The 288,358-nt window shown below is 42.1% G+C and overlaps 5 protein-coding genes, 1 long non-coding RNA gene, 1 other non-coding gene and 1 pseudogene across 16 annotated transcripts in view; 6 read left to right on the top strand and 2 right to left on the bottom strand.

The window, feature by feature from the left end:
* The first annotated feature begins 28,130 nt into the window (after nucleotides 1–28,130).
* On the top strand, nucleotides 28,131–40,187 carry EIF4G2 (eukaryotic translation initiation factor 4 gamma 2). Its single transcript, XM_038568123.1, has 24 exons — nucleotides 28,131–28,281; nucleotides 28,339–28,994; nucleotides 29,461–29,680; nucleotides 30,454–30,580; nucleotides 30,878–30,943; nucleotides 31,581–31,721; nucleotides 32,282–32,384; nucleotides 33,088–33,219; nucleotides 33,305–33,371; nucleotides 33,457–33,608; nucleotides 33,956–34,066; nucleotides 34,258–34,341; nucleotides 34,419–34,517; nucleotides 34,808–34,949; nucleotides 35,061–35,221; nucleotides 35,577–35,690; nucleotides 36,191–36,316; nucleotides 36,462–36,566; nucleotides 36,654–36,869; nucleotides 36,954–37,212; nucleotides 37,556–37,760; nucleotides 37,889–38,100; nucleotides 38,189–38,310; nucleotides 39,361–40,187. Exons 1-24 carry the CDS (start codon nucleotides 28,131–28,133, stop codon nucleotides 39,424–39,426), a joined length of 3,837 nt encoding a protein of 1,278 aa, XP_038424051.1. The 3' UTR covers nucleotides 39,427–40,187.
* Nucleotides 35,743–35,885, top strand: LOC119865060. Its single transcript, XR_005375927.1, has one exon. It is a non-coding gene; the product is annotated as a small nucleolar RNA SNORD97 (small nucleolar RNA).
* A 3,107-nt stretch (nucleotides 40,188–43,294) lies between the features above and the next one.
* On the top strand, nucleotides 43,295–43,841 carry LOC102152169 (annotated as a pseudogene).
* A 14,620-nt stretch (nucleotides 43,842–58,461) lies between these two features.
* CTR9 (CTR9 homolog, Paf1/RNA polymerase II complex component) lies at nucleotides 58,462–92,240 on the bottom strand. The gene is made up of 25 exons (XM_038569042.1): nucleotides 92,030–92,240; nucleotides 90,723–90,821; nucleotides 88,497–88,736; nucleotides 86,664–86,781; nucleotides 86,027–86,116; nucleotides 83,176–83,324; nucleotides 81,758–81,865; nucleotides 71,708–71,815; nucleotides 71,335–71,571; nucleotides 71,009–71,098; nucleotides 70,766–70,894; nucleotides 70,478–70,661; nucleotides 69,038–69,126; nucleotides 68,354–68,539; nucleotides 68,163–68,250; nucleotides 67,848–67,996; nucleotides 66,032–66,148; nucleotides 65,695–65,840; nucleotides 64,695–64,766; nucleotides 64,084–64,219; nucleotides 63,784–63,930; nucleotides 63,208–63,365; nucleotides 62,434–62,530; nucleotides 62,095–62,207; nucleotides 58,462–59,537 (listed from the first exon to the last, which is right to left on the bottom strand). The coding sequence occupies exons 1-25, from the start codon at nucleotides 92,072–92,074 to the stop codon at nucleotides 59,111–59,113; spliced, it is 3,522 nt and encodes a 1,173-aa protein (XP_038424970.1). The 5' UTR covers nucleotides 92,075–92,240; the 3' UTR covers nucleotides 58,462–59,110.
* On the top strand, nucleotides 91,396–113,153 carry LOC111091556. Of its 6 annotated transcripts, none has more exons than XR_005375744.1 (6): nucleotides 91,396–91,774; nucleotides 102,206–102,306; nucleotides 106,766–106,839; nucleotides 107,789–107,885; nucleotides 111,027–111,078; nucleotides 112,786–113,153. It is a non-coding gene; the product is annotated as an uncharacterized LOC111091556 (long non-coding RNA). The 6 variants fall into 6 exon arrangements; XR_005375743.1 differs by having other exon boundaries at nucleotides 111,925–113,153; XR_005375746.1 differs by lacking the exon at nucleotides 91,396–91,774 and adding an exon at nucleotides 92,329–92,746 and having other exon boundaries at nucleotides 111,925–113,153.
* Nucleotides 113,154–127,707: 14,554 nt separating this feature from the next.
* Nucleotides 127,708–128,525, bottom strand: LOC100855475 (RNA-binding protein 7-like). The gene is given in 1 exon segment (XM_038568188.1): nucleotides 127,708–128,525. A coding segment is annotated over 1 exon segment (780 nt). The 5' UTR covers nucleotides 128,511–128,525; the 3' UTR covers nucleotides 127,708–127,730.
* Nucleotides 128,526–145,219: 16,694 nt separating this feature from the next.
* Nucleotides 145,220–270,325, top strand: IRAG1 (inositol 1,4,5-triphosphate receptor associated 1). 5 transcript variants are annotated; one of them, XM_038569032.1, is made up of 21 exons: nucleotides 145,220–145,725; nucleotides 190,972–191,129; nucleotides 208,493–208,593; nucleotides 209,704–209,774; nucleotides 212,203–212,376; nucleotides 212,922–212,999; nucleotides 213,789–213,841; nucleotides 214,051–214,095; nucleotides 215,253–215,870; nucleotides 217,702–217,780; nucleotides 230,327–230,450; nucleotides 236,271–236,301; nucleotides 238,705–238,845; nucleotides 239,313–239,444; nucleotides 241,700–241,841; nucleotides 247,964–248,013; nucleotides 248,546–248,653; nucleotides 251,536–251,600; nucleotides 260,134–260,253; nucleotides 261,556–261,690; nucleotides 266,887–270,325. In XM_038569032.1, exons 1-21 carry the CDS (start codon nucleotides 145,587–145,589, stop codon nucleotides 267,128–267,130), a joined length of 2,808 nt encoding a protein of 935 aa, XP_038424960.1. In that variant the 5' UTR covers nucleotides 145,220–145,586; the 3' UTR covers nucleotides 267,131–270,325. The 5 variants fall into 5 exon arrangements, with proteins under 5 accessions (XP_038424960.1, XP_038424961.1, XP_038424959.1 ...); XM_038569033.1 differs by having other exon boundaries at nucleotides 214,048–214,095; nucleotides 247,967–248,013; XM_038569031.1 differs by having other exon boundaries at nucleotides 214,048–214,095.
* A 9,722-nt stretch (nucleotides 270,326–280,047) lies between these two features.
* Nucleotides 280,048–288,358, top strand: part of LYVE1 (lymphatic vessel endothelial hyaluronan receptor 1) — an 11,288-nt gene continuing 2,977 nt past the window's right edge. Inside the window, exons 1-4 of the mRNA XM_038569036.1 lie at nucleotides 280,048–280,351; nucleotides 284,391–284,562; nucleotides 284,672–284,811; nucleotides 288,224–288,358. The exon at nucleotides 288,224–288,358 is cut by the window's right edge and continues 177 nt beyond it. Coding sequence (XP_038424964.1) covers nucleotides 280,267–280,351; nucleotides 284,391–284,562; nucleotides 284,672–284,811; nucleotides 288,224–288,358 — 532 coding nt within the window. The 5' untranslated portion in view covers nucleotides 280,048–280,266. The remainder of the gene's footprint in view (nucleotides 280,352–284,390; nucleotides 284,563–284,671; nucleotides 284,812–288,223) is intronic.

Below are 288,358 nucleotides of genomic sequence, written 5' to 3'. Positions count from 1 at the left end.
ATAAAAGAAGAAACAAGTCTTAAAGAAATGGGTAGCATTCTTTCAATGGAAGAGATTTGGGGGCTAAAAAAATACTCTATGACCTCTTCAAATGACAGCTTCTCTCTCTGCCTGTGCACGAAACATAGCTCGCCTAATGTATCTAACCCAAAAGGAGATTTCCACTTTGATTCTAGATATTTAAAGTAATTGAAATTGCAGTGCCTGGCTGGCTCAGTTGGTAGAGCATGTGACTCTTGATCTCACGGTCATGAGTTTGAGACCCACATTGGGCAGAGTTTACTCTAAAAATAATAGTAATAAAAAGTAATTAATTGAAATTGCCTTGATTGCTTAATGAGGATTGTTTCCTAGTATTACACATAAATACACTGATTGTAATTTCTTGTATCTAAGACTTCTTTAGGCTCATAGAACTTAGTTTCTAATCATAACAAAAAGTGCTCAGTGGATTGAATTCCCTACCTTAAAAGATAAAAAAGTATTAAGGTGACATACAACTTATATTGTAACATTATAAAAATTGGCTTTAATTTCTTAGCTTGCCTTAAACATATAAAGCAATGACTATTTGCCTCGCAAAGACTTCAGAAGTGGCATTTTGTAAGTCACCTTCCATGTTGCCTTAAAAATGCAGTTTTACTCCCCAAAGTAAAATTTACCTACAACTCTTGGAAGAATCCATCAGCAGTATAAATCTAGGTACCTCTGGAACATACTCATGTTTAGTACTTGCTTTCATCTTTTAAAGTTGGTATAACTGCACTTAATTAGTACAATGGAAAGAGTTCTGAAGCAGGTGTCAAGAGACATGTTCTGCAACTAATTGCCTTTCATCTTCTATAGGCTTTAGTTTCTTGACTTAAAATGAGCTCTAAAGTTCTTGTCAAGTAAGATCCAAATTTAAACCTAACTAAAGATCAGGGTGATGATAAAGATGTACTCAGTTATTTGAAATATGAGAGGTTTTATCCTAGAAGCCAAGCTTTATTTATTTATTTTGTGGGAAGCCTGACCTAGGACTCAATCCCAGCACCCTGGTATCATGACCTGAGCTGAAGGTAGATGCTCAACCACTGAGCCACCCAGGTACCCTGAAGCCAAACTTTACAATGAGTCTTTTGCCATAATACTTTTACCAACCAAATGATAAAATTTTTAAATTGTCCCATCATGGATATTTATTGGGTAAGGAATTAAGTGCTTTTTTGGAAGGGAGATGTACTTTGAATTGAGAAAACATTGGAAAAATTAAAATAAGCTTGGTTAGAACTATTGAAATCCAGTATAGATTTTTTTAACCTTTTTTTTTAAAGATTTTATTTATTTATTAATGAGAGATACATACACAGAGAGGCAGAGAAGCAGGCTCCATGCAGGGAGTCTGACGTGGGACTCGATCCCGGTTCTCCAGTATCATGCCCTGGGCTGAAGGGGGCGCTAAACCGCTGAGCCACCCAGGCTGCCTGAAATCCAGTATAGATTAAATAAAGTGTCAGGCTGCAGTAGAAATTGTTGACTCTATCCCCAGCATATATTTTCCTGTTGTAAACTATCAATTTTCTTTCAGGTACCCATTTTTCCCTTACATAATCTATGTACTTAAGCAACAGCTGACTCCACTCTCGTTTGGGGAATGAACCTACTTTGCCTAAGATAGCTTTCAAACATTTTTGACCCCAATTCATGATAAGAAACAAACTTTACACTATAATCCAGATGTGTGTATGTGTGTGAGCACCAAAGTTTCATAAAACAGTACTCTATATGTGCAATGCAATCTCAAATCTTTAATTTTTTAAATAATGATTAGGACCCAAAGATTAATTTCATGACGCATTCTTGAGTTATGATCTACCATTGGAAATACATTGGTGAGTGTAATGCCATTGCACTTATAAATATTCAGAAACCTGGATCTAAATTTATTAAGGCATAGTATTACTCTGACCACCGGAATTCGTTCACAATATCCTGTGACCTAGTATAGGCTGGTGAAAAGCAAAGGCAGATTATTATAGCAGCTCTGAGAAAAGATGCTTCCTGACTCCTTAAGAAATTGGCATCCTGGGATCCTGGGTGGTTCAGAGGCTGAGCATCTGCGTTCGGCTCAGGGCATGATCCTGGAGTCCCGGGATCAAGTCCCACATTGGGCTCCCTGTGAGGATCCTGCTTCTTCCTCTGCCTATGTCTCAGCCTCTGTGTGTGTGTGTGTGTGTGTGTGTGTGTGTGTCTCATGAATAAATAAGTAAAATCTTTAAAAGAAAAAGAAATAAAGATCCTACCTAGGTAGGTACTTGGAGGGGATCCCTGGGTGGCTCGGTGGCTTGGCGCCTGCCTTTGGCCCAAGGCGCAATCCTGGAGTCCCGAGATTGAGTCCTGCATCAGGCTCCCAGCATGGAGCCTGCTTCTCCCTCTGCCTGTGTCTCTGCCTCTCTCTCTCTGTGTGTGTCTATCATAAATAAATAAATAAATCTTAAAAAAAAAAAAAAAAAAAGATCCTAGGTACTTGGGAGACCTGGAATTGCTGCATCTCTCTAGCCTGGGATAAAGCAAAATACAAGTTTTGACAGAGCCAAAAACTTAGAAATTAAATCAGAGCTCTGACTGAACCACACTTGGTCACTATCCTGCCTGTAATTTTTTTGTTACATAGGCCAGTAAATGCCCTTTATTGTTTAAGATAGTTTACGTTAGATTTTCTATTACCATTGACAGAATTGTCATAACATAGTAGTCTAAAGGGAAAGCAATATAAAACTAGAATTTATTGGTATACTTAACCTCAATGATGAGGTGAGTGCCATCTCATTATAAGGTAGCCTGCTTATTTAGTCATCTGCCTTAGTTTCATCATTCAGAATTCTCCCACTGGTACTATTTCATAGACCAGAAACAAAATCAATGTATATGTTAACACTAGGTATCATCAAATACCACTTATTTCTCTTAGTAGGCCAACTTGATAAATGTATTTTACTTATTAGCTAAGGCTGGGCTAGTTGCAAATCGGATATATAATTCAAATTAGAAATTAACCTTGAGATCAAACTTGTTTATTTTTCTTTTAATGTGTTGAAGAGCCTGGTAAATATGATGTGATTTTTTTTCTTTAATAAGTCCTATTCTTTGTTGGGGCAATAACCAGCCAGAAGTAGTATGTGTAGTCCTCTTTCTTAAAAGTTACTTTCTGGCAGCACCTGAGTGGCTCAATTGGTTAAATGTCTGCCCTGGGCTCATGTCATGATCCCAGGGTTCTGGGATTGAGCCCCACATCAGGCTTTCTGCTCAGTGGGGAGCCTGCTTCTCCCTCTCACACTCCCTCTGCCTGCTGCTTTGCCGGCTTGTGTGCTCTTCTCTCTCTCTTTCTCTGATTCTCTGGCAAATAATAAAATCTTTTAAAAACAAAATTTACTTTCTGTTGAAGTTGTAAACAAATTTCCCTAAAAGATTGTTTCAACTTCTTGGAAGAATTAGTTGTTGACCAGATGAAATCTGTCATATAGCAGCTAGCATAGCTTTCTTGACAAATCCCTTTGAGCAAAATAAATGTTTCCCCAAACAAGCTAAAATTTCAGATTTAAGGTGGTAATGTAGGTGCCTACCTTTGACCTTTTCTTCTTAAAATTCATAGACATGCTGCAGTATCAAAACTTTGACTAAATCCATAGTAACACAAAAGGGAGTAGAGATGTCATTTACTCTCAAAGAATTTACATTCTAGTTGGAAAGACAAACTTAAGTGCTGTGAAGAAAATAAAACAGGTTAATATCAGAGTAATGAAGTAGAGCATTAACTGAGTTAATCTGAGGTCTTCTCAGATTAGTGACATTAGAGCTGAAGCCTGAGAGATAAGAAGCCTTTCAAATGAAGGATTGGGAAAAGAATATTCCAGATGGAGAGAAAGCAATTGCAAACATCTTGATAGAGAAAGGCTTTGGTATGTTTGAAGACTAGAAAGATTAGTATATATGGAATAAAGAGCACCATGAGCATGATAGAAGTCAAAGATGTAGGAATGAATCCGATTTCCTAGGGTATTAGAGGCCAATATAAGGACTATCAGTTTTATTTCAAGTACTTGTAGTTCTCAAAGAAGAGGAGTTGGGGATACCATCTCCGAGGGGTATTTGTAATTATGTTGGATGGCACTGAGGGAAGAGCTATTATAACGATTAGTACAGATATAATATCCACTATATAGGACCCTATCTTTTGAAGAGCTCAAAGTTTAGATGATACTGGGCTCTTAATATACTTCTGAGGAGACCTAGAACTTAAGAGACCCTTTTAGAAAATGTACATATTAGTTGAAAGATTCTCCATCTCCATTCTTAAGAGCAGGAAACCTATGTTGGACTTCTTTTCATCCCATATAGCTCCATGCTAGATTTTGTGGGACAAATTTGGCGACTAAATTTGGGAGCATGCAAAATTTAATGGTGATTTTTTTTGTCATAAGTAAATATAGTGCATTAAACAAAGATCCATGATACATAAAAAAGCCCAGATTAGTCTCCAATATGTTTTTATTGAGTGAAGAGATGATGTTGGATCTCCAAGCCTCATCTAGTAACTTTTCATGCTACCACCATGTCCTTTTTGCTGTCACCTTTCACCTGTCCCTCAAGGAAGAGAATTCCAGAATTTCTGGTAGAGGAGCAGAAGGGACTCACCCTTAGGAATTTCACTGTTGACATTATTTTTAAACTAAGGTTTGAACCTTCTCCACCAGATGATTTCAAGAATTCTTAAAAGAAGTAACCCCTACCTCCCTGCCCAAAATATGTAGTGGAAACTCTAGTCGAATGATAAGAGCACTGAGTTGGTTTGGGATGACAGAATAAGCTTGTTCCACGGTTTTTCACCATGCTACAAAAGCAATATTTTATCTTTTTTAAGTTTTATTTATGTAATCTCTTTACTCAGTGCAGGGCTCAAACTCACAACCCCAAGATCAAGAGTCACATGCTCTTCTGAGATATCCAAGCTCTCCAGAAAACAATATTTTAAAAATCACTCTTGGGGGGCCACCTGGATGACTCAATCAGTTAATCGACTCGATGTTGGCTCAGGTCATGATCTCAGGGTGGTGAGATGGAGCTCCACATTGGGCTGTGCATTGGTGGAGCCTGCTTAAGATTGTCTCTTGCCCTCTCCCTCTGCCCATCCCAGAATCCTGCAAACACACACCCCCGGCGCTTGTGCACATGCTCTCCCTCCCTCTCAAAATAAAAATCACTCTTGGAGTGCCAGGCTGGCTTGGTGGTGGTGCATGCGACTCTTGATTTTGGAGTTGTGGGTTTGAGCCCACATTGGATGTAGAGGTTAGTTAAAAAGAAAATACTTGGGGATCCCTGGGTGGCTCAGTGGTTTAGCACCTGCCTTCGGCCCAGGGCGTGATCCTGGAGTTCCAGGATCGAGTTCCACATCAGGCTCCTGGCATGGAGCCTGCTTCTCCCTCTGCCTGTGTCTCTGCCTCTCTCCCTTTCTCTCACTCTCTGACTCTCATGAATAAATAAATAAAATCTTTTAAAAAAGAAAAGAAAATACTTGTTAAAAAAAAAAAATCACATGATGTCAGTTGCCAGAGCACTTAGTAGATATTAGGCAATTCTGCAGCAGGTTATAACCATGATACATCTATGGAAGAATTAATTACTAAAGTACTTTGGGTTTAGAGAAGGGCCTTTAAAATGCAAAAATATTTTTTATTCTTAATGAAATTTATTTTATAAATGAAAAGGTTGAGTCATCTCTTATAAGAAGTAGGAAATAGGGGCACCTGGGTAGCTCAGTTAAGCATCTGACTTCAGCTCGGGTCATGATCTCAGGGACCTGGAATTGAGCCCTGCATCAGGATCGCTAGGCATGGAGCCTGCTTCTCTCTTTCCCTCTGCCCCTCCTTGCCCTCATGTTTCTCTCTCCCCCCCCCCCCCCGCCCCCAATTAAAAAAAGTAGGAAGTCATGATATATTGTCAAAGCCTCAAGTACTTCTGGAAGCTCCCAGATTCACTCAGCAACATTCATTCACTATTTTTCCCCTACCAAGCACCTGTTTAAGGAGGCTGCAGTGAAGATAACTCTAGAACATATCTACGTTAACAGTAATTCACTTTTCTTTTTTTTATTTATTTATTTTTTATTTTTTTAGCAATTCATTTTCAAGTACACATTCCAGCTTTTAAATATAAATAAGATCTATCCAAGCACCATAAATTGACCAGACAATTGTCATCAGAAGCTAAGCCAACATCCCTTTTCAGGAAGGCTTTAGAAACAAATTTTTCTCTGATAAACTGTGCACTTGTTCTAGAAAACAAGGTACTCTCAAGGCTTCAGTGTCAGATATAATAGAGAGTTCTACTGTGTTGTGAGCTTGAAGTTCTGAGTCTTACTAATTTCACAATCAATTGACTACGTTAGGAGGTTCTCAGTGTTCCTGCAAGCATCTAATAAGTCCAGCACTCCTTAAATAGTCCAACACCAATAAACTGTATCTATTTTGCTTAATTTTGTACTCAAGAAAAAAAGACTTATCAACTAAACTCTGCCAAGATGAGAGATGAATAGAGCTTATGAAAGACCTGAAATTCAAAGTTTATTTTCATAGACCTTGTTATGAAAATCACTGAAGAGTTGTTTGGTATGTGCATGGAGCGTTTATCTAATGTTAAACAGTCAAAATACTGAAACAACCCTGATTCTGCTTTATCATGCTAGTGAAATTTACCCAGATTAGGACAAAGTTGATGGCAAATATTACATTTCCAAGACATAAAATGTTAAAAGTCAATCCAGAATAAACAGGAAAGCTTTAACTAACAAAGTTAATTATTATTTCCATTTTATAGTATAAAAAGGAATGTAAGCTCCTTGAGGGCAGAAGTGTATTGATTTTCTTAACTGCCTCTGTATTCTCAGGCCCTAGAATAATGCCTGACACCTAATAATTGTTCATTGAGTAAGTGTTGAATGTCAACGTGGTAATGAAAAGACTAGATTTGAATCTCAGCTGATACTTTCTCCTTGTGGAAACTTGGACAAGTCACTTAAATTCTCTCTCTGTTTCCTCATCTGTAAAAGGAATAATACTCTCTTTTTCCAGGATATGGTTTTTTCAACAACACTAAGCAGTTCTCCAATTCTCACCAGACACTGACCAGGTGTCCTACAGTTATTTTTTAAAAGATTGTGTGTGTGTGTGTGTGTGTATTTAAATATAAATCAAGATTGTATGTATATATTTAAATATAAATAAAACTTTTAAAAAACCTATATATATAGGTTTTTTAAAAGTTTTATTTATTAGAGCACGAGTGCAGGGGAGGCACAGATAGAGAAGCAGGCTACCCGCTGAGCGGGAAGCCTGATATGAGGCTCTATCCCAGGACCCTGGGATCATGACCTGAGCCACCCAGGTGCCCCTAATGATTATATCTTTAAGTAATCTCTACACTTTAATGAAGGGCTCAAACCTATGACCCCGAGATCAAGAGTCACATGTTCCACGGACTGAGCCAGCTAGGCACCCCAGATGTCCTATAATTTAGTTGAATTCTGACACTACCTGGAGATAGTGTCAGATCCCACAGTTAAGAGCTCAGTCCTGCAACATTGCCCCTCAGAAACCAATAGCAGTCCAGGTTGTCATCCTAGCAGCTGGCTAAAGATAAGACATTCCCACAAACCTCTCCTCCAGTTCAAGTAATTGGCTAGAGCTGCTCACAGGACTCAGAGAAACATTTACTTGGCTTTACCAGTTTATTATAAAAGGATATAAGTAAAGAATAGGCAAATGTAAGAGATGCACGGGGCAATGTGTATTGGATGGAGTGAGGAGCTTCCATATTCTTGGGCTGGCCATTCTCCCCACATCTCCACATGTTTACCAACCTAGAAGTTCATCGATTCTTGTTGTTCATGAATTTTTACGGAGATTAATCTGTAGCCTTCCCCCACTTTTTCCTTCCCAGATGTCAGTGCATGGGTCTGGAAGTCCCAGCCCTCTGACCTCTAGGTCTTTCTGGTGACTAGCCCCATCCTGAGGCTATCTAGAAGCCCTACCTAAGTCACTTCTTTAGCATAAACTCAGAACGGACTCCTAATGAAGGACAAAAATATGCTCCTATCAGGAAATTCCAAGAGTTTTAGGAACTCTGTGGCAGAAACCCAGAATTAAAACCATGTATCAAATCAAATAAGATATGTCTGTAAAATCCCTGTAAAATGCTATAGCATAATTGAAAATCATTATTTTAGTGTCAGCAGTGTTATAACAAGATATTACCTGGTAGAGATCCTTAGTAGATTTGAGTTAATAGTTATCTTTTATAAAATGTATATATTAGATGTCATGCTTTATTTACATTATTTCATTTGATTATGATAACTGTGAGGTAGGCTATCAACCTCATTTTCAGAGATGAAGTGAAAGCTTTGCATTATAACAAACTACCTTATTACCTCACAGTTTCTGTAAGTCAGGAATTTAGATACAGCTTAGCTTCTCTGCTTCAGTCTTCACAGGCTGCAGTGAAGTTACTGGCCAGGGCTACAGTCATGTCAAGGCTCCACTGAGGAAGGATCCACTTCCAAACTCACTCATGTTGGCAGGATTCAGTTTCTCACAGGCTGTTGGACTAATTGGGAAGCTCCCCCTCAGCTCTTGAACACATGGACCTTTCTAGGGCTGCTTACAACATGCCACCTGGCTTCATCAAATTGAGCAAGGAGAGAGTGCCAGGCAGTAAGACAGAAGTCACAAACTTTTACAACCTAATTTTGGAATTGTTATCTCATCACTTTCTTGTCTCTTCTCCATTAAAAGTAAGTCACTAAGTGAAAAAGGATGCAGGCTCTCTCACCAGACACCAAATCTGTCAGCACCTTGATCTTGAACTTCCCAGCCTTTAGAAGAACTATAAAAAATGAATTTTTAATGATTTTTAAAAACAGAACAAAAACAAGTTACTTGATCCAGCCCATATTCAAGAGGAGAGAGTGTTATAATAGAAACAGACACATAAAACAATAAAGTGGTGGTTGCCCAAGAAAAGGGGTTTTAGGAGGATGCGGGAAAAGAGGTGAAGGGGTCTAAGAGGTACAAACTTCCCATTATAAATAAGTCACAGGGACGAAAAGTAGAGCATGGGGAATATGCCCCTCTCCCCCCCCCCCCAAAAAAAAGAGGAGAGAGTATTACACAAAGACATGAATATCAGGAGGCAGAGAGCACTGTGAGCCATTTTAGAAGACTGCCCTCCCACAGGCTCAGGGTGTTCCGTTTGCTTATCCAGTTTGATAAAGCTAATAAGTAGCAAACCTGAGGAAACCAAATCACATCTGCCAGACAAAGCCCATAGTGTTCCCTCTATTACTCACCCATTGAATACGTAGTAATAATGTAGGGTTAGCATAAACTTGTCTAAAAGTGAGTCATTCTAAAGTGTTAAAATTACCTGTTATCTAAAATAGAATAAGCCATTTCCATCCTAACTGGTTTTCCTAGGATTGTTCATCCTAATCATTTTCTTCAGAGATAGGACAAGTTAAATTCTTTTCATTCTCCATCCATGGCACCATAAATTTCAAATTTTAGTAATATAATATTAGTCATCTAAAAAGCACATGAAAAAATAAAAAAAAATAAAAAAATAAAAAGCACATGAAGTGTTAAGTTACCTCTCAACAAGACCATATAAGGAATAGAATCTGGTGGCACACTAGTGTCACTGAAAGACCTTTGGAGATTTGCTGATTTATTCAGTTTAGTGTGAAAGGACACCGACATTTTTAAGTAACAAAGGTGTACACAAGAAGCCATGTAAGTTCAGAGAAGAAATATGATTAAAGAATCATGAATTGAAGAAGAAAAACTACTTTTGAGTCTTAATGCATGAATCTGAATTTGCCAGGTAACCAAGGCATAGAATTGTAAAAACAAACAAAAAAACCCAATCAAGATTATTGAAGAGATTTGGAGCCCAGAATTGCCAGCAGATTTGGAATTTTGAGGACTCCTTGAAAGGCAGAGGGCATATGAAATCAGAGGAAGAGTCAGGCTTCAGAGATAATGGTTAACAGGGAGTTGGGGTGTAGGGGAAAGGCACAGTCCTAGAGCAACCACAAAGGAATGGAATTTGAAACCTCTTGTTGAGTTGGTTTCTCCCTTCATTCATTCTTCAAAGTTAAGGGTACTGTGGAATGGTATTTGCCCCTAAGCTAGCTGAGTAACTCTAGAAACTTATGGCAGAGGAGCCAGGCAGTACCCTATATCCAGGAAAGGAAGCCTCATACCCAGAATATTAGTTACTGCTCTCCCTCACAATCATCAGAGAAAAGTGTGGTAAACAGAAAGAGCATTATGCACAGGAATACCAAGATGAAGAACCACCAAATACTCAGGGAAGATGAATACAAAATCAAGAACCACCATATACCTGAGGAAAACAAATACTATGAAAGGTTGACCCCAATCAACAAAGGAACTAACATGGTTATTAGAGAAAGCAGAGGAGGATTTTGGAAATGATAATTATTTACTGCATAATGGGGTGTAGTGTGCGGCGTTGTTCTAAGCACCATGGTACATGTACTTCAAAAATTTAATCCTTATGCAGAATATCCCCAGAGGAATATTAGAGACTGAGAGAATATTGTGTCTAAATTTCATGAAAAAGGAACAAGTTAAAGATTGTTAAAATAAAAAAATTAAAGCATAGTCTAAGCTACAAATGAACTTTGATGTAGAGCAAATTAGCAAAACTGGAAGAATAAGCTGAAAAATTACTCCAAAAGAACAAAGACTGGAGGAGAGGTGGCTTAAGATGTAAGAAAAATCCAGATTCCAATATTTCTCTCATAGTTCCAAAGAGGATATGAAAGAGAATTTTAAGGCAGCATTAACTGAAGAAATTATAGAAGAAAAATTCCTGGTATGACTAGTGTAATTTAGAAGAAATACTCGATGCCATTTGTATTTTTAAAAAAGATAAAACATTAAGTAAGTTCATCTTATTTTTTATTGCCAGGTTGTATCTAAAATTTCATCACTATTATATGTATTTCTATATTATAATACAGATTTTATATATTTTTATGATAATTGTGCTTTCTTAGCTTTTTATTTTGAAATAAATTTAGACTTACAGAAAAGTTGCAAACATAGTACCAACACCCTTCACCTAATTTCTTATAATGTTAACATCTTACATCACCATATTATAATTACACAAGCTAATAAGTTAACATCAGTACAATATCATTAATTAAACTACAAATATGCTTTATATCAAGTAGGACAAAAGATAATGCGTATGATTAACATATATAGATATATAAAAAACAGAACAAAGGAGATGTGTAAATACTATATCCTCATTTCTACAACTGCTCTTGAGGCTTTTTGTACAACATCCATCATTGTGTATTTCATATTCATTTTGCCAGCCTCTACTGCTGGTTGAAGTTTTCACATGATGTGGTAATGCTTATTCTTCAGGAATGAGTCCTTGGTGCTTCTGCTTGAATTCAACTGCTATAGTTTACTATTTTCTACTGTACATGGCAATGCTAGGTAGGAGGTGACCCAAAGCATCTCCCAGGTCTAAGACCTTCTCATCCTTGTTCCTGTTATGTAGCAGCAATTACACTTCCCCTTGATATCAAGGATTAATTTTCCCAGCCTACACTATAACCTCTTCCCCCCACCCATTGTTCTAATGTCAAGAAGAGCCCAAAATAGTCAACTAGTAGTATAAACTTCCAGTTAAGTGGAACCATTGTTGAGTTTTCTGGGAAGCATATTCCTCCCTCAGATACTAAGACCATTAAATGGTCCAAACCTCAAAATTATGGGAATAGAAAGCAAAACATTTTATGAGTAAATCAATAGGTATAATAGTGGGAGGTGTCCATTTTACTCTTGGCTTCCCCAGATTTTGTGCTGTAGATAAGGGAGAAATAGCACTCTATTAGTTGCTAGTTCACAACACGTAATACTATAGAACAGGAGTTGGCAAACTTTCTCCTGTTAAGGGCCAGATAGTAAATATTCTAGGGTTTAAGGATCACATATGGTATCTGTTACATATTCTTTTTTGTTTGTTTGTTTATAACTTCAAGAGCGTAAAAGCCAGGGCATCTGGGTGGCTCAGTCAGTTAGGTGTCAGCCTTTGGCTTAGATCATGATCCCAGGGTCCTGGGATGGATCCCCATGTTGAGCTCCATGCTCAGCAGAGAGTCTGCTTCTCCCTCACCCTCTGCCCCTCCTTCCCACTCTGCTCTCTCTGTCTCTGTCTCTCAAATAAATAAAATGTTTTTTTAAAAAATGTAAGAGCCATTCTTAAAGACTGTACAAAGAAACAGGATGTGGGCCAGGTTTAGCCCTCAGACTCTAATTTGTTAATCCCTGCTATAGGCCAACACCCTAACTTTGCACATTGTTCCCTCCCTGCTGACACTGGAACGGAGTCTTCAGAAGACCACTAAAGAGTTCTAAAGGCAAGCTATACAGTAAGACCAGTGAGTCTTGTGTGCATAGGATCCTGAGTCACCAGGAATTAACCATTGTTCATGTCTTCCCTCTTTCCCCTCTACCAGCGCACAGTTTTATACTAGGAAATAACTGTATGTCCCTTTGGGGAAAGACTGAGAGAAAGATTCACACATCATACTTCTGATGTTATCACAAGGTCTTTTTTCATAGTTATGTAGCATTACTCTGTATTCAAGGGCCTCTGGGTTTGTGAACTTTCCAGAATTAGAAAGTGGGTGAAAACTATCACATTATTTTTAGTGGTATCTCTAGTCAAGCTTCTGTTTTCCCAACCTAAGGATTGTTCAGTTACACAAATATTTACAAGCTTAGTGAGTTACCCTTCTATTTTAATACTGGAAACTATAAAGAGTTAACCACCACCGAAGATTTCTGTAGATCAGAACCTTTCAGTTACTACTCTTTTTTTTTTCTTAAAGATTTTATTTATTTATTAGAGAGAGTGAGAGAAAGAAAGGCAGAGACACAGGCAGAGGGAGAAGCAGGCTCCAGGTAGGGAGCCCAAAGTGGGACTCGATCCTGGGTCTCCAGGATCACGCCCTGGGCTGAAGGCGGTGCTAAACCGCTGAGCTACTGGGGCTGCCTCAGTTACTACTCTGATACTACTATGTATTGGTAATTGTGCCCACTGTGTCTATAGCTGTTGTGTTCTGCTACCTGACCTCAGCATCCCTTACCATTGTTAAAATTAGAAAACCCATTTGAATGGCAACACATGCAACCTTTATCCCCAGAGAACAGGAAGGGATGCTAGTGCTGTACTCACCAATCTATTTGTTCATGCTATAGGGTGAAGAGAGGGTGTGCTCTAGGTCTTTGGGGGGTCATAATTAAGGGTAGATGATCCAATACAAATAACAACCCCTTCAATGTTTCTTCCTCCTAAACCTTTTTTTCATGGGTTTGATACTTCTGTCTTTTATGGCCTGGCCTTGGAAGCTATCCACCATCATTTCTGTGATATCCTATGGGTTATAAAGGTCAGTTTCTAATTTTTGGTATGTTAGACTTAGGGCTCTAAGAGATAAAGGATGCTTTTAGGGCAATCATAGAAAAACCCTGGTTTTTTAAACATGTTCTGAGTTAAAAATGGGAAATCTTGAGCCTATAATTTTCTTTAGTTTTTCTAGCACAATTAGAAGCAATCCCTGCACTTGTATTCCTTGTGCATTTCATAATACTCTAACTTAGCAACCAGTTGATCCACCAAAGTCTTACTTTTGATAGGTACCTCATTCCAGATGACACCAGATGGTAATTTTGGGCTTTTTTTTTAGAAATGACGTGAGGAGGGGCAGATGGTGAGAGAGAGAAGTTTAAGCAGGCTCCATGCCCAGTGCAAGCCCAATGCAGGGCTCCATCTCAGGACCCAGAGATCATGACTTGAGCCGAAATCAGGAATTGGACACTTTACTGGCTGAGCCACTAAGGTATCCTCAGATGATGATTTTTTAAAGCAAAAATGGAATATATTTTTTAATGTAACTGAAAAGTCTACAGATAGACTTTTCCAAGGATTCAGATGTCAATAAGAATCTATCCCTTGCCATCACTTGACACTGCCTTCCTCTGTTGCCTGTATTCTCAAGGAGACTCTTTCCATGTGATGGCAGAAATTATCTTTGGCTTACATTTTGCTAGTTTAGTAGTCCATAGGTGATAATTTAAGTAACTGTTTCTCTTCTGTGTATCTTGGACCACCAGTCTCCACTAATAGTAAGCAGATCCTTGCTGCTTTCAGAAACATCCAAAATCAGATAAGGCATCCGCATTCCCATTTCCCAGAAAGTCATTCCTTAACAACTTTTCTTATTACTGCATCAGTGTTCAGTTGCATAACACAGAAATCATCTAGTTTAGGCAAAAAGAGATTTAAAATGAGGAATTGTGTGCTTACAAAATCATTGAAAGAAGTAGAGGAGCAACTTCGAAGTCCAACTCCTTGGAATAACCTTCAGCCCTCACAACCATTCTATTTCTTCCATGATTAAAAATGTTTCCACTACTATTACTGTAGGAAGCTGCTGCCATTGTTGTTCACCACGGAACTGCATTACTTTTGCTGCTGCTACTGCTGCTTCTGCTACTGCTGTTACAGGAAACTGCTAGCTCCAGAATCACATACATCACCTCTGCCAAACCCACACAAGCAAATTAGATTCCATGTATCCTTCCTTTTCCTCACATGGCTTAGTTCTGAATTCATTTCTCACAAAATCCATTGAACTAAATCACATCTAGAATTCTAACTGAAAAGGAGTCTGGGAAATGTCACATACTAGCTTTCCAGCTTTTTAAGATTAGAAAGAGGTTGAGCATTAACCCACAGCTCCCATAGCATTTTGTTCACATCAAGTATTATTACTATTCTGTCGAATTTAAGGTGTATCTGCTATATGAGATTGAGAATTAAGAATAGAGATAAAATTTTATTCATATTTTAGATACCCAGCATTCATCAGTGACTCCCTTAAACATAATCCCTTAATTAAATATAATACTATTTTACAAACATTCATTAAATATTTGCTAAGAACCTTTGTATGTATGAGTTAAGACTCATCCTTACATAATTCCTCTTTCAGCCAGAGCCTACTCATTTCCCCTACCCCTACTCCTTACTGAAACTGAAATTTCCTTCACATCATTTCCTTTCTTATCACTTCTTAGAAGACATCATTGGTGATTGGGAAGATCAAAATTTTGGGAGTCAGACAAATTTGGGTTTTAATTTTGGTTTATCTTCATACTAGCTATATAACTTTGAGCAAGTTATTAACTCCTCTAAACCTTAGCTATACTATGAGGATAGTAATACCTCAGTAAGTTGTCATAAGGACTGAGATAATGTTTTTAAAGTACTTGGCACAGGGCAGCCCGGGTGACTCAGTGGTTTAGTGCCACCTTTGGCCCAGGGGGTGATCCTGGAGACCCAGGATCGAGTCCCACGTTGGGCTGCCTGCATGGAGCCTGCTTCTCCCTCTGCCTGTGTCTCTTTCTCTCTCTTTCTCTCTCTCTCTCTCTCTCTGTGTGTGTCTCATGAATAAATAAAATTAAAAATAAAGTACTTGGCACATAGTAACATTAATAAATATATATTAAAATGTATCTTTAATATATTATTTAATCTATGTTAAAATGTTTTCCCTTATCTCATACTTATAACTTTGGAATCGAAAGAGTTATCTAGTCCAGCTCCCTAATACCCATGAATAAGCCCAAAACTAAAGGAAGGGGTTACACATCTGTGTCTACCTGCCCCAGCTCTTCATAGCTTGACCTGTTCATCTCCTATATGTTGACACAAGTATATCGTAGATCCTTGATAGATACTTGAGTAGATTTTATCTTCCCTTTGAGTGAGACTTATTATGGAATTATCCTCCCAATTCAGTTGGCTCAGAAATAGCTGTCCAGTCCTGATCATTGGATATTTAGTCTCAAGGACAATTGAACCCATAATGTCTTATACTGAAAGGGAAGTTTTTGCCTGGCATTCTAGAGTCCAAAATGCAAAATGCTCCTCCTAGATACCAGATTATGTAATCTTGGTGTCATCTATTTATCTTATCATAACTGTAGATCAACCCATCTTTGGCTACTTAATCTTCCCTGTATTGCTGAACTTGGATATGCCATGAACAAGGCTCAACATGAGCCTGATACAGGGTCTAATGTACTGATTCTCAACTGGAGGGTGATTTGCCTTCCAGGGGACACTTGATAATGCTCAGAGCCATTTTTGGTGTCACAACTGGGGGGGAATGTTGATGCTGGACGTGATGGGTAGAGGCCAAGATTGCTGCTAAAAATCCTACAATACACAGGACAGCCTCCTCTAACAAAGAATTATCTGACTCAGGGTTGATAAATCCTGGTCTAATTTTAAGTCCCAGGCTTGTACACTAAGCGCGTCTTGGAGTGTCTTAACAATAAGTTCTAAAATAGGACATCTCCATGACATCATCCCATATCATTCCTGCCCATAGCAATTTCTTCCTCTGCTTTCTATAAGGCTTTTTTTGTTTGTAGTCTCCTGACAGACTACTTGTATTTCTTTCATTTTTATACATTGTCTCTCCAGGCTATGAGCTTTTCTGGACAATAGCCCTGTCTCCCACATTCTGTATGTAGCCCTGTTGTATATAAAAGTTTTAATTAATCCATAAAAATAAATAAAGACCCGGGATTCAGACCAAATCTTTCAGAGTGCTCCTACTCTCTGGACAAAGGCCCAAAAAGGAAAAAAAAAAAAAAAAAAATAGGATCCTTACCTAGTTGAAATATTCAACACACTTGATGTCAAAAGAATAAAATCTCCTTAACTTCATGGATCTCCATCTATTCCTACTTATTCTTGAGAGTTTTTGGATTTTATTTTAGCTCTGATTTATTTCTACTGAGAATTTCTCTTCTGCTTATGTCTAATTGCTCTTTCCACTAATGTCCCTAGCAACTTGTATTTCCTCTTTCATAACACATCACATTTGAATTTCTTTTCAGGGTCTTTCTTCCCCAAAAGACTTTTAGCTACATGAAGGCAGAGGCCATCTCTGCCTTCTTCATTATCATATCTCTAGTACCCTTAGCCCAATGCCTGGCATGTGGTAGGTGATTTCCTTGTTAGTGCATGTGAGGGATTTTTTTTCTTCAAAATGAGTTTTATTAAAACATAATGGATTCCAAAAGGTAGTTCAGCAGAGAAACTACCAAAAGGAAAATTCCAATTTAGAAAGTAAAACCTTGTTCTATCACAGGTTAATTGATGACCAGGTTCATGATATCTGTTCCATAGCCTATTTGAGGTGTTCCATCACCCCCTTTGTCCCCTTCCTTCCTTGAGGTCTCAGACTTGAAGCCCTGGGGAAAATTGCATAGGCCATTTTTGGATAAACAGTTGCCCTTACTCTTCACCTGGTCAAACTGCCTGTGAGTGGTTTATCTGTGCCTCTACTTATAGATTCTGTAGATTTATATGTAGCAATTCAACCAAGGGTGATTGCAGGCCTCTTCAGTCAGTGAAGGAAAAAAAAAAAATCACATACTGCTTACTCTTGTCTATCCAGGACCATTGCTAACTAGATGTCTCTCTTAGATTGTTATGTGCATAAAATTAAAACTCCAAGTCAAGCTAAATTTCATATATTCCTTCTCCTTGTTTTTATCATAAGATTGATATGAGAGAGATCGATCTTTTTAAAAACCACGTTCAAGGGATCCCTGGGTGGTGCAGCGGTTTAGCGCCTGCCTTTGGCCCAGGGCACGATCCTGGAGACCCGGGATTGAGTCCCACGTTGGGCTCCCGGTGCATGGAGCCTGCTTCTCCCTCTGCCTGTGTCTCTGCCTCTCTCTCTCTCTGTGACTATCATAAATAAATAAAAATTTAAAAAAATGTTCATTATTACTTGTTAGTATTTATATTGTTCCTCTGATCAAAAGGAACAAGGCTTTTTAGGAGCAGAATTTGAGGGGTGGAGGTAAGAGGAAGCTTTGAAACTCACTCAGTTTAAGCGTACTACCACTACAATGGATTTATCAACTTCTGAGTCTTAAGCTTCTGGCTCCATCTCCCCTTTCCCCCATGCCAGTTTTTATTATTGGCTTTTAATCCCTCTTTCTCTTTCCTTCTCCACCTGCCCCCCACTCTCTCCCCTTTTCTAATTTCTGTACAACATAAAGGTGGCCAGACAAGTGGTCTGAAAGACCTTCCAAAGATCTGAAATGTGTTTCACTATCCACTAACCAAGCTGTGGATATGAGTGAGTTTGTCTCACTCGGTAAACTGATGTCCTTTCTGATTCCCAGGGCTTACTCTGTCAACTCCTCCTATCTATGATAATTCCCCAGCCTAGGGACACACTTCTTCTTGGGTCAGGCAGGTATCCAACTTTGCTTTAATTTAGCATGGAGTTACCCTGGGGCTCTCCTGATTGACCTTGAGGCAGTATAAGTAGTGGTGTAGCTTTTGGGATCTAGAACCCATGCTATATAATCTCAAATTCTGATTCTGCCACATACTCATTTCTCTGTGCTTCAACTTCCTTGTCTGTGAAAGAATAGTATCTACTACCTCCTAGGATTGGTGTACACATGTAAAATAATTCAAACATACTTTGTAACATAGGAAGCACAGTTTTGTTAATTATTATTATGAGTTGACCCATGATGTTGCTGGGGAGAGATCTGTTTTATTTCTACCACACTTAACAATTCAGCATATATTTATTGAATGACCACAATGTGCCAAGACACTGCTAAGCAGAACATAGTGATGAAGCAGAAACGAATGCAGCATTTGTCAATGAGCTGCATTTGGTCTACAGATGATAATGATGGCAAAGAGGTAGCTGTTTATTTAGATAGGCCCTCAAGCTTTTCTCCATTGACAAACGCAAGAAGGAATGTTTACCCTTTCACGTCTAATATTATCTTATATTCTGTTTCCTTTGAGAGCTTAGAAGTACATTTTGTAATCATAGATCATGCTCTCCCTTGTTTCTATCTTAAATTTACCAAGAATTATCAAAATTATATCTTTTCTTATTTTCCTATAATTAAACAATACTTTCTCTTTCCCAAATCATCAGTTCTCTAAGTTCCCAAAAATCATTACTTTGGACCTTGAACTGACTCTGGTCCTTTTATACACATCTGGCTTTGATATGGTGATGTGTAAGTATGTATATGTTTTCCCTTTAGCTCTAGTGAGATGTGGAAAGATGAGCTGAATCAGAGAGGTGTGAGTGAATAAATGTACCATTGAATAAATGTACTTATTTAAGTCTCTTTCTCACCAATTATTTCTCAGATCCAGCTGGATTTTATCTCTGCCTTGCAATCACAGTGAATGAATGCAGAAAGTAGACAAACTTTAAATATGTTCTGTCCAGAAGAGAATAAGAATCTTTTCTAAAACAAAATATGAAGTTCTAATTTAAATGATGGTTGGGGGGGGAAGGGATCTAAAAAAGGATACAGTGAATTAACTAAAAATGAGGACAGTCCTTTTTTTCTGGTTTATTATTCTACACCTAAAACAGATTTTTGTTGATTTGTGTACTCCAAGGGGTACTCTCTTTTAAGGGAGGAGGTTCTGAGTTCAGCTGCAAGAGTGTAAAAATGAAGATGTGCAGTGCTGTGGGACAGAGTAAAGCCTCTGAGACAGCATTGTGAAACTGAATCAGCATTGATCACTATAATACTTTGCTTTCTGTCTAGAGTTCCTTGGTTCACAAATGGTCTCTCTCTCCACCCTTTATCTAATCAGCTACAATAAAATATAAGTATCAACCAGAGAACAGTTTATTTATAGCCAAGGAAAGCTAAGTGGTGCAGTAGCAACCAAAATTCATTTTGTTATGTATAGGTCTGCCACACTATCTTCACATTTCTTTCCCGTTTATAATTGGCTCTCTATTCCTTTTCTTTTCTTTCTTTTTTTTTTTTAAGATTTTATTTATTCATAAGAGACAGAGAATGGCAGAGACATGGGCAGAGGGAGAAGCAGGCTAACCACAGGGAGCCCAATGTGGGACTCAATCCGGAGACTCCAGGACCATGCCCTGAGCCAAAGGCAGACACTAAACCTCTGAGCCACCCAGGCGTCCCTCTCTATTCTTCTTCTATAGAGAAAAATTATTATTCAATCATTGAGAATATGTTATTTTTAGTAAGCCATTAATATTATCTTTAGGAGCACAAAAACTCTCCTACCAAAATTATTGCTAGAATGGCTACTATTCTTTGAGCAATTTTTACATGAACCAGAGCAATCCCATTTAATGAATTTATAATTTGATAGGTAAAAATGAACACTTTTCTATATTTCAATTTCACTGCCAAAATTTAAGATTCAAAAAAAGCACACACGCATGCACAAAGCATACAGTTGGGTAAGGTATAAAAATTCTTTCACCTAGCATCATAAAACTTTCCCGTTTCTCATTTTCTCAGATCTTTTCCACGTTCAATAATATTTTTAGTCTAAAATTAGAAGCCATGATGAATACTAGAGTACTACAGGTCCAGATGTACTGGAATTCTCAACAGTATTCATAAATCTTTGAAAATTTCACTCCATCATTGAAATGGTCCTTCAGGGTTATACCATAGTCTATGGCAAAATTACTAGGAATATAAAATATTTAAATGTACAGCAAGTACAGCTCTGATTTACTGCCTAAATCTGGAAGAGGATCAGGGATCCTGAATTCCCAGCCCAGGAAACATATGAGGCAAACAACTTTGGAAGAAGAAAGAATACTTGGCCAGGGAACTGGATATCCTGGTTTCTAGAACCTTTCTTGGGCAACTTCAGGGGTAAGACACTAAGTAGAGATCTTGGAGTGCTGCCTTGGTTGCATCATCTATAGAATTGTAATACTACTACCTATCCCTTACCATTCCCCCTCAAAGATTCTGTGATCTGACATGAGAAAGTTCTTTGGATTACTCAGAAAAATAGAGCTGCACAGCTATGAAGTATTATTATTAACATTATCATGATTATCATCATCCTTACACTCAGTATTTATCATGATTGGTGCTTTTTTCATCAGAGAAGCTCAAAGATTTATAGAGAAACATGTATTCATATAGCTTATCTCTAGGAAATTCTATAATTCTCAGTACTTTTAAGTAACTTACTAAACTTTTCAAACAAGTTAGTAAATGGATTCCATTCCACTACATATAAATATATAGACCAGTTCTCATCCTGGTATGAGAGCAACAACAGAATAACCCATCCTCTGGCATTTAAACCTAACCACTCCCTAGTAATTGTATGTTTAAATGTCTTGCATATCTGTAGTTATACTTTAAAAATTACCTAAGACCAGGTATTTTTGAATGACCAGCTTTTTAAGGTGACCATCAACCTTCCCATCAGGGTTCTCCAGACAAACAGAACCGGCAAGATTTGTATTTATGTATATAGACAGACTTATTTTAAGGAATTTTCTCTTGTGATTGTTGAAGCTTGGTGAGTCCAAAATCTAATGGGGCAGGCTGGAGACCCAGGGAGGAGTTGCAGTTGAGTCCAAAGACAGTCTTTTGGCAGAATTCCTTGTCTGGGAGAGTTTATTCCTTTTTCTATTAAGGCTTTCAACTGATTGGATGAAACCCACCCACATCATGGAGGGTAATCTGCTTTTCTCAAAGTCTACCATTGAAATGTTAATTTCATTCAAAAACATCTTCACAGAAATATTCAGAATGTTTGACCAAGTATCTGGGCACAATGGCTTTGGCAAGTTGAAACATAAAATTAACTATACTAGTTAAATAGAGTTCTAAGAATTTAGTTCTGCAGTAGAATGCTTTGCAAGTTAGTTAGAATGCTTTTGGGGGGTGAAAATGACCCCCCAAAAGATATGTCCATGTCCTAATACCTAAAACCTGTGAATATTACCTTATGTGGCAAAAGATGAAATTAAGGATCTTGAGAGAAAGAGTTTATTCTCAATTATCTGGGTACAATCATATGTATCATAAGAGAAAGTCAGAGAAAGTTTTGTGACACACAGAGGAAAAGGCAATATGAAGACAGAGCAGAGAGAGGTGCAGCTGTAAGCCAAGGAATGCCAACAACCACCAGAAGCTGGAAAAGGCAATTGATGGATTCTCTAGAGCCTTTGTAGGGAGTACAGCTCTGCCAACAACTTGATTTTGGACTTCAGACCTCCAGAAGTGTGAGAAAGTTAATTTATGTTATTTTCAACCATCCAGTTTGGGACAGTTTGTTATAGTAGCCACTATAGGAAATTAATGCAAGGATTTTACACATCACATGCAAAACTGACCAAAAAAAGGAACATCCCCATTATAGTTAGTAATGTTGCTGTAGAAAAGAGCTTGATGCACTTGGGAAAGTATGAGATCCTGCCAGTCTAACTGAATTACATTTAAAAAGTCACCTTTCAATTTCCGTATCTTTAAAATGGGGGAAATGATACTTCCTTACTTACCCACGTTTTGTACTGAGACTCCAATGAGAGAATGTATATGCTTATATTCAATAAATATTCACTGACGTTTACTATATGCCAGAAACTGTTCTAAAAGTATTGTATCTAAGGGATATAACAGTGAAAATGACAGACAGTCCTGCTGTCATTCAGCCTACATGCTAATGCCATAAGCAGACCATATATAAGAAAGAATGCAAAATCATTTCATACAGTAATAAGGACTATGAAAAAAATAAGTGGAATAATAATGATAGAGTGGCTAGAAAAGGAAATATTACATAGGATGATCAGGAGGGAAGGCTTTTCTAAAGATTATAAGTTGATAAAGCTGAGTCCTAAATTATGAAAAAGAGCCAGCCATGGGGAAAAAAGGCGAATAAGAGAAAGAGTTTATTCAGGGGCAAGACCCTAAGACCCTTTTGGACTTAAAAGGCACTTGAAAAAGAAGTAGCTGTAGCTTTTGCATGTTTGAGGAATATACAGCTTTGCAGGAACTTGAAATGTATGAAGAACAGAAGAAAAGACCAGTGTGACCAAAGTATAGAGGATGAGGAGGAACATGGTAGGAGATGAAGCCAGAGTGATATTCAAGGGCTGGATCAAGTAAAGCTATATAAGCCAAAATGACAAGTTTGGATTTGACTGTGGATATAATGTATATCCATGATCAAAGGGTTTTAAACATGGAAGGAGGGTTACCTGATTTTCATTTTTAAAAGATGACTAGCTTCTAGGTAGAGAATGTTTTAGAGAGCAAGAGATGAAGTTGAGAGACCAGTTAGGAGGCTGTTGCAGTAATCCAAGCTAGAGATAATGGTTAGGTTAAAGTGACAGTAATGTAGGTCAAGAGAAATGGACCAATTTAAGATATATTTTGGAGATAGTGCTAGTAGACCTTTGATGCATTGGATATGGAAGAAGAGAAACAGGAATTAAGAATAATTCATAGGGTTTTGGCCTTAGCAACTGGCAGATGGTGAACAATGGAGGAAAAACTATTCTGAACATGATAAATTTGAAATGCTTATTAGATACTCAAGGGGGACTTTCAGTAGGCAATTCAATATATATCTATAGCTTGCATGGCAGGGAGGGATGAATCGGAGATGGAATTATGAATGTGGAAATCATCATCATATAAATCATGTTTAAGGTCATAGGATAGTGAGAAAGTATTCAGAGGGAAGAGAAGAAGGTCCAGAATAAATCCTTGGGTACTTTAATATTTAGAGGTCAAGCAGTGGAGGAGAAGCCAGAAAAGACAGCAGAACTGGTAAAGGAGACAATGAGGTAGGAGGAAATCCTGGAAAATTTAAAGTCACTGAAGCTAAGAAAAAAATGAATAAATGTCAACAGGATACTATGCATAAATATTTTCTCAGCTCTTGCTGTGTACAAAGAACTCTACTGGAAATGCAAAAGAAATGTTCTGGATTTCAAGGACCTTTTGATTCTGAAATGGAGATAAAAAAGAAGCCCCATAAAAATAATACAGTACATGGCCTTCTAATTGACCTCTATCTTCAGGTCTGCCTTTCAATCTATTCTACTCCAGGCACAAGGTTGATTTCCCTAAAACAGCACTCCAGTCAATTAAAACTGATTAGCTTTAAACTAAAAGTCATCAGAGTTCTGATCAGCTCAAGAACATTCTTTGCCCATCTCCACTTGGAATGGATATGACAGTCCCAAATCATCATTTTGGCACTCAAGGAAGGATGGTCACAACCTCATGAAACCTTTTAGCACTTTTTCTTGGTGGCTCAGGTTAGCAATGATTCTATCTTTCCCTGCCCTTCTTTGTAATTGGTGTATCTTTTGTCTAGATTGTGAGCTCCTTAAAGATAGAGATTAAGCTCAAGCTCCACATCTAGTCATTAGTATGTTAATTCATTAGCTTTATTTTTTTTCCTGCCAAATAGACAAAGACCTCCGAATTTTAATCATATTATATAGAACACTGGTGTTAATAATGAAGCAGAATTTGAGTACCATAGAACTAGATTATGGATGACTAGGAATGGAGGAGGGATGTGCCTAGGAATGGGGAAGTAGTCTAAGACAAGTTTTCAAAGAGTGTTTTATGCCAAACTAAGGAGTTTTGAGGTTATTCTGCTATGAGAAACCTTACTGAGGTTTTTGAGCAATTATATACTCATACCTATGCTTCAGAATGGTTTGGTAGAGGGGATAAATGAAGATGGTCTCAAAATTGGAAGCAATGGAGAATCATTGGAGTGAATTTTTGAGGCAGCAATAGCAGCTTAACTGGCTCTATGAGAGAAGATTGGGTGTCTGGGAGTGGTGAAAAATAAGGCCAGCAGAGGTAGGGTAGTGCCAGAATATGAAGGGTGTGAAAGCGAGGTAAAGCATTATGAACTGGGATCCCTGGGTTCTAATGCCTATTTTCCTACTTGGAGAAAGTCCTTCATCTTTTCTAGAACCCAGTTTCCTTTTTGTAGGTTTTCTTTAGCTGTAAAAGTTATTTCCTATAAAATTCTAACCTGCTACAGTAGTTTTCATACCTTAACTGTACATTGGGTTCACATGGAGAGCTTTAAAAGTGGTTGGTGCCTGGATCCCACTGATTCAGATTTATTTGGTTCTGGATGTACCCTGGACATTGTTTTAAGAGGTCCTCAGGGTAGTGCATGGCAGGCTCATCAGTAGAGCGCATAACTTTTGATCTTGGGATCATGGGTTTGTACCCTATGTTGGGCATAGAGATTACTTATAAAATCTTTTTTAAAATAAAAAATAAAAGGTTCTTAGGTGATTCTACTGTGTAGCCAAGGTTGAGATCAAATGACATAGAAAATAGTGAAGCGCTATTCTTTTTTTTTAAGATTTTGAGAGACAGAGACAAATAGCAAGAGAGAGCATGAGCAGGGAGGAGAGGAGAAATACAGGCTCCCCACTGAGCAGGGAGCCCAACGTGAGGCTCAGTTCCAGGACCCTGAGATCATGACCTGAGCTGAAGGCAGATGTTTAACCAATGGAGCCCCAAAGCACTAATATTCTTGAGTGTGGTTAATATGTATTGAAAAAAAGTGTTTTAAGGAGAACTAATATGACTATACAGAGGAAAGGGAAAGAATATAGGAGACCAACTGGAATTTTTCAATAATTTAGGAGAAAAATATACTAAGGCCTAGATTAGCATGAATGCAATGACATTGTAGGGAAGAAAATGAATGTAGGGAAGTAACACTAGGGCTTACTAATTAGTTGAATATTAAACCTGATCAAAAGGAAAGAGAAAATGTAGAGTCAAGTTTCTAGTAGAGAATAATAGTAGAATCCTTAGCAAGACTAAAGTAGTTGAAAAACAGTCAGTTAATCCATATTACTGATAATATGGTAACAGACATTAAGTAATTACTATGTGTGGGACTATGCTATGTGCTTTACATACATTATCTCCATCTGTACAAGTCTATACATACTGTTATTTCCATTTTACAGATTCAGAAACTAAGAAGAGAAAGCAGTTAAATAAATAATGTGCTCAATATTACACAGTAAGAGGTAGAGAAGGTAGTTGAACTAACTGGTCTGACTCCTTTTCCTTATAATAGGAAGATGATCAGTTACATACTGAATTGTTTGAGCTTGAACAAATAACTCGCAAAAGCAAAAATGGCTGTAGAGGCCAGACAGAAACACAAATGAGTGTAGATCAAGTCAGATTTAACTGGTAAAATTAAAACATTGAAATGAGACAGTCACTACTCAACTATACTTCAATGTTACCCTGTTGGAATTTCAGGCCCGATGTTGCCATATTTTAAGGTTTTTTATGAAAAGATGGAAATTGGGGGCGCCTGGGTGGCTCCTTTGGTTAAGCATCTAACTTGTGCTCAGGTCATGATCCCAGGGTCCTGGGATGGAGCCTGGCATCAGGATTCCTGCTCTGTGGGGAGTCTACTTGTCTCTTGCCCTCTGCCCCTCCCCCACTCCTGTTCTGTCTCTCAAATAAAATATTTTTTAAAAAGATGGAAATCTATATTTCTGTCTAAAATCTCCTAGAATTTAAATGCCAACTAATTCAAATGTTTAAAATTACTGTGTGGCCCAAACAAAATATGCCTGCAAGTTTGCATCTCTGATCAATAGGTTGTTAGAAATTCAGAAGTGAAGTTAGAGATGTGAGCTGGAGATGTATAACTAGGGAATCCTCAAGCACATAGTAGGTAGCAGATGCTCCAGGAGTTGTATGTGTGAGAATAATAACCAGCATTTGACATGATTAGTTAAAAGAATGCAAAAGTATAGGAGTTAACAAGTCAGTCAGGACTCTAAGAGTATTGCAGTCTTAGAGCAAACTGATATAAAATGGAAATGTTAAAACTAGCAGATTGAAGTGGGTGTATTTAAAATTCAATTTTCTATAAACTAAAAGCTAAATTCCAGATAATGACTTGAATTTTCATACATCCATGATGTGATGGAAACATTTCAAAACTGTGAATCTATGTCTCCTACTGATTGAAAGATAATTGAAAGACTATGTTTTACCCATATTTTCACTTTTTTTTTTTACATCGGGTTACTTTCTTCTAGCCCAGTTTTTCACACACTGCACAGTCCATAGCAGAGGGGTTCACAATTAGCAAAGTAAGTAAACCCTTTTTTATTTTTAATTATTGAGTTTCAGTTTCCTCAAAAGATCATCTCATTTTTAGGGCTTGGTAAATAGTCTCTTTGAAATCTAGACTACCATTTTAGAATATTATTCCATCAGATTAATGTATTATCAGTCGTGAAGAATGTAAGCCAGTTATGTAAAAATAAAGTATCAAATATATGAAAGCATCTTTGCAAACTGTAAAGCCCTGTAATAATATAGTAAGAAATGTTGTTCTGGTATTATTTTGAAACAATAAGAGTCCTAAAATTACATAATGCAACCTCTTATATTTAAAACACAATTTTCGCCCTTCTCCAAAATGTCTTTTATTTTCCACATGTAACTAACTCCAAGAATGAGATATTTTCCACTTAAGTTCAAGTGAAATTGACTTAATAGCAACAACTGTAGTAATATAATGAGGGGTAATGATCAGCCTCATATATGGCAAAGATCTAAAGATCCTGGAATTGTGTTAGAACTCTTCAGAGCCACACCACATCCCTCTGTTACCAGCTTTAAACGGCCTAGGACAAACTGCAAGTTTCCTGAAGACTATTACTGACTAGGTGCTTTCAACACCAAGAGCTGTTTTGACATGTCGAACATTAAGTGCAGGTCTTTGAAAACCCTGCCCTTTATTGGACACTTTAAAAGACATGCATGTTAAAACAGTTTCTTGCTTTTGATACACATTGTATCAAACCGCATGTTCCAAATGAAGATGGGGAAATTTCTGCTAAGTCTATGGAAACATGACTCCATTTTTGTAGAGCCAGGACTCCATTTTCATGTAGCTAAAATGTCGCAAACGATGGAACACTTCATTTTACGGTAGCCCTCCTTTAAAATATTACCTGAGAAGTATAAATAGTTCATCCTGCTGGCTTTGAAACGCCTAATCCTATTTGTTATAGTGGACCTTACGTAAAATGGAAATACACAGTGGACAGTCTTCAACGTGCTTAAATGCAAGTAAAACCCCAAAACCAGGAGCTAGCGATTAAAGTCCTCCAGACGTCCGCGCTCCGCAATCGCTCCTTCCAAAGAAGTCTGGGAGGGTCGGAGTATCCCCTGCGACCGCTGGCTGGACATTCCTTCGGGAAACGCTGCTTCTCGCGTGAGGCACAAAGACAATAAACCCCTTCCTTTGGTCCCTTTCTCATTCACTCTGCAGGGGGTGGGATAGATAGGGAGCTGGGAGCAGCCTTCTCTACGCATCTGGGGCACCGTCTGGTTTCCCGAACCCTGTCCTCCCGGCCCCCGCACCTACGGCTGCCGACGCCGAGCACCTGGAGACCGACAGCGATGCCGGGCGCCGGGCCCCGGGGGCGCCAGGCCTCAACCCTCCAGGCCCGGCCCGGGAAGCCCGGCCCGCGAGGGGCAACCACGGCTCGGTGGGGGCGCCCTGACACGCCCCGGCTAGGAGTCCGGTGGGGTAGGGGGACGGCGAGCCCCCATCCCCCGTTCCCGCGGAGAAGCGAGGTGGAGGGGAGCGGGGCCGTACAACGGCCTCGAGCACGGGGCACGCTCAGGGAACAAAGAGACCGGAGGCGGAGGAGGCCGCCACACCGACACCGACGCAGACGCAGACGGGCTCTGGGCTTTACGCAAGCGGCCCGCACCCCGACCGCGCTGCGCTCCCCTTACGCCGCGGGCCCGGCCTCCGAGCCTTCGCGAATACGGCTTTGCGCACTGCGGCGGGGCTGCGCCGGGGCTGCGCCGCAACCGAGCTTGGCCGTGGGGCTCCTCCCCGCCGCTCGGCGCGGATTGGCGGCGGGCAGCAGTCCGGCTGCTGATTGGGCGGCGCAGGAGCCATTCGGGGCGGCCCTGGTGGGTTCGGCTGCCCCGGAGTGATAAGTTGGGCTTCAGACACGCCTCAGCGCCAGCAGCGAGCCGGAGCTCTATGGAGGTGGCGGCGAGTACCGGGTGGTGGCTGCAGCAGCGACTCCTCTGAGCTGAGTGTTTCAAGCCGTCCCCGACTCCTTCCTCCCCCTTCCCTCCCCCTTTTTTGTTTTCCGTTCCCCTCTCCCCTCCCTTCCCTGTCCCCGACGACCGGATCCTGAGGAGGCAGCTGCGGCGGCAGCTGCTGAGCTCTCGGTGAAGGTGAGTGGAGCCGCCGCCGCCGCGTAGAGCGCTCTAAAATGGCCGCCGTCCCCTGGCCGCTTCTTCTCGAGCGGTACAAAATGGCGGCCGCAGGCGGAGTCGGGCGGGGCGACCCTTGTTAGCGTTTTTTCGGCTCTTGGGGCACCTAGAAATTGTTCACCTTTGTTCTCCTCTCCCGCCGCTGAGGGAGTAGCCGGCAGCCGGCAGCCGCGGCGGCCCCGGCCGTCGCCGTGGCTGTCGGGGCCGGGGTCGGGGTCCGGGGCCGGGCGGGCCGCGGCGCCCGTGTGCTCGGAAGGGGAGAGCGTGGCGGGGCCGCGCGCCGCGGCGGGGAGCGACGTGCGGGCGGGCGGGGGGGGGGGGGGCGGCCGTTGGCGCGGGACCAGCCGAGGCGCAGGAGCCCCGGCGGGGAGGCGGTGTGTGGGGGCCTCGGCGCCGGCGGGAAGGGAGCGGAGGGGCGGCTGTCAGGCCCTCGGGGATTTATGGGGAGGGAGGGGGTCCGCTCGGAGGCGGCGGGGGGAAGGAGGCCGCCTTCCTGCCTGGAGAACAAAGAGCCGGGCGCTGGGCCGGCGGGGGCGGCCTCCGCTCCTCCCCGCCGCGCCTTGCCCCCAGCGGCTTCGCGGGGAGGCTGTCGGAAGCCCTTCCCCAACTCCGGCCTGGGGGGAGGGATCGGCTGCTCTTTTGTTCCCAGGAAGGGGGGAAACGGGGCGGAGGTTGCTGCTGCCATGTTGTCGCCGGGTCTCCGCCCGCCGGGGCCAGCCCGGACCCAGCCCGGACCCCGCGGCCGTCTTGAGTTGCCCTCACCCAGCCCGCCGGGCCCGTCGTCGAGCCTTGAAAGCTCAGGGCGGCTGCCCCTCGACGAGCCCGTGCTGATGGAGCTCGGTTTTGCTCCTCCGCGCTCGGTTCACAAAGTAGAAAGTGGCTCTTTGAAAGATTTGCTGTTCGCAGCTAAGAGGTTCTGTTTCTGTGAAGGCTCTTTGCACCTTTGAACGTAAGGGAATTTCCGGGTGGCTCAACAAATTTTTACTGTCCATTGGTGTTTGGGTACGTGCTATTTTAGTCTTAGGAGATCTGCAATGCAGTGAAAGTTCAATCAACTGCAGTGCCAAGATCCGAAGTAAATTATAATTGAAGGTTTATAGATTCGGCTGTTAGCAGTGTCTAATTTTGGTACTCTTTCTCATTCTAGGTTTTTCATTTCTCCCATCCTCTTCCCTCCCCACCCCATCCATTAATATTATTCTTTTGAAGATTCTTCGTTGTCAAGCCGCCAAAGTGGAGAGTGCGATCGCAGAAGGGGGTGCTTCTCGTTTCAGGTACGTGTAGATTCATTTTTGGCAAACGTTATAAGGGGGGGGGGGGGGTCAGTCACAAAAGCAAAAGAATTGCCATACCAGATAATTCTGACTTAATGAGCTGCAAGTTAAATGTATAATATCCCGTGTACAGTTTTTTATAAAGTGCTTAAATTTTCATTATCTTCTGTTTGCCATCTGGAGGATAAACATTTATTTCCATGGTGTAATTTCTGAAATACAGAATAATTAGACCGTAAGCTCTCTTAAGTGAGGGAGTTGGCATATGGTTTTAAAAGAAGTTGTTCTTTTCAATAGTGCTTCTTCGGGCGGAGGAGGAAGTAGGGGTGCACCTCAGCACTATCCCAAGACTGCTGGCAACAGGTACAGTGTGTAGTAACAGTAAGCTTTATAAAGCAGATTTAGATTAATAGTTTATCTCCTGCATAATAGTACAGCAGTAGATATCAGGAATCCTAATCATAGTGGGTATGGTTTCTGGTACATATCCTTAATTTAGAATATCAACTCTTGATCATTCTTTTGCTAAATCATCTGAGTTAGGGCTCTCAAACTGCTGTTTTATCATCTCACCTCTTCGGATTATTTTCATTCATGTTATTTCTGAAATCCGTAATTATTATCGGCATTATCCATACTGATTAGTAGTAAGGCAGTATGTATGCAACATGGTCCTAGAACCTTAGAAGACCTTCTTAAGGTGTGGGTCTTGGAGCAGCAGCATTGGAATCACCTGGGAGTTCATTAAAAATGCAAATTATCTGGCCCTCCCCCAGATCTACTAAAACAGGGGATGGGCCCAGCAGTCTTTTTTAACAAGCCCTTCAGGTGATTCTGATGCACAGTTTGAGGAGCACTGATTGGGAGTTAATTAGTCGTAAGAGGTTGAAAAATTGTAAACTATTTTCTATTTAGAAATAACATCTGATTGCTGTGATATCTGTTATGTGACGGTGCTAGGTCTTAAATTGTCTTAAATATAAATCTCAATTTTTACTAGCGAGTTCCTGGGGAAAACCCCAGGGCAAAACGCTCAGAAATGGATTCCTGCACGAAGCACTAGACGAGATGACAACTCCGCAGCAAACAACTCCGCAAATGAAAAAGAACGACATGATGCAATCTTCAGGAAAGTAAGAGGGTAAGTTTATAGACAGGTTTTGTCCTTTTACTAAAAGGAGGGGAAGAAATGAGTTGGCTGTGATTTTTCTTGTGTATATGCTATATTATTCAGAAGGCAGTGTTCACGTCTAAAGCGTAAATACTAATGTCCGTGTTGGCAATTCTCTCTTAAAATGAAATGCAGCATATGCGTATCTTGAGGCTTAGGAGTTGCTTGCAGTCATTGGGTTATAATTCCCAAGCCTTTTGTCCTGACATTGCCCATGCCTGGCGTATAACCCACCAAAGCATAGAACATAATGATCTTAGTTCCTGGATTTTAGCCTTCATAATGAGAAGGTTCTTGTTCTCTGGGTTTTGAAGTAGTAGAAAGATGCGTCAGACAGCTGGGGACCCCTAAGCAGGTAGAGATATGATCTAAATAATAGAGGTTTATTTTAACATACCTTTGGCTAGGTGGGTAAGAAGATCTTGGATATTCAATGACAGAAGTAAAAAATAACATAATTTATAAGTTGTTTTCCAACTCATTAATTCTTTTGTATTGCCGGACACTTAGTATGATTCCTTTCTCCCCAGCATACTAAATAAGCTTACTCCTGAAAAGTTTGACAAGCTATGCCTTGAGCTCCTCAATGTGGGTGTAGAGTCTAAACTCATCCTTAAAGGGGTCATACTGCTGGTAAGTTAAATAGTTACTTGCATCATTGTTTAAAACTCTGAGGTGTGAGCTAAATCCGTGTATTTTTGAATTGTGATGGTGATTTTTTAAAAGAACGACTTTTAATAGCATCAGATTTAAGAGGTAGATGTTTATTTTTTATTGAAGTATAGTTTGACATACAACGTTACTTTAGTTTCAGGTGTACAGCATAGTGATTTGATAATTTGATACATTACACAGTGCTTAACTTAAGTGTGGTTCTCCTCTTTCATAAAATGTGTATTTTAAATTGCTAATGCTGTATGTAGAGTTAGGTAAGCAAGCACTGGCTATTTGGGGTGGTGTTTTCGTTTTTCTTTCTGTGGAAAGCCTATTTTGTTTATGTCTTGGAAATGAATCAGGATAGTTGATAGTAAGATTCCAGCGTCTCTTTATAGTTTTGATAGCCAAGATATTTTCAACTCATGCGGATGGTGATGAGTTTGAGATCTGTATTGTTGGACTTTTTAGGGAACCATGTTACAGCTAATATTTAAGTGCTTGTGTTTTTCCAGGCTGTGCTGCAAGTCATTTTACATGCATAAGACAGATGAGGTTGAGATAGGTCAGAAAGTTACCACAAGATGCACGAACCTTAAGACTTGGCAAGGAAGTATTAGGTTAAAGGAAGGGTTCTTTAAAAAGTTGTCCTATTTGGTTTTAAAAATGCCATTTTCTGTAGATTGTGGACAAAGCCCTAGAAGAGCCAAAGTATAGCTCACTGTATGCTCAGCTATGTCTGCGATTGGCAGAAGATGCACCAAACTTTGATGGCCCAGCAGCAGAGGGTCAACCAGGACAGAAGCAAAGCACAGTAAGTGGTGGTGTTTGCTTGCTTATTTTTTAATTGATTGGAAAGATTTCATTAACAAAATCTGTCAAATGTCTGTTTCCTGTAGACATTCAGACGCCTCCTAATTTCCAAATTACAAGATGAATTTGAAAACCGAACCAGAAATGTTGACGGTGAGAGTTTGTTTGATACTTGCATAGTACTGTGTGTTTCCAATTTCATTTTGACAGTTAACGTTTTTCTGTTGTCTATTTTCAGTCTATGATAAGCGTGAAAATCCCCTCCTCCCCGAGGAGGAGGAACAGAGAGCCATTGCTAAGATCAAGATGTTGGGGAACATCAAATTCATTGGAGAACTTGGAAAGCTTGATCTTATTCATGAATCTATCCTTCATAAGTGCATCAAAACAGTAAGTATGGCAATTTAGGCTTCGGTTTCTTGGGTACACCATCATCTGGGAGAAAGTCCATTATAATTGCCTTGTGCCATGGGGGAATGTTGGCTAGTTAAATATTTCAAGTGGCTAGCAAAACCTTAAATGTAATAAGTAGGGACTTAAAGTCTCCAATGTATTTTGTAAGGTACAGGTAGAATTACCTGTTAAAATTGCTTAATTTGGAAGGGTTTCTTCTATACAGACCAAGTAATACTGTACTAGACTGCATGTAAGTGTGTGTTCCCTCGGTGCAAATGTAAGGAAAAGTGTTAAACCGAGTAAGATTTTGCTAACGTGTGGCATTTATTTCTTTGGTATAGCTTTTGGAAAAGAAGAAGAGAGTCCAACTTAAAGATATGGGAGAGGATTTGGAGTGCCTCTGTCAGATAATGAGGACAGTGGGACCTAGATTAGACCATGAACGAGCCAAGGTATGTGTTAACTCATAAATGGTATAAGCTTATCTTAATTTTAACTTAGATGACTTGCTTTTATGATGTATGGGATTGTCATGCTAGTCACTATTCTTGATTATAAACAGAGAAATCTTAGAAGATTTAAATAATGATATAAATTTGCCATAGCACTTATTTCTAATTAATTTATTTCTTTATTTTATTAGTCCTTAATGGATCAGTACTTTGCCCGAATGTGCTCCTTGATGTTAAGTAAGGAATTGCCAGCAAGGATTCGTTTCCTGCTGCAGGTAAAACTGGTTTAAATATGTTAAGCTGATTTCTCTTTGGGATTATTAAAACTTACTTAACTATCTTTAAATTGTAGGATACCGTAGAGTTGCGAGAACACCATTGGGTTCCTCGCAAGGCTTTTCTTGACAATGGACCAAAGACGATCAATCAAATCCGTCAAGATGCAGTAAAAGTAAGATGTTGAATTTTTTTTTTTTTAACTGAGTTTAAGCAGTAAGAAAGTTGTCACAAGATATAAGATCTTATTGCAAGGATCTTACTATCACTTATTTAAGATTCCTTACTGGTATAGCTTAATATTTTTTAAAAGTTTCTTATATAATGTTATGGGAAGAAGTTATATATAGAAATTACATAATTAGCATTCCTGTAGCCTAGAAATTGTTTTTCTCAGTATAAAAATTGTAGTTTTATGTAAAATAGTGTCTAGAATCTGGAATTTATTCACTTTTATTTTTAAAGGATCTAGGAGTGTTTATTCCTGCTCCTATGGCTCAAGGGATGAGAAGTGACTTCTTTCTGGAGGGACCGTTCATGCCACCCAGGATGAAAATGGATAGGGACCCACTTGGAGGACTTGCTGATATGTTTGGACAAATGCCAGGTGATTTTGAACAAAACTGTGGTTTAAACAAAAACAAAACAAAACTCTGTGACATTTTAACAGCAGCAGAGTTGTGTTGTAAAATGTTTTTTTCACGTTATGTTTTTTAAGGTAGCGGAATTGGTACTGGTCCAGGAGTTATCCAGGATAGGTTTTCACCCACCATGGGGCGTCATCGTTCGAATCAACTCTTCAATGGCCATGGGGGACACATCATGCCTCCCACACAATCGCAGTTTGGGGAGATGGGAGGCAAGTTCATGAAAAGCCAGGTATGGAAACATTGAGAATGCTTAGGCAACAAATTTTAAATCCAGTAATCTGTTATTTACCTTTTGCTTTTTAAAAAAATGCAACTATTTTAAGGTTGTGTGTTTTTTCTAAACCAAATTTACATCTGTGACCGTTATTTAAAACTGGGTGTGAGATGCTTATCCTTAAGATTAGTAGAATCGCAGTACTTTATTTGACAGTTAGGCTAGATTTTTATTCTTCCTTGTTTCATCTTTTACTTCCTCTGAACAGTTTAAACTTTCTTTATGGCTTGGTTCATCCCTTTGGTACTTGATTACCATAATTTGTTGGACCCCTTTTTATCTAGCCTTTCTTTCTCCCTTTCTAAAATAGGGGCTAAGCCAGCTCTACCATAACCAGAGTCAGGGACTCTTATCCCAGCTGCAAGGACAGTCGAAGGATATGCCACCTCGGTTTTCTAAGAAAGGACAGCTTAATGCAGATGAGGTACATTTGCCTATGTTACTTATATACCAAAGTGTGTCAATTCAGAAATCTATTGCCCGATGATTATAAATAAGACGCGTTATTAAGAGGACTTAATGCTGGAGTTCTTTATCTTCTTCTTTCTTTTCTGTACTTCTTTTTCTTTCTTTGGATGTCCAGCGTCCTATGAGCGAAGATTATGAGATATGAGGGCAAATCTTTTAATTAAAGTCTTCAGTTAGAACAAAGAAAAAGGTTGTCAAGATTTTGATTGTGATTTTCTTGTAAATAAATTCTCTGATTTAATATTTTAGTGATGTTTCTCCTAGGAGAATTCTAGTACAAATGTAAGATTTTGTGATACTTTTGTGTGGACCAAATCATTACATTTCCTTGCCTGAAGTTCCGTTAACATGGAGCAACCTTTTTCAGCCATCAGTTCTTGATTTTGTGCCTTAGATTGTAGGATGTTGGATCTAATAGTTTGCCAACTGCATGTTAACTTTTGTTTTCAATTATAGATTAGCCTGAGGCCTGCTCAGTCATTTCTAATGAATAAAAATCAAGTGCCAAAGCTTCAGCCCCAGATAACTATGATTCCTCCTAGTGCACAACCACCGCGCACTCAAACACCACCTCTGGGACAGGTATGACTGGTATAACCATTTCTATTGTTAGAATATTTTCTGAAGAGTGTGTGTGTGTTTAACTCCATGAGTCTTATTTTAAACTAAAAGATGCATACCAATTTTTTCTGGGTTTTTTTTTTTTTTTTTTTTTTTTTTTTTTTAGACACCTCAGCTTGGTCTCAAAACTAATCCACCACTTATCCAGGAAAAGCCTGCCAAGACTAGTAAAAAGCCACCACCATCAAAGGAAGAACTGCTTAAACTAACCGTAAGTTTCAGATAATTAGAGTCTAATTCATAAAGTGTATCTGAGATAGGAAAACCACTAAAGATACTTGGATTGTGTTCTTTTCAGGAAACTGTTGTGACTGAATATCTGAATAGTGGGAATGCAAATGAAGCCGTCAGTGGCGTACGAGAAATGAGGGCTCCTAAACACTTTCTTCCTGAAATGTTAAGCAAAGTAATTATCCTGTCACTAGATAGAAGTGATGAAGATAAAGAAAAAGCAAGTTCTTTGATCAGTTTGCTCAAACAAGAAGGGATAGCCACAAGTGACAACTTCATGCAGGTACAACACTTGACTGATTCTGTGAGAACTCTGTTTTTGCATTCATATTTGAGAACTGATAAACTATTATGTGTTTCTTTTAAGGCTTTCCTGAATGTATTGGACCAGTGCCCCAAACTGGAGGTTGACATCCCCTTGGTGAAATCATATTTAGCACAGTTTGCAGCTCGTGCCATCATTTCAGAGCTGGTGAGCATTTCAGAACTAGCTCAACCACTGGAAAGTGGCACCCATTTTCCTCTCTTCTTACTTTGTCTTCAGCAATTAGCTAAATTACAAGATCGAGAATGGTTAACAGAACTTTTTCAACAAAGCAAGGTCAATATGCAGAAAATGCTTCCAGGTAAGAGCATGCTGGGAATTTTTTGTTTTTATTTTGAATAATAAGTCTAGATAGTCTTTAGTACCTTGAAAAGATTTGTATAAATCATCACACTGATTATCCTGTCCTGATAGTGATAATAAGCATTACTACAGGCTAGATTTCACCTTTTATAAAAAGAAATAATGATTTAATGACTTTCATTTGATGTGAATACTAAGCATTTCCTTTGCTGGGTGTGTTTTTTTTTTTTTTTTTACATTAATTTCTTACCTTTGGGATATAATTTGTGAAGCTGTTCTCTAGATAGGAAACTGGCTAAAATGAACTACCTGATGGAAGTGGGTTTTTTTCCTCTCTCTAGAAATTGATCAGAATAAGGACCGCATGTTGGAGATTTTGGAAGGAAAGGGACTGAGTTTCTTATTCCCACTCCTCAAATTGGAGAAGGAACTGTTGAAGCAAATAAAGTTGGATCCATCCCCTCAAACCATATATAAATGGATTAAAGATAACATCTCCCCCAAACTTCATGTAGATAAAGGATTTGTGAACATCTTAATGACTAGGTAAGATAAAGTTCAGAGTTAAGTTACACTTTGTTTACTAGAAAGAAGTCAAAGGCAAGGGACTTAGAATTGTCTTTCTTGAGCTAGAAAATTTCGCTTTTACGTTCTAATGAGATCTTTCTTTACAGCTTCTTACAGTATATTTCTAGTGAAGTAAACCCACCCAGTGATGAGACAGATTCTTCCTCTGCTCCTTCCAAAGAACAGTTAGAGCAGGAAAAACAACTGCTTCTTTCTTTCAAGCCAGTAATGCAGAAATTCCTTCATGATCACGTTGATCTGCAAGTGAGTGCCCTGTATGCTCTGCAGGTGCACTGCTATAACAGCAACTTCCCCAAAGGTGAGTGACAGAGGACGGGGATGGTGGTGCATGTGGGCCACGTCTTCCAGCAGCCCACTAGATCATGGGATTGCATATTGTTTTTTAGGCATGTTACTCCGCTTTTTTGTTCACTTTTATGACATGGAAATTATTGAAGAAGAAGCTTTCTTGGCTTGGAAAGAAGATATAACCCAAGAGTTTCCTGGGAAAGGCAAGGCTTTGTTCCAGGTAAATCTTCATTAGAGGCAGTTAGTCTGCTTTTTTTCAGTTTACTTAGTATTTAATGAAGAGCCTTTAAAGCTGGAATAGAGGAGACAAAGTACCTGGTTTTTTCCTCTCCTTCTGCACTGCACTGCTAGAAGCTGTGGTAAAGTAGGCAGTTAGCAGAGCAAGGTGAAGTCATGAAGTGATGAAAGGCTTCAATCTAGGGATACCTAAGAGGTTATTGGTGGCTAGCATTTTTTTTTAGAAATAAAGCTACTTATAAAGGTTGAATGCACAAGATTGGATTTAAGCTTTTAAATGTAAAGAAGAGATTGCTGCTGATTTTTTTTTTTTTTAATACTTTAAATCTTAGTAGACTTCTAGCCCTAGGGGAAGATTGGGAAGATCCTTAATACTTTTCGGGGATTTTAAAAGCACTGTAAGTTAGTCATCAACAGAGTGGTTTGTGTTTCTTTTTGTTTTATTTATTTATTTTTTAACAGTGGTTTAAATGCAGGTTTCAGAGACTTAGATTTAGTGGGTCTGTTGTTTTCTAACAGACCAGGCTTTGAGAAACCCCGCTCTCTACAGTATATTGCTAAGGCTCACAAACTAGCTTTGTGAGGGACGTCTGTGAAGCATTTCTCATTAGCTCTGTCCTTGGGGAATCTGATCTAGCAATGCTGGGGTGGAGCTAGAAATCTACTTACAGGAATCCCTCCCCCCCCCCCCCCCAACTACTGCTAACCTCTCTTAGGTTTGCAGGGCAGCCCCGGTTGCATACTAAGATAAACCTGAGATATAACTGGAAGTAGTTAGTTACCCGAGAATGACACCCAAGCTAACTGGCTATAAACCCCTTACCAGATACAATTAATAGACACCATTTTAAAATAACTTCTGGCCAATAGTCAAGTAATATTTGCAGTATTTTTGAAGGCTTTTGCGATCACAAAAGGTATATACTATCTAAAACTTCTCCCATTTGGTGGGTTTGCTAGCTCAGTCCTAAATCAATTGGTTTTTCTACCTTCCATAAATATGGCTTAATTTTGTGGAATTACAAATTCACAGGTGAATCAGTGGCTAACCTGGCTAGAAACTGCTGAAGAAGAAGAGTCGGAGGAAGAAGCTGACTAAAGAACCAGCCAAAGCCTTAAATTGTGCAAAACATACTGTTGCTATGACGTAACTGCATTTGACCTAACCACTGCGAAAATTCATTCCGCTGTAATGTTTTCACAATATTTAAAGCAGAAGCACGTCAGTTAGGATTTCCTTCTGCATAAGGTTTTTTTGTAGTGTAATGTCTTAATCATAGTCTACCATCAAATATTTTAGGAGTATCTTTAATGTTTAGATAGTATATTAGCAGCATGCAATAATTACATCCTAAGTTCTCAAGCAGAGGCAGTCTATTGCAAGGACCTTCTTTGCTGCCAGTTATCATAGGCTGTTTTAAGTTAGAAAACTGAATAGCAACACTGAATACTGTAGAAATGCACTTTGCTCAGTAATACTTGAGTTGTTGCAATATTTGATTATCCATTTGGTTGTTACAGAAAAATTCTTAACTGTAATTGATGGTTGTTGCCGTAATAGTATATTGCCTGTATTTCTACCTCTAGTAATGGGCTTTATGTGCTAGATTTTAATATCCTTGAGCCTGGGCAAGTGCACAAGTCTTTTTAAAAGAAACATGGTTTACTTGCACAAAACTGATCAGTTTTGAGAGATCGTTAATGCCCTTGAAGTGGTTTTGTGGGTGTGAAACAAATGGTGAGAATTTGAATTGGTCCCTCTTATTATAGTATTGAAATTAAGTCTACTTAATTTATCAAGTCATGTTCATGCCCTGATTTTATATACTTGTATCTATCAATAAACATTGTGATACTTGATAGAGTTGTGTGTGACTTTATGAATTACTACCTTAGATTTGAAGAATTAGGAACTTTCGGGATGAGACTGAATATTTGAAAGTCTCATGAATTCAGAAAGCCCATACTGATGCATAGTAACAAACTTTGGTGACTGTCCTATGAAATACATGGTGACCTGCAACGCTAACCTCCAGCCAGGTAACAAATATTTCTAAGACTGGATGGTGTATTTTCTAGCGTACTATACTGTGGACCAATATTTGGATTTACTCAGTGTGTTCTTATGAATGACTTGCTGTTGTTAGCAGTATGCAGATACTTTGATAACCACATCTAAACAGCCCCAAATTTCTGCTTTCCTTTATACAGCAAAACTGACATTTGCCTAGGCAGATCTCTAGGTCAAAACCCTAACCTTGGTCTGTGCTGCCCTACATCTGATCTAGTCTGACCTCCTGTCCTTACCCAATGCCTGTTTCTCTGATCAACAGCAAAGTTGTAAGAAATTCATTCTGCTCCTGCCATACTGGCCTGCTTCCTAGGACATGCCAAGCATTCCTCACTTCACCGCCATAGTTAGATGACTGGCTCCCTAAGTCTTGGCTCAAATGTCAGGTTAATTAGAGTGCCATTCTGGTTTTTTTTAAGATTTTATTTTATTTTTTTTAAGATTTTTTTTTTTATTTGACACAGCAAGTAGGCAGAGTGGCAGGCAGAGGAAGAGGGAGAAGCAGAGTCCCACTGAGCAGGGAGCCTGACGTGGGACTCGAGCCCAGGATCCTGGGATCATGACCTGAGCCAAAGGCAGACACTCAACCCACTGAGCCACTCAAGCGTCCCTGTCTGTTCAATTTAAAAATGTAACTGAACACATAACTTGATATATCCCAACCTATTTTAGGTATTGCTGTCCACCATTGTGACTTCCTGCATGTTTTTTATCTGACTCCTTCCAGAATATGAGATTGAAAGTTTTTTGTTCATTGCTGTTTCCCCAGCAGCTAGAACAGTGGCGCTACACAGCATATTTTATCGAGTTAAATCACAAGCATAATAAACTTGCCCTATGTGGTAAGATCTGGATGTAGAGATGGTGGAAGGAACTCAGACTTGAGTTCTAAGCTGGTGTTTATCCTGACTGGTGAGCAGTGTCTTCTCAGGCAGGATACTTTGTTTCATTCCTCTGAGTTGATTTTATTTATTTTTTTTAAATAGGACCAAGGGATGGATGCCTGGGTAGCTCAGCGGTTGAGCATCTGCCTTTGGCTCAGGGTGTGATCCTGGTCCTGGGAGCCTGCTTCTCCTTCTGTCTTTGCCTCTCTGTGTCGTTCATAAATTTTTTAAAGGGGGGGTGCAAAGGGCATGAGAACTAAAGGTAATGTGAATGCCAAGCAAGATAGTCCCACAGAAGTAGGCCTTTGATCTGTGTGAATTCCTACTTTACCTTCTCAGTAGCTTTTCTAATGTCTCAGAAGAGCTGCTTCCATCCTGAGCTTCCATTCAGGCACGTCCAATGGGCTGACCTATCAAAAGCAGTCAATAGTTGGTTCTTTGCCTTCAGGCTTTTCCATCTTTGAAGGCCCTCTTTTCTAGCCTGACTCAGGCATAGTACTGTTCTCAACACTCCACTCTTAGAGCTCCAATTCCCATCGACAGTCTGAAGACCATCTATCGAGTCTACATCTTCCCGGATCATCAGTTGACATCCAACCGGCTCTTGGACGTTTTATCTGAATGTGCCGCAAGCACTTTAACCCCCAAATCAACGTCCTGGCCTGAATGCTTCCCCCATCTGAGCCCTCCTTCCCAACCGATCCAATGTTCCGTTCATCTTCCATAATCACCATCGAGGCCCTTGACTTCAACCTCTTCCCCCATCTCCACTGCACGGCCCTGGTCCAGGCCCCACGGTGTCATGACTGAACTACTGCAATGGACTTCCAAACGGTCGCCCTCCCATTCATCTTGCTCTCCTTCCAGTCCATTCTCTACATCAGAGTGGTTATAAAACTCTGGCCTTTTAGGGACTTTTGCCTTTTAGGGACTCCTAAGTTTACCTCAAGAAACTCCTTCTGCCTTTTAGGGACTCCCAAGTTTACCTCAAGAAATTTTAAATTCCTTAATGCAGTAGCTACCTGCTGTTTACTCCTTTATATATGTATTTTTTTCTTTCTTGCGTCTTGACCTCTACATGTTGTTTCCTCTTCCTGGAACATTGCTCTCCTTGCTGTTCCCACCTCTTCATCTAGCTTATTCTTACTTTGCCCTTCAAGAATTAGCATGGGTGTCCCACATATGGAAAGCTTACCTTCCTCTGCCAAGATTGAGGAGTTGGTACCATTCAAGAGTTCTTAGTTGCAGAGAGAAATGTACCCTGGACAAAGTAAGTAGAACTTACTGGAACTCCACTTAAGGGATGCAAAGAAAGCCCAGAGAACCAGGCTAGAAACGAAGGGGGTAAGGGGAAAGCCGGGTAGCCTGCATCCCAGAACTCACCTGGCCAGAGCAGTGTTGTAAGCCCCATCAAACCCCAGAGCCTCCTGTGCCAGTATCTTCCTCTCCCAGTGACACCAGGTCTGGGTTCAGAGCCCCAGGCAGGAGCCCACAACTCACGGGCTTAGGTCTCGAGTTCACCCTTCGCTGCCTTTTTTCATGTTAGCAGAGTGTGGATCTGGCCCTTTGGGCCACTGCTGTGTCAGGCAGTCCTTGACTCCCACAAAGACTCCCAAGGTGGGAGGGAAGGAAGAACTCGGGAAGGGAGCGTGGGTAGACAGCCGCCACTGTCTGCTAGGAGGCCTCTACCCCACCGCCCCATCTAGCACTTACCCCCTCTGCATTTTGACCACCCACTTACTGCCTGCCCTCCCACTGTGCCAAGAAGAGCTCCCGGGTGCGGGTGTCTTTTGTCCATTCCTCGATTCTCAGGGCTTATTAGCACAATGCTGGACACATACCAAGTACCAATAAATAGATATGGGATGCGACGATGAATCCAGGTTTTGGAGAACCTGAATTTTCTATAATCGGGACATGAGGAAGAAGGTGCAATTCTTAAGCCCAAAAAGGGTTGTGGGAGAAAAGTTCTTTCTGTCCGTCAGCAGCCATCGGCTCAAAGGGAAGCCAAGATGGGCTCTTACAAGTACATCCGGGAGCTCTGGAGGAAGAAGCGCTCCACAGCTCACCCCCCGACCCCGCCTGACGAAGCCCACGACTGGGGTTCAAGGCCAAGCAAGTTTATGCCCTATATCAGATTTGTGTGTGTCGTGGTGGCCACAAACCTCCAGTTCCTAAGGGCGCTACGACAGCAAGCTGGTCCATCATGGTTGTTAACCAGCTGGTTTGCCAGAAGCCTTCAGTCTGATGCAGAGGCATGAGCTGGACGCCACTGTGCGGCTCTGAGCGTCTTGACTTCCCATCGGGCCGGTGAAGATTCCATATACAAGTTCTTTGAGATTATCTTCATTGATCCATTCCATAAAACTATCATCAGAAACCCTGACACCCGGTGGATCACCAAGCAGTCCACAAGCACAGGGAGATTCAAGGGCTGACATCCACAGGCCGCAAGAGCCGTGGCCTTGGAAAGGGTCCCAAGTTCCACCATCTATTGGTGGTTCTTGCCAAGCGGCATGGAGAAGACACAACACTCTCCAGCTCCACCATTACTGCTGATGTAAGTAATATTTGCACAATTCTTACCTAATAAACAATGTAGGACAATTTTTAAAAAGTACAACTCTCAAAGAATACAAACTACAAACTTGGGGTCAGTGTCCAGATAGATTCCTGGGTAAGAGTCCGATCTTGAACTCAACCTCATTGACCTCTTGGCAACTCTGGGAAGTGGCTGTAGTTCACACCTACAGTATGATACCTCTTGTCCCTCTCTGCACTAGGTCTTGCTTCCAATCCAGTTCCAAAGCACTCAGCTCCCCACATTAATTTATTCATTCGAAACTTCAAAGGTGAGCACCTCATCACTGCCAGCCCTGAGCGCTCGGGGCACAGCAGGACGAAGACACCAGCTCTCCCCGCGAGAGCCCTCTGTGCAGCGGGGACACCGGGGTGGGCCGTGCAGCCATGGGCAGGCGATGGGCCGCCTGAGCGCAGAGAGGGAAGCGCGCTGGAGAAGCCGGGACTTCAGGGAAGAGTCACTCTCCTGAAGAGCATTGGAAGGGGGGCTCTCTGGGCAGAGGCGTTGAACCCCTGGAGGCAGAGTCCACACCGCTTCTGAGCGAGGGACGTCTGCCCTCTTCTCCTGGAGGTGGCAGCGTAGAGCAGCTTCGGACACCAGCTCTGCCGCGGGGCCTGGAGGACAGGGACTTCCCAAGCTCCCTGGCCCCGCTGGATGGGGAGACCGCCTTCCAAGGGGTGTCCTCCAAGGAAACCCTGGGCTCTGGTCGGGGAGACGTCTGAGCAGAGAGCAGAGGGGAGCAGACACAGGCCCTGAAGCCACACACGATGCAGCAGTGGGACTGACAAGACCTGAATCCCTGGGGGCCGCTCAGGTCTGCGTGGGACTCACTCAGAGCCTGGGCACCCCAGCTTCCCGAGGAATGAGTTCCAGGAACTTAGGCCGCTGCTCCGCCTCTCTGGGCTTCACCTGCCTTATCCTTTGTTTGGCCACCTCCTCGGGTCGTTGCAAGGACAGGTACGAGACTGCTCTACAGGTCCGTCCATCCCAGCAATACTTAGGGAGTACCAACCACATGCTGGGCACTCTGCGGCGCTAGGGATGTGACGTGAACGAGGCAAAGGCTCTTAAGGGGCACACGTTCTGGCTGGTAGGAGAGAGAGAAGAAACAAGTGTATAGGGTCCATTAGGTAGTGCTATGCGGGGCACCTGGGTGGCTCAGTCGGTTCAGTGTCTGCCTTCAGCTCAGGTCATGATCCCGGGGTCCTGGGGTCGAGGCCCGCATCAGGCTCTTCTCAGTGGGGAGCTTGCTTCTCCCTCTCCCTCTGCATCTCATCCCCCACCCCTGCTCGTGCTTGTGCTCTATCTCAAATAAATAAAATCTTTTTAAAAAATGGTATACGTAGAGAAATAAAACAGTAATAGGGAGTGATGTGAATGCTCGCTGAAATAGAGTATTCAGGAAGATCTTATATGGAAGTGACCCTGCAGCAAAGATCTAAATAGTGAGGGACTGAATTATGCAGATATCTGGAGGAAGAACTTTCCAGGCATGGGAGAAGCCAAGCCAAAGGCCCAGAGATGGGAACACACAGGGCGTGCGAGGAACAATGAGGGAGCCAGTGCAGCTGAGCAGAGTAGGGGCCTGAGCCAGAGAGTGGCAAAGGAGCATGTGAACTAGCCAGACGCAGTGAGGACTGTGGCTTTTTTATTTTTAAAGGTTTTATTTCTTTATTCATGAGAGACACAGAAAGAGGCAGAGACACAGGCAGAGGGAGAAGCAGGCTCCATGTGGGAAGCCCGATGTGGGACTCGATCCTGGGATCACGTCCTGAGCCAAAGGCAGACGCTCAACTGCTGACCCACCCAGGCAGGTGGCTCTTATTCTAAATGGAGTGGACTGCCTTTGGAGGATCGCTATTATTATTTATTGATAATATTACTCATTCATTAGTATTACCCATGCTTTGCTATGGCATATTATTGTGATTATTCGAGCTACCATTGCTTTAGCATTTAGTATATGCAGTCGAGATTAGGTCTGTTAATCATCTCATTTAATCTTCCCAACCTCTTTGAGGCAGGTACTTTATTATCTCCATTTCATTGATGAGGAAACTGAGTCTCAAAAAAGTGAAGCAGCTTGCTTAAAGTCTTTCATTTCTTCAAGTAGTGATGAGCACCTTCTGTGTCCTCTTTTGATGTGCTGGGACACAGTGTTGTCGTGGGGTCATCACTCAAACCCTGTACTGCATTTCAGGAGCCAGCACTCATCACTGATCACTGCTGAGCCCGATGCGGGGGAAAAGAAGGAAAGGAAAGAAAGGAAGAGATTTGCCCAGAGGCAGTGAGCTCCTCCTTCCTGGGAGTGGGCAACCAGACCTGGGCGAGCACCTGAAGAGCAGGTGCCTTCAAAGGTTGTGCCACAGCACCTGAGGTGAGGAACAGACAGCCTCCAGATCCCCCTGTTATGGGTTGAGTTGTGCCCCAGCCAAAAGATAGGTTGGAGTCCTCACTCCAGGTACTGTGAACGTAACCTTACTTGGAAATCAGGTCTTTGACCAGATGTAATCAAGTTGAGGTCTTTAGGGTGGATCCTAGTCCAATATGATGGTGTCCTTGTATGAAAAGAGACACATATAGACACAGAGGGAGACTGTCGCATGATGACAGAGGTGGAGATTGGACTGATGTCTCTACAAGTCAAGAGATGCCAAGGACCGCCAGCAACAGTGGAAGCTAAGAGAACAGTATGGAACGCGTTCTCCCCTACAGTCCTCAGGTGTCCAACCAACATCTTGATTTCAGACTTCTGGCCTCCAGAATGATGAGAGAGTACACTTCGGTCGTTTTAAGGCAATTTCAGGCCTAGGAAATGAATACACCTGCACTGCTATACCAGCACCCCCATCACTGCAGCCACAATGCCTACCAGGCACCCCCTACTGGTCCCCTACCCTAAACCTACTTCACTGCTCAGCTGGTTGCAAAAGGGAAGGGAAGCACTTGGATGAACAAATGAATGAATAGTGGAGCTTTATTTAGTTCTGAGAAAAATCAACTCTGAAGAAAATTACCACACTGGTAATCCATTTGAGCATTGAAAACTTAGAACATCAAGAAGAGTGAAAAGATACAGTTAGTCATATCAAAGATTTTCTCAATTTGGGGCAAGGTGACCGTGCTAAGCATGTTGGTGGCAGTTCCAGATTTTGTGGGGCCTGCCTGCACTTTAAATCATTTGAGAGGCCCTTTTAAGAAAAATAATACAAAGTTACAAATACAAAATAATGTACAGGGCCCGAGGAGGTGCGGGGGGTGCGGGCACCTAAAGCATAAGCTTCTTCAACCTCATGGAAAATCCACCTCTGCATGGAAAAAAAAAAATCCAGAAACCACTAAAGAAAGCGTTGATGGATTTGTCTAATTAACCTGTTTGTCCCAAAATTAACAAAGGACAAACTAAGAAAATATTTGCCATACTCACAATAAAGGGTTAACCAGAAAAAGCTCTTAGAAGTCAGTAAGAAGGGGCACCTGGGTGGCTCAGTGGTTGAGCGGCTGCCTTCAACTCAGGGCGTGACCCCAGGGTCCTGGGATCGAGTCCTGCATCAGACTCCCCGGAGGGAACCTGCATCTCCCTCTGCCTATGTCTCTGCCTCTCTCTGTGTCTCTCATGAATTAATAAATAAAATATTTTTTAAAAAATCAGTAAGAAAAAGGCTAGCTTTGGGGGGCCCCAACTATGTGCCTGGCCCACAGCATATATTATTGCATTGGATTCTCCCAGAATGGTCCTGGGATGCAAATATTGTCCTCCCAATTTAATCAGTAGGAAATCAGGGATAAGGGACACAAAGCCACTATCCAAATGAAGCCGCTGTCCAAAGTCGCATAGTTTGTTGTTGGAAGAACAATCTGATGCTCATATGTTTTCCATCAGACATGGTCAGAATTGGAGCTGATTTTCAAAGCTGGAGAAAATAGAACATGGCAGCCCTGCAGGTTTTCATCTCAAATTACCCCCAAGAACGGGCCTGGCCTGACATTTTAGTGCTGACAGTTTGTTTCCAATGACACAAAACCTTCTCAGTTATTTTTTTGCGCATAAGGATGTACTGGTTGGGAATGACACGCGAACCTGAAATGGTCCAATCAACGCTAGTTTTTGACATGTGTGGAGACCCGCCCCCCACACACAGTGGGCTCGGTGAAGAAAACAAAACAAAACCAAAAAAAGCACAGAGAAACTTAACACAGATTTAATCTTTATTCCTGGGGATGTGATCACACAATCTAAAGAGTTAGCAAAAATTATAAACATTTTAAGGATCACTTAAAAATTTTTTTAGGGCAGCCCGAGCCCGGGTGGCTCAGTGGTTGGGTGTCTGCCTTCGGCCCAGGGCCTGATCCTGGAGACCCAGGATCGAGTCCCACGTCGGGCTCCCTGCACGGAGCCTGCTTCTCTCTCTACCTGGGTCTCTGCCTCTCTCTGTCTCTCATGAATAAATAAATAAATAATATTTTTTAAAAACGAAAAAAAATATTAATTTAAAGATTTATTTTATATTTGAGAGAGAGCGCGAGAGATCGTGAGAAAGCACAAGCAGAGTGGGGAGGGAGAATCAGGTTCCGCACTGATCAGGGAGTTCGATCCCAGGTGCCCCAAGGATTATTTTAAAAATCAGTCCACTATGGGGCGCCTTGGAGGCTCGGGCTGTTAACCGTCTGCCTTGGGCTCAGGTTGTGATCTCGGAGCCGGGGTCCTGGGATGGAGCCCCACATGGGCTCCCTACTCAGCGGGGAGCCTGCTTCTCCCTCTCCCTGCTCCCCGTTCATGTTCTCTCACTCTCTCTCTCTCTCTCTCTCTCTCTCTAATCAATAAATAAAATCTTAAAAAATAAATAAATAAAAATCAGTACGTGAAATGGAGGTGGACAATACACATCTACCAAATGGAAAGGCCAAAAATCTTAATGTGATGAGAGTGAACATATGGGGTACATTTCCAGCCAAAAATAGACAGATTCTCAGGCCCGGATCACAAACAATGCCACGGAACAGAAGGCTACATTCTATTAAAAACCACATTAGAGGGTTTGGAACATGGCTAGAGACAATGAGGAAAATTATTTTATGAAGTGTGAATGGAGAAAAGCATTAGTTCTTTTTTTTTAATTTTTTATTTATTTGATATAGAGAGATTGAGAGAGAGAGAGAGCACAAGCAGGGGGAATAGCAGAGGGAAAGAAGCAGACTTTCCACCAAGCAGGGAGCGCGATCCCAGGACCCAGGGATCATGACCTGATGCTCAACCGACTGAGCTACCCAGGTGCCCCAAGCACTAGTTCTTAGCCAATGTTTTGTTTTATATGCGGTTTTAAATATACGTTTGTAATAAATAAATTAAATATTATTAACAGACACTGAACTATTTTGCCTGTATCCCAAAAGTCTATGAACTTAAGTTAATTAAAAAAAACCTTTGGAGCAAGGGTGCTGGGGTGGTGCAGCCGGTTAAGTGTCCGACTCTTGGGTTTGACTCAGGTCGTGATCTCAGGGTTGTGACATCGAGCCCCACATCGGGCTCCCTGCTCAGTGGGGACTGTTTCTCTCCTTCTCCCTCTCCCTCTGCTCCCCCCCCCACCTGCTTACACTCTCTCTCTCAAATAAATAAATAAATAAAATCTTCAAAAAAACCACAAAAACATTTTGAGCGGTGAGAGAACACATGGGAATGGAGTGAGCGACCCTGTAATTCAAGCCACCTTATATCTGGGCGTACATGGCATTTGGGACTCAAAGCACAATTACTGCTTCATCTTTGGAAATGCTGAGCAGGGAGTCCTGTTTCCAGTGCAACGTGGCCACTGCGCTGCTTAACCACATTGATGTAAAAAAGCACCCTCAGTAACGAGACGTGCCGTGGAGACAAGGGCACAACCACACCCTTCCTGCCCAGGGCCACAAGGCAACAGGCCCTCGGGAAGAGGCGCCCCATTCTCCGGGTCCAGGAGGGACAGCGTCCCTGTAGCTCTTGTGCCCCCCAGCCTCCTCCCTCCAAGGATGCCTGCGTGACCCAAGCTGCCGGAGACCGCACCCTTGCTCTCTGTAGCCTACCCTGGTCACCTTGCCCCCATCACGTCTCACCCCCACCCCAGCCCACTAGAAGCCCGAGGGCCCCCGCTCCCACGCTCACCCCTAAACCTCTCTGTATACCTGCTGGTCTGTCCCAACTCCCCAGCCCTTCTCCCTCAAACCCTTCCTTCAGACCCTCTGGGTCCCATCGTCTATCGCCACCAAATGTCCCACATCCTCGATCTCTCTCTGAACATTACTGTCCTCTTCTTGCTTTGAAGGAAACCTGACATCTCCTTGAGCCCATCACCTCCCTGCTGTCTTTCCCCTCATGCCAGAGGCCTTGGGTGGGCCACTGGACACCTTGCTTCCCACCAGCACTTTCCAACCACTTTTGCCCTCTTTTCTTCCGAGGACCCAGACCCTTAGAAGTTTATAACATCCGACTTTACCACTCCCAGGTATGCCACTCTCCTGCTCTTCAAAATAACGGTTTCATATCCCTAAGTCATATCTGACTCTTCCCTTCCCCTCCCTGTGTCTCCACATCACAGCCCCTGCTGGGCCTCTCAGTCCCAGTGAACACACTGCGGGTGTTCCCTCAGCAAGGGTACACTTGTCGTGACGTACAACTTTGCCATCATCTGGGACCTTGTTAGAATTGCAAAATATTTGGTCTCACTCCAGACCCACCGGATCAGAATCTCTAGGTGATTTGCAAGCCTGTTAAAATATGAGAAGCCCTGATACACGACATAATGCAGGCTCCCTTGCTGACCACCAAGGATTGTATCGCGTCCCCCGTTGTGGTGGCCTGGGACTCAGCTTCTACTTCGCTGAAAAGCAATTTTATCCCCGCGTGACTCCCTACCTTCCAAAAGCCCAGCCTGGACACATGACTCCTCTCCTTTTACTATGGATGGAGTTCCAGTTCTTTCCAAAGGTCAAACCCTTTCTCCATTCTCATCTCCCATTCCCTGGGGCCAAATAACTGTAAAGTACTTGCTGTCCCCATGACAGGGCACAAATGTCAGGGCCAATGGCCACAGCACAGATGTCATTGGGAGTCAAGGGGAGTCCATGCCAGTTCATGTGACAACTGAGAGCCTCTAGTCTGCCCCAAATAGAGGTTTTGGACAAGATCAGCTGTTTGCGATGTGAGATTCCAGCAGGAAGAGTTCCTGAGTCTTCCTGGAGGATCAGAGGGGTGAAAACCTGAACTCTGTGACTTCTGTGGGCCATGCAGAGGAAGGGTGCGCACGATTCTGAGGCCAAAGTGTTGAGGGTAGACGGAGAAGAGGCCTGCAAGTGCTGCAGGGAGCCTACCCCAGCATTCAACCCTTACTTCATTGCTCAAGGTCAAGGATTATGGTGATGCTCCCTTGCCACACGTCCTTGGTCCAAGAGAGCGCCTTCACTTCGCTTCCGCCGCCACCTCAAGTTGGAAGTAGCAGGAGGAGAGGGAGGGAGGAATGAGTCTACACACAAGCGGGCCAGGACAGTCCAGCAGCGGGTGAGGGCAGGAAATGAAGTCTCCGCTTCTCTCCAGCTAAGGAACTTGGAGCAGGAGCCCCCATTGGAGAAATCAAAGCAGCATTGTCCCGAAGAACCAAACAGCCCAGGAGAGAACAACGGTGTTGGCGCCGATGCCTCTCACGGAGCAGATGTTATCGGAGACGCTTCACCTACTTAGATTAACCCGGCCCGTCTAGAGACCCAGCACTAGACACCAACTCACAGCTTCCTTTATTAGGACCAGGCTCAAGAGAAGTGATCTTGGGCCGCCCCCGTGGCTCAGCGGTTTAGCGCCGCCTGCAGCCCAGGGCGTGATCCTGGAGACCCTGGATCGAGTCCCGCGTCGGGCTCTTTGCGTGGAGCCTGCTTCTCCCTCTGCCTGTGTCTCTGCCTCTCTCTCTGTGTGTGTCTCTATGAATAAATAAATAAAATCTTAAAAAAAAAAAAGAGTAGTGATCTTTCAGTAGCTTGACGAACACTCAGTACCTTCACTCTTACAAAAGCTGAGAAGAGTATCTGTTGAGCAGCAAGAAGGATTTCTAAGGAACCATCACTTTAACAATGTACAGACGCCCAGAGACGTGGGCAGCGCGCCTGCGAGGGGGCCCCGGGCTGCACCCACAGGCCCAATGTAAACACGACGCCAACAAGATGATTTTGTTGAAACTCTTGTAGGGGAGAAGTAAAGGAGCTACCAGAGACCCCGAGCAGAGCCCAGTCCTTTCCCCCAACATCCATTTCTAGATAAGAGATTCAATGTTAAGAACAAAGTAGAGGGACTCCTGGTGGCTCAGTCAGCTAAGCGTCTGCCTTCAGCTCGGGTCATGATCCCAGGGTCCTGGGATAGAGCCCTGCTTAGGCTCCCTGCTCTGTGGGGAGTCTGCTTCTCCCTATCCTCCCACCTCTCCCTCTACCCCCGCTCCTCCCTCCCCCACACCCCACTTGTGCTCTCTTTCTCTCAAATAAATAAAATCTTTTAAAAAAGAAAGGAGGAACAAAATATAAAGCCTTATGTTTGGCTCTTGGAAAATAGATGAAAGAAAACAGAATTCCTGTCCTCAGGTTCACTCACTAGTGGGGACATATGAAGAGATTACTTCAATCAATATAGTCTGAGGTCAGGGGATCCCTGGGTGGCTCAGTGGATTAGCGCCTGCCTTAGGCCCAGGGTGTGATCCTGAGGTCCCAGGATCGGGTCCCGCATCGGGCTCCCTGCATGGAGACTGCTTGTATCTCTGCCTATATCTCTCTCTCTGTGTCTCTCATGAATAAATAAATAAAATCTTAAAAAAAAAATATATATATATATAGTCTGAGGTCGTTCAGGGCAAAAGTGAGGAGGCTGTTTGACCTCACTTACTGTAGGAGCACACGACAATAACAAGTATTTGAAATATGGACCTTGGATCATCAAAAAGGGGGTAAAATTCCTCTCTTAGAAGTATCACATGTGGGATGGAGAGCAGCTGAGAAGGGGTACGCAGGCAGCCTCTGGTAGGGGCAGAGGTATTTGTACTACGGTCATATTTACTACATTACACCTTCTTCTGTATGTGCGATAAAATGAGTGAATGAAGCTTGGGTTTTTGACAATACTGTCTCCTGATTGAAGTGTCCCTTCCTCCTCCCACCCTCAGATGTCCAGCACAAGACACAATAATCTTTATTATTAAATCCATTTGAAATATCGTTTCCTGTGGTTTATCACTGAAAGCATCCTAACTGCAAAGGAATATAGAATTCAGCATTTTCCTAACTTATTTGGCTATAGAATTCTTCTTTAAGGAGTCTCTCTTGGGACTAGTGTTGCAGGGAAAACTTGCTGGGGAACACACTGGATTAGAGATTTGGGAGCCAGGACCCACAAGAAGGTGAATTCACGAATTTAGTGACTTCTGGATAAGACACCTCAAAATCCAGCCCCGATGTCTTGCACTCATTAAGTGTTCTCTTCACTACTTAGCTGTGGACCACATGAACAAGCACAAAGTTGCCCTTCCAGTGCTGCGGTAGTGGCGATCTAGAATAGATGAGCCAGGTCAAGGAAAATGCCAAAAAGTCAAGATATTTTCTACAACTCAATGTGTTCAGAATGACAAATGTTATAAAACACATTTTGGCTGTAGTAAATAGAACAAATAAAAGCAAAAATCAAGAATGAATATATATATATATATATATTTCATAGGCAAAAAAATAAAATCTATCTGTATCTATGGAAAAATTAGGCTTGAAATAGCAGGCATGGTTTCCAATTTCTTGGAACAGAAAGACCTGAAGTTACTCAGGCAGTTGTGGTAGACAGGACAGTCTGGACAAAAGTCTCTGCAATGACCTCGGAGTGTTTAACTTAAAAGGATCTCAAACAACCTTATTTTATAGATAGGGATACTGAGGCCGAAAAGGGAAGTGCTTCGTCACACCAGTGTGTCAGAGCCGGGCTAGAAGCCAGGGCCTGATGCCACGTGAGGCCCTGATGACAGGCTGCAGTCTCCTGATTTGCTCCTCCCAAGTCAGTGGATGGACCGATGAACTTGATTTGCCAGTAGCATCTACCCTCCCCTGGGCTCCTGAGGATGCAGGGCAAGCATTACAATGGCCATGTGCAACACTAACAACTCCCAAAGACCAAAGCATCAGAAACTACCTTTAGGGAAAAAAACCACACTGGGTTGTGCTCCAAGTTCTTTTTCTTTCTTTTTTTTAAAGATTACTTATTCATTTATTAGAGAGAGAGCACACAAGCAGGGGGGGAGGGCAGCAGAGGGAGAGGGAGAAGCAGGCTCCCCACTGAGCAGGGAGCCTGGTGTGGGGCTCAATCCCGGGACCCTGGGACCATGACCTACCTGAGCTGGAGGCAGATGTTTAACCGACTGAGCCACCCAGGGGCCCCTGTGCTCCAAATTCTGGTTTTAGAAGCAGATACTAGTCTCCTTTAAAAGGTCTATCTTGACTCTATTGGGTACTTACTCTCCCAGGGAAGAAATTCTTTGTCAGTGGAATCGAAACAAGGGAAACTTAGAAAGCTCCAGGAAAGTCAACATTTCCTGGAGATTAAAAATATTTTTCTCCAGGGGCCGCCTGGGTGGCTCAGTTGGTTAAGTGTCCAACTCCTGATTTCAGCTCAGGTCATGATCTCAGGGTCCTGGACTCAAGCCCTGCATCAGGCTCCACCCTCAGCTCCCCTCTCCCTCCGCCTCTCCCCCTGCTCGTGCTCTCTCTCTCTCTCTCTCAAATAAATAAATAAAACCTGTACAAAAATATTTTTCTCCAGAGGAATTGGGCAGAAGCAAGAACTTGTTTCAAGAATGATCGATGAAAGTGTAACCGACCTAGACCCCACTCCGTCTAAACATCAGACAAGCATCACCGAGCTCGGCAAACGGGGCCAGGCAGTCGGCCCGGTTCCGTCCCGGGAGGAGGACTGTGCGGCGAGTCCATCACAGGCTCATCGCGGAGCCGCCGTCCGAATCCTACAGCAGGTAGGTGCAGCCTTTGGCGGCAAGGGAGGGATTGCCCGCCTAGGAAAACTCGGCTTTAAAACGAGCAATTTCGGTAGAGGAAAGGGGGTTTTCTTGCCTAGATCGAAACAAAATTTTATTTATTTATTTATTTTTAAGATTTTGTTTATTCACAAGAGTCACAGAGAGAGAGGGAGAGAGAGAGAGAGGCAGAGACACAGGCAGAGGGAGAAGCAGGCCCCATGCGGGGGCCCCGACGTGGGACTCGATCCCGGGCCTCCAGGATCACACCCTGGGCCCAGGGCAGGCGCTAAATCGCTGGGCCACCGGGGCTGCCCAGGAGTCCGACTCTTGATTTCACCTCGGGTTATGGTCTCAGGGTCGTGAGTTCAAGCCCCCCGTTGGGGCACCGGCCGTGAGCACTGGGCAGGGAGCCTGCCTGAGATTCTCTCTCTCCCTCTCCCCCTCCCACCACGTGCTCTCTCTAAAATAAATCAATCTTTAAAAAAAAAAAAAAAAAAAAAAAAACAGAAAAGAAAAACCTCACGATGTAGAAGTGGCTTGTTTTACAGAAGGGAGAGCGGCCTGACTAGGAAGCAATTTGCTCAGGGTCACCTGGCGTGTCAGCGTCACAAGGCGAGATTCCCTCGGGGACACCTGGGTTCCCGTGTCCCGCTCAAAACCAACCACTCGGTGGGCCTCTCCTGCGGACCCACACCCCACTAAGTGGGGGGCTGGGGCTCCCATTCAAGACGGCGACACGGCAGGGTCCTGGACCCACCTGCCCCCTTGGGCCCGAGGAATCTACGGTCACCCATGGAACCATTTCTAGGGGAGAAAGACCCAAACCAGCAGAACGACTCCTTCACATCCAGAAGAAAAATCACATCAAAACGGGTAGGAAAGGCCGAGAAAGCACCTCACCGTTAATCCCTCCCCACCCCTGCCCCACCCGTCACCCCCACCCCTGGACAGCAGCCCACAGTTGGGAGGGAACTCAGGAACCCAGAGCTTCTCCCTGAGGACTTGGCACCCTAACTTTGAAACTCGCTCCGGAAAGGCAGCCCCCAGACAGCTGGTTCTGAGGCCCCGAGGCTCAAGCGCAGCACATGCCTGGGCTCGGCACACAGGACCGGCTCCTGGGCCCCCTCCCCGGGCCCCACCTCCGCGCAGCAGCAGGTTCGAAAAGTGCTCAGTCTTTCTGGGAAAGAAGCTCATTGCTCAACTTAAAGGGCCCAACGGGGGTGGGGGGGCTGGGGGTGGGTGCAGGGGGGGCAGGGTGGCAGGGGGGCTTGGAGGGTGGGGGCAGGGGGCAGGGGGGCAGGGGGGGCAGGGGGCAGGGGCCTGCTGGGACACTCTGGCCTGACCCTGGCAGGCGCCTTCTGCCCTCCCCCGGGGCGTCTTTGGGCACCATCTCCACATCGCCCCTCTGCTGTGCTCCCCAGAGAGGACCTGCTACACACACCTGGTGCCCGGGGTTTTACGGTGACCCTGTTTTTGTGCCTGTATCCCAGGGGACGCAGCACTGGGCGCCTGGGGCCTTGCGGTCCTGGGTCCGGCCGGGCTGGGAGCTTCAGAGCCGTTCGGCCACTGCGTAGACAGCACACTGAAAACACCCGTCTTTCTGTGAAAGAGGCGGGTTTGCTGGTTCAGGCCCTCAGCCTGGCCACTCTCTGGGGGCCAACGGAGCTGCACTCAGGCAGGGAGGCCGTGGAAGCCATCTCCGCACTGCGCCTGGCTCCAGCTGCCTGGCATCTTACTTTTTTTTTTTTAAAGATTTTATTCATGAGAGACAGAGAGAGAGAGAGAGAGGGAGGCAGAGACCCAGGCAGAGGGAGAAGCAGGCTCCACGCAGGGAGCCCGACGTGGGACTTGATCCCCAGACCCCAGGATCAACTCCCTGAGCCAGAGGCAGATGCTCAACCACTGAGTCAGTCACCCAGGTGTCCCTATTAGTTCTTTTTTTTTTTTTTTTTTTTTTTTTTGAGGAACTTCCATACTGTTTTCCATTTTTGTCATTATGTGTGGTGATGGATGTTAACGAGAAATGTGATTATTTTGCAATATATACAAATATCAAACCATTATGCTGTACATTTGAAAGAAATAAAAAAATGTCAATTATACTTTGAAAAAAAAAAGGGAAGGAAAGAAATTGAAGGCTGATCCTAGCACACGGCCTCCAGGACCATGAGTTCCTGAGGGCAGCGGGTGGCAGCAGACCAAAGGCTATTTTTGTCGGAAGGGCTTTCCCCTTCCTCAGGGGCATTTCCCAATTCTTGATCATTTCTGTCATCTCCAGGCTCCAAACTGTGGCTAGAGGGGAGTCAAGCCAGAAGAAACCTCGCAGTGGCTTCTGACGTGGGACCCATGGCCAGGGGAGAACACTGCTGCTCTGCTAACCTGAGGCCCACCTGGAGGAAATGCCCGTTTTGAGGTGGCACTGACCAAAATTACAAATCAGGACATGGACTAAACACCTTTGTAGCCAAAACCTGAAGCAGGGAAGCAGCATGATGCTCAATCCCTCCTTCATAAATAGCTGCCCAAAGGACCTTCTACCAACATACTTTAGTTACTGCTTGATGTTGAGTCATCTGTTGGGAAATGTTATTTTTTTTTTGGAAATGTTCTTTAACTTAGATTTTTGTCACTTGGGGATTAAGTAGATCACCTCAAGTTATACGTGACATAATGGAAAGAGCAGAGGCCTGGATTCTAGTTCGAATCTCCCCTTTCACTAGCTGCGTTAACTTCTGAATCTCAGGCTCTTCGTCCTTCAAAGGCAGATTCATATTGCCTCTTACGTTCTAGTTGAGTTGCACACGCGCCTCCCACAGCCTCAGACGCCCTCCCTTGACTCTCTACTTGTCCTGTCCCTTGAGTCATCGCAGGTCTCCCGTCCTTCAGGAAACCTTGCTTTGATTTTATCCTCCCTTCTGCACTCACTACCTGTGCAAACATTACTCTTGTTGTAACCATGATACTTGTTGACTAAATACAACTTTTTTTTTTGTAAAGGTTTTATTTATTTGTAGAGAGAAAGCACAAAGGAAGTAAAAAGAGAGGGAGAGAGAATCTTAAGCAGGCTCCATGCCCAGCGCAGAGTCCGATGTGGAGCTTGATCTCACGACCCTGAGATCGTGAGCTGAGCCAAAATAAGAGTTGGACGCTTAACCAACTGAGCCACTCAGGTGCCCCTAAATTAATTAAAGCTTTTTTATACGCCATAAAATGCAACATAAAAATGTTACTCATAAATCATTAATCACTGGATTACTGAAAATAAAAATACATACCAGTTTGTGTCTTAAACTCCACAAATCTATAAAAAATTATCAAGGTTTTGGGGTGCCTGGCTAGCTCAGTCAGTAAAGCGTAAGACTTGATCTTGGGGTTCTAAGTTTGAGACCCACATTGGGCTTAGAGGTTACTTAAAAATAAAACCTTTTAAAAAATGATGAAAGTTTTAAGTAAACAACCTCAAAAAAAAAATAAACAACCTCAGCTTAGTTCAGATTCTTCCAAATATTTGCATAGTTTACTAATTGTAAATTTTCATAAAGAAATATACTGAGCAAATAAAAATGACATGTTACCCATAAAAGTTGGTAAAAGAATTTTATTGTGTGGCTTATGTAGGTCTTTGCATTCTACTAACAGAAAAGCATTTTTCCACATTTTATTTGACCTAACAAATTATATATTTGTGATTTTATCTACATGGCTGCAGTATTACACTACTGAAGAAAACCTTCCTTCCACTCGTACTTTGGTGCAATTATACAGTAGATATCTTTCTCCAGAAAATAAAAATATTCTCAATCTAAACTTCAAATGAACAAAAACATGAAAACCAAGTTTCTTGCACCACTTGGTAAAAGATTGCAATAAAAATCAAAACAGTATGCTGCTTAACATACAAAGATGATGAGACGTCTGCCAGTTTCAGTCAAACCTCTGTAGGAATGATTTAGCATCTGGGTTTATTTTTACTGCAGTTTTCACATATGACAGGTGGAATTGTACCATACTGAAGAATAGTCACGTTCTTCATTTGCTCAAGAGACTCAAATATTGGACTCTAGCACAGGAAATATCTCTTGGGGTTTAGTAATATACAAATGGGTAGAAAAAAAAACTGCCTTAGGAAAAATTTCACAATTGTTTGACTAAACTTTTTTTTTTTAGTCACAGCTTTCATATATTAAAAAAGTTTCCTCCAGAGATGAAGCTTATTTATGAAATAAAACCTAGTCGCTCTCATCTGACCCACGTTCTGAGCCCCGATCCGAGGCCTCATTGTTGGATCCCTCTGGTTCGGATTCATTCCCAGAGCCTTGGCCAGAGCCCTCGTTATCAGAGCCTCTCTCGGAATCGTGCTCTGACTCGGCACTCGGAGAAGCAGGGCGAGAGTCCATGTCGGAACCTCCAGAGCGGCTTCTCCCGGACTGCACAGACTCATTGTCAGACTGTTCAGAACCTGAGGGCCTTCTCTTTCTGGATGGCTGGTCACTGTCTGAATCCTCATCTGACTCCTGTCTGCGGGGCCTCCGGGGACTGCCGGCCTCGCTGCCAGACTTATTTTGGTTCTCATCAGAATCGCTCTCCGAAGAGGCGTGTTTCTTCCGCCGCTCTCCCTCGTCCGAGTCACTGTTGCTGTTGCTGTTGCGGTGATGTCTGGCAAAGAGAAGCACTGGTTAGACTGGCCAATGGGAGCCTCGATGAGCAGAGAATGCTTTTAAAAAGTCAGGGCATTTAATGTCCTATTTCTTGACCTGGATATTGTTTACACAGGTATTCATTTTATGATATTTGCCAAGTGTACTGTTTTGTAAATCCAATCTATTCCACAATAAAAAAAAGGATTAAACGACAAAGAAAACAAGGCACTTTGATTATACCACAGCATTTAAACAGTCAAGGAGGACTCTCACTGGGTTATATCAGGCACCTCTCATCAGAATGAAGCACTTCTCAGTTTCATACATAAAATGATGAAAAGGAAGGGATACATTTATTTTTATACACAAATTCATAGCAGCAGAGGTGAAATCAGGGTCTTGCGTGGCTGTAGAAGACTCTGAAGAATAAACCCTCTCCTGAGGCTGGATGAATAGGACTGACTCTTCCCTGTCCCATCAGATACCTGAAGAGCAAAGGCACCTTTTCTATCCACGATTTGCTGCTGCACTAGTGCCCTACTCCAGGACAGGGCTTACTCAAGAGAACAAGCCACAACTAAAAGCCTTGTGTAGCTTGCTTCCTTTTGCTGAGCTCCCCTCTGCCCATGTATATACTAAAGGCCAGTGGCCTCCTGGGATCCAATTCCTATCATTCTACATGGCCAAAATTAAACACTTTGTGATGGTCAGGACCAAGTTTAACTGATGATATAAGTGGCTCAAATCAACTTGGTCTTGACCTTGGATATAGTTTAGCAGTAACTCAGCCTCTAACATAGACCCTTCTGCCTACATGTTTTAATGACACCCATTCTAAAACCACATATTTCTTGCTCTGCTCTGCCTCTCAACACTGGCCAGGGTGACAGCACGGGCAAGGGCAAGGCAACCCAAATGTGTGTCAGCCAGCATCTTCAGAAAAAAGGGAACTACAAGTCTTTATAGATGGTTCCCTAGAGATCACTACCTGTGAGGCTGCACCCCCACTAGCACCCTTAGCTCCTTCGACATGCTACTTGCTCACCTCTAACCAGCTAGGACTCCATTTTTCCAAGACTCAACTCAAACAGTCTTTTACAAAGCATGTCTCTTACAACCCTACCCTCAGCTCCAGAATAGGTATAGTCTCCAGAGAGTAATAAATGAAACCGTAAGTGATAACACTTATCCAACGATAATGTTTTTGGTTTATCTGTTGTTCTCCATTGCCTCTAAAGCATAAACTCCTTAAGGGCAGAGCTATGACTCTTTCCTCTGTATCCTCAGCACTCAGCACACTGTCTCATGGAATTCTTAGTGTATGCTCAAATGACCGTGGAATGAATGAAATGACAGCCATTGGAATATATATAAATAATAAATATACCATGTGGTACAGCACTGAGTCCCAGTCTGTGAATCCACATTGGGAAGAACCTCCAGCTTGAGGGTCAAGTTTAGGACAAGTAAAACCAAATACTGCTTTTCCAGGTGTGCCATGAGCTAAAGGAGAGTACTAGAAAAGCAGTCTAGGATAAGCCCTTCACGAAGCAGGCAGAGCTGAGTCACCATTGCCTGACAATGAAGGACACGGTCAAGAAAATCCTATCTCCATGTGACCAGGATCAGGCTATTCATAACAGTTTTAGCCAGTCTGGTAGTATACCAGAGTGATACACTCCATTTAGAAAGATGCCATCCGGAAAAAAAAAAAAAAAAAGGATGCCAGCCAGAGCTAGAGTATATTAGGCTGTGAAATAAGTCAATCAGAGAAAGACAAATACCATATGATCTCACTCATATGTGACATTTAAGAAAGAAAACAGATGAACATATGGGAAGGAGGAAAAGAAAAAAAGGAGAGAAGGAAACAAGCCATAAGACACTCTTAACAACAGAGAACAAATTGAGGGTTGATGGAAGGAGGTTGATGGGGGATGGGCTAGATGGGTGATGGGTATTAAGGAGTGCACTTGTAATGAGCACTGGGTGTTGTATGTAAGCGATGAATCACTGAATTCTACTCCAGAAACCAATATTGCACTGTATGTTAACTCCCTACAATTTAAATAATAAAAAAACAGCAAAAAATAATAATAACAATAAAATATAATAAAGTTTCACTACTAAAAAAAATAGATGGATGCTATCCAAGAAATTTCACATAATACCCACAAATAAAATATTTCAAAATAGGTTTTCTTCTCTGAGGGACAAACATGACAGGAGAAAATGACAGGGTTTGAATAAGATGTGTGCTTAGGTTTCTTCCAGCTATGATATATATTTTTTAAAGATTCTATATATTTATCAGAGAGAGAGAGAGGTAAGCAGGCAAGTAGGGTAAGTGGCAGGCAGAGGGAGAAGCAGGCTCCCCGCTGAGCAAAGGAGCCTGACACGGGACTCAATCCCAGGACCCCGGGATCACAACCCGACTGAAGGCAGATACTTAACCACTGAGCCATCCAGGCATCCCCAGCTTTGACATTCTAAGAGGCTGAAAAGAAGTCATTATGGCACAGTGACCACTCTTATCTTTCATTAGAAAAGTACACTAAGGAAACAATTCCTACCCTTCATCGGCAATTTTAAGTTTATCTTCGTCTGAAGAATCATCACTTGATGATATTATGGCTTTCGATTTTATTTTGCCCTTCATTGAAGGAGGCAGACGTTCTGGCTTGGGCTAAAGAAAGAAGACCAAACATAACAGATTATTCAAGACTTTTAGGTTACATTAGGACATCCTGTTAACTAAGTTTGCAGTGTAATGATAACAATCAAATAGCAACAAATACACTTCAAAAAGAAGCATTTGTGCTTGAAGAAACTGTAGGGAAAGAATGTATTCTGGTACAGTGTAGCCCCTCCTGCCTACGACGGGAATGAAAACCACAGTATTATAAACTTACAGCCTTCTTCTTCTCCGCTCTCGGGGTACGGCGCTTTTTCGGTTTTGGGCCATTTTCTGTTTCATCATCATCAGATCCTTCTTCTCCCTTTGGAGGTCTTACATAGTGGACAAGAGAAAGTCTGTCAAGATCCACTCATACATAGAAAGCCTAAGACTACTTTGTCATCAACATATATTCATTTTGAACACTACTCAGAGTAGATACCCTCTTCAACCATACTGTCCACTCCTCAAGAGCAGAGGCCCTAATTTACAACTGCTACACACAGTTCAGGAATCTGCAAAAACCATGGATTTACGTGATGTCTACCAAATAATTAAGTCTCTGTTAAGTCCTCTTATTAATCTAAGATAAGCTTGAATCTTGTACTTGGTGGAGGCACAGAGACTGTGACAGAAGACCCAGGCCTCAGACCTTACATCCTTCCTCTCCTTTCTTCCCAGCTACTCATTCCAGGCCTACTAATGTCCTATCATAGCTTCCATCCCACAGGTCTGTGTCTGAATGAATTCATTAGGTTCTCCCCCAAGGAAAGGTGGCCAAGGACTGGGAAGAACAGCCTTGCTAAGACAGCTGACTGGAGATTCCTGGACGAGAGACGAACAGGACAGCTCAGGGGCACCTCAAGGTGACAGACGGGCAGGATACCACTTATCTTAACAGCAAATGGGAAGGGGAAGATTCACAGGCAAATTCTAATACAAGAAAGATTCAGAAGGTGAAAGGTCATTTGTCACCTTTGTAAGGCCCTTCACAACACACTAATAATACCTTCTCCTCTTTTTCTTCTTTCTCTCACCACCCTCCTCTTCTTCGCCTTCTTGTTCACTACCACTGCCCTTTCTTCTCTTCTTCTTTTTGGATATAGGCAGGTCATCGTCCGTATCATCATTGACAAATTCGTCAAACTCTCCTCCCTTTTTAGAACGCTGAAAACCAAACAAGACTACAATCAGTTTTCTCCTAGCTGGTGGAATGAGGCCAGATCCTATCAGTCATTTGACAAATGAAGGATCTTTTTTTTTTTTTTTCCTTTTATAAAGTCCAAAGGAAGGGGTGCTTGATGAGGCCCAATGTTAAAGACTTCTAATTAGGATGAATCACCCTAATGTCAAAAATCATCAGCTACCTAGGCCACTACAAGGTACAGCATATGGGACCGACATTGGAATGCATTTCTAAATACTGGATACCACTGAAAACACCGTGCTGGAAGACTGTCTCTTAACAAAGGAGGAAGTCAAACTTAAGAACCAAGCACTGTGTAAATACAGCCGATTATATTTACTTCTGAGAGTCAAATGACAGGGACTGGGGCCATCAGTATTAGCAGGAGTTCTATCTTACCCGTCCACCACCACCACCTCTTTTCTTTTCTTTTGTTGCTTCAGTCTCTCCAGTAAACATAAGAATGTTTTTGGTCTTCTCTACATACTGGGCCCGCTGTTCCAAAAGTTTCTTTTGCTCTTCCTTTTCTCTGAGACGTTTCTCTTCCTATGAGGAAAAAAGAGTAGAAAAAAACTGTATCAAAATGTTCTGTTGACAAAATATCATGACTACCATCAGAACAACTTCTTTTTTAGCATACAAGGGGCATGTATGCACATAATTCTTTAGTTCTAGTATAACTGAAAACACAACAAATACCTGTTCTTTAAGAAGTTTCTGCCTTAACAGTTCCTTTTCTTGCTCTTGTTTGGCCCGTAACTCCCTTTCTTCTTCATCTTGTTTACGTGCCCGAGCCACATGGTACTGGGCCTGGCTCAACAAGTCAGAGCACTGCCTATAACATTGTAGATATAGAGAAACATGAATGCAGTTAGTCCACTTTTTGTTCAAAACCTCAGAACATCTGTTTTCCTTACACAAACTGAAAAGTCTGAAGATCATTAGTTGATATCTAAGAGATATTTTAATTAGCAAAATTAACTTAGTTTCTCAAAAGTCAATACTGTCAAACTATAGTAACTTTCCAAATTATAAGTGTCCTCTCCAAGCATAGATGTAAAGATTTTCAACATTATCTTCACATGGGACTCAAAGAACCAGAATAGATAGAAAAGTATTTTCTCCATACAACTTAAATACTTGTACTACACTGATTTTGTCATATTCCCTGGAAGGGCTCTCAGAAAAAAGCCTTGTATCAGGCTGGGGAGATGCACAGGAGTGGGAAACACTGACCCCTGGAAGGCCACCCAGTGCACATAGGTACCACATTGCCTCACCCAGTCACCTGCCATAAGTAGTAACATTACCTGGCTTCTGTAGCAGCAAGGGCCAAATCGAATCTCATTTTATCTCCCACTTTACTCAAGTAACTGAAATATCTAAATGGAATGAGAAAATAAAACAGTTCATTTAAAAAAAAATTCTAATGAAATAGGCCCTTTACATTTTTAATCCACTCTATAAAAATAGTCTGAGACTAGGTTTATATATTGACTGACTTACATGAACCTAACGGATACATGAAAGGCTATCATTTCAATAAAATTATATATGAAACACACTGAGAAAAAGACTCATCAATAACACTCAATATGTTTAATAAAAAAAAGTTCACAAAGTTAAGTACTCATATTAATATCATCAATAAATTCATAAATAACCAAAAATAACCTCAAGCAACAAAGATTTACTAAACACTGTATTTACTAAATATGTCAGCATGGAGGTTAGGAGGTGTAGGCCATGAAGACAGAACCAATGTATCAGGCAAGGCAAGAAATGCTTATGTAAGAACTTAATTATAGTTGGACAAAACCTGAAGAGATGTCAGGCTTTGATTTCACCACATACTGAAATTACCAAATAAATCCTATACATAAATTTAGAGCTAAGATGAATAAACCTATTCAATATTTAAGAGGCCAGGCCTTAATAATCTTAGCCCAATGAAAATTAATATCCCATGAAAGACATAACAGTATTAAGTAATAAAACCAACATAAGTGGAGTCTAAAAATTTCAATTGTGTAAAATGCTGGGTCATTTTATTGTCAGATTATGAAAATCTAGGGCAAGCTTGCAAAGCTAGCCAACTAGTTCTAGGGGAGGCTACAGGATCTAAATCTGGCAGGATCTTGGCCACAGTTTGGCGCCACCTGGTGGCAACTGTCCACTTTGGCTTAAAAATCACTGGAAGGGTTCTTAATAAAAAAGATTCTCTTGAAGGAAGTGATTTTCAGCACCTTTTGAGACAAATGGATTTACAGAAACAAAGCATTTCAAAAGTTGTTTCCACAAAATCTTTACCTATGTGCAAGCTCCAGTTCTTTCACAGCATTAAGTACTTCCTTCAGATTACTCTTTTCATCCTTTAGAACAGAGGTAGCTAATCTTTGCAGGACCAAGGCCACATTAAACATAAGTACTGTATCACTGGGTGCCACATGTCTAGCCTATAAATAAGAAACAAAACAAAAAAAAAAAAAAAAAAAAAGAAACAAAACAAATATTTCATATAATCTAATAACATGAAAAAGATTTTAGCCAAATAGATTGTTAGGTACATGAACGCATGAAATAGAATTAAAAAAAAAAATACAATGCAGTAGAGAATTACATGAGAAAAACGAGTTTTCCTTTTTACCTTTAGCAAAGTCTGTTTGCATTCCTGTAACTTGCCACACTTGAAGAGGGCCCGGGCCAAATATAGCACAACTTCCGTGTTCTGATGCTTATAGAACTTTCTGAGGCAGTTTTCATACTATAATAAAAGAAAAAGTCAGATAAAATACAATAGGGATTAAACGACATTGTGATCATGTAACAAGATTTTAAGCGATTTTAAAAGGTGTTTTACCCTTTGAATGGTTAATTTTAAAGAATAATTTGAGAATGATTTTTGACATTCACCAGGATACATTTCTACAACATGAAAATCTAATTCAAAAAAATCCCCCAAGACTAGATACTCAAAATAGTTTTTCCATTTGAAACTCAGACCAGCACTGAAAGGATAAATAGACTGGATGGCCTTTTTTATCTCTCTCTAGCAATGCTATCCAGAATCAGCTTATTGACAACTTATTAAAAGTCACACACCTTACTCCTTTGGGATATATTCTCTACCATCCTTCTTTAGGATCGGTGGAACCTACTGGCAATGAGCATGTGAATCTCACAGTTCTGGTTAACTTTTTTTTTTTTTAATTTTTTTTTTAATTTTCATTTATTTATGATAGTCACAGAGAGAGAGAGAGAGGCGCAGAGACACAGGCAGAGGGAGAAGCAGGCTCCATGCACCGGAGCCCGACGTGGGATTCGATCCCGGGTCTCCAGGATAGCGCCCTGGGCCAAAGGCAGGCGCCAAACCGCTGCGCCACCCAGGGATCCCGTCTGGTTAACTTCTTGGTAAAACCAACATATAACAACACTAGTGCCAATTTTGTCATGAATACTCTACTTTTTGACCATGGAACCTATCTTGTCATCGGTGAGATCTTTTTCATGGAAGGTAGTTAGAGTTTCCCCTTGAGTATCCCTAGTAATCAATTTGCATTTTTTAAAGGCCACATTATCATTTGGCAGATCAGGAAGGCCCACCTCCAAAAACAACCTGAGCTACCATATGCAGTCTGGATTCCATAAATCCTTCTAACTAGTACCTTTCAAATATATGATTTTGGTAATACCCACCCTTCCTAGAAAATAGGTTAGCCACTTCCAGGAACCTGGACGGACTGCAATTGTCTTGTACTTCTGCTAAGAACCTTGTTTTTCCCGACCATACTAATTTCCCATAGAGTCTAAGAACTGCTTTACTTTCTAATATGCTATAGATGCTAAATATCATTTTTTAAAATATTTTAAACTCACGACACTGAGATCTACCAACTGAGACAACCAGGCACTCCTAGATGCTAAATATGACTTTATTCTACTGCAAATTCAAGCACTCCACAAATAGGAAAAGCCTAACAAAATTCTATAGTGATGAAAACTAATCCTCATGGAGTTTTTTCTTTCTTTCCAAAATGTCATTTAACCTTTCTGAAACTCAGTTCTCCCATCGAAGAAAGATGAGTCTAAGACAAGCAAACAAATATTAAATCCTCCTATCTTCTGGGTACTTACTGATATACTAGGCATGTTTGTGCCAAGTATGGTATCCAGTACTTTTCATACTGGATCCTCACACAATTCTGTGAGTTTATGATCTCCATTTTATAAATGGGGAAAATGGATCAGAGAGGATATCCCTTGCCCAAGGCATGCGGTTAAGGGTGAACCAGGACTCATGTCTCTAGACACTGAAGATTGGCCTTAACATTATACGATTATAAGTCTCTGAATAGACACAGTACCACAAGACATAGCACCCAGTTCCATGACAGGGCCAGAATAGTTAAGAAAACATTTGTTCAACAATGAACATAATACAAAAATATCTTGAAAGATATTACCATCTGAACGGCACTAATATATTGCTTCTGTTCCACGTAGATGTGTGCTAGGTTTAACCACACATCACTGATATCTGCTGTTGCTTCTCTTACTTGGGCAAATACATCACGAGCTTCACGAAAATATCCTTTGTGGGCCAAAACAGCTCCTAAAATTATAAAAAGGTTCACATTTGAGAATTTTCTAATTGTAGCCAGAAAAACTAAAAGTCCTATTTTAGAACAACTATATTATTACTTTTAGGGAGAAATTACAATCTACAAACATTCCTTTGAAAGCACTTATTTCACAAATCACTAGGGATTTGTCTTTACCTATGCCATTAGCAGCATACAGATTCTTTGCATCATTTCGGAGTACTTGTTTATAGATGGCCAGAGCACGGTCTTGATGACGTTTTTCCTATAAAAAGAAAAAAACATTATAGAACAAAATTCAAACAGGAATAAAGTGCCAGTTTTGTTTTAAAGAGACAAAAAAGAAGAGAGAGACAAAAAGAAGATACCTTTTCTCGATCTCGGGTGGGCTGATGCAAAGTTTGGAGCCAGACGTTGCCAAGAGCTAGCATAGAGTAAGTATCACTCTGCGTAGATGGTTGTTTTAATATCCTCTCAAATTTCTTCTGTCCTGGACCCCATTCTTGTTTTGCTAAATGAAGGTTACCAATCAAAGACCAAGCGTCTGGATGGTCCTGAAACACACATATGTAAAGAAGCAAAATCTGTAATTTGGATTCAGAGACATCAATCACCTTTCTATGATAGCTGATTACTGAAGTTTACAAGCTACATTTACAAATTCAGAGGGGAGATGGATTTATGAATTGTAAAATCAATTTAGTGTGTAATTATCAATGTAAGAAATCCAGCAGAATGGAATATAGGGTTATCAGTGTATAGCACATAGCAACAGCACATAAAAATGTGCAAAACTTTCACTTCAGTTGTTTGTATACACAAACAACTATACTAGGCTATGATGTAAAATCTATTTCTGTGGGCCACAGTCAAAAAGTTTAGATGACTTCTGCACTCTAGTATCTTTAACAAGTAAAAATAAAACAGAGATGTCAAGATATTAGAAATACGAGACATTAAAATGAAAAAAAAAATAAAATGAAAAAAATGATTTACTAGGGAAAAAAAGGTGAGAAAATTGTTTTTCAAACCTAAGAGTTAATACTACCAACCTGATTGATCTGAAGAGCTTCCTTAAACCAATCTGAAGCCTCATAAAAATTTCCTTTATCTCTAGCCATAGCTCCCAGGCGCAGATAGCCTGAAAATACACATTTAAAAGTTCTTACATTTAAGGTATTAGCTATAAAAGATCTTAACTTCCAAGTCATACTTTTGAAATGACTGTATTTTAATACATTCATACGATGAACAGAAAAATCCCACAGGTGAAAAAATACTGAGCACCCATTAAACTAATTAATAATTTAACAATAATCTAACAAAAGAGCAACTCTGTCACCCTCAAGTCTGTTTGAAATCTCAGATTTCTCTCTGCCACTGTATTCCCGATGCTAGCACCCCAGTCCAAGTTCTTATCTCCACCAAAGATATTTAAAAAGCTTGCAGCTGTTCTATTTCCAGTTTCTTTCTGATGCACAGTACTGTCACTGCTTGTCATATGGCAAAACAGTGAAAGCATGGATTACTAGTTAGAAAATCTGGACTCTAACTGTGGGCTTCCACTTAAAGAATAGTAAGAAAGTGTCACACAAATTTAAGTTGTTATTTTCTCCAGAAAATGTCACTCTCCTCAGGCAATTAATAATGGCTTCCTATATCTATCAAACCAATTCAAGTTCAGCCTGGCATTCAATTAAAATCTTATTTATTTTAAATCACTTTTGCATCCATAACAGCATGATGGGAGGCAAGTTAATAGCTTCTGATATAACCCGAGTCAAAATATCATAGCTTCAAGTTCTTTTAAGGGGAGTATATTATTGTCAATTATTTTTAATTAAAAAAACTTCCCAAATTTTATAATGGCTAATGTGTAAAAATTCAAGGCAGGACATTTTAGTAATAGTTATTTCAAAGTAAGACAGTGTTCTTTCTTACTGTTATAAACACTGCAAAAATGTTAATATGAAATAAGAGCAGGTGCATCAGAAAGGTACATCTATCATCAAGTAAGTCAAGGAGTTGTTCAAAGTCTAATAAAGGTAGCTGACCCACTGAGGTTGGCTCACCTCATGAAATATATGGTTCAACTTGTTTTGTTTCTTTTATTTTCTACCATAAATTTAAGTAAAGCTGCATTGCTTTTTTTTAAGGCCATAAATTTGGTTTGAAGGAAAGGGGGACATTATAACCTTCACATTTTTTAACTACTGGTTCAAAGAAAGATTTTTTTTCAGGCTAAATTTTTGCTACTGTTGTGGGAATTTTAATTCATAAAAAAAAAGCTTTATGGGCAGCCCAGGTGGCTCAGCAGTTTAGCGCCGCCTTCAGACCAGGGCATGATCCTGGAGACCTGGGACCGAGTCCCATGTCGGGCTCCCTGCATGGAGCCTGCTTCTCCCTCTGCCTGTGTCTCTGCCTTTCTCTTTCTGTATCTCTCACGAATAAATAAATAAAATCTTATATATATAAAAGTTTACAATTCTTACAGTCAACATAATTAGGATGTTCCCGTAAGATGTTTTTATAGAGTTTTTCTGCTTCATGGAATTCACACATTGCCTCATACAGCCTGGCTAAATTGTATGATGTCGTAACAGAAATGGCATTATAATAGTGTTCATCATGCTCAGCTTCTGCCTTTGCACGATCCAATGATGCCAAAAAATATTTCTGTAAGAAAAGAAAATTACATTGTTAAAAAACAGTTGATACATCTCAAATAGTGTGCATTAAACCTGATAGTACATAAGAAGGGATTATTTCCAGTTCCCTACCTTTGCCTCCCCTAGATTTCCAAGTCTAAAATGGAGGGCGCCCACATTATTCAGAATCTCTGGCGGGACATCGGCCTGCACTTTCTCCTGAAGGATACGTGTAGCTGTTCCATAGGCTGAGAGGGCACCCTGTATTTTTCATAGTGGAGACAATAAGGTGTAAGTGAAAATGAAAGGGAGAAACACTACACCATGCTTTCAAAACACACATTAGGTAGGAGACCAAAAATATTGCTAAAATACCTGTATATCAGTCTGTTCTAAGATTTGTGCCAATTCAATCCAAGCTTCAACGTCATCAGGATACTGTTCTGTGACCTTCTTCAAATGGCCCTGAGATAACAGAGATCATTAAGTTGAAGCAGGCTTAATCTAGAAACTACAGGCTGTCAAAGTAAAAATTGGTAGCTACTCTACCTTGTTTAATACGTCAACTGTTCGTTATTTCAACTGGAACAAGCCCGGCTAACAAAACTGCTTCCATCATATCTCTACTAGCAATAACAAGAATGAGGCATGACAGTCTAGTGATCACTAACAGAAAATGGCTACAATTTTTTAAAATGTACCTTGGCAATATCTCTTTTTTCTTGATCTTCTGAGGCAGCATATAGCGATCCAAGAATTTTCATAGTTTCATAATTATTAGGATAAGCTTTCAAAACTTTCTCAAAGCACTGAGATGCATTTTCTTTGTCACCTCGATAAATGTACATTTGTCCCAAACCAAAAAATGGCAGCACAAAAGAGGATGAGGCAAACTGTGTGGCTTGATAGTAGTACTGGAAAGCTTGGTCATAATCTTCCTAAAAAATGAAAATAAAACAAGGTCAACAGTATGTACAAAAGTTTGTCTTCTTTGTGACATACAAAAATTTTTTAAAAACTTGAAAAACTATCAAACAAAAGAAGTAGATATTTAGAGATTTAAAATGATTGTACCTGAACGTGGAATGATCTAGCCAGCTGATAGCAACTTTCTGCTTGCATAGCCTCCACTTCTGTATTATGGAATGCATGGAGAGCCAAGTGCTGGACTTTACTATAATCCTGAACAATGAGATCCAGAAATTGAGTAAATTCAAACAACTCTAACAGTCTCAATCATAAGGCTCACATAAGGCTCAAATTTCATTTTTAAAATGTGTTCACTGAATTAATAATAACAGTGTTGTATCCAGAATTAAGAATCATTTTTCTTATTCCCCTTGCAGATAAATTCATTTACCTAGAGCTTAACATCTACTCAACACATCTATTGCTTTATTTAATCCTGTAACAATCCTTTGAGGTATCAGCACTACTTCTGTGATGAGAAAACCTAAGAGTTAAATCCCTTACTACTAGTAAAGGGAGCAGTTACAATTGACTGAGAACTATTATATACTAAGCACTGTGGTAGGTATGACACACTTATTCTAGCCTTAGTCAAAAACTCTGTGAAGAGTATCATTATTGATGGGGAAATGGAGGCTTAAAGAAATAAAGTATGCTGTCTAAGGTGGAAAAGCTAGATTCTCAATTTAATATTTTTATGACTCTAAGGGAAATGTTCTAACATATGAGGGTGGGCAGCTTAAGTAACTGGATTTTAATTCACCTCTCTTTGAATGCATGGGTCATGACTTTCCCATTAGACCTTACTTAATTTGGATTATAGAGCTAATCTCCTGAGAGTCTGGAAGTCAGAGTTCATACATCAAGGCATAGTTTTAATAGGGATATGTTTTACCCATTTCACTAGTAACCTGGTCTGGAGAGCCTCTGTTTGGTCAATGCTCAGTTTCAACTTTTTTTTTTTTTTTTTAATATTAGGAATAATAGTGTGATTGCTGCTTTTTAACAGTAATTGTTTTCCATTACTTAAGTATTTAATATGCACATGACATTTAGTCATAACTGCCACTCCTCAAATCCTATGAAGTAGGTATTATTCTTGTTTTACAAGTGAGGAAATTAAAGTTTTAGAAAATTTTTTGCCCAAAGCCACATAACTATACAATGGTGGTACCTGAATTTGAACCAAGTGATTCAAACTTTATATTTCGAATTTTGTTGCACAGTCTCTTAGTTAAATTTATAGATTGTTCCCTGGGATGAGGGTAAAAGTCAAATGTTGAGTTTGGAATATACTTTAATTTTTCTATTTTTATTAGTCTTTCACTCATGACACATTTTTTAGGGAATTTCCATTTTGAAATTTAACAAAATACACTAAAGATTACCTTTTACTTTAAAACCCTCATTCAGATCTCAATTCTACCTCACATCCCAATTTTTGCCCCTAATCCCCTTTGCATTCTAGCTGCTTCTCTTTCTGATCAAAAAACCAAGCTCAATTCTCTATTCTTTCTAGAAGTCTGTGTTAATTGTTCCAGGAATCACTATAGCTCCCATCTCTGAACACACTTTATTATTTAATTACTGAAGTGTCTGGGATGTTAAGTAATAATACCTTTTCTTCCCAGCTAAATGATTCTTCTATAGGGGATGCAATGTAGTGTGGTGGGCAGAGAATTAAAATACATCTCAACTGTATTCAACTGTACTACCTGCTAGTTGAGTGAATTTTTGGCAAATGATGTTACTTAACTTTGCTGAACTTCAATTTTCTTATCTATAGAAAGTGAAATAGAAATATCCTGCCTACCTCCTAGGGCTGCTCTAATGACAAATTAAGAAAAAATACATAAGCATGCTCTGTAAACCTTCAGGATATATATTCAGTGCAAGAGGACCTCACAGTGCTGATCACATATCAGGTGCTCAGTAACACTCAAATAGATTGGCTGGCTTGATTTACATATTTCATGTATACAATATAAAAAGTTTTGAGCGGCAAGATGGCGGAAGAGTAGGGTCTCCAAATCACCTGTCTCCACCAAATTACCTAGAAAACCTTCAAATTATCCTGAAAATCTATGAATTCGGCCTGACAATTAAAGAGAGAACACCTGGAATGCTACAGTGAGAAGAGTTTGCTCTTCTATCAAGGTAGGAAGACCTTGATAAAAAAAGAAATAAAAAGAAAAAGAAATAAAGAAACAAAGGCCTCCAAGGGGGAGGGGCCCCGCGAGGAGCCGGGCTGAGGCCGGGGCGAGTGTCCCCAGGACAGGAGAGCCCCGTCCCGGAGGAGCAGGAGCTGCACCAACCTTCCCGGGCGGAAAGGGGCTCGCAGGGAGTTGGAGCAGGACCCAGGAGGGCGAGGATGCCCTCGGGCTCCCCGGGACAGTAAGAGCAACTGCCCAGGAGAGTGCCCAGGAGAGTGCACCGAGCTCCCTAAGGGCTGCAGCGCGCACGGCGGGACCCGTGGGGATCCGGAGCAGCTCGGAGGGGCTCGGGCAGAGGAAGAGGCTCCGTGTGGAGGGGGCTGCGCGGTTCCAGGAGCAGCTCGGGGGTCTCGGGCGGCGCGAATCCAACAGCGCAGGCTCCGGAGCACAGGGCGCCAGGACACAGCCCAGGATCCGGCCTCCCCTGGGATAGGCAGAGGCGGGGGAGGGGGCCAGGACAGCAAGGACGCTCCTGCCCCGAGCTGAGCAGATCAGCCGCCCCGCCCCGGAGCCTCCAGGCCCTGCAGACCGAGAGCTCCGTGGTGACTGCGGGGGGCTGAATCCAGGTTTCCAGAGCTGGCCCCACCACTAGGGCTGTTGCTCCTGCGGCCTCACGGGTAAACAACCCCCACTGAGCCCTGCACCAGGCGGGGGCAGAGCAGCTCCCCCAAGTGCTAACACCTGAAAATCAGCACAGCAGGCCCCTCCCCCAGAAGACCAGCTAGACTGACTGACAACTTACAGGGGAAGCCAAGGGACTTAAAGTACACAGAATCAGAAGATACTCCCCCGTGGTTCTTGTTTTTTTTCTTTTTTTTTTTTTGTTTGTTTTGCTTTTTGATTTGTTTCCTTCCCCCAACCCCTTTTTTCTCCTTTCTTTCTTTTTCTTTCTCTTTTTCTTTTTTTTCTGTTTTTTTTTTCTTCCTTTTTTTTCTCTTTCTCTTTTCTTTCCTTCTTTCTCTCCTCTCTTTTTCTCCTTTTCCCAATACAACTTGCTTTTGGCCACTCTGCACTGAGCAAAATGACTAGAAGGAAAACCTCACCTCAAAAGAAAGAATCAGAAACAGTCCTCTCTCCCACAGAGTTACAAAATCTGGATTACAATTCAATGTCAGAAAGCCAATTCAGAAGCACTATTATACAGCTACTGGTGGCTCTAGAAAAAAGTATAAAGGACTCAAGAGACTTCATGACTGCAGAATTTAGAGCTAATCAGGCAGAAATTAAAAATCAATTGAATGAGATGCAATCCAAACTAGAAGTCCTAACGATGAGGGTTAACGAGGTGGAAGAACGAGTGAGTGACATAGAAGACAAGTTGATAGCAAAGAGGGAAACTGAGGAAAAAAGAGACAAACAATTAAAAGACCATGAAGATAGATTAAGGGAAATAAACGACAGCCTGAGGAAGAAAAACCTACGTTTAATTGGTATTCCCGAGGGTGCCGAAAGGGCCAGAGGGCCAGAATATGTATTTGAACAAATTCTAGCTGAAAACTTTCCTAATCTGGGAAGGGAAACAGGCATTCAGATCCAGGAAATAGAGAGATCCCCCCCTAAAATCAATAAAAACCGTTCAACACCTCGACATTTAATAGTGAAGCTTGCAAATTCCAAAGATAAAGAGAAGATAATTAAAGCAGCAAGAGACAAGAAATCCCTGACTTTTATGGGGAGGAGTATTAGGGTAACAGCAGACCTCTCCACAGAGACCTGGCAGGCCAGAAAGGGCTGGCAGGATATATTCAGGGTCCTAAATGAGAAGAACATGCAACCAAGAATACTTTATCCAGCAAGGCTCTCATTCAAAATAGAAGGAGAGATAAAGAGCTTCCAAGACAGGCAGCAGCTGAAAGAATATGTGACCTCCAAACCAGCTCTGCAAGAAATTTTAAGGGGGACTCTTAAAATTCCCCTTTAAGAAGTTCAGTGGAACATTCCACAAAAACAAGGACTGAATAGTTATCATGATGACACTAAATTCATCTCTCTCAATAGTAACTCTGAATGTGAACGGGCTTAATGACCCCATCAAAAGGCGCAGGGTTTCAGACTGGATAAAAAAGCAGGACCCATCTATTTGCTGTCTACAAGAGACTCATTTTAGACAGAAGGACACCTACAGCCTGAAAATAAAAGGTTGGAGAACCATTTACCATTCGAATGGTCCTCAAAAGAAAGCAGGGGTAGCCATCCTTATATCAGATAAACTAAAATTTACCCCAAAGACTGTAGTGAGAGATGAAGAGGGACACTATATCATACTTAAAGGATCTATTCAACAAGAGGACTTAACAATCCTCAATATATATGCCCCGAATGTGGGAGCTGCCAAATATATAAATCAATTATTAACCAAAGTGAAGAAATACTTAGATAACAATACACTTATACTTGGTGACTTCAATCTAGCTCTTTCTATACTCAATAGGTCTTCTAAGCACAACATCTCCAAAGAAACGAGAGCTTTAAATGATACACTGGACCAGATGGATTTCACAGATATCTACAGAACTTTACATCCAAACTCAACTGAATACACATTCTTCTCAAGTGCACATGGAACTTTCTCCAGAATAGACCACATATTGGGTCACAAATCGGGTCTGAACCAATACCAAAAGATTGGGATCGTCCCCTGCATATTCTCAGACCATAATGCCTTGAAATTGGAACTAAATCACAACAAGAAGTTTGGAAGGACCTCAAACACGTGGAGGTTAAGGACCATCCTGCTAAAAGATGAAAGGGTCAACCAGGAAATTAAGGAAGAATTAAAAAGATTCATGGAAACTAATGAGAATGAAGATACAACCATCCAAAATCTTTGGGATGCAGCAAAAGCAGTCCTAAGGGGGAAATACATCGCAATACAAGCATCCATTCAAAAACTGGAAAGAACTCAAATACAAAAGCTAACCTTAAACATAAAGGAGCTAGAGAAAAAACAGCAAATAGATCCTACACCCAAGAGAAGAAGGGAGTTAATAAAGATTCGAGCAGAACTCAACGAAATCGAGACCAGAAGAACTGTGGAACAGATCAACAGAACCAGGAGTTGGTTCTTTGAAAGAATTAATAAGATAGATAAACCATTAGCCAGCCTTATTAAAAAGAAGAGAGAGAAGACTCAAATTAATAAAATCATGAATGAGAAAGGAAAGATCACTACCAACACCAAGGAAATACAAACGATTTTAAAAACATATTATGAACAGCTATACGCCAATAAATTAGGCAATCTAGGAGAAATGGACGCATTCCTGGAAAGCCACAAACTACCAAAACTGGAACAGGAAGAAATAGAAAACTTGAACAGGCCAATAACCAGGGAGGAAATTGAAGCAGTCATCAAAAACCTCCCAAGACACAAGAGTCCAGGGCCAGATGGCTTCCCAGGGGAATTTTATCAAACGTTTAAAGAAGAAACCATACCTATTCTCCTAAAGCTGTTTGGAAAGATAGAAAGAGATGGAGTACTTCCAAATTCGTTCTATGAGGCCAGCATCACCTTAATTCCAAAACCAGACAAAGACCCCACCAAAAAGGAGAATTACAGACCAATATCCCTGATGAACATGGATGCAAAAATTCTCAACAAGATACCGGCCAATAGGATCCAATAGTACATTAAGAAAATTATTCACCATGACCAAGTAGGATTTATCCCTGGGACACAAGGCTGGTTCAACACCCGTAAAACAATCAATGTGATTCATCATATCAGCAAGAGAAAAACCAAGAACCATATGATCCTCTCATTAGATGCAGAGAAAGCATTTGACAAAATACAGCATCCATTTCTAATCAAAACTCTTCAGAGTGTAGGGATAGAGGGAACATTCCTCGACATCTTAAAAGCCATCTATGAAAAGCCCACAGCAAATATCATTCTCAATGGGGAAGCACTGGGAGCCTTTCCCCTAAGATCAGGAACAAGACAGGGATGTCCACTCTCACCACTGCTGTTCAACATAGTACTGGAAGTCCTAGCCTCAGCAATCAGACAACAAAAAGACATTAAAGGCATTCAAATTGGCAAAGAAGAAGTCAAACTCTCCCTCTTCGCCGATGACATGATACTCTACATAGAAAACCCAAAAGTCCCCACCCCAAGATTGCTAGAACTCATACAGCAATTCGGTAGCGTGGCAGGATACAAAATCAATGCCCAGAAATCAGTGGCATTTCTATACACTAACAATGAGACTGAAGAAACAGAAATTAAGGAGTCAATCCCATTTACAATTGCACCCAAAAGCATAAGATACCTAGGAATAAACCTAACCAAAGATGTAAAGGATCTATACCCTCAAAACCATAGAACACTTCTGAAAGAAATTGAGGAAGACACAAAGAGATGGAAAAATATTCCATGCTCATGGATTGGCAGAATTAATATTGTGAAAATGTCAATGTTACCCAGGGCAATATACACATTTAATGCAATCCCTATCAAAATACCATGGACTTTCTTCAGAGAGTTAGAACAAATTATTTTAAGATTTGTGTGGAATCAGAAAAGACCCCGATAGCCAGGGGAATTTTAAAAAAGAAAACCATATCTGGGGGCATCACAATGCCAGATTTCAGGTTGTACTACAAAGCTGTGGTCATCAAGACAGTGTGGTACTGGCACAAAAACAGACACATAGATCAGTGGAACAGAATAGAGAATCCAGAAGTGGACCCTGAACTTTATGGTCAACTAATATTCGATAAAGGAGGAAAGACTATCCATTGGAAGAAAGACAGTCTCTTCAATAAATGGTGCTGGGAAAATTGGACATCCACAGGCAGAAGAATGAAACTAGACCACTCTCTTTCACCATACACAAAGATAAACTCAAAATGGATGAAAGATCTAAATGTGACACAAGATTCCATCAAAATCCTAGAGAAGAACACAGGCAACACCCTTTTTGAACTCGGCCATAGTAACTTCTTGCAAGATACATCCACGAAGGCAAAAGAAACAAAAGCAAAAATGAACTATTGGGACTTCATCAAGATAAGAAGCTTTTGCACAGCAAAGGATACAGTCAACAAAACTAAAAGACAACCTACAGAATGGGAGAAGATATTTGCAAATGACGTATCAGATAAAGGGCTAGTTTCCAAGATCTATAAAGAACTTATTAAACTCAACACCAAAGAAACAAACAATCCAATCATGAAATGGGCAAAAGACATGAACAGAAATCTCACAGAGGAAGACATAGACATGGCCAACATGCATATGAGAAAATGCTCTGCATCACTTGCCATCAGGGAAATACAAATCAAAACCACAATGAGAGGGATCCCTGGGTGGCGCAGCGGTTTGGCGCCTGCCTTTGGCCCAGGGCGCGATCCTGGAGACCCGGGATCGAATCCCACATCAGGCTCCCAGTGCATGGAGCCTGCTTCTCCCTCTGCCTGTGTCTCTGCCTCTCTCTCTCTCTCTGTGACTATCATAAATAATAAATAAAAATTAAAACAAAACAAAACAAAAAAAAAAACAAACAAAACCACAATGAGATACCACCTCACACCAGTGAGAATGGGGCAAATTAACAAGGCAGGAAACAACAAATGTTGGAGAGGATGCGGAGAAAAGGGAACCCTCTTACACTGTTGGTGGGAATGTGAACTGGTGCAGCCACTCTGGAAAACTGTGTGGAGGTTCCTCAAACAGTTAAAAATAGACCTGCCCTACAACCCAGCAATTGCACCGTTGGGGATTTACCCCAAAGATACAAATGCAATGAAATGCCGGGACACCTGCACCCCGATGTTTATAGCAGCAATGGCCACGATAGCCAAACTGTGGAAGGAGCCTCGGTGTCCAACGAAAGATGAATGGATAAAGAAGATGTGGTTTATGTATACAGTGGAATATTACTCAGCTATTAGAAATGACAAATACCCACCATTTGCTTCAACGTGGATGGAACTGGAGGGTATTATGCTGAGTGAAGTAAGTCAGTCGGTGAAGGACAAACATTGTATGTTCTCATTCATTTGGGGAATATAAATAATAGTGAAAGGGAATATAAGGGAAGGGAGAAGAAATGTGTGGGAAATATCAGAAAGGGAGACAGACGTAAAGACTGCTAACTCTGGGAAACAAACTAGGGGTGGTAGAAGGGGAGAAGGGCGGGGGGTGGGAGTGAATGGGTTTCGGGCACTGGGGGTTATTCTGTATGTTAGTAAATTGAACACCAATAAAAAATAAATTAAAAAAAATTTTAAAAAAAGTTTTGAGCATGTTAAAAGCAAGACTTTCTCTTCAGCAGTGGAAGGGTGACTAGCATTAAAAATTAAAAATTGAAAAAAAAAATAAAAATTGAATAATTTTCTTTTGGTTCAAGGAAGCTTTCCTAATAGTTGTGAGCAATGATTATTAAATATGTATTCAAATATTTAGGATTATTGGTCCTTTGTCTTCTTAGTAAAAAGCATACTTGTGTAACTTTTATCTGAAACAGTAACACTTCAAGTACTTATAAGATACCTTTCCATCTTCTCTCTAAATAGTTGTCTTTTCATACTATAAAAGTTACAGCATATAAGTTCATTAGAATTCATTAGAAATGAGGAGTATGCTCCTATAGCCAGAGGGAATAAAGCATCATGGTTAATAGCTGTGTGACCTTTGGCTATTACCTTTGCTTCAATTATTCATCCACAAAATGGAGATAATATTAACTACCTCAGGATTATCTGACTGTTCTACAGATTCATGGAATGCATATTTTTTTAAGTTTTATTTAATTAAGTAATCTCTATACCTCACATGAAGCTCAAACTCACAGCCCTGAGGTCAAGAGTCACATGCTCTTCTGACTGAGCCAGACAGGCACCCCCATGGAATTCATTTTTAATAGTACTTGGTATTTAGTAAGTATTGACTGCATATTTATAGCAATAATAAGAGTGATATGCTATCATTAACAAGGATTGATATAGCTTTGTGAACTTTTGCCTAAACTGCTATTTAATTAAAGTTCTTAGCACAGTTTAGTACCTGGTTTCCACATGGTGAGTAAAACTTTCACTTACTGTATAAAAACTCTGTCAATGAAATATTTGATTTAGTATTCAAGAAATCAAAAATACCATTGTTTCTACAGAATTAACGGCAACTTTAAAAATTACAGCTTAGGGATCCCTGGGTGGCGCAGCGGTTTGGCGCCTGCCTTTGGCCCAGGGCGCGATCCTAGAGACCTGGGATCGAGTCCCACATCGGGCTCCTGGTGCATGGAGCCTGCTTCTCCCTCTGCCTGTGTCTCTGCCGCTCTCTCTCTCTCTCTGTCTCTGTGTGACTATCATAAATAAATAAAAATTAAAAAAAAAATTACAGCTTGATCAATGAGCGAAAATAAAAACTTCAACAACTCCTTGGTTGCCTGCATAAGTAGGTCCAAACTCCTATATCACAGAAGCGCCTCACTATCTGTATCCAATGCATCGTCTATCACGAGAGCCCACCATATGCCCTGCTTTTACTAAATCTAGATCTGTCCCTTTCCCCTTTCAACTACCTAAAAACCTCCTCCTAAAAATCTAGTTCGAGAGCTTTTTCTTTTTGGTGAAAACCCTCCTTAACCATTTGGTCACTTCCTCTTTCGTTTCTCTACCACAGCAAGGTAGAGACCTTTATTTCTGTATTTACATTTGTTTACATGTCTGTGTTTTCTATGAAACTGAACTGAGTGCAGAAACCACAACTTACTGGTCTCCACGTCTCTATTACAGTGTTAGGTACAGTATAAAGGATCAATAGAGTGAATGAATAAACATACCCACCCCAAATTAACTAATATACATTTTAACTTGAAAAAAACTCTTGACATTGTCAATTTTTTTCCAAGTTAAAAAAAATACAGTATCAACTGCAGAACAGAAAAACAAGACAGGATTTAAAAGCAAACAACTTTAATAAATTGACTTGTCTTACCTTTTTGAAGAAAAAGTGATTTGCTAAGTGGTTCAATACCATGGGGTTGCTAGGATCAATAGTATAGGCTCTGGAAAGAAGCTGAACACCATTTTTGATGGAATCAGCCTAAAAGAAAAGCAACAACAGGGTCATTACTTAATTAGCATTTTTTCAAAATTTTCTTTATAGTCTGAAGAAATAAGGTTATATAAATCTAAGTTCAGACACCAAGATACAGCTCATTTCAGTCAACCTTCAGCAGAAATAAAAAAATTTCTAATAGTGAATTAAACTGTTACAACTTCCCTCACAAAGAGTCACCTATGGTATCTTTTCCTGGCTGTCTTCTTGGTGGCAGATGTCTGTGGATTACCAACAGCCAGTTTAACCCCCTTAATAATTCTGTTTAAATAGAGTCCAGACATTGCAGCCTGTGATCTTTTAATTTCAGGAAGGAAAGTTGCCTCTTCCTCTTCTCAAACCCCAGGGGATGAAAGATTATTAATCTAAACCAGTCAAGATGATCTATTCCCCTTCTCTGGAGATCAGTCTAAGGTAGTGGTCCTAAACTGGGGGCAATGTCATTTTTCATTATCACAACAGGGAGGACGTGCTGGTTTTTAGTGGGCAGAGGTGAGGTATGCTGCTAAACATCCTACCAACGGATAGGATAATTTCCCACACCAAAAAATCATCTAGCTCCGTAAGTCAATAATGCTGAGACTGAGAAAATCTGATAACCCTGTCAGACAACTATACACAAGGGGAAGTATGATGGGGATAGAACTGCTCTAAGAGAAAGCTGTTGATCCTTTCTTTCCCTTTCCTCCCTATATATAAGATTGATGAAATAATGAGAGCCTGGAGATATAGCAGCTATCTTGCAACTTATAAGGTTAACAGACATGAGGAGGAAACTTCACACACTGCAGAAGGACAGACAGAAAGATGTAAAACTCTAGCTTTGAGGATAATGAGGTGCCAAATCCAAGACCTTAAGAGAGCTTGTTTAGTAGACGACTAAAAACCCTTATGTTTCAGTCACTCAGTAGGCTTTCCATTACTTGCAATGGAAAGCATTCCAAACTGACATATATTGTACAACCCCTTATCTGAAATTCTGAAATCCAAAAACTTCTTTAAAAAAACAAGGTGTTTGGTAATCTTAGAGCAAGCTCACGTGGTAGCAAACTTCACCTAAATTGTGCGGTTATCCTAGTAGTGTGAATCATCACTCATCCTCACAGAGAAATGTAAGTTTGCATTTGAGGTAGGGTCCTAATACCTGGGCATTATATATAATGCAGTGCAGGCATCATGTTATATTTCTATTATCTGCAATCTTGACCTTTAAAACACTCTGGCCTCAAAGAGTTTTAGATAAGGAATATTGAGCCTAACAGATCAGTCACAAAATAATTTTTTCACTCACATACCTCTTTATTGTTGAGTTCCAGTACAGCCAGTCCAACCAATGCTCCCACACATTTGGAATTGAGTTCCAGGGCTCTGCTGAATGCCAGACGAGCCTTCTCCAGTTTGTTGAGTTTCACAAAGCAATGACCCATTCCTAAACGAACTTCCGCTAAAAAAATAAAGTCATTCAAGCTGTCAAACGAGGGCATTTTTCAGGTTTGAATTAAACAAAATGCTTAAACATTTTCTATGAGTTGCAAAATCTCAAAATTCACCTCAGGATAACTACACTATAAAATCTTTTGGTCTATCATGAATTTGGTTTCAGTGGATATTATACCATACTCCCTCTGTCCCCTTTCTCGTCTTAAACACAATACCTACAACGCTGGTATTTTTCTGGTCTTCCAAGATTCCTGGGGTACACTTTACCTTCAATATCTAATTTTCAAAGAGCAATTTTTAAAGAGAGCATAAAGTTTCATTAAGACCTTCAATATTGTGACTACACTCACAAACTGTCATTCCTTCAGAGCTGTGCTTATACATGCTAGCCAATTTCAAGGCCATGCTGAAACTCCACCACGTTCCCATGAAGGGCCAATCTCCCCATTGGACACTAGATCTTACCCCTTCTCATCTATTTAAGGACACTGCTCCAGCAATCATCTATTTTTCCTGCATTATCAAATATTGCCTTTTACATCATTCTCATTCACATATATTCTCCCATCTTAAAAAAAAATACTCTTGGTTCCATTTTCCTTTCCAATTGTTAATCCACTCCTATTCTTCCCTTGATAGCAAAACTCTTGCTGCCTAACTTTCCTTTTCCATTTTCTCTTAAATGCACTCCACCAAGGATCTCACCCCTACCATTCCAGTTAAAATGCTTTTATCAAGGTCACTAATGATTAATATGCTACTGAATTCAATGATCAATTCTTTTTCTTTTTCTTTTTTTTAATGATCAATTCTTAATTCCTATTTTACTTGACCTAATAACAGAATGTGATAGTGTCTGACACCATCCTGGAAACATTTTACATTTTACTTCAAGGACATTGCCCTTATTCTTTTCCTCCTACATCTCTGGCTGCTCCTTCTCAGGCTCTTTTGTTGGTTCTTCACTTCCCTAAACTCTACAATGTCACAGTGCCCTATAACACCATCCTTGGACCTCTTTTCTATCTACACTCACTTCTCTGGTGACCTCATAGTTTCAGGGCTTTATACACCATCTATATGTTGATGTCTTCCAAATTAATTACTTCAGTGCAGGGCAGCCTGGGTGGCTCAGCGGTTTAGCGCTGCCTTCAGCCCAGGGTGTGATCCTGGAGACCTGGGACCGAGTCCCACATCAGGCTCCCTGCATGGAGCCTGCTTCTCCCTCTGCCTGTGTCTCTGTCTCTCTCTGTGTGCCTCTCGTGAATAAATAATAAATCTTAAAAAAAAAAAATAAATTACCTCAGCTCAGATCTCTTTCCTGAACTATGGTCCTCCTGACCTCTCCACTTGTAGGTCTAAAAGGTATTTTTAAATTTTCACACCTAAAACTAATTCCTCTTGAACTATCTTTCAATGTACTAAAATGTAACTCTTACTCTTACCTTTGAGTCCTCCTTTGTCTCATATCACATCTACTCCATTAATTCTTCCTTCAAAATATTCCAGTCACTTCCCCCTCTACTATTATCATTCCAGTGCCTGCCGAAATCATCTCTCACCTACATGACAGCAACAGCCTTCCACCTGGGCTCCCCATTTCTATCCTTACCCTTCTCCCAGACTCTAGTCTCAATCCAGAAGCTCAAAATGATCCTTTTAAATATAGTCAGATTACGTTACTTCTTTGCCCAAAGCCCTTGAATGACTTCCTATGTCTATCAGAGTGAGAGCCTAAGTACTTATAATAATCTATAAATTCCATGAGGGCAGGGATTTTTTTTTAAGATTTATTTATTCATTCCTGAGAGAGAGAGATAGAAAGAGAATGTACACACACATGTGCACAGCGGGGAGAGACAGAGGGAAAGAATCTCCAGCAGACTCCCTGCTGAGCATGGAGCCCGAAATGGGGCTCTGTCCCATGACTCCAAGATGATGACCCAAGCTGAAACCAAGAGTCTGATGCTCAATCCACTGAGCCACCCAGGCACCCCAAGGGCAGGGACTTTTTCTTTTTCACTGCTGCATTCCCTGGGTTTAGAACAGGAACACAGTTGGCACACAGTTGATTATCAATAAGATTTACTAAATGAGATTTTCAATAGAAAAATAGTGTAAAGGGACGCCTGGGTGGCTCAGCGGTTGAGCGTCTGCCTTCAGCCCAGGGCGTGATCCTGGAGTCCCGGGATCGAGTCCCACATCGGGCTCGCTGTGTGGAGCCTGCTTCTCCCTCTGCCTGTGTCTCTGCCTCTCTTTCTCTGTGTCTCTCATGAATAAATAAAATATTAAAAAAAAAGAAAAATAGCATAAAGCAAAAAGACTATAATATGATCTGCTAGGACCTTAGTCAGTTAAACTTCCAAATCTTGGTTTCAGCTCGGGTCATGATCTCATGAATCATGAGATCAAGTCCTACATCAACAGGAGTCTGCTTGAAGATTCTGTCTGCTTCGCACCCCCACTCGTGTATGTTTGTGTGTGCTCTTTCTCTCTCTAAAATAAATAAATCCTTAAAAAAATATATGATCTGCTATTCAGTTTTTGGATCAAACATAGCATTTTTTAAAAATTTCAATTCTGTCATATCAACAGCCCCATATCATCTTTCACAACCAACTTCATAAGCAACTGCCTTTAAATCTTCAATATTTCTGGTTGGATCATTTACAGCTTAGACTATTTAAAATGAAGTTTTTCTCTTACCTGGACATCCTGGGTTAGTACGCAATGCTTTCTTATAGTAAGCAAGAGCTCCTCTGTAATCCTTCTTGTTGAATGAAATGCAAGCTTTACCTATAATTTTTAAAAATAAACATCCATTGACTAAAGAACACAAGTCTCATATGTTCTATATAAACCCACCCAAATCAAATACATCTCTGAATAAGAAATACTTGAAAATGGTGAAAATGATTTTATACTAAAACTTGTTTCCCATAAGGATATATTACTTTATGCCTTTAAAATAGTCCTGTTAGATGGTATAAAACAACAATTAAAATAGCTTACAGTTGTCCAAATAGACATTGCTTATGGACTCTTTAGAAGTGGATAACAAATAGGGTGACGGGATGAGTATTGGGTATTATACTATATATTGGCAAATTGAACTCCAATAAAATAATATACATATAAAAAAAAGAAGTGGAAAACAAATTACTCTTAACTGGTATATATTCTATTTTTGTAACTTTAAAAGAAAAAATGATCCATTGCAGATAGTTTCATTTTTATAAGGTAAAGCTCTTTTACGTTGCTGTCTAGCCCAGTCAAAAAAACATTATTACAGGCATATGATGAAAGATACAGTTTCCTAAGATGGCTGCCAAAAATGACTTACCAAGAAGGGCTGGAATATTATTTGGAGACTGGTTGAGTACAAAATGAAATTGTGCATCAGCCTGATCCATTTTGTCACCTTCAAGTAGGCAGAAGCAGGCTCTTCCCAACAAATGGTTCTGGAAAAGCAATACATCATCTTAGACTTGACTTTACCAATGACCAACCACAATTTAACATGAATGTGTAATATTAAAATGAAAACCATATAGGAAGGAGGTGGAGTATCACACAAATTCTTCTTATCAACTATAATATGTGTATAAGCTACCAGTGGGTAATTCTTAATTACAAATCAAGAAATTGAAAGGGAATAAAGGGGAAAGGAGAAAAAAATGAGTGGGAAGTATCAGGGAGGGAAACAGAACATGAGAGACTCCTAACTCTGGGAAGCGAACTAGGGGTGGTGGAAGGGGAGGTGGGCGGGGGGTGGGGATGACTGGGTGACTGGCACTGAGGGGGGCACTTGATGGGATGAGCACTGGGTGTTATTCTATATGTTGGCAAATTGAACACCAATAAAAAATAAATTTATAAAAAAACAAACAAACAAAAACAAATCAAGAAATTATCCAGAAATGAAAGACTTCTGTGCAAGGAACAATGACAAAAAGAAAAGTTCATTTTTCCACAATAGCCAAAATATGGAAAGACCCAGATGTCCATTAAAAGATGAATGGATAAAAAGAAAACGTGGTATGTATATGTGTGTATATAATATATATAATGGGGGATGCCTGGGGGACTCAATAGTTGAGTGACGGCCTTCAGCTCAGGCTGTGACCCCAAAGTACCAGGATCAAGTCCTACATCAGGCTCTCCAAGGGGAGCCTGCTTTTCCCTTTGTCTCTCTCTCTCTCTGTGTCACTTATGAATAAATAAAATCTTAAAAAAAGAAAAGATATATATATGTATATACATGTGTATATATATATAATTGTATATATGTGTGTGTATATATATACATATATATAATAGAATATTACTCAGCCATCAAAAGAACAAAATCTTGCCATCAGCAATGACATAAATGGAACCAGAATATTATGTTAAGCAAAATAGGTCAGTTAGAGAAAGACTAATACCATATAATTGCACTCATATGTAGAATTTAAGAAACAAAACAGATGAACAGAAGGGAAGGGAAGGAAAAATAAAATAAGATGAAAACAAAGAGCAAATCATAAGAGATTCTTACTCTAGGAAACAGAGGTTGCTGGAAGGGAGGTGAGTGGAAGGATAGGATGGGGATTAAGGAGGGTTGGGTATTATATGCAACTGAGAATCACTGAATTCTACCTCTGAAACTAAAAATACAATATATATTAATTAAATTGAATTTAAATAAAATCTTTTTTTTAAATATGCTTGAAATTCATCTGGAGTTGATGGAATTACTGACTCAACCTGTGGATAAGTTTTATATATGCTACTTTGTCCACATTACTTCAATAGTACAACAACCAAAGAAATTCCAATTTTAACAGGGAATTCTTTTTTCAACTATTTTTATTATCAACCATGTTATTTTAAGAAAAATTCTTTTCAAAAAAAAAATCTCGGGATCCCTGGGTGGCGCAGCGGTTTGGCGCCTGCCTTTGGCCCAGGGCGCGATCCTGGATACCTGGGATCGAATCCCACGTCGGGCTCCCGGTGCATGGAGCCTGCTTCTCCCTCTGCCTGTGTCTCTGCCTCTCTCTCTCTCTCTCTCTGTGTGACTATCATAAATAAATAAAAATTAAAAAAAAAAAAATCTGTTGCTTACAACACACATTCTACTCTCATGTGGTATTTTTCCCCCTTTCATAAATTCATAGAAGTCTGACTTATTTACCTGGTCGTACATAATAATTTTGTCAGCCATGGTATACAACAGGGTTGCTTGTGTAATAAGATCTTTCTTATTGTCTTTATTCTTTTCCTTCCGAGCCTGTTGTACATAATAGGCTGCCAATGTATCCAAGCAAGTCATCTGGTCTTTTTCATGGTCTCTATAGTCCAAATTGCCATCTATACGTGCTGCTTCCAACAACTTTACAAACTCTTCCGTTTTTCCTTGCTTGTAATACTCCAGCTAAAAGGTAAAGAATCAAATTAGAATTATTAAAGCATATGTACATATAAAAAGCTGCACACAAACATTTATAGGAGCTCTGTTTTTAATAGCCAAAAACTGGAAATAACTCAATTGTTGATCAACAGGTGAATGGGCAAACAAGCTGTGGTACATCTGTATAATAGCTGCTACTCAGCAGAAAAAAGAATTACTGATGCATGCTACAATGTGGATAAATCTCAAGATAATTATGCTGAGTGTGAGAAGCCAGACCAGAAAGAATACATACTGTAATGATTCCATTTATATAGACTCTAGAACATGCAATCTTTAGAAAGAAAAAGCAGCAGATCAAGGATTGGCTGAGCACTATGGGGGGTGGGGAAGAGTTTGGAGGAAGGTTTTGGGGGGGGTGATGGATATATTCATTATCTTGATTGTAGTGATTTCATAAGTATGAAATATGCTAAACTTCTCAAGTGGTACATGTCAAATATGTGCAGCTTATTATAGGTGAACTATGCCTAATTAAGTTATTTAAAAAATGATAATCACCATAAATGTTTCCAAATTGCTACTTACCCAGCAATAGTTGATTTCAAACTAAATCAGAGCCCAAGAGAAAAAGCAATGATGAGGGGGATATAGAATTCTAAACAGAAAATTTAGGTTCTGGTTCTAGATCTATCAAAATTATCCGTGACTTTGGGCCTCCTGAATAACTTTCCTGGGCATCTGTTTCATTTATTAATACTAAAAGGAAGATCCATCATTTACTCACCTACTATGGGCCACAGATTATGCCAGGAGTTGTATATACTTATTTCTATCTGTACAATCACTCTTAAAGTAAATGCTAACATCCCCATATTTTAGAAGAGAAAATAGGCTCAGAAGGTAAATCATTTGTCTAAGGTCACACAGCTAGTAAGCAGCCAAGTGGTAATATGAACAAAGGCCTCTCTAATCCCAAAGCCTATACTCTTTTCTCTGTAACATTCTACAGCCCACAATGTTTCATCAATTTTACCACAGGTGCCACACTAATCCTTCAATTCTCCATTTTTCCTGTAAGCTCTGTTGGAGGCATTTGTACTAAAGAAAATCTAAATTCCCCTCTAGCTTTAAACACTGTGTGACAAGCATTAAAGGCTTGTTCTCTGTAGACCAGGAAAATTTAACACTTCAGAAAGGCACCATTGTCACAAAGTATTTATCTGTAAATCCATATCTAAGAAATTCTTACAGTTAGGCTTGAGCAACGGATATAAGTCCAATTCCAGATCAACTTCTCCTTTCAAGATGATAAAGGGAATCTCCTATCTATCTTTACACAAAAGTGACCTGGGGTATGCTTGCTTAGAAAAAATGATTTTAGTATATGCTATACTATATTACCAGAATAATTCAATATGATGTTCTCATACAAAGGAAACATTAGGCAGTCGGTGCTGGGGGGGGGGGGGTGAATGGTGTTAGAATTTTAGACTCTCTGAGGTGATTCTCCTGAGAATCTCCAGTAGGGTTTCTGTTATGGAAGGGACCAAACAGGACAAAAAAACAAGCCCCTCAAAAGGGCTTTTGTGAGTCAGCCTGGAATATAATCACCTTCTAGACTACTTTTCAGGAAATGTTACATTGTTATGGAAAACAATGTTAAGTAACAATGTTTACATGGTGGCACTTTGTTTTTTCCTGATTATCTACAAATTATAAGCCAGTCTTCATTGAGTAATTAATAAATAATCCAACACACAGTATAGAGTACTGTTTAATTTAAATGGATTTTGCCTTTACCAACATATACTAATTTAGCAGTAGAGTAAGTACATCATTTAGGAAACTGGCCTTCTTGTTCTATAAATGGTAATACAATTAACTTTCATACATATGGTACAATTTACTTATCATGTTCCCAAGCTGGCTATTACTGTATTTGAAAACAGAAACCAAATTATTTTTCCCAGCCAACATATAAAAAATATTTGTTACATGAATACTGACCGCCAAAGCAATCCATATGTGCAGTTGTGTGTGTTCCTGTTTCAGAATACTGATAACTTCATCTCCCTCCGGTAACTGATCGAAGTCAAGTTCAATGACCTAAAACACACAATGGAGGTTTTGACTCTTAGTTCTTCTTTAAATTCACATTTCTTCTTTGCTGCCTTTCAGAACATACATCGACACGGGATATACATAGGGTGTGTGTTCACTTGCAATAGGGCTGAGCAAGTGCATGTAAAGAAATGTTCAAGGCACACATGTCAAAGAGGCCAGAGAAGAATATTAAGGTAAAAGCACGGAGAAGCACACCAGCAAGTACTGCCAGTTGTCTTCAAGTCACCGGAGCTACAAAATGTCACAAAAGCTTTGCTTATTCAAAAATAATAAAACAAAACCCTGCATAACATATAATCTGTGTGAAGTGCAGACAGATAAGCACCGATGCCACAGGCCCGACAACTTGAGAAGCACAATCCTAGAGGCAACAGGAAGTTGAACGCTGCCTCTGTACGCGTTCCTCAGGCCACAGCACTTGTGTGGCACAGACACTTTTGAAAGTGGGCACGAAAATGAACAGTGGGTAAATGCTCTGGAATTAGATAGTGCGGACGGTCACACAACTTTGTGACTACTACTACTACTACTAAAAACCAATGGATTTTAGGCTAAGTGAATTGTATCTCAGTAATGTATACCTCAACCGAACAAAAATAAGAATTCGTGACACACTGGACCCAGACAACAGCAGCGCTGAGGGCTTTACTGAGACACGCCGCGGGCTACCCAGGATGGGGCGTCGGGAAGGGAGGGAGCGTCGGGTCCAGCAGCACACCGCGGGGCTGCATCTCGGGCCCCTCCTGGGCGCTGGAGCCGTGTGTGGAGGACACAGCGCACCACCACTCCAGTTCCTAAGGGATAAAGGGCGACATTCTGGGCGTTCTCAGGGGAAGGCGGCTGGAGCAGCAGAGACCACCTTACGACTGACTCATCGGCACTCCAAAACCCCTGCGCCCGACAGCTAGGAAGCGAGCACTGTCACAGACGAACAGGTAGGAAGGAACTTCCAACAACTCCCGGGGCGGCCCCGGGGCTGCGGGGACGCGACGCTGCCAGGCTGGAAGGGGGCAGGGGCAGGGGCAGGGGCAGGGGCAGGGGCGGGAGGTGACTGCGGCTTCGGCCAGGGAGCCCGACTCGGGCTCCTGGCGCAGAAGGTGCTCTCGCCCCGGAGACCAAGTGGAGAGAAGGGGGAAGGTGGGGATCGTCCAAGTTCACGGCCCCCGCCCTCCCCCATACGCGACACTTACCTCGTCAGTGTCCCGGAGGGGAATCTCGATGGAGCCCCGCGACATGATGAGATCAGAAGGCGAGCGGGCGTCCCGCCCGTCCGCTCCGCAGCCGGCGCTCCCGGCTTCTGGCTCGTCCCGGAGGCTCGCGGCGGCCAAGCTCGGGTCGTGACTGCCGCCCCGCGGCGCCGCCGGAGCTGGGGCTTCTCCTTCCCGTCAGCCGCTTAAACAACGAGCAGCGGACGGCGTCCGGCCACTTCCGGCAGCCCCGCCCCCTGCCCCGGAAGCGTTCCCCGCGGGGAGGCCTGTCAGGCGGCGGGCCCAGCCTGCGGCTCCGCGGCTGCCTCGGCGGCGGGTGGACGGCGCCCGGGGCCCCCTGAGCCCGTCAGCCCCGCGGTGGGTTATGGCCCCAAGTCAGCCCCGCACTGGCGCGGCCTGAAGAAAAGCGCCGGGGGCGTAGCCGGCCGGCCCCGTGGCGGGCGGGGCGACGAACGAGCAGCGGGTTCGGGCCGGGCCGCGACTGACGAGGGCCCTCCGGCCAATTGTGGCGGCGGCGTGGGAGCCCGACCCGCCCCCGCCTCCGCGCCCCGCGCTGGGCCCGTGGTCGCTCGGTGCCGAGGCTCCTCGTGGAGCGGACAGGAGGTGCCGCCCGCCTGCGCCCCCCTCGTCGGCCGCTTACACACAACCGCGGCTGCGAATTCCGTCAACACCGTGGGAGTCCCTGTGCTGTCTGTGCATGTGTGTGTTCTCGGTTCTTAGCAGCATATGACAATCGGCCGGATTGGAGATTTTTAATAACATTGTTGAATTTGATTGACTCAGCGTTTTTGATTAAATCACCGAATTCGCTCAATACATTTTAGTTGCTGTTGTCATCGTAGATTATGAGTAAATGCAATCAGTGTTTTGATCCAATCAGATAAGAATCGGATTAAGTAAAGTTTTAATCCTTGTCACTTTTACCTCCCAAGTGTCTCTCAGGTGTACCTTCTCTTCATCTCACCACCTCCATTCCAGCCCAAACCAATAGCATCACTTTTCTGCCTGAATTACTGCAGGAGCCTCCCATGTTACCCGATACTACAGCCGCTCGCCCTGAATTCCAATCCAGCTTCAGCATATTACATATTACACAGCATATTACAAATTGGTAAAAATACCAATTTGGGGGCGCCTGGGTGGCTCAGTCCGTTAAGCATCTGCGTTTGGCTCAGGTCTTGATCCCAGGGTCCTGGGAGCCTCACATCAGGCTTCCTGCTCAGCGGGGAGTCTGCTTCTCCCTCTCCCTCTGCCTGCTGCTCCCCTTGCTTGTGCTCACTCTCTCTTTCTGTCAAAATTTTAAAAATATATTTTATTTATTCATAATTGAGAGAGGCAGAGGCACAGGCAGAGAGAGAAGCAGGCTCCCTGCAGGAGCCCGACGCGGGACTCGATCCCGGACCTGGGATCACGCCCTGAGCCAAAGGCGGAAGCTCAACCGCTGAGCCACCCAGGCGTCCCTCTGTCAAATATTTTTTTAAAAAATAAAATAAAAATATCAATGTGATGTATTTCCTCCCAACTCCCTCAAAAGCTTTAACTGGAAACTTTGTAAGCCTTTACGTGCAAACTTTGGTAAGTTTATGTTTTTGATTAGTTGACTAGTTGGAGCTGCGCTGTCCAACATAACGCTAACCCTGTAATTAGCCATGTAATTTAAAATAAGCTAGATGGTTTAAAGTTTTCTAGTAGCCACTTAAAGCAAGTAGGTGAAATTAATTTTAGTGAAATATTTTATTTAACCTAATATATCCAAAATATAATTTCAATATGTAATCATATAAAAACAGATAATTCACATTTTTTAATACAAGTCTTGAAAATCTGGTATCTACATTTCTATACCTTATTCTTAATTGCTTAGCTTTTTTTTTTTTTCAAAGATTTTATTTATTTATTTGACAGATAGAGCCAGAGAGCACAAGTGGGGGGAATGGCAGAGGAAGAGGGAGAAGCAGGCTCCCCACAGAGTGGGTGGGGATATTCCAGGACTCAGGGATCACCACCCAAGCTGAAGGCAGACGCTCAACAGACTGAGCCCCCCAGGTGCCCTATTAATTGTTCAATTTCAATAGGAAATATTGGACTGTATTAGATATCATAAAATTTGCAGTTGGAAGAAAAGATTCACATACTTGAGTTTTTCCAAATGCACTTAAAAATTCCGAATAACTGAAGCAATTATCAGCTTTAAATTTTAATTAAAAATAAATAAAATTGAAAATTTAATTCCTCAGTTGCATTAGCTGTATTTCAAGTGCTCAATAGCCACATATGGTTACTGGATACTGTTTTGGACAGTACAGCAAAGTATTTCCAGGAAATACTGTTTACTTACATATTAAGGTTTACATAGTGAGCTTTAAAAAAAAGTACACAGGGGAATCCCTGGTGGCTCAGTGGTTTAGCGCTGGCCTTTGGCCCAGGGTGTGATCCTGGAGACCCAGAATTGAGTCCCACATCAGGCTCCCTGCATGGAGCCTGCTTCTCCCTCTGCCTGTCTCTGCATCTCTCTCTGTGTGTGTCTCTCATGAATAAATAAGTAAAATCTTTTAAAATATAAAATTAAAAAAGTACACATAGTGGTGAGCATTTTGAGCATTATCCATGCTCAAAACCTCCCTGGCCTTAAAGATACGAGTAGTACATTTGAATTAGTCTTCAACCAAAGGCATCCTAACTGATAATTCAGACACTATGACTGATAGGATAACAATTTAGATTGGGATTTGCGGAGGAAGTGATATTTAAATTGCAACTGAGAAGATGAGGAAAATTTGGCTAGGTAAAGGTTATAAACGAGTGTGTATCAGACAGAAGGAATACTGTGCTAGGGAAGAGCTTGTGAACATTCATAGGCTATGTGGCTGGAACATAGAAATGAGGAGGGACGGAGACATAAGAAGTATCCAGATCATGCCCAGATTTATCCTTGTAAAGCAAAATCAGCATCTTGCCCTGCTTCCAATATGTATAAGTATAAATGCCACATACCACAGCCAGGAAAACAAAACACTTTGTGCTCTGAGGTAAGCCAAAAAAGAAGTGTTATACTATCTATTGTCTCCAAAGTGAATGAAACCTCTAACATTTCTCACATGTTACTGATTCTTTAACAAAAACAATGTAAGCATTGACTTTTGTAATGCTGACTTTTGTAAGCCTTTTGTAAGTCTGATGATATGCAATAATTTGGGGGAGTATGGAAATCGTATGAGAAAGTTACTTTTTCCATCATGAACCATATAATCTTGGCGTGCAAGTGTTTTCTGAACCACTGCTTCTAAAGTTGAACTCACTTGTAAACTTTTGAGAGTCTTTTTCTAAGAAAACTTTGTTCCTGAATACTTTTGTCTTTGAGATTTCTTTTGACATAGGATATGTTAAGGAGTTTGGATTTTATTTTAGGTTCAATGTAACCGAAAAGTTTGAAGCGATTTGTATATGTTTCAGTCAGTATGTGTGTGTGTGTGTAAGAAAGAGAAAGAACTGGTTCTGTGGCTTTAAAAGATTACTCTGGCTACATTGTAGAGAATGGATTAGAAAGTGTTTGAGAGGATGTGGGCAGACCACTTAGGAAACTAGTTCTGATGACTATCCAGGTGACACATGATAAATATCTAGGAATAGGATTAAGGTAGTGGGGTTGTAGAGAGATATATAATATATCTCCATTTCTCTCCACCACCATTACAATCAATCAAGCAATACATAAATCTTAATCACTAGATCTTGCAAACACATTGGATATACAGGTCATTGAAAAGGTAGTATCAGGAAGGGCTTCCAGAGTTTTGCCATGAGTTATGGGGTGAATGAAGTGTCATTTTTCCAAGATAGGAATGATTATAGAGGAGTACATTAAGACAAAGCTAGATCACAAGTTGGGTATCAGACATATATCTGAGACAGATATCAGGCACTTGGATATACAGATCTAGAGGTCAAAAGACAGTTTCTGAGCTAAGAAGTAAGTCTGAGAGCTGCTGATATATAGATTAAATTTAAAAGTATGGAATTCTGTGAGATAAGCCAGAGAGAGTTTGAAGAGTGATAGAACAAGGCCCCAGACCAAGCTCTGAGGCATTCTAGCATATAGCAGGCAGGTAGTGGAACAGGGTCTGCAAAGAACCAGAGGATTGAACAGAGAGAAAAATCACTTGACAACAGTACAGAAACTGCAACTCAACTCTGTTACTTACAGGCAGCCTTTTATTTTCCCCCAACTGTAGCAGATATGAACTTAGGCATTTTTAAACTTTAGATCCAGTTTTGAAGTGAGTAAAAAAGATTTTATCTCAGCTGGCATGACTGTGCAATGTCCACTCACAAAATGCCATTCTCCACATTGGGCTTGAGTGCACCAGATCCAGGTGAAGCAGTGTATTTGGTCAGTGTGGGCTTTGTTGAGTGTATACGAAGACAGCTAAGATTCTTTAGTTTTCTGTTATTGGTACTGTGGTTGGTTATAGTGTTGGTAAATATATATGTTTAGGAAATCCAAAGAGTGAGCTATTTTTTAAAAAGATTTATTTATTTGAGAGAGAGAGCGCACACACATGAGCAGGAGGAGGGCCAGAGAAAGCCGGGGAGAAGAAGCAGACTCCCTGCTGAGCACGGAGCCCCAGAAGGATCTCTTGACTCTGAGGTCATGACCTGAGCCGAAACCAAGTCAGACATTCAACCAACTGAGCCACCTAGGTGCCTCCAAAAAGTGAAGTATTTTTAGGTTGATATAATATGCTAATTATTAAAAAGGAATAAAGCATATTTGATCTTAACAGAGAATGTTTGAGACCTTAAATTAGATATCTTTTAAATAGCAGAACACAAAGGGAAGTGTTTTAAGTACTTTCTCTACATTAGTGAGAAAGAATCGGCAGCTGTATTAATTCACTAGGGTTGCCATAACAAAGTATCACAGACTTTGTGACTCAAGCAACAGGAATTTATTTTCCCACAATTCTGGAGGCTGGTAGTTCAAGGTAAAGGTGTTGGCAGAGTTGGTTTCTTCTGAGGCCTCTCTCCTTGGCTTGTACATGGCCCTCTTCTAGATGTGTCTTCCCTCTGTGCATGTCTGTGTCCTAATCTTCTTCTTATATCAGTCATATTGGATTAGGGCTCACCTAATGACCTCATTTTAACTTAATTATCTCTTTTAAGATCCTGTCTCCAAATATGGTCACATTCTGAGATACTGGAGGTTACAAGTGCAGCTTATGAATTTTGAGAGGACAGAATTCAGCCTTTGACAGAGGTGATCAATAGAATAAGTCTTTGCACATGAATTTTTAAATGGTGGTGCTTTTTCCCTGTCAAATACCAAAGTAAGGCTTGTTTCTGAAATATTAGGATATATTATCTGTAGTGAACGTTTTAGGTTATAATTAGTCATTACGTTAGTATGGGCAGTTGTTTTACTATCTATACCATAGCTTTCCCTGGGTTTTCAACAAAGATTCATCTCTAAAACATGAGCTTATTTTTAGGAATTTAAAACTAAATGAAATGCTCCCTTAGGTAAGAACTGAGAAGGTAAGGGTAAATAGGCCTAACTTGACTGTCAGTGAAAAGCTGTAATGGGAATCTTTGTTCTGGCAAGTTAGAATAATTAGATAATCCTCCAGCTATAAAGCACCTACTTTGGACTGCTCCAGTGGCTCAGGGCTTCAGCGCCGCCTTCAGCCCAGGGTGTGGTCCTGGAGACCCTGGATCGAGTCCCATGTTGGGCTCCCTGCATGGAGCCTGCTTTTCCCTCTGCCTGTGTCTCTGCCTCTCCCTGTGTCTCTCATGAATAAATAAATAAAATGTTTTTTAAAAAATTGACGAATTGGTTCAGAATAGTCAGAAATTTTGTATCTCTCATTAAAAAAACCCCCCCCCCCCCAAAAAAAAAACCCACCTAGATACACTGGATTAAAAACCAACAAGAACAACCTAGTAAATGTCCTTGTAAATGCATAGCTGAGAGATCTAATAACCCGAGTCACAGAAATTTAAGCCTATACTAAGGCTACCCAGGTAGTGGTGAGTACAAGAAGGGTGTTGTTTTTCATTACTGCAAGGGCTTGAGAATTTTTTTTTTTTTTAAGATTTATGTATTTATTCATGAGAGACACAGAGAGAGAGAGAGAGAGGCAGAGACACAGGCAGAGGGAGAAGCAGGCTCCATGCAGGGAGGCCAATGCTGCACTCAATCCCCGGACTCCGGGATCACGGAGGGCTTGAGTTTTAATGCTCACACACAGACAGAATTAGAGGCTTTGGGTCCATGCTGTAAGCCTTAAAAAGTACACCCTTGGTAAAAGGGGTGGTAAGTAGGGTGGAACTAAAGAAAAAATATCCTACCAAGACACATGACTGTATGGCCTCTGGATTTGCAAGTTACAGGTGATGGTAGTAGTGGTGTTGGAGGTAGCTAGAAGAGGGATGGGAGGGTTTCCCTTGAGAATTTGCAACCATGGGTCTGTATATCAGGTAGATTTGATCTCTGACATTACCTAGTATTTCTGGGAATCCCCAAGGAAAGAAATTAGCATAGGAAATACCCCTAAGTGTGTGGGATGCCCAGGCAACTTACTTAATCTTCTTGATTGATACTTATTTACTATAGTAGGAATTAAATAATAGTAGCTAACAGATACTGAATGGTTATTGTGTCAGCACTCTATTTGCTGAAACTTCAGAACAACCCTATGACATGGATACAGTAACCTGTCAGTAGTGCAGGGCAATGAGGAGTGGTCATATCTGTTTCCTAGGATTGGTGTGGAAGTAAGACAAGGAATAATGGCATAGGCCAATGCTTATGTGACTCTACTTTGGAAACTGTGACCATATGCTTTATCCTTTGGGATTTTCTCACTTCAAGTAGGACACAGACTCTCAAACTCTTCTCTTCCTCTCTTTCTTGTTGGTCCCAAGGACAAGAAACATAAGATCCCTTCTTGTCTTAAGGATTTTATTATTGATTCTTGTTGAAGGAAGGAAAGAATTTGAGGTGGCCTTAAACGATGGGTGGAATTTTTTTTTTTAAGATTTTATTTATTATTCATGAGAGACCCAGAGAGGCAGAGAAAAAGGCAGAGGGAGGAGCAGGCTCCCTGTGCGGACCCCGGTGTGGGATTCCATCCTCTACCTCTGCCAATCACACCCTGAGCAGAAAGCAAGACATTCAACCATTGAGCCACCCAGGGGCCCCAATGGGTGGAATTTGAATAGGCTGAATGTGGGACGAATGTTTCAAGCCGAACGGATAGTAAGCAAAATCTTAACAGTGGGAATAATATACACTTTAAATACCAGTGACAAGTAAACATATCACAGCATTAAAACTTGATAATTCCTAAAAACAAAAAGCAAAACAAAAAACAAAAAACCCTTAATAATTCCTTGATATCTGTCGAGTCTCCCATCTCCTCCCAGAAGCCTTCCTTGTTGAGTACCTTCAAGATACTCTGTCCTTTCTATGTTTCCTATTGTCTCCAAAAGTAGCTTGGTATTGACCTATATTCAATTTGGAAGAACAGTATACATCACGATTTATTATTTATTTATTTATTTATTTATTTATTTATTTATTTATTTATTTAAAGTTCATTTATTTCATTCATGAGAGACACAGAGAGAGAGGCAGAGACACAGGCAGAGGGAGAAGCAGGCTCCATGCAGGGAACCCGACACAGGACTCAATCCTGGGACTCAATCCTGGGACTCCAGGATCACGCCCTGGGCCGAAGGCGGCGCCAAACCGCTGAGCCACCCAGGGATCCCCCCATCAGGATATATTTAAAACACAGTTTTTGAATGTAGTCTTTTTTCCCCTCTGACTTTGCCCGTCCTGAAGGTCAGAATACATCTGGAATACCCCCTTTTCCTAGTGTAAGGAAGCTAGAAGGTGCTGGCTACATCAGTAGTTTTGGAATTGCTTTGTCAAAGTCACAGTCAGAAGTACAGCAGAGGATATTGCTTCCCAAAGCAAACGTACTCATGGAATTTGCATGCTATTGCTTTGCATAGACAAAGCTTTCTGCTTAAGTGTTTAAATAAATATTTTGGAGATATTTTCAGAACCTTGAAAAGTGAAGATTGCTCTTCACATTCATTCCTAAAAATTGTGAGAAGCATTACAAATTCAAGAAAAGATGGATTATTTTGACTGAATTATCTGAGGTTTTGTATATTAAAAGATTTTGTTTATAAAGCGAGTTTAGAACTGTTTAAAAATACTTTTACCTGATTATTTGTCTATCTTTATGTATGTTATAAACACATCACTGTGCTCTGGGACTTGTTAGGGCAAAGAAAAATTAATGCGTGCTTCAGTGAGAATTCTTTTTACTTAACCCCGTGGTGACTTTATGCTGAAACAAGTATGTTGTTAACAATTTAGGAAATTCTTTCCCAACTATCCTATCTACTTATTCACCTCTATGAGTGCGGAAAATCAAGTTGACTGTGTAGTTTAGGATTGGTCAAGCAGTGGCTTACACAGTATAACCAAACTTAGTCAATTTACCAGTGCTCTTGGCTCATGACATGCCAAGGGCAGGTCATACTCACATACTACTCATAGTGCAGATGATTCCAGCCAGTGAAACCTGTTTACAAAGGCAATGGTTAAAAAAAATAAAAATAAAAAAAATAAAAAGCATTCGGATCAACATTTCAGCACTATTTTCATTTTAAAATAATTTTAAGGAGGAATAAAGGGAGAGTATTTTAAGGTTTGGAGAGGTTTTCTATTTTCGTATTTCAGAGACAGGACTGTCCCTGGAAGGCACTTTTTAAACTTTTTAGTGTAACAAACATCACTGGGAGAGCTAGTTGAAACTCAGATTTCAGCACCATCCCCAACCCCCTCAGTTTCTGATTCAGTGGGTGTTAGGATGGGAGGGGGGCATAATTTGCATTTCTATTGAGTTCTTTGGTGGAGCTGATGCCCTTGGTCCAGGGACCACACACTTTGAGAACCCCTGTTTAGGGAGCCTGGGATTAGAGAGTCCCAGAATGGAACTCCACAAGAAAAGTTTTACTTTCTTAAATACGTCCGCTGTGCCAGACACTGAGCAAGTCACCTTGCATACGTTCTGTCTCACCCAGACAGAAGCCTCACAAGCGGGGAATGAGTACTCCTATTTTACAGATCAAGGGGTTGAGGCTCAGAACGCTAACTCAGTGATCCAAGATCACACTGGTAGTAAAGTGGCAGAGCCAGAGTTTGAACCTGGGCTTTCTATGTCCAGGTGCATGCTACTCCTGCTAAAGTCTAATCTGGATGAAGTCCTAGCTCCAGCTCCTTCCTCATGCAGGAATAATTTCTCTAACATCCCAGAACTATGGTTCTCCATGCTCAAACCATGGTTCTCTTCTGCTCAAACCCATCACAGAGAGGCACTGGCTACTTCATGAGGGAGGCCTCACTGGGGGACAGCTAGGGTGACCAGTTGTCTGATTTGCCTGGGACCCAGGGTGGGATAGTGCAGGGCCACTCTGGAACAAAGGGTCTCTCGGGGATGGCTCAAACCACTTCAAATGCAATATAACAAGACTATCCTTCTTTCCCATAGTTTCCACTTCTGTTGCAGTTGTTTAACAGGGTCTTGTCCATGACAATCCTTCAGCTATTTGAAGATGATGATCTTTCTACCAGTCCTCAGACTGTCCTCATTGCCCCAGACCTTTCTTCAGAGCATTTACAGTTTTTTTTTAGGAACTCTCCCAAGAGCATTATGTATATCAACTACCTAAATCCTCACAAAAGTCCTATGACGTAGGTACAATTATTACCCCATTTTGTAGAAGGGGAAACTGAGGACAGGCAAGTACCCTGGCCTAGGTCACATTGTGATCAAGAGGCTGAGTCAGGATTTTAACCTACAGGGCATGGCTCCAGAATCCACACTCTTTTTTTTTTTTTAATATTTTATTTATTTATTTATTCCTGAGGCACACACACACACACACACACACACACAGAGAGAAAGGCAGAGACACAGACACAGGCTCCCATGCAGGGAGCCTGATGTGGGACTTGATCCCAGGACCCGGGGATCATGCCCTGGGCTGAAGGCGGCGCTAAACCGCTGAGCCACCCAGGGATCCCAAGAATCCAGACTCTTAATCACTATACTTTCCTGTTTTCCTCTCGGTCGACAGGGCTTTCCTGAGTACCTACTATGACAGAGTGAAGAGATACAGAAGAGGGATGGGGTCCTTGTCCTTATGAAGTATACGGTTTATCAGGAGACACATGAGCAGTAAGTAAATAATGAAAAAAATAAAACCATTACAAGTTAGAAGATGTGCTGTGAAAGCAATAGGTGTTCAGACAGAAAATATTGGTGAAGCAGTTTGAGTCCAATCAGAAGACTACACAACAGGTAAAATGGGGGGCAGTTTAAAGAATTATTAACTGTGATAAAAAGAGTAACTATAGGATGTAAGGACACTATCTGGGACCCTAGAGCTGAGGGAGTATATCCAAAGGACAGATTTGGAAGGGCTTCAGCTCTCATTAGGGAAGGTATGGGTATTAGCTCAGGTTGCCATAGCAAAATGCCATAGACTTGGTGGCTTAAACAATAGGCATTTATTTCTCACAGTTCTGGAGGCTGAAAGCCCAAGATCAAAGTGCCAGTTGATTATGTTCTCTATTGAGCAGTTTATTCCTGGTTTGCAGCTTCCTGGGTTTGCATGCTCACAGTGAACAGAGAGAGAGAGAGAGAGAGGGAGAGAAAGAGAGAGTTCTCTGGAGTTTTTTCTTTGAAGGTGCTAATCCCATCGTGACACCCCCACCCTCAAGACCTCATCTAAATGTAATCATCTCCTAAATGCTTCATCTCCAAATGGTAGTGTTAGCGGTTAGGGTTTCATAAATGAATCCTGGGGGGCACAATTCAGTCCATAGCAGTGTGGTTCAGCCATCTGATAGCAGATAAGTTGCCTGATTTGGCCAGGCTGGAGCTAGCCTAGAGTCACCGGACAAAGAGGAGACCATATTCTGGAATGTAGGAGGGGATGTAAACCATCAGCACCTGGCCATGTGGGTGGTCTGGGTGGTCTGGGGCCGTGGAGTGGGCAGGAGGCTTTTAGAACATGCTTGTGGAAAGGCTGTGAAAAGCTTATCACTGAGCTGAGGCTGCAGGGTTATGGAGAGATGGTGCTCTGGGCCCATGGCTGGGGTAGGATTCAGCATGCATCCTCATACTTGCCCCTCTGTCCCGGAAAATGGCAGGAAAGTCTCTTCCTCCAGCAATGTCCCTCCAGTGCCTTCAACTGAGAAAGTTTACATTTTACTTCAAAGGAGAAATGCATAAAGGAATCCTGTTGTTTAGCACAGAGCCTATTTTGAAAGGTGTATCCAGAGCTCAGAGGCCATACCCTGATAATGAAGGATTTAGTGCCAAGTTTAACAAAAAACTGTTGATAATATAGAGACACCTGGGTGGCTCAGTGGTTGAACGTTTTCCTTGGGCTCAGGTCGTGAACCCCTGGGTCCTGGGATGGAGTCCCATATCAGGCTCCCCGCAGGGAGCCTGCTTCTCCCTCTGCCTGTGTCTCTACTTCTCGCACTATGTCTCTCATGAATAAATAAATAAGATCTTTAAAAAGCTGTTGATGATATAAATCCAAAGTAAAAATTTCCAAGGTCTTCCACCTTACTCCAGAAAGCTACAAAATAAGAAAGGAGAATCTCAGTCCTTCCCTTCATATCCCATTTTCATTGCTCAAACATAAAAAGCAGTTTCCGGTGGTTCCTTCCAGAAAAAAATATGTTACTCACATACACACCAATGTTATAATTTTTTTTTAAATTTTTTTATTTATTTATGATAGTCACAGAGAGAGAGAGAGAGAGAGAGAGAGAGAAGCAGAGACATAGGCAGAGGGAGAAGCAGGGCTCCACGCACCGGGAGCCCGATGTGGGATTCAATCCTGGGTCTCCAGGATCGCACCCTGGGCCAAAGGCAGGCGCCAAACCGCTGCGCCACCCAGGGATCCCCCAATGTTATAATTTATACAAAAGGGATCGTTTTCTTCTATACTATGCTTTTTTCTTTTATTTATTTTTAAAGATTTTATTTATTCATAGACACAGAGAGAGGCAGAGATACAGGCAGAGGGAGAAGCAGGCTCCATGCAAGGAGCCTGATGTGGGACTCGATCCTGGGTCTCCAGGATCACACCCCAGGCTGAAGGTGGCGCCAAACCGCTGCACCACCAGGGCTGCCCTGCTTTTTTTCTTTAATATGTCTCAACGATCTTCCCCCATCAGTACACCCAGATCTCCTTTTTCTCTTTAATCACTGCACAGTATTGTGTCATGTAGATGACATATAATTTATTTACTTTTAATAGACACTTTGGGTGTTATTTTTATAAACAATCTGCCAAGAAGATTCCTGTACAGTCATATGGCTGCATTTTTGCACATATAAGCATATATATAAATTCTTTGCTATGGGAAAGGATATGTGCCTTCGAAATTTTGGAATTTATCACGTTAACCTGCAATAAGTGCACCAGTTTGTGGCCTCCTCTCATCACAAGTGAGAGAGCAGCGATTCCCTCACAGCTCTGCCAGCATCAGGGAAGCCTTGTACAACTCTGACAAGTGAAGAAAAGATGTTTTCTTACTATTTTGATTTGCATTTTTAAAATTATACATGAAGTAGTGCATCTTTCCATTTGTTTATCATCTTTTTTTTTAAATTATTTATTTATTTATTCATGAGAGACACAGAAAGAGGCAGAGACACAGGTAGAGGGAGAAGCAGGCTCCCTGTAGGGAGCCCGATGTGGGACTCGATCCTGGGTCTCCAGGATCACACCCTGGGCTGCAGGTGGCACTAAACCGCTGCGCTACCGGGGCTGCCCCTGTTTATCATCTTTTGAGTTTGTTTTTCTATAAACTATTTCTACCCTTTGCACAATTTTCTGTTGAGCTGTTCTTTTTAAAAATATTCATTCATATATATTTAAGTTAAGGAAAAGAGCTCTGTGAGAAATATGTCTTAAATATATTTTCCCTGTTTTGGAACTTAGTCTTTTAAGTGTTAAGTGGTTCTTTTTTTTTCCTTTCTTTTTTTTTTTTTTAAGATTTATTTATTTATTTATTTATTTATTTATTTATTTATTTATGATAGACATAGAGAGAGAGAGAGAGGCAGAGACACAGGAGGAGTGAGAAGTAGGCTCCATGCCTGGAGCCCAACGTGGGACTCGATCCCAGGACTCCAGGATCATGCCCTGGGCCAAAGGCAGGCGCCAAACCGCTGAGCCACCCAGGGATCCCCTTCCTTTCTTTTTCTATATCAAAGTTACATTGCTACTCAGATGAATTTATCAGCTTTTCCCTTTATAGCTTCTGAATTGTAGAACCTTCTCAGAAAAGCCTCTTTCTTAGATTAGTACTAAATTAATCCACATTTTTAGATATTATGTTTTTTTTCTTTTCTTTTTTAAAAAAGACTTTATTCATGAGAGACAGACAGAGAGATGGGCAGAGACACAGGCAGAGGGAGAAGCAGACTCCCTGCGAGGAGCCTGTTGCGGGATTTGATCCCAGGACCCCAGGATCATGACCTGAGCCAAAGGTAGATGCTCAACCACTGAGCCACCCAGGTGCCCTGGCTTTGTCCTTATCTCAGTAGATACTATTACGAGGTCACCATTTATTTACTTACCTCTCTTTTCCCCAATAATTTAAAATCTCATCTTAACATGTTTACAGTATTCTAATTCTCTTGTGCATTACAGTCTATTTTTTAATTTTTCTTTGGTTCCATTAATTTCTTCTCTTATATCAAACTTCTTTATTGACTGAGGGTTCAAAATACATTTGCTAGAAGTGGGTTTGCTTTGGACATGGTGGACAGAGAGGATCTTGCTGAGAGGTGACATGTAGATTAACATGATTAACATTTGAAGAATTAGAAGGAATTTGCTACAAGGAGATAAAGGCAGGAACATTCCAGGTAAAAAAAAAACCTATGTATCCAATGGCTGGCAGGCAGAAAACAGTTTGGTGTGTTTGAAGGCACTGCAAAAAGACCAGTATGGTGAACACAGTAAACATAGGAGAGAAAGACATGAGAAGGGGTGGGAAAGATAGGCCAGATTTTGTCAAGAAAGGTTGGTTTTGTCCTGAGGACAAAGGGAAGATGAGACTGGATTTGGAGTAGGGAGCCACCATGCTCCAATTTCCCAGAGTATAACTTCGCACTCTGGCTATTGCGGGGGCTGGGTAGGTGTTCTGGGCCAGAGACGGTGGTAGTCAGGCTCCAGAGGGGCAGTGCAGCTGGGGACAAATGGGTGACTCAGGCACATTCTGGCAGTAGAATGAACAAGATTTGTTGATAGCTTGGGTGTAGGGTAAGTCACAGGAAGGAATCATAGCTGATTCCCAGAGGCCTTCTTTTCATTGTGTACGTTTCTGGACCGAAGGGGAACTGAAAAAGTTACTAGTCCCAGTTGCTGAACTGCAGGGCTGTGACAACAAGGCCTCAGCAGAGGGCAGCAGAGGGCTGTGGTTCTGCTTCCTGGGGCCGTTGGCAGGGGTGGATAAGGGAGGGGCTGGGGTGCAGGCCAGGCAGCTAGATCAGATCCTTTAAATTTACCCACCTTGTGCATGAAGGCATTTTAAAATGGAAAAATAGCAATGACTGGGGGAAGTGAGGGACCTGTGAAATATATTTGGGTTTGTTTACAACACAGAGTCACAACAAGTGGTGCCATTTGCTGAGATGGGGACGATTTGGAGGACATTGGATTTGGGATTAGGAATGAAGGTGAGTGGGCTGGGGTTACATCAAGAGTGCAGACCTGAGATGTTTGGCTTGAGATTTCTGAGGAACCCAAAGCAAGTAGCAAGTAGGCTGTCTGATATGTGGATCTGGAGCCAGAAGGGGTCCAGGTGGAGCCACCAACCCACGTTTGAATGTTGTTTAGAATTGTAGGGGTGGGTGAGGTAGCGGAGGGAGAAGAGAACATAGAGAGAGAAAAGAGAGCTAGGACAGAGCCTTGAGGAACAGCGGCAAAAGAGTTGGGTGGAAGAGAGGGAGCCAGTGAGAGACCGCAGGGCAGCCAGGGGTATGGCTGGATGAGTGGGAAGACTCAGAGTGAAGTAAGTCAGTCGGAGAAGGACAAACATTATATGTTCTCATTCATTTGGGGAATATAAATAATAGTGAAAGGGAATATAAGGGAAGGGAGAAGAAATGTGTGGGAAATATCAGAAAGGGAGACAGAACATAGAGACTCCTAACTCTGGGAAACGAACTGGGGGTGGTAGAAGGGGAGGAGGGCGGGGGGTGGGAGTGAATGGGTGACGGGCACTGGGGGTTATTCTGTATGTTGGTAAATTGAACACCAATAAAAAATAAATTTAAAAAAAAAAAAAGATCACAACCTGAGCCGAAAAAAAAAAAAAAAAAAAAAAAAAAGAAACCCACTTCCCAAATCTTTGATGGCTTCCCCTGAGAATAATGTCCACCCTCTGGGAGGCTGTGCCCACTCTGGCCCATGTCTACTACCCTCACTGCCGCTCTAGGTCCTCCCACCCTCAGGCACCTCCTTTGGGCCTCACAGTGGTCTTCTTGCCTCTCTGCTGGGGAGACTCCTGTTCTTGGTGTGTTGCTTCTTCCTCATCCAAGTAGCTTCCTCTTGTTCTATTCTCCCAGCATCTTATTGATTTCCTTTATGGAAAAATTGCTGCCTTATTCCTTTTTGTGTTCTTAGAGTCAACACGGTGTCTAGCAAGAAGTTGGGCATGTAATAAACATTTTGACTCATGAATGAATGAATAAGACTTTTACTCTACACTGTGGCCCTTGAGGTGAGAATTTTAAATCCCCTCCAACTTCTCGTTTCTTATTCTTAGTTTGTATAATTGAGCACCTGACTAGTGATGGGTGGGTTAAAACATCGGTAGCGGGATCCCTGGGTGGCGCAGCGGTTTAGCGCCTGCCTTTGGCCCAGGGCGCGATCCTGGAGACCCGGGATCGAATCCCACGTCGGGCTCCCGGTGTATGGAGCCTGCGTCTCCCTCTGCCTGTGTCTCTGCCTCTCTCTCTCTCTCTCTCTGTGACTATCATAAATAAAATAAAAAACAAACATCGGTAGCTGCGTTCCAGTGACCCGCCCAAAGGGGAAGTCAAACACTTGGAGAAAGAGCCCCTGGTTGGTGTTGCAGAACCCCAGGGCTGTGTAAGCAAGGCCCCAGCAGAGGGCAGCAGAGGTCTGTGGTTCTGCTTCCTGGGGGTGGGGTGGGGTGGGGGTGGGGGTGGGGTGGGGTGGGGTGGGTGCTGGCGTGGGCTGGTGCTGAGGGGAGGGGCGGGGCAGCCGGCTAGGAGGCTAGAACCCGAACTATAGTGTTTGGGGAGATGGGACCGTCTAGTCCTTTGCAGGAATCTAAAGTGCATTGATGGAGGGCATGAGGCAGCCTTCCTGTTTGTGTTTAGATGGTGCTGATTCTTGCCACTCGAAGTCTAAGGAAGCTCTTATACTGTGGGCCCCTTGCTCTTGGGAAGGGCAAAGGGTCTCCTAGAACAGTGATGGGGGAGGAGGAAGGGCCCTGAGTCAAGGGTGTAAGGGGACAGGCCTCCAGGAGACTGTTCTGCAAAGCAAGGAATAACGTGGTGCGGGTCAGTTAGAGGCAGGCAGGAGCTGGGAAGGCTCAAAGGCGGCACTTTGGGGAAAGAAGGGGGTAGTTAATGGGTCAGAGATGTGCATTGTCAGAAATAACTGTTTCTTATGCTCTTTGAATTCTGGTCTCCTTTTTTATTAGTAGAGGCGTTTTTAAAGTTTGTAACCTATCATCTGAGCTTAGGTGAAAAGGGATTTTGTGCAAATATTGATCATAGTGTCAAAAGGGGAGCACAGTGCCCCCCTAGGTGCTAGCAAGTGGTAGCAGCAGAGGTCAGAGTGGAAGGCCCTAAGTGGCAGGGATGCTTAGTCTGGGCACATGGTCTTCTAACACACATGTGCGTGCACGCATACATACATCTCACACGCATGCTCATACAGATATATAACATACACATAACACACCCTCATACACACACATCTCACACACTGATGCACACATCACAACACACCCACACCCATACTGATAAAAGGCAGCCATCCTGTTGTGTGTAGCAACAATGTGGCTTAAGTTTAGAATCAAATCAACTCTTGGTTTCAGGCATAGATTCTAATTGGCTTAATCATCAACATAATCCCTACCCCCTTGGAGCTTCCTTGGTTACTGGGGTTGTTTTAGGAGTGGATATATAACTACATAAATCTATTAGATGTGAATGAGTTGGCAGGTAGCCCTGGAAGCTGCCAGCAGTCCCCTCAGAAAAGGCTGGTTTAGAAAAAGCTGACAGGGGGCAGGTGGAGATGAGAAACTCACCAGCAGAGTTGTAGACCTCAGACATTGTGAGCTTCTGAACAACCTGTGCCAGAAACCTACGCCACCTCTAAACTTAAGATTTGATGAACCAGGGGCGCCTTCGTGTCTCGGTGGTTGAGCATCTGCCTTCAGCTCAGGTCATGATCCCGGGGTCCTGGGATGGAGTCCTGCACCAGACTCCCCGCAGGGAGCCTACTTCTCCTGCTGTCTATGTCTTTGCCTCTCTCTGTGTGTCTGTCGTGAATAAATAAAATCTTAAAAGAAAAAAAAATATTTCATGGACCAGGAAGTTGTCTTGGTTGTTTAAGGTCTATAGGTTGGGTTTCTGATATCAGAAAACTTGAGAATGGATCAACTCGTCACATAACTCTTCTGTAGGAAGCCGGGGGAGAGGGGTCAAGCCTCTGCTTTAATAAGGAGGACTGTTCCTTCCTACCCCTCTATTGCCCTCTTGGTCCTCAAAGTGATCACAGTGGAGCTGGCACAGTTCTCAGACCTTTCCACGTATGATAGAGAGGGAGAAAATAATACTTAAAGCTCATTGTGGCCTCTTTGCATTCTATGGAAACTGATACGATTTTAATCTATAGAGGAATAAGTATCTCTCTATATATACACACATGCCTCCTCTTTCATCTAACCTGAGAGGTGGTCATTTCTTACCATTTTACAGACGATCAATGATACTCAGAGAGAGTGTCATCTGCTCAGTGTGAAACAGCTACGAACAGGTGGAGCTGGGCTTCCAACCCAGGGATCTTTGGCTCTAAAGTTCATGGTCTCTCTTCCAGGGTAGCCACCTACCACACTCCACACTCATGGCTGCCTCCTGTAGGTGGGTCTAGGTGGGCCTTTTGGGGAAGAGGGTGAGGAAATATTCTTGTACATTTCTTAACATTTCCTGGGCGTAGTGGTGGGAATGAGGAAGACAGCAAACCCCTTTAGGGTTTCTGATCATCATAGGAAGGAGAAGCAAAGTGGACGTTGAAAAGTCAACCGGTGCTAGGGATGCATTGTAACATAGTGGCTGGGCACACAGCCTTAGAGCCCATGAGTCTTGGGTTCAGGCTCCAGGGCCATAATGGACCTGTGACCTCAAGCAAGTTACTTAATTTGTCAGCGCCTGAGTTTCATCTCTGATAATGAGACCTACCTCCTAGGACCTTCATATAGGCTAAATAAGAAACTGTAAGTAAAGCACTTATCACAGTGCCTAGCACCACGGAGCTTGTGGTGTAACTTGTGTAACTTGTCACACCACATTAAGGTACACAGTGCTCTGCAAGCTCAGGGGAGACATTCTAAAGGCCATTGTGGTCCAAATTGCAATGCTTAAACACTGTATGATACAGAGAAGTCAAAGGGAGGCAGTTCACGTACAATGCTTTCCTTTTTGTAAAATTTTAAATTGTGGTAAGATGCATATAGCATCAAAATTACCATCTTTACTATTTTTAAGTGTAGAGTTCAGTAAAGTTAAGCACATCTACATTGTCATGCAACCAATCTCCAGAATTCTTTTCATCTTGCAAAACTAAAACTTATACCCATTATTCTCCTCATTCTTCCCTCCCTCAGCCCCTGGCAATCACTATTCTATCTTCTGTCTCTGTGAATTAAACTACTCTAGGTAAGTGGAATCAAACAATATTTGTCTTTTTGTGATTGTTTTATTTTATTTGGAATGATGTTCTCAAGATTCATCCATGTTAGCATGTGTCAGAATTTCCTCCCTTTGAAGGCTGAATAACATTCCATAGTATGTATACAGCACATTTTGTTTATCCATTCATCTGTCAATTGATACTTGGGTTGCTTTTACCTTTTGGCTATTGTAAATAATGCTGCTATGAACATGAGTGTACAAATATCTCTTTGAGACCTTGCTCTCAATTCTTTTGGGTATATACTCCGAAGTGCATTTGCTGGATCATATGGCAATTTATTTTTAATTTTTGGAGGAAACATCATACTGTTTTCCATAGTAGCTGCACCATCGTACAAATGTTCCAGTTTCTCCACATCCTCATCAATACTTGTTTCTTCCTTCTTCCCTCTCTCTTCTTCCAACGTTTCTCCTCCCCCCCCCTTTCTTTCTTTCAATAGTTGCCATCCTAATGGGTGTGTGGATGTGAGGTGGTATTTCATTGTGGTTCTGATTTGCATTTCACTAATGATTAGTGATGTTTACATGTGATTATTAGCATTTGTATAACTTCTTTAGAGAAATGTCTACTCAAACCCTTTGCTCATTTTTATAATCAGCTTACTGTTGCTGGTTTGTATGAGTTTTTTAAAAAATATATTCTGGATATTAATTCTGTATCAGATATATGATTTACAAATATTTTCTTTCATTCTGTGTGTTGCCTTTTCACTTTGCCAATTGATGCATGAAAATTTTAAATTTTGATGTTGTCTAATTTATCTATTTTTATCATAGTGCTTATCTTTTTTTTTCTCCCTTGCGAGCAAGTTGGTGGAAAGTGAGGTGACCTTGGCTGTGTTCTATCTCTGTTGTTGGCCATTGGTATGAAAAAGGAGAAGGAGCTCCTTACTACAAAAGACAAAAAAGACCAGTGTCCCTATTGGAGACATCAGGACAGAAGATTTAAATACATCTGTTTACTGAAGACTCCTGAATTAATAAGGAATGCTGACATAGAAGGATTGGCTCTTAGAGAGCCCCTCTGACATGTGGCTCAGGAATCAAGCTGGAGGTGGCAGGAAATCTGACCATTGTGCTGGCCAGGACCGGTTTCCGGGACTGTCAAGGCCAGGGTAGGAGTGGCTGGAACTAAGATGAGATAGATGAGGCACTGAGGGCACACAATTTAAAGAGACACTCCCTTTCAGGTGCCACCTTGCATAAACCAGGAGGGAATACCTCCTATAATTTTGCTCCTGGGCACCTCCCTTACCTCACCCCAGTCCAGTCTCTAGCTGGTGCCAGGGTAAAGGGGGGCCTGGCATCATGGTTTCTGTGTCTGAGTGAGGGAGACAGTTGTGTGGTGAAGGGCATACAAGTGTGTGTGTGGCCCACCTCACAAGGAAGAATGCTCAGGCCAGAGTGTGCACCTGATGGTCAGGCCCAGTGGATCCTGACTGTGATAGGCTCTCAGATATCTTCCCCTGGATGGAAGATCAGACCTCAGGGTACCATGCAAGAGAAAGCATGTTCCTTTCTTCTCTTCACCCACAGAGTAAGCTTGGGTCCAGAAATGGAATCCATGATACCGTGAAAGGAAATATATTAGTTATCTATTGCAACATAACAAATTATCCCAAAACTTAGTGGCTTACAACAACAACATTTATTATTTCACTGTTTCTGTAGGTGAGGAATCCAGGCACAGCTTACCTGGGTTCTCTGTTTCAGAGTCTTTCACAAGCTGGAATCAATATTTCACCTGCGAATAGTCATCTCAAGGCTTGACTGAAGAAAGATCTTCGTTTTAAGTTTGTTCATGTGTCTATTGGCAAGATTCAGTTTCTCTCTAGCTGTTGACTGAGGCCTCCCTCAGTTCCTTGCCTTGGGCGACTCTCCAACATGACAGCATGCAAGCCACCATGCTGAGAGGGCAGTAGAGAAAGAAAATGCAAGCAAGATAGAAGTCATACGGGAACCCTGGGTGGCGCAGCGGTTTAGCGCCTGCCTTTGGCCCAGGGCGCGATCCTGGAGACCCGGGATCGAATCCCACGTCGGGCTCCCGGTGCATGGAGCCTGCTCCTCCCTCTGCCTATGTCTCTGCCTCTCTCTCTCTCTGTGTGTGACTATCATAAATAAAAAATTAAAAAAAAAAAGATAGAAGTCATAGTCCTTTGTGGCCTAATCTTGGAAGTAACACTCTATAACTTTTGCTATATTCTCTTAGTTAGAAGCAACTCTCTTGGTAACCCCCCCCCCCCCGTCAAACACACAAACTACCCCACACAAGTCCTTACACCAGGGTGTGAATACCCAGAGGCCAGACCATCAGGAACAATTTCAGAAGCCTACCACAGGAAGGGAGTAGAGGTAGGCAACTAGGACTTATTGAGGTCCCAACATGTGTCAGGGCAGCCTCATAATGATCCCACTAAGTCTTCACAGTAGGCTTGAGAAGAGAGTGGCCTATTATTCTTAGCACAGAAGAGAAGCGAGGAAGGTATTTGAAGAGTGAAAGGCCAGTTGGGACACCCATATATGCGTTAGTCTGAGGAATGCAGGTATGAGTGCTGTGAGACACTGCAAGAGATTAGTCAAGTTTATAGCACAGCTGGCAACAGACATGCAGACAAACTGCAGATTCCCAAACCTTCATTTGAATGGGGAGGGCAGGGAATACTCTCCTGATGAATGAGTGGGGCTTAAAGCTGAGGTTGCCAGGGCAACCCCCCAGAGGCTGAGGTTGAGACTTGACTTATGAAGCAGTTAGTTGCATGACTGATGTTCCAGAGTTGTCCACAACGTTGGAAGAAAAAGTGAAAGACTCCCACAAGAGGAGCGCATCTGAGAAGTAGCCCATGTGCTTCCGGCAGAGGGGTAGTTGGTGCATCAGCCCCACAGAATGTCACTCTGAATGGAAGCCTCAGGCAGATGAGGTGGTTTCTGAGGTGATCAGTGAAAGTGAATGCTGGTCACAATAGGATAAGCTTATGCACAGATGATGTCAAAGTAGAGACCATGCAGAATGTTTGGAATTTCTAGTTACCTTTCCTTAGCTTGTATGAGCTCTGGGAGTTGGGAGTGGGGGTTTCCCCTACTGTCCTAGGAGGTATCTGTCTTGATGTGACTCAGGGAAACAACTTATCCACTATAAGCCTTAGTTCCCATGTCTTTAATATGGTGATACTACCTACCTATAGTGTGTTATAGGAAATTACTGAGTTTATAATAGATGCCTAATAAAAGTTAGCTCTTTTCTCCATTCAGCCTCTCTTCCCTCCTCAGAATAAGATGGTATGGTTATACACAGCAGATGGGCACTCAACCTGCATTCCATCTGCCTTCTAGTGGACTGTCTGGTATTGCAAAGGCTGGGAAGCTAAAAACCGTATTTCCCAGACTCCCGTGTAATCAGGAAGCTGGAGGTAAGTAAGAAAGGTAGGTCAGGTCCAACCATCAGATGCACAGAGAGCGCTCAGTGGAAGAAGGCAGAGACCACACTTCTGAGCTCCTGTCATTTCTGTTGGTATTGCCGTTGAGGGACAAACTGAGTTTTCTCTGGCAGCACGAGCAGACATCCTAGGGTCCTGTCACAAGCCTCAGGGATGCTGGTGGCCTTGTGGCAGGGGCAGCACTGGTTCTGGAGTGAGCAGCTTCCTTAGTGGCTTGCATCTTCTTTGGGAAGCTTTTCTGAAAGCTCCACCTAAAGTCCTTTCTAAATTCCTCCTGCTAGTTCTGTAGGACACCTAATGTCCTGCCGTAAATTGTTTCTTGCTTAATGTGGCTGGAGTGGATTTTGTTCAACTAACCAGTACAAGTGGGATGGAGAGACTTTAATTCCTGAGTTCTTCTTGGAGAAAGCACTGTGTGTATGTGTGTGTGTGTGTGTGTGTGTGTGGTGTGTGTGTGTGGTGTGTGTGTGTGTGTTGATACTTTGCTGAGTGCTTGGAGAGGGTGTGGTCTTCCTCCCTACCTCAACTCACCTCATCCTTCCTTGGACCTAGTTGTCAGGGGACACTAAGACTCAGGAGCTTTAGGAGTTGCTCTTGAAAGACAGAGGAAAGGGACAAACGTATGGAGAGAAGGCAGAGGAACTCAGTGGATGGCTGAAGGCCAGATGCTGTAGAACACACCCTTTTACAGGACCTCCTCTCTCATAATTTGTAAAACTTGTGGTTGAATTGAGTTTTATTTTGTGTGGCAACCAAAAGAGTGACTGAATTTCATGTTGGGGAGGATGTTATATGGGGACAGAGTGGTATGTGAGGAAGCCAGAATCTTGAGAGGTAGAAAGGCCAGGAGACCAAGGCCGCCATAGGGAGCCAGCAGAAATACTGGAGAAGGTGTGGAACTCCCTAGTCCTTGGGATTCAGAAGTCCAAGCCCACCTCACTTGGACATCAAGGAGCCGAAGCCCTCGGTGGACATCTGGAGCACACACAAGTAGCAGCTGAAGCTGGTTCCTTCCCATTCTGCTTGGCCCTTTACCTTCCAGCTTGATCTCTCCCCGAGGAACTCTCAAAGTCCTTACACACCAGTCCTTCAGAGCGCTAGTTGTGTTCTCATCTATCTCTATGTGTTTTTTTCTCTGTTTACCTTCTTTGTAAGACTGTTAGCTTCTGGAAGGCAAAGGCCTGGAGATGTGATATATATCACTGAGCCACCAAAAAAGAATGAAATCTTGCCATTTGCAAAGACGTGGATGGAACTAGAGGGTATCATGCTAAGCAAAAGTCAGTCAGAGAAAGATGATTTCACTCATATGTGGAATTTAAGAAACAAAACAGATGAACATAGGGGAAAGGAAGGAAAAATAAGATAAAAACAGAGAGAGAGAGAGAGAGAGAGAAACCATGAGAGACTCTTAACTATAGGAAACAAACTGAGGGTTGCTGTAAGGGAGGTGGGGGGGTGGGTGATGTGGTAACTGGGTGATGGGTATTAAGGAGGGCACTTGGTGTAATGAGCCCTGGATGTTATATGCAATTGATGAAATATTAAATTACCTCTGAAACTAATAATATACTATATGTTAATTAAATTGACTTTAAATAACAAAGTAAAGAAAGAGTCATCTTTCATGTCAAATTCATTTCATCTTCAGGCTTGTCTTCCATTGAGGGGGTGAGTCATGGAGATCCAAGGCTCGTGGGCTATGCAGGAAATCTAGAATAGGCTTCTGGTTTCAAGATTCTGTCAATTAGGGACTCAGTCAAGCAGTGTGTGTTTATCGCCTCTTCCCCAGGATGCCTTGCTCTGCACTCAGAGAGGTTTACAAGCCAGACTGACACCAGGCAAGTCCCAGGGAGGGTGGGATCCATGGTTGTTGTGTGCTTTCCAGCTTGTTGTCTCTGAAGCTATAAATATTTACCAAGTGAATGTGGAGGTGTCCGTCTCCAAAGAGTGTCTGGGGTGATGTGTATGTAGGGGGCGGTGCTGGGCAAGTGAGAGACCTAGGAGGCTGCCATGCACTGTTGATGCATTAAAGATTGAAGATAAGCAATTAGAGCCCCACCCAAGTCAGTGTCTCTGTAGCCCAGGGTGGGTGGCAGATTAATCTGTAAAACCTGCACATCTCAGCCCAGAAACCACAGGCAAATATCAGTGAAGCAAAATTGGCTTCCCAGCACTGCTGAGTTTATAAACTTTCTCAAATTCCCATATTTATCTCTTAAATGAAGCCAGCAACACCTCCATATGGCTGACAGCTTTGCCTGTGCGTATGTGGATAGGCTCAGTAAGGGAAACAGTAAAAGTCTGGAGAGGGCCAGATTTTTTTGTTGTTGTCATTTTATGGATTTTATGGAGTAATTGGTTGTTAAAATGAAATGGCTTCACTCTTGGTTGCAGTGAAGGCTCTAAGATCCTGGCCCCTTCCTAATTAAGATCACTTCTGAGTGCTTGCAAAAGGGTGACACCTCACTTGCCTAAGGACAGAAAAGAGTTGAAGTTGAGGTGGCCAGGAGAAAGACACACTGGAGACCTCTCCCACTGGCCCCCTTCCCTAAGTAGAAAGCTTCCTTCTCTGTGTTCCCACAGCCTAGGTAAAATGTCAGTCTCCTTTGTTAAGCTGAAAGTTTCTGGAAGGTAAGGATTTTGTATGTCTCATTTGTATGTCTCTTGCACTTACACAAAGCCTGATAGGTAATAGCTGTGCCCACAAATTTTTTGATACTTCTCTCTTCAGAAGGTGGAGCCTAATTCCCTTCCTTTTGATTGTGGACTAGACTGATGTGCTCCTAATGAACAGAATGTGGCAAAGTGATGTGTGACTTTTGAGACTAGGTCATAAAAGATGTGGCTCAAGTGCTTTTGGATCCCTGGCTCCCAAGGAAGCCAACTGCCATGTCATGATGACGCTCAAGCAGCCCTAAGGAGAGGTCCACATGGCAAGCATCTGAGGCCTCCTGCCAACGACCAGCACTAACTTGCCAGGTGTTTCCTTCTCCCAGGAGGGAGACTCCCATCTGACCTGGGAGGACATTCAAGGACCTTGCCTCCCTAGTCCATTAAAGTGGTTAACAACCACAACCTGTTGACTTAATCTTCTTTATTTCCTGTGAATTGAGGCATGGTGGACAGAAGGTACTGAGAGAAGACAGGATAGAAGTGAGGCTGGAAGGTCTGTCTTCACTGAGGGTTTCTGGTTGGCTTTGGCTAAGCCTGACTGATTCTGCCGAGAAAGGCAAGGAAGGGCCCCCTCACCTCTTCTCATTGGAGAGAACCTTGTGGTCCTGGTAAACCCCGAGATTCCAGCACAGCTCTTGCCAGAGGAGGGAGAGCCACTCAAGAAAGGATCTTCCAGATCTCTCCGTCTACCCTGGTGCCCTATGTGCTAGTGAGTGGTCTGGAAAGACTGCTCTGTAGAGCCGAGAGAGAAAGGCTCTTACCCAGCAGTAATACAAGAGCATTAAGCCAGCTCTCCAAGTGATGCCTCCAGCAGGGAGGCCTGTTTCTCAACTTCTTGAGGCAATTGGGGATAAGTAAACCGCTCATTTCAAGCAAACTAGCTGAGGGTAAAAATTGACTTCTCCAAGAAGGTAGAGCCTTGGCAATGCTTGGTGTGTTTTCCTCAAGCTGGGATCCTATACCTTTCTTTTCTTTTTTTAAAACTTACACAATTAATATATTTCATTATAAAATAAAGTTCAAACTATTTCAGTTTTATGGAGTAAACAAGAGAGTGTTCTTTATAATCCATCCCCTCCCTCATCCCATTTCCTCCCCACAGGTAATTACTGCTAATACTTGGGCATGGAGCCTGCCAGACATCATGTGGGTGTCACACATTATACATTGCCCTGAAACTTGTTTATTTTTCCATTTGATGATAAATCACCAACATTTTTGATCATGATATTATGTGCAGATCAAACTTGCTGTGTTTTCTAATAACTGTCTAATCCTCTGTAGTGAGAGGAAGAATACAAGTATGCTAAGAATAACCACTTTGCACTACTTTTCCATGGAGTAGGGAGCAAGAGTGTTGACAGGACACCCAGTGGAGTTGTGGAGAGCTGAATAATGATAGCAGGGGAGGCACTTGTAGCCTGTGGCCACCTCAGGTAGAGAGATGAGAAGGAGAGAGAGAGGGCGGGGAAGAGGTGTTGACCAGATGGAATATAAGGGCCTGTAAAGTGACCCCTCTGTGCAACCCTCACATCTTTAGCACATTTACTAAGTTCATGAACTTAGATGTTCCCCATCTCTTGAATGTTTCATTAGCAACAACGTTGCAAGGATGCTATTTCTGGATCAAAGTGTGGGAATTTCTCTATGGCTCTTATGATATCATTAAATTTTTATCTCAAAGGGCTGTAAGGAACCATGCTGCTACTTATAATGTTTCCTTGTGTCTCTGGTAGGGTGAAAGGATCCCCAGCTTAGGATGCATACTTCTAGAATCTGTCATTTGAGATACTCTTCACAAAGTCCGACAGATCAACGCATAAATATGGATGCCTGTGATGTGCCAGTCCCTGTGCTGCCCTGTGATGCCAAGGAGGCTGAACTGGCTCAGGTATCCAGCTTGGCTCCCAGCTCCACACTGCTGACAAGCGTGAGGGTCAGGGCATGTGTACAAAGCATGGCCACAAACACTAGGGAATCCACAGGCCAGAAGTAGCAAATGTGTGGCATCTGTGCTCCACTCCTTCGTCCAATGATTGATTGTGGATCTTTCTTGGTGATTCCAGGTGCTTCTTCAGAATTCTTCTCAACACAGTGCTCTTCCAGGCAGTTATTAATCAATCAGATGGATTGAATAGGACATATTTTCCCTCTCTTCTATAAGTTCAATCTAAAATGGGATTTAATTTTTTTTCAAAATGTGTATTAGATTAGAATACACAACCAGTGACATTTAAAATGCTTATCCAAAATAAAAAATTAAAATAAAAGAAATAAATAAAATGCTTATTCATATTCCACCAAAGGTAAATGTGTGTTACTTGAGAAAATCTTGGATTGGTATAAAGATGGGTGAGCAGAGGGGAAGCAAGTCCCCAGCCACCAACTTCCTGAAGGCTGGCCTTGGTCCCATCTGGTGAGCCCATAAGCTCATATCTGAGGTCCCAGACACTTGGATGAGCAATGGTGGCTGGTTGGTAGTTGCTAAGAAACACTCAGGAAGTGGCTGGGGCACATCTGCTGGGCCTGGGGTACACTATCTGGTAAGAAGTCAGGGCCTGGAATCAAAAGAGGAAAGAGGAAGGTATGTTCTGTTCAGAGCTGTTAAAGGCCTTTCATGATCCTTGGACTTGAATTAGAAATAATAGGGGCAGAGGAAACCCAAATGAAAGCCAGAATGGCTCTAAGTCTACAGCTGGGTGAACCACCTTGCACAAGATGTTTCCCATTAGCTTCATTTGCATGAGGGCAGTTATTTTTCTTGTGATTGGGCAAGAAGCCTCTTCTCTTCTCTACCTTAATCCCATCAAAGTCAGACCGATGGGAATCAGCTTCAGAGACCAGTTACTTCTGACTCAGGCAACATCTTCCCCGAGGGGCTCCTATGGCCATTCCCTAGCCCACTTTCTGACCAGCCCTGGTGTCCCTTTGAGCTTGAATTGAAGCCTTCTTGGTTTTAGATCTTGCATTTCTGCCCCTATTCTGTGCCTGTTCCTCTCCAGGCTCAATTTCACGTAACTGCCCATCTGTTTCCTATCTACCATGGGTTCTTTTTTTTTTTTTTTTTTTTTATTTATGATAGTTACACAGAGAGAGAGAGAGAGAGAGAGAGAGGCGCAGAGACACAGGCAGAGGGAGAAGCAGGCTCCATGCACCGGGAGCCCGACGTGGGATTCGATCCCGGGTCTCCAGGATCGCGCCCTGGGCCAAAGGCGGGCGCCAAACCGCTGCGCCACCCAGGGATCCCTCTACCATGGGTTCTTATGGGCTTCTCTTAGTGCCCGGAGCCACTCACTCTGTAGAACTGTAAAGGAGCCTGTCAGATTCATGAATATTGGCCTCACCCTCCCACCTCCTTCTGCCAGCTAGGCCTCAGCTGTCAGCCCTTACGGGCCTGTTGGCTATCCTGGCTCCTGGGTGACCATCGGGGATTTGCCAACTGTTGTCTATCCTGAGTGGCATGGCAGGAAGCCCATTGTGTTGACAATAGTGAATTGAACATGTCCACACAGACAGTAAAATAACCAGGCATAGTTCACACAAGCCCGGGACACACGATAGTATAATTCATAAGGATATCCCTCCGTCTGAGACAGTGGTAGATGGTGTAAAAAAGAATAAGAATTTCATAGGCATCAGAGGTCAAATCTCGGCTCTGCAACTTAATAGTCTGGGCAAGCTTTTTAATGTTTCATAGCCTTAGAGTCCTCATTTGGAAAATGAAGATAAATAAAAGTACCTAACCTATTGGGTTGTTTTAAGAATTAAGTGAAATTAGTGATCATGACTTAGAGTGAGAATTTTTAAATGGCAAGTGTATTAGTTTATTAGAGCTGCCATAATAAAGTATCACAAAGTGAATGGCTCAAACAACAGAAATATTTTGCCTCACAGCTCTGGAGGCTAGAAGTTCAAAATCAAGATGGCTGTGGGGTTGATTCTTTCTGCAGTCTGTGGAAATGTCCAGCCCTTTTTCTTTGGCTTGGAAATGGCCATGTTTTCCCTACGTTTCTTTACATGGTTCTCTCCCTGCATATGTGTCTCTGTATCCAAATTTCCTCTCTTTCATCTTTTTTTTTTTTTTAATAAGGATACAAGTCATTGGATTAGGGCCCACCCTAGTGACCTCATCTTAACTAATTACATCTACAACAACCCTATTTCCAAATATGGTCACATTCTGTAGTTCTTGGGTGTTAGGACTTTAACGTGAATTTTGGTGCGGTATAATTCAACCCATAATAGTAAGCTATCATTATTTGTCAGGGGGGTCTTATAAAGCTCTGATTATTGATGGGATTTTAATGGAATTAAATGGTGACCATTCAAACTTATGCAGTGAACCTCATTCTACTTGAAATACTGTTGTATCAGTCACTAGTAGTGGTAGGTCTATGGGTGACCTTATAAGCCTCCAAGTTCATGTGTAGGAGCTAATTGTGAAAAGATTTTTGTTTTTCCTTTTTCCCTAACCAGTGGTAGCAGTGGTTATGAGGTAGTGATGGTGGTGGTGATAAACTCCCAAGCGTCAGACAGAGTATACTTGAGCCTGGTGTTCATGTTGGATCCCTAGGACTGAGAGCCAGGGCCAGATCCTGACTCTGTTCAATTCCTCTTGTCATATCTCCAACCCAAGTCAGTATGAAGGAGTTTCATGCTTCACAGCAAATTCCAAGATCACTGGGAATTTAATCCCTACGGAATGGAGGAGAGGGTGGCCTACTACCCTCTCTGTTCTGTAGAAAAGATGGGCTTCTATGGAGGCAAGGTGTTGTTTTTTTTTTTTTAAGATTTTATTCATTTTTTCATGAGAGACAGAGAGAGAGAGAGGGGCAGAGATGTAGGCAGAGGGAGAAGCAGGCTCCATGCAGGGAGCCCAATGTGGGACTCGATCCAGGGATCAACCGCTGAGCCACCCAGGCCTCCCTGGAGGCAAAATTATAAGCAGTACCCAGTAGCTGACAACTGGGCTTTTTATGCCACACCAATGGAAATAGGAAAGCTGAAAACAGAGGGATGTTGAGGTATATGTAGAGTGGGATGGAAGATCTTTCATGACCTCCATAACCTCTCCACACCCAAATCCACAAAGCTATTCACTGGAGCCCAGTGTCATCGCTGATTCTCACTTCTCCTCCTCCAAGGGGAGCCGTATTCAGGAAGTCTCTGCCCTGAGAGTGGGGAGCTTGAGTGTCTGGGATGCCCACTTCCGGCATTAATGTTTCAGTCTCTCAGCACCCCAGTGACCTGTAGTTTGGACAGTTGTCATGTTTGCTTCCCACCAGGTCAAGGCTATGCCTCTAAACATTGTGGTAGGATTTGTGTGGCTAGAGACAGTAGTGAGCCCTTGGTGTGTGGCCAAGCCTGGGGGCACTGCAGCTTTCCCTTAGTATCATTCTTGAGGGCAGGCTGGCTTTGAGTAGGACATAGGGACAGGTCACTCTTTTTTCTCTTTTCTATTAATTATCCTAGAATTTCCTTTCTAATTTGATCTTTTAGCTCAGCTCAGTTTTTTTTTTTTAAGTGTGTGATTGTGTTTTTTTTTTAATTTTTATTTATTTATGATAGTCACACAGAGAGAGAGAGAGAGAGAGTGGCAGAGACACAGGCAGAGGGAGACGCAGGCTCCACGCACCGGGAGCCCGACGTGGGACTCGATCCCGGGTCTCCAGGATCGTGCCCTGGGCCAAAGGCAGGCGCTAAACCACTGCGCCACCCAGGGATCCCAGCTCAGCTTAGTTTTAGCAAATATTTATTGAATATACACACCATGTTAGCAATTTAATACACGGTACAACCCTCAAGGAATTTACATTCAAATAAAAGTTTAAAAAGACAAGGAAAGGGGTACCTGGGTGGCTCAGTCAGTTAGGTGTCCAACTCTTGGTTTCAGCTCAAGTCATGATCTCATGGGTGTGAGATTGAGCCCTGTGTTGGGCTCCATGCTCGGCAGGGAGTTTGCTTGAAGATTCTCTCCCTCTGCTCCTTCCCTCACTCTCTCTCTCCCTCTAAAATTAATAAATAAATCTTTAAAAAAAGGACAAGGAAAAATTCACTGAAACATAGGCAGAGAGAGAGAGAGACAGGGGTGATTTTCTAGATGATGACAAGTGTTAAGAGGCAGAGAGAAATGAGAATTTACTTCCAACTAGAAAGACTTCATGGTGGAGGTGGTACTTGTCTTGAGCTTTGAGGAATGGCTAGAATTTCAATGGGTGCAGAGAGGGAGGAGGGCTTCAGAGTGGAAAGAATAGATTGAGAAAACATAGGAAGTTCAGAACATGTAGAGTATTATGGGAGAACAAGTGTTTAGGTATGACTTGAGCATGGGGTAGAGGGTTTATGTGGAAATAGAATAGGAAATGAAACTAGAAAGTTGTGCTTAGATTGTATAGAATTCTAGATGTCTCACTAAAGGACTTAACTTTTATTCTGTAAGTGATGAGGATGACGTTGAAGATGTTCAGACCAAGTCAACAACCTGATCCAAATTGTGTCTTAAGAAGACTGATCAAGTAGCTTTCTAGTTATGGATTCGTGTGGTAGAGGTTGAACGTGGGAGGGGAGGGCAAACTGGAGGCTGCTGCAATGGTCCAGATAGAGATGTTGGGGTGGGTTTCATAGGTTAGGAGTCAGAGTGTGTGAATGGTTACTTAGACCAAGATGAGCAAGAGAGGCTGGGGACCAGGACTGCCCCTCCTACCCCAGACTGGACAGGCACAGAGGATTCTGAATGGCACATGTGGTGACCAAGGAGTAAGCAGCAATTATCTCCTGTCCTTCAATAGCATGGGTCTAAAATAAGTTGGTGGTGAGCATGAGGACAGGAAAGCCCAAGTCCACAACAGCTGGAATGGTGCCCTGAAGCCAAGAGTTCGTTATGGATCCTGCCGTGTTGTGCATTTTGACTGGACACTTTCTCCATTCTAGTCCATACTCAGGACTCTTGCTTGGGTCAGATAGGCAAGTATCTGGGCAAGCTTGTTTTCTATCTTATTCAGGTACTAGAGTCCAAGAATTGCAAATTCCACCCTCTGGCCTGATCCCTGTACCAGAGCTTCTTCCTCAAAGCCTCTCATGTTTTCCAAGACCCAAGCTTCGGTTGTAAGAAAGATATGAAAATACTGGTCCTGTGTCCTTGTGGGTCTTCTGAAATCCCTAGAGATGCTTCTTGAATCTCTTCTAACTCACTTTTCCATTGTTCTTTCCATGAGAATGGAGAGTGGGGGGCAGGTTTGGACAACCTCAGCAAACCCCCTATTATATTCCAGATGCACGTTCAGGCACACGCACGGCCCAGGCCCGGACAGAGCAAGAGACCACCACCACCTCTTCTCCCAGAGCCCATGGCAGTTGGGCCCATAGTCTCCCATGCTTACTAGTTAAGTCATTGCTGGTTCTGCAGGAATGGCTCTATACTTATTTAGTAGCTTTGGCTACTCCACTTTACAGGAATACCCCACTCCTCAAATGCTGGACGTTGGATCAGGTTTTACTTTTTTTCTTCTTCTTTTGCACACCATCTGGAATTTTTGCACCTCTACCGACAAACTGCAATATAGAGAGGTCTTGATTAAGCCTTTGGCCTTCTCCTCAAACAGGCTTTCCTAGGTCTCTGTAACTCAGTTGTCAGCAGGAACCTCCTTAGTATTTGAACTCTGGAAAAGATTGCTTTCAATCCTCGATTCTACAGTCCAGGGAAGTCCAAAGTAAATCTGCCCTGAACTCTTCTGGTGCTTCTGCTTCTGGGCTCTTGCAACTCTGTAAGCCATCCCGATTCAACCTGCAGACACAATTCAGCCCTTCATTGCTGTCCACAAAAGATCCACTCAGTGAATATTTGTGAACCTAGCAGAGGGAGAGGGGGAATATCACACATCCCAAAGCTTTCTTGTTGGCTTCTTTCTCTTAGTTCCATCATGTTTTCCTCCAGAGTATCTAAAAATCTCCTTTCTCCTTTACTGTGCAGAGCTGTCCTCCATCTTACTCTTCTCTGCCAGTTAACACTCAGATTGTTGATGCTCCGCATTCTACCCTGACAATTTTCCATTTGTTTTTCCCAACAAAGCAGTTCTCACCCTTGAAGGAATTCTAGTGGAATTCTAGTGCCAACTCTTACAATAATAAAAATTTTTCTGTCTGATTTCACACGTATCAATTTCAATGTATCACACTGAGAATTGGGGTTTTAAAAGTTCCCTCTTGCCATTAGGATACTCTTGGTGCAATTTAATAGGAACTTAATTCAAAGTGTCCTAACTGATAAAGACTATTATTATCTCACAAAATTAGAAACCCAGAGATAGGTTGGCTCCAAGCTTTAGGATTCAGCTCTGCCTCTTGATTCTGTCCCAAACTTGGCCTTAGACTGGTAGCAAGATGGCTGCTGCAGTTCCAGGCATCATAGCCAGACCCCACAAGGTGCAGAACAAGAAAGAGTGGTTCTTTTACCACTTCTCTTCCTTTATAGGGAGGACAACTTGTCCAGAAGCCCCTCAGCAGAAGCTGCCTTCTCATCTCATTGGCTTGATTTGGTCACATACCTAAACCCACAGCTGGAAAGGGGAATGGGATCTGTGATGGTTCAAATTAAGCAGAATCACCCCCTGATGATGTGGAGCATCTACTGAAGCATGAAGCTGCATGGAGGATGATAAATGCCCAAGCAAAAGTGAGGTGCCTCCTGCACAGATAGAACACTCCTGTGCCTCTGCTTCCAGGCCCAGAATCATGGCTGGCTGCTGTCTCCTCCCCTAGCTTCAGTCTGCTCCTATAGCTGGTAGCTGGAGAGAGCACCCAGTAAAACTGAACCTCTCCGCCTTAAAACTCTTCTCCCACTTCTGCACAAAGGACAAACCATCATCTTTTTGCATTTAATATTCCTATGTTTTGAGGAATTATTCTCATCTTTGTTTCCCTGTTTAGAACATACGAACAATGTTTTGCAAGTATTTGAACCATCTATTTTTTGAGAGAAGTTATAGGCATTTGGGAGATTCCAAAACTTTCATTTTACTTTTAGAATTGATTGAGGGTTTTTTGGGTGGGTTTTTTTGTTTTGTTTTGTTTTTGCCTTTCTCTACTTAGAGCAGTGGTTCTCAAACTGCAGTGGGAATTTCTTAGAAAGCTCATTAGAAAAGATCGAAGTCTGCGTTCTACTACCTCCAATCTGAAGCAGAATCATGGAGCTGATATTTAAAACAAGCACAGTAGGTGATCACATGTTGAGATTCACTACTTTAGGAGAAGGCATTCAGATCTGAGCCTGCCTTGACAAGTTAATTGGAGGGGAGCACCATTTCAATATCATGTAATCCTATTTTTATTTATAGAAAGGATTTTTTTATGTTTTCAATATATTAAAAAGCAACAGAGTACAAATGCTGTAGTTAATACTAAAAAGGATCCGAATTTTTCAAGGAATGATTTTTTTTTTATAAACAAGTTCTACAACAAAAGGAAAACTGCATCTTGATACACAAAGGTTCTGTTAAACAAGATTTAAAAATTTTTAAGTCAGAAAATGTTTAAGACTAAATTCTTTCAAATGTTCAAACCAAAAAACCACCTGTACAAGCTTCATAATAAAATGTATCCTTGTACACATGTCCTGGGCACTTTGATAATGTTAAAATTTTTAAAATGTGAGTGATAGAGGCAGCACGTAAAGGCTTCATGAACCTTTTTCTTTTTCCTCAAAAAAGCATACTTTCAGTAAAACATTTTACCATTTTTATCCGACTATGCATTTACATTTGTGTTCTTCCTGAAAAGGGGGATTTATATTAACACTGTATTTTTAATGTAAAAAATACATTTAGAAATATTTAACTTCCTGAGAGACTTAGAGTTATACATCAAAATGATTTAATGAGCAAATTCTAAAATTTTAGAATGAGATAGCATATATAAATTTACAATTTTATGTTCACTAAGAGTAAAACTCAAAAGACCATGTCACAGAACTTACACTAAAAATTCTCTAAGAAGTCCTGTATGATTTATCCCCAAACTTTACCAATAAGCTTTCTAAGTAAACTGTATCACTGAAATTACATTTTCTCATTAACAAAATACTGATAGTCATTTCAGACTACCAAACTCGAATGTTTTCTATTATACACGCCAAAATTTGATTCACTAACAAGAAACTTTTTGCAATACAAAAAGATAAAAAAAAGATAACAGATAATTAAAATATTTGCTTTATAATACAACTCATATAATACATCCCTTCCTCAAGTGTCTAAAATGATTAGGAATTGTGGCACTTTCTTTTGCATAAAACCCTTTCTTCTTCATAAAACCCTGAGGTGAAAGGTTATTAATGTAATAAAATTGGAACCACAACTCTTATTTATGTATTAGACTAGCGATAGGTTTTAAAATTTTGATAAAGTGGCAACTTGTAAAGCTGCTCTGCACAGTTTAACAAAACATTTCCAGGCCAACTGAGCCAAAAGAGCCTAGAATGACCCTATAACAACATCGTCCTTTTAATACTTGTTAGTGTCGAGATGAACACCATTTTCCATCTCGGTTACTGTCTCTTCTGTTATCATAGTCATGGCTCCAGCCTTCGGGATTTCTATCTTCATAGAAGTAGTCATCTCTGCTTCCTCTGTAATGATGGTCAGACCCATGATCACTGTAATGCTGTTCTCGGCTCTAATGTCTATCTGGTATATAGGGATGAGAATTCTGTCTGCCTTTACGGTGTGATGATGGTGTATCTTGGCACCACTGGGAGCTTGAAGACTGGTTAAAACTGTGACTATGTGATGGGGAAAATCCTGATGGATCCAGGTGTGGAGAACCAAATTTCCCACCATAGGACATCTGTCTCAAAACACTGTTCATCACTGCTTGTCTCTGAAAATTTTCTGGAGAAGAGAAAGATTTCTGAATTATCTGTGCTGATGGAGTCATAGTATCCACAGTCCTTTCATACCTGCTAGGAGATGTAGAGGTAGGGCTTGAGTTTCCAAGATGATGCTGGGGATACAACAAATTGACATCCCGTGAGGCATGGCTACTTCCTGATCTAAACTGAATTTTGATGGGCCTCCCAAAAAGTTTGATTCCATTAAGTAGGTTCATCGCATAAGGAACAGACACTTTGTGCTTGAAATTCACAAATGCAAACTGCTTTGGTTTACCATTTGGGATTTTCACTTTTACTATAGGCCCAGCCTGGTGGAAAAGCTCGAAGAGGAACTCCTCTGTCACCTTCGTCTCCAGGTTGCCCACAAAGAGCATGCGGTCCTCCTGCACCGCCGCCCCCATGTCAGCGTCGCCCCCCGCACGAGGCCGAAGGGTCTAGAAAGGATTTTGTTGAATGAAAACCAAATGTGATATGAATTATAGGTTGTCAGGAGACTTTTCCTTTAAGTACATTCACAAATCAGAAAAGAAACTCTCTCTTGTAAAAGTGTCTTCCTGGCAGCCAGGCTGGCTCAGCGGTTTAGCGCCTCCTTCAGCCCAGGGCCTGATCCTGGAGACCTGGGATTGAGTCCCACGTCGGGCTCCCTGCATGGAGCCTGCTTCTCCCTCTGCCTGTGTCTCTGCCTCTCTCTCTCTCTCTCTCTGTCTCTCATGAGTAAATAAATAAAATCTTTAATAAAATAATAATACAAGTGTCTTCCTAGTTTTTGGTTCAAAGCATATGGCCATCCTTCTAAGACTAAACATTAGGATGCCATTTGTTCAGGTAAAATGATGATTGCTGGCTCCCAATGCCAAGTGTGGAGCTGCTTAAGACAGTCTGGGCCTGGCTCCTGGAATATTTTCAGTGTTTAAAAACTCCTGAATTTTATTCTTCACTGATTGGGTTTGCTTCTTCTAGAAATGGAGACCTCTCGTTGTGAATCAGGACAAGTTAGTCTTGTTTTGAGCACTTGTTGCAGGATCTCTCACTCCTTACCTAGCAGAGCTGGAAGTTCCCAATGAGAGATGAACTTGAGGCAGGGTGGTAACCATTTTTGGCAGATGAGGAAGGGGCATGAAATCCAGGACACTCCAGAGCAACCTTGTCTTTTATAGCTGGACCTGAGCAGGTTTATGTTTCGGTGTCCATCGAAAGATGAATGGATAAAGAAGATGTGGTTTATGTATACAATGGAATATTCCTCAGCCATTAGAAACGACAAATACCCACCATTTGCTTCAACGTGGATGGAACTGGAGGGTATTATGCTGAGTGAAGTAAGTCAATCGGAGAAGGACAAACATTATATGGTCTCATTCATTTGGGGAATATAAATAATAGTGAAAGGGAATATAAGGGAAGGGAGAAGATATGTGTGGGAAATATCAGAAAGGGAGACAGAACGTAAAGATTCCTAACTCTGGGAAACGAACTAGGAGTGGTAGAAGGGGAGGAGGGTGGGGGGTGGGAGTGAATGGGTGACGGGCACTGGGGGTTATTCTGTATGTTGGTAAATTGAACACCAATAAAAAATGAATTTTAAAAAAAGGATACTTCACCTTTCAAAGTCTTAGTTTCTGTAATAAGAGGGGTAATACTACTACCTACTTTAAAATTCTTGTGTAGATTAAAGTAATTCATTTGAAGGGCTTATAGTGGCTGTCTGGCACAGCTACCATTGATTGACTGCATACTGTTTTTTATTTTTTATTTTTTTATTTTTATAAGTTTATTTTTTATTGGTGTTCAATTTGCCAAGATACAGAATAACACCCAGTGCTCATCCCATCAAGTGCCCACCTCAGTGCCCATCACCCAGTCACCCCCACCCCCCGCCCACCTCCCCTTCCACCACCCCTAGTTCGTTTCCCAGAGTTAGGAGTCTTCCATGTTCTGTCTCACCTTCTGATATTTCCCACTCATTTTTTCTCCTTTCCCCTTTATTCCCTTTCACTATTTTTTATATTCCCCAAATGAATGAGACCATATAATGTTTGTCCTTCTTTAATTGACTTATTTCACTCAGCATAATACCCTCCAGTTCCATCCACGTCGAAGCAAATGGTGGGTATTTGTCATTTCTAATGGCTGAGTAATATTCCATTGTATACATAGACCACATCTTCTTTATGTTTTTGTTTTTGTTTTTGTTTTTTTGCATACTGTTATGACCATGGTCTACCTTCTTGATTTGGTTCATAATTGGTATGAACTGCCTCCACAACTTGGAGTACAACTACAATCATCTCCCTTAAATTTTCCAAGCACCCACATACCTTTTAGTAGGATGTCCCAATATTTTCTACAGGAGATATCTATTCCCTTGAATTTTCTAATAACCTTAGTGGCTCATTCAGTCCAAAGGGACAGTCCTACAGCCAAATGCTAGCCAGGGAAAGAACTCTAGAATCTCACTGGTCCAATGATGATGTTGTTGCCACTGTTTCTGTTATATCATATGGTGTCATAGTTGAAAACAGGTCCCATGTAGTTGTGGATCATTGCTAATGATAATGCCCTCAATGACCTAGCACTCTTTGTAGTAGATTGTCCCTACTGGGCCCTTCTCACAAATGGATTGTATTTCTCACTCTACTGCTGTCTGTCTTGGCCTTATGACTTGCTTTGGCCAATGAGGTGGAAGTCACATGTGCATCTTCTAATCAGAAGTTTTAAAAGCCATCACAATCTGCCTTTTCCTCTGCCTCACAAATGTCACTGTCCCATGTAGGAATTACTCCCTCAATCTGATGCTTGGAGTAAAGAGTTTGTGAAAAAGAGCTATAGCCAAACCACAGCCAGCATGTAACATGACTAAGATTATTTACTACTGTATGCTACTGAGATTTTGGTGTGGTTTGTTACTATAGCATAATATTTTTTTTTTAAGATTTATTTATTCATGAGAGACAGAGAGAGAGTCAGAGACACAGGTAGAGGGAGAAGCAGGCTCCCTGCAGAGAGCCCAATGCAGGACTTGATCCAGGAATCCGGGATCACACTCTGAGCCCAAAGCAGACACTCAACCACTGAACCACCCAGGCGTCCCTACCTTAGCATAATCTTCTTTACCTGGCTGATATATACAACTGGGTCACAGGAGAGCCTCATATTTAGATTCTATAGTTATAGCTGTTTTAGTTCATTCATTCAACTCAGGCATTACACCCAAATCATACCACCATGCCAGGGTAGCTTAGTTGAGAGGGACCTCCAGCCTCACTACATGCTCTACTACAAATATATTCCTCCATGAACATGTAGGCTCTTATTAAAAGCTGGATTACCAGCCCACAGCCTCATGGTATATTCCTTTCTGGGGCATTTGGTATCCCTTCCAGACTGCAGATCCCAATAGGGGTCCTCCAAAGACATCAGGGAGGTTCTAATAATAATGCTCCTGCGAAAGGAATGGGTCAGGGGTCATTGCCCTTGCCTCCTGTGCAGATTTACCCCAGTAGACAATTTGGCAAGCAACAGGTATTTGGGAGAGGTAGTCTTTGTCAGGCTCAGCAGTTTCTGTTACAACTCTTTCCTGTATATGAGTGCCTTATACTTGCTAAAGGAAGTCACTCAGTTGATTTTTTTTCTCACGGTAAGTGCGATATACCCTAAGGAGATTTGCTACTCCCACTTCTAGCCACAGCAGAGGTTTTTGTTTGTTTGTTTTTTTAAGTCTACATGTAGATGTTATATGGAGGCCTCAATGAGAAAGTCTGAGGGAAGAATGGGGGGCCACAGTGAGGGATTCTATCCCATTCTCCTTTTTCCTCTTCTAAAAACTCAAAGAATAGAATTGAACCCCCAAAATTAGAAAAATTATTCCAGTACAAAATGAAATGAAAATGAAAGGCAGCATCACTCAGGCTTTTGTGATGGGATTTGATATTAGCACAACTAGAGAAGGTATGTGAGAGTCCAAGGTCAACAGTGGATCTTGTAAGCAGGAAGGAGGAGGAGGGCTGCCTTTCAGGGCTCAGGGAGGTTTCTTTTCTTTTTCTTTTTTTCTTTAAATTCAATTTGCCAACATATAGTATAACACTCAGGGCTCATTACATCATGTACTGTCCTTAATGCCTGTCACCCAGTTATCCTATCCCCCCTCCCTGCCACCTCCCCTTCTGCAACCCTTTGTTTGTTTCCCAGAGTCTTTGTCTTCCTCTCTAATTTTTCCCCACTCAGTTCTCCCTCTTCCCTTACTGTCCTTTTCACTATTTCTTATATTCCACATGTGAGTGAAACCATATAATAATTGCCTTTCTCCAATTGACTTATTTCATTCAGCATAATATCCTCCAGTCCCACTCATGTCAATGTAAATAGTAGATATTCATCCTTTCTGATGGCTGAGTAGCAATCCATTTATATATATACCACATCTTCTTTATCCATTCATCTGTCAAAGGACATCTTGGCTCCTTCCACAGTTTGGCTATTGTGGACGTTACTGCTATGAACACGCAATGGGTGCAGGTGTCCTATTGGTTCACTACATCTTTATCTTTGGGGTAAATACCCACTAGTGCAATTGCTGGGTCGTAGGGTAGCTCTATTTTTTTAACTGCTTGAGGAACCTCCACACTGTTTTGCAGAGTGGCTGCACCAGCTTGCATTCCTAGGGAGGTTTCTTGATGTAAGGAGTAGAATCCTTTAAGTCACTGGTATCTGGTCTCCCTCTGCCAGAGGGTGTAAACAACAGAATAACACTTTGGAAGTATCTCTCTGGCTGCTATGGGGAGATTGGGGACAGAGGGAGGAGTGAAGACTAGTTAGGGGAGGTAGAAAGATATATGTTTATTGAGTGAATGAATAAATAAATGAATATTTAGCTGTGGATATTAAGCTGTGGCTATGGGTCCTTGCTCTGCGGTGTTTGCCATCTTCCTTAAGGACTGTGGTGGGTCTTCAGACTTTTGGAAGAATAAAACATTTCCCTTCCTGCTCTCCTCCACTGACCCCACAGATTCCCACTCTCTTCTTGGTAGGCCCCTTTGGCTGTATCCCTGAGATCCCATCCTGTTTTTCTTTGAGCTCTTTGAGATTTTAAAGGTTGGTCACAAGCCGGCATCGAGTCTGGTTCCATGTTTTAATGCCTTCCATTTCTTGACCTCTGGTCGTCCAAGTTGTGTCTTATTTAACATCAGATACTATCTTTTCTCAGAGCCATTCTGGTTCACATCACACTTTAATCTCACCATAATCCCTAACATCCTACATCCACATTCAAAGCCTAAGCAGGTTTTTTTGTGGGCCAGAAGAGGACAGCTTGGCTGCCCAAGACTGTGTGCATTCTAGAAGTTACCCATTCCACTGAGGCCCTTGTTACTCTTAAGGAACCCATCATCCACCTATACACCCAGGGTCTATACACCCACCTGACAGTTTTCCATTGCCAGAATGTTTTCACATTTACTTTAAAAAAGCAGGCTACATTCCTACCCAAGATAAATGAAGCAAGTCCCTAACATCCCTCAAAAATAGTTTTCGGAGAATCCCAAACAGGCCTAGATGCTTTAGGAAGATGTCTTTGGTTTTTAATCCAGAAAAAGGAAGGAAGAACACAAATGCAAAGGAAGGGCTCAGATCCAAAGTGAATTCTTTTGTCTAGTACATGGTTTATTTTAAATGTGAAAGTTCAAGTTTACAAAAACAAATGGATGGGATAGCGCGTTTGTGAATTCTGAAGCATAGACATTTCTCCATGTTTGGAGGATGTGCTCAGATATTTGTTTGTGCAATTTTTGTCATTGTTGAAATGAAGAGGTACTGAGGCTGTGGAAACTGCACCCAGAATGCTGTGAAAAATAAATAAGTGATAGTACAGGGCCCAGAATCCCAAGGAAGGGAAGGAGAGAAAATATGGCCCTGGTTGGTATTATCCTCATATGGTCCCAGGATACTTGGTTGAAAAACCCCTTTCTGACATATCAATCCATAAATGGATTAATTCACTTATTGAATGGAATAAATTGAGTAAGTAAGCTGCTATCAAGAAAACTTGATACAGAGGTATTATTCTTACTTTTCTTGCACCTTTCCTACTTGCTTTTGTTAAAATCTCTTTTTATGAACTTGACTTTAGATGGACTTGATCAGGAGGCTTTGAGAAAGGGATTTCCTAGAGGTGAGGAGGACGGAATTTATTTTAAAAGATTAAATTAAATTAATTAATTAATTTTAAAGAGAGAGAGATGGGGGGAGGTGCAGAGGGAGAGAATCTCAAGCAGACTCCCATCTGAGCACAGAGCCTGATGCAGGGCTCAGTGGGTCAACCCTAAGATCATGACCTGAAGTGAAATCAAGAGTTGGATGCTTAACCAATTAAACAGCCCAGGCACTCCAAGAGTGAAATTATTCTTCAGCAATGGGTTGAAGGAAAGAGCATGGCCTTGGAATGCCAGGTCCGGCTCTTTCATAGACCAGCTTGCCTGATCATGGACAAGGCACTCCATCTCTCTAGGCTTCATTTTCTTACTAGAAAATGCAGACTGGATATTTTTGGAGATTAGGTTTTGAGAATGAGTGATGTATAGAAATTGCTGTGTATAGTACCTGGTTCCAAGTAAGTCTTACGAGATATGATCTAACTCATAATCGAAAAGAATCACTCTGCCTGCTTTGTGGGTGGGGTGGGGTGGGGTGGGGGGAGGAGGCAGGAGAGCAGTTAGAAGTCAGCTGCTTTGATGTCACAGTAAGAAGTCATGGCCACCTAGACAAGGTGGTAGTGGTAAAAGTAGTAAAAAATGGTCAGATTCTGGGTGTATTTTGTTTTGTTTTGTTTTGTTTTGTTTTAATAAATTTATTTTTTATTGGTGTTCAATTTGCCAACATACAGAATAACACCCAGTGCTCATCCTGTCAAGTGCCCACCTCAGTGCCCGCCACCCAGTCACCCCCACCCCCTGCCCTCCTCCCCTTCCACCACCCCTAGTTCGTTTCTCAGAGTTAGGAGTCTTCCATGTTCTGTCTCCCTTTCTGATATTTCCCACTTATTTTTTCTCCTTTCCCCTTTATTCCCTTTCACTCTTTTTTATATTCCTCAAATGAATGAGACCATATAATGTTTGTCCTTCTCCGATTGACTTACTTCACTCAGCATAATACCCTCCAGTTCCATCCACGTCGAAGCAAATGGTGGGTATTTGTCGTTTCTAATGGCTGAGTAATCTGGGTGTATTTTGAAGGCAGAGCTAAGATGAATTCCCTGTGGGGTGTGTGGGGAGCAGCAAGTGGGGAATCATGAATGATTTCTGTTTTGAGCTTCAGCAACTTGAAGGATGGACTTGCCATTTACTGAGATGGAAAAGGCGGAGAGAAGAGCAGGCTGGGTGGCATAACCTGGAGAAGTCTATGAGACACCCAAGAAGAGGTATTGAGCCGACAGCTGGATGTATGGGGCTGGGGGGCAGCGGGGAGAAGTCTGGGCTAGACATAAACATTTAAAAGTCTTCAGATTATAGATAATATTTAAAGTCATGAGCTTGGACAAGATCCCCTTGGGACCGAGTGCAGGGAGAAGAGAATCCAGGTCTGAGAAGGAAGCCCTGGAGCAGCTCGTGTTACACTTCAAGGAGGTGAGGGGGAACAAATGCATCCCCCCGCCCTCCGCCTTCCTCCTCCTCATCTTTCTTCTTCTTTTATGGTTATGAAAGGGAACTGTTCTATTTAATTCAGTTAGTCTTCACTTGAGCAAAGCTGCTTACAAAACTTATTTTGGGTTTGCTCAAAAGCGATATATGCTCTCTACAACTTCAAAGTCTTTTAAAAAGGAAAAACACCCAACTCTGGGCTGTGGAAGAAGGCCTCGCTCGTGGTGCAGTCATCGAACCAGCAAGTCCAGTGCATCTGGAGATTAAGTTTCTCTCAGGATTAGTGAAATCAAGCTTTTGTTAGCATTAATTTAATGGTGGAATGTCAACTTGAAAACCTCAAAAATCCCTTTCTGCTTCACATCTCTTCCCCTTTTTCAACCAAAAGAAAAACTATGTAAGGCCAGAAGGGAGAATCTGAGAAAGGTTTGAGTCTTCCGTTGGTGAGATAAACAATCTGTTGTGTCATGGCACCAGCACAGAAATCCTATGTTTGAAGAACAGACTGAGATGACAGTGTTTCTCAGGATAGTTTAGGAAAGGGCAAGATAGGGGAAGATCAGTTTTGTGATATAGATCTGGGAGTTTCAGTGGACCATGGGTTTTTTTATGAGTCATGTAATGACATGGTAGTTCCTGGAGCCAATACAATTGTGGGCTGAATTCAAAGCAATGTGGTGTTCTGGCCATTTGAAATCAGAATCCCTTAAATAAAGAGACTACTGGCTGGATGACACTAACAGTCCCCCATACTGTTCAGGACTTTGTATTGTGGGACAGACTTTGAAAAGGTTTGTATTGTTTAGTGGCAAGAGGGACCAGCATGGGATAAGAGTTTAAACAAATAACAGTTTTCTGGCCTCAGCTGTCACTATCTTCGGATATTGAAGGGCTTCCAGGGTATGAGAGAGATTGGTTCTGCAGTTCTCCATAGGGCACAAGAGGAAGCAAAGGAGGGAGAGTTACACAGATCTTTTTATTGTGTGTGTGTTTTTTTAAAGATTTTATTTATTTATTCATGAGAGACACACAGAGAAAGAGAGAGAGAGAGAGAGAAAGGTAGATGGAGAAGCAGGCTCCATGCAGGGAGCCCAATGTGGGACTCAATCCAGGGACTCCAGGATTACGCCTGGAGCCAAAGGCAGACACTTAACTGCTGAGCCACCCAGGCGTCCCTCTTGATATTGTTGGATAAATAAATAAATGGGCTGCCACATAAAGTAATGAGCTCTCTCTCCTTCGAGGATTTCAAGTAGGAGGTGAATAATCAATAGTCAGGAATACTATAGAGAAAATACTCTTAGGTGGAGGCCTAGAAGGTCTACAAATCCCATGAAAGCACATGTCAAAAAAAAAAAAAAAAAAAAAGAAAGCACATGTCAAATGATATGGACATGTTCCATGGCTTTTATTAGATTCTCAGAGTTATGGGACCCTAAAATGTTTTAAGAAGGTCTGTCATAGCAAATACCTTTAAGCAGGGTGGGTGTAAGACTGGTTGACCTCTGTGGTGTTCTTAGACTAAGTTCAGTGGTTCTAACTAGCTCCCCATTCTCTGGCAGAGTGGTCTGGGGAGAAGAACATTGATTTAAGAGTTAGATAGAACTTGGTTTAAATTCTAGCTCAGCTACCTTCTACCTTTGTGATCCTGGGCCAGTGGCTTAACTTCTCTTAACCTCAGTTTCTTCATTTGTAAAATAGGATGAAAGCTATCTCACAGGCCATTGAATGACATAACACAGGTCACTCAACACAGATTTTGGTTCCTAGTGGGGGCTTGGTACATGTGTGGTCTTTTCTTCACGTCTTGTACATGACATCTTTTGTTGCCTGTCCCACCCACGGCCTCTGAGGAGGGACACCATAATTTATCACATGGCCTCAGCTATCACCACTGGATCAGACTAGGAAAGGAAAAAAGGAAAGAGGAGAAGGGGGAGGGAGTAGATGTGTAGAGAGAAGGAGAAAGAGGGAGGGAGAGAATCACATGGTATGTGGGAGACAGAGGAATACAGACATTCAGACAGAAAAGGGGCCTCAAGTTCTGATGGCTCTGTGTGTACTTCCTTTCCTGGGTTCTGTGGGGACTCAGTTATCATTGGCACAAGCCCCCTTTGCACTGAGCCAGCCAGAAAGGGTTTCTGTTCTTTGAAACTTAAAGAATCCTACACTTACCCCATCTGTTCTGCCATTAAATCTGCTCACACATTGGCCCAGACTGGAATTCCTTTGTTTTCCTCTACTTTCCCCATTCTACTCAGGACTTGAGGCCCAGCTGAATTTCCTACTTCTCCCACAAAGCGCTTTCTGAGCAACCCAGGCCCCAGCTGCCTCTCCTCCCCCTGAGCTGCTTCTTTGGTGGGTATATGTGAGCTTGGGGTGCAGGGGAGCCCAGAGGAGGGGACAGACTCATCCAAACTTCTCCAGAGAGCAGTGCTGCCTTCTCGGAAGTCCTCCCCTGACCACCTTCCCTATATGGTACTTCTAAGGTCATCCTGGTATCACAGTCCATCCTTACCAACTTCTGCCCTCCCTCTTCTTACACACTCATGTGATCACATGGTTGCCGAGTGAGTGAATAACTGAGCATCGCCCTCACATCCAAACCCTGCAACTAACCCCTGCATATTGGCTTCTGATGCCATCAGTCTATATGCAAGGCTCTCTTAAATCCCAATAGCTTGCTTACAATCTTCACCTGTGACTTCAAGCTCTCCTGGAGATCCATATTTCTAAGATACATGCTATAGTTGGTATCCCTCTCAAGCAGCAATCTTGCAACCCTGCATTTCTAACCATCTTCTGGGCATCTCCACCTGCACATCCCAGAATCATCTCAAACTGAACTCATGTCTTCTTTAAGAAGTACACTCCTGCTCCTCGCTTCCCTGTCATGCTAACATTCGCTCTACCTGTCCCAGGATGAAGACTTGAGTATACTATCCCTGCTTAGAAACCCCCTGGGGCTCCCAGCCATCATACAGGTAGATTCAAACTCTGAAGCCTGGGGCTTATGGCTCCTTCTGAGTCTAACCTATTCAGCCAGCTGCATGATGGAGCTGCTGCCCCTGTGTTCTTGAGCACTTTTCCACTGCTGTGCTTAGGCCCACACTACTTCTTCCTCTGGGAACACCCTCCCTAACCACTCTCTATCTCTTGAAACTTTGACCTCTTAAAACCTTGACCTTGCCTCAAATGCCAACTCCTCTAGAAAGCAAACCTTCATGAAGCCCCCACTTCTTCCTTGGAATACCTGCAGCGCTTGGCTTAAGTTCAAAGACCCCCACCCTAGCCCACCCATGTTCTCCCTTATAGAACAGTTTTACTAATAACATCTTGTGCAAGTGTACGAACAGATAGTTTGCAAACCACTTTCACATACCTTCTATCACAAGTGTTACTTCCTTTCTCGAGTCTTATACCATCAGCTCCTAGAGGGCAGGAGTCATGTTTTGCTTCCCTCAGTCCAAGGCACAAGGTATGTGTGCAATGTACTTCCTTGAAACAAATGGGTAAATCATGCTCTTGAGGCAGAATGGGGAAAGGAGATGACAATTTTTCCAGCACTTGTTCCCTCTAGGACTGGCCCAAAGCAAAGTAGGATACCAAGACACTTTCTTTCCCCAGCCTACCCCAGGACCACTTGAGGGTTCTTATCTTATTCGTGGGTTATCATCCCTTATTGTCATTAGTTACCAGACACTCCTATTGTCTCAGATTTAGCCAGTGAGAGCTCCTTCAGGTGGCCCCCTGTCCTTTGACATGTCACCACCTTTGACATGTCACCACCACCAGTAAGGACCAGCAGTCCTTACTATTTGGCACAATCAGATGTTCTAGGCTCATCGCATACTTTCCCTATCCCAGCCCTATAAGTCCTCATTTCTCCAAGGAGTCCTAGATCCTTTAACTGGAGAAGAATATTTGTAAACCAAAATCTGTGAACAAAGTGTGATCATTGCAACTGGAGCATGTGATTTCTGGGCCCTCTCAGTGGACAGGGTTAGGAAAGAGATGTATGTTATGCATACATGTCTGTCTGTCTATATATATAAATACATATGTTTGCCTACACAAGCCCACCCCCTTATTTATCTAGCCCTTTCCTTTCTCTCCCCCTTTATCTACTTGCCAATCTGGTTCATTCCAGTACCTATGGTTCCAGCCCAGCATGCGTGGTTTATTTGTTTTTCCCTCCTTTCTGTGTTTGTAGCTCCCTCCCCTCACAAGTGAGAAACTTCATTCTCATTATTAACAACATATTTACTGATATGCTCAATCCTGGAATATGCAGGAAGTATGTTCAGAATTGCTAATCCATATGAAAAATAAATCTACTCAATATTTGTTTATAGTTCTTGTTAGCCTGAAGGCATTTAGTCCAAAAGCTGGCCGAAAAGTTACCCGAGGTAGTTCCTTTCTAACCCCTTCTCTCCACAGACTTTGAATCATCTGCTTGGCTCCGTATCTCATTTCTGTATTTGTCACACCTGGTTCTTCAGGTGTGGAGCCCCTGGGGGGCACCAGAGCAGTAGAGCCCCCTTCTCTGTGGGTCTTCTCCCTGGGCTGAGGCCACCCCCTTCCACCTTCATTAGGCTCCTCTTCTCCCTCCTCTTGCCAGTTTCAGAAATGTCCTCACTCATGCCTCTCCTATTCTTTTTTCAGCTAAGATTTATTCCTTTTTAAGGAGTCTTTTGCTATCATTACAATGTAATCCTGGGAGGGAGAAGAGACACCTTATGTTCCCCTTCTGCTGTCTTGAGCCCAACCCCCTGAGGACTCAGGAAGACCTGGCTTTACAAATTGTGAAACGTGGGCATGCTCCCTGACACCTCTTTGTGTGTCTCAGATTCCTCGTCTAGGATATGAGGATGAGAAGTCTCACATCATATGGATTTAGTGAGGACTGACCTAGACCTTACATGTAAGGTGGCTGACAATGCCTGGCACCGTGTACAGCAAATGACACATGTCATTGTCAACCGATTGACACCTGGATGCAGTTCCCACTGATCGGCCCCTTATTTGTTTGCTTACTTATCCCAGACCTACTAAGCACTGGGCATAGCACAGAGTCCCTGAGCATAAAAGGGGCAGAGAGGTCTCAGTTCCCAGTGCGGTCAACCCAGCTTTCAAGCCCTAAGTTGGCAATGTTTTTGGCAAGATGCTGCTTCTCCAGGCTTGGCTTCCTTCAGTCCCAGGATGAGCTTTTGGCCTGGGACTGTTAAACTTCTTCCCTGGCCCAGAGTCAAATGGTCTGTTGGGAGAGCTACCCCCAGCTGTGTGCCAGTGTGCCTCCACTGGGCCACTGCTTTTATACCGAGGACACATGATTGTCTCTGATGAGAATGAGTGATGAGCTGAAGATTTTGGTAGAGTGAGGCCAAATCCCTGTGTGGCTCCAGGAACGAGGATAAAAATAGCCCAAGTAATTGCTCATGCTCTTTTAAGGATTTAAAGTCAGCTTTCAGGCAAGCTGTGAAGCTCCATGACCAGGACAGCAAGGGACACGGTTCCTTTTTTAGAGGTTTTGGTCAGCGCTCCCTGTGTACGTACTGCTGGCTCCTGGGCTCCTGTGATGCTATTCCCACTTGAGTAAGGGGGTCACCTTCACTAGTTCACACCCCATGAGGGCAGGGGTGGGTCTGAGGTGTCACTACCCAGGAATGGGTTTGAGGTGTCCCTAGTATGAGTCTGGCACACTTAAGGTGCTCAATAAAAAAATTTAAATGAATATATGAGCTATGAGAAAGCTGTATTTTAAAAATAGCCTTAAGAATAAGTTCTGTAGTTGAGTCAATAGTAATGTACCAATGCCAACTTCCAGGTTTACATATTGTACAACGGCCTGTAAGATGTCACCACTGGGGGAAGCTGGGTAAAGGGTACATGGGACTCTTTGTACTATTTTTGCAACTTCCTGTGTATCTGTAATTATTCCAAAATAAAAAATAAAAGCAACAAAAATAACCTTTAGTTAGGTTTGTGTAAATACTCTTTGACACTTGGAGGAAGCAGTGCTGGAAAATGAATTGATTAAATCCTTGTTCATAGCAATGCTTTTGTTTCATTATTATTTTTGAATGTCAACTTATGATTTATTCATATGATTCAAAATTCTGAATGTATAAATGAAGTCTACAGGAGTGCCTGGGTGGCTCAGTCAGTTAAGTGTCTGCTTTTGGCTAAGGTCATGATATCAGGGTCCTAGGAGCCTCACATCTGGCTTCCTGCTCAGTTGGGGGGAGGTCTGCTTCCCTCCCCCTCCCTCTGCCTGCCACTCCCCCTGCTTGTTGTCTCTCTCTCTCTGTCAAATAAATAAATAAAATATTTTTTAAAAATGAGATCTACAGTGGATACTCTCTGTCTCAGCCACCCCATTTTCCTCCCCCTTGGCAACTATTGTTAATGTTATTTGTTTCTTGTGCTAATTTTCACAAGATTTTGTGCACATATACACATATGTACTTGTGATATGTATGTGTAAATATAATTGTGGATGTGTATATTTATATACTGTTCTGTTATCTTACTTGTACCACTTAACCATATCTTAGAGGCTTTTTGTATCACTATCCAAAGAGCTTCCTTATCATCTGTTATGGCTGTACCACATCACTTTTTTTTTTTTTTTAAGAGAGGGAGCAGGGAAGGGCAGAGGGAGAGGGAAAGAGAATCTTAAGCAAGCTCCATTGCTCAGCAAGGAGCCCTACATGGGGCTTGATCTCATGACCCTGAGATCATGACCTGAACTGAAATCAAGAGTCGAATGCTTAACTAACTGAGCTGTCCAGGTGCCCCTGTGCCCCAACATCTGTTATGGTTCCCCATTGATGGACATTCACATTGTTTCCAATTATTTTGCTTTTATCGACAAAGCTGTAATGAGTAATCCTGTTTATTTGTCACTTCCCAAGTGTGGGACTATATTTGTAGAATAAATTCCTAGAGGTGGAATTGGTTCAAAGGATCCGAGCCTTATAGTCTTGAGAAGGCTAAATCATCTCCTATAGAGCTTGTTCCATATTACACACCCACCGGTAATGTGTTTTATGAAGTGCTTGTATTAATTCACTGATTTTGAAAGTTATTTGGTGACTCCTTTGTGAGGCTGGTGAAAGCTACAGACCTGGATCCAAGAGAACAAATCCAACAAATCATACAGTGTTGCATATATAATTTCAATTGGCTCAGAAACTCCTGAGGGCTATCCATGAACCCCAGTTTAAGACACTCTGGCTGAGGGGGAAAGAGCTTTAGCGCGAACCCATCTAAGTTCACCCCTTTACTATTTCTCAGCTGTGGAATGTCAGGCAAGAGGTTTCACCTCTTCGTGTCTCGGTTTCCTTTTGGAAGGAAAGGTACAATAATCTTATTTCGTGGGCGCTTGTGAGGTTACATTCATGCTTTCATGCAGAGCATCTAACGTAGAGGTTGGACTATAGCAAGTGCTCAATATATGGTCTATGTGCACTCCCACACCTTGCTCCCACACACCTCATGTGTACACAATGCCTTTCATCGCATTTCAACCTCAGTTTCTTTTTTTTTTTTAAGATTTTATTTATTTATTTAGGAGAGACACACAGAGAGAGGCAGAGACATAGGCAGAGGGAGAAGCAGGCTGCCTGTGGGGAGCCCGATGTGGGACTTGGTCCCAGACCCCAGAAACATACCCTGAGCCAAAGGCAGGCGCTCAACCACTAAGCCACTCAGGCATCCCATAACCTCAGTTTCTAGTTGTCTCTGGTATAACTGCTGCTAGAGTCACAAGATCAACCCTTGGAGCATCATTCCCTAAAGTGGACTCCTTGGACCGACTGCATAAGGATCACCTGAAAGCCTTAATTAAAATGTAGATTCTTTGGTCCCACTGTAGATCCATGGAATTAGAGTTTTTTTTTTTTAACAGACTTTTTAAAAAAAGATTTTATATATTTATTCATGAGAGACAGAGAGAGGGGCAGAGATACAGGTAGAGGGAGAAGCAGGCTCCATGCAGGGAGCCTGACTTGGGACTTGATCCCAGGTCTCCAGGATCATGCCCTGGGCTAAAGGCAGGCGCTAAACTGCTGAGCCACCTGGGCTGCCCAAATTAGAACTTTTGGAAGAGGGGTCCAAGGAGCTTCACGCATGAGGATTCTCATACACAATGAGGTTAGAGAAACAGTTTGATAAATTCCCTCTAGTACTTTACCTGAAATTCTGTTAGTTACCACGATATGGCTTTGTCAGTGGGAGCCTGTACACAGCAAATGGATGGATTTAGACACCTGAGGAAAAAGCAGGACTAGATCCTGGGAGATTCTCTTCTGGTTCCATTTACAAAAATATTATTATTTATGGGTGTAATAGCACAAAATATTCTCATCAGGAATCTTTCTCATAACCACCAGGGAGACCAGGACTAGATGCTCATGGAACAGGTTGAGATGCAGGCCCAGGGTGTCAGGTTTGGTGAAAAAAGCCTGCCATGAATGAGGAAGGCTGACCCATGGCCAGAAGCTGGGAATAGGACTGTATACAGCCAGGCAGTTGTCACCAGGAGGGCTTGAGGGCACAAGTTTTGAAGCACCAATCCCTATAACTCTCAGAACTGGTAGATGTCTGGGGTGGCAAGTGATGGTCCAGGTCTAGAGTTGCCAGATTAAACAAATAAAAATTCATGACATGCAGTCCAATTAGAATTTCAGATTATATATATATTGTGTGTGTATACACACACATACATACATACATGTATATGTACATATGTACATATATTAAGTATAAATATGTCTTGTACAATATTTGGGACATACTTACACTACAAAAGCTATGTGTTGTTTATCCGAAATTCAGATTTAAGTGAGTGTCTTGTATTTTATCTGGCAACCCTACCTCAGCTTCTCTGAGCTGCCTCTAACCTCAGAAGAGGGCCAGAGCCCCCATGTGATTTTGGCCCAAGGTGGGCACTGCACCCAAGGTGGGTGAGTAGCAAGTAGGGTCAGCATATGGACTTCCAGGACAGAGACAGCCTGTCCTTGCCTGTGTCTGGCACCCAAGGTGGGTGAGGAGCAAGTAGGGTCAGCATATGGACTTCCAGGACAGAGACAGCCTGTCCTTGCCTATGTCTGGGCAGGGGCAGGAAGTGGATTTGTGCCAAGCAGCGTGACGAGATGCTGGCACCGTGCTAAGCCCTCACTGTGGTCTCCTTTAGCCCTCCTGCAACTCTGTGAGTTAGGTGTTATCGCTGTTATCCCCGTCCTAGAGATGAGGAGCCTGGAGCTCCACAATGTGAAGACCACAGGACTGCTGAGTGCAGGAGCAGGAATTGAAGCCCCTGGGGCTGCTGCCAGGTCTGGGATTAGCTGAACCTCCTAGGCCCTTCTCTCTGGTAATCCCACGGGTTTAAGGTGGGAGTAGCCCCCACCCGTGGATCCCCAGGGCAGGAAGTGTTCCCAGTTTCTCCTGGCCCAGGGCCAGGGTCTTGTCCAGCCTCACATGCTTGCTGGGGATTCCAGGCTGGGAGGCGGATCTGCAGAGTTCCTTTGGTCCCCGTCTGGCCAGGACAGTCCCCAGCAGCACAGGCTGCCCATGGGCACTGCCATCCACTGTGTGGGTGCCCATGGGAGGCACTCAGGGCTGGCCGCTGCCTCGCAGGCCCAGCCTTCCCTGAACCCCGGGGCTGGCCTGGGCAGCTTCCCCTGCCGTTAGCGTTAGCCCCCTGAGTGGGGCCAGAGGGGGCTCCCTGAGGAGCTCCAGGCTCCAAGTCCCAGCCCCTCTAGGAGGAGGCGGTGGCCGAGGCTCAGCAGCCAGAGGCTTCTCAGCTCGGAGCTCCAGAGCCAGATGTAACATTGACCTTAAATGGTAAAAGCTCCCCAGAGTGAAGAGAGGCTGGCCGGAGGAGGAAAAGGGAATAACTCAGTTTTAGGTAAGTCATTGCTATATCTAAGAATAACCTGCTCTTCAGCTGGGACGCAAGGGACCCATCTCCTCCTTAAAGGTACAGGGTGCTGGGATGGGGGCGCTTGAGTTTAACTTTCAGGGGAATTGGCTTTATCGGGTGCCATTTCAGCTGAGTATTTTTATTGTTGCTGTCATGATTTTTAAGTAAGAAGTGAATCTTGCCAGTCCTAACTTAACTAAACCGTGCTCTGTCTGCTGCTGCTTGGGAAGCATGCACAGGCTAGGGTGAAAATGTGGGTTCCGACTGGAGAGCCCACCCCCAGATTTCCTGTGGGTCTTTCTGGGGAATCGTGGGTCCCAGCTTATGTAAGCCCTTGCGCAGGGCTTCCACCACCACCCTCGCCCGCTACCCTTTTTCCAGCTTGCCTCTGTGCTTACTTGTACCTCCCTCTGCCACCTCCCCCCGCAGCCCTGTGCTGTACTCTCCCATCCACTTAGGACCCTGTGTGGGCCCAGCTCTATCTCGGTCCTTGACCTTGCTCCTGTTTCTGTCCCTGCCCCTCCTGTTCTGGTTGCAGCCCCTGCTTTCATCTCTGTCTCCATCTCTCCTTCTGTGTTCAGCTTTGTCCCCTGTGCCATTTCCCTCCTCCCTGGAGGGGGTACCTATGCCCAACCTGTGCCCCTAGCCCTGCTCACCTCCAGGAGCTCTGTGTCAAAGCTAAATGGGACTCAGACTGGCTTTCTTCAAAGGAAAGGCCAGGGGACAGAGAGCAGAGAAGGGCCTAGCTGTCTTGCTCCCTCCTGCCCAGGAAATGCTCGGGAAAGCCTGGAGATGCTCTGCAGTTTGAGTTAACAGAGTGAAGGATCTGGGACCTGTGGTCAGTGCTCCTGCCTCCTAGAGTTCGGCAGCTGGTGTCCTCTTAACACTCTTCAGGCTTCTTTGTGGGTCTGGGGGGGGGTTGGGGGGTAAAGCCCATGGACTTGTCGGAGATGAGTCTCCTGCAGGGGAAGGAGGAAGCTTCCCAGGACTCTTCAGCTGGAAGCACTTAGGGAGTCAGAGTTCGCTAAGGGTTCTATCATCCCCACCAGGGGGCAATGACATGCTGGTGAGATAGGTGGGGTTAGCTCCCCTGCGAACTTACAGGGCACTTTTCTGGGGAGGAAACACAGGTTAAGTAACTTGCTTAAGGTCAGACTGCTAAGGAAGAGCAGGGCTAGGACTTGAACCCAAGTCTGACTAACGGCAGAGTCAACTAGTTGTGAAGCTTCTTGTGATTTCGGACTAAATGGACAATACAGTTATCATCATCATGTTTGGTTATCTTTGATGCAGTGGTGTGTGTGTGTGTGTGTGTGTGTGTGTGTGTGTCAGTGTGTCTGTGTTGGGGGTGACTGTATTCATAGCTAATGTAACATTGTCTATGCTTGTAGTAAGTAGGACATTCCTACATACTCTCAAAGGTCATCTGGAAGATGTAATCAGGTACTAATTGGCACAACATGATCAAAATCCATAAACATGGATGAAAAAAAAAGCAAACACATCATTCTTAATGTACACCAAACACTGTTCTAAGCACGTTCTGTATAGTAATTCACCGTCCACAACTCTCTAGGGTATGGATTGTTATTGTCCTCATCTCGTAAATAGGGAGATTTTAGCATGGAGAGGTCACATCGCTGGTAAGAGGTGGTGCTGGCATTTGAACCCAGGCAGCCTGTCTCTGGAGTCTCTGCTCCTACCCAACATGCTCTGTTCATCTCCAGTTGGTACCACTTCAAGAAGGTAGTGGGGGAAGCACCAACTGTCTTCCAATGCTCTGCCTAAGGTTTTCCATGCATGGTTTCTTGTGTTCTCCTCAGTAATGAGATGAGGGTGGTATCTTTACCTAATTTTACAGGGAAGACACTAGGACTAGGGGATGTAAAATGACTTCTCCAAGGTCACCCAGCCACCAAATGTCAGAGGAGGGAATTCAGTATCTTGGATGAGGATAGTTAATGCCTTCTGCTTGGCACTGATTGACAGGAGGACCAGTGGGCTGGCTCATAGCTTCAGGGTGAGGGGTTCTAAGTCTCTGTGAGAGGAAGCTGGATGCCTTGCCTGATGGGCTGAACTATAAGTACCAGTCCCCGCTTCTCAAATGGCCCTGCCTCTTTTTCTCAAGTCTTGGTAAGGAAGATAGATGACTGCAGCTCACACCTCCAGCAGGAGGGGAGACTGAGTGCTGTGAGAGCAGAGACCTTGTCTCATTCTCCACTGTGTGTCCTGCATCCAGAATGATGCTGGGAGGTACTGAGTGTTCAGGATCAATTTGTTTTCATTATGAAGAAATGAACATAATGCTCACAAAGTGTGTTGCAGTTAAGCGGGGCCCTGGTTTATTGTATATGTATACCTGATGTTCAGATTAGTTTAGTCTGGCATGGTGGGGGTCTCAAGTTAGCCATCTTCTCTCACCCTACCACCTCTTCTGGGTAGTCCCATGGAGCCACTGGGCTGCCTCTCAGCCATTCTATCTGTGGCTCAGCAGTCATCTGAGGGGTTCTGACCAAGGGGGAGCAGAAACCTGGATGGGTGGGGAGGAGAGATTTTGCCCCTGCTACTTGGGGAGCTCTTTGAATTAGGGGGAGGGAGATAGAGAGCTGAGTTCTTGTGTAGTAAATGTAAAAATTGATATAAATTGAGTCCCACTTGAGATCCTTGGGCCAGGATCTGTGCTAGAATGTTATTTCACTTAATCCTTGTGATAGAGATGAGGCCACTGTGGTAGAAAGAGGTATAGCAATGTGCCCAAGGCCACGCAGCTGGTAGGTGGTGAGCGGGGTTTCCAGCTCAGGCCGCTTAGATCCAAAGCGGGGATTTCCTGTGCTAGATGCCACATCTCGGGGAAGTTATCAAGTGCCATAATCCAAATGCTGGAAAAATCCAGAAAAGGGGGAAAGGGATATTGTGTTTGACCTATAAACCCTGGAGGTCAGAGCCTGAGGTTCAGGGGACAGCTCAGGGCAGCCTAACTAGATGGGATGCAAAGGCAACAGAAGCCTGTGACTTTAGACAAGCCCTGCCTCCTGTGTAAGGGCCTTATCCAGAGGAGAAGGAAAGCAGGTGACAGCCAGTCGGCCAGAGAATCTCCCTCCCAGTGGGCCACAACTGTAAAAAACAATTTTCAAAGGCTGGGCTTAATCGGTTCTGGTTACTTTCTTTCTAGGACTTTTTTTACATATAATTTTTATTCAACTTCTTTTCCTAGTAATAAAAGTAATATGCATTCTGTGCTAGGGTTTCTTATAAAATATAGAAATAAGTATAAATAAGAAATTCAGAAGTAAATAAGAAGAAATTAAAAATCCCTCCAGAATCCTACTTAATATTACAGTGTGTTTCTTTCTCTATATTTCTCTGTATTTTATAAAACTAAGGTCTTACTATATGTGGTTTTATAGTCTGTTTACAAAAAATTTTTTAAGAGATTTTATTTATTTGAGAGAGCATACGCGCACAAGCCCAAGGGCAGGGTGGTGTGGAAGGACAGAATAAAAGGGAGAAGCGAACTCCTGGCTAAGCAGGGAGCCTGCCAATGAGGATTTTAATCAGATGTTTAACTAACTGAGCCACCCAGGTGCCCCTGCTTTAAAATTTTTAAAGACCTAATTTTTTAGGGCATTTTAAGGCTCACAACAGAAAGGAAGATACAGAGATTTCCCACTTCTTCAACATGTGCAGCCTCCCCCATTAGCAACAACCCCTACCAGAGTAGTTCATTTGTTACAACTGGTGAACCTACCCTGACACATAATTACGATCCCAAGTCCATAGTTTATCATGGGGTTCATTCTTGGTGTTGTTCAATCTCTAGATTTAGGCAAATGTATAAGGACATGTCTCCATTATAGTATCATGCAGAGTAGCTTCCATTGCCCTAAAGATCCCTGTGTTCCAGCTATGAACCCAACTCCTAGCAACCACTGATCTTTTCACTTTCTCCATAGTTTGGCCTTTTCCAGAATGTCAGAGAGTTGGAATCAAACAGTATGTGGCCTTTTCAGACTGGCTTCTTCCACTTAGCAACATGCATTTGAGTCTCCTCTACGTCTTTTTTTTTTTTTTTTCCTCTATGTCTTTTCATGGCTTGATAACTCATTTTTTTTTTTTTTTTTTAGCACTGGATAATATTATGCTGCTCTTCATGTACTATGGTTTATTCACTCTTACTGAAGGACATCTTAGTCTGCTTTCTCTCTCTTTTTTTTAAAGGTTGTATTTATTTATTCATGAGACAGAGAGAGAGACAGAGACAGAAAGAGACGCAGAGGGAGAAGCAGGCTCCATGCAGGGTGCCCAACATGGGACTCAATCCCGGGACTCTCCCGGGGTCACGCCCTAGGCTGAAGGCAGGCGCTAAACAGCTGAGCCACCCAGGGATCCCTTTTTTTCCTTTTATTTATTTTTATTTTATTTTTTTCTTTTATTTATTTTAAAAAAAGATTTTATTTATTCATTCACGAGAGACACAGAGACAGAGAGAGAGAGAGACAGAGACAGAGACAGAGAGAGAGGCAGAGACACAGGCAGAGGGAGAAGCAGGCTCCATGCAGGGAGCAGATGCAGGACTCGATCCCAGGACTCCAGGATCACACCCTGGGCTAGGGGCAGGCGCTAAACTGCTGAGTCACCCAAAGATCCCCCCCTTTTTTTCCTTTTAACTGGACATTCTGTCATGATCATTTTTCCATCTTGTTAAAGATACTTCAAAACACGATGTTTCAATGGTTGTATAATACAGAATAATATTAGCTGTGCCACAGTTTAATCATTGTTCCTCTCATTGGGCATGTACAAATGTGGCTTTTCTTTGGGGACAGTCTCAGTGGCACACACAGGATGGCTTTTTATCCCTACCACACATAAATGGTACATGTATGTTGTTTGGAAACTCATGTGTGTCGTTTGAAAACTCAGCCCTCAGAGGCAGACTTGCACAGTGGGGCCCAAGGTGTGGCTTATTCTGCAAGATGGTTTTAAGTGGGGTACTGACTCAGCCTGGAACACACGAACTCGCATCACAAGAAGGTTATTCCCTTGTCAGTTATTTTTAGTCCTTCCATAGAGAAGAAAGCCTTGATCTGAGGTAGCCTGGGAATGAGGAAAACTTACAGGACTAAAACCAGAAGTCCTAGGCCACTCAGGACAAGTTGTTCACAAGCTTGAACTGGCTGTGCCTTCGACATCTTTCAGACCCTGGCTTGTCTCTCTTCTTGACAAAAAGAGAGCAAGCCTTAGGCCCAGAGCTTTTGTCAGGCAATAGCTAGTATTTAGTAAGTGTTTTCACTTAATTTATTTTTATAACTCCTCTCTTTGTGATATAAGTGGCACTGAGTTTTTCATTTATGGTAGGGATATAAAGTTTCCTTTTTGGATAAATATAATGACAAGTGTAGATAATACTTATTGAGCACTTACTTTATGCCAGGTACTTTTTTTTTTAAGATTTATTTATTTATTCATTCATGAGAGACACACACACACACACACAGAGAGAGAGAGAGAGAGAGAGAGAGAGAGAGGCAGAGACACAGGCAGAGGGAGAAGCAGGCTCCCCATAGGGAGCCCAATGCAGGACTCAATCCCGGATCCTGGGATCATGCCCTGAGCCGAGGGCAGATGCTCAATCGCTGAGTCACCCAGATGTCCCTGTGCTAGGTGTTCTAAGGCTTTACTGGAAGTACTTCATTTAGTCCACACAGAAACCCCCTGAAGTATGATTATGATTATCCCTGTTATACAGATTAGGAAACTGAGGCAAAGAGAGGGCAAGGAACTTATCCAGCAACACAAAGCTGGTAAATGACAGAGTTGGGATTTCAGCCCTGGTTTTCTAGCTCACTGCTAAGGCAAGTTAAAGAATAGTAAAAAAATAAAAAAATAAATAAAAATTTAAAAAAAGTAAATCAATGAATATATAGGTGGCACATGGATGTGGCAGGAAAATATGAAGGTGGTGTGCAGATGACTCAAGTCTAGGAAGCACTGGCTTGGAGGGAATCAGGTTCTATGAGTAGGGGCATCAGTGGATGCAGGATGTGGGGGATGAGATCATACACTGCTCACAGCAGGGCTGTAGGCTGGCATGGGGTGCAGAGGGCATGGTGGCTGCCCTGACAAGGGACACACAGAACCACACGGAGTTCTGCCAAAGACAGGCTAAATGGGAGGATATTTCCAGAAAGCCTAAGGTCCTAGTTCATTAGAAGGAGAGAAAGCCTGAGGGCACCCTTGATGTTGCTACTACACGTGTGGTTAAAACAGTGCTGGCCCCTCAGGAGGTAGGATCAGCGTTGACCATGTCTTCCCTCATTATCATAGTGGGAGATATCACCTCCAGCTAGAAGTAGCACTGTGTTCTGGTAGAAAGTGCAGCCCCTGGAGTGACTGTGTGGCTCTACCACTGGCCAGCTGTCCACCTTGTTTGCACCTAATCTTGCTGGGCTTCAGTTTCTTCTCCGGTGAGATGGAGATAACGATGGTGCTTTGCAGGGGTAAGTAAGACCCTTAGCCAGGGTCTGTTCTTAGCACCTGGTAAACATTAGCTATTATTGTAGCTATAGCTTCTGTGTTTCCTCTTTCAGAGATCCCATCAGAGATATTTCTGTATAGGGTACGAGGCTCAGAATGTGCATAATTCTGGATCGTATTCTCACCTCTGTTAACCTCACAAGGACAGTAACAGACTTATTATCTAGATGACTGGCCTTTGGCACCTGGTGGGGTCTCTAAGGACGCCCAGTGAAAATACTTCTTCCTTCACTTAAGCTGTGAGTCTCATGGAGAATCTAACATCTCCCTTATGGCTGATAAGGCTGGTATTGAAGAATAGGGCTTATATTGGCAGGCAAGTAGACTTTCTTTTTATTATCATTTTAAAGACATTTAATTCCAGTTTAATTAACGTATAGTGTTATATTAATTTCAGGTGTACAAGTGACTCAATAATTCTTTCCATTACTCAGTGCTCATCATGATAAGTGTACTCTTAATCCCCATCACCTATTTCACCCATACCTCTCCCCTCCTCCGCTTTGGTGACCACCAATTTGTTCTCTATAGTTAAGAATCTGTTTCTTGGTTTGTCTCTTTTTTTCTTTTTTGGTTGTTTTGTTTCTTAAATTCCATATTTGAGTGGAATCCTATGGTATTTGTCTTTCTCTGACTGACTTATTTACCTTAGCATTATTCTCTCTTGATCCATCCATCTTACTATAAATGGTAAGATTTCATTCTTTTTTATGGCTGAGTAACATTCCATTATATATATAAATTTATATACCTATTAAATTTATATATGTATTAAAATAAAAAATATTTTTTACATCTTCTTTATCCATTCATCAGTTAATGGACACTGGGCTGCTTCTATAATTTGGCTATTGTAAATAATGCTGCAATAAACATAGGGGTGCATATATCTCTTCAAATTAGTGCTTTCGTATTCTTTGAGTAAATGTCCAGTTGTGGATCATATGGTAATTGTGTTTTTTAATTTTGGCGGAATCTCCATGCTATTCTCCAGAGTGGCTGCACTAGTTTGCACTCCCACCAACAGTGCATGAAGGTTCCTATTGCTCCACATCCTCGCCAACACTTGCTGTTTCTTGAGGTTTTGATTTTAGCCACTCTGACAGGTGTGACATGATATTTCATTGTGGGTTTGATTTGCATTTCCCTGATGTTGAACATCCTTTTGCATGTCTGTTGGCCCTCTGTATGTCTTCTTTGGAGAAATGTCTGTTCATGTCTTCTGCTCATTTTTAAATTGGATTATTTGGGGTTTTCTGGTGTTGAGTTGTATAAATTCTTTATATATTTTGGGTACTTACTTCATTGAATATGTCATTTGAAAATATCTTCTCCCACTCAGTAGATTGCCTTTCAGTTTTGTCAATTGTTTCCTTCATTGTACATAGAATTTTTATTTTGACGAAGTCCCAATAGTTTCATTTCCCTTGCTGCTTTGGCCAATGTCAGAAAAATTATGACCTGTACTCTCTTCTAGGATTTTTATGGTTTCAGGTTTCACATTTAGGTCTTTAATCTACCTTGAGTTTATTGTTGTGTATGATGTTATAAGTGGTTCAGTTCCATTGTTTTCTGTTTTTAAAAATTCAATTTAGTTAACATATACTGTATTATTAATTTCAAGGGTAGAATTTAGTGATTAATCAGTTTTATATAACACCCAGTGCTCATTACATCAGTGCCCTCCTTAATGTCCATCTTCAGTTATCCCTTCCTCCAACCACCTCCCCTCCAGCAACCCTCAGTTTGTTTCCTAGAGTCAAGAGTCTCTTATGGTTTGCCTCCCTCCCTGTTTTTATCTTATTTTACTTTTTCTTCCCTTCCCCTAGGTGCATCTGTTTTGTTTCTTAAATTCCACATTTGAGTGAAATTATATGTTGTCTTTCTCTGACTGACTTATTTTGCTTAGCATAATACCCCGTAGTTCCATCCACATTGTTGCAAAGGCAAGATTTCTTTCTTTTTGATGGCTGAGTAATATCCCATTTGCATGTGGCTGTCTAGTTTTTCCAACACCATTTATTGAAGAGACTGTCTTTTTCCCATTCCATATTCTTGCCTTCTTTGTCAAAGGTTGACAAGTAGGCTTTCTAAAGTTGAGTTAAGCCAATTTACCCCATCCCTATGGAGTGCCCTCTAGAGGAAGCAGGCCCCCTTAAATAAGGAGCAAGGAGGAGCAGAGTAGAATCTGTGGGTAGCAGAACCTCCTGCAGGCAGCATAGTCCCAAGAGAAAGGGAAGAGGAAAGGGCTGAGCTAGTCAGTTGACCCTTGTTAGAACTCACTATCAGATAGCTATTCCCCTGGCCAGAGGAGGTGGGGGGGGTATCTTCCTGGACAAATGAAACAATCATCTAGAAGAAGAAGCATTATGCCCCTAACAGTACCACAGTGAGGGCCTAGCCCAAGCCCTGTTGCAAAGCTGGTCTCTCAAGTGGTGTACATCTGGCAGATGTATCACATCCTAGTGACAGGCAAGGAGCTTTCAGGTTACAGGGGTTGCCACATAGTCCTAAGAGTGTGGGCACCCCAGCTCCTCCCTTTTCTGCCTGATGGAACCCCATCCTTTCTCTTTGCAAGTTGCCCAGTGGTCATCTGTTTGAAAAGCAGTCTTTCTGCGGACAAGACAAGCATCCAACTAGAAGTGTGTGCTGTGAATTTGGTTTTGTGCAAGTTCCATTTTGGCAGCTCCAGTCAGGAAGCAAATGACCCCCTAACACCTCTTCCTCTGGGATACTTCATATAGATAATGAAAGGAGGGGTTCGGAACAACCATTGTTTGAGCATGCTGTTCATGCCAGGCATTTTATATATACTACCTCATTAAACTCAGATCATAGCCATCCAAGGGAGATATTTGTGAGCAAATGACTCAAGCCACGTATTCAAGACAACTAAAAGGAAATAGTAAGTAAAGAAAGGGGAGTCAAATAAAACTATCAGATCTCTAATTCGCAGCAACTTCCATCTGTCTGGCTCATATATCCGGGCCATAGGGCAGAGTGAGAATATCCAACCCCTGTCCCTACTCGTATAGTTGGAGCCCGGGAGGTCCTGACACTGCTGCTCAGAGCAGACGCCCTGAGCTTTGGGGCAAGAGTCTGGGCAGCTACTCTACTGCATCTGCTCTGCTTTCTATCTCTCTTTTGTCTTCTTTCAGTGCGTGACAATCTTGATGAGGTCTCATAACCTTGTCTATGAGCAAGCCTCTTCTTGTAGGAAAATACAAGTCTAGAATCTCTATTGCAAGAAATGCCGTGTCCTACACTATGAGTCTTGAGTCACTCTCTGACTCACCAAGGCTTGTGCCCTAAAAAATCACAGATCCTGCCATGGTCACCCAGTCTGCCTTAGAGGCAATGTGGGGTAGTGGTTGGGACCACAGTTTCTCAAATCAAATGACTTGAATCAAGTCTCAGCCTTGCAACTTACCGTCTGACCTTGGGCAAATGATCTAACCTCTTCTGTCTTACTTTCCTGATGTATAAAATAGGGCTGATGATGACCACAATATCTTGCTCAAAGACTTGTTATGAAGATGAAATGGATTGGTGTATTTAAATAACTCATCTGTGTATAAGTACTCAACAAATAATAAGTATTATTCAAGGCCAGGCTAATGCTGAACATGTGGACTCCTCTATTTTGTGACCCCAAATGACTGGGTTTTTCAAAGGGCTTTCCTGTCATGATATTTTCGACCTGTTTGGGGCTTGGTTCCCTTATATAAATAATATAATGTATTCCTGGGCATTTTACCTCAGACATATTTCCTGTTCCCCAGCTGAGGTCCAACTGGTCCCTATTGTAGGTTAGAAGGTGATGGTGACAGGGAAATACAAATCAAAACCACAATGATATACCACCTCACACCAGTGAGAATGGGGAAAATTAACAAGGCAGGAAACCACAAATGTTGGAGAGGATGCAGAGACAAGGGAACCCTCTTACACTGTTGGTGGGAATGTGAACTGGTGCAGCCACTCTGGAAAACTGTGTGGAGGTTCCTCAAAGAGGTAAAAATAGACCTGCCCTACGACCCAGCAATTGCACTGCTGGGGATTTACCCCAAAGATACAGATGCAATGAAACGCTGGGACACCTGCACCCCAATGTTCCTAGCAGCAATGTCCACAATAGCCAAACTGTGGAAGGAGCCTCGGTGTCCATCGAAAGATGAATGGATAAAGATGTGGTCTATGTATACAATGGAATATTACTCAGCCATTAGAAACGACAAATACCCACCACATTTGCTTCAACGTGGATGGAACTGGAAGGTATTATGCTGAGTGAAGTAAGTCAATCGGAGAAGGACAAACATTATATGTTCTCATTCATTTGGGAAATATAAATAATAGTGAAAGGGAATATAAGGGAAGGGAGAAGAAATGTGTGGGAAATATCAGAAAGGGAGACAGAACATATAGACTCCTAACTCTGGGAAACGAACTAGGGGTGGTGGAAGGGGAGGAGCGGGGGGTGGGGGTGAATAGATGACGGGCACTGAGGGGGGCACCTGACGGGATGAGCACTGGGTGTTATTCTGTATGTTGGTAAATTGAACACCAATAAAAAATAAATTTATAAAAAAAAAAAGAAGGTGATGGTGATGAGGTAAAATATTGTCAGGAGGAACCTAGATGGCTGGATTACAAGAGGACTCCCTAAGGAGTATCATCATGGGGATGTTTCAAGGTCCTGGGCCTATCTGTAAGCCTAAGTCAGTGGCCTGGAGTTATTGTTCACATGGAGACTGACCCATGATAATCAAACTCATAAGAGACTGAAGTATATAATTCTGAATTTTTGTGTGCTAATATATGGTAAGAGATAACTCTTTCCAGTGCCAAGACCTGGAAGATGAAGATTTTGCTCAGAAGGTAGAAAATTCTGTTTCACCTAGGTTATAATCTGGCCTAATAGCCCTCTCTGCCTATAACAGAGAGACTTCCCCAGAGCACAGGAGGAGTTTCTCCCCCTGGAAGCCTTAGAGAAGCATTTCTCTTTATAGTCCCCTTTCATTTTGTAGAAAGATGGGGTTTGCTGAAAGGTAGTTCAGAGAATCAAAGGAAAAAGTAGACAGCTAGGTCTCAGGAAGATAATCCCTACGGCAGTACTGCAGACCTGAAAACAGGAACTTGCCAACTTTTTTTCTAGAGCAGAGGTCTTCTCTAGGACAAAGGCTTTTTTTTTTTTTTTTTGATTTTATTTATTTATTCATGAGAAACACAGAGAGAGAGAGAGAGGCAGAGACACAAGCAGAGGGAGAAGCAGGCTTCATGCAGGGAACCCGATGTGGGATTCGATCCGGGTTTCCAGGATCATGCCCTGGGCCGAAGGCGGCACTAAACCACTGAGCCCCCAAGGGCTACCCTAGGACAAAGGCTGTTTGTTTGATGGTTCATCTCATTAATTAAAAAAAAATTGTTTTAGCATGCACCTCCAATTTATGTGCATTTCTTTATTTTAAATCATATTCATGAGCTACATTAATATGCTAGTTATTTTATAAAACACATAAAAATGAAAATTTTAAAGGCTGACAAAGGTGAAATTATATATGAAAACCATGCTTTGTTTTTTTAAACAGTGCCACCAGCTTTCCTTAAAAGAGTATTCCTTAGTGAGAGTTCATTATGTTTTAACATCTCAGCACTTGGGATAACCCCTAGCTTCAATGACTGTCATGGTAAATGATATACTGTAACAGTCAGTCTCCCAGCAAGGAACCAAATCCAACTCAACTGGCTCAAGAGACTTCAACAGAAGGACTATTTATAAAGGATGATGGCCAGGCACCCCAAAATAAGCAACAGCAAGAGGCTGTTACCAGAAAGAGAAAAAATAGTGCGACCAGAATCCAGTGACATGGGGAGCCAGAGAAGAAGGTCCTTCCAGAATGAGCCGTAGTTAAGGAGGGATACAGCCATGCCAGAGATGTAGTGCTGAAGCAAGAAAGAATAGGAAAGAAAATGCCCCAACCTTTCTCTCCTCCCTCCTTCTGCTGGCCCATTGACCAATCTCAGGTAGCAAGCATGAAAGCCCAAGATACATCCTGCATGTGTCATCTGGAAGCACAGGGCACAGAATGGATGGGTTGGGGGCAGGGAGAAAGGGAGGTCAGGAGAAGGATAACCGGCTCATACATCTGTAGAAGGGCATCATTACTTACGGAATTGTGAGTAAAATTGTAAGCAAAATTTTCAGTTTGAATCACCAGTTTGCAAAAAATGTTTGAGAGTTGCTTTTGGTGTTAGTAGTTTTGGTAGTATCTTCATTCCGCATTTTTTGCGGGAGCCTTTTAAGCTACTTGCCCATTTTTATGATGGTTTGGTTAAACCTAGATAAACATATTTCACTAACTCATTTACTTGGGCACATACAAATTGTGTCATACTTCACTGAAAGCAAATGTATACATGAGGGTATAGAGTTTCTCCTGTTCCTTCAGGGTGTCTTACAAACTGGGCATGACAGTGACCTTTCAACACAGGGACTGAATGAAGGCACCATTGTTGATCTTTTAATACTAAGAAAGTAGAAATTCCAGTTGTTTTCCCATCCCACAGGACTATCTTGCTCATTCCTTGGGCACTCATACTCCATTCTGAAGACCGCTCTAGGGCACAGTCCTTGGCTTGACCAGGGTCCAGTGACCCTTAGTCTCTGTCCATATTCTTGGGAGAGCCCGATAGACCCAGCTTGGGTCAGCCATGGTCAGGCAACAGGATCATCAAGCACAGATTCGGCCATCTGTACCAAGAGATGGGGAACCATCCCTTGTATATAGGGATTCCTCCTAGGGAAGGGGAAATTGCCAAAAGCAAAAGTCTTTCCAAAGGATGTTGTCACCTGCCAACTCATAATTGTCTTCCTGTCCTGCCATCTGGGATCTCAGTAAAGCCTCTCTCTCTCTCTCTCTCTCTTTTTAAGATTTGGTTTATTTATTTGAGAGAGGGAAACAGAGCATGAGCATGGGGGAAGGGGAAGAGGGAGAGGAAGAAGCAGACTCCCCACTGATTAGGGAGCCAGATATAGGGCTTGATCTCAGAATCCTGGGATCATGACCTGAGCCGAAGGCAGACACTTGACTGACTGAGCCACCCAGGCACTGTCCCCACTCTGATCAAGCCTCTTAACCCTTCAGCCACATTTATAGACAATTTCTTGGGTTACTTCCACAGATAACTAATCATATCCCTTGAATATGGTGTTTTACAGGGTTGTATAGGAAGGCAGCCTCATTTCCTTGCTGTTGTCCCTTGCTGATGTACAGACAATTTCGACAGGTGTGGGGTTTATAGGGCCTTACATTAAGAGAGCCAGATGGTTCTTTGGTCAGCTAGGCCCAGCAGAGAAAGAAGGATGTAGGGATGGGGCTCAAGGATATGGGACATGAGACACAGAAACACTTGGCAAGTTGTCCCTGTCTCATGACTCTTCAGTCTGTAAGACACAAAAGTTGCTCAGACACACAAAGAAAGCAAGCCTGCCTTTTTAGTGTCCTGGAAGGAAAGATTACACTTGTTGAAATCTGCAGGGGGCTTATTTTGCTTGACAATAACAAGAGTGATAATAACGTACTTATTATCAGTTACTATAACAGCTATCATTTGTTGAACACCAGATATATACTGTGTTAAGTGCTTTATGTATATTCTCTCATGTTTTTGTAGCACCCTGTGAGATAGGTAATAATATTATCTCCATTTTGCTAATGAGAAAACCAAAGTTTTCTGAGGTTCATTTATTAACTCAGGATTTCAGTGGAAGGTGGCAAGGTCAAGACTCCATTGCCCTTGGTGCAAAGTGTGTGCAACCCATCAACAGATGGGATCTCACACTTGGAACTTTCAGGACAGGAAGAGGTAGAGGCTGCACCAGTAAGAACTTTAAAAAGGTTAGGTCATCGTGGATTTATAGAGAAGTATTAAGGTAAGCAAGAACCATGGCAAGTTTATAGCAGGTTCTTGGTGGATACTGAGTGAGTGAATGAATGAATAAACACTCCTAGGTTTGAAGACAGTGAATGTCTTCCAATATCCATTCCTGGTGCTGAAATGAAGACAACATAGAAGCAAGGGTTCTCAGGTTCTCAGGTAGCAGGCTTCGCTCTGCTACCAACTCATTTTGTGCCCTTGAGCAAATCACTTCTTCCTTCTGAGGCCTTGGTTTCCCCATCTGTGAGCCATTCATTCTCCAAGGCCCAGAGATTTACCCCAATAGTCGTATGACTGAGGCTGTCCTGGAGCATCGATCGTGTTAATTGCTGCATCTGTGACATGGAGGATTGCAGATGTGTTAGAGGAGTCAGCTATTATTGTCTGTTTTCTAAAAGCCGATGCAGTGCCTTTGTGGGCAGTCAGAACTGGGTCAGGTCCAGAGTAAAATGGAAGGCTGTATATATAAGAAAACATTTACTGCTGAAGGAAATGCTTATTCATTTTCTTTCTTATTAACAAGGCACTTGACTCATGCTTTGGACATTTGCGGTTCAGATCAGGGATGTGTTGTGTTTGTTGCTAATAAAAGCAGCCTCTGGAGCCTGGTTTCTCTTCCCTCACATTACAGGGTCAGCTGCTCTAAGCCCTTCAGCTTTGGGAATAGTTGGGTGTATACTATGGAATGAAGTTGGGGGCAAAAGGACTGGAAGTCCCTTGGAAGAGATTTGGAACACTAGAATTTGGGGACCTCCAGGAGGCACTGGGTACCCTTTCAGGGCTCCCTAAATGGAGATTTTGGGAACTTGAGGATACCCCCTAAGATGATACCCCTGCAGAGCATGTTCTCAGACTATGTCTCAGGTGATCCTCCCAGAGGACCATACAGCCATGTTGTCTGTGTAACCTCACATGGATTCTCTGGATTTCATAGTTTTAACCCCTCCTTCTGCCCCCCCTGCCCTGCCCCAAGGCCACACTGGATTTTTGTGGGCCCTAGGCATTTCTTCCTTCATGAGCCCCTTTTTCCTTAAGAAATTTATTTTATAACTATGTTGATATATAGATAAATACATTAATACTATCTATTAAGACATTTTCTTTGGCCCAAAAGTTTTATTATTTTTTTCCTTCTGATTTTAAAGAAATTAAAACATTTTCATGGGCACTAGGCATTGTTCCCATCATACTTAGTGGACAGGTCAGCCCTGCCCCTATCACCTTACTTCTCAGAGCACAGTCTAGGGACCAACAGTGTCAGCATCATCTGGGAGCTTATTAGCAATGCAGACTCTCGAGTGCTGCCTCAGATCTACTGAGTCGGAATCTGCAGCTTAATGAGACCATTTGGTGATTCATGTGTACATCATAGTCTGAGACATGCCACCTGTCACATTGTCCATAGTACTACTGGGAGTACCTGAATCACAGGTCACACCTTTACTTCAAATTACAGCAAGAAGTTTAATAACAAAAAATCCCATATGGAAGATATACCGGGTATTAAATGGCTATATAAATGCCAAGAATTACAAGAATGCCAAGAATGATCCTGTCTAAAGCCCCTCTCCTCTTACCCACCTGTGCTTCCCACCCTCCCTCTAGTTGGAGAAATGACACTTAGGGGGAGGGGCACATTTGTTTCTGAGTTGGTTCTTTCAGCTTCCCTATGAAACAAGTGACCTCCAGAGACATCTCAATTGAGGGAAGGGAGGAATGCAGGAGGCAGGGCTCTCAGTACCTCAATCCAGAGGTGACATACAGTCTCTTGGCCAGAGCTGGTTGCCAGAGCTGGTCCCAACCAACTGCAAGAGAGGCTGGGAAGGCAAAAGAGCACAGGAATACTCAGAGAGTGCTAACCATTTCTGCCAGAGGCTGAGGATTAGTGAGACAGGTAACAGCTACTGCAGAACCTGAGGCCTCTCAGAGGTAAGAAATTAAAATACTATAATGTAGGCAACCAGAGCTTGCAGAGTCCTAGAAAAGCTGGGAGAATTAACTCAGAGGCAAACAGGCCTTACTTTTCCAAAAGGGGGAAGGAAGCACAATTGGGCAGCAGAGGAGTACAGCTTTTGTAGCCAGGGTCATCCAGGGACTTTTGACATCCACACCCCCATTTATATATTCCACATGGGATTTTCTGTTACAGAATTTCTTGCTATAAGATGGAGGTGGGCATCCCAATTTGCATTAGATTTAGCTCAGCAAGATGTACACTCAAAGACACTGAGATTTGTGGTCTGTTGCAGCAGCTACTGTCAATTATCCTAATTCACTGCCCAAGCATCTTTGTCATAGGCACTCTCTCCCATTTCCTCAAAAGAGGAACACACTTACCACCTGTCACTGGTGTGATCCTCTCCCTGCTACTTTGCCATCCAGCCTGTCTGCCTGCTTAGTATTTTAACCACTTTTCTCTGTGCCATAACCTTGTTATGCTCTATGTTATCAGGGAGGAAACTCGAGATCGCACTGGAAAATGAGTAAGTTGTGTACAGAATCTAGGTCTTCTGAATCTTACGTACCTGTCTTTAAGGAATTAAAAATGAAGTAGAAGGAGGCCTTCAAGGCCATAAAGGTTAGGAAGGGCTACTCCTAGGGAACCATGACCAGCTTTTATGGGACTTCATGCCATCTTGGCTGAGAGTTTTTAAAAACTGAGAGGCTGATGTTGGCCTAGGGGTGGGGAGTGCCAGGTGCAGACTGCTGCTTCTGAGAGAATGTGAGGAATCCCTTTCTACAAGGCTTGTGAAGGATTCAAAATGCCAGTTAACATTTAGTGTGTACTGACTATGTGCCAAATACTGCTCTAAGACGTTTATGAGTATTATATAATCTATGTGATTATCGCCATCTGTGTTTTACAGATGGAGAATCTGAGGCATGGACAGATGAAGTAATTTGCCCAAGGTAACTCAGCTACTATGCAGCAGGGCTGGGATACGATCCCAGGCAGCGTGGCTCCAGAGCCCATATGCACAATCACTCTGCTTCTCACTTCTAGGCCCCCACCAGTCCAAGAGGGCCTGGTGGCACCTCTGACTAGTGTTTTGAGGAAGACACATTGAGATACTCCTTGAAAAAAGATTCATGGTCAAATATTCATTTCCCAAATTTGGGAAACATTTTATACTGTTTCTTCCTCTGGAAGGTTTATCTTGAGTATTTATTTCCTAAAGGCTGAGAAGTCCTGCAGTACAGAAACCTGTCTGATGCTGATGACTCCAAATGCATTGAAAAACAGAAACTTTTATTTTCACAGCTACTAACAAAATCATCCAGAACAAGGGTTGCAGAGAACATACTTTGGGAAAAGCTGGCTAGGGACAATCTTGCTCAAGTTGACACGAGGTAGGTCATGTGCATCTAGAAAGCCCTCGCTGTTTGTAAAACTGCTAGAGCAGGTTCTATGTGGGCCAGGTCAGCCCCAAAAGCTTCTCCCTGGGGGTGAGGAGACAGTGGCTAGAGTGGGTACAGCATGGACTCTGCTGATTTCCAGTCCCACTTGGACACAGGACACTAGGATGGGAGGCTTCCAAGGAACAGGCTGGAAGTCATTGTGTCTTTTTTCTTCTCCAAAGAGGTCAGGGGACTCTCCAGTCCAAGAAATAGCTTTCTCCTAAGAGGGGGAAGGAAATGCTCTTGGGTTGAACAAAAGAATAGGGAGGAAATTTTGAGAGCTGAGGTTGAGCTAATGGGACATGCTCAGATTTAGCTTCATATCATCATCAAAAGGGAGCATTAACTCAAGATTCTAAAAGATTCCTGAAGATCTAGAAAAGGCAACAGTTGATCTCCTTGGTGCAGGCAAAATGTTTAAATATAATACAAAAAACTGTTTTGATTATAAATGAAGTGCCAACTGGCAGAGTGTGGCAGAGGTCTGTGCCAGCTTTGACAGGCTACCTAGTAAGGGACATTTCTAAACAATTGTGGATCTGAGAATAAATTTCAGAAGGTAATTATTTCTTACAAAGATCTTGTACAGAGAGGCTAATTGAGAGAGGACCTCTGTGGTGGTATGGAAAGAGCACTGGACTGGGAGTCAGTCTCAGCCGGACCCCTAATGGCCGTGACCTCGTTAGCCTCCTCATCTGAAAAACAGACATAATAGAATCAACTTTGTAGTGATGTTGTGAGGAATAAACTAAACAATGGATCTGAAATAGACAATATAAAGCTCTACACAGTAAGAGGTTAATATTAAAGACCAGGAATGCCCTTTAAGGATTGCCATCAAGAGACCGCAATCAAGATGAAATAGCTCCCTTCTAAAAAGCCAATGGACTTTTCAAAGATGAAGTCAGCCAAGCAGATCCAGGATGTTGATGAGGTTAGAGATGGCAAGTGTAGGAGGCTTCTGGGTAAGCACAGAGTTCCCATATGACCCAGCCATTCCACTTTAAGGTATATACCTAAGAAAACTGAAAATACATGTTCACACAAAAACTTGTACATGAATGTTCATAGCAGCACTATTCACATGGTCAAAGGGTAGAAACAACCCAGATGACATGAACAAAATGAGATATATCCTTGCAATGGAATATTATTCAGTCATAAGAAGGAATGAAGTACTGATGCATGCTACATGAATGAATCCTGTAAACATTATGTAAAAGGAGTCAGACACAAAAGACCACATATTGCATGCTTCCATTTATATGAAATGTCCAGAACAAGCAAATCCATGGAGACAAAAGGCAAACTAATGATTTTAATGGGAACCAACTGCTTGATGGGTATGAAGTTTCCTTTTGGGGCGAAGAAAAAGTTCTGGAGCTTGATAGTGGTAATAAGTGTACAACATCATGAATGTACTTAATGCCACTAAATTGTACACTTTAAGATGGATGAAATTGTAAATTTTATATGTATTTTGCCACTATTGGAAAAAAAAGGTTTCCTGGTAAGAAGGAAACATGATTCAAACATTAGAATCCTCTCTCCTAGAGAGGAGTTGAGGGGAGGGTGGAGGATTCAGAGTTTATAAGCAGGGGGTTGAGGTCTTGTGTCGATACATTCACCAAGGGCCTACAGCAGGCCTATGTGTGACGGCCCAGGAGGATCCAGAATCAAGTACAACATGCTCCCTGCTCTCAGAGTGTATATCCATTATTCTTATATAAGGACAGATTGACAGGTCCTATATATAACAAGGGAGTAAATTCAGGGCAGTGAGACATTTATTCTGCTTTGGCCATATGTGAAGCCTTCTTGGAAGAGAAGATAGTTAAGTAGGTGGGATTTTGGTAGGTAAGTAAAATGTGGAATGTCTTCTGGGGGAAAGGCACAAGGTGTAAGGAAGCATTGCAGAGTAGGGGATTGGGTGGATGTGAATCAGGCACAGTATGGGCAGAAGCATGGAGATGGTCATGAGAAATAAGCTAAAAAATAATTAGGGTTTCTAAGAAGGTAGATCCTAAAAGTTTTCACTGCAGGAAAAAAAATTTTTGTAACTATGTATGGTGACGGATATTAACTAGACCTATAGTGGAGATCTCTTTGCAATATATACAAACGTCGAATCATTATGTTGCACACGTGAAACTAATATAATGTTATATGTCAATTATACTTTAGTTAAAAAAGAGAAAACAAAAGGGGAATTGAGATCAGATTGTGGAGGGCTTTGAAGATAGAGCTGAGGAAACCAGGACTTGCTTTCAAGGCAGAGGTGCATCAAGGAGTCCTCTAAGCTGAGGAGTGACAGGACTAAGCCTGGCTGAGAATGATCAATGTAGCAGAAGGCAGACTGAAGAGAAAGAGGCTAAGGATGGGGAGATGAGCTATGGCAAAGTCTCTGCAGGGCTCAAGAAAGCTGCTCCAGTGGGAAGGGGGAACCAAATCCCCCTTCCAAATGAGTTTTGCATTAACCAAGATTCCTGTCTGCATGGGACAGAAACTTATTCAAATTAGATTAGATAATAACCAGAATTTTCTAGGTTAGATAACTGACAAGTCTAGGCAGGTTCAGCTGTAGCTGGATGCATGGGGCTCATTCTCTCTATATCCCAACTGTTCTTGGTATTGGATCTCTTCTCAGTGGCCTCTGTGTCATGGTGACAACTGGAACTTGTAGTCCCCAACTTCCATCCTGTCCTCTTAGAAACCCTGGCAGCAAGAACTCCCCAGTCATTCCAACAAGTTACTAAGATGAATTTACTACTTCTTCTGGGTCATGTGCCCATTCCTTGATCACCAGAGCCAAGGCCACAGGGTGTTCTGATGGGTCAGCCCTGTGTTACAGTCCCATTCCCCAGTGGGGCCAACCACCCCGACCCCAAGCACAGGGATGATGAAGATGCTGCTGTTACCAGAAGAAGCGGTACTGGGGTGCTAAACAGGCAAAAACTGCAAGTGACCCCCCAAAGTACCAACTCTGTGCCAAGTTGTTTACACATCTCATTTCATTCTGTCAACCATACTGAGGTAGAAATGATTATCTCCATTTTACAGGGGAGAAAACTAAGGCATAGATTACCTTGTCCTTCCTTCCCACCCTATGAACACTTTTCCTGTTCTGGGCTGCATGGAATCTCTTAGAGAAGTCAAGAGTCAGCATCAGGGTCAAGCTAAGAAAATAAGAACAAAAGTGCATGATCAATAATCTGAGAGACACTCAAACTGCATTTCAGTCTGAAAGGGCAGTGGTTATAAGTCCTGACTTTTTAATTGTTAGGAGACTGGAGGTCATTCTCCCTGAAGTGAGGGGGATGTTTATGCCCTGCATTGCTCTTATCCCATGGGCAAGGATCTGGGAATTAGGGCTGATCAGAGGTGGGAGGCTGGTGTGTGTACTTGTGTATGACTCTCCAGACGTGGAGTATAACCTGGTGGTCATTCGGAAGCACTTATTGCAGACACTGTGCAGAGAACAGAGCCACTTTTCCTGTTGAGATTTCCTCCCATGTTGTCAGCATGTCATACTTTCAGTAGGACAGGAGCCACAGGACAGGGAAAATGGGCAACACATGATGCCTGTATTGGGCCAGGTCTGGATGGGTTGGAAGCAGAGTAGAACAGAATGTGTTTTGGGAACTTTCCAGTTGAAAGCCCAGAGGAGTAGGGCTGGTGTGCTTGTAATAGATCACATTCCTCTCTGTTTTCAAAGCCAGTCTTTCTTGATGGAGGGGAAAGAGTAGGAGGGAATCTCTAAACTCTAGGGATGAATCCCTTCCTTGAGCCTTGTTTTATAGAGACTTTGGGGTGAGAATAAAAGATGTCATTCCCATTTGTGCCCATCCTTGTAAAAATGCAGCATATATTTAAATGTCATTGCTAGCAGAATTCGAAATACCTCAGGTGAGAAATGATGCATCTTGCAAAATTGATCTGACTTTTAGGAATGTTGCATGTGTTGAGTGGTGTGCTATGTGTACATGCATGTGTGCATGCATGCAACCTGTGTGCTTCCAGAGCATCTTAAATTATGGCATCCTGACTCTCACCATACATGCTTACAACTGTCTGAATGCTGCTGTGCTTCCAGTTGCTGAGCTCAGTGCTTCGGTCTACCTGGTTTACTACTGAATACAGAGCTTGGCTTTGTAGGTCCTCAGTAAATCTTTGTTAAATGGAAGAATGGATGACTGATCTGCACGTGCATTTTGGTGAGTTTCTCTTTCTTTTTGAGCATAGTCTTGCTTCTGTGTCTCTACGTATCTGTCTCTCTGAACTCACGTCCCTTGTCCCTTCATCTCCTTTTATCTTTTTTAGTCTTTTTGTTGTCCCTTCCTTCATTTCTCTCCACATAACCCCATCCTAGACACATACACACAGACTCCATCTCTTTTCTCTAATCTGTTTTCTTAAATTACATACACTCAGGAATCTTAGAGATGGAAAGAAACTTAGAAATCAGGTAGGTGAATTTCTGCATTTTCTGTTTGAGGAAACTATGTCCAGAAAGATCACCATGTACTAAGGACCAAAGGTAGTTTCCATGTTGTCTTTTTGCAGAAGTTTTATTTTTAACAGCTTTATTAAGCTATAGTTCATATACCCTATAATTCACCCACTTAAAATGTACAATTCAATGGTTCTTAACATATTGAGAGAATTATGCAGCCATCACCACTCTTTCATTCCAGAAAATTTCATTCCAAAAATAAGCCCAAAAAGAAATAACTATACTTATTGTCACTCCCAATTTCCCTCATCCTTCCAGCCCTAAGCAACCACTAATCTACTTTCTATCTCTACAGATTTCTCTATTCTTGACATTTCATATAAAGGCAATCGTGCAATCATACAACATACGGTCTTTTGTGACTGACTTCTTTCATTTAGCATAAAATTTTCAAGGTTTATTAATATTTTAGCACGTATCAGTACTTCAGTCCTTTTTATGGCTGAATAATATTCCACGGTATTAATATACCACATTTTATTCATCTGTTAATTAGTTGGACATTTCATTCATTTTAACTTTTTAGCTATTATGAATAATGCTGCTATGAACATTGTGTACGTGTTTTAATTTCTCTTGGATATATATCTAAAGTGGAATTGGTGAGTCATCTTGTAAATCTATGTTTAAAATATTGAGGAACTGCCAGTGTGTTTTCCAAAGTAGCTGTATGATTTTACATCTCTACCAGCAGTGCATAAGGGTCCTAAATTTTCCATATCCTTATCAATATTTGTTTTCATCTGTCTTTTTTACTGTATCCATTTTAATGGGTGTGAAGTAGTATCTTATTGTGGTTTTGATAGCGTCCTTGATAGCTAATGATATTGAGCATCTTTTTATATGTTTATTGGACATTTGTATATATTCTTTGGAGAAATGTCAATTTGATTATTTTGGCCATTTAAAAAAAGATTTTATTTATTTATTCATCAGAGCGAGGCAGAGACATAGGCAGAGGGAGAGGCAGGCTCCCTGAGGGGAGCCTGATGTAAGACTTGATCCCAGGACCCCAGGATCATGACCTGAGCCAAAGGCAGATGCTCAACCACTGAGCCACCCGGATGCCCCTCTTTTGGCCATTTTAAAAGTATCTGTCATTTTATTATTGATTTGTAAGAGTAGTTCACATATTCTGAATATAAGTCTCTTATTAGATAAATCATTTGCAAATATTTTATTATATTTTGTGGGTTGTATTGTCACTTCTCAGTGATATTACTCACAGTGCAAAGTTTTTACTTTTGGTAAAATCCAATTTATTTATTTTTTCTTTTGTTGCTGATGTTTTGGTATTGTATCCAAGAAGGTATTGCCTAACTCAAGGACACAAAGATTTACTCCTATGTTTTCATCTAAGAGCTTTACAATTTCAGCTTTTCTGTTTAGGCATTTGACCCATTTTGAGCTAATTTTTGTATATGGTATAAGGAAGAGATCCAATTTTATTCTTTAGAATGTGGATATTCAGTTATTCCAGAATTACTGGTGAGGACTGTTCTTTTTCCATTGAATTATCTTGGCACTCTATTGAAATCCATTGACTCTACATGGAAGGATTTATTTATGGACTCATGACTCTCTTCCATTAATATGTATGTCTATCCTTGTATAGTATCTTAGTGTCATACTGTCTTACTGTAATTCCATATATTAAGTTTTTAAATTGAGATATGTAAGTTTTCCTTTTTTCCCCTTCTTTTTTCGAGATTGTTTTGGTTATTCTTGCTCCCTTGCATTCCCATAGGAAATTGGGGATCTCTTTGTCAATTTTTGAAAAAGAAAAAAAAAGGCAGCTAGGATTTTAATAGGTATTGTGTTGAATCTGTAGATCAATTTGGGAGCTATTTCTACCTTAACAATATTAAGTCTTCTGATTCTGGGGCACTTGGGTGATGCAATTGGTCGAGCATCCGAATCTTGGTTTTGGTCATGATCTTAGGGTTGGGGGATCAAGCCCCACATGAGTTTCCATGCTCAGCTTGGAGTCTGCTTGAGCCGCTCCCTCCCTTTCCCTCTGCCCCTCCTTTAAAATGGATGAATCTTTTTTTAAAAAAAAGTCTTCGGGTAATCCCTGGGTGGCTCAGCGGTTTAGTGCCTGCCTTTGGCCCAGGATATGATCCTGGAGTCCCAGGATCAAGTCCCACATCAGGCTCCTTGCATAAAGCCTGCTTCTCCCTCTGCCTGTGTCTCTGCCTCTCTCTCTCTCTCTGTGTCTCTTGTGAATAAATAAATAAAATCTTAAAAAAAAAAGTCTTCTGATCCATGAACATGGAATGGTGTTCCATCTATTGAAGTCTTCTTTAATTTCCTTCAACAATGTTTTGGGGGATCCCTGGGTGGCTCAGCGGTTAAGCACCTGCCTTTGGCCCAGGGCGTGATCCTGGAGTCCTGGGATCGAGTCCCACGTTGGGCTTCCTGCATGGAACCTGCTTCTCCCTCTGCCTGTGTCTCTGCCTCTGCCTCTGTCTCTGTGTCTCTCATGAATAAATAAATAAAATCTTTAAAAAAATGTTTTGTCATTTTCAGAGTACACATTTTTAATTTCTTTTGTTGAATATATTCCTAAGTATGCTAAGATTTTTGATGCTATTATTATGTTCTCTTAATTTCATTTTCAAATTGTTCATTGCTAGTGTATAGAAATACAGTTGAATTTGTATATCAATCTTATATTCTGCAAACTTGTTGAACTTATTTTTTCAAATAATTTTTTAGCGGATTCCTTAGGATTTTATATACACAAGTTTACACCATCTACAAATAATGGTAGTTTTACTTTTTCAAAACTAGAATTTTGGATCCCTAGTTCAGAGCATTTTTATTTCTTTAGAGGATCCTGAAAGGAGCTTTGTGGCTGGCTTGAAAAATACTAAAGCAGTTATTCCCAAAAATTCATTGATCCCAAATCCTAAGATTGAGTGTTTGAAAGAGATTTTAATTTAAAGTTGATACAGCCAAAAGATTCTATTAATAGCTGCATTAGTTTGATAGGGACCCATAACAAAATACTGTAGACCAAGTGGTTTAACCAACAGAAATCAATTTTCTCACAGTTCTAGAGATGTCCAAGATCAAGGTGTTGGTAGATTTGGTGTCTCCTGTGGTCTCTCTTCTTGGCTTGCAGATGACCACCTTCTTTCTGTGTCAGCATGTCTTTCCCCTGTGCAGGCATATCCCTGGTGTCTCGCTGTGTGCCCAAATTTTCTTTTCTTATAAGAATACCAGTCAGATTGGATCAGGGCTCATCCTAACAGCCTCATTTTAACTTAATCACCTCTTTTACAACCTATCTCTAGATATGGTCACATTTTGAGGTGCTGAGGAGTAAGTCTTCAACATATGAATTTGAGGACACAGTTCAACCCCAAACAATAGCCTATGGGTTTTCCTCTGAGAGATCTGGTCTCTGGTTAGTTGCAACTAGTGAAGCCAGAATTTGCTGAAATAACCCATTCACATGACCACTAAATGACATTGCCTTTCAGCCAGAATTAAAAAGCACTGCCTATAGTCCCTGAGATAAAGGATTCTCATGTGTGGTTTTGCATGTACCTTGAGCTCAATTAATTTTCTCTACAGCCACATCAAGGAAGATCAGTAACCAGACATGCATATAAGCCCTAGAACCTCTATTTATACTGACTGCTTAAAAAAAACAAACAAACAAAAAAACAAAACAGGGACACCCGAGTGGCTCAAATGGTTAAGCAACTGCCTTTGGCTCAGGTCATGATCCCAGGGTCCTGGGATCCAGCCCTACTTTGGGCTCTCCACTCAGTGGGGAGTCTGCTTGCCCTCTCCCTCTGCGCCTCTCCCCATGTGTGCTCCCCGTTTCTCTCTCAAATAAATAAGTAAAGTCTTAAAAAAAAAACACAAAGTAAAAGTAATTCCAAATCCTGCTGTGTAAAAAATATGGTGATGGACTTGCATGAGGAGTCCTTCTGTGAAGTAAAATTAGAAGTTCTTAAATGGAAAGATTCCTGTGAAGTGAACTTTAAACTTCTTAAAAAGCTCACTCTAATTTTGTTCTCTTTGTGGAGTGAAGGGTTAGTTTTGGAAGCTCAAGATGTAAGTATTCTTTGCTCTGTACTTCTTATAGTAGCCAAAAGCAAGATGCTGCTGATCTCAATTACATCAGTAGGAACTTTCCTCCAGGTCATCTGAGTTGAGGCATCATCCCACCTTGGCTGGTGGACTTATCTCCCTCTTTCCTTTGCATAGTTTCTGCTCCCTTTTTCAGTCTTATTTTTAACTTTCTTGCCCTTTGAGTGTTTTTATTGACATGTGGCCACAAACCCTTTTAGGAAGCAGGCATTTATAAATCACCCACAGAGAAATCAATAAAAATCAGTTTAATCCACAGTATGACTGATTACCCTCCCCCGGATAACCAGGATCCTGCAGGCTCAGCAATTATACCCATGAGGGTATACAAGAAGGGTGAAGGATAAGGGGGCACTACATTCTGAAAGAGGCAATGAGCTGCCAGCTCCCAGAGGCTCAAGGAAGGGATGGACTTGGCTTCTATCCATGCACTTCTCATCCAGCCTCAGGGGAGAGTTCTGTGTTTCCATTTCATCCAGCTCAGATTTTTCCAACCACATCAGGGGCATTTTCTTATCTTCTGAGGATCTGCTTCAGAGCTAAAGTATCTGCTTCAGAACTAAAGTATCTTCTTCGAGCCTCAAGAAAGGGCAGTAGGAATAAATTGCTGTATTTGTAGGGGGTGGGGGAAGGTGGGAGAGTATATTGCTGTAGCACAGAGGCATGGAAGACAATAGAAGCTCTATCAAGCTGTCTGTTGTCAGGCTACTGCTTTTGGTCACCATGAGTTGGGGGAGGCCGTCCCTCTAGCCAGAGCTCCAGGGAGTCAAGTCTGAAAGTCATTATACAGAAGCTGAAAGGTAGGCCTAGAGAGAGGTATGACTGGCCCAAGGTCACAGAGTGCTTTCATAACCAGCTCACAAAGAAATGAGTCCATTGCTTTGAAATCCTAGTTCTCTTCCAAGAGGATCTTTGCTTAGAAAATGCAGATTAATGGGGAGTCAAAACTAAAAAAAAAGTAAGTCTACATAGAAAAATATTAATCGGTTCATTAAAAATGAGTATGTCAAATTGCCCACTGTAAGGACCATGAGGGTCATCAGACCATTTGGACCAACCAATAATGCCCTCTTGGAAATGGGACTATACTAACCTTTGGAAGAGAATTTCCTAGAAGGGGCTTTCCTTCTCCTCTCCATCAGCAAAAACATTCCAACTTCAAGGCACAGGGTGCTGGGGTCAGGTAGTAGGAGGCAGCAGGACTGTTCATGGTGCACTGAGGGCAGGGGCCTCCCTGAACCAGGAATTCAGAACCAGGGCTGCAACAAAAACCTCACAGCCCATGAAGGCCTGATTTTACTTCCTAGCTGTGCCTGTTTTCTCCAAGTTGTATATCTTTATTAATCCAGCCCTGGTCCTGTAGCAAGTCTTGCCCCCTTTCCCCTCAGGGGCTTTTTTGGAGATGTGTGCATTTAAATTGGGTTAAGGAATTATTTGATTCTGTTCAACATTTGTCAAACTCTGATTATGTATCAAGTGCCAGGGATACAAAGATGAGAAAGGTTGGGTTTTATTTTATTTATTTATTTATTTTTTAGGTTGGGTTTTAAAGGATAAGTAAGACTCTGCATAAAAACCACTGAGTTGCTCTCAGTTAAGTGGGAAAGGTTAACTTGCAAACAAATAATTGCAATTATGTTAGAGCAGGGTTGGTGAACTTTTTCTGAAAAAAGCCAAATAGTAAATATTTTAGGTTATATGAGTCAGTTAGAGGCTGTCTCAGCTACTCAACTCTGCCATTGTAATGCAAAAATGGCCATAGGCAATAACAAATTATTGATTGTGGCTATGTTCCAATAAAACTTTCTTTATATAAAAACAGTCAGTTGGTCAGATTTGGTTCACAGGCCATAGTTTGCTGAACCCTGTGTTAGAGAAATGTCATAATAATATACAAAACAAATAATAATAACAGTAATAGTAATAAAAGCTACCATTCTGATAGCTAACTCTGCTAGATACCCTATACCAGGCATTGTCTCTATGATTCATATATATTTGCATGATTATTTTTCATAAGAACTTGTGAGGACACTGAGATTCAACAGCCAAGGTCACAGAGCTAGGAAATGACAAACACAAGGTAAAGCCCAACTCTGTTTGGCCCTATAGTCTATGTTCCCAAATAAACAACTTAAAACTCTGAAAGGAAATGGGCAGAAGGAGTTCATACGGTGAGGATCATGAGGTGGTTCCTAAAGGATGAGTAGAGTCTTCCATGGAGGCAGATGGGAGAGATAGGCCTTTGAGGCAGAGAGTGGCATGGAGGTTTGAAAACACATGGAACATTTTGGAAACAGGGGCATTAGATGATGTTGGGGTGTGGGATGCCTTGGTAGTGGCTAGAGAAGAAACAAGAGAAGTTGGTAGCTCAGAGCAGAAAGTCTGGCATATGTGCCAGAGACCTTGGACTTTATCCATGGATCAGGGATTTCCTAGGTATCAGTCTTCTAAATATGCTGCATCAGGCTCCCCTGAGGGCCTGTTAGCCATACAGATTCCTGGGCCTGTCCCTGGATATTTTGATCCAGTAGAACTGGGATAGAAACAGGAGTATGCATTTTATCAAATACCTCAGATGATTCTAGTAAGCATTCTCAGATTTAAGAATCAGTGCATGAAGAGCCACTGAAATATTTTACTCAAGAGATAAATATAACCAAAGTTGCTTTAAAAAGGCCACTTCTACTTGGAAGATGGATTATTTATTAGGAGAATGAACCCTCTCAGAGGTCCATTTCTGGTTAGTTATCAGCTTCTCTCATCTAGAAGTACAGACAAGAAATTTCCAGAAGTTTCTGCATTTCCACAGGCTTTTAACCGTGGAAACCGTGGGTTGAACTCTATACTGTTAACCAAGTAGTTAATTTAAGGAGAGATAATATACAAGTAACAAACTGCAATTAAGCAGAACATATGTGAATTTGATGTTAAGGACAATACATTCTCCATGATGAATCAACTGATGAGTCCATAGCAAGAAAAACATCTTCTGGTCCTCTGGTGCTGGTGGGGTGGTAGTTGAGAACAGTGTTGCTGGTTCTGTGTTGCCCTGGAAGCTTCAGCATGGTGTGATGAATAGAACCCTAGGTTTGGAGTCAGACTACCCTGAATTCAAATCCCATTGAAAGTGCTTAGTAGTAGGGACACCTGGGTGGCTTAGTGGTTGAGCATCTGCCTTCGGCTCAGGGCATGATCCCAGGGTCCTGGGATTGAGTCCCCCATCGCGCTCACCACAGGCAGCCTGCTTCTCCCTCTGCCTATGTCTCTACCTCCTCTCTCTCTCTCTCTCTCTCTCATGAATAAATAAATTCTTTAGAAAGAAAGAAAGTGCTTAGTAATTGTGATGCCTGGAGCAAATTATCCTTTCTGAGCTTCAGTTTTCTCACCTGTAAAATGGAAATAATAATTCCATGCAGGATATTGCAAGGACTGAATAAGATGAAGGATATAAAGAGTCTGACAGAGTACCTGGTACAATAAATATTGGTTCTCTTCTGCCGATGTCTCAAAATTGTTTTCATGCACTTCCCATCTTTCCATTGTGGAAAGATGACAACTCCCTGGAGAGAAATCCTCTATGGTTACTTCCTGCCTCATATTATCAAGCAGTCACTGTTGCACAAGCCTGTTTATGAGGAACACACTGAAATTCATGTGCCTCAGGCCACCAGAGTTTGTTGTTGAGAGAGCCATTCCCAAACTCCTGCCTTAGCCTTCCTCACCACCATTTCACAACACTCTTTACAATAGCCTGTTCTCAAGTGGTGCCTAAAGACTCAAATCCTGTGGCTATTTGCATAGATTTGAGTGTCGAGGGAACTTCTCTGTTTTACTTTAACCCATGGTTTCTTGTGGCCACAGCCTCTGTCCAAGTTCTGAGCTGACCAAACTGCAAATGCATTTCAGTTCAGATTCCCTTGATGCCCCTGGCCAAGATCCACAACTGTTCCCATCCCCTCCACTGGTCTCGGTGGGCAAGGTGTGAGCTTCTTCCTTGTCCCGCAAACTGGAGTTCTCATTCCAAACTGTGGGGCTGGGGTTCAGGGCAGCAAACCTGCTCACAAAGCCTCTCAATGCCCAGGTCTTGGGGCCTGTTCCCTTGGGAACAGTTAGCAGTCAGATCCTATCCAACTTTTAACTGAGGAATAGGTGGAGTGAGTTCCTGGTGGTCATCTGGAAGAAAGCAACAGTGCTTGAAAATCATTTGAAGGTTGAAATTTAACTCAATAAACATGTCATTATATTCACCAGGTTAGCTTTTATGCAGAAACAAGGAAGTGGGTCAAAGCTAATTCTTCCTTTAGAGCCTAAGTATATGTTTAAATGTATACATGTACAGTGGAAGGAAGGGTGGGGGGCAGGCACTGTGGGGGTGGAAGATTCAAAGGTTTGGACTGGGGTTTCTGAGAGGATGCTGATTTCATCAATATGGGCAGAGAATGCAGAAGGAGAACTGGGTTCTGAGGAAAGGAGCATGGTGATATGTTTAGAGAATAACTTAGGGCAAGCTCATTTGCTCTATATCTGAATATTCCAGCTCAGACTCTTATGTAGGCAGCAGAGCAGCAACATGAGAGAAACCTTTGGTGTCCAGAAAGACCCTGTACAACCCACTTTACAAAGCCTAAACTGTTTGTACCAGTAGAAATTCTTTTTTTTTTTTTTTTAAGATTTTATTTATTTATTTGAGACAGAGAGCACAAGTGAGGTGGGGGGAGTGGCAGAAGGAGAAGGAGAAGCAAGCTCCCCGCTGAGCAGGGATCTTGATCCCAGGGCCCTGGGATCATGACCTGAGCCAAAGGCAGACGCTTAACCAACTGAGCCACCCAGGCACCCTGGTACCAGTAGAAATTTTTTATTGCAAGTGTCAAAAAACAACAACAACAACAACAACAACAACAACACAAGACAGTTTAAGCAAAAAGGGGGTATTCATTGGTTCTTGAAACATAAAAGGCCAGGGATATCAGGCACAGCTTCTTTAGGGCATCAGATGACAGCCTCAGGGCCTAGTTTCTAGCTCCTTGATATCTTCTCTTTCACATCAATTCCATTCTTAGGCAATAAGGGTTCTGTTTTCACCCCCTTACATTTAAGATCTGCAGCTAAGAATCTCCTTCCCAGCAAAATCTTATTGAGTCTCATTGGTTCTGGGTAGGTTACGTGCTCACCCTTGAACCAATCACAGTAACAGAGGGGATGTGATACAAAGATGTCCAGAGGCAGCCTCCAGCTCTGGTGTTGCCACTTAGACCCCTCACCTCTGATTGATGACTGCTCTCCATGGGCAACATGGACCCCAAACTCATGGGGTAGAAAGTGGATTTCAGGCTGGCAAATTAGCCCAACCCTCTACTGTAGAGATGGGAAGACTACGGCCTGAATGGTAAAGGATCCCACTGCCACACAGGTGGATGGCTTCACAGTCTGCTCTTCCCTCCCCGAGACAGCCCATCACTGAGCCTCTGCAATTCTTCCTTTGGCCTCCTGAAGTACATATTAGGCTACACTGTGCCCTGAAGTTCAGCACCAGGTTTTTGGGCCTATTTCCATGGCTTCTGAGAGCTGGGATTCCCAGAGTGGAGATACACAGGGGCAGGGACTTGAGCTGGGGCACTCCATCTCAGCAGGCAAGAGCTATCTCTTCTGTTTGTCTTAGCTGATGCAGCTGCTTCCCATCTACTCCAGGGGATGCTGTGAGAAAGACTTTCAGTTCCATGCCTCAGTTTCAATTGTCCTTGCTGGCCCTGAGGTAGGGCTGTGATCTGGAACAATCAGGATCTCTCATAAGGACTAGTGACTTGCTCTATATCACGCAATCAGGAAATCAAGTTAGTACTAAAACCTAAGTCTCCTGTACCCAAAATGGTGTCTTTGGCCCTTCTTGAGCGAGGACCCATTCTTGATCTTCTCCAACCTCAGCAGAGATAGAACAAGAATATTGGGAGAGGTTTTTCCTTATGAGGGATCCTGATTGTTCCAGATCACAACCGTACCTCAGGGCAGCAAGGAAAATTAAGGCTGAAGTATGGAACTGAAAGTCTTTCTCACAGCATCCCCTGGTTGGGAAGCAGCTGCATCAGTTAAGACAAACAGAAAAGATAGATATTCCCTGCTGAGATGGAGTGCCCCAGCTCAAGTCCCTGTCTCCTGTTTATCTCCACTCTGGGAGCGGAATGTAGTAGGCCATATGAAGAGTGAGTTTTGATTCCTGGAGTCTTTGTTTTCAAGGGAGGGATACACCAGGTATCAGCAATTGCTCTGGACCTATGCTATGTTTCCACAGCTTGGGGCATAAAGGAAAGCTCTGCCATCAGGCTTGGCAGATGCGATTAATGTACAGGAAACAGAGACCACTCTGTGGCAGCTGGGGGCAGCTGAGAGCTACCATAGACCAGAGAGCACGTAGTATCCTGGAAGGGCAGGGAAAGCTTCCTGGGAAGGCAGCTGGAAGGACACACCTCAGAGCCCAGGGCCTAACATAGTACCTGACACTAAGGAGGCACCCACTAAGCATTTATTGAATGAATGAATGACTTAGGCAGGCACTGTAAAGGCCATCTTTTCCTTTGGACCTTCTGAAACCAGTTCCCACATTTAGAATTCTATGATCACTTCCGAGAACAAAGCTGAGAAGGGAGGGGGAGAAGAGGGAGAAGTAGGAGGGAGAAACTGGCAAAGAGAGGACAGGCATACTGGGAACTGGATATTTATTTATTTATTTATTTATTTATTTATTTATTTATTTAGACTGGGGTTAGGGGTCTTGCTGAGTCAAGAAAGAAGTTTTATTTTTATTTGGAAAAAAGTTCCCAAGGTGATAGGGTGCTGATCCTGGGTGGCCCTTGACACATCTCATGTCTTGGATAAAACTCGACTTGTCTTTCTCCATCCTTGTTCCCATCCTAAGGAATGAATGTCTTCAGACACAGAAGCCAAAAGTTCCAAGGAAGAGGTTGTTAGCTGAGATTGGGCCCCCCTTTTGTCTTCTGAGAGAGTCTGCAATGTGCAGTGTGGGCAAAACTAGTTGTGGTCAGAGTCCCATCAAGCTGTTCAGTTCCTCTGGCCTTCTCCCTGAAATGAGACCACAGTTCCCAGAGGCCTGCCTCACAGGAGTGAGAGATTCCAGGTTCTGGATTCCAGGACCTCAAATATCAGAGTCTGTCTGCTAATTAGAGCAGGAGTTCTATGTTCATATGTTCATATGTTCAGGTTTGGTTTCGGAGACTATGACCACTTTGCAAACCTTTATAGCTCAACTCTTCTGTAGGGGGTAGATGGTTCCAGGAGTGTCATGGCAGCAGACACTAGGGTGATGACACACTTGCACATGTGCCACTGGCAGTAATTTGGGGAACACTTTAACTGGATTTCAAAGTGGAGCTGCATGGAAGGGTCAGTGGGGCTGCTCTGTGGCTTCCTATAGGATTTAAGTTAAAGCTGCAAGTCCCATTGAGAAGTGAATCCTAAAAGTCACTTTGCAAAGTACTCCTAGATGGTCAAGAGGCATGTAGGTGGCAGAGGAGGAGGCCCTGCTCTTTGTGAGGTTTTAGTTGGTAAGAACCCCATGGGGAGAATCTGTACACCTGTATGTCAGAGAAAACAGGAAACCCACTTACATCATTGAGAGAAAAACTCAGCTATTAACTTGGGCAAGCTCAGTAGGAACAGGGAACCTGCATATGCAGCAGCCCAGATGATGGGTGCTCATATTGCTTAAGTAAGAGGAAAACAGGGTGTTGTCTTCCCCAGGTCCCACATGAGGAACTCCAAGGCCATGATGGGGCCACAAGTGGAATCAGCCCTGGAGGGGTCATTTGACTTCCCTAGGCTTCCTGAAACCCCAGGGTCTGAACTCTTAACTACTCTGTATCAGAGTCTGTAACACATTTTCTTCTGCTCTCTCTCTCATTCATTCATTCACTTACTCATCTATTCAAGAAATCCTGGCAGATGAATTTTATGCTGTCCCTGCCGTCAAGGAGTATACTGTTTAGGACATGATTCTTAATGAAGTGTGGCTGAGAAGGGGGAAGAAAGAGGGTGGTGGGGATAGTGTGCCCAATGGAGGGCCTCATCAGAGTTCACTGGAGGACAATTCACACTTCTGCACCCTGAGATTTATGCTCTGTTAGTTAATAGAAATTTGTCATATGCCTTAGGGGGATTGGGTAGCAAAAAGGCTGAGAACTGCCTGGGCAGTAAACAAATGAATATAAGACAAGGCGAAGAGCCACAAGGCAAAGGAAAACAGGGGTCTGTCAGAGTCCAGATGAGTGACATCAGAAGAGGGAGTCAGGGCAGGCTTCCTGGTAGAAGTGACATTTGAACAGAGTACTAAAGGATGAACAAGAATTGGCCAGGGAATTCCAGACAGGAGAGTCCACAGAAAAGTTCAGACAAGCACATGCTGAAATGAGAATCAATAATGCCTAGCTAATGCATGATTATCATTATGCATGATATGCATATGCATTATGCATAACTATCCTCTCTAAGTAATTTTTCAGGACATCAAAGAGACTCTTTTTTCCCTTTAGCAACCCCATAATTTATTATGCAAGTAAGTCATGCTCATTGTGGGGGAAAAATGAAAAAATATAGGTATAAATATTTTAAAAATGTAAAATTAATTTTATTCATAATTCCCATTTGAAGATACCCACTTTAACATTTGGCTTTTAACCTTCTGAACTTCCCAGAGCTGGCAAACCAGAAAACCAAGCCTGTAAAGTACACAGGAAGGAGTATACCTAGGTTGTAAGTGAAGGCTTGTACTGCACAAAGTGACTTTTTAATCAATATTCTTTTTCTCAGAGGTGAGTAAAATAACATTTCTTAAGTATCTACTATGTGCTGCATACATGCCTTATTTTATTAGAATCTCATCACAACCCTTTGAAAGAAGTATCTTAGCCCCATTTTCCAAATGACAGCCTGATCCCAGAGAACACTCACTGCTTTGTCAAGGGTCACTGAGATGCAAGGGCCAGAGCCATGCTGGAACCTGGCCTATTTCACATCCAAACCTCTGCTATTTTCACCGTACCACATCTCATGCTTGCTACCAAATCTTGTGCTGGGTTCAGATTGATGACATTGTCAGAGGCACGGCTGCTTCTGCATGAAGCAGGGCTTGGCCTCCTACATAATTTTTATGGCCTCAGAACTGAATAGTAATTGCTCTCATTAGATGGCACCTGTACTCCCTGGCCTGCCACACTCTGTCTTCCATAAGAAGGGCAGGATAATCCAACTTGTGTGTTAGAGAGATTTCGCCGGCATCTTGTAGAGTAGTTAGAAAGGGCCAGACCAGAGATAAAGAGGAGTGGGCTTGGGAGAAGGCAGGGCTGGGGAGGGGAAGAAATGATGGATCTTGTTTGGGACATAGTACACCTAAGAAGCATTGTGCAAAGATAACTGGCAATTGAATCTCTGTAACTCTGCTATCGTGGGGTGATATTAAAGTCACCTGCATTCCTTCTGCTCTCTGGCAGGGATAAGGAGCTGAGCCCAAGACTGAGAGGGTCGGTGGTGTGCTGGTAAATGTTTAACAGCTGGCTCTTTTGGGAAAAGGGGCTTGATATGTAGCATTTGCTGATTTGCTGATTTCCGTGGCATCATAACCAATTTCAGGCTACCAACTGGACATCACTGAATGTGAAGTTGGAAAGAGATGCACAGTAGCACGTCATTATACGTTGTTTCTCCCACACAGATACAATAGAACTAAATCATCTCAAGAGTAGAGGTAACAATAAAATATAGTAAAATAATTAGGATGTGATTATTGTCGGTGTTTTATTTTTAGTGTAACTCTATTGTAACTTAAGAATTAAGTTGAACAGAATTCTTAAGTTACAGTAATCACAGTAAGTTAGTAATAATCACGCCTTGGAAAACCTCATTGGCTGTGATACTTCTACTGAACAAAAGCTGTAATTCAGTTTTTTAATGATGTCTGTGTTTAACAACCAGCTCACAAAATTCTTGACAATTAGCGTACCACTGGAGAAGTTCCAAGAAAGTACAAGTTGGAAGAACTACAGATCTACCTCCTTGTCATACAGGCTGAGGGACTCCCCAGGGTCACACATCTGGGAGGGCAGAGCCAGGCCCAGGACCCAGGAGGAGGTTCTTGGTCCTCCATGCTTCCTGATGGCCCCTCAGTGCCCTGGTCAGCCACACAGACCCAGGGAAAACCGTGTGGTCCTTGACCCCAGGATGATGATTCATGTCACCCTGGAGTGAGTGACTCAGGGAAGAAGCTGCCGGGCGGCCTGGAACAAAGAGAACTGGGCAAGATTTATTTCTGCTAGGAGCTAAATGGGAGGCTCAGATACTTTTCTGCTGTTTCCAGTGCCTTTGAACTGCCTCCGATTGAGCAATTGCACATATTTCCAAGAAGAGAAAATTTTTTTCAAGTGGACTTATTCTTAAAAAAGAATTGCTGAAGTGAACAAGCTGGAGAGGAAACCTGGGGAGATGCTTTGGCTGACTTCCTGTCATGGCTGGGGGGTGGGCTGGGCTGGAGGGAGGTCTGGCTTTGGCTTGACCATTTTTTAGGGGACCTAGAACCTGATCCCAGGAATTTCAGGGTTTCACCAACCCTCTTCCTCCAAAATGGCATCCAAGGTCCAAGAAGCTTCCCGAGTGCCAGAGAGTTGGGGTGAGGAGGGTGCCAGATATCTATCCCGAGCCATTTGACAAGACGTCTGCCATGCTTTCTGTGAGTCATTGGTCAGTAGATGACCTCTGAATCAGCCTTCTCAAGGCACCTTCAAGTCTGGCAACTCTGCTGCTGGCTGTACAGAAATGACTGTGCCATGTGCCCCCTGCCCCCTCATCCACCCACCCCCAGGATGAGAGGAGTCTCGTGAGGCTGTCTGAAGCCCTTGTCTATCAAGTAATTCCAAACAGCCATTTCCTCTCTTTGGGGTCTTTCCCTCAGGGTTCTGTCGGGGAAACGGGACCCAAGACTTCTCCGCATTTAGAGTTCAGGACTTTCCCCCTCATCTCTCCAGGGAAGCAGGGCACAGGCTTTTTTCTGGTGCCTCACCAGGGTCCATACTCTCATTGCTTCTACTTGGCCTCTCCTGTCTTCCCCTTGGCCCATAATCTTTTACTAGTCCTGGGGGTGGGGAAGACTTACTGTTACTTAGGATGCTTTCCCCAAATTTCTTTTCTGTACCCTGAACCCTCTCCATTTCCCTAAGGGCTAGCCCTTCACCACATACAAGGCAGAGACAGACTCCCTTTTCTCTACCCCCTGCTGCTACACCTCTCCCTGAGGCAATGAGCACAGAATGGACTCCAAGTTTGTTGAGACAATGGGGGAAAAACAAGTGTGAGGGGAAGAGAGGGCTCAGTTACTATTTTAGCTGCCTCTTATGTCCCCTACTCCAGCCCCCTGCTGAGCACAGTGGGTATCTATTCTTGCCCTCTTCTTATTGGGGCTGGCTCAGCCTCTCCCCCTGAGTATGGTCCTGGCATTGGTCTGAGCAGAAGCTGGTTCACTCCCAGATCTGGAATGGGTTCTGAATTAGGGGAGGAAGGCACCCGCAGCTAACAGAACCTATAAAAGATCCTCAGGCCAGAGGGTGCAGATCCCAGGGGGTGTTAGGAAGTGCTCAGGACCAGCCTCCCTGTAGCACTGCCAGACTTCAGCCCCTATAGTCCCAGCCCCTGGACCAGAGGGATTGTGTTGAGGGCAAGAAGTCACCGGGAAGTCTCTTCTAGCTCCTCATCTTACCCTCTCTGTTGCTTCTTTCTTTTGCCCTTCTATACCACACCCTTGCTCCCTGGGGACTGACCACAGCAAAGATCTAGGGCTGACCACAGCATAGACTTGGGATGACCACAAAATAGATTGAGATGGCCATGGCATTGACCAATAGCTGACCACAATGTAAAACTGGGACTGACCACAGCATAGATCTGGGATGACCACAGTACTGTACCCACTCTCTCTAACCCCACTGGCTGCCGCTACTGGCTGCCCAACAGCAGAGTAACTGTCAACAAGAGTAAATGTCAGAGTGCATAGCCCCTGATGGGTTTAATTCCAATCATGTCTGATGGCCTTTTATCTACTTGTTTGTATAGAGAAGTCCTGGCCAGGAATATATCTCCTTTACCTGCAAGAGACAAAGCTGGAACTCTGCTATCCAGGATGAACAGCAGACTGTCTGGGCCTGGTTGGATTTTGATGATGCCATAGCTCAGAGAACTCAGCTGCCCTATTCAGAGAGTGAGAAAGGAACTCATTGAGTACATACTATGTGCCAGCATTTTGCATGTATTCCCTAAGTTAATCCTCACAACAACCCTAAAAGGGTCTCCATTTTACAGATGAATAAACAAAGGTCAAGGGAAACTAAATCCAGCAGGGAAGAGGCAGAAGAGAATTAGAACCCAATCTTCTAAGTTCCAAAGACCTCTTGCAGCATCCCAAGGTTAGGAAACAGGATGGCGTTCTCCTGAGTTGAGGCCTGCTCAGGCTTGCCCATGGGATCTAGGATCCAGCTCTGCAGTTGTCCAGGCCCAGGGACCCAGAGAAGTGCCTCTCAGCACTCTAACCTGATCTCTGATGCCCCAAATTTTCCAAGTGTATCCAGGACTGCCCTGGGGTGAGAATGGGGACCAGGAAGCATCCTCTCTCTCCCATGAGAGTGACCACAAGAAGGAGGAAGATTGGGAGGCACTGCCAAGGGATGCCTGCTTCCACAGAGTGGACACATTTGTTTATCATTTACCAAAAGCAAGCCCTTCAAAAATAGAGGCAGAAAGCTGGGGAATAGGGATTCTGGGACCCTCTCTGACAGCCCCTCACTCACAAATATATGGCTTTGTGCCTGTCTGGGCCTGTAAGATTAGAGCAGGAGGCAAGATTGGCTGATTTCCAGTGCCCACCCCCCACCCCATCATACTCTGAATTTGCAGAGGGACTGAGAGAAATGTGTGTGCAGTCACCCCAAACAATTCCCTTCATCAAATTCTTCATCTAGAGATAGACCAGTGGTATTAATAGCAACCTAATCTCTTTCAAATTCTTTGTGTTGCTAAAATGAAAGCAAAAATTCAAAGCTGGAAGAACAAAAAAACTCCCTTCTGAGAATTCTGAGTCACTCCAGAAAGGTCAGTAGAGTCTGGGTTAACCCGTTTTTTCCCAGAAGGGCTTCTGACTCTTCCCTGGACACCCAAAGATTAACAAAGAAAATGTGAGAGCCACTTAGCTTGTTGACTGTGCTTCTTGGACACTGTGGTTCAGAGAGGGATTTGGTTCCCCTTGTGCTGGTTGAAAGGCTTTGGGAGAGGCATCCTTGGGGCCATTGTAAGAGGTCACTGCTTGCCAAGACCACCACTCATAACCCAGTGGGCTTGCCCAGTTGGGGACTGGGGAGTCAGACAAACCTCACGGGTTTTTTGACTTTGGGTGTCTTCAGGGCTCTGTTTCCTCATTTGTTAAATGGTACTAATAATATTAATGATGAGTTTAGTATTTATGAGGTTTGGGTAAAGTTCCTTGCTAAATCATGAGCCCTGATAATGCTTGCAGGGACACAGGGAACCCCCACAGGAAGCCAGTGCCCCCTCCCACTGGCTGAGGGGTGCAGGATGGAGGTGTGCTGCCCGCTGTGGGTGGGCATGCCTATGTTTGAAGGACCACTCCATCAGAGTAGTCCTCTACTGCCCTCCTGCCCTCTCTGTGCAGCCCACAGGGCCCTACAGTGGCTTTTCCAGGGGGCAGAGCCTGTTCAGCTGATCTAACAAGTGTGGAACTTTCTGGGGTGAACATTTCAAAGAACAAATTAATGGACAGTTGTATGAATGGAAGAGTCAGAAGGCATGTGGGTGAATGGATAGCCTGACAGATGTCTTGCCACCTCAAACTGTGGGCCTACATTTTTACCCTCATAAGACCTCTGCTAGCTGCTGCTCACTCTGCCCTGCCCTACCACCACCAATGGCCTCATTTAGGAATGCACATTCCAGTTCTCTTTGGGGCAGGGTCCTATGCTGGGTTCTACTGCACTTTAGTGAAACTCCCAGCAAAGGAGGCAGAGGTGCAGAGTGGGGAGGTAATGGTTTTGGGGTCATATTTGTGTGCATTATAATCCTTGGCCTGGCACTTATTAGCTATGGGATCTTGAGCAAGTTACTGAACCTCTCTAATCCTTAGTTCCTTAATATGTAAAATGGAAATAATAAAAGCCATGTTACAGAGGTTAAACAAGATAGCACTTGAAATGCACCTAGTGTGGTATTTGACGCTCAGTAGGCAAACTAGAAATATTTGATGAATGAGAGAATGAAGAGAAGCATACTAGTTTGCTTTCTTTCATGAGCATGGCCAAAGGCAAATAAAATATTTAAATATGGATTAGAGACTTTTGGCCTTGTCAGTTATACAAATGATTGGAGAGTTATCCCAGCAGAGGCTTAGATAATTTACAGCAGATACAAAGGTTACTGGACCCAGTTGTTGCCCTCCTGTGTACCTCAGTTTTCCTTCCTGTAAAATGGGCCAAACTATATGGTTAAGCACTGGCTGGGGACAGAATGAATGGAATCTAAAGAGCTGACTGGCTCTTGACAATGACTGACATAACCCGTTACTGAGTAGGCTAAAGAGGTTTAGAAGGGCCCTGAAAATGGGTTAAAGAAGGAGTGGTCCAGAGACCGAATATTACTAAATATTTTTTCCTTTTATGGGTCGGTGCTCTAGATCACCACTTCCTGCAGATTATATTCCTAACTTTGCTGTGATAGATGCAAGGTTCATGTGCCCACAAGTTCCAGCAGAACCCAGATGTCACCCTGGGGGAGGGACTCTGCTGTTACCTTGCTATTTTAAGCAGTGAGTTTATAATAATGGATGAGAGAGAAAGCGAATGGGGCTGGAGCAGCGTGGGAATGGCCTCGGCAGGCAGGGCTGTTGGGGCTCCCCCTGAGAAGCTCAGGGTACTGTCTCATCAAGTGTGGGACCACAGCCAGCCTCCACTCTGCTTTGTCCTGCAGCAGCTGATATCTCTTAGAGCTTGTCTGACTTAATTCGTTTTGTTTTGCTTTGCTTTGCTTTCTGACCCAGGGACTGACTTAAGATCTTTCTTGAGGAGCAAGAGATGGAGGAAAGAAAGTGGAGAGTCAGAAAATGAGACACGTTTTATGTGACTTTGGGATACCATGATCCCGGAATCCTATGAGATGGGACCATTACATTTGTGGTTTATTGTGACTAGGAAGAGTCCAGGATTTCAGAGACTCCTAGGGTTGAAAATGGCCCCTGGAGTGGGTTAAGAATCCTGTGACCATTGCCCCAGTCTTTGCTGGAACTCTCCCAGGAATACGGAGTTCATTGCTTTAAAGAGTAGCTTGTTTCATCTCAGATGGTTCCAAACACTAGAAAGGTTTTCCTTGCCTTGATCTGACCTTTCATTCATTGGTCATGCACTTATCCTTTGGGGACAATAGAACTACAAGAATGACTTTATAATATCTAAGAAGCGATTTTATTTTTCCCTGCACCATCTCTTCTTTAGGCTAAAGATCTTTAGTTCTTTAAAGACAAATTCTTGCTTCCTGCATACTGCTTCCTCTTTTTGGAACATAACCCAATTTGTCTGAATCCTTAGCACTCAGAGTGCAAAACATTTTGTACAGATTAAGGCAGAAAGGAAGGTAGAACTGTTACCTCCCATGTTTTGGGAACCATATTACTCTTAAACAGGCTGGACCTGCACATATATCCATCATCACTTAGGTTTCTAGGCAAGTACACCAACTTTCCTGGTAGATTTGGGGTTTGTGGATACTCTTGCTACTGTCAACCGCTGTGACCATATACTTTGCCCAGCACCACTGATATCATTACTGTTGAAATCCAAGTAAAGGTGATAGAAATTAATCACAGAGATTAATTTCATCCATATGAAATTAATGATGCTTATTTCGTCCATATGGCAACTGAGATGAGAGACATAGTATGCCCTGGCCCTATAGTTCTCACTCCCAGGAGCCAGGTTAAATCTGTCCAGTAGGGCTTCTGTCTTCCTGTGTCACCTTTCCTTCTAGCTATTCTGTTCAGAGAAATTCTCAACATTTAGTATTCATGGCTCAGCTCAAACACCATTTCTAACATGGAATCTAGTCTAAAACTGTATCTTACCTGTCCCAATTTCCATAGTTAGGGAGTCCTTTCTGAGATCCTGCCACTTCTCACTTTTGAAGTTCTAACAGTTATACTGTTTTCACACTGCCTCCCACCATTGGACTCTGTGCTCCTTGAGAGCCAAGACCACATCTTCATCATCTTTAAGTCACCAGCACCTAGCACAGGGGCTGAAAGAGCACATGTAAATTCAGTGTGGTGAACAAATGGGGTTTGTTCACATTCAGTTCAGTTCAGATTTCCTACTTTGAGATGAGACCTCTTGAGTTGGCTAGCAGAAGTCAATTGTTTAAGAGCTGAATGGGGCTACCTTTCCACTGCAGAGACTGATAAAAGATGGTGGTCATAATGACCAAACCCAATGGCTAAAATTCTCTAGTTCTTTAAACACAAATCAACAAGGATTTTTTTTTTTAAGTATATGTGCTGCCAAAGCAAGCACCAACAAGCATTTTTTGATGAATCTTCTAGTTACCCATGATAAATCCCTCCTCAGGGAGCTCAGTCCAAGGTGTGTGTGTTGAGTGGAAGCATCTGTCAGAGTTATGGCTGATATCTGATCTGGGCCTGCCCACAGGTCTCTGGCCCTCGGGCCTTCCCTGTGGCACCAGAAGAGTATCTAGTATCTTGGGAGGTGCTGGGGCTTCCTGAATATCTCCTGCAGCCTCTGCAGTTAGCATCACACATAGGACCTAGGACATAGTAGGTACCCAGTAAATGACAGTGTTCTTTGTTTTTCTTTTGTGTGTCCCAGTAGTGCCCTGGCTTGTGGCTGAGGGCAGGGTCTATGTCTGGTGGTTTTCGTCTGCTGACTAGCAGAGCAGCAACTTCAGGGAATCTCTGAAGTTGAAGTTGGGAATCCCTGAATCAGGCTGGTTGCTGGTTCCACAGGTCTCTGAAGGCTTCTTCCACCCAATTAGGGGAAGGGGACCTGGAGTAGTTTAGTGGGAGAAGAGGTTAGGAAGTGGCCTTTGGACTCTGGTTAAGCTTCCTGGGCTGCAGACCAGCATGCCTGTGGCCTCTGTGAGCACCTACTCTGTGCTTAGTGCTTTATATAATTTCATCCTTAGAACATTCCTGCATGGGAAGCATGTTCCTCTGTTCCTCTGACGAGGAAAGTGAGGCTCAGAGGTGAAGCTAATGTTCAAGGCCATACACAGCCAGTGAGTGGCAGAGTGGGGACTCAAATCCAAGTCTAAGTTTCCAAGGCCCGTGTTCTTTCTACCTTGCTATCTTGCCTCTCCAGATTGAAGCCTGACATTATTGGACTTTTCTAAGAGTAAGCAGAGGAGCCAGATCCATTTGTTCAGGTCTGTTGGATAGATCATGGTCCTAGGCCTCTTGACTGATGAGAAATATGAAAGAATAGTTAGTTATAAGTAACACTAGTTAGTAGTTATAACTTAGTACAAGTAGTTACAAATTAGTAGTTATAAGTAAACCCAACCCAAATGGACTTAAAATAGTAAAAAATTTCATTGTTCATGCAACTGGCTAGTTCAGAAAGAATTCAGGCTTCAGGTGAAATTTAATCAAGGGTCTACCTTCCTTTTTTTCTGCAAGTGTCTTGGGTCTACTTCCTCCTCTATATGTCAGATTTATCCTCAGTATGGATTTCCAAACAGAAACAAAACGGTACCAGCAGCACCAAGTCTTCCATCTGTGTACTCTACCACCCATAGCAAGATAAAGCACCTGGGTCCTAGAACACTGCAGTGTGCTCGTTGGTCTACACTGGACCTATTTTCTATCCGTGAACCAAACACTGTGGTGAGATGAATAAGATTAAGCTGACTGGGTCAATCCCAGCTGGGCCTCAAGCTGCTACACCATGAGACAGGGTAAGCCTGTTTTCTGGGGAAACAATGAAAGGTTGCTTGGGGTAGGTACTGCACAGGGTACAAAAGATCCACCCTGGCTGGACCTCCAGAATCACAGGCCTAGTGAGGCTTGTCCTCAGGTGAGAGAGCCCCATATGGAGGGTCAGAAAAGCAGTTGAAGAACATGAGGTCAGCCATGGGGTAGAAAGTCAAGAAACATTCTCCAATTCCTCAACCCAGGCAAGGAAGGTTGTGTGGTACAGTGCAAAGAGCTCTGGCCTCAAAATTAGGAAGATCTGGATTCAAATACTTGGTTCTTTATATGATTTTGGCAAATGGCTGCCATTCTCTGAAGCCATTCTCTCTTCTATAAAATGTGAATATTAATGCCTGCATCAGAGGTCATCACGGTGATTAAATGAGATGATGTTGGAAATGTTTCTAGGACAGTTCCTGGCATGTAGTAGGTGCTCAATAAATGATACAAAAGTACAAATCTGATCCCAATGGAGTGTCCTCTATTCACTATGGCTTTGAAGAGTTCGAAGCACTTTTCTCCCTTCTGGGATAGCTGTGTTTACTGTAAGGACCAAATTAGATGCAAAATCTCTAAGGTCATCTCTGACTTTGTAAACAGAGAAAATGAACAGGAGGAAATGCAATTCCAAATGCCCTCTCCTAACCTAGTCCAACCTCTGGTATTGATGCAAAGTCAAGCAGGCTTTTTCTGTGGCTCATGGCTCCTGGAAATGGAACCCAGCCTGGGTCAGGGATGGGAGTGGATTTGACTTGTCCTTTTGGCGTCTCCTCAGCCTGCGGAGCCCAGGCCTCTTGGAGCATCTTTGGGGCTGACGCCGCGGCGGTTCCAGGCACACGCGGCCACTCCCGCCAGGAGGCTGCCATGCCCCACATTCCCGAGGATGAGGAGCCCCCTGGAGAGCCACAGGCAGCCCAGAGCCCCACCGGCCAAGTAAGTGCCCCCTCTTTGCCTGCAGTTAGCCTGGCCGGGGCCAAGCCAAGTGCCCTGGGCTGATGTCACAATGCTCAGCCTGGCCAGAGGGTTTGCTGACAGCCTGTGCAAGCTGCAGTGGGCACCTGGGGAAGGTATATAGCTGTGACACTGAGGAATAAATACCCAGAGTTCATTTGAATTGGCCAAGGCCCCACATATCCTGAGAGCAGACCCTCCTAGGCTGTGTCTTACTGAGGTCTCCTGGAAAGTCCAACCACCTAACCCTGTAAGTGCCCTCCTAGAATGGAGAAAGACTTGGAGGAGAACTGTAAGCACAGAGGGCCTCATCATGTCAGGGTTGTGCTTATCAGCAAAAGGCCATTTAAACTGAGCCCACTTAAAATGAAGATCAAAATAGTGGAAAAGATTTTCAGGAGAATTGTATTATAAATAAGAGAAATGATAAAAGAATTTAAAGGGTCTCATTGGGATTGTATTATACAAATGAAATTATGAAATCAAATTAATTTATGTATATATACAACAAAAAATTGATTATATGCTACTTTTTTAGAAGGAACAAAGAATTAATTGTGTTGATTTTGGCGTTGGTATATTTATTCTTTATACCAACATGATGATCTGTTCACATAAGCCCCATCCTTCACATTTTACTTTATAGCACCTCTGTTAAGAGATTATGTATTGAAATATTTAAGGGCCTCATTCATTTTCCCAAGGACCTCTATCGATCCTCCAATATGCAAATCATTTTCTCATAAAGAACTCATCTTGCATCATCCTTGTAATTTTTTCTTCGTTAGCTGCTCTAGCTCCATCTGCTCTTCACTGGCCCAGACCCTGCATGTGAAGTTTTCCAACACTGTTTTCTTTGATTTCCTGAACTTGCACTTGGTTTGCACCACCCCATTATACTGAAACTGACCTCATCCAGAAGGGACAGACACTTGTGAAGTGAAGGAAGAATGTATGACTGAGCATTAATTTGGTAAGCGGGCAGATTCTCAGTGAACATTTTCATGTTAGGATGACATTTGTTTTCTTGCACGTCATAACTGTGGGAACTCAGATAGTAAATACTTAGAAAAGAATGGCTTCTTGTATCTCTCTACCCCAAACTCGTGGGATTGAGATATTGCAGAACTTGGCAGACTTGGCGAGCCCTTGAATTTCTAAGTGGCAGTGAGCCAAGCCTCCATCCATTTGGCCACAGGCAGCCAGCTCAGTGTTTTATTGAACCTCTCTTCCAGGAATGTCATGGGCCTGGTAGGTCCTGCTTTTCGGTTGCTTTTGGTGGCTCTAGATTGCTTCTCTGCTCTTCTACGGGTGATGTCTGGTTTTCCCCAAACTGGGGGCTCTGCTGCTGCTCCTTTTCTACTATTGCTCCTAACCAAGTGTGGACAATTCCCTTAAATCACTGGTAATAGTGGACTGTAAGTTGTAGCCAACAACAACAAAAAAAATGTGTTAATCCACTAAAAGTTTGGAGATTAAAGAAGGGAATGACAGCATAAAGTGAAACATCCACATCTGGATTCAAATGTGACTGCTCCCTCTCCTCAGTCATGGCTTTCCTGAGTTCTGTCCCCTTAGCATCCTTACTCCCTAGCCCTGGTTTCCTTCTTACCATGGCCCTTCCCGAATCTTAGCTAGCTCCCCCAGACAGCTATCAGGCCATGCTCTTCAAGAATACAACTGTTCCTAAAAAAATTAAAATAGATTGGCAAAGCTGCAACTCCATCCTTAGTGAAAAGATCCTTTTACACTGAGTTTAGTTTACCTTTAGTTCATCATCTCGCCTCTCTACTTAAAAGAACCTGTAAGCTTTCTCCTCAGGAGACTAAATACAAGATAGCAAAAACGCCTGCTGACCCTTCTGACCATAACAACTTCAAATCACACCTAGGTGCAGCTCCACTGGGTCAGAGGTGAGCGTGAGTTTCCAGGCGACCAAGCCAGCGGGGGATCCATGAGCTAATCACATAGTTCAGGGTCAGAGAGCCCTCACTGAACAGCAGGAGCTCCAGATTCCAGCTTTCCACAAGCTCACTCTCCTTGTGACCTTGAACCAGAACCAGACTTCTGTAACATGAGGGGGTGGACCCCCATGATCTCTGAAGGTCCTTCAAATGCCACAATTCTCTCTCTGCGCTTGTGGGAAGTCAAGACAATAAAGGGAGTGTTTGTGGTACTAATAGCCTTTGTATTGCTGGAGCCCAGCAGGAGAACGACCCATGAAGACTTCAGGTGAGCTGGAGCCAGGATGCCCAGGTCCTATAGGGGAGGATTATTAGCATAAGATTTAAGATTGTGGACTCTGGAGTCAGACCAAACCGGTCTCCTCCACATCCTGGCCAAAAGACTTTGTGTGAGTCTGTTAACTTTTTTGTGCCTTTGGTTCCTCATCTCTTCCTCAAGGCAAGTGTCAGTGGCTGCCTTCTAGACTTAGGTTAGCCTAGCTCTCTAGTACCTTTTTTGGCCTGAGGAACCATGAGAGTGGGGCAGGTTAGACTGCAGACTAAAGGCTACATCAGATTCAGTATCTTTTTATTCTCTGCCCTTACTGACTGGCACTGGGCCTCCGTGAGTTCTCCAGAAGCCCACAGGCATCGTCAGTGAAGAGCACCTCCCTCTTTGCACCCATCAGACAACCTACATTGGGCTTCTTAGGCAGCTACAGCCTCAGGGAAAGGTCAGGCTTTGTGAGCAGGACTGGAGCCTCCAGGGGCTGGAGCCCAAGTCCCTGGGAGCAGCGGAAGCTGGGCAGCCAGGGAAGCAGGGTTGGCTAGGAGGATTTGGCTGAAATTCCCAGTACCGTGTGAACTCCCACTCTGTGAAGCAGGCAAAGAACCAGAGCATCCTTCTGATTTTACAGCTCCCCCGGGTCCAGCCCTACTTCTAGTTCCTCAAACCCCAGCCCCCATTTCCCATTGCTGACATGAACACTAGCTGAGGCCTTCTTGCACAAAAACACAAATGCTGTAGACCTAGATCCTGTTTTTCTTTCTGCATGCACACCCCTCCCCCAGCTGCCACACACATCCTCGAGGTCCTTAATCAGAAGCTGTAATCAAGACCCACAAAGAAATAAAACTTCCGGACAATGCACTCTGTGAGGTTGTGTCCTAAGTGTGTTTTCTGGGTTGGTCGTAGAACAAGGAGGGGCTCAAAGGAATGAGCTTCTAGCCAAGAGGTTCTGATAGGAATAAAAGCTGTCAGGATACAAGCCTGGCACCTTAAAGGAACACAGAATGACAGATTATCAGAGCTAAGAGCTAGAAGGGATACTAGATCTCATCTAAGACCCTCCCCTCCTGGGCAGGCAAAGTTCTGCACAGTGTGAACCCCACCCCCCAACAGTTACCTGGAAGCTTATTAAACCCAGATTCCTCTGCCAAGGCCTAAGCCTATTGAACCAGAGTCTTCTGGGATGGGTCTTAGGAGTTTGCAGGAGTAGCTCCATACAGGGGAACTCCCCACCTCACAAGGAAGTCTGTGCTGTAGTTGGCCAGATCTGCTTGCTGGTCAAGCTGCAACTGCCTCCCTGTGACTCCCTCTCAGTTCTGCCCTTCACAACTACCTATAGTGGGGTGAAAACCTACAGATGCAGGAAGGCAGTGTATGCATCTTCCCATAAGCTCTTCTAGGCTTTGCTCCCAAACCACTCTTCTGGGGACATACCCACCTGTCTCCTAATCATGGAGTACCACACCTGGCTCTGGGCCCCAGAAGCAGCAAGACCAGGACATCAACCATTTCCTGGCCTGTGACCAGAAACCATATCAGAAAGCTGACTCATTGGAACAGCATGGCTTCCTCAGAAATGCCTTGCAAACCTGAGGGTGCAAAGAGGCTCTGGTTAGCTCTAACAGCTGGCTCTAGTTTCTACTCAGACAGCCCCCATCCTCTTTCAGGGGTTTCTGGAAGCCCCTAGGTGCAGGTCAATATGAGCTCATAAGCAGACCTCACATCATTCACATCATCTGTTCCAGTATCCCCTTCCACCATTCCCTGGCCAACTCCCACTCCCATCTCCACTGTCTACAACACTTAATGCCAGGTACTATTCTACTGCATTAACTTATTTAATTTTCAGTTAACCTTATGAGGTAGGTACCATCATCTCCATTTCATAGCTGAGGAAGCTGAGGCACAGAGAAGTTAAGTACCTTCCTCCAAGATCATATAGCTCATAAGTAGCAGGCCCAGGATTTGAACTCAGGCAGTCTGGCCCCAGAGCCTATGCTCTAAGTCTCTACCCTGCACTAAGTAGTGTTAGCTTTGCCTCTGGGGCCCTCTATGAGATCCCTTGGTGCCTAGGCTAGGGAGACACTGTCCTGTGCTTTCAAAGCCCTGGTCTGAGATGGCCAACCTGGGCCCCTGCAAATGCACTGCCATGCACACTCCAAAGCACTGCAGCTTGTGTTGCTGTGTCTTCCTTCTGCTTGCCATCCACTCAGATGCCTGAGCCCATGGGGCCAGAAAATACAGCTCCATGTCACACATCCTGCTGAGACATGGTGCTGCCTATGCCTTTTTCATTCCTTTTTAGCCATCAGACAATAAAACAGCTCAACTCGATGTACATGGACTCCTAGAAACACAGACCACCATGTAATTCCTCGTTCCAGCCACACACAAGTTACTCTCTCTCTACATCTCCCTATGTGCCTACTTTGTGCTGCACTTTCTGATCCCTTAGACAAATTGATGTTTAACCCTGTTATACAGAAGCATCCTGTTGACTTAATATCACCGCAGCACTCAAATAACCAGTGGCATCTCCGCTCCCACCCCTATCCCCACCTTCAATTTTTGATTAACTGAAAATTAGGTTGGAATGTGCTCTGGAGAATCAGCCCTCTGTGTGTGGCCCTAAAAGCAAGGGATTGGCTGTGGAGCTCCTAGAACCTCTGACCACAAAGCTGCTGGGCCTCCTCTTTTGGCTCAGAATTAGAGATCACGTAGCTGCTGCCATGACAAATCTGGAATTCTCTCCCTGTTTGTGTCGGTGTAGTAGGAAACCCATCCTGGCTAACCACCATCAGTCAGTGGGCTGGACCCAGAGGGAGTTTGCTCAGCTGTCCTTTTAGGAGAGAAAAATACCAAGCAAGCTTCTCTAAGCAGCCAAGAAGTTCTGGAAAGGGCAGGAAATGCTTCTATTTCTTTGGGATGCAAGGTATAGATAGTGTGGCAGTGTGGAAAGAGCTAGACTTCATATCTCTGAGTGGGACCTGAGGTGAGTTACTCATTTTGCCTGTTTCCTCATCTGTAAGCTGAGCCTTACAGCAATAGCTTCTAACAACAGTAAACTTTTAAGGGAATTTTACTATATTCCAGCCACTGTACTAGGTTTTTTATACACTTTATCTCATTTAATTTTCAGAATATCTCTGTGGGATAGGTACTATTATTATCCCCATTTAGGGATGAAGACTCGAAGCACAGAAAAATAAAGTAATGTGTACTAGCTAATACAACTAAGTCATTGAGCCTAGAATCAAACCTCAGGCAACTTGACTTTAATTACCAGAATAATATATACAGTGCCAAGCAAGGTTCTCAGCTCCTAATAGGTTCTCAGTCTAGTATAGCACAAAACAGTTTTCAAAAAGTTTTTATATATATTACTGCGATTGATGCCCTAACCTGACTGTGAGGACAGTGATCATCATCCCCAGGGAACTAGAAGTTCAGAGCAGTTAGGTATTATATCCAAATGCAGGAAAGAAGCTAAACATGGGGCTCCTACCATGTTCTAGGCTAAACTCTTTACATTCATTGTCTCAGATAACCTTCATAATGTCCTATAAATTAGCTGTGACTATATGTAGTTTATAGATTAGGAAATGAAGGTTTGGGAGGTTAAGTCAGTTGTCCAAAGGACATAACAAGGATGCAGCAAGATTCTACTGCCTCATGGGTATAAACTGAAGAAACAAGGCTAGAATTTTTTTTCTTCTTTCTAGTCCAGAAAATTCCCCAGTATACTGCAACAGAGTTTGAGTACACAAGAAAGGGATAACTATTCACTTACATGTGATAGGCACCCAATAAATATAGAATTGAATTCACTCAATATAGTTGACCTTGAACAATGCAGGAGTTAGGGACACCAAACCCCTTGCACAGTTGAAAATCTATATAATTTTTGACTCTCAAAAAACTTTACTAATGGACTACTATAGACTTCTATATAGAAGGTTTTTTGTTTGTTTGTTTTTCAGATTTTATTCATGAGAGACACAGAGAGAGAAAGAGAGGCAGAGACACAGGCAGAGAAGTGGGCCCCATGCAGGGAGCCCGACCTGCAACTTGATCCTGGGTCCCCAGGATCATGCCCTAGGCCAACGGCGGTGCTAAACCACTGAGCCACCCGGGCTGCCCTGGAAGGTTTCTCATAACAAAAACAGCCATGAACACATATTTTGTGTGTTATATATACTGTATTCTTATAATAAAGTTAGCTAGAGAAAAGAAAATGTTATTAAGAAAATCATAAGGAAGAGAGAATACTTTACAGTACCATACTATAAAAAAACACATGTAAGTCTAACACATGTTGTTCAAGAGTTAACTGTAAATGTTTATTGAATTCATTCAACAAGTGTTTATTAAGCACTAACTAACCAAGGCCCTACTCTCAGAGAGTTTACCTCCCAGTGGATTTACAATCGAATGACAATTTTTTTTCTGATCTAATTTGCTTTGTGTTCCCTTATGAACTTCTCTGAAAAGGAATTGGGGGATCATTGGTCTATGCTATCCCCAGGAATATCTAGTGCTTAACAATATGCTTTACCATGTAAGGTAGGTTGCCAGCTTTTCTCTTCATTTTACCTTCCCTTGGCTGTTTACACCCTGTCTTCACTGGCCAGCAACCTGGGGTTCTGTCTATACCTCCTCAGAGACCCTTTGGGAAATGTGTGAGAAAAAGGTTTGGGACCCAAAGAATTAATTTCCTGTAAGGAATGGAATGAAGACAAAATAGATAGTGCATGTAAAACACTGGGAACTTGGTGATAGCTTTGCAGAGTGGGGACATGCTCCCAACTCTTCCAAGGCCCAAGGCTTCCTGTGTGACAGGCACTGCTCTAAGCACTTTATATGCAGTAGCTCACAACAACTCTAGGAAGTAGGTATGATTATTCCATTTTACAGATAAGAAAACTGTAGGTAAGTACAATCCAAACACTAGAAACTGACCAGTACCTTGAATGTCTAATCTAGGATTTTGAATTTATCCACTTACTACCTTTTCCAAGAGCAGCCTCAATTAAAATCTTCAATGAAATGTCTTCAAATGAATTATCAGTAAAACATTAAGATCTGATGTACAAGATATTGGAGCCATCTATTGGGCACCTGCCATATGGTCTCATTCCCTTGGGGTAGATATTATTATTATCTTTATTTTATAGATGAAGAAACTGTGTCTCTGTGAGGGTAAATAATTGTCAAAGGCCACATAGTTGTATTGTGGTTGAGTAGAGATTCAAACCTGATTTTCCTGCTAAAGTGTTTCTGTCAGCTTTGCCTCCTTTCTTGGCCATACCCAGCAGTAAAGCCTGTGTCATGGACACCAATGGCCCCAGGCATGGGGGCAGGAGTAGCAGTTGCTTGATGCCCTATACTTTATGGAAAAGAAACTTGGAAAGGCCAAGAGAACAGTTCCACCAGGATGGCTTCTAGTAATTCTGGTCACAGAGTAAGAACTGTGAGATTGTAGCTTTGGAAGTACCTAAGAGAAAGCAGAAAATGTTTGGAAATTTTGATTATTACAGAAGGACAGAAATGTATATTAAAATTATTTGTCTTTAGTTCCTATAGTGAGGAAAGAAGTAGCTTACTTTTTGTTTCTCTGATTCCCCTGTCCATCTGTACATAAGCTACTTAGGTCAGGGGTTGTGTCTTTTATGTGTGTATCTCCAGTTCTCAGCATAGGCTCTAGTATGTGTTAGGAGCTCAAGGAAGGATGGATGAATGGATAAATGGGCAGGTAGATGGATGGATGGATGGATGGATGGATGGATATGTGACAGGTTGGGTAGATAATTGGCTGGCTGATTAAATGCCAGGATTGGAGAGAGGAAGAAATGGAGGCACATGGGAAAAAGAGGGAAGAGGAGAGGATAGAAGATGATGATGAATAAATGACTGGCTGGGTGATACACTCTCCACTGAATAAGACTAATAGGCATTGCATGTATTTCTACACTCCAGGTGTCTGTTGGCATGAGAGTGAAACCAGTGATGAAAAAGGCAGGATAATCTAGTGGTTGTTGATCCCTGGCTTCTAGAAATAGAGTGGACAATGCCAGGAAAGAGAGTTCACCAGAGGCAAGGCAGGTACTGGGTGCACAGGGGGAATCCACAGGGTGGGCACTGGGGAGCTTTAGGAGAGCCAGGAACTGGTCCTCAGTGCTTGGCAGGGAGGAGCCCTGTGTCCAGCAGACTTCGGCAGAGGCATTTCTGCTCTCTCCCATGCTCTTAGGACTTGCTGCTGGAATAATCATTTTCTTGTGAGTCCCCAGAGTCCTTTTATCCTATCACAAGAGCACCAACTTCTCTTTGTGGCCAGGACCCCTCTCTACAGAGGGACCTGTAGATACAGCCACCTCTAGGCTATGAGAGAGGGACCTGGAGATACAGCCACCACAGAGCCCCACCTCCACCACCACTCCCACAATCAGCAGCAGCATCATTATTGCTTTATCTTGTATAATCCTTAAAACAAGCCTGGAAAATAAGGGTTATTATCTCCATGTAATGTTTGAGAATATGAAACTCTGAAAAGTTCAATAAAGTGCCCAAGGTCATCAGGTGGGATTCCAGCTCAGGTTCCCCAGCTTTATTACCTCACACTGGCTTCTAATAGGGTCCTTCACCCCTAGGTTATCTGCCAGGGCCCAAGTGCAAGAGATAAACTCCCCAGCCCAGCGAGGGCTGGGGCTGGGGCTGTTGCTTAGAGCTTCCTAGTCCAGGCCTAGTCATGTGACATTGGGGAAAGGAAGATAATATTCCCGTCTCTGACACTGGCCTATATTTATCCCTGCACCCAGGCAGTTAGGAAACTGTTGCGCATTCCTGGGAATTTATGAGTGAAATAAACATTTAAATGTTTCTATAAGGTTTATTTAAAGAGAACAAAATGTGACCTGCTGGCTTATTATAGGGTGAGATTATGGGGAGACGGCCCAGGCCCCCAGAACTTGGCTGACTCCAGGGAAGGAAATGGACCCCTAGGGAGGCTGGGCCCATGAGAAGGTAAGGGTATCTTTCCTCCAGCTATGTGTTCTAACTTGTACTGGCTGGAGGGCTTCCTGGAGGAAGGGGTTTGTGAGGGAGGGGGCAGCTTAGAAGAATAATGGAGGAGTGTCAGAATGTCCTGCACATACCAGGAATGAGGGGAGGTGAGACCAAAGACCAGGGGAAACAACTGTAAAAGTAGCATGGTGGAGTGGAAAGGCCAACAGGCCTGGTGCGTAGTCCTTCCCACTATTTACCAGTTGTACAGCTCTGTACAAGTCTGTTTTTTCATTGGTAAAGTAGGGATTAAAGGAGAAGAAAGAGAGAAAAGAAATGCATCCATCACCTATTCCATGCTCAGGGCCTTCACCTTCCTCTTCACAATTTGATGGTATCAGGAGGCATTATCATCCCCAATTCGTATTTGGATATCCTTAAGTTCATTTGCACAATTGCTAGAGAGGATGAGGTAAGGAAACATACTAGAAGTGTCTTGACAGGGCCCCACACATAGTAGGTCCAAGAAACTGTCACTCTCCTTTACCCACATTTGCCCCTTTGCTTCTTGTGTCTGTAACCCACAAAGGGTATCTCTATTTGGTCTGAGAAGCAGATGGTAAGAGAGGAAGTAGAGCCAGGCAAAAGTGACTTTGGAGATGGGCTTCTCTGAAGGTCACTGATTACAAGACCACTAGAGCTTGTGTGGTCAGATGCCCAGGGGAGGTGCTCTGTGGCTCCATGACCAGAAAGGTGAGACCCTCCTGATTTAACTCCAATGGTTGGCCAGACTCAAAACTAAGAACAATCTCCTAAAAACCAAACTCCAAAGTAATTAATTCAGCCCCAAAGATAACAATAACAGAATGTAACATCTGACACTTAATGAGCATTTACTAAGTGCCAGGTGCTCTTCTATGAGCTTTCCATCTGGAGCTGTAGATTTAGCAAGTGAAAAATACATTTATGTCCATGCAATATTTGGGACCCATTCAACACTAAAAAAATTATTTGTTTTTTATTTGAAGTTCAAATATAGCTGAACCTCTTGCATTTTAACTGACAATCTTATTTCCATATGAATCATTTAATTCTTGTGACTACCCTGAGCGATAGTTATTTTACAGATGAAGTAGCCAAGGCACAGAGAAGCAAGGTAACTTGCCAAAGGTCACACAGCTAGTAAGTGAGAAGCTTTATCATGCATGAATTACTGTGGCTCCCAAGCCCAAGGCTGTTGAAGTCCTAAAGCCGGTAACTTCACTGGCAGACTCGTGTTTGGACACACCACACCGCAAGCTTCCTTGAGGCCCTGTCTTCTGTTTGGCAGCTCAGAGTGCAAGCAGGGAGGAGTATTTACACTCACCACACACACCAAAATCTGGCGGAATTCACTCCAGAGGGCCCCTGGAATCTCCCCACACTTTCCTAGGTTCCTGTCTCCCTAGTGCCTGCTGAACTGAAACAGACCACAAAAGACTGAATGTTCCCCACAAAAACAGTTTTGCCCAGAGCTTGTTCAACCATTCTGTGTACTGATTAAGGAAAGAACACTTTGATTTTATTTCTGTATATTTTGCACACATTGGAAGGAGAGAGTGAGGAGCATTCCAGGACATTCCATCAGGGGATTAGAGGATTTCTCCCTGATTGCTTTGTGCCTCCTGGTTTTTAAGCAGCTTTGAATTGTGTGTGTTTGTGGTTACATGCTTGGCACTATCCACCTGTGGCTTGTTTCTGAGTTTCTGTGTGAGGACCTCTACCCTTCTCTGAGTGAGAGTGCCTGCAGCCCCATACATGACAGCCACCTCAGGAGAGCTTTGCTGAAAGTGGCCTTTAGCCAGGAGGCAGAGAAAACTTCCAACAGAAAGCAGCTCCTCCAGTATGTTGCAGACCATTTATGTCACAGTCAACACTAAGGGTACCAGGCCCTGGTGGCTATCTGGGGTGAGTACATGGGGGTGTGGATGGGGGTACTTTCCCCATTCCACATCCCATTGTGCTAACTGGGAAGCATTTCAGAGGCCTGCCTACTTCACTTTTCTCTTCCCAGGCCCTAGCATAGACCATAATACATAATAAGCATTTGGTAAGTTTGCTGGATAAATGGAGAGAATAAAGTGTAATGATGCACAATGTGTACAGAACGATCTCTCTTAGACTCTAAGACTTTTGAAAACTGAGTCAATCATAAAAATAAAGGTTAGACGATCTGTACAATAAGTAACTGGATGGAGCTGGAAGAGTAAATTGAAGAGGAAGGGGGAGGAAGAGAGGCTTTAGGTGGGGAGGGTAAGCAAATGAAAAGTCAAAGGGCAGAGGTCAGAGAGGATGGGATTTAGCATTCCATGTCCTTTGAGAGGTAAGCATGGAGAATGGAATTCTTTTTGTATTGCTTTTTTTGTCTGCTAAATAATTCTTTAAATCAATCTTTCTCAGGGCCTGGACCACATGGATCACAGATTCATTAGGTTTCAGGTCAAATGGTTTAACTTCGGAGTCAAATCATAGGTGGTTAGGAGAAGCGTGCATTTCTTTTTATCTCCTAGGGATATTAGTATTTATGAAACTATCTCCCCATTTTTATGGCTTATTTTTATATCTTAGATTTTATTGCTAGTTATTTCAAATTGCTTTGGGAAATAGGTAGTGTGTTAAGAAAATTAGGTCAACAAGTGAATTGTATTCTACTTACTTAGCCTGAATATATGAAACTCTTGGAGGTATATGTTATAATCCCATTAGTACTACCACAAATTTTCTTCAGAATGCAACATGAAGAAAGTGATGTTTGGTTCTCCTGCCTCTTTTATGTAGACCTGCACCATCTACATTAATGCTGGCTGGGAATTTCATAAAAGCCCACCCCAAGGGATGGATGAACCATATGATATAATGAGCATGAAAATGATCTGTTAGCCAGAGTGCATGTCTTCCTGCTCACCCGAGGATTCATACAAGAAAGAAATTCTTTAAATATGAAAAACATGAATAAGTTAATTTCTAGACCTGAAATTATTGTAGTAAAAATAAACTCCACCCAGGGAAGGAACTGCAAATATACTCTAAGAACCTAAGTGTTTCAAATGGAATTTCCATGGCAGCAGTTATCCATAAGCTATATAGAAAGAAACCCATCAAGTGGATATGGGACTTATGCAAGATGAATAAATTCTAGAGATCTATTGTATAGCTTAGTGCCTAGAGTTAACAATACTGTATTGTAGACCTAAAAGTTTGCTAAGGGAGTATATCTTATAAGTGTTCTTATCACATCAATAGCAACAATAATAGCAATAAATAAATAAAAGGGCAGGAATAAATTTCGGGAAGTGATGGATAGGTTTATGGCATAAATTATGAGGGTTTCACAAGTGTATACTTAGCTCTAAACTCATTAAGTTGTATATATTAAATATGTATAGCTTTTCATATGTCAATCATACCTTAATAAAGTGGCTATTTTTTTAAAAAGATGTCATAAGTGGAGGAGGCTTTAAGCATAAGCCTCCCGTGCTCCAGAAAACCCAAGACAGGTTAAGAATCATGCACCAAAGGGGCAATTATTTGGATGCCTTCAGAGCCAGGCAGGGAGCACAACTGACTGAAGCAGGCCAGCAGAAACAGACCAAGGCTTACTCTGCAGAAATGTAGACCCAATATTGCTTGGTCTCTTGTTTTTTTTTTTTTTTTTCAGGAAAAGCAGGAAATCCAGACCTTTATGGGAATTCTTCCAATTATAAAATGTTGACAACTAATATAAAAACTTACAAAAACTACTCACAATAAACAGCTCTCCAGGTCTCTAATTTGTACCTCAGAGAATTTGTAGCTCAGAGAATAGGCTAATCCCTAACTGAGATCCAAGAAACCACATCAACAAGAAACCCTTGTAGTGACATGAAGAGAAGCCTCTGGAAAAACTTCAGCCCTTCTTCCTGCTCACTGGAGAACCCACACAATAGAAAATCTCTCCATTCCTCCCTCTTTACTAGTTCTCCCAGTAAAGAGCCCTGGCTCTGCCTGGCACCTGCTCCTGGCCTTACCTGCCCCAGCTTCAGCCCATGACCTGCCACTTTGACACCATGATTCCCCTTTTTGACCTTAACAGCTCTTCTGGATACTGTCCCACTGTGTGTCATCAGGCCCCTCACCATGATCCAAGATCTTCCTGCTTCTCTCCTGGCCCCTTGGAAGGTTCCAGCCTCTCTGCTGCTTGCTGGCCTCCTACAGGGGACAAAAGGTGGGGAGAACTGAGTAAAGCCATCAATCATTTTAATGATAATTATGATTAATGGGTATTTGTAGATCATATGACACTTATTAAAGTGCATGCACATTCATCATTTCATTTTATTCACATAAACTTCTTCTGAGACAGAGCAGACCTTTCATCATTTTATACTTATGGGAACTGAGACACAGGGTAACAAAAGGACAAAGTGACCACCAAGAGTGACCATCATTAACCCACCAAGTTTATAGTATCCATCAAAAGAGCTGTTGCTCATTTTTTTGAAGCTTCCTGAGGATCTCTTCTAAAACAAGTCCTTGGCATAAGGACGGATATCTGTGTTCTTTGAGGGACTGGAGCTCTAGACTTGTGAGTATAGGTTGGCCAGTCCTGGTTCAGCCACAAGCATCATACTGACTCCCTGTCACCTTGGTCAGCTGTGGGTATCCAAGTGGAGAGTAACACAGCTCCAATTTCCTGGAATCTTCTCAAAATTCCTAGGAGGAGGATGGATGCTGTAATAATTGGACCTCTTCCATCATCTCAACCAATGTGCTGATGATCCATGATTATCCATGAATGGATCTCCTGTCAACATTTCTATGTTCTCTCTTTGGGTGGTCAAGTTATTCTCAACCTGATCTTCAGTGTTCACCATCTACAAAGCCACAAAGATCAAACTCACTGGAATAACACTCAATAACCATCAAAAGATGACTCAACCTTTTATTCTACTTCCATTAATTGCCTCTAAATTAGGTTCCTGGCCCCAAGTTCAACATGTGTGTGTGTTTGTATGTGTTGTACATTCCCCTTATCAGCAAGCAATTATTTGACATCAGCAGAGTGTCCAAGAACTCAACTCAATTCTGACACTATTTACCTGGAGATAGAATCAGATCCATAGGTAAAGGGTTCAATCCTACTGCCCCACCTCGACAACAATCACAAGTCCAGGCTGTCACCTATGCTTCTGACAGATGGCTAAAAATCAGAGGTTCCCATGATTTTCTCCTCAGGTGTGATAGTTTGCTAGAATAACTCATAGAACTTAGAAAAACCCATTTATTCACTAGAGTAATGATTTATTACAAAGGATATTAAAGGATATGAGTCAATAGTCAGATGAAGAGATATATAGGGTGAGATGCTGAATAAAGGAGCTTCTGTCCTTGTGGAGCTTGGGATGTGGCACAGTGGCATGTGTTTTGGTTCCCCAACATAGAAGCTGTCTGAATCTTCTTTTTTTTTTTTTCCTGAATCTTCTTCTTTTGGGTTTTTATGGGGGCTTCATTATGTATGCATGATTAATTAGCTCATTGGCCATTGGTTATTGGTTCAACATCTAGTCCCTCTCCTCTCCCCAGAAATCAGAGGGTGGGACTGAAAGTTCCAATCTTCTATCCATGGTTGTTTCCCTTGGTAACCAGCTTCCATACTTAGATGCTTTGCAGAAGTCACCTTTATTAGTGTAAACGCAGCTGTGGTGGAAAGGGTTTCTTAGAAATAACAAGCCACCCATTTCACCTTTATGGCTCTGAAGAGAATTTAGGAATTAAGGACAAGAGATCAAATATTGTAACAAAAGGTTTTCCCTTTTCTCTTATTGCTCAGGAAATTCCAAGGGTATTGGGAGCTGTAAGCCAGAAACTGTGAAGATGAAAAACAAATGTATACAAAAAATATATTTTGGTCATCTGAGTGACCAAATATATATATATTTTTTATTATAAACCACAATATTGCAGTCTCTATCCCTGAAATTTCCTATCTTACAAACCCCAGAGTCCATGCTCCAATTACACTGATAAATCCCTAATGCCCAGTTATGCCTTTTGCTAATGCTGTTCCCTTTGCCCAAAACCTTCCCCCTAACATCTTTGCCTTATAAGCTCCCATTCATTCCTCAAGACCTAGCTGAAATATCTTCTCTGGAAAGTCTTTTCCAACTCCCCTGATAAGTTTTCTTTCCTTTCTTTTGAGCTTTCACAGAATGTGGTCCATTTCTTATCACCTTAAATTGATTATAAGAATTCATTACTTCTCTGTATCCCTTGCTTGACTGCGAGGTCTTGAGGGTCTTTGTTTTTTAAGCTGCTCTTGGCACATGATGGGTAACTAAAGTGTTTTTGTTGAATAAGAGAGAAAAGTAATCTGACAGTAATGTTAACTATTGAAAATACCAGTCATGTACTAGGTGTTTTCTCAATATTATTTTTAATCTTCACATCAACCTGGTGAATCACATTTTATAATTACGGGGCACAGAGAGGTTAAATAACTTGCTCAAGGACACAGCTAGTGGATGATGAGCAGAAATTTGAGCACAAGTCTGTATGATTCTTATAATAGGCAATACTGCTTCCTACAGCTTCCTATCCAGCCAAAGTCCTTGTCTCAACTTCCCTTCAACGTGCCTAGGGATTCCAAGTGCTTCTTCCTCCTCCAATCCCGGCACCTCCCTCCAGCTGAAGAGGTCCTGGAACACAGGGATCTGGCATTCACTGGCGGGACTCAGAGACACTTCTCCAGTTTACCCAGCCTTATGTTTGAGAACAAGAGAGGGAAGAGAGGGGAAGGAGTGATAATGGGAAGAGCTGATTTTGCTAAAAACTGTAGGATTTAAGAAGTCTAGATAGCACTGTATGGAAACCACTTAACAACAAGTAATAATGTGAAAAGGAGAGAGGGCCTTCTTCCCACCTTGCAAGGAGTTAATACTTACACACTAAATGCTCAAGAACATAGCTTAGCCCTGATCTGCAATGGCAGCCCCCAGGCCATGGCTTCAGCAGTGCCAGTAGAAGTAAGAACACTTATTGCTCAGAGGCTCTAGAAAGACACAGCACCCAGAGAAAGTGGCAATGGGAACCCACTGTTCTGAAGCTCCAGGAAGCCATAAAAACAGTGGGAAGTGTTGTGACATGCTTGAGAGTGCTGAGAGACAGGCTCTGGCAGGAACAGTAGGGTATTCACAGAGAGCCCTGGCAACACACACTGGTAAGGGGGTGCCAGGAAAGAAGAGAAGGAAAATGATGAGGAGAAGTATGAGAGAACCCCTAGAGAGACTCCCAGACATACCTAGGAACAATTCTTAAATGGACATACTGCAGTAGTAGGTGGCACCTACTCCTATTTTTATTACCAGTATACTGAGGTGTAGAAAATGCAGGCTGACGTGCATCTTTATGGACTTTATTATGTATCCTATATTGCTTTCATTTACTTGCTCATCAATATTTATTAAAATTCAGATATGGTTTTACCATTCACATGGCCATCAAAGTGTAATAGTACACCGATTTCACTACAACCTGGAATAGAAGGACTCTTCCATGTTTGCTGTTAGTTTTGTTTTGTTTAGTGACTTTGAAATACCTTAAAAATCTAAAGACCAGCTAATAACTTTTGTTCTAATTTCAAAAATGTGCATTTATTCAGATAAACATTTTTGAAGGTTACACAAATTAAACTGCACATTCCATGAACCATTAAACAAATCATCTTTATCAAAATGTCACGATTACCCAAATGTGGGATCTCACTGTATATCAAGAATCTGTGGGTGCCACCACCTGTTCTCCTGGTCTCCTTCCCCAGCCTGTCTGGCTGCAGCCTGAGGCCTCTACACCATTCTTTTCCTAGATTGTTAGTGAAGACTAACCAGGGATGGCTTAGAGGTTCCTGAATCTTAGTTCATGAAAAGTAGACCATGTTATACCTAGTGAATGCCTGCTGGAGAATGAAGAAGTAATTGTCTTTTCCTTATCAAGATGGTTCTGAGCGTAATGATACTAGAGTAAATGCTCTAGCTCCTGCTCCTGGAAGGTTCTGCCATCCTAAGGCTAACTCCATCTATGTTTTTGTTCTGAACCACCAGAGCCCTCACACTGCAGGAACATCCTGCAGTCCACCTACCATTGTCCTGACTGGGGATGCCAGCTTGCCGGAAGGAGAAACTGACAAAAACCTGGTCAACAGGTATATCCCATGTGCCTAATCTTTGTGCTGTGAAGAGCAATATTACCTAGCACATGAAGCTTAGATAGTTATATATACTTTTTACAAACCTTCTTTCTTGATCATTTTATTGATGAAATAGAATCAAGCAATTTTTCCAAATGAGAGCAGGAGTTTGGGATTTGTCCATTATCTTTCTTTCCAAAATATTTTTCTTTTCCTGTATTTGGTCCTTTGTACTTTGCTAGCCTTTAGGCATGAGTCATAGCAGGGCAGTTTCCTATAATAACTGCCCAGATATTTGCAAATGGACCTGAGAGATAGGAGTCTTTGATCTCATAACTGGAGAATCCTGCCCCTGGTCAATGTTGGTCCTGTGTGGAAGATGATCACTTGGGAGAGGCATTGGCTACTGTACACAGGGATATCACTGCCTCAGTTTGACACAGCACTAGCATATGCATTGGTCTAGCTGGAGTGAGATTGTCTAAGTATAATTTTCAAAAAGCTACAAAGGTCATTCTTATACAAATATGCAGTGAACATATGTCAAAGATTTATTTAACTCATTGATGAGGAAATCATCAGGATAACCAAGATAAAAAAGTTAGTTCAAAAGAGGATACAAGAAATGGAAGTACATATCAGTGGGGAGGAAAAGAATGCTGGAATAAGATTGCTAAGTTCGATATAAAATAGGTTAATACTCCAGAAGACAATGAAACCTTGTTTTTATCTTTCTTCCCCAACAGAAATCATCTACATCTCTACCAATTATTCGTATCTTATGAGTTTTCTATAGTTAGATGTTCATTTAGAGTCTGGGCCCAAACTCTATATAAATAGAGTTATATTTCCTTAGGACAGTGTTTCAAAAACTTTAGCAAGCATCAGAATCACCTGGGGGGATATGTTCAATCATGGATGGCTGGGCTTCACCCTCCAGAGTTTCTAATCCAGTTGATCTGGGTTGGAACCTGAGAATTTGCACTTCTAACAAGTTCTCAAGCTTAGATAAGCTTGTAAAATGATGCTCTAGGATGACTTTGAAAGAATATATAGGTATCTATCTACCTATTTACAAGCTGTGGACAAATTTTCTTAGAAAAATGATTCTGTTCTGTCTTTCAGAGCTCACAGTCCCCACAGGAGACTTTCTCACCGACACTTGAAGGTTTCTACAGCTTCGCTGACTTCTGTAGGTAAGGGCTAGTCCAATTTATCTTATTTCTGCAACCAGAGATAAGGGTCCAGCTGAAGGTATGTTTGAGCAGGAAGACTGAGATCTGGCAACTCAGCTCCTTCCCTCTCCTAATTCTCAGGCAAGTCTATATCATGAGCCCAAGAAGGCAAAGTCAGTCTGTCCCTCTGTGTTTGAGCCCAAAAGAAATATATCTAATTTTAATTTATTTTGGCCAAGAGGTAAAGAGAAAGATGAGGAAGTCAAAGAGGCAGAACAGCAGGGTGAGGCTCAATTCTGGGGTATAGGGGTCAGAGCTCTCTATCTCCTGCTAGAAAGGCCCACATTCAGGTAGGCAAGTGCCTTTTTTTTTTTCTTTCTCTAAGAGCAGTTATGGCTAAAAAAAAAGTTAAAAAACTAATAAAAAAAAGAACAGTGATGACTATGTGGCTTTTAAATAGCCGCTTGCTTTGTTTCTCAAGGATATAATGCACGTGGGGCTAGGGGGTGCTGAGCATCTCCCTTCCCCCCCCCCAATGCTGTCTGAAGCCCCATGGCAGCTGGTGTCGGTGGTGATAGAGCCTGTTTTCTTCCTCAGGATGAATGTAGATCCCACCAGAAGATGTAATAGTACAGGAGGGAAAGATCCAAGCCATGTTACAGTCCCCACTCTGCCGTTTGGTTGCATAAGCAAAGATCTAATAGATATAATAGAATGCAATTGCTGCCCCAATCACCAGCTCATTCTCCAAATAGTTTCTCAGGGTCTGTTCTGGACCATCGGAACACAGATATGATACAGATTTGGTCTCTGCCTTCATGTTGCTCATAGTCTATGAAGAGACTGAGAAGTGAACAGATACAATCAGGATACTGTATTATATGGCCCTTCACAGAAGTGCTAGGGAAACTGAGGCTAGAAGGGGACCAATTCTGTCTAAAGAGGGGGAAGGCTGGGTAGGTAGTCCAGAAAAGAGAGTATTTGAGTTATGCCTTAGGAAGTTGGATAGATAGACAAGAGGAAGAAAAAGCATTCTGGGTTCAAGAAACAATATGGTGGGGGAGCAGGAGCCAAACCAGAGCAACTGAATGCTTTGCTGTGTGTATTAGTCAGGACTCTTTCAAATGATAGAAACCTAACTCAAACTAACTTACACTAAAATTACATATATACATAAAAATAAATAAAAGCCAGGGCTTGTGGTTTCAAGGAGTGCTGAATCCAGGTGTTGAAGCTGGGTCATTAGCAGTTGGCTCAGCCCATCTCTCAAGTTTCCTTTCATGTGTTAGTTTTCTTTTTTGGCAAATGGAACCAGCAACTCCAGACTTATGTGCCATCAGTGGAGAGAGAGTGCCTCTTCCTGTGTACTTAACACAACTCCTGACATGTCTCTCCTTGGCCTCCCATGGCCATCCCCGAGCCAATCACAGTGGCCAGGGGGATTGAGCTCATTGGCTGGCCAAGGCTGAGGTGAGGTGGGGTGATAGGGTTTAACTCCTTCCTAACTAACAGAATTGAAACTCAGAGGGGTTTCACCCAATGCAAACTGGGGAGCAATGAAAAGTAAAAGGGGGAAAGGAGGCTAGAGAGGCACAATGAGAGCTGCTCACCACTGAGGGGGAGGGGAAGCGCCTTAGAAGTATGTGGCATGAGCAAAGGTGCTGGGCCCAGTTTGGCATTTGCACATGACTAGGGACCATGAGGAATCCTGATGAGAGGCAGGTGAAGTGCAAGGTCAGATAGGACTCTTAGAAAGGTCACTCTGATAGGCAATGGAAGATAGGATAAAGGGGATAGCGTAAAGGTAGAGGACCTATGAAGTGGCTGTTGTAATTGTACAGGTAAGATCTAAGGAACAAGAATGGAGAGGAGGCACAAGTTCCAGGGATATTTCTGAGGTAAATGACGATCAGGACTTGATGACCAGTCGGTGGGATGTGAAGAGATTGAGGCAGGAGTGTGGAGTGACTCCCATGTTTCTGAGCAGCTGGGGAAAGTGGTGTCATTCACCCAAAGAAGGGCTGCTAGAGAAGATGCATGGAGAAGGATGGGGGTAGACAGTGCAGGTAGAGGAAAAAAGGGAGGGAAGGTGGCCATGATCTTTGGAGTGCTCCCTTTATCCACATATCTTAAGCTCACTAGCCTGTTGAAAAAAAGAGAGACTTGAAAGAAGAATACACTAGGGAAACAGCATGGAGGTGGAGCTCCTGATGGCCCTACCGAATGGCAGGGTTTAGGACAGTACTGAGAACATAGATGGCTTTATGACCATTTGTTACAAAGGACCTGCCACAGCCACAGTCTACAAACCTGTTGAGGCAGCCCTGTCTCCCTAGCTTGGCATTGCGCTGACGTTTGGCTGAGTTCCCGCTGGGCAGCTTCCTTGAGCTAAGCTGTGAGGGGCCAAGGATTCAGTGACTCTCACCCTGAGTTCATCCTCCCACTGCAGACCCTGCAGGGCACATTATTGACCTGGTCAATGACCAGCTGCCAGATATCAGCATCTCAGAAGAGGACAAGAAGAAAAACCTGGCGCTGCTGGAAGAAGCCAAGTCGGTGAGTGAACGATTCCTGACCCGCCGCGGGAGGAAGTCCAGGAGCGGCCCCGGAGACTCCCCATCAGGTAGGATGTACAGGTGGCTGCCCTGAGTCACTCTGAGATGGAGTGGGGGGATGGGGAGGGCCAGTTGTAGTGGGAGCCCTGCTTCCAACGGGTGACTTTTGAGTTGCCTACCCCCAGAACTCTAGGCCTCAGGAGGACTGATTCTTGTGGAGAGGATCTTGTGAAGAGAGGGCATCTTACCCTATTTCAAAAGCTCTAACATACTGATCCAACTCTAGCCCAGGAAACTGCTTTTCATTTTTTGGGCTTGTTGTGTCTTTGTTTCACCAAGAAATGTCAGCCTATATGATATCCATGAATTGAACATGGGTTCCCCCTCCCTGAATCCTACAAAGAAATCCCTGTGTGATGCCTCTGTGCACAGGTTCCTGGACCACCCTGCATGGATGGCTCCTGTGGTAGGAGCCTTATATGGCAGTCCAGAATCAGCCCTTGACCTGATGGAGTCCCAGTTCCCGGGGTCAGAAATACCTGAAAGGATGTCTTTGTTAGGCTGAAGTCATAAACCTTCATGAATGCTGGCCAGTTTGTGTCTGTCTCCACAGCTGTTTCCCTGAACCTCAGCCCCGGAACTTCTCCGGCATCCTCTCAAAGCAACTCACTTACTATCTCCACACCACCTGGTAAGGTCCAGCACGCCTGGCATTTCCTGCCCTGGCTTCTTAACTTTGGGTGGCAGCTGAGCCCCATCCTCACCTGACCAGGATGCATCCCATTTTGCAAGCTTTCTAGTCAGGACCCCTATTTGGCCTCCTCCCCAGAGGACTCCTAGCTAGGCCTGGCTGGGGTGCCTTTGAGGAGGTGGATGTACTTTCTGTTGGGATTTTGAGCTAGTGTGGGGAGACAGGCCTAGCCCAGAATGAGGCTAGGTAGGTGAGGACAGAGGCAAGGTTGTGGGAAAAGCGCTACAACTGGCGCTTTCTCTGCTAAGAGAGGACTCACAGAGAGGTCACTTCAGAGCTTATTTAGAAAAGCTCTATTTGAGCCACTCTTTTTTTTTTTTTTTTGGTTTTTTTCCCTTTCATTAGACTATGTACAGGGCCACACCCTCAATCCAGCTCAGAAAGGGGCATGGTGCCAGGGATAACAGCCTACCCTTGTTAGAGCTGTGGAGCAAGCTCAGGCTCTGACCAGGCAGCCTGGGTTCTATTACCAGTGCTCATACTTCCTGGCTGTGTCACCTTGATTTCCCTCTGCCTTGGTTTTCTCATGTGGTTTCTGTGCTGATTAAATGAGGGCTCACCACAGCACCTGACATGTGGAAGGTACTCAACAAATGGTGGCATGACTGGCAACCAGACCTGACAGAACCAAGAGAGGACATTCTGGGGAGGTGGATGTATTTTTGCTAAAGGGACAGCTGACAGTGCTGGGGTGCTAGACATCACTCAACAGTGTCTGGGCCATTCCAGGTTTGGATGAATGCAGTGGCCCACAGTCCCCTTTGCCTGGAGCACCACCACAGGTAACAGGGGCCCTGACTGGGGTTTCCTATGCCAACTGGTCTCTCTTCTCACCCCTTAACCCCTGAGAGGCCCTCCATGATCCATTGAGATGATGGTGTTGGGAGGGGAAAACATCTATACCACTGCTAGGGCCCTCTTTGAGGATATTTCAAGAGGAGATATGGTTTCTTCATATTGCTGTCTGACTTGTGTTTACTTTCTCCAGCAGAAGGGGGATGAGGCCGAAGTCTCTTCACCACACCTCAGCGAGCCTGTGAGTGTGAGCTCTGCTCCATTTTAATTATTTGGGTGTAGGAAAAACTGTTCCAAAAGCCTAGGCTGGTCCTGAGCAGCCTACAAGTGGGTGTATATGAGTGGAGGGTCAAGGCCGGGGAAGCTAGAAGTTTCCTCTGTTTTATTGTGACTGGAAGTCTAAAGTGGAGGGGGTAAGAAGGCAGATTCAGTGAGGGTCACTTTCACTATAACCCTATAATCCTGTATCTTCACTCAGGCCACTGGCCATAGTCAGGCAAGACTGCTGCTTTTGTCACTCCAGTGAAAATTACAGCAAAGTTCCAGCTCCTGGTTGAGATTCCTCTTGGAGGCAGCCTGGAAAACCTCATCCTTACGATGAACACTAGAAGGGCCCCACCCCTGCTCAGAGCAAAGTGCTCAAGGTGGAGGGGAGCATTAAAATACAATCTCATCTAGAATTGGGGCTAGGCTAGAGTCCTCTGGGAGAATTTCACAACTCACACAGCATAGCTATACTCTGACATAGATCTACAGGCTCCTCACAAAGCAGGTTTCCTTCAGGAAATAAGAGTGCAGAATCTTAGAACTTCTGAGTAGTAAGATATTACCTTTGCAAGAATCACCTGATCACAATAATCCTTAACCTCTTTTGAATCACGGAACTCTCTGAGAAATTGTTGAAAGCTATGGATTCTCTTTCCAGAAAAAGATGTACAACATGCCTACATAAATACACATGTACATCTGTAATAATTTCAGAAGGTTCATAAATCTGATGAAAAATCTGAGTCCCTAAGAGTTAAGGGCCTTGCCAGGAAGAGTCAGGACTAGAAATTGGGCAACTGAGTCAAGGCCAAAATTTGTGACTGCACCCAAGCTGTCCTCTATTCCACTGTCCTCCACAGCTCCTGGCCCTTGGGAAGTTCTTGGAAGATTATGAATGGCAGGTCTCCTTGTCCTGTCTGTTTTATAGACCTCAGGCTTGTCTGTGGCTCCCCTTTACTAGTTCAGACTTGACTGAGAAGCCTTCCTGTCTACTTAGTGCACACACCTGCATATATACACACACAGACACCTTAGCAGGGTCTGTGGGACAGAGGTCCTGCAGTGGAAGTGGCCCCATCTCTTTCCTCTCCAGTCTGCTTCAGAGTCCTAGCTCTACCTTGTCTCTTTCAGAATGTCTCCAAAGGGCTAGCTGACCGAAAGCAGAATGACCAGAGAAAAGTGTCTCAGGGAAGGCTGACTCCTCGTTCTCCCACAATTGAGAAGTCTAAAGAGACTGCAATTGAACAAAAGGAAAACTGCGATCCCCTCCAGTGCCCTGAGGCCACTCCCAAAGGCCCAGCTTCTGGAATAGGCAGTGGTGGGAAAATGGCCCTGAATAGCCCTCAGCCTGGCTCTGATGAAAATGAGCTGGGAAAGGCGCTTTTGAAGACAGCCAAGGAGGGCAACCCTCTGTCTAGAGGCCCAGCCCAGGGCTCTGGAGGGGTGGCTCCCCTGATCCCCCAGGGAAAAGGTACAGCTGGAGAGCTGACAGTGTCAAAATTTGGCTCCAAAGCTGAGCTGCGGCCCCCTGCTTCCCGGCCACCCCTACAGCGGGGGGTCTCCTGGGACAGTGGTCCTGAAGAACCTGGCCCCCGGCTGCAGAAAGTGCTTGCCAAGCTGCCTCTGGCAGAGGAAGAGAAGCGTTTTTCAGGCAAACCTGGCAGCAAGTTGGCCAAGGCACCTGGACTCAAAGACTTCCAGATACAAGTGCAACCAGTGCGGATGCAGAAACTGTCTAAGCTCCGTGAGGTGGGTTCCTAAGGGCCAGCTGGGCAGGGTGTACACTTCAGGTCCCCCCTGAGCTGAAGACCTCTAGGCTGAGCTGCTAGGACAGGGCAGCTCTAGCCTGGACTTGGGCCTTGTGGGGCCCTAAACTTCCCTACTCTGATAAATCAGGCCTACTGCACAGCATCTTCTTCATAAATACTAGTTTCGGGTACTTTTACTGGGAGGAGGTCAGAGTGGGACATAGTTGCCACACACAACCACATTTTAAGGGGAAGGCAGGTATATGGAGGAGCACATGGGCCCTAGTACCAGGCTGTGTTTTTCCCTCTAGCCAGAGCTGACAGCTCATAAACAGGAAGCCCTTGATAGAGTGCCTTGTCATGCCTAGAATGGAGCTGGGCAAGCTTTTCCCTTTGTCAGGCCCCTGAGCTTTCCTTCCTGATGCCTGTTAATAAAGGGCCTCAAATCTATCCTCAAGTATAATGGATGGCCATGAGGGGCTGCTCCCCCTGTGGTGAATTTCTTCCAATGCCTGTGATGTCCCCAACTTTCACTGGCCATCAAACCGGGCACAGTAGTTTCTCATGGAACAGCCACCCTTTGAGGGGATGATTGGGAGTATCCAGCAATGTAGGGGACAGAGATAGGGTGTGAGGGTGAGAAGAAGTTAACAGGACAAAGGAATCATTATCCAGTCCCCTTTTCCCTAGAGAGCTAACCTAAGCAACAGGCCAAGGCAACTGGGACTCCACGGGGTGGGACCTGGCACCCTCACAGCTAGAACTGGACAAGGCTCCCGTGGTTTCCTTACAGAATGGGTGTGAGATAGGGAAGGAAAAGAGGTACATGATAGCAGTCAAGCACAAGTGAAGAGGTTTCTGTGCTAGCAGGGACACATTGCAATGTGTTCTAATCAGAAACCATTCCTATTCAGAAACTTTCTATGATGTTCTGAATCGGAGGCTCCAGGGAGCTGCTAAGGAAACAGGTAAAGGGCCCTGGCCAATTACTACCATTTGGACCATGAGCACCCTCTGGTGGCCCTTCCTTTCCTTCTTTAACCAGGGTACAAACCACACAAGTGACTCCTGCTACCACTGGAGGCTGACACCCCCCACCTCCCGCCCAAACACAAGTCACAAGGTGCGAGGAGATCTGTCAAACATTGGAAGTGCTGATCTGGTCTTGATGGGTAGTGAGCATCCCCATCTCTCCTGGGCCTTGACTGCTGAGGCCCCAGGCAGTATAGTGGGGCAGTAATTCTCAGGCCTCATGTGTCTGGAGAGTTTTAACAACTCAAGGGATGCCATAACCACCCACTGAGGAACTGGGAGTAAGAGAGGTCACAACTCCTGGCTGTTCCACTCCTGGAAGTGGGCATTCACTGCTCTGAACAACAGGGCAGGAAGCTCTACCCAACTTGAAGCACAGCCGTGAGCTCAACAAAGATCACTTCCAGCAAAAGCTCCATACACATCCAGGTGACCATCCTGTCTTCAGAGCCCGGGGCTCCAATTCTGTTTGTCGTATAGCTCTTAGCCACTGTGTGGTTGGAGCTCATTTGCCCTGAGGCCCAAAGGCTCATTTAAAAGGCAGACCATGCCAAGGACGATTCTTAACCCAAGGATCGTGGTGCTAATGGTATGGTTTCAGGCACCTTTACAGGCTGGGAGAGGAGCAGTCTTCCAGGTGCCTTTCATATGTCACCGTGTCATGACTGCCCACCCCCCATTGTGGCTGCCCTTAGTGCCTCCCACGTGAGGCTGAGTGGTCACAGAGCCACAAAACACAACCAAGAGAAGAGTTCTGCCTGATGTTATGATCTGAAATGTTTTCTTCTTTTCCTAAAAAGGAGCACATCCTGATAAGAAATCAGAACTTAGTGGGGCTCAAGCTTCCAGAACTTAGTGAAGCGGCTGAGCAGGAAAAAGGTAAGTGGGGTCGGGACAGATGTTCTCCTCAGGCCAGGGCTGGATTCATTTTTACCAGATCAAAGAAGGTGAACGTGTAAACACTAGACTTCTGTCAGGGCCTTTGTCCCAGTGGTGAATGTGGCCCAAACACGGAGCAGGCACTCAGTAAATATTTGCAGATAAATGAATGAATCAGATTATGTTTCCTGCCTACTCAGAGAACCTCTAAACTTGTCTCTTCCCAATCGGCCCCCTTCTGGATCCTGTCTCCCTGAGCCTTGTTAGTACCTAGGAGGCCTGGAAGGGTGACCCAGGCCTCAACTTTTGACACTTCCTTTTCCTTTCACACCCAGGAAGTCACCCAAATAGAACAGTTCCTCTTTTCAAGACATTAGAGTCATCTCTTGCTTTCCAATTTGCTGTCACCACAAAGTCCAGACCCCAGCCCTTTCCCTTCTGGCCCTGCAAGTCCACACCCACTCACCCTGCTAGACTCATCTTCAGAAAATAAGACTTTGGATTTCCTGCCTCTCTCCTGCCCTCCATCTCCTGGCTCGACTCTTCTATGGGTCATGCTACCTGTGGTCAGCACAGAAGCCTTCTGCTTAAGGATTGTTACATGAGCATGCACAGGGTGCTTCCAACTATGTTGGAAGCCCTTATCCAAAATATAGTTAACTAACACCTACCTATTCAACATTAACAAGATTCCCAGAAGCAAAATTTCCAACAACTTCTGTAAAGTACTAATTAAAGAAAATTAACCATCTTTAGGCAATCTTTTAAAAAGATATGATATACTTTTCCACTTTTAATTTTTAATTTGCTTATTAAAGCAGCTTCAAAACACTAGGACAAGATTTATCTTAAAACTTGCCCCATAATCCCATAAATTCTGAAAGAAGCAATTTTTATTCTTTCTAGTATTTACCCATATTTATAATTTGTTCACAACTGATTTGATTATATAGCTATAACTTCCTGTTTCTACTTTTTAAACTTCTGTCATAACTGATTCCATATAGTTTGACTTGTCCTTCTATTTGTCATATATAATGGATATACTTTTTATGTTGATGCATTGATGATGTTGGGTATTTTACGTGTTTACAGTTCTTTTAACTATGACTAACCACCCTGCTCTAAACAGCTCTGTACTCATAGTTTTTTTCTTTCTTCCTTCAAGTTATTTCCTTGGGACAAATTCTCAGGCTTGAGATTCAGTGGGTCAAGTGTAGAAACATTTGCATTTGCCAAATTGCCTCTAATGTATGCTACCTACAAAGACTGAGTGAGGAGTCTTCCTTGTAAGAACTACCAGCACTGGACTTTCTTTGCTTTTACACCTTATGTGCCATAATATAAAAAGAATCAGATCATCAATAAATGCCACTTTGTTGTTACTTCAATTAATTTGCTGGCAAGCAAGTTCAAATTTAAATATTTTAAGTATTTATTTACTCTGTTTTTCCTTATTGGGTATGTTAGACTTTCATCTCTTTGCCCAAGTGTCCATTTGGGACTTAGGTTTTTTGTTGGTTTGTTTTTTGTTGGTAATATATGTAAACTCTATAGATACTAATCTTTCCTTGACTATATTTTTCTTTTGGAATTGATTTCTAGTATCATACCATTATGGTTGTAAAAGATGCTTGATGTAATTTCAGTCTTCTTAAATTGATTGAGATTTGTTTTGTTCCCTAACATATGATCTATTCTGGAGAATGTTCTATGTGCATTTGAAGAGAATATGTATTCTTCTGCTCTTGGATAGAATGTTCTGTATATCTCTGTTAGGTCCATCTGGTTTGATGTGTCATGTAAGGCCAGTGTTTCCCTATTGATTTTCCATCTGGATGATCTAACCATTGATGAAAGTGGGTGGTATTAAAGTCCCTTAAAATTATTGTATTGCTGAAAATTTCTCCCTTTAGGTCTGTTAATATTTGTTTGTATTAAATATATTTATGCACTATGTTGGGTGCATAAATATTTACAAATGTTATATCCTCTTGTTGGATTTGTATTTTTTCTCAATACTTTTTCATCCTATCACTTTTTGCTTTTTAACAAGTTTTGTTATTTTAGAGAAACTATAAAGTTTTTATAATCATCTTTGCCTATCTTTTCTTTTGAGAAGTCTTTCATTATTTAAGTCATTATAAAAACATTACCTCTCCTTAACTGGGATAGCAAATCTATTTTCTAATAGTTTATCTATAGTTTAACCTATTTATATCTGTTTTGCTAATATCTGTGGAATTTATTTTAAGATCTAGGTGTTTGGAGATTTAAGATCCTGTAACCTCAATAATTTTTTAAGGTATATATATTTCTTGTTATTTTGTGGCTTAGACAATCATATGCTACATTTTTATATATATATATATATATAAAACAAACACTAGTTCTGAGCCCTTGGTTCTGTTTTATTCTGATCAGTACTACACCATTTTAATTACTGCTGCCTTATAATACATTCTAGTATGCTGTGAGGCTGCTTTTCTCTCACTGCTTTTCTTTTTCAGAATATTCATTATGTTCTAGATATAAAGATTCAGCACAAAATAATGGAAAGAGCAACTGGACAAAATCAGGAGATTTGAGTTTATGTCCCAGTCCAGGAACCAATTGGCAGAGTCTTTAAATATGTTCCTTCAACCTCTGTTCCCTCTTGGACTAGCTGACCTCAGAAGGCTCTTAAATCTAAGATTCAAGGATTACAGGTCTTTTCTAGTTTGCTTCTTACCTACCTATTTCTTTAAGTGAAATTTATACTATTTTTTTTAAATTTATACCATTTTATACAACATTTTAATTACAATTGCTTTAAAGCTACACACTGGTTCCAGAAGAACTGTCCTAGTGCTTTTTGTTTTATAGTTTATAGACTTTTAAAATACGTACTGTGAAAACATTTAGTTCTCGTTTGGAGACATGATTTGTCCCTCTATTAATCTAGGTTTTCCTTTCTTTATCCTCCAAAAAGATTTGAAGTTCTTTGTACAGGTCTGTCATATTTCTTACTGGGGCACTTTCTATTTGATTTATATTTTGCCTATTTATGAAGAAGACTCTTTCTTTCATTAGATTTTCCTAGCTAATAATTAGTGGCATAGATGAATGTTGCTTGGTGTTATACTTGTTTCTCATATATTAACAAATGGTACAAGGATAACTACAGTGACTAATTAGCACAATTACTGTAACTAGAGTGATTACTGAATGCCAAGAACTGGACTAAGGATTTTATAATATTTCACTTGATGTTCATACAACCCTACAATGGGTCTTACTGTACCCATTTTACAAATGAGGAAATTGAGGCCTGGGAAGGTTAAATTCACATGGTTATTAATTGCTGAAGCCAGGATCGGAACCCTGATGTGACCATAGCCAGAGGCTCTTGACCACTGTGCATAATGCCTTTTTCACATCCACAATGTTATTTTTATTTTATTGAATTCAGTGTTAGTCTTGGTTGTGTGTTTGTGCATGTGTGCATGTACTTGTTTTGTGTATCTGTCTGTTTTCTACTTTGGCAACATTCTCTAATATGCTAATGGTGACAAGGAGAACACTTGCCTTGTTTCTAACTGTTTTAGTGTTTTTTTTATTTTTATTTTTATTTATTTATGATAGTCACACAGAGAGAGAGAGAGGCAGAGACACAGGCAGAGGGAGAAGCAGGCTCCATGCACCGGGAGCCCGACGTGGGATTTGATCCCAGATCTCCAGGATCGCACCCTGGGCCAAAGGCAGGCGCTAAACCGCTGCGCCACCCAGAGATCCCCGATGTTTTAGTGTTTTTCTTTAAGGGATCATGTTGTAGCTCATTCTTAAATAGATGTATTATTTTATTATTTATCTTACTAAGTAGAAAAAGATATATGTAATAAAATATAAAAATATATAAAATAAGTAGTATATTATTTTATATTTTTATTATTTTAAGGAAATATTCTTGTCTTTAAAGTTTCAAGATTTATGTTGAATTTTATCAATTTGCTTTGGGTATTTTCCATATTTAGAAATAAACCCTTGTGGTCCTGGAATAAAATTCATTTGATTGTTGTATTTTCTTTCACATGTACTACCAAATTTTCTCTATAAGTATTTCTTTTAAAGTATTCTGCAATCTTATGCATTAGTTAAGATAAAATCTAAATTGCTATGACAAAGAGGCCCCAAAGTATAATCTATGGGGTACAGAAGATTGTCTCAGTCTCAAGTAAAGATTCTTTTTTTTTTTTTTTTAAGATTTTATTTATTTGACAGAGGGAGAAAGAGCAAAAGTAGGGGGAGTGAAAAAAAAATAGGGGGAGTGGCAGGGAGAGGGAGAGACAGGCTCCCCGCTAAGGAAGGAGCTCGATTCTAGGCTCAATCCCATGACCCGGGAATCAGGACCTGAGCCAAAGGCAGATGCTTAACCAACTGAGCCACCCAGGTGCCCCTCAATTAATGATTCTAAGGCAAGCTATCAGGTTCGCAGGTGTCTCTGCTCTACGTAATTGTTCAGGGATCTTAGTTTCATCTCTGCATTTCAATATATTCTCCTAGATGCATCTTTATAGGGATATATAAGTTTCGCCATGAGCTAATATCTTAGAAGTGGAACTGCCTGATCAAAAGCATTTATATTTAAATACATAAACACAATACCAAATTAACCAATTTAGATATCCACTATGTACCTTTCCTCCCAGTTTTCTCTCATTTCTAGCATCTGGGTGGTTAAGAGCTTAAATTCAACACTTATTGGCTGCATAGCCGTAGGCAAGTTTCTTAGTCTCTAGATGGCTCAGTTTGCTCATCTATAAAATGGGTATAATAATAGTACTTTAGTACTTACTTCAGTGGGCTGATATAATGCTTTTGTGATACTGGTCTTTATTCCAGCAGAAACTTGGCATACATTTTAATTCCTATAATCAAGGTTATGGAACTCTATTGTGTCAGCTAAGTGGGATGTTGTCCTGTGTGCTCCACAGTGTAGGTAGGATGGTGCTGGAGAGGTGGTGAACAGCAACAAGTGTTTGATTTACATCTGCAGAGTTGGGACTTCCTTTTCCTATATTCTGAAAGCCTCCGTCAAAGAGTCTCATCCCCTTTCCTATCTAGAATGAAAGACTTTGGGAGCCCTCCCTGAAAGCTAGAGAGGCTAGCTCTTTTTTCGAGCTCTAAATACAACAGGGTATATGAGCTCATAGGGAAAACTCAAGTCTCTTATGATGATTGTTGGTTGGTCCTCTGGGAGATGGGGAAGATCCTTATCAGAACATTCTGGAATCTTAAGAACTTTGGCTCTCCTTCAGTTTCGGAGGATTGGGAGGTTCTTTCCTGCTACATTTGGTCTTTCCAACAATCTAACAAGTTCTCTTCACAGACCATTTGTGGGATGTTTCGATCCTAATCATTTGCAGGTCACTTCAAGGCAAAGAGATGTGAGGCTGACTGTGGCCTAGTTCCCAGGCTGCATGCTGGGAATGCAGAGGTGAAAAAGACTCAGGCTCTGCCATCAAGAAGAGGGCCTTGTCTTAGCTGTCATTATTAGTCCCTTCAGCTACCTGAACAACCTCTTATCCCATCTGTTGCCACTCTTGACCTCCCCACCCAGCTCAATCCACTGTTCATACTGAGCCAGAGAAATTTCTGAAATGCAGATTTGGTTCAGCATCTTCAGGGGCCTTCATTCTGCCCTTAAGATGAGCACTAGAATCCTTAATAGGATCTACAAGGCCCTGTGTAATTAGCCCTGCTCCCCTTGCCTGCATCTTCAAGGGCCACTCTCCTCACTCAGTATCTTGGCCTTCCTTCAGCACAGGCTGTCCCCTCTACCAGGAATGTTCTTCCTCTCATCCTCTTTGCCTAATGAATTCTCATTTGGTCTTAGGTCTCATTTCTGCTCAAATGTCACTTTTCTAGTGAATACTTTTCCAGCACCCCCAGATCCTTCTCTCATAAAATCTACCACAGTATGAAATATAAAAACATTATATGTTTCTCTAATTAATCTCTGTCCCATGAGGTAACAAGCTTTCAGAGGACAGTGACCTGTTTTGCTTAGTATTATAACCCTAGCTCCATGCCTGTTGCCTGGATCATAGTAAGCACTCAATAAATACTGAATAAGGAATGCCTGGGTGGCTCAGCAGTTGGGCGTCTGCCTTTGGCCCAGGATGTGATCATGGAGTTCCGGGATTGAGTTCCGCATCAGGCTCCCTGCGAGGAAGGGGGGGGTCTCTGCCTGTGTCTCTGCCTCTGTGTGTCTCTCATGAATAAATAAATTTTTTTTTAAAAAAGTAAAATAAAAAATAAATACTGAATAAATGAATGAGCTCACCTTCATCTTCTAGGAAAGGAAACACAAGGATAGACAAAATCACTGCAATACGTTAAGACTTTACAACACAAAGTACCTAGGAACACTGAGGAAGAAGCAGCCAGCTCAGTAGAGGTGAGTGAGTCAGGGCAGGATTCTGGCCAGGAAAAGCAGCTTTGAGCTGAGGAAAAGAAGGGCATCCCAGGCAGAGGGAACAGCAGAAGCAAAGGTACACATGCATCTTCTAGTTCTTGGCATCTTCCAGGAGCAGAAGGAATCCCATGTGAACCAAGTGTCGGTCATGTGTCCTAACAAGATAGGCAGCAAGTGTTCATAGGGATCCAGGAAAATGAAGGCTTTGAGGGACAATTAATGGGTTTGAACGTCATTCAAGACCCCTTGGAAAGCCAGAGAAACTTGAAGATAAGAAAGCATCAGGTTCAAAGCTGAGTGTGGAATAATTCTTCTCAATAGATAAGGAAAGCTGGCCTGAAATGGGAGAGGCTGGAGGCAGGGAGACTGGTAAAAGGGTATGGAAACAGCATGGTGAGAGGTGATAAGACTGTAGATTGAGATGGACAGTAGGGGACATGGGAGGGACAAGTTTGAGAACTATTTGGAGGTCAGCTTGGCAGGACTTGGTAAAGAGGAGAGACCAGAAAGACCACCAGATGTGTGTCTGCATGTCCAAGGATGTGATGGTGTCATTAATGAGGATGGGGAGCAAAGGGACAAGAGCTCACTTGAGGAGGAAGACATCAAGTTTAGGTTTGGATGTGGTAAATGACCATGAAGAGCAGCTTGAATGCTACAGTCTGACAGACCTAGTTTTGTATCCAGGCTCTACCACTAATTAGTTTGGACACTGGGAAAATCTATTTAACTTATCTGAACCTAAGTTTCCTACTTTGCAGGTTCCCCAGAAAATGAGCATAGCAATATTTATCTTGCAAGGCTATTGTAGGGAATGAATAAGAAACTACATCTAATGCAGGCTGATGCTTGATAATGGTGGCTGTTGAGATTGTTTTTATCATCTCGATCTAAGTGACAATGTCTAGAAAGTAGTTGGATATCTGGACATGGAAATTGAGAGAAGTGTGGGCAGTCTGAGCTCAGAACCCCCAGATCTCAAACAGGGAAAAGTGCTCCCTGAGAAGATCAATCTGAGAAAAGTTTATCCCCAACCAGTAGTTTTGGTCTTTGGGGAGTCATCCTGTGTCTCAGAGCATCTTTAATCAGAAGCCCTAGAAGTTATTTTTGTAAGTTCTGGAGATTTCCAGAAACAAATGCTTTCATTGGAATGAGCTAATACAGGCAGATATTTTTAAAATAATTCTACTGTTAAAATACCTCAAGCACATTACCAAAATATTCAACTAATAGTGAAAACTACAAAGAAAGTAAAAATAGTTTATACCAAATACCCTCTTCCCCAGAAATACAAAAGGAAGAAGGAGGGAGATTATGCTAGATTGCTAGATGTACTTATTTTAGACAAAAAGTATGAAAATTTACTTAAACTTGAATTAAAGCAGAGTGAAACTGCAGGAATTGCTGAATTTTGGCAATTTCTTCCTCTAGAAAAGAGATTAGTTTTTAAAAATTTAAAATATACATTATGAAATGCATTAAGAGTTTGGAGTCATTGAGGTACTTTTTTACATTTTTCAAATTTGGATTATTGACTTCCTAATGGAAAAGATGAAAACAATACCATTTCTTCCCCACTTTCCTATTTCTTCCTATCCTTCCATCTCCAATACACAAATGATAATTCTTTTTATACTGTCAAAGCTGTAACATTTACATTTCATTCTGTAACCATAATTTCCATAGTTGGTTAGCCTTAAACTTACATATAAAAGGATTTAATGCTCACCATCAGTCCCTTTACGATGGCTCACCATTCCCAAGTTTATGATTTTGATTTATGGCTTGTTTAGCTAGATTTTATTATCCAATAGTTTTCTTAGAAGGGCTCAGAGGTGCTGTTTCCTGAATTCTAGTATGTTTTAAAATGTTATCTTTGTTCTTGGAGGACAGCTTGGATAGTTTTAAATTCTAGATCATCCTTTTCCTTAGAATTTGGTAGATGCTACACTGTATTTAATGTTGTAGAGAAGTCTGAGACCAGCTGATTTCCAGCACCCCTCAGTCTCCACCTCTCCCTGTAGATGAGGGTAGTTGGAGAAGCACTTCTTTAACCATATATATGGATATATATGGGTTTTCCCTAACATGGTATACTCTTCCGATCTGCAAGTTCAGCTCTTCCCTCAATTGAGGAAAATTCTTTTATATCTTTGAATATGTTCTTTGTTCCTTTGGTTCACTAGTTCAGAGACACTACAATCTGTAAATTCCTCACCAATATCTCAACTACAGTTCCCTTATTTAATCTCTAAATACTTTAGTCTTTCTTTCTTTATATTCCTTGAGCTCATCTCAATCTCCCCCACCCTCTAATTCAGTTTGAGACTGTATCTGTTTCATTTCTTCATATTTCCAACATTTTGGTTAGTTCTATACTTTTATAATTTTTTGCATAGTTATTTTTTAGTCTTCCATTTATTTCCTTAAATCGTAATCTTCTTTCATCTTTGTGTGATCCTCTCATCTCACCTCTGATTTCCTTTTTTCAGGTTCTAATTTCTCCTTGAGTCAAAGCATTTGTGGTATACATTTTTCATAAAAAATGCATTTTTGATGTGTTTTTTAAATCTATGCTTCCATTCTAACATCTGTCTCCTTCCTATGTTTCCTTTTTTCTTTCCTTTTTTGACTATAGTATTTGTGCCTAGTTGCCATGCCATTGTTTTCATTTTATTTCATTTTTTTAAACATATGATCTTTTTTTTAAAAGATTTTATTTATTTATTCATGAGAGATACAGAGAAAGGCAGAGACATAGGCAGAGGGAGAAGCAAGCTCCCTGCAGGGAGCCCGATGTGTGACTCAGGGATAATGCCCTGAGCCAAAGGCAGATGCTCAACTGCTGAGCCACTCAGGCGTCCCTTTTATTTCATTTTGATATGAATATTTTCACCTGGATTTTCTCTTTTCCTAGATATATTGTGTAGGTCAATTTTCATTGACTTCTTCCTACCTTATCTGAGATCTCTGTCTTCCCTGCCGTGCTTAACTGAAGACTGGGTATTTTGTGTCTGCTTTATTACTGTTTGGGTGGAGTGGAAGAGGGGAAGTTTAGATGGACTTGTGGGTAGTGGTGTTTGTGGGATTAGTTTCTGCTCTTTTCCTATAACTTTGTTCATAGTCTAACACGTGAGTTTATCACACCACAGTGTGGGCATATCTTATTCTTTTGAGTGAGTAATAGAGGATTATGGATTATTTCCCCAGTTCAGGGTAGAATTGTAGAGACAATCTGCCCAGGTGTTTATTTTCCAGACTTGACCCAACTATTCCTGGCAGCCACTCTCACTCCCCTGCCAGATAGAGGAAAAAATAGACAAAATCTAAGGAGTTTGGCTACTATGCTATTTTTTATAAGTGGTGGTCAGGGGTAGGGGCAGCTTCAACTGGGGCTTTCCATGTGTCTCCTGTCCTCACTTTATTGGATGGGTTTGTTTTATTTATTTTCTCTTTTGTTTTAATTTCTGGTAAATCCCTCCATATTGTTTGAGATAATCAGCTCTGGTAGAATGCTGTGCAATCATTCTCCTTTCCTCTTCCCTCCTACACAGTAAGAAAAGCAAATAGCACAGGCAGTTTTTTGTCTTGTTGGAGTATTGTTGTAGTGGCATGGAGATCCTTCCTTTCTGAAGAAAGCTTCTGAATCTCCTCTGGATGCTGCTTGCTCACCCCCTCAGTCTACTTCCCTTTTCATTCTGTAGTATTATACTCTTATCAGAATTCTTCCTCTTACATCTTCCTCTCAGTAATGATTCTTTGAGGGGAGAAGAAAGGGCTATCAAGGGTGGGAGCTCTACATTTATTCCTGGAAAGTTCTGTCTTTCTCTAACCATTATTTTTTTTAAAGATTTATTTATGATATAGACAGAGAGAGACAGAGAGAGAGAGGCAGAGACACAGGAGGAGGGAGAAGCAGGCTCCATGCCGGGAGCCCGATGTGGGACTCGATCCCGGGACTCCAGGATCATGCCGTGGACCAAAGGCAGGCACTAAGCCGCTGAGCCACCCAGGGATCCCCTCTAACCATTATTTTTAAAGATGATTGCCTTTTCTTATACTTGAGAGTGGCTGGTATATTTATGGTCGGTTTAACATTTTTTTGTAGTTGTTGAGTTCAGGAGGAAGACAGCTGGTTCTAGGAGCCACAAGTTCTAGGATCACACCCTTCAGACAGCCATCTTATCAGGGCTAGAAGGCCTACCTAGTTACTTTTTTGGTGGGGCAGGAGAGGCTCAACCTAAGCAACTTCCCTAGGCAAAATCCCCTAGTATGGCTTTTACTTGATTTTTAGATCTTGTATGGTCCAATCAATAATATAGATTTCTCAGGAGTCCACTGCTTGATTATCTATCTGCTGGGTACAGTGTAGATACATAAAGGTATAGTGAGGCAAGAGGCACCACAAGGTTCACATCATCTGTCAAATGGAAATGTTGGAAAGCAGTAAGTGCCAAGACAGAACCCAAGAGATGACAAGTAGCTAAGAGAACATCTAGTCCAATCTTATATCCAAAGAAGGATCACTGACTACCGCATTTCCAACAGATGGCCCTCCAGACATTGCTGGGATACCTTGAGTACTGGAAAACTCCTGAACACTGTTCTGTTATTAGAAAGCTCAAAATATTTAAATATCCTTTATCTTGAGACAAAATATAACTCCTCTCTGCATGGTCTCCTTTTGGAGAAACTTCTATTTCACATGACTCCCAATCTTAGCTCCACTTAGATGGCTACCACAAATATGCCTATAGTCCTGATATCTGGCCTGGACTACAATTCTGGAAAATGATTGAGCCAGTTGGAAATCTGCTCATGAGAGATGGTATAACATGGATAAGTCCCACATGCAAATGGAAAGTAATCATTATATGGGATGAAGATACCTGATTTGGCTCAAGTAAAAGAGACTTGAGGCTTTTAATCCTAAACGTACTATAAGCCCATAGTAAGGTGCAGTGAGTCTATACTGCATGAATAACAAATGTCAATGCCAGGGACATTTGCCAGTGTCTTCCTGAGCTTGTTAAAGCATATCTGGGCCTCTGGGATAGCAACAACCGGAATGCATGCAGGCAGAGGATGATATCTAGAGGTCATGGGCCATAGTGGGTTGCAATGAGCAGTTGGGAAAACAAGGGTAAAGCCTGGAGAAGGGAAGCTTTAGAGAGGTACAAGAACTGTCTTCAAACAAGAGAAAAATTTATGGAAAAGAGAATACTTGGTTTGTTCTTTCTACTTTCAGAGCACAGACCCAGGATAGTTTTATGAGGTAACAAAAGACTGTTCATTGGTTCTTTTGGCTAGGAGGCATCTATTTCTGAGATCTATAAAAGATCTAATGACCTTAGCTTTACCCTGGAAAAACCCTGTTTCTATTTCTATCTATGGGGATATGGAACCAGATTTCTCGGTAGGACACTGGTGATTGAACCATTCAATTCACTGGAGGAAGAATGATGGGACAACAGGCCTCTTTAGAAGCCTGCCAAAGAGAGGGGACTGTTCCAAATATTATAGCTAAAGAGCAACAAGCTTTCAGTTGCCAGAAACAAACCTTGAACTCCAGACACAAGAGCCTGCTTGGTACTGTGGAAAGCAATGGGGAGAACTAGAATTTAAAGAAGATGGAATTGGGGCAGTCCCGGTGGTGCAGCGGTTTAGCGCCGCCTGCAGCCCAGGGTGTGATCCTGGAGACCCGGGATCGAGTCCCACGTCAGGCTCCCTGCATGGAGCCTGCTTCTCCCTCTGCCTGTGTCTCTGCCTCTCTGTGTCTCTCATAAATAAATAAATAAATAAATAAATAAATAAATAAATAAATAAATAAATAAGACGGAATTGGTTTGAAGTCTGACTGCCAGTTACTAGTTTTGTAACTTTAAGTAAGTTATTAACCTTGCTGAGTCTTGGCTTATCTACCTATAAAATGAGATGATTAAGGTCTAGCACATTGGATCATTGTGAGGATAAAATAACAATTATAAAGCCGATCAAGTGTAATTAGGTTCTTATAAACTGAAGCAAGGTGTCAACAGTGCTACTGTGATTTCAGACATTCTATAAGTTCAGCATTCTGGTTTTTTCAGGGCTTCCTTCTGAAGTCTCTTCAGCTATTGAGGAAGAAGAGTCAAAGAGTGGCTTGGATGTCATGCCTAATATTTCTGACATGCTGCTGCGCAAACTGCGGGTCCACAGGTCTCTTCCTGGAAGGTAAAATCAGGGCATGGGTTGCATAAGACACTGTATTGGGGGGGCCCTGTACTAGATTCTAGGTAGGACGTAGTGGACCAGCCTTGATTTTTGAGCCTAGAAAGGTCAAAGTCTAATGGTCCAGATAGGGCAAATGCATCCAAAATAAAAAGAGTAATAAAGAGCCACATACAGTGATCCTACCTCAAAGAGCAGGTGGGTTTCACAGGTGGGCATGAGGTATCACCAGAGGCTCATGGCAGCAGAGAGTGGTGGACTTTGGCCCAGGAGAAATGGTTTCAGTCCAAGATCTATCATTTACCCATAACTGAGAGATTCTAGGTCTGATACTTGCATAAATAGAGATGTAGAACATTTGGAACCACATGAAGGATTGCTTAGAAAATCTACCAGGCTCTTCCACACACAGGAAGAAAGTGACTTCACCTGCCAAATGTCAGCTTCCTCACCTATACAACAGGAGTATAAGTGCTGTCATTGGTAGGATGCTGCCCTAGCTAAAAAAGGGTATGGTAGCAGGGACTTAAGACCATGTCAGCACATGACAGACCCTTGATAACTGTATTGAAAAGTGAATAGTGGGCAGCCCAGGTGGCTGAGCAGTTTAGCACCGCCTTTCGCCCAGGGTGTGATCCTGGAGACCTGGGATCGAGTCCTGTGTCGGGCTCCCTGCATGGAGCCTGCTTCTCCCTCTGCCTGTGTCTGTGCCTCTCTCTCTCTCTCTCTCTCTCTCTCTGTGTGTGTCTCTCATGAATAAGCAAATAAAATATTTTTTAAAAAAAGTGAATAGTTTGGAGTATAAAGGAGAAAAGAGACACAATTCCTACTAAAAAGAGACAATTCCTACTAAGCAATAGGAATTGGGTGGGTGTCTGCAATTGAGGCATCCTGCCAAGCCCAAGTAACCTGGAGACTAAATTATTGGGGGCCTGGGAAAGGCCATTAGGGAGAGCAATCAGACATAACAGAACTCCCTGATTTGTGGGTAAATATGAAAGGAAAACAAGTTTTGCCCAGGGGATGTGATGTGTTCAGAATGCACACTATAATCACCTAAAACACAGAGTCATCAGGACAATATTCAGCAACTAAGCCAGCATTAGGAAAAGTGCCAGAAACAAGTCAGAAGCAGGCTGCATCCACAGCTGGAGGAGGGTGTGGGTTGGGCCAGTTCATCTCAGGGAAGGCAGAGAGGGGCTGTCCAGAGGCAGGAAACCAAAGGAAAAGCACTACAGCACACTGAGAGCATGTTTACATGCTGTGTCTTTTGGTGTTTGTAACAACCCAGTGAGGCAGAAATGGAAGATTTTATCTTCAGTGAGGGAAGAGGCAAAGCAACACGCTAACAAGTGACAGAGTCAGGAATTGAATTCAAGGTAGGCTGATTTCAGACCCAATGACTTTCTATCTATACCAGAGGCCTGTCACAAGTACCAGAAGAATCACTGGTACCCTTTTGTCTGTAAGGGAAAAGGCTGGTGAATAGTGTGATTGGCTCCTTTTTCCTCAGTAAAGGTGAAGATAATTAGTATCATTGGAGCTCACCTCCAGCTAATTAAATTCTCTCAGCTTCCCCAGGGTAGGGAAACTGAGCTGTTCTATCTTCTTTGAGTAAGTTAATAGCCACTAGCTACCAACCATGAGGCCGGACTGAGTCTGCATGGGCCTTCATGGTCAAGGAAGAAGATCAGCTTCTGAATATGTGGTCCTGGCTCTCAGAATGAGGTCAGTAGCTTTCATGCATTGTGTCAATTGCCATATTGCCCAAACTCCCTGCTTCAACCACCAAACCAGGCTCTCTGCTCCTGGCCTTGGGTAAAGGCTGTTTGCAGCTTAGGCCCTTGGCTGGACCCAGAACTTCCTACCCTTGGTTTGGGGCTTGGGATAGATAGGCAAACAGTTGCCCAGCAGAAGGAAGCCAGAGCTTCAAGATTCCTTCCCCTAGAAAAAGTGTGGAGAAATTACATTTGAGTTTTAATATGGGGTTGGTTTCATGATCTATATGGGCTCTGTGAATTGGGACTGGACCATACCACGAAGGAGCTCATGGAGTCAACAAGTGGAATGAATTCAGTAGAAAACCCAGGTCTGGAACCCAAATTAGGGACATAGTCAGTGGTTGATTAACAAGAGTATAGAGGACATGCCACTGAGTCAAACACCAATCGGAGCAATAAACAGGCATTAATCAATAAGTAGTCATTGAGTGCCTCTTATGTACCAGACATTAGAATGGAGAACAAGCAGACACAGTCTTTTTTCTTATGGCACCTACATTCTAGGTGGAGAGACAAATATTATTCAAGTAACTAAATGAACAATTTCAGACAGCAAAACTGCTAAGACCAAAGGATAGGCACATACAGAGAATGACACAGGAATGGAACATTGGTAGATGGTCAAGGAAGGCCTCTGTGATAAAGTAGTAATTAATATGAGACATGCAAATCACAAAATGAAGCCATTCATGCAAAGATTTTGGTGAAGACATTTCCAGGCAAAAAGCACAGTAATTTCAACAAATGGTGCTAGGATGATTCAATGCAAAAGAGTAAAGTTGGAATAACTTTAACCTCACACAATACACAAGAGAAAAAAACAGATGAATAGTATTTCATCAAAGTTAAAAACTTTTTGCAGGGACACCTGCTCAGTGGTTGAACATCTGCCTTAGGCTCAGGGTATGATCCTGGAGTCCCCGGATCGAGTCCCACATTGGGCTCCCTGCATGGAGCCTGCTTCTCCCTCTGCCTATGTCTCAGTCTCTCTCTCATAAATAAATAAAATTTTTTAAAAAATAAAATAAAACTAAAAATTTTTATGATGCAAGCAATACCATTAAGAAAAAAAATCAAGAAAAAATCAACCATCACTCATCAAACCCACAGAATGTGACAAAATATTTGCAAATCATGTATTTGATGAGTGATTTGTTTCCAGAATATACAAAGAACTCTCTAACTCAATGAAAATATAACTAATTTGTTTTAAATGGTAAAGTAGACACTTATTCAAAGAATATATATGAGGGGTCAATAAACACTGGAAGGATGTTCAATGTCATTATTATTTAGGAAATTGCAAATCAAAATGTTTATGAGATTATCATTTCACATCTACTATAATGGCTACAATAAAAAAGGTAGACAATAACTAAATATTGGTGAGGATGTGAAAAACCAGAGTCTTTGGTAAAGTAGTGTAGCTTTGGAATAACAGTTTGTCAGTTCTTCAAAAAGTTAATATGGAGGGGATCCCTGGGTGGTTTAGTGGTTTAGTGCCTGCCTTCAGTCCAGGGCATGATCCTGAAGTCCCGGGGTCAAGTCCCACATCAGGTTCCCAGCATGGAGCCTGCTTCTCCCTCTGCCTGTGTCTCTGCCTCTCTCTCTGTGTATCTCTCATGAATGAATAAATAAAATCTTTCTTAAAAAGTTAAATATGGAGTTACTATACGGTCCAGCAATTCCACTCATGGGTATATAACAGAGAGAAATGAAAATATGTGTCTACCCAAAAACTTATACATAAATGTTCAATAACAGCATTTTTCATAATAGCCAGAAAGTGGAAATAACCCAAATGTCCAGTGAATGGATAAATAAAATATGATATATCCACACAATGGAATATTATTCAGCCATAAAAATGAAGTATTAATATATTCTACTACATGGATGAACCTGAAAATATTATGCTAAGTGAAAGAAGCCAGTCACAAAAAGCCACATGTTGTATGATTCCATTTATATGAAATTTCCAGAATAGGGACATCCATAGAGTGAGAAAGTAGATTAGTGATTGCCTAGTGCTGGGAATGGGGGCTGGGGTAGTTGGAGAGTTGATTACTAATGGGTACAGGGTTTTTTGGGGGGATGATGAAAAGTTCCAAAATTGACTATAGTGATTGATGGTTGTATAATTCTGTGAATATATTAAAAATTACTGTATTACAAATTGTAAAGGGATACATTTTATGGTATGTGTATTATATTCCAAATAAAGCTATTACAAAAGAGTGGGGCGGGGAGGAAAGAATAGTAAATGCAAAGTCCCTGGGGCCACAGTAAAATGTGTCTGAGGAACAGAATGGCCAATGGGAGTAGAGAATGGGAAAAGGAAAGTCTGGTAGGGGCTGGTTCACAGAAGACCTTGATTTTAGTCTAAAGGTCTATTTATGGGGGTTTAAATTCTGAGGCAGGCATTGCCATTCCAAAGTCTCATTTGTACACCACAAGCTGGGCTTCCTTCTTTTTTGGAGGCTCATGGCTCTGCCCCCTGGCTCTCTCTACCAGTTCATAAGATAGAGCTCTCTGCATCAGGAACTGGCCATGTTATGTGGCTTTTTAAAACTTAAATCACACCTCAAGTCCTCAGGGCTTTGCACATTTAAAAAAATTGTGTTCTATGGCAAAAAAGCAGAAAATGAATTATCAAAATAGTAGGCTTTGTTATAATGAATGTATATTTCACATACTATCCAAATAAAGCCAAGAGTCAAAGGCAAGCTCAACGAGTTTTGATAAATTTGTTTAAGCAATATGTGTTCTATATGACAGTCAAGATTATGTTGGCTGACCCAACAGAGGAAAGGGCTTGAGGGGTGGGGTTGTGACAAGCATTGTAAGCATCAAACATCTTTTCAGTTGTTTGTTCCATGCTCTGTACTCTGCTGACTTGATGGCCATGGGGTCTTGTTGCCTCATCCTCACAGGAAGGCTCTCACAGTCCTTTGTCAGGGGTGAGAATCAGTCCCTTGCAGAGATAACTGACCCCTACCTTTGCTCTTGGGGTCCCTCCACACCCGTCAAAGGGAGGAAGCTGTGTTTCCTGAGAATCTTATCGATGGCATGCTCTGTTGCCAAGTCCTGTGACGCTGGTAGGACCCCTCCCAGTCCTCCCACCCCAGTACAGGAAAGGGCCCGTGCATTATTTACATTGTCTGGGTTTCAGAACAGGACTAGCTTTAGTCACCAGCAAGAGCAGCAGCAGCAGAGTGAGTGTGCAGAAAAAAAGACTGTTAACTGTGGGAACCACACATGAAGAGGAATCCCTCGGAATGACCTCTGTTCTGGGTGGGACTTTCTTGCCTGGTCTAACCATCAGAGGAGGGTCTCACTGTGGAGAAGAACTCTGGCCTTGTATTCGCTGGCCCACATGCACTCTTGTCACAACCCTTAGATACAGGAGGAGGGTCAGGCTTTGCAGACCTAGGTAGCCCCCCCAAAATTATAAAGGCCTTCAGGTGTGTATGGTTTATAAGTACGTAGCACTGCATTTTCTAAGTCCTCACAGTAAGCCTGTGAATTAGTCATAATAAAAGCTAGCATCTCTTGAATGCCTACTCAGTGTGGATGTCATGTATATACAAATATGTACACATATACACATTTATACATATATACATATGTGGATGTCATGTATGAACATAAACACACAAATGCATTTATACATACATATGTATGTATATACATTTATTCTTTATAACACTCCTACAAGGTAGATATTACCATTTTAAAGATGAGCAAACTTCATAATAACTTACATAACTTGTCCAAAATCACAGATAGTACAGGTGCTGTTGGAGGACTGATGCCAGGATCTAATATTTTCCACCACACAAGGAAGTGTGTGGAGTCAGTATCCGGGCAAATATCTCATGGATTACAATGCTCACACAGAGGGTACCTGCGTCTTTTCCATCTCACCAATTCTTCTTACTACATTCCTGGAAATACATGGTCTGCTGGTTGTTCAAAATTACCTTTTACTTTATTTCATAGGTTGGATATAGTTCATTTGCATGTCTTTTCTTGTTCACAGTGCACCTCCGCTCACTGAAAAGGAAGTTGAGGTAAGTGATTCCAGTGCTTTATGAAATTTAGTGCCTGGGTTTGACTGGGTTTATTGAAAACATCCCCTTCTCTATCCCCTGCACCCTGACAATTTTGTATAAAAAATGAGAATGGGTGACTGTGAGGTAATATGGAAACTGTAATCAGCCCTACTGAACTGCTGAGACTCTCACCCCAGGTAATGGAAGATTTTGGCAAATATGGTCAGAGATGAGTAGGTAGCTGGAAATTCCACATTTTTTCAAGGGTGGTTTATGCTCTTTAAAATAATGACTTAGATACACAAAGTTAGCTAGGAGGCTACAGAATTGAATCAAATTTATTTCAAAATTATTAACAGATGGTCAGATTTCAAGTTATCAACTTTGGTCCAGAGGAAGAAGGTACTTGCCTTCTGAGGATTCCAGACATAAGGAAGGTAGCTCCAGCCAAGGTGGGAGGCTATCCTGTCAACTCACCAACTTCCCCTGATTCCTCCATTACTCCCCACTCAGGGCTTCCTTGTCTCTGTAGAGATGCTATCCCAATGGGGTTGGTGAATGAGCTGAGAGGAACTTGTCTGCATTTCATTCTGCTGAAGGAGTAGAATAGATGGATAAAGAGAGTGCATCTCAGGTGAGGTGGTGAGGACCTCTGATCCAGCACTAGTTTGTTTCCAAGACAATTATGTTGGAGTTCATAGAAGGAAGGGAGTAGAACATGGATGAGTTCAGGAATCTCTTCACTACAAGTTGGGAGGATAAAAGGTCTTATAGTCTTTTTAGCAGGATTTGCCACTGATGATAAGAAAATGAACATGCCTTTCCTGAGACCCAGTGGACTGGATAAGCAGAGGAAGACAGACTATGTGAAGTGTTTGCCAGAGATAGCAACAATTACCTTGCACACAGATACTGCACTTACAGTTCATCACACACTCCTATCCATCCTTTCAGCTGATTCTCCAATCAGCACAGAGAAATCAGCAGAGCAGGAATTAGAACAAAGGAGGAGGCCAAGTGATGAAATAATTTAGCTAAGGTCCTATACCAAGTGCTTAGCAGAACCAACATTTAGACTCAAATATTCTGACTGAATTTAGGACTCTTTATGTCATACTGCTATGAAGGGGATAACCCAGGTCTAGAAAAATAAACAATGAATATTATTGATAAACTTGGCCGGACTAAGGCTTGGGTAGGACAGAAAATCCCCACCCACTGACAATGGTGAAGATGGGCTGTGTGTGGTTTGTTTAATGGCCAGCTCCTATCCACAGATGTATACTGACACAATCAGCACTCAGCATGATGACAGTAGCACAGGCTTTGAAATAAAATAGTCTAAGGTTGAATCCTGGCTCTACTACTCCATGTTACCTTGAACAAGTTAATGACCTCCCTGGTCTCAGGCTCTTTACCCACAAAGTGGCCATAACAGTTCCTATTGCAGAGGCTTGTTGTGGGGTTAAATGAGCCAAGGTGCACAGAACCCACAAGAGTGCTAGTACAGAGTAGATGCTCAATGAGGACTAGCTCCCAATATTGCTGTCATTGTTATTGGGTCAGTTTGAGGCCTTCAGTTCTCTGTCTGGAGATGTCTACCCACTGTGGGCTATATCACATGAATTCAGAAGTTCAGAGAGTTAGCTCACCCCAAGGGTATAAATCTGCTATCACTTGACTCAGGGCAAATGAAGGATGTATAAATGAAGGCTACTGCCTCTTCCTGTGTAGAGTCCATCTGTCTATTTCTCCTCCCCGGTAGTTTCCTATTATGCCAAGAGTTTCATGTTTGCTCAATCCACCTTGCAGTTTCATTCATTCATCCTGCATTTTTGGCACGGAATATTTGTTCCAGAAAATTTCTCCAGACAGAAGCATATTTGGCCTTATTTAATCTCCTGGCAGCTTCTTAAAGCTGCTTTCCATGTAGGATCCATAACACTCAGGCAAGATGCTGGTTGAAGTTTGCTTTAAGTCAACAAGGCTTACATTTTAAATGGAGTTTCTTTAAATACAGTGGTTACACGCAAAACCTTCAAATTTCACGTGCAATAAATCCTAGCATGAATCCAAACTGCTTACACAATCAGCTATGTTGGCCTGAGTTTACCTACACCTAAATACAGGATGTTATTTTCTTAAAATTCAGGAAAAAGCAAAGTGTTATTCTCTTTTATTATTTTTTAGTAAAATGCATTTGGTCTTCTGGTTCTGGAAAGGACCTAGGATGGACCTCAGGTTACTATTTCACTGTCTTTTGTGTAGTTTACTGTGAAAGGAGGATTTCACTTGTACACAGCTGCTTTGGTGACTGGTTCTAGGTAATGTTGTAAAATACTCATGCAAGAAACACATCTATGATCTTGTTTCCTGTAATAACTCCTCCTAGCACCTCTCCTACACTTTTGTTCCCAACAGAACGTGTTTGTACAACTGTCCTTGGCCTTTAGAAATGACAGCTATACTCTGGAATCTAGAATTAACCAGGCTGAAAGGGAACGCAATCTAACAGAGGAGAATACAGAGAAGGAACTGGAAAACTTCAAAGCTTCCATTACGGTAATTGTGGAGCCTGATGGGAGAATACTTGGAGGGGGGAATGTCTCCTAGGACTATGACAGGTGTCCTGCTTTTCTCAGTCGCCAAGTAGAGTTTCCTGACATGAGAAATCAGGCCAAGGCCCTGAGTCAGACAGTCTTCCTCAGAGAGCTTGGAGGAACTAAGGCAGAGACCTGAAAGCCTGTTTACCTCAGGGCTGTAAGGTCTGAGCCCTTGGCAGCTCCTCAAGAGGAGACTGGATGACCTGGGATGGCAAAGGGACTGAAGACTTGGACGTGACTCCTTTCTTTCAGGTCAGGCAGGTATAGTGTATCCACACTGAGCTTCTCTATCTCCAAAAGGTATAGCTCAGACCCTACAGTGGCCACTCTTTTCAGCTAGTATGGGGACCAGGGCTTGTCTTATGACAGCTCAAGTCAAGTCTTGGTATGTGAGGTCCCCAGCTGATGTACCTTCTTACTTCCTAGTCCTCAGCTTCACTATGGCACCACTGTGAGCACCGGGAGACCTACCAGAAACTGCTGGAGGATATTGCTGTCCTGCACCGTTTGGCTGCACGCCTCTCTAGCAGAGCTGAGATGGTGGGGGCTGTCCGCCAGGTGAGCCTCCCCAGCTCCCAGCCCTCTGACTAGCTCAACTCTGCCCACAGTAACTAGAACAATAATGTAAGCAATGACAACTATAGATCCCACTTACTGATGGCTTCCTATGTACATTATTGTGTTTTACTGAGTATTTCTGGTGGACCTCTAAAACCTTAAGGTGGTTCCTTGGAAAAAGCTTTCTGTGGGCATATAAGTTTGGGAACTGCTATGTACTATCTTCCTTTCTTGGAGATTCCTAGTACATATTGGCATTCTCAAGGCATTGAGAAATCCTATAGTAAAGAAGCCTTTTGAAAACTTTACCTGTGTATTTCTTAAACGTATTTGACTGAAGAACCATAAGATACCTATTTTCTCATAAAATACCTATTTAGCTTTCATGGAACTAGTATTTGGCAAAGATGCTTTAGGAAAAACTGCTTTGTTTCATTTAATCCTGCCAGCAACTCTGTAAAGTAGTATCTTTTCCCCACAATGAAGACATGAAGTTTCAGAAGGTAATAGCACTAGTAAGTGGCAGAGCTGGGGTGCAGAGCCAGATTTGGCTCCCTCTCAGCCACTTTGAAGTCCTAAAGCACACAGAGCACAGTCCTGATCCAGGATGGTGTCATGAGAGATCAGACTGCCTGAGGCTTCGTCTTGGCTCCACCAGCATTCACTGCTAGTTATTCAAGCTAGTTACTGAGTTTTCTGTGTTCCAACTTCTCCAACCAATGTGAATGATGATAGTATCTGCCATATAAGGTTACCATAATATTTGCAAAGCACCTAGATGTTATTATCACTGCTGCTAGTACCATGCTTGCCTGTCATGTTGCATTGGTTGCATCAGCAGGGTGTTCGTGAGGCAGAGCCTAGAGCAGTTCTTGCAGAATGAAGGAAGGACAAGCCACTGGGCTGTCCCACCCCTGTGTTCTTCCGGAGAAAGGACACCTGACTCAGCAGCACACCCAGGAAGTCACTCTGGCTAGGAGAAGCAACAAACGGGGGGCTTACAGGAAGTGGCTGGTCCCAGCTCCTGGCTGCAGGGAATTTTTCCAGGAATACACACTGAGCATGTCCCTGTGTGGCTGACAGAGCCCAAGCTAGGCTCACAGAGGGATCCAAGGAGGATAAGTAGAGGAAACTCTTCCTCGTTCTATATGGTCCTCCCAAATGGGTTTCTGGGCCCATGTGCTGCTAACGGCAGTCTTCAGCCTTCTCCACATGGGTTTCCCAGCCTTTACTTCCATGTCTCAGTTCCCATATTTCTCTCTGGTCCCACCAGACTGGTTCTAGTATTTCTCCTATCTTTCCTAGTTACACCCACTGCCACCAGTCTCACTTCTTTCAGTCTGGTCTCCTCTGGTGACCTATGTCACCTTAAGATATTTGATGGTTCCTCTTTTCCTTCAGAAAAAGTCCAAATCCCTTAGTCTTACATTCAAGGTCCTTCACTACCCAGCCCTAACTACCTTTTCTTTCTGCAAACAAACTCAATTGCTTGCCGATTCCTACATAAGTAGGATGACCTGTACTTTTCTGGTTATCCAGTCCTGATACATGCCTATTGTCCCAGCATAATTATTTTTTTAAGATTTTATTTATTTATTTGAGAGAGAGAGTACAAGGAAGGTGGAGAGGCAGAGGGAGAAGCAGGCTCCCCACTGAGCAAGGAGCCTGAGTGGGGCTTGATCTCAGGACTCTGGGACCATGACTTGAGCTGAAGGCACATGCTTAACTGACTGAGCCCCTAGGCACCCCTAGCATAATTCTTAATAGCACCCCTTTCACTTTGCAAAGACTGCTGTCTGAAGAATAAACTGCCACCTAGGTACAAGTCCCATGATGTCCTGTCCTAGGTACAAGACCTGTAATGGACCTTTGCTCTTAGGAGAGTCCTCTGGCCTGAATCTTTTTGTCCCTCCTGCCTATATCAACATGCCCAGATGCTGCCCATACCCTACATCCACTTCATTCTACCTCCAAGGAAGCTTCCCTGTTCCATTCTCTCAGCAGATATTACTTTTCTCCCTCTCATCTCCTGAGGCATTGTGGCTGTGTTTGTTCTTGTCCTGCTGAATGCAAATGCCTCAACTCTCCTCTTGGCTCACATCACAGACAGCAAACTCTTAGAGGGTAGAGGTGCATCTAAGATTGGTCTCTGAATCCTTTTGATTTTCCCAGCCCAGAGGCTAGCTTAAAGCAAACAAGTAGCAACAAGCTTTTCCTCCAACTGCCCTGTGTGCTTATGCTCTCCTTTTCTGCAGGAAAAGCGTATGTCAAAGGCAACAGAAGTAATGATGCAGTATGTGGAGAATCTGAAGAGGACGTATGAGAAAGATCATGCAGAGCTCATGGAATTTAAAAAACTTGCAAATCAGAATTCAAGCCGCAGCTGTGGCCCCTCTGGTAAGGGACTTGGCTCCTGCCCCCATTATGGCCCTGCAATGATGGTTCTAGGCCAGGATCACATTTATCAGTGCAGACTGAGGACATGCTTCTAGCTGAGCAAGGCTCACTTCTCCTGCCCAGTGCTGCCTGTAACGGCCTCATAGCAGCTCTTCCAGTATGCGTAGGGGCCTAGAACAAGAAAACATGAACACTCCCAAAGCAACTCCTGACACAGTTAACCACAGCATTCGACCACTGATATGAAGCCCACAGGCTGCAAGAGCTCACTCTACTTCATGAGAATGACAGACTCCAGACCTTACAGATTTTGTGCTTTGGGGCCAACACATACTAAGGAATTTGGGCTTTATCTTGGAAAACATTAGGGATCCAACCAAATATTTCAGTCAGGGAAATGACATGTTCATATATGGAGTTTAGAATATTCACTCTGACTATGTGTGACAGTTACATTAGTGCGATAGAGCCAGAGACAAGAAAACCCACAAAGCTGCTATTACAATAGTCCAGGTGAGAGATGAGTCTGGGCAGTGGGGTGTAGCATGAGATCCTGGTGAAAGGAGATACTGCTGAGATAAATAGCAGACTCAGGGTCAAGAAAAATGTTTTAAAGAAATACTCTTTAAAAAAGTGTTCTATACAATTGCTATAGGAGCACAGAGATGATTCTGCTTGAGGGAGTCAAAGACAGTTTTACAAAGGGACAGCATCTTTCAAAGTAAAAATAGGCATTCTTTAGGCAAGAAGGGGAAACCCATCCCAGGTAGAGGAAACTGTATACAGAAGGTACGGTTGGAATGGGAAGAGTATGAAACAAAGAATTTGATGTGGTTGCAGTGTAGAGAGTGTGATGATGACAGGTTGAAGGTAAGCCTTGGTAGGCCAGGGCCACATGCCAGGCTATGCTAATAATTTGGACCTTTGTCCTCAAGGCCATGAAGAAGCACTGATGAGTTTACACCATCTAATACAGTCAGATTCTATTTTCAGAAGATTTCTCTGACTTCAGAGTAGACAATACATTAGGAAAGTGTAGACACTGAGATCTGGAGAGACAAGTCAGGAGGTACTTGCAGCAGTCCAGGAGGAGGAGGATGGTGCCTTGGACCAGGATCTCTCCTTGAGAGCTGCCGGGGCCTAGGCTCTGGCTGATGAGGATGGTGCTAGCAGGAGAAAACAGAACTTTTAGTGACAGGAATCCTTGTGGAATGCAAACATCCGTGTTACCAAAAGCAGGAGGAGGGAAAGTATAACAGATGGAGAAACCTTTATAAACAGGAGGTTTCACAAGTTTCCTGGGGAATATCAGTGACACTTTCCAGAGTCCAAAGGCAGTATACACATGCTCCAGACTGTCTGTTTTTGATCTTGGCAGCAAGACTCCTGACCCACATGTATCTAGGCCTATAGCAAACTGGTTTGACTGGTTTCTGTCAGTGTTGAGAGTTGGGGAAATTACCACCAAAGAAATCCTAATATGTGGGCTCTTGCATTACTGTCCTGGAAGGAGCAAAATTTCCTATAAACTGCTTTATCCAAGATTTATGGAATGAACAGTTACCCATGAGTTTAATTCATTCATTCTAAGGACATTTATTGAGCATCTTTGCTGTGCCTCACATAATACTAAATATAGAAGTAAAAGACACATGGTTAGTGAGATCCAAAGGAACCCCCAGCTTGTGCAGAGGGCAGAGCAGTATAACCAGCCCAGTGACAAAAGTAAGCAGATTCCTATAGAGAACATACTGTAGAGTTCCACATTCAGTCTGAGGACATGAGAAAGTACTTACAATAAGAAGAGAGATGGTAACCGAGTCTTAAATGCTGAATAAGTGTTTTTCAGACATTTGTTCCCACTCCACTATCTCTCAGCCTGGGCTGATGCAGAGGGGCCAGCAACCACCTAACAGGTGTGTCTACTGGATACTCTAAGACCATTGCCTAATAATGTTTATTTTTAAGGCTTTATATGACTTCTGGCAATCTTTGTCTGTGTCTGAGACTCTGAAGACTACAGTGAAATAAAAATATCTCTGATTCAGAGCAGCCTGGGTGGCTCAGCAGTTTAGCGTCGACTTCAGCCCAGGGCATGATCCTGGAGACCTGAGATGGAGTCCCACATCAGGCTCCCTGCATGGAGCCTGCTTCTCTCTCTGCCTGTGTCTCTGCTTCTCTCTCTTCTCTCTCTCTCTCTCTGTGTGTGTGTGTGTGTGTGTGTGTGTGTGTCTCATGAATAAATAAATAAATAAAATCTTAAAACAAATCTCTGATTTAAAGAAAGGTGTTACACATTTTTAAAAATCAATTACTTTTTCTGAATATAAAACATACGGATTGTCTGCATTTTGGATTATTTCCTTAAGATGGATTTCTAAAAGTGTAAATACTAGCCCTGGGGAAAGAAATTTTTATAACGCTCTTAAAGCAAACTATTTTCAAATAACCCATTGATATTTAATGGGTAACAATAATGCTCAGTTCATTGTGCCATTGACATTCTTGTCCTTTCCTTTAAAAATATTTTTAACTTTGATGGGCCAAGATTATATTTCATCTCACAGTTTTAATTTGTATTTTTTTACCTTTTCAATTATTTTCTGAATATTTATATTTCTAGTTTTATAAATTCTCCATTGTATCTTTTGCCTGCTTATAAGTTTGGCATTTTATTAATTTGTATGAATGCTTCAATATATAAAAAAATATCTTCTGGTTCTGTAATTTTGGCTGACTGGAAAACTTGAAACTCCTTGACCACAAGTACTAGACATTTCTGCTAGATAAAATAAAGCAAACATTAGTCTAAAAGAATAGCTGAATCTACAGGAAAAGAAATTGAAATACTCAGATACAAGAAAAGAAAGGAGAACTGAAACCTGCAGCTTTCTTGGGGATAAGAGTCAGCTTCAATCATCTGGGTGCTGGGCTTTTGCACTTGCATGCAATCTGAGCTGAGATCTCAAACACCATGACACAGAGTTGACTCTGAGACTCCCATAGAAAGTTAAGATTTTCCAAGGACTGCTTCTTTAGATAGAACTTGAACAAGAAGAAAACACTTGCCAAACAGAGACACAAATCAAGAAGTCTGTTTCATCCTATAGCAGGAGAAAAACTTCCTCCTTTCTTGTAGGAAAAGTATATGCCATGATAGAAATCATGGTACAATATGCAGAGAATCTGAAAAGAACATCATAGGAACATTCAGAAACAAACATAAAGCCACTCTGGAGAGGCACATCCTTCACCCAGGATACACAAAATTCTTCTGATGCCTCACTAAAGGTGATTTTACAATATGGAATTATAAAATACATAAGAAAAGAGTCCACCCTGAATAAGAATCATCAGATACACTAAACAACAGGATTATATCCTAAGGATTTCAGAAAATAGAACAATCTGATAATTTTTTAAAAGATATGTTTAAAAATCAATAGAAGCAAAAAAAAAATCAATAGAAGCATGAAACAATGAATCAAAAACATGAGAATAGGGTGCCTAAGTGGCTCAGTTGGCTAAGCATCTGCCTTCAGCTCAGGTCATGATCCCAGAATCCTGGGATCAAGTCCATCATCAAGCTCCGTGCTCCATGGGGAGCCTGCTTCTCCCTCTCTCTCTGCCTGCCACTCCCCCTGCTTGGGCTCTATCAAAATAAATAAATAAAATCTTTTTTAAAACAGAATAAAATGCAATTATCAAAAAAGAATAAAATAGAACTAGATATGTGGAAGAGAATCATGGAAATTAAAAACTCAGTAGTTTAGGTGTGGTAGGTACTATAGTGGTGGTAGTTACCATAGTGGAGATTCAAGATCTCCTTTTAGGCACACTTCTCCATCCCCTTTAAGTTAGGTGATGCCATGTGATTTGGCAAATAAAATGTGAGTAGAAGGACATGTATCACCTTTGAGCTGAGGCCTTTAAGAAACTAGTGTGCAATTTACCCTATGTTTCTTTCTCCTCACATGACAATCATCTCTACTCCAGAATAGTAGAAGCTCTGTTAATCTGAGCCCAGAGTGAGGAAATGGAGAGCAGAGCTTGATGCCAACTCAGAAGCAAATGGACATGTAACATAAGGAGGAAATAAATCTTTATTGGTATAAGCCACTAAGACTTTGGGTTTGTTCATTATAGTAGCATAATCTAGCTTATTGCTGAAGATAGATTTGAGAAAGTTGCTCAAAATGCAGTTCAGAGTGATAAATTGATTAAAAAATATGAAAGAAATGCTATAAGATATGGGATACAGAGCATAAAATGGAAAAGTTCCAAATACATTTTTTAGTGGATCCACAAGAGAAGAATGGGAAAGAGAAAATGTTCAAAGAGATTTACCAGATCCTGAGAATTTCCCAGAACTAAAGAAAGACATAAATCATTGGATTCAGAAAGCACAGTGAATTGCAAGCAGAAAATATAAAAACACATCAAAGATGAAGTGAAAATTTAAAAGTAACTGGAGAGATAAGACACAGGATTTACAAAAGACTGACAATTCTCAGTAGCAATAGTGATACCAAAAGACAATAAAGTTAAAGAAAAAATAACTGGTCAACCTAGAGAAAATACAACCAGCTAAACTGTGATGCAAGCTTGAAGGCTAGCTAGGTAAAGATATTTGAGACAACAACTGAGAAAGTTTACCACTCAGATCTTTGCCAAAAAAAAAACTAAAGGATTACATAGGGAAAAATAAAATTGATATCAAAAGAAAGGAATAGAATGCAAGAAGGAATGGTGATCAGACATTTGTAAATGTGGGTAGATCTAAACAAGCATTAACTGTATAAAACAACAATCATAATAATATGGGATTATAAAAACAAAGTGAAACAAAAATACTGAAAAGCAATATAATTTGAGATTCGAGGGAGTTATTTTAAGATTTAATTAGGAAAAGAAGAGAAATCTTGATTAATTTAGAATTTAAAGTCATGTAATATGTTACAAATTTAAGTGGGCACACTATAGATTAGAACTAAAATGTATAACTTCTAAACCAATGTGCGGGGAATGGGGTGACTGGGTGATGGGCACTGAGAGGAGCACTTGACAGGATGAGCACTGGGTGTTATACTATATGTTGGCAAACTGAACTCCAATAAAAAATATACAAAAAATTAATTAAAAAAATAAACCAATGTGTGGGCTAGGAAGGGTGGAAAAAATCAATGAAGTGAGGTAAATAGAAAACAGGGAGGAAATTAGCTATTTACTTTTTTTAAAAAGATTATACTTATTTATTCATGAGAGACAGAGAGAGAGAGGTGGGGGGCAGAGACACAGGCAGAGGGAGAAGCAGGCCCCATGCAGGGAGCCCAACGTGGGACTCAATCCCAGGACTCCAGGATCATGTCCTGGGCCAAAGGCAGGCGCTAAACCACTGAGCTACCCAGGGATCCCCAGCTATGTACTTTTTAAGAGACATTTAAAATACATGGCTATAAGGGATAAACAGATATAAAAGCTAGATGATATTGGTCAAACTGAAAGTGAAATTGAGCTTTCAAAAACCTTTCTCTGCACATATTGGTGTTTTCTGGTGACAGTATTAGCAAAATGTAGTGCAAAACATTTCATATAAATTATATCACTTAATATATGCACTAAGGAGACAAAAATCCTGAGATGCTGGTTTCCTTTGTTTTATAGATGACTTATTGAAACCACTCTGTCAACAAGTTTCCATTTTTTACTCACACCATACCTTACTCACACCTTGCTCATAATTTACCTGATCGTATATCTTAAATGAGTGAGAAATGACCCAATAAGCCTTGGTGTTGCTACAGGTAGTTTTTCACACTATCCAGGGCATTACCAGAGACTTGCAGTGGTGTCAAGTGGATATCAGAGGTCCAAGATGGGTTTTTTAGAGTGCCCAGAGGAGTTAGGATAAAAGTTGTGTCCAGAAAAGCTTTACTCTGCAGATAATTGTCTCAGGGAATAATGTCAAACTCAGTGTTCCCAACATCTAGGCTCTTGGGCTATCCCTTGAGGGCCAGTTCTGACTAATCAATACAGTAGTTTAGTTTTGGGCTATCTGTTTTCTGCTGGAGCCTACTCTGAAAACTTACCTGAGTTCTCTTCTCTGTTCCTTCTTGCTGCAGAAGACGGTGTCCCTCGAACAGCCCGGTCCATGTCCCTCACACTGGGAAAGGTATGCATGTTCAAGGAGCGCCTAGGCTCCTGGGGGATTACAAAAGAAGTTTCCACAGTTACCCAGAAAGTCATTTATGCTTCGATCCGCAGTGCCAAAGAACCTCTGGACAGCCTCTAATTCAGCTTACCACACTTGCTAGTTAATCCTTCAACCTTCCCTTGCTCATGGTTTCCCTGATTGTATCATTCCCCAATTGAACATGGAATGAGACATAAACCTTGGTATTCCTATCCTTTTCCTATACTTTCCAGGGTATTACCCAGAGACTGGGGGTCATTTCTGTTCCATTTCTTCAGTATATAAGCTAGAATAGTAGTATGTTGAGAAATCACTCACCACCAACAGAAAACTTGAGTCAACTTTGGCCACTCTTCCCACACCAACCCCCAACACCATTACTACCCCAAAGCCAAAATATCCAGTGAATGTAATTACAGCATTAGGAACTAGCAGGCATTTTCCAGGCCTTTTTGAACTGTGAGTGCTGTTCCCTCCATGACAATAGGTCTGGTCACTTATCTTCCCACAGAACATGCCCCGCCGGAGGGTCAGCGTTGCAGTGGTTCCCAAGTTTAATGCCCTGAACATGACCAGCCAACCTCCCAGCTCATCACCCATCCCCTCCTTACCAGCCCTGGTGAGTATAATGATGCCTACCTCTCAGTCCTCTTCAACCTCTCCCTCAGGCTCACTGCTATGGGGGTAACCTAGGTAGGGGCAGGGTCAACAAGGAGAGGAAGTTCCCAGCACAGATTTTGGAGTATGGACTCAAAAGTTCAATATAGACCAGGTCCCATGTCTTCCACTGCTCTGAGAAGACTCAGTATCCTAGAGCAAGGTTCTGGCAGCTCAAAGAGTGTTCTTTGCAAATGATATCTCTTTCTGTGCTTAAACCACAATCCTTCAAGGTAGCTATAGTGGTTTTTTTTCCACTCTGCAAAGGATTTAAATACCTGATGGTTGCATTGTGTAATGAGTAGGGCTGAGCTTTTAACCCTAGGCTTTCTGATTCCAGGGCCTGAGTTCTTAAACCCAGTGTTATCCTGCATCAATTAATTTTAGCACTGAGAAATGAAGCTACTAGAATGCCCATTAATAAGAGATTAGTTAAATATAGACAGCCCTAAAAAGGGCTTTCTATGCAGTCACTAAAAATAACATGAAAAATGTCCATAATTTATTACTAATAAAAAGGAATTAAAAACAGTACATATGGTAGAATTCTGTTTTATAGAGCTTTTTAAAAGAGTATTTTCCTATGTGTAGACATAGCAAATTCTGGACGAATACATGTAAAACTATTAATAATGGTTATATCTGGGCAATGGTAAAACCACAGGTAATTCTTATTTTCTTCTGGATGCCTTTTTATATTTCTATGATAAGAATCTATTGGTTAATAATCAGGAAAAATTCACTTCAATTATTTTATTTCTTTTTTTTTTAAGATTTTATTTATTCATGAAAGACACAGAGAGAGAGAGAGAGAGAGAGAGGCAGAGACACAGGCAGAGGGAGAAGCAGGCTCCATGCAGGGAGCCCGATGTGGGACTCGATCCCGGGACTCCAGGATCACACCCCGGGCCAAAGGCAGGCGCTAAACCGCTGAGCCACCCAGGGATCCCCATCACTTCAATTATTTTAAACATACACAGTTCCTATATAACAAAATATTTTCTGGGGTGCTTGGGTAGCTCATTGGTTGAGCATCTGTCTTTGGCTCAGGTCGTGATCCTGGGGTCCTGGGATGGAGTTCCGCATGGGGCTCCCTGCAGGGAGCCTGCTTCTCCCTCTGCCTCGGTCTCTGCCTCTCTCTCTGTGTCTCTCATGAATAAATAAATAATATCTTTAAAAATATATTTTTTCTACATCCCAGGCTTTTATGGATCTGGTTAATACGATCTAAAACTCTTCTATGTCTTAAGTTGCTTCTCTATTGTGTGTCCAAGGCCAGCAGCACTACCCTATAAGGAAACAACCTGATTTTGTGAGCAATAGGTAAAGTAGATTCAAGCCCTATTGTGCCAACAGGTAGCAATAGCTTCTTGCACCTCTTTTTCAATCATCTATGAAATTAACCTAAATTCCCAAATCATTCACTAAAACAAAGCAACATAAAAAACAATTTTTTAAAGGACCCTAGGAAGGGCTAGTCAGTGTATTTAATAGACCTATTTCTAATACTATACTAAATGTAAGAATACTTACATTTCCAAATTGTAGTTGGCCCTTGAACAATGCAGGAGTTGGGGGCATCCACCCCTACACAGTTGAAAATCTGCATATAACCCCCCCAAAACCTGGCATCAGAAGCCTTACCAATAATATAAATAGTCAATTAACATATTTGCATGTTATATGTATTATATGCTGTATTCTTATAATAAAGTAAGTTAGATAAAAGATAATATTCTTGGGGCACCCAGGTGGCTCAGTGGTTGAGCATCTCTTTGGCTCAAGTCGTGATCCCAGGGTCCTAGAATCAAGTCCGGCATCCGGCTCCCTACAGGGAGCCTGCTTCTCCCTCTGCCTATGTCTCTGCCTCTCTCTGTGTGTCCCTCATGAATAAGTAAAATATTTTTAAAAAGAAAAGAAAATATTCTTAAGAAAGTCATAAGGAAGAGAAAATACATTTATAGTATTGTTCTGTATTTAAAATCCATATATAAGTAGGCCTGCATAGTTCAAACCCATGTTGTTCAAGGGACAACAGTATATTCCTTTAGACTAAACGTTGGCAACCAGGGATATCCATTAAAATCATACAAAGTACTTCTAAAACATTGTCCAGTCCTTACCTCAAGATTCTGAATTGGATTAGTACTTTAAATCTCCCCTGATGATTCTTTTTTAAAAAAATATTTATTCAAATTCAATTTGCCAGATATAGTATAACACCCAGCGCTCATCCCATCAAGTGCCCTTCTTACCCCCCCCCCCCCCCCCCCCCCCCCCCCCCCGTTATTCTAAGGTGCAGCAGAATTGAGAACCATTTCTTAAGCCAAAGAAACAATGTTGCAACAAAACAATGAGGTAGTCCAGGGGAATTTATTATGAAGACATTTCTCATGGCTTGCAGTTTTAGAAATGACAAGCATCTCCTGAAGATTATGCTTGAAGCTACATCTCCAGGGCAGTGATGGGCCTATGTTTGCTAGGAGGCCTGCTGGTATTTTGTCCAAGTTAGTTAATAGGGGACTGAGAAAAACTGATGGCTCTGCTCCAGAATGGGGCCTCAAAATGTAAATTCTTAAAAATGAAAATTTAAAAAAATGTAAATTCTTCACCCAGGGAAACTTCAGAGAAGAAAAAGGTGCAAGGTGCATGGGCCTCAGAGGGCACTAAGGAATGGAGAACAGGGAAGGCTCAATGCCTGGGTTCAGATGCAGACTAGAAAGCATGGTGAGAGGTGGGGGAGGAAGAACTGAAACAATAGTAGCCCCTTCCCCGCATCATCAGAGATGTAGCAGCTTCCTTCCTAGCTAATCTTCAATTGTCTATTCCCTGTTTTTCATTCAGTCAGAATCACCCAATGGAAAAGGCAACCTACCTGTCACCTCAGCACTGCCTGCACTTTTGGAAAAGTAAGTTTGTTGATTTTCCTCTTAAATTTGGTGATCTCTGAGGAAGTTTTGCTAACTCACCTTTCCTTCTATCCTCACACCCAAAATGTAATGGAAAGAAAATTAAGTTCTAAGGGAAATAAGTGGGACTCTGAGACCCACAAAGATTTCAGAGCCAGTTTGCAATCTGGACCAGGAAGATTCTGTGGCTGACTCTAAGTGTACCTCAATCTCAGAAGAGCCCAAAGGAAACAGATACCTTTTTTGTTGGTTAGGATTCTTTGGGCTACAGATACAAGAAAGCCCCAACTCAAAGGGGCTTAAATAGTAAGTTCAGATGTAGGGATTTTGCAAGTGTAGTACAGCTGGGCCCCAGCTCAGCCTCTATAATTTCCTTTCCTTGCTTCTGCCTACTTTGTATGTTGACTTCATCAGATGGCTTGTAGCAAATGGCTACTATTTTCAAGTATTCTATCCAGACATGAAGTATTTAGAAGAACAGGACTTTTTCTTCCCATGTTTCTTTTTTATGAACCCAGAAACTTTTTTTTTTCACTCTTCTTATCTTGTTAGTAAACTTGGAACATAGTTCCTTTCTAAACCAAACATGGGCTTTGGGAATAGGATTGTCATCCTGGGCCTAAACTATGCCCTGGGGATGGGGACAGAGGGTCAGCTTCTCATGAAGTAAAATGGCTTGGTGAAGAAGAGTAAATTCCTGAACAAAATCACATTGCTGTGAGAAAATAGGTAGAAGTTTGAGTACTGTATTGGCAACAAACAGTGTCTGCCATGCCTAATTTTTCTAGGCATCTATACAATTTGCAGGTCTTTTATCCTCAGCCAGAGAAAGGCAGGCTATTTCTATACTCAGAAGAGTTTATAACTTGCTTTTTAAATTCTTTCATTTGCTTGCTGGAAAACATCTGGATCACAGCTGTCACCTCTCAGAACTTTCCCCTTGTGTCTTTTCTCACTTAGTAGAACATACACCTTTATATTCCTTCTTCTTTGCCTTAAGACAGCTTTAGTCCTTCATTTTTCATTGCTGTTAGAATAGTTTTGCTTAACCTGGCAAGGAAAGCCTATGTTGGGTCCCTTTTCAGGGACAAGCTCCCAAGCTCCCTACCTCCAGACTCAGCCTGTTTTACTCACCTCTCAGTATATGCAACCACCAACCTATCACTCAATGTCTCACCCACCTTAGTCTTGAAGTTTGTCCAGAAACTCCTTACTTTGACACTTCACCCTGTGTAAACTTACAGGTCCTTCACGTTGCATAGGGCATTTTTGTTTCTATCTTTGTTTCTTTTTTTCTTGATTATTACAAAGAAACTGTAAAGGGGTGACAAACTAACAACCATGTGGAAGTAACCAAGGTTACAGAGATATGTCAAGTCCCTCAAGTCATAATGTCTACTCCATGTTCTCTGAATCTCTTCAGAAATGGTTTCTTGATGCCCTGAGTGAGAAGTGCACTAAAATTTTCTTCCAATTCTGCCTTGGGGTACACAAATCCCTTCTCCAAAAGGCCCCAAACAAGGTCCCATTCCCTATTCTTGGTCTACAGAACCAATCAAGGAAAAAGATCTATGTCTTCACTTTTCGAAAGAGACTCCAATCATGATGAAACAGGGCCACGACTCTGTAGAAGTATTGCTCACACCAGCTGAGATCTTCGATCTGAGGCAGTGGGGATCATCAAGAGCCAGAGCCATCCTTGATAGGAGAAAGTGAGATACAAAATTAAGGACAGCAAACATTGGCCCCAAATCAGAAGTGACAATGAATGAGGATCAATAGTGGCCCCACCTTTCTAAGAGTTTAGAACCAGGAAACATTAAGGACAGAGTGAGAATTGAGACAAGTCAAGCAATAAGCTCAAGGAAAGTATCTGAAGCTCACTCTTCTCTACCCAGAGACACCACCATGATATATATAAGTCATCCATGCTGTAGCTGATTTGCCTGTCGGGAGTACACCCAGCCTATAAGATGGCTGCAAAAAGGGGAGACCATATTAAAAAAAGGAGGGATTCTAACATGAACTATAGCTTCTCCCTTTGGATTCATGAAAGGTGCTAAGTGATTTCCATCTGAATTCATGAAACTGGAAACATTAATAGATTGCCAAGAGGCTAACAATGAGACAATTTGTGAATGAAAATAAATTCATATCTTCTGTTCCAACACAAGTACAGTCAATTCCAGCTACCTTCTCCATATTGTTAAAGAGGAAAAAAATGCATTTTAAGTTCATTGCTTTTAGATTATTATATTTAGTTTGATTTAAAGTGGTTTCAGATTTCCCTAAGTATACAGTGACTAGGCAGGAAGGGAACTGGCTAAGCATGTGAAAGATGATAAGAAAATCAAATTACCTGTGGCTAGTTCTCAAAGAAATACCTGATAGCTAATTGTACTACCCAGTGTGACTTGAGAGAATTCTGACTGTTGCTATTGTAGGTCACTTCATACTAAATTGTTCTCCCTCAAGGAAGGTCTAGGGATCTGTAGAATTACCAGAAAATTCACAGAGTAATATTTAAAGTGAATCTTAAAGATTAAAACAGAATGAAGCTTATGATGAGTTCTATAAGTAGACTATTTGTTCATAGACTTATTCTTTCATTCCTCTAACAATTAGGCACCAAGATCTAGGTATCTAGAATGCACTCAGGAGTTCACAGTCTAATGGAAAAGGCAGATGGGAAACAGCCCATTATAATACAATGTGATGGGTGATATCATAAGAAGTATAGGTTGCTAAGGCAACAAAACATAAGAAAATGAGCAGAGCATCTTAACCCAGATTTGGTATAGGTGGGGGAAGGGGAGCCTCAGAAAAAAATGTTTCCTCTAGGAATTTACTTTTAAAGTGAAAGCTAGAAGTTATATCATTTAACCAGGTGAACTGGAGATTAACAGCATTCTAGGGATGCCTGGGTGGCTCAGTGGTTGAACATCTGCCTTTGGCTCAAGTCATGATCCGGACTGAGTCCCACATCAGGCTCCCCACAGGGAGCCTGCTTCTCCTGCTGCCTATGTCTCTGCATATTTCTGTGTCTCTCATGAATAAATAAATAATAAACAAAATCTTAAAAAAAAAAAACAGCATTCTAGGCTCCAAAACAAGAAAGTATGGAGTAGTCAAGGAATAATACAATGATTGTGATAATTACTGCTTACTTTATTAATAAAATTACTGGTGATAATTACTAGCATGCTTACTTTATGCCAAGTCCTGTTCTAATTGTTTTACCTTAATGATTTCATTTAATCCTTGCAATATAGGTATTAATATCAATATTAACTATTAATATTAACAATAACTATTAAGATCCTTATTTTATAGATGTGGAAACTGAAACTCAGTGAAATTACTTGCCTGAGGTTACATAGTAGTAGATAACAGAACTTATGATCTTAATGTCTTAATAGACACACCAACTAGAAGAATGGAAAGAAGTTCAATATGACTGAAGACAAGAGGATGCATTTAAGGACTATTTTTATAAGAAGTCTTGTGAGCTATTATAAATGACCTGGTGACTGGCTGGAAGTAGAGTATGGGGTGGGAGCAGAGGGTATACACAGAGCAGTTCACTGAGGGATTAGCAAAATCATGGGTGAGAATGATGCACAGCATTAGTTTCTTAAAAGGGGACACTATAATGATACATCACAGAGCAATTTTTACTATAATCTTTAAAATAACCATTTTTCTACATTTTTTAAACAGCCAGGGAAAATCGCTTAAAAGTTTGTATGATGTCAAATATGGATAGCTAATAATTCCCCTTTGCTGATAGTATTCCAGAATGAATTAGCCTTCCATCAACTGGTAGTGTACCCTAGGAATCTGGGACTGAGTAACAGGAGTAAGGAAGGTCTTCTAACTCAGTTCCCCTGGGCTGGCTTATCTGTGAGGTCATGGCAATGGGAGTAGCTTAGAGACATCACTGAACCCAAAAAGGTAAGATCTGTCCACTGGAAAGAATTGCAGAAACTTATGAATACTGTTTACCATATGGAAAAAAATAGATTCTAACATACCTCCCAGTTAAACAATACACTTTGACTGAAGGACTCCTCACATTACTGAGAACTAAGCACAATGACAAACAATTTTGACCCAGTGGACATAGAAAACAATGAACCTCATTTTAATGAATCATCCCAGAAAGAAAGCACGCACAATTTCAGGCTGGTAATAGATGCCAAGATCCATCTGTGTTTGGCTCAGAAATCTCTAGGGTGGGCACAGGCTGTGCTCAGCTCCATGTTTACAGCCATGAATAGAGATTCCTTCAGCTCAACCCAAACACTGGGTTCTCAGGAAATAGCCATTTACAGAAAGGACCTGCCCACTTTACAAGATTAATAGGCAGACTGGATAAGCCACAGTGAAGTCAGTGTAACTCAACAAACACTTAAAGGCACTTACTGTATGCTAAGCACCATTATAACTCAAGCACCGTCTCTCTCTCTGTGTGATCACAGTCATATGGAGGGATGGATATGTATATAAAACATTAAAATGCCCTCTCTCTGAGTTATGCTGTAACAGAGGTACAATGAGGACATGAAGGGAAAGAGAGATCAGCTTTAACCAGAAGATGTGGGAACACACTGGCATAGGTTCCACAGAGGAGGAGGTATTTGAGCTGAGTCTTAAAGGTACACAGTAAGAAACTTCCAGGTAATTAGAGAAGGTATATAAGGAACTATTAGCTCCATCTAGGGATCAGGAGATAACAGCAAACATTTTATATATTATTTGTTTCCCCTACTTCCCCACCTTACCTCCAATATTAAACCAAAGGCTGTCCCAGCCCATCTCATATTCTAAACAAGCATCCTTTAAAAGAAAGGCAGCATCATAAGCCATGGCCCAGCCTAATGGCAAGAATGGCTTCATTCAGCAGGTACTCTGGAATGCACACACCACACAGAGCCCCAGGAATAGACTTCTATTGAAAGGGAGGACTCAAGGAGGTATGAAAAATGCATATTGACATGAATTTAAAAGACCAAAGTGAGAGTCCCAGCCAGGCCCACTATGTACCAATAATGTGAACTTAGGCAAGTCACCCATTCAACCTGAGCTTGGGTTTCTCATCTGACAGATGCCAACCTGCATGAGTGGCAAATAGTACAGTCAAGAGCATGGGCAAGTGTCAGACTGCACAGGGTCAAATCCAAGCTCTACCACACACAGGTTGTATAATCTTGGGCTGGTTACTTAACCTCTCTGAACCTTGGTTTCCTCACCTGTTAACCTGAGAATAATATAGTATTACCTATCTAATGGGTCATTCATGAGTCTTAAGTGAAATCTTACCACAGATCCTAATATATAAGATAAATGTTAGCTCTTCTTATCATTGGGGATTAAGTGAGGCAATGTGTGCAAAAGCATATTAAGAAATACAGCCCCAGGGCAGCCCCGGTGGCACAGCGGTTTAGCGCCTGCAGCCCGGGGTGTGATCCTGGAGACCCGGGAGTCCCATGTTGGGCTCCCTGCATGGAGCCTGCTTCTCCCTCTGCCTGTGTCTCTGCCTCTCTCTCTCTGTCTGTCTCCCATGAATAAATAAATAAAATCTTTAAAAAAAAAACAAAAAAAGAAAAAGAAATACAGCCCCATAGGTGAGTGAGTTGGACAGGGTGATCGACTCAATCTGGGACAGTTGGACCCTGGACAGAAGATCCATATGTTAAAGGGTTGCTGAAATGGACTTCCTCGAGCTATCAGGGAAAAAGTTTAGTGACCTGAGAATAATGAAAGTTTGGGTTCCTCTGATTCTGAAATGTCAGAGTAATATAAATCAAGTTCTCCCTTAAAGATATAAATATTTACCCAGTAATTTATCAGCTTAGATTTTTTTATGGATTAGGTTTGGAACAATCTCAGATTGCTCCCAAAATTTACCTATAAACTTATTATGTAACTAATAGTGATGATGATGATGATGATAAACATCATTGTTGAGTACCATATTCCAAAAAGTTTACTTATATTTCTTCATTAATCTCTACACTACCATCATCAGATACATACTATTATCCTCATTTTACAGTTGAGGGATCTAAAGTTTAGGAAGGGTTAAGAATTTGCAGACAATGGAGCTAGAATTTGAACCCATCTTTGCATCGGGCAGGTTCTTTCCCTCTATACTCCACAGTCCTCCTTTCATACATATTTGTCACTAATCTCTTAGATTGTCAGCTACAGATAAAAGAAATTAAAAGCCTGATACCAATATTTCATTTCTAATATGTAAATATATTTCATAAAAGAATTGCTTTCCTGCCCTTGGCTGTAGCTATGTTTTTCTGCTCTGTTCCAATCATTTGGACAAATAGGAAACTGCACATTAGGCAAAGGTCACATGGAAGGGAGTGGATAATATAATTTGCAAAAGGAGAAATGTTATGAATAGCTGATATTTTTAGAGTGTTATCTTTCTTGTTCACAATGGGTTTTGGATTCCAGTCTGATGAAATGTAAATTTTACAAGGTCTGAGGAAAACTAAGGGAAGGGAAGCCAATGCCAAGAGTGAGAAAATATAAGGCTCACTCATAAAGCCTATCTGAGAGGTTGGGGAGGGTAGCAGCTGCAGTCTTTCAAAAGTTCTGGCTGAAAAGCTCTGCTCATGTTTTGCCTTGTTTGAGGGCTCCTCCATGACATAACTCCCAGTGGGATTTTCAGATACCTAGGTGGGCTGCAGGATTTATAGGGAAGACATGGCCATCAGGATACTTACTTTAAACTCATGCTTCCATACTTCAAATGAATTGCCAGCATTGCCCGGCCATCCTACTATGATTTTCCCCTTTCTCACATGACTCATTCACATTTTCTCTCTTCTCAAACCTTCCTATGTCTCTCAACCTCTCACTCTCAGCATATGACCTTGTCTTCCATTTTATAGAGAAAATTTAAGCTATTAGATAAGAGCCCTTTCATCTTCCCTCACCAGATCCCTACCCACCATCTTCATCTCCTTCCTCCCTTTGTTTTAACTGAGGAGAAGTTTCTCCATCTTCCTAAGGTCTGTCCCTACCTCCCTTAACAAAGAATTTGTTCCTTTGGTCATTCCCTTTCTCTCATCCCCTCTACTGGATTATTTCTATCCACATTTAAATATGCTTTCATCCCTTGACCCACTTCTTCAGCTATGTATCCCACAACACACTCTTCTACTCCCCTTTCCAGTCAGATTACTGCATCTAAATCTTCCTCTTTCTCATTTCTCATTCTTTACTAAGCCCATTCCAAACTGTCTTTGGCTCCCACCATTTCCTCAAAGCTCCTCGTGGCCTCCATATTACCAAATCTAATAATCTGTAGATTTCTGTACTCATCTGACTTGGAGTCTCAGAAGTGAACATGTGACACAATTAACTCTTCCTCCTTGACATGCTCTCCTCTCTTGGCTCCCAGGACTCCATACTCCCCTGGTTTTCCTCCTACCTCTGTAATTGCTACTCCTTTGTAGGTTTCTTCTCCACCTGAGCTAATGGCAGAGGTGCCAGGGTTTAGTCCTGGGTCCTCTTCTCATATCTCCTCATACTGTCTCCCTAGACTATCTTATCCATTCTCCTGGCTTTCAATACCATCTGTATTCTGATGATGTCAAATGTTATCTCTAGCCTCTAGAACTCTTCTCCAACTAACTTTGGTATATCTAACTACCTACTTGACATCTCCACTTGGATATTTCACTGGCATTGAAAATTTATCTTGTCCAAACGTTAACTCTTGCTTCATTGCCTCTTTTCAGTTCCTCAAATCTCTCTCCATCTTTTGTGTCTCAGGGTCTTCACACATCTGCCTCCTCCCCCAGGATGATCTTCCCTCTGCTATAGATATGGCTGACTTTTCATCTTTCAGGTCTTTGTTCTAGTTACACCTCCTCAGAGAGGTCTTTTCTGACCATTTAATCAAACCAGATTCTCCCCTTGTTACTTTCTGCACTTCAGAGAGTTTGTCTCTTTCATAAAAGTTATCACAATTTGTAATTAACTACATATTTTTTCTTTCCTTTTTTGGGCATTCTCTCCTGCTAAGCTCCATGTTGGCAAAGACCATTCCTTTTATCATTTAATGTATCCCCAGAACATTACAAGGTGCCTGTGACTTAGGTGCCTACTACTCAGTAGATATTTAAGTGAATGAAGCAAAAGATGGACTACAGTAATAGAATGACTCTGAACACTGTGGCCCACCTCCATCTTCCTCATCTTAGTGCTATGGAGCTCCCAACAGCTGTCTGTCCACTCATAGCATCTCCTGGAATAAGAATAAAGGTTGATTTGGGCACATGAAGAAAAAGGGAGCCAGCACCTTATTTGCTGTTTGGAGGTCTAGAGAGGATTCTTGGACGAGGACCTTTATAAAATCTTGCCTCAGGGTAGCAGGATTGAAATGCACTCAATCTTGAATGAGTTTCCTCACTTCTAAAAAGGAATTAGGACAAAGAAACGGTTTGATTTTCAGACACCCAATCTGTCCCTGAAAGGACACCCTGTACTTCCCTCTTCTCACTAGTGGAAAGACAAATGGGGACCCAGATTGTGAAGCCTCTGCTCCTATGCCGACTTTGAGCTGCCTGGAGGAGATTAGCCCGGAGACCAAGGCCAGGATGGAGGAGGAAGCATACAACAAGGGGTGAGTCAGACTTCATCCACCCTGAGGTCACCTGGTAGGTCTCAGAAGATACCTTCCCACGGGTCTTTCCTGTTTCTTAGAGGATTTAAGGAAGCAACAAGTGGCCCTAGGACCTCCTTGCCTCAGTAAGGAACTACATAGGAAAGAACAGGACTGTTCCACAGGAAGGACAGGAGGAAGCAGAGTGAGAGGGTGTGGTTAAGCAATAAATAGACTGCTCTCTTTTAGGCAGAAAGCCATCAGAATGCCACTGCCTAGAACGGTCTAGAAATAAGGCCACAGGGTGGGTTCCTCTTGGTGGTGCCTGAGGCTTCCTGACACATGCTCAGAGGAGTCATGTTGCTACCAACAATATCTAGGAGCAGCTGTAACCCTGCTTCCTAGAACTGACTCTGCCATCCCTTCTTCCTATAAACTGGAATCCCCTCAACTTCCAACTGTCCCCTTTTCTGATTGAGCTTCAATAACACCTTTGGCCCATTGTCAGCCACTGAGGGGACAGAATAGTGAGTAGGGCCCCAGTCCAGCCAGGTGAAGTATCTCTGACAGGCATAGGAACCTATGGGCTTCTGTTTGGCAGCTCCCTCTCTATATATATACTGCAGTGGGGTTGCCCTAGCCAAACTGTGCTTGCCTTAAATATTCAGCTATATGACAAGCAAAAAGAGTACTGATCCTAGGAGAAGGACATCAGAAGATAGGTCTTGAGAAGCCTATCTTTTCACCCACAACTATCCTCTGTACTAAGCATGCATGGGAGTAAACACTTCTATTGGGTTTGTAAACATTTACTGAGTAGATTCCTGGGCCTAGTAAGTGCCTGCCATTTCCATAAGACTTCCCAACAAGCCAGTGTGATAGGTGTCACCTTTCCTAGGTCAAGCTATATACCTGGAACTTCCTCAAAACACTCCCACACCCCATGAAATGGGGGGTACCCTTTCCATCTTACAGGTGAGAAGCTGAAGCACCCAGGTTACACAGAAAGCAAATGTACTGTTCTCCCCACTGAACATTTTGTAGGATAAGAACCCAGTCAGGAGACTTTGCACCCGCATTTTTTCCCTGTCAGTTTTGCCACACATTCACATATAAACAGGAAGGATGACTGAGGAGTGAGGGGAAATTGTACTGACATGAGCCACCTTGGGATTCAGTAGAGCTTCCCAGCTTTTTCCTGTTGTGTAGAACCACAGGAAGTGCATAATTATTGGAAGGGTTCAAGTCCCCACTCTAGGAACTCAGGAAAGGATTCTCTGTGCCTGGCCTTTCCAGACTAAGTTGTTCCTTTTTGCCCTGCAGATACCAGGAAGGTCTAAGGAAGACCCAAGAGCTTCAAGACCTGAAGGAGGAGGAAGAAGAACAGAAGAGTGAGAGTCCTGAGGAAGCAGAAGAGGCAGAAGAAACTGAGGAAGAGGAAAAGGACCAAAGAAGCAGGTTGGAGCTCTTGCCATTGCTGAAATGGGTCACTTAATTTATTAAATTGCACAACAATCCCTAGAGGTGCCTACTCCAGGACAGCAGTGGGTCTGGGGCCCGAGTGAGCAGAGAACAGAAACCAAGGGCACTTATGTTGAGGGAGGAGACTGAGGAAAGAGGCAAAATAGTTAACAAGGGGATGTTTGCAAGAGCTGGGAGATCAGAGGTGGTCAAGATTGAGGCCAACAGCAATCAAGAGCTCTTAGGAACTGAGAAACTACAAGGGACTCTGGCTGGAGTTTCCCCCTAGCCCAGCCACAGTTAGGTCATTTCCCAGCTATCCCCATGATCCAAGAGCCAAGGTCAAGGGACCTGACAAGGGCAGAGAGAACACATGTGGGTAGGGGACAAACTCAGCTTGTTAGCAAAGGTGAGTCTCCAACAGGTTCCATGCTGATCAGATAAGCTTGGATTTTCACTTAGATGAGAAATACTTGGGCTTTTCTTTTTTAATATACTTTATATTTCAAGTGATTTTTCCCTAAATAGGGGAAAATATATAACATGTAGATAAAGATAGTATAGATCCTGCATCTTGTTCTACCTGGGCCCTCATCAGTGTCTTGGATTTTAACCATAGCCCTATGGTTATACATTCTGGTCATACATTCTGCCTTATTGTCTCTATTAGTCCTCAGTTTTGATTTTTAAAAATGTGGTTACAGAAAACTTGAAACACTTCACCAAAGTCTTTGATTTTAGACACAAGCCCCCCCAGACTATCTTGGAGTCCAGGGTGGCTCCAGCCAAAATGATTATCTAATCAGCTGCTAAACTTGAAACAGGGTATGTGTCTGTGCCTCGTTGCTGGCAGACTCAAAATCACATGCATCAGTGAATAAGGTAATAAAATGAAGGTTAGAAGTGAGATGGATAGGTTTCAAAGCACATAGGAAGGGCCTATAGAGCCCAGTTGGAGGAAGATTCAGCCAGAGTGAGAAGTCTCAGCCTGCATGGGTCAACTCTAGTGTTCAAGGGAAGAGCAGTCTAGGAGAGCTGGAGAAAATGCTTCTGTTCAAAGCAAACCTATGCCAGGATGCACCACCTCCCCTAATGAAAGAATCTTCAAGTTTTAACAATGAAAGTATAGTCCCTACTCCAAGCAGCTGGATCCTGTTCTCCTTACATCTCTCCCTCTTGGGGTCCTCTGCTCTTATATTATAGAGATCACTACACTGTCTTCCTCCCCTTTCATGCAATCAAGCCCAGACCTGGACAACAGCCCTTTCTTTGGCTTCTTTGAATACAGCCAAGACAGGCTAGAACTTCTAATACTTCCATGTACCAAGAAAGAACAAAAGAGAACTAAACAGAGTTCATGGAATATAAATAGTCTGGTTTGCATTGCAAAGGACTAGAATCCTTACCTAGCTAATTTGATCTCAGGTTATTAGCAGCTCCCTCCCATTTTGTGAAACCACAAGGAAAGTAAGGCTGTGCCTGGGTCCGTCACTGTCCAGCTCCTGGTCAGTAACACATAGCAATGGCTTTCCCATCCATCATCCAAAAGTATTCTCTTGGTCCTACTAACCCTGAGAGGCCTCGTTCTCTCTCCTAACCTTTGGTCCCTCTTGGATTTACTTTTTGATCTTGAGAACATGCTTTACCTCAGCCCTTTTTCAGCCCAGGGGTGTCGCATCATCTTCTCCATAACAACTGACACTGCTAGTATGTGAACTGCCCACTCACAATTATAGGGTCCCTTCCTTACCTGTCACCAAAGCCAGACTGGTCCTAAGAACCTGTTGTCTCTAATGCCAGGCAATCCCCTCATTCATTCCTGAGTTCTATAGACATATAGTTGCCTGCAGGCACCTGTGCTTAAACATGATTTTTCCCACTAAATTTTGGTATTGCACTAATAAGCAAGGTCTAGAGTTATTAAAAGTTCCACGTCTTACTTAGGGCATTTTAAAAACATTGGGCTGGGGTACCTGGGTGGCTCAGTCAGTTATGTGTCTGCCTTCGGTTCAAGTCATGATCCCAGGGTCCTGGGATCAAGCTCCACATCGGGCTCCCTGCTCAGCAAGGGAGTCTGCTTCTTTCTCTCCCTCTGGCTGCTGCCTCCCTGCTTGTGTGTGGTCTCTCTCTCTCTCTCTCTCTAATAAATAAAATCTTAAAAAGAAAAAATTGGGCTAACCCCAGCAGCTGACTCCTTAAGAGATTCCACACCAAACACCAGAGTCTTTTTGTCTGAACTTCTCCTCTGTTATAATTATATACAGTTGACCCTTGAACAATGCAGGGGTTAGGGCTACCCATTCCCCACACATCGAAAATCCAAGTATAACTTTTGACTTCTCAAAAACTTTACTAATAGTGTACTGTTGACCTAAAGCCTTACCAATACGTGAACAATTAACACATATTTTGTATGTTATGTCTATTGTGTACTATATTTTTATAATGTAGTAAGCTAGAGAAAAGAAAATGTTATTAAGAAAATCATAAGGAGGAAAAATACATTTACGCTACAATATTGTAATTAGAAAAAAAAAACTGCATAAAAGTGGGTCCACACAGTTCAAACCCATGTTGTTCAAGGGTCAATTGTATAATAATGTAATCTGTTGTAAATATTACTTTCTAAAGGATCAGCTTAAATGAAGTGTGGGTGAATCAACCCAATATCCTAACCATATTAAATAATACATTAAGTAAACATTAAACAAGAAAGACTCCCAAAGTGCAACAGAAAACTTTAGCCTTTCTGCCTGTTCAAATCTACTCTATGGAGTTAAGACAATATTAGGCAGATTTTTACTTTTCTAGTAACTCTCAGAAAGCAGAAGTCCTCTGGTCAGGTTTAAGTCCCAAGAATAATCTCATTTCATTAATTAAAATGGCCAGTTCCCTAAAAAGTCAAAGCTGAACTTCTTTCTTCTCATAGTTCATCTGCTTCAGGAAGGAAGCCTGTAGTAGGCAGAAGGAGTGTGGCTTCTTTCTCTCTATCCCATGTGCACTTCTTTCCTCTCCTCCAGTTTTGCCAGTTCCACGTCTGACCTCTAGGATCAATGTTGTGAAAGGGAATTGAGATGAAGGGGTAGGGAAAGTATTACTTGAATGGTTTTGTGAGTAGGCTCCAGGGCTTGGCACTGGTTTAAAGATGACTTGTTGGCTTTAAGTAGTGTGTTGCTTCATGGGACCTCTAGAGAAAACCACTTCTCTACCTCCCAGCATATATGCACATTCACACCATGGCCAAGGCCCTCTCAGCTGCTGGTCACTCTATGAGGTTGAATGCATGTCTTCTAGCTGGCCACATAAAATCCCTCTCAGGGTTGTACAGGGTTGTACAGGTTGTACAGAAGTATACCTTCACTGTTCAGTTTCTAAGTAGCATCTCTGGGCAGGATCTGTGATGCCCCATGCCAGCTCTCCTTCCCCTGACTACATCCAGTTGAAGTAAAATGTGTACGTTGGGCCCATTACTGGTAGAAGGACAACTTTCCTTATCGTGGCCCACTACTCTGATGCCATCAAGCATGGCGGCAAGTTTCTTGCTCTTTCAACTGCTCACAGTAGTCTACTGTGTCCTCCAAACCTCAGCATATCAAGTTCTCCAAGCAGCATTTCTGATGCCCCTCTTCCCTAGGCCCAGGTAAGAGGGAAGCTACCTAACTTTCCCTTTTGGAAATCAAAAATCAGAAACTGATTTCTACAGGGATTCTATTTCTAATCTAGTTCTAACTTTTTCATAGGCTAGAAATGAGACCAGCAAAAGATCACAAAGCCAGATCATGATCTCCTCCTCCGGAGTCCCACTTCAGAGTGGAGTTACGTGGGACTCTCCCTACTCTAGCAGCTTGTCTTGGAGCATGGAAATACAGCCCCAAAGGAAGACTGCATTTTAGCATTCAATTATATCTAAGTAGAAACTAAAGAATCTAAATAGGGCTGAAGGAAAATAAACTTCTATTTCCAAGCTGTCCCTTCCCAACAGTTGTGGGAAAAAAACAGATTTTCACCTCAGCTAATGTGCTCACTGTTTTGCTTTGTTTAACTGTTCCTGAAACAATCATCAAATGATTCCCATGTGGAAAGAAACCAATCAGTACCTTAGATTCTGAGGCAGGCACTCTGAGCCTCTGGTCCCTTTCCAAGGAAAGTATTGTTGAGTCTTTCTATCACTCATAAAGCATCTTTTTTTCTACTAATTAGAGCTGTCTACTTCTCAGCAAGTGGCTTGCAAATTGCAGTGTCTGGGTGTGCCTCCAGATCTTCAGAAAGCTCTCTTGTCATTTTTCTCACCTCCTCCATTTGATGATCCTCAATATCCTTATTTTTTATATTATTTTTAAAAATAGATCAGGGATTAAAAACAGGAAAAATATTCTAGCCTAGTGAATGTGTCCAGGATTTCTCAAGAGAGCTCAAAGAATGGCCTCTCCAAACCAGGCCATATGACCAAATGTTTTTTCACGAGGCCACAAGGAGAGAGGGAAGGTTGAAAGGAAGTTAGGAAGAAAGGAAGAAGGAAAAGCAGAGTGTAGCAGCTGAAAAATGGAGGGAAAGAGAGATAAAAGGGGAGGAGGAAAGAGAGAAAAGAGGAGAATGGTGAGCAAAAGAGGAAGAAGGGAAATTAGGGAGTAAAGATTACTGGGGTTGAGAAAACATCTGCACTAAACCACTGAGAGGTTGCTGGAGGCTACTAGTCCTCTAGTTGCCCCTGGGATGGTTCAAAGTGAGGTCCTGAGGTTGATCTGGTTCCTTGTCATTTATCATTGAACATGGAGAGTCTTCTGGAGGTTTAGCACAGTTTTTCTACTCTGAACACAATCAAATGTGGAACTGAGGACAATAAAATATGCATAGGAGCATGGAGGCAGGGGACAGATTAGAATTTGGAACTGATCACTAAATACCACTAAGTGCAGAAAAGATGCTGATCCCATCTGCATGCATGGGAGTGTGGGTCAGCCAACCTTGTATCCTGGAGATTGGGAGAGTTCAGATATCAATGAAAATCCCATGAATAGATAAAGGCATGAATGAATGAATGAATGAATGAAAGAAAGATCAAACAAGTAAAGAAAGTATTCTAGCTCAGTACTCCCAACATCAAGGCTATGGACTAATGACATCAGAATCACCTGGGGAAAATTTTAATGTACCTAATATACTAAACCTTTTTCCTATTTTTTCATTTGACAGCAAACTTGAAGAATTGGTTCATTTCTTACAAGTCATGTATCCCAAACTGTGTCAACACTGGCAAGTCATCTGGATGATGGCCACGGTGATGCTTGTCTTGATTGTTGTGCTGGGGCTCTACAGTTCCTATAACTCTTGTGTGGAGCAGACCGATGGGCCCCTTGGGAAATCCACTTGCTCAGCAGCCCAGAGGGACTCGTGGTGGAGCTCAGGACTCCAGCATGAGCAACCTGCAGAGCAGTAGGAAACCTGACACTTAGTGCCCTGTTCCAGCACACAGCTGACTGCCCTTTCCCCAAGCATAGTGTTTCAGGCTGGGTGTGGCGCTGCCAGCCCATCAGGAAACGAGGAGTGTTCTTTTACACTCAGGACCCATGTGGGGAGCTATACATACACAGAAACTGATGTTCTCAGAGGATCAACAAAACTGCCCTCATAAAGCATCTGGTGGATGAAGTCACCTTCACTAAGGAACTCTAACAGAAGGGAAAGTCACCAGCCCCTAGCTCAGATGGCTAGGGAAAATAAAACAGCTTCACTGCAGGAGATAGTAAGAAGCTCACTCTCCTTCCCCTTTTTCCTTTCTGTAGCCAGAAATCAAGAAGAATTAATTATGTCCAAAGGCTATAATTCTAAGTCTGACAATCAGACTTAGAATTTGGAGTCACAATATAAATATCATCCCATCTCCTATCTCATTCTCACTGACTCTCCTTTAACCTCCCCTCTTCCCCCTTGGAACCAGAGTTTCTCTTTACAGAAGTAGGAAATGTTTCAGAAAAATATTTAGGCTGAATTTAGATCAGTGCTTGAAATGAAATGGGAAGACGTGAGTTAATATATATTCATCTGTACACACACACGACACACACATACACACAGTATGCATGTGCATGAAGCCAACAGCCCTCCCAACATGTGCTCTCAGTGTGTGTTCTGGATAAAGCCAACCCACAGATTTTTCACAAGGTGTGGAGCAGTCACCAGGCACCTGTTCAGTGAACTCTCCACATGGATTTAAGATGTTTGAAAAACACTGAAAACTCATGGCTTCAACAGTGAACTTGCTGGTCTCCATTTCAAGTGCTAATTCTAAGCTGTTGTACAACACAATCCATTCCCTATTTGTCCTCTCCCATTGAGAGCAGTTAACCTACTTGTCAGGTAAAGGAGGAGACACAGTGTGCTTTCAGCTCCTATATGCCCACATGCAAATGTGCAATTGCACCTCAGTGCTTCAGTTTAAACGAGATTTCCAACCCAAGTATATGTTTCAGAGCATTGCCAATTGTTTAGCATAAAATGAAGGAGCACATCCCATCTCCAATTTGACTTCTTGACTCCACCTTTACAGCCACTCCCTTCACTCATTCCTCATCAGTTTTTTTTTTTTTTTGGTGGGGGGTGTTGGTTTCTTGTGGGTTTTATTGTGGTGGTTCTGCTCCTATTTTTGTTTTGTTGTTGATGTTGTTTGTTTTGTTGCTAACACTTATATAGAAGTTACTATGAGCCAAACACTGTTATAGGTATTATATAGGTATTAATTCATTTAATCCTCAAAAAAAAAAAAAAAAGAAAAAACTATAAGGTGGGTACTACTCTCCTCATTTTCAGATAAGGAAACTGAAGCATAAAAACACAAGTAACTTCCCAAGGACATCCAGTTAATAAATTGTGATCCTGGAATTCAAATCCAAGCAGACTAGTCCCTGCACAAAATTGCCTTCTCCAATGGTCTCCTAACTGCATGCCTTATATTTCACTCCCCCTTCCCCCAAGTAGCCCTCCGACCACTCCAAACTATTTGTGGTTCCCAGACTAAATTTGTTTCTCATAGTTCTATTCCTCCACTCACTAGTTTTTTTTTTCTTTTTATTCTGCATTCTCTTCTTTTCTTCTGGTTGCTTTTCAGAACCAAGTGCAAAAATTATCCCCTCCATACAGGCTTTGATGACCTCCCTCCAACTCCACATAGGTCACACCCTCCTCTCTTTCTGACATTTTTTAAACATCTTCATCATTGACAATTGTGATATATATCACAAGAAGTTATTTATGTATCTATCTCCCCTACTATTTTTCCTCAAAGACAAGAACCATATCTTACCCATTCTCTGGGTAAGTGCCTAGCATGGTGGCTGATTCTTGGGAAGGTGTCATCAAATGTTGGTCAAAAGAATAAGAGAGCATTCAAGGTGGTGGAGAGCAGCCTGGAGACAGCTGATATTTTGCATACTTCCCAGTTCCAGCACCATCACTGCCACAATCTCAATGAGAAAAGCATCTTATTAGCCTCAACTTATTCTAATATTTTTCAGTCTACTCTGCAAGAGAGCAGAAAAGAGACCTAATGGCAACCCCATGTCCAAGCTCAAAGACCGGGCTTCATGCAACCACTCCTTTCAGAAAGACCCACCTAGTTCAGCCCTACTGTAAAAAATCATGTTGTTTTAAGGGTGGAGGGCACCCTTTACAGTGGCTAGAAAAACCACTGTAAGAGAAGCCCAAGCGAGGATTGACCAAGAATGTGCCATTAAGGTAAAGAGGTGCAGATCAAAGCAGAGGGACTTTGGGAGCCTAGAAGAATGGTTTTCCCTGCTGTGCCAGGGGACTGGACATACTGAAAAATCTTTTAGGCCCTTAGAGTCACAGGCAGCATGCAAAGGCAGCTCCAGAGACAGTAGCTGTGGGACAGGACTCTATGCTGGCAATGTCCAGTCTCAGCCTCCCTTAAAGAAGTACCAGGCTGAGCTGGCCCATTGTCCACTTGGCCATAGGGTTCCACCTTTGTTACCAATTAAAACAAAGGCTGGGAGAGTAGTTACACTGAGCTCCTGGAACTCCAACTGCTTCATAGAAAAGCCTGCAAAAGTACTTCCAGACATAGGCCCTCACCCAAAGTACTCTGTAAGAGTAAGAGAGGTTGAAGAAAAGAACTGTCAGAGTAACCACATTTCCAAGGGCATTCCTCAAAAAAGTACTCATTGGCATTTCTTTTCTGAAAAGCAAAGATTGATCTGAAGAAGCTGGAATGTTACCAAAGCAGCAGTGAAATGGAGAGAAACAGGCCCTGTATTTCCAACAGTGATATTGATCTAAATAAAAGTTCCCCTCAAAATGCCTCTGAAGTCTGACATTTCTGCTTAGCCCTAGGACTCTGGGTGCCTACCTTGAGTTTCAGAGTGATGTGTAATTTGTATCATTGTTGATATCACCTCCTAAAAGGGCCTTCACTTTCTGGCTGCCACAAAATCTACATATATATATATATCACTCCCTCTATACAGCCTGGCAGAGTAAATGGAGAGGGAGATGCTGGATCTGTGTATCACTGGCTGTCAGTTCCTAATGTTGTTAAACCTCACACAGGTGTGCTATCATTGAACTATAGAATGTCACATACCTGAGTTTGAAAATAAAAGCACATTTCCAAACCTTTGGCAGTAGCCAAATGCCTCCTCATTTTATGGAGCTAAGCCACAATCTTGCCCCCAGCCCTGAATTAGAGCACCTTAAATATTAGCGCTTCCCAGAACCAAGCCAAGAGACCCTAGCCCTTGGGTCACTGTACTGTGGGCTACCTCTTAGGGGTTAGATTGGTTCCTCTCTTTCTCCCTCATTCCTGAGCCTAGTTTCCTACACCTTCCTAGCTTATGATTTTTTTTCAGGTGTACAATATAATTCAACAAACTGTTTGAATGTTTCTTTTTTTTAAGATTTTATTTATTTTAGAAAGAATGTTTCTTTTTTTCAAGATTTTATTTCAGAAAGAATTTTTTTTTAAGATTTTATTTATTTTAGAAAGAGAAAGAGTACAAGTGGGAGGGACAAAAGGAGAGGGAGAATCTCAAGCAGATTCCACACTGAGCACAGAGCCCAACGTGGGGCTTGATCTCACAACCTGAGCCAAAACCAAGAGTAGTGCACTCAACCAGCTGCACCACTCTGGTGGCCCTGATTCAACAATTCTATAGATTTCTCAGTGCTCATCAAAATAGTGTACTCTTAATCCCCTTCTATTTCACCCATCCCCCCCACCACCACGAACCTCTCCTCTGGCAATCACCAGTTTGTTCTCTGTATTTAAGAGTCCGGGGTTTTTTGTTTGTCTCTTTTAATTTTTTAAATTAATACATTTTTCTGTGCCAGAGACTGCTGAATTTTCACCAACATGATTTCCACAGTAGACTACATTTTTCAGTTTTTCTTGGAGCTAGATGTAGGAGAATGTAGACTCTCCAGATGTAACTTCCTAAAAACCAACTCTCCTGCCCAATACTTCACACTGTATTTCCCCTCTTCTTAACAAAATTTAGAGGATTTAGTTGAGGACCTGAGGCCTGAGAAGATGGCAGAACCACTAGATGGAAGCTGGATCCTTGAATGGGCACTCACAGAATTCAGCTTTGACATGAGCAAGAAATAAAGTTTTAGTATATCAAGCCACCTGAAATTCAGGAATATTGGCTGTTGCAGTTAGCCAACTCTGATTAATGTATAGATTTGAGCCAGGAATGGAGTTCTTTAATAACAAACTTTAAAAATACAAAGCATTGGCTTAGCAGTCAAGTAACAGAAAACAAGAAAATTAATTTCAGGAGCTAGAAATATGGTGACCCATGGGGTGAATAAAACAAAAATACTTGGCAAAGAGTTACCCATGATAACTTGAAAGGCAGCCCATGGGCAGCCTATAGCCCTAGGAGAAGTGGCTGGAATACACCCAAGCATTGAAGTTTGTAAACCTTTATTGACTGCCTTTGGCAAGGTATTATAAGAAAAAGAAACATTTGGGAAAGAATTGGCTATTGGGAAGCAGAAAGAAAAAAGAATACTGAGGGTTCAGATTGAATGCTTAGAAAGCCTGACTGTTTCTAAACTCCAAACAGTAAGAATAAAAAGAGTTTTCAGTGGGAAAGAACCAATAAAATTTTTCAGTTGAACTCAGATCAACTCCGCTTATGGCAAAGACCAGATTACGGATATGGCCCTTACATCTGTGGTTTCAAATGAACTTGGTGTAGGCACCATTAAATTAGAGAGAGAGAGAGAGAGAGAGAGAGAGAGAGGGAGGAATGGAGCTGAGAAAACAAAGAAATGCATCTTGATAATTATGACTGGGAAAGGATTTGGGGTATGATTATTGGCACATGGAATCAAATGGAAGCAAGTAGGTGAGAAATCTAGGTTTGTAAGAGAATTGTATTAATGAAGAAACATAAGCCAAGATGAAAAAGTTCAGTTATTCAAATTAGAAAACAATTTTTGGAATCCTCAGCTTACACCAACAGAAGGTAGACTGCAAAAGCCATCCTATCGGGCAGCCTGGGTGGCTCAGCGGTTTAGCGCCGCCTTCCGCTCAGGGTGTGATCCTGGAGACCTGGAATTGGGTCCCATGTCGGGCTCCCTGAATGGAGCCTGCTTCTTCCTCTGCCTGTGTCTCTGCTTCTGGGTCTCTCATGAATAAATAAATAAAATCTTAAAAAAAAAAAAAAAAGCCACCCTATCCTCCAAGAAGGGCATATTCCTTTATTCCTACTTCAAATGTGGCCAAGGAAGTTTGTATACAATGAAGGGCTACAGAGATCAGTGGACACATGGGACATGGGAATTCTTCCCAGAAAGCAGAATCAAGATCTAAATAATTGTAGTAGGAAGAATTTCTAAAATATACCCCCCCCCCAAGATGCCTCACCCCAATCCCTGAAGCCTTTGAATATGAAATATTGCTTCTGTTATATGATAAAATTGACCTAAAAACAGGGAAATCATCTCAGTAAGCCTAACATAATCACATCAACTCTTAAAAGCAGAGAGTTTTCTCTAGCTAATGGTAGAAGTAGAAATCACAGAGATTAGTGGTGTAAGAAGGATTTAAAGTGTCACTGCTGCTTTGAAAATGGTCATGTGAGGAAAAAAAAAAAGCAGGAAGCATCTTAGAGCAGAGAATAGACTCCAGTTGACAGTCAGCAAGAAAACAAGGACCTCATTCCTACAGCCTTGAGGAAATGAATTCTGGCACCAAACTAAATGAGCATGAAAGTGGATTCTTCCCCAGGGCCTCCAGGTAAGAATACACCACTGCCTACATATTAATTTTAATCTTGTGAGACCCACAGCAGAGAACCCAGTTAAGCTACAGAACTCTGAGATAGTAAAAGGGTATTGTTTTGAGTTGTCAAATGTGCAGGAATTGGTTATGTGGCAATAGAAAACTAATAGAGTGGCTTTTGTAATGACTCTTCATTAGTATTCTAGTCTGAACTGCTGTATCTCCCATTCTTCTCCTTCACACATGGGATTTTTTATTGAGGTCATCCAGATCCTGCTTCATCATTACATTTAAGGGACAGCATATGACTTTTTTAGCTCATAGGTCACCAAATCCCAAGTGCCACACCTGAACCTGATAAGGAAGACTGAGCATAATTCAGAAATCAAGGACTTTGAGCAGGATGGGACTTTGCATTGACTCTCTCGAGAACAGTGATTGCAATCTTTTTGTTTTGGTTCAGTTTGGGGTTTTTTTCTTTTCAAATTTTTATTTAAATTCTAGTTAGTTAACATACGGTGCAATATTGTTTTTAAGAGTAGAATTTGGTGATTCATCACTTACATTCAACACCCAGTGCTCATCATAACAAGTGTCCTCCTAATACTGATCACCCATTTAGCCCATCCCCCACCTACGTACATCCTTGGGAGGAACAGTGAACCCTGTATTAGGTAGATCAGAGGGTAACTGTTATGTGTTCAACAGATCATTTTTCCATTTGCTCCTTGACACATAGCTTGATTTTATTTTCTAGACTTCTTTGCACTTAGATGAGAAGATGTGACAAAGTTCTGGCCAATCAGAAGTGATATGATCACTTCCAGACCTGGCCCCTAAAGCAATTTCCAGCACAATCCTCCAAACTCCCTTCCCTCATTTTTGGATCAGCCAGATCTTAGAGAAGGCTCTGAGTTACTACATGATGATAGAGCTACAAAGTCCCTGAATAATTATGTATAACAAAATCTCCTCAACACATTCTCCACCACTACCACCACCACCACTGTCAGGCATTGGATTATGACATAAGAGAAATGTACTTTTAATTTGCTAAGGCATTGAGATTTGGGGTTGTTTGTTATAGCATTTAGACTACATTGACTAATACATTAGTCTATCTACATATTTTAGAAAACAACTAATCCCTGTAATATCAGGCACCATAGAATTATATTGCTATGTTACTTTTAAGTTCAGATAATTCAAATCTCTTATTTGACAGATGATAAAACTGAGGCCCAGAGAATTGAAGTGATTTGCTCAGAAAACTAATGTTAGAACTTAAACCAAATTAAGATATTACCCTCAGTCCAGTATTCTGGGTTGTACCATATTTCCATCATTTACACTACATTTCAAAATTTCTACTCTATTTAAGCTTTTTATTTGCATAAATCAGACTAAATATCACTTTCACTCTTGTGTCCCATATTCAGGGAATAAGAAAATGGGTTGGTTTGAATGACACATTGGCCCAGATGGGTCCAACAGATATATTCAGAACATTTCATCCTAAAACAGCAGAATACACATTCTTTCCATGTGCACATGGAACATTCTCCAGGTTAGATCACATGTTAGGCCACAAAATAAGCCTCAACGAATTCAAAACGATTGAAGTCATATCATGCATCTTTTCCAACCACAATGTTATCAAACTAGAAATCAACCACAAGAAAAAATCTGGAAAGAACACAAATACATGGAAGTTAAATAATATGTTATTAAATAATGAATGGATGAACCAAGAAATCATAGACAAAATAAAAAAATACATGGAGATAAATGAAAATGAAATGGTTCAAAATCTTTAAGATGCAGCAAATGCTGTTCTAAGTGAGAAGTTTATAGCAATACAGGCCTACTTCAAGAAGCAAGAAAAATCTCAAACAACCTAACCTTACACCTAAAGGAGTTAGAAAGAACAAACAAAACCCCAAACCAGTAGAAGGGAAGAAATAATAAAATTACAGCAGAAATAAATGAAATAGGAACTAAAAAAAAAAGAAAAAGAAATAGATCAGTGAAACCAGGAATTGTTTCTTTGAAAAGATAAAAAAAATTAATAAATCAGTAGCCAGACTCAGAGAGAGAGAGAGAGAGAGAGAAAGAGAGAACTCAAAAAAAAAATCAGAAATGAAAGAGGAGAAATAATATGATTTCACTTATATGTAGAATTTAAGAAACAAAACAGATTAGCATATGTAAAGGGAATAAGTGAGAGAGAGAGGAAAACAAACCATAAAAGACTTTTAATGATAGAGAACAAACTGAGGTGGAGGGAGTTGTGGGGGGGATGGGCTAAATGAGTGATGGCTATTAAGGAGGGTACTTGTCATGATGAGCACTGGGTGTTATGTGTAAGTGATGAATCACTAAATTCTACTCCTAAAACCAGTATTATACTATATGTTAACTAACTAGAATTTAAATCAAAATTTGAAGAAAAACAAAAAGGAAGAGGGGAAATAACAACCAACATCTCAGAAATACAAAGGATAGTAAGAGAACATTATGAAAAATTATATGCCAATAATTTGGACAATCTAGAAGAAATAGATAAACACCAAAACTGAATCAGGAAGAAATAGAAAATTTGAACAGCTCAAATACCAGCAATGAAATTGAATCAGTAATAAAAAAAAAAAAACTACCAACAAAATAAAAATCCAGAACCAGATGGCTTCACAGGCAAATTCTACAAAACATTTAAAGGAAAAATAATACCTATTCTTCTCAAACTATTCAAAAAATCGAAAAGGAAGGAAAGCTTCCAAATCCATTTTACAAAGCCAGCATTACCCTGATAACAAAACCAAATAAGTACATTGCAAAAAAAGAGAAGAGCAATATCTCCAATGAACATAGATGCAAAAATCCTCAACAAAATCTCAGTAAACCAAATCCAACAATATATTAACAAAATCACTCACCACAATCAATCAATTTATTCCCAGGAAGCAAGGGTGGTTTAATATTTGCAAATGAATCAATATGTTACATCCCATCAACAAAGAAAGGATATAAACCATATGATCATTCCAATACGTGCAGAAAAAGTATTTGACAAAGTACAACATCCATTCATGATAAAAAAAAAAAACCCTCAACAAAATAGGTTTCAAGGGAACATGCTTCAACATAATAAAAGCCATATATGAAAAACCCACAGCTAATATCATACTCAATAGTGAAAAACTAAAACCTTTTCCCCCAAGATCAGGAACAAGACAAAAATGTCCCCTTCTCACTTCTTTTATTTAACATAGTACTGGAAGTCCTAGCCACAGCAATCAGACAAGAAAAAAAAAGTCATTCAAATTAGTAAGGAAAAAGTAAAACTTTCCCTATTTGCAGGTGACATACTATATCTAGAGAACCCTAAAGACTCCACCAAAAAACTACTAGAACTGATAAATGATTCAGTAAAGTCACAGGGTACAAAATCAACATACAGAAATCTGTTGCATTTTTATACACTAATAATGAAACAGCAGAAAGGGAAATTAAGAAAACAGTACCATTTACAATTGCACCAAAAATAATAAAATATCTAGGAATAAGCATAACCAAGGAGGTGAGAGATCTGTAGTTTGAAAACCATAAAACACTGATGAAAGAAATTAAAGACAACACAAGAAGTGAAAAGCTATTCTATGCTCATGGATTGGGAGAAGAAATATTGTTAAAATGTCCATAGTACCTAAAGCAATCTACAGATTTAATGCAATCCCTATCAAAACACCAACAGCATTTTTCACAGAACTAGAATAATCCTAAAATTTGTATGGAATCCCTAAAGACCCCAAATAGCCAAAGCAATCCTGAAAAAGAAAAAATATTTTGAAGTTGTATAATCCCAGCTTTCAAGGTATACTACAAATCTGTAGTAATCAAAGCAGCATAGTACTGGCACAAAAACAGACACATTAGGACAGAACAGATAAACAGAACAGAATAGAGCGACAAGAAATAAATCCACAATTATATGGTAAATTAATCTACAACAAAGGAGGCAAGAATATGCAATGGCAAAAAGACAGTTTTCAATAAATGGTTTTGGGAAAACTGGAGAGCTACATGCAAAAGAATGTATGTACATTCTTACAGCATACACAAAAATAAACTCAAAATGGATTAAAGACCTAAATGTGAGACCTGAAACCATAAAAAAATCCTTGAAGAGAACACAGGCAATTTTTTTTTACATTGGTTGCAGCAATATTTTTCTAGATAAGTCTCCTGAGGCAAAGGAAATAAAAGCAAAAATAAACTATTTAGACTTCATCAAATAAAAATCTCCTGCCTTCTTTTAGCAAAGAAAATAATCAACAAAACTAAAATCCAACCTATTCCTACTAAATGGAAGAAGATATTTGCAAATGATATATCCAATAAAAGGTTAGTATCCAAAATATATAAAGAAGTTATATGACACCAAAAAAACCCCCAAATAATCCAATTAAATAAATAATGGACAAAAGACATGAACAGACATTTCTCCAAAGAAGACATACAAAAATAGTCAACAGACACATGAAAAGACACTCAACATCACTCATCATCAGGGGAATGCAAATCAAACAATGAGATACCACCTTACACCTGTCAGAATGGCTAAAATCAAAAACACAAGAAATAACAAGTGTTAGTGAGGATGAGGGGAAAATGGAACCCTCCTCCTGCACTGTTGGTGGGAATGCAAACTGGTGCAGCCACTGTGGAAAACAGTATGGAGGTTCCTCAAAAATAAAAATAGAACTACCCTACAATCCAGTAATTGCACTACTAGGTATTTACCCAAAGAATACAAAAACCCTAATTCAAAAGGATATATGTACCCCTATGTTTATTGCAGCATTATTTACAATAGCTAGATTACGGAAGCAGCCCACATGTCCATCAATAGATGAATGGATACAGAAGATGTGGTATATAACTCAGCCACAAAAAAGAATGAAGTTTTGCCATTTGCAACAACATGGATGGAAATAGAAGGTATAATGCTAAGTGAAAAAGGTCAGTCAGAGAGAGACACCATATGAATTCACTCATCTGTAATTTGAGAAACAAAACAAATGAACAAATTTTAAAAGACAAACCAGACTCATATAGAGAACAAACTTATGGTTACCACAGGGGAAGTGGATAGGGAATGGGTGAAATAGGTGATGGAGATTAAGAGTATACTTATCATGATGAGCACTAAGTAATGCATGGATGTGTTGAATCAGTAAATTGTACATCTGAAACTAATATAACACTATATATTTAAAAACAAATTGAAAAAAGAAAATGGCTCTAGATATTCTGTTTCCTGCTCTCCTTTGCAATTTGATTGCTGTTCTCTTCATATCCTGTAACTTTTCAAATTTCCCTTCTAAGTCTACAATTTTTTTAATTGTTGATTCTCCTTAATTATAGCATGAGCTGTTATTTTAGAAGTGGATACTTCTACTGTTTTTTTCCCATATCCTAAACACTGTTCCTCAAAATAGTGAAGAGAAATTAACTGGCAATATTTTCTTTATAGGTTTCCAGTTTAGCTTTTAGCTCCTGGCAACTAACTCATCAGAAACTTGCCTTGAGTGAGAAGCCACTGAAGACTGAGAATATTCACATTTAATAAGAAAGGCAACAAGCTCCCATCAAGCATTCTCAATCACATTCCAGTTGTGGTTTAACTTCTCCCAATATATAAAAAATAAAACAAAAAAAATAACTTCTCCCAATATGGATATTCAAAAAATAACCTACCAAAACAAGCAGGAAGAAGTTGAAAATTTGACCAGATCAAATAAGATTGTTTCTTCTTCCAGAAACTCATTATTAAGCACCAGCGCCATCATGCAGACTCCCTTTATCTAATAATTCCTCTTCTAGAAATCTGTTTCCAAAATTTAGGTCCTTGCCTTACATGATCCATTTTTCCCTTCCTGTCTTCTTTCCTTCTTTCTTTTTGAAATTCTTTAGCAAAGCTTGAAGGCTAATTCTCTTTGGGCATGGTGCTAGGTTTTAAGGATAATGATGAAAAGGATTTGATTCCTGCCTTCTTGTCTACCTAGTTCCATGGTGATAGAGTCACATATGTTTCTGAGGTACCCATAACCTGGGACTTATGCTCAGTCAAGTAATGAGGTCTATAGATATTTAAATACTAGAGATATTTAAGAGTTATGCCCTGGTCTCTTACAAGTTACCTATGTGCAAAGAAAACTCTTCTTTTGTTACTGGCATTTTCTGTCCAGGTATCTAATTTTATGACCAATTGCATTTGTACAGAAAAGAAATTATTATCTATACACTATTCCTATAAATGACATCATTTTGGAGAAAACTCATAAACCATTGCTCAAGGCATTATTTGCAAGCCAGAATTCCAAAATTACCATGGAAGACAAACCACTGAATATTCAGCTGGGAAAACAGAAAGTGTGGTCTGCTTGTACACAGTACAGATAAACCTCACATTCATCAAACAAGAAAAGGGGAATCTAAATCGAATTTTGGTCTATCAGAATACAAGAGAAGTTATTAAAGACAGTCATTATATAAAGTCACCCCTGTGGTGACTACTATTATAAAGCCAAAAATCCTTTTGTGTGAAAAATAACTAAAATTTAATGAATTGTCCCCCAGTTGTGTTTTCTAAATATGAATTGTATGTCTTGTTTCTTTGAAGAAAGAATTACCTGCAGTGGCATAGAAATTTCAAGTGTATAAGAGAAAAGGAAGGCTTAAACACACTGTACTCAGTATATAAATGGGCATTTGCTTTCCTAAGCCTCAGCATCACACCCACCCCCCAAGATCACAAAGATAAGCGGCTGAAGCAAAAAAAAAAAACATCACCAACTGGGAGGAAAAGAAGCACAACCTATACTCAATCTCCTTTAGAGACAGACATTCCTAGGAGTATATAAATGAGTAGGCTCTACAGGTAATAACAATGAACTGTGTGAGAATGAGCTGGTTGGGGAAGTGGGAGGTGGCAGGGAATATGGGAATTAGGGAAACCTCCAGCAGTTCATGCTGTGCTATCTGCTTCCTCATTCGTGTGTTTTCTGAGTCAGCATTAGCTAAATTTTCCAGAAAGCAATCCACAAAGTACAGCCGGGGCATTTAAGGGACGTCACTCATTTCCCCCAGTGACCTTGACAAGTCAGAAGCTTGAAAGCAGGGAAATCCGGATGTCTCAGTTATGAACTGGAGCAGTGGGAATCCGATATATTTCCAGAAGTCTCCATCCAGTCTGGTGATTGTCTGCCTCCATTACTACCAGTGACCATCCAGGGTGCTTCTCTAGTGCAGAAGGGGTTGGCATAATGGCCAAATGCTTCAGCCTGGTGTTGCTTCTTGCCTCCATCTGGACCACAAGGCTCCTGGTCCATGCAACTCTCCGTGTAGAAGGTAGGTTTCTTACTAGATTTCCCACCTGAAGCAAGGCAAGATCTTGCAAATTGTCCTAAGCCTACCAAATTCTTAATTGTGGATTGCTGGGAGTAGGGTTTATCTTCAATGTCAACAGAAGATCTAGTTGGTCGGATTGCTCTGCCAGAAATGTTTTCACCATATTGTCAACCTCACCAAAATGATTCACATTTATCTTTATGTTATCTTGACTTTCATTTTTGGTTATGGAATCTTTTTTTAATAAGAATATCTTAAAAGAAAACACTGGGGAGAGATCATTTGTTTTTAAAAGTGTTTCATGGCTGGGTATTATACAATATGTTGGCAAATTGAATTTAAATTAAAAAAATAAAATAAAAATGTTTCATGGAAGAAACAAACCACGATTGTAATGAATTTTAAGCAAGCACTGAACTTGGGAAAATGGCCACTTTCACTAAATATTGACCTGATTTATATTTTTGGAAGTGCCAGTATAATTATTTTAATTTCAATTTTACTATACTACCATGGAATGCATAGGTTTTAAATATGAAGTGAACAGCCAATTAACTGAAAAAAACCTGAAAATATAGATTTGAAAATTAGTCATTAGTTTCCTACCAACGAAATGACTATAAGTGATTTCTGGGCTTTTGAGATGCCTAAGTGGTAACCTCATTCTGCAATGTAGGCAAAAAAATTGTAACCACAAATCACTCATTATGGCTCCAGGCAAATGAAAATATGAGCACTTTAAAAGGAAAATTGTGTGTTCTGAAGCTGGAAGATGTTCTGTGATATAAAATATTTGGGGGATGCTTGGGTGGCTCAGCAGTTGAGCATCTGCCTTGGGCTCAGGGCATGATCCCAGGTCCAGGGATCGAGTCCCACATTGGGCTCCCTGCAAGGAGCCTGCTTCTCCCTCTGCCTGTATCTCTGCCTCTCTGTGTGTCTCTCATGAATAAATAAAATTTTTAAAAATGAAATAGAATATATTTTGGAATCAGATATCCCAGGTTGATTCATTTATTGTTATATTTAATTTTATGAGTGGCTAGAGTTATAAAATTGATTTTTTTCAAATATCAGAAGTGTTACTCCCAAATAAGTTTTGTCCTCTTTGAAATTCTCCCGTGGATACTATTCATTTTCCCCCACAATGCTGCCATTTCCCAAACTTTTAGAAACTGTTCTATGATTCCATGTTTGGACCATCTTTGATGACGGCAAAATTTTCCTAAGGAAATTAAATTATATAATACATATATATAATTTTTATATATGTAATATATAAAGTTTCATTTAATCATCTCAAGAAGACATTTTATAGATGAATAAACAGGCTTAAGTGAGGCAAAGGGACTTGCCTGATGCCAGAAAGATGGTAAATAATAAAGCTTGGGCTTGAATTCGGCTCTGTTGGATCCTAAGCATAAGGTATTTCTACTATGCCTGTTTTCTAAAACAATCTTAAGGAAGAGATTAGTAGAGTATCTCTTGGATTCCAGCTCCCTATTTTTGTCTTTAAATGAAATAGGAAAGCATAAAAATAACTACTGTTTGTTGACTACCTATGATGGACCCAGCCTCTGCTAGATATGAGTTATCTATTCTGACAAAAATTCTGTGAAGAAGATATAATCATTTCCATTTTATAGATGAAAACTTGCCCAAGATCCCAGAGCCAATTAATAACAGACAACATAACCAAAGGTAGGCCTATTGTCCAGAATAGGTCTATCATTACTCTGAATAATGACTTTGAAGGTTAAAATGAGTTTTGATTAAAAAAAAGTAGCAAGACCACTTTATAGTGTAATTATATAATAAACCTTCTTTGCAGGTATTCCCAAAGAAGTGGCCATGAAATTTGAGCAATAGCAAATTCATGAACTAAATAAGCCAATTCTAGGACAAATGTGTGTTTGGAGAGACCAGTTCTAGTTGTACAGTGTGTGTGTGTCTGTTTCATCTACTCCCCCATAATACAACACGAAGCAGAATAGTGTCCTAGTTAAGGACTGGGTTTTTAGAGTCAGTCGTAAGTGGTTTTGTGCCCCCAATCTGCCCTATATCTTTGCTCTATATCCTTGGGCTTGGGAAAGTTACTTAGTCTTCCTGAATCTTTACTTTCTATTAAAGGAAACACGATTTGGCACAGAGTAGCATGAACAGATGATAGATGTTAGAATTAATACTAGATCCAAAAAAAAAAAAAAAGAATTAATACTAGCATTAGTATTAATATCAGTATTAGTATAGGTATTAGTACTAGCGTATATAGTCAAAAGGCTGTGTTGTCACATTCATATTGGGGTGTTGGCTCTCTGGTTTCTTTTTTGGTGAGAGCAAGGTCTAAAGGCAAATAAGTCCATCCAAACATTGTACATCATATACATCTCCCCTCTTCCAGCCCCCTGCTCCAGAGCATGGCAAGGTCCCACGGAAGACTGAGAAATGCTCCTTTCATGTTTGCAAAAAAGCTTACTTTAAATATCAACCTAGAAAGTGGCCAAAGCATTTGGCTGGGCATCCAATGCACAGATCTATATACAAGCATAGTCCCTTTGTAATGCCTTTTTATGGACTTTTGTGGATAAAGCCCAATAGGAATAATGTACCTGAATGCAATACAACTTTGCAATTTCATACAGATCTATAAATCCCAGAATAAGAAAAGGGATCAAAAGAACTCTTGGATTCAATAACTTTTAAGTAGGGATCCCTGGGTGGCGCAGCGGTTTGGCGCCTGCCTTTGGCCCAGGGCGCGATCCTGGAGACCCGGGATCGAATCCCACGTTGGGCTCCCGGTGCATGGAGCCTGCTTCTCCCTCTGCCTGTGTCTCTGCCTCTCTCTCTCTCTGTGACTATCATAAATAAATAAAAATTTAAAAAAAATTAAAAAAATAAAAATAACTTTTAAGTAAAATATATTCAAAATGCATCTGCTCAAGAGCCTTAGCTTCCTTAGAGAGATCAATCATTAGCATACTAAAACCAAAAAGCTTTGGAGATAATAAGATAATGATGCTATTTTTGATTTATTGAGCATCTACTATGTGTCAGGGACTATGCTAAGCATTTTTACTTGAATTAACTCATTCAACTCTCACTATCCTAAACACTAGTTACTGTTACTTTGTCAATTTTATAAATAAGGAAACTGAGGCTCAAAGAAATGAAGTAATTAGCCTAAGATCACAGAGCTAGCAAGTGACAGAGGCCAGATTCAAATACAGGTATGACTCTAAAACTCAACTTCCTTTATTTTGTTTCTTTGTCTTACAAGGTTTACTGCCCAGTTCCTCCAGGAACTTCTGAGTAAGCCTGCCCCCCAATGGTCAGAGAAGACTTGGGAATGAGAAAGCTCACATTGTTATATTAAGTGCAACATTTTTCAGCTCATCTCAGAAATAGTGGTATTCCTAAGCCACATTGGTTTGGAGTGTTGTTAACTATTCTATTAACCAGAGCCCTGAATTCTTTTTTTTTTTTTTTTTTTTTTATTTATTTATGATAGGCACACAGTGAGAGAGAGAGAGAGGCAGAGACACAGGCAGAGGGAGAAGCAGGCTCCATGCACCGGAAGCCCGACGTGGGATTCGATCCCGGGTCTCCAGGATCGCGCCCTGGGCCAAAGGCAGGCGCCAAACCGCTGCGCCACCCAGGGATCCCAGAGCCCTGAATTCTTTCTTAAAGTCTCAGACCTTTCATTGTATAGACTCCAAAAAGGTTTGCAGCAACTGCATCACCTAGATCCATCCCCAGGAACTGGTAGCCAAAGCCTCCACATAAGGAACAAGGCACTTTAATGCAGTGGGGTATGATAGATCTGATAAGAGGGTACAGCTTGGACCAGAGCAAGGACCCAGCTAATGCAGCAGGATGTCCTTGTGGGAAATGCCTGGCCTGTGTTCTATTATTTATAAACTTGAATCCCAGCCACAAAAACCTCACTGCTGTTTCAAGACCATAATGTTCTACAGGGAAGAACAGCCTATAGGCTTGGAACAAGGACAGCAGCAAATTGAGGACCTCTGTGATTTCTTTGCAGAACTTTCCATCTCAGGGCCATGCAGAATCGTGGGGGTCACCCTTGTAAACAAAAAGACAATCCAGCAGCTGAATTTCACAGAAGCCCAGGAAGCCTGTAGGCTGATGGGACTAACTTTGGCCAGCAAAGACCAGGTTGAAGCAGCACGGAGGTCTGGCTTTGAGACTTGCAGGTGAGAAACAACTAGATTCACAAACACTGCTGGAGTTCTTTCAGCATTGTGTTTTTGTTCAGCAATAGAAATAAATGTATCCATTCAACTAATGTGTATTCTATTATAGCTATGGATGGGTTGCAGATAAGCTCTTGGTCATCCCTCGGATTCTCCCAAACCCCAAGTGTGGGAAGAATGGGATAGGTGTCCTGGTTTGGAGAAATTCACTCAGCAAAAAGTTCTTGGCCTACTGTTACAACTCATCTGGTGAGTCAGATTTATAGCCTCTCCTTGTTTTCTATAGCTCTACGATCCATTTTATGAAGAGTAACCCTGAGCAGCAATAGAAGAAATCATGGTGATGACAATTTAGTACCACCCCCCCCCCCCCCGAATGCCTCTGTGACCAGACTAGAGGTGGCCATGTGTCCCTCAGAGGAAAAAGTTAGGGAAAATATGACTAAATGACAACATAGGGAGAGGGCTTCCCAGGAGACTCCATTACCCACACCCCTCAATCTTTTAAGGTATTGAAATATCCACTAATGACAAAGCAATGTACTGAGTGATCACACTGAACCTTGACAATCATTCTCTAAGGTATGCTTTGTTACCCCCATTTTGCAAAGGAGAAAATTTGGCTCAGAGGACGTAAGTACATTTGTCTAAGTTCTCACTACTACAAAGATTTTAATGGAGATCTAACTCTGAAACCATGTTCTTTCCCTTAACCTTCATTTTTTTAGAGAAGAAATTCAGATGCTACACTTGACATCTTTAAGGATATGTTCATTTTATGAAGGAAGGACTTGAAGGTAGAAAATAGAATTGGTTTGCTCATGGTCACACAGTTGTCCTTTTAACCTTGTGTGGAGACCACAGCCACTTTATCCCAAGTGCTTTACCTAAGGAACATCTCAGAAAGTTTTTCTTTCACTAAATACTTGCTCTCAGGTTATCATAAGAACCTCTGTTGATTTATTACTATTCACACATACTCATAAATCCGACCTTCTAAAAGTCAGTTAAGTGGTCATATACAAGGATAGATTCCAAAGTCACATTCTAAAATCTAAGAGACAAATGTGCACTAGCTACATTTTGCTGCCCAAAGGCAATATAGGGTCCAATCGGTTCTCTGAATTGAGAGGCTCTGACCTAGAAAGAGACCTGAAAGATGCTTTGTCTTCTTTCCTCATTTCATGGATGAAATGATAGCTCAGATTGGAGGTTTGGCTCTGCATTCACCATCTGTTTCATGCTGTACCCTCTGCCACAATACCCATCTTCCTTTCTACTTAGCTAACTGCTACTCTTTATTCAATTCTCAAGTGCCATCCTCTTCAAGAAGCCTTTCCATACTCCTTACTCCTATCTTTCCTCTTGGATTCCAACCACATTCTGTGTTTAATATCAGAGTGCTTGGCACATTCTAAAGAAATTATTCATAGTTTGGAGAGGAAGGAGAGCTAGGGCCTAACACTTCCAGGTGTGCCCTCAACCTAGTAGGAATCATGGTTACCAGACTGCTGTTGCTCCCACACACTGTAGCCCCTCTTGGCTATATTTAATGACAAGAGGCGAAGGAAATTAACTCTTAGATAGATCTTGTCTATCATGCCCATACATTATGCTAGGCCCTACACATTTAGTATCTCATTAATCCTCAGTAAAATGACATAAATGTATCATTTGTAATTTCCAGGAGAAATAACTAATGCTTAGTATGTATTTTGCTATGGTCATAGTCAATAAGGGAAAGAGCCAGGATTTAAATCTTGAGCCATGCTACTTCCATGTAGCACCTTCCATGGTGATGACTATACATCAATAACATATCAGGCGTGGGTTGGGTTCTGGGCGTCAATATTTTTTAAAAGCTCCCCAAATGATTCCAACCTGTAGTCAGGGTTTAAAATCACTTTTCCCTAGGGGATCTCTAAGATCTAAGTTTTAGGACTCCCAGTACTTCTAGATCCCCCTATTTCTTTGCAATTGCAATAATCCCCCTTGTTCTTGGGTTGTACTCTCTCCCCACTGCATTTCATCTTCCGCCACCTCCACTGATAATTATGTTACTCCTCTACTCCACAGCGTTTGGGTGACTTCCTATTTGAGAATATGATGTAAACTATGAAGCCTTTTATACATAAAAGTGAGCATGTATGAGAACTCCTGTATATCAGTTGGGAGGTTTGTAGAACCAATTGAAAATTCTATCTCCTATAAAATAAATTTCAAATGCTTTAACATGGCAATTATGAATCTCAATACTCTGGCTTCAGCTTATCTTCCCAGTCATCTCCTGCTTGCAGTCTTTCATGTTCCCAATCATATACACACACTACCTCTCCAGCCACACTACTCTTTATCATTTTTCTATAACTACATTTTCAAGCTTCTGGATTCTTGGGTTACGCTATTCCTATTGACTAGAATATTCTATTACCTCTTCCACTAGATGAACTACTGCTGTGTTCCAGCCATACCAGTCTTTTATTCATCAAACACACTGAATTTATTCAACTTTGGGCTCTTGAACTTCCTGTTTTCTTTACTTGGAATGCTTTGCCCTAGATCTTCAATTACTGGCTACCTTTTTTTAATCACTTAGGTCTCAGTTTAAGTATCACCTCTTCACTTTCTTTTATCATCCTATTCAAAGTATCCATCTCCTATTCCCCACCCCTACCAGTTTACCAAATCTTTATCATGTTTAATATTCTTCTTAACATTGATCATCCTCTGAAATTTCTGGCCTTTTTTTTTTTTTTTTTTTTTTTGAGAGAGAGAGGGGCCGGGCATGGTGCAGAGAGAGATGAAGAGAGAGGACCCCAAGCAGGCTAAACACTCAGCCTGGAGCCTTGCACGAGGCTTGATCTCACAAACCTGAGATCACAACCTGAACTGAGATCAAGAGTCAGACACTTAACCACCTAAGCCACCCAGGCACCCCTGGCCTTCTTTCTTTCTTTCTTTTTTTTTTTTTTTAATCTATCCTTCCATTATATATAAGCCTCTTAAAAGTAAGGACTCTGTCTTCTTTTACCATGACCTTAGCACTTAAAAGAGTGTTTGGCACAGAGTTGGAATTTATTTAATAAATATTTGTTGAACAAACACATTAATCCTCCATACCCTGCCCAAATGCCATCTCCTCTGTGAATCCCCAGTGATTTCCTCTTACCTTTATCAGAATACATTTGTCCTGAAAACTGGAACTATGCTGTACTTCTCCATATTTTCAGTTCCCAACATAGTATGTTGTGCTCAGTACTTTTTCCCCTAATAAAGAGATATTCAAACTGAGCTAAGCAAAAAGGGGGCAAAGAGTCTTACAAGTAAAGAAAGCATTATGGCCAAAGACTTGGATATGAGAGAAAGCATATCAAAGAACAGAAGAAGTCTGAATAGGCAAGAGGAATGAGAAGCACGCTGATCAGATAAGGCTAGCCATGTCAGTAGGGGATACATCACAGGAGACCTTATAGGCCATGCAATCGAGGCAGTCACTGAAAGATTCTAAGGAAGGAAGTGATATGATTAGATATACATTTTTGTAAGCTCATTCTGGCTGCAATATAATGGAATTGAAGAGGAGTAAGACTAGAGGCAGGAAGGACAGTTAGGAAGCTGCTGTAATACTTAATTGTTACTGTATTTTTCCCTCTCCCAACAGATACTTGGATTAATTCATGCATTCCAGAAATTATCACCACCACAGATCCCATATTCAACATTCAAGAGACAATATACACAACAGAAATGATAGTCAGTGACAGTACCTACTCAGCTTCATCTACTGATGCACCTT

Source organism: Canis lupus, chromosome 21 (genome assembly GCF_011100685.1).
Source record: "Canis lupus familiaris isolate Mischka breed German Shepherd chromosome 21, alternate assembly UU_Cfam_GSD_1.0, whole genome shotgun sequence".
NCBI lineage: Eukaryota > Metazoa > Chordata > Mammalia > Carnivora > Canidae > Canis > Canis lupus.
This window is presented reverse-complemented; position numbering and strand designations above follow the sequence as displayed.

Bases quoted from the DNA above. Each gene is read 5' to 3' on its own strand.
- IRAG1 (XM_038569031.1), top strand. From the start codon at position 145,587: ATGGTAAAAGCTCCCCAGAGTGAAGAGAGGCTGGCCGGAGGAGGAAAA. The intron at 191,130-208,492 runs GTAAGTGCCCCC...CTGAACCACCAG, and splicing joins CCCAGAGCCCCACCGGCCAA to AGCCCTCACACTGCAGGAAC. The intron at 238,846-239,312 runs GTAATTGTGGAG...CTTACTTCCTAG, and splicing joins ACTTCAAAGCTTCCATTACG to TCCTCAGCTTCACTATGGCA.
- CTR9 (XM_038569042.1), bottom strand. From the start codon at position 92,074: ATGTCGCGGGGCTCCATCGAGATTCCCCTCCGGGACACTGACGAG. The intron at 88,737-90,722 runs GTCAGTATTCAT...TTTACCTTTTAG, and splicing joins ACATATGGATTGCTTTGGCG to CTGGAGTATTACAAGCAAGG. The intron at 59,538-62,094 runs GTAGGAATTGTT...TCTCTTTGCCAG, and splicing joins CTTAAAATTGCCGATGAAGG to ACATCACCGCAACAGCAACA.
- EIF4G2 (XM_038568123.1), top strand. From the start codon at position 28,131: ATGCAAGTAAAACCCCAAAACCAGGAGCTAGCGATTAAAGTCCTCCAG. The intron at 28,995-29,460 runs GTGGGTTCGGCT...CTGAGGGAGTAG, and splicing joins AGCCATTCGGGGCGGCCCTG to CCGGCAGCCGGCAGCCGCGG. The intron at 37,761-37,888 runs GTAAGATAAAGT...CTTTCTTTACAG, and splicing joins GTGAACATCTTAATGACTAG to CTTCTTACAGTATATTTCTA.